This window comes from Bos javanicus, chromosome 9 (genome assembly GCF_032452875.1).
Source record: "Bos javanicus breed banteng chromosome 9, ARS-OSU_banteng_1.0, whole genome shotgun sequence".
NCBI lineage: Eukaryota > Metazoa > Chordata > Mammalia > Artiodactyla > Bovidae > Bos > Bos javanicus.
In genome coordinates this window covers 71,844,661-72,133,018 of record NC_083876.1, presented here as the reverse complement: position 1 = coordinate 72,133,018, position 288,358 = coordinate 71,844,661, and the positions used below count along the sequence as shown (strand labels likewise).

General features: G+C 38.9%; 1 protein-coding gene and 2 long non-coding RNA genes across 3 annotated transcripts; 1 reads left to right on the top strand and 2 right to left on the bottom strand.

The window, feature by feature from the left end:
- Positions 1–39,125: 39,125 nt before the first annotated feature.
- TCF21 (transcription factor 21) lies at positions 39,126–42,137 on the bottom strand. The gene is made up of 2 exons (XM_061428033.1): positions 41,402–42,137; positions 39,126–39,675 (listed from the first exon to the last, which is right to left on the bottom strand). Exons 1-2 carry the CDS (start codon positions 41,849–41,851, stop codon positions 39,586–39,588), a joined length of 540 nt encoding a protein of 179 aa, XP_061284017.1. The 5' UTR covers positions 41,852–42,137; the 3' UTR covers positions 39,126–39,585.
- A 93,314-nt stretch (positions 42,138–135,451) lies between these two features.
- On the top strand, positions 135,452–160,879 carry LOC133254041 (uncharacterized). The gene is made up of 3 exons (XR_009738539.1): positions 135,452–135,553; positions 159,631–159,744; positions 160,259–160,879. It is a non-coding gene; the product is annotated as an uncharacterized LOC133254041 (long non-coding RNA).
- Positions 160,880–164,655: 3,776 nt separating this feature from the next.
- LOC133254454 (uncharacterized) lies at positions 164,656–285,308 on the bottom strand. The gene is made up of 3 exons (XR_009738674.1): positions 285,126–285,308; positions 279,830–279,944; positions 164,656–164,855 (listed from the first exon to the last, which is right to left on the bottom strand). It is a non-coding gene; the product is annotated as an uncharacterized LOC133254454 (long non-coding RNA).
- Positions 285,309–288,358: the final 3,050 nt, after the last annotated feature.

Below are 288,358 nucleotides of genomic sequence, written 5' to 3'. Positions count from 1 at the left end.
ACCTGGACTGTCGATCTATTTCACATACGATGATACACATGTTTCAATGCTATTCTCTCAAATCATCCTATCCTCACCTTCTCTCATGGAGTCCAAATTCTGTTCTTTATATCTGTGTCACTTTCATTGTTTCTCATATAGGGTCATTGTTACCATCTTTCTAAGTTCCATATATATGTGTTAATATACTGTATTGGTGTTTTTCTTTCTGACTTCGCTCTGTATAATAGGCTCCAGTTTCATCCACCTCATTAGAACTGACTCAAATGCATTCTTTTTAATAGCTGAGTAATATTCCATTGTGTATATGTACCGCAGCTTTCTTATCCAGTCTTCTGCCAAGGGACATCTAGGTTGCTTCCATGTCCTGGCTATTGTAAACAGTGCTGCAGTGAACACTGGCATACATGTGTCTCTTTCAATTCTGGTTTCCTCGGTGTGTATGCCCAGCAGTGGGATTGGTGGGTCATATGGCAGTTCTATTTCCAGTTTTTTAAGGAATCTCCACACTGTTCTCCATAGTGGCTGTACTATTTTGCATTCCCACCAACAGTGTAAGAGGGTTCCTTTTTCTCCGCACCCTCTCCAGCATTTATTGTTTGTAGACGTTTTGATAGCAGCCATTCTGACCGGCGTAAGATGGTACCTCATTGTGCCAAACCAAGACTCTTGATTAATACAGAAATTGATATTTAGGCTGGTAAAACAGTAAGCTTTATAAGTTGGATAAATGCTGTTTAAAATGTGATATAAAGGCAAAAGCCCATCTGTAAACTGTACTGATCAGCAATGAAATAGGTATAGAAATCAAGAGGAACATTTTGAGACTTTCAGTAATCTGACATTACTGTTACATCTAAACATGCAACTTTGTATTTATAGAAATATTTGTGTTGGGTTGGTAACAAATCTGATCCTTTACCATAGTTATGCCCGTTAAGCCTCCAGTTTTATGAACTTAGCTAAAAAAAAAATCAGGCTATTGGAATATGTTGACTTATCTCCTTTAGTGCTTTGATATAGAAAAACTGTTCAGCATAGCCTTTCTGAAGAGGTAAGTGGTAGTGGAATGGTACTTAAACAGCATTGTTAAGAGGAGTCCTTTCTGCCAGTGGTTTAGTTATCCTACACTAGTAGAGATCAGATAATATCTACTCTGCCAATTGAAACAACAAAATTTTCTACCCCACGTGAAGTTAACACATTAACTATGAATGCAGTGATCAAGCAGAGCAGTGGTGTCAGGGATCCTCATTTCTTAGAATTCTTCTTGAATATCTCCTGTTATACAGTCTGTACCCCAGTTGAAAGAGTAATTCCTCTCAGTTTGCCAGTTAAGTAGTGTGCAACTTATGGGGCAGAGTCTGATACTGTAACCTGATTTTATGATGCCAGCTGTTCCCTCCCTCTGTGCTCAGATAGTGTCTATGGCAAAGACAGTGCACAGGGATCTAGGGAGATTGATGGAGTTGCCAGGTTAGTTTCCAAGAGGTAGAAACAGGAAGGGCAGAGTCCATATTCAAAGCTTATGTCTCAATGAGATTTCTGATAACAAGCTAATAGATTTCCCCCAAATGACATTGACTGGCAGCCAAGTAAGTTTGAAGGTGTTGCCAGAAAGTCCTCACTCTGGCAAAAAGCATCTACCAACCAGTGTACTGCCTCAAAGACAATGTCCCATTCTCCGTCTCTGTAGGAAGATGAATTCAATTGCTGAGGCAGTCCCAAGAGATTCCTTCTTAGCACTCCTCTAAGGCAGGGTCTTTGAGGATAATAGATAGAAGAAATCTGGACACTTTGATTGGCTCACCAGAGATCTCAGTTCTCTGCTTGTTACTCTTGTCCAACAGGATATGATGTGATCTCACAACTATCACGTGTTGTGTCTCCTTTTTGCCCTTTCTCATTAGTTTTTCTTATCCCACCCCACCTCCTTTATTGTATATTTGTGTATTGGGAAAAAATTATTATTCATCAGTTAGCTACATCTGGACCTGTTAGACTGACTGCACCCAAAAACTCTGAATTTGTGCTGGATATGACTTTGAGTTTTCTCCTCCCACTGGGTAGGAATTGAGTACATTTTCAATTTCTTATGAGATCATCACTTTATGTCAGGAGAAACTATAAATATGGAGAAAACTGTGTGTGTGTGTGTGTGTGTGTGTGTGTGTGTGTGTGTGTGTGTATTGTGGAGCCAAGGATGATGTGAAGGGAACATTTATTGTTTTGTCAACCCAGAACAAAGGTCCAACTTGCCAACAAAGGCCCATCTAGTCAAGGCTATGGTTTTTCCAGTGGTCATGTATGGATGTGAGAGTTGGACTGTGAAGAAAGCTGAGCGCCGAAGAATTGATGCTTTTGAACTGTGGTGTTGGAGAAGACTCTTGAGAGTCCCTTGGACTGCAAGGAGATCCAACCAGTCCATTCTGAAGGAGATCAGCCCTGGGATTTCTTTGGAAGAAATGATGCTAAAGCTGAAACTCCAGTACTTTGGCCACCTCATGCGAAGAGTTGACTCATTGGAAAAGACTCTGATGCTGGGAGGGATTGGGAGCAGGAGGAGAAGGGGACGACAGAGGATGAGATGGCTGGATGGCATCACTGACTTGATGGACGTGAGTCTGAGTGAACTCCAGGAGTTGGTCATGGACAGGGAGGCCTGGTGTGCTGCGATTCATGGAGTTGCAAAGAGTCGCATACGACTGAACGACTGAACTGAACTGAACAACCCAGAACTGCTCTCTTCTTTTGGGAAGAGTACTCTTTCCTTCTATTTGGGGCAACAACTTCTACTCTTTACCTATCTCCAATCTAATGCGAGTCCAAATGGGAGGTACAGTTGCCACAGTGGTTGACAGAGCAGTGGGTTTCTGAGCTGAGGTAGGACGATTATATAATAACTGTACTGTGATTGAGTTATGACTCTTAGTTCCACATTCACTCTGTGTGCCTGTTCTATGAAGGTGCGTTTTGACACAGTAAACATTCTTCTTTTGTTAACTATCACAGTGTTAAGCTTTGTCAGTAGAAAAAGTGCTGGAGTGACATTGAAGGAGGAAAAAATTTTGTTCCCCTAACAGGCACCTGAAGCATGGGAGACTTTCCTAGAATCTACCTCTGGCAGCACAGTGACTTCCTCAGCTCCTCTCAGGGGTCTGAAGGACAGTCAAGGGTAAAGGAAAATCTTCTAAGTGGGCATAATTTGAATAGTATATTTATCTGCCATGTCTGGTGTGAGAAATGACCAGAATGGGCAGTTGCTAATGGTTTTTCTAGATGGAATGGGACTGGAAGATTGGAGATGAGGAAGTATGGGAAAGAAGTATTGAATATGGATGGATTTCTCTGAATGGGCGCAGACTGTGAAGATATCTGTGTCTTATTTGAATGTACAGTAAGGGTACCCGCTGTGGAGGAGACTGTCAATAATTAGGTGGACTAAATGGCGCACTCTGGGTTTGCCCAGCCACCTCAGAGCTTGCTCTGTGGCTTGTGGACCGAGTGGCCGTGGCGGTAGGGATGCAGGCTGTGCATGTGCTCAGCAACCTGGATTTTCCCATGGTACGGGTCATCTTGCTGACACTGTTGCCAAATGCCTAATTTGTCAAGAGCAGAAAAACAACATTGAGTCTCTGATATGGCCCTGGTCCCCAGGGTGATGAACCAGCCATCTGGCAGGTTGATTACATTGGACCTCTTCCATCATTGAGAGAGCAAAGATTCGTCCTCATTAGAATAATTACATGTTCTAGAAATGGTTTGGCCTTGACTACTCATAATGTTTCTGCCAACACCACTGTGAAGTCACAAAGTGGTTTATCTACCACTGGTGTATTACACACAACACTGCATCTAATCGGGGTACTTGGTTCAGAGCAAAGGAAGTGTAGCTGTGGGTCCATGTCTACGGAATTAACTGACCTTACCACATATGCCATCACTTGGAAGCAACTGGCTTAACTGAACTTTAAAATGACTTACTAATGACAGTTATGGTCAGTTGGTAAGCAGTACTCTGGAAAAATGGGATTCTGTTTGACCGGATTATGTTTTGAATCAGAGACCATTATATGGCTTTCTCCCTATCATAGGCAGAATCCATTTGAAGCAAGGTGTGGCAGTGAGTGTCTCTTTTCACAATTTCACCTAACAGTCTGCTCTCAGGATTTTTCTTCCCTTACCTAAAAACTTTGCTGCTGCTGGTATAGAGATCTTAGTCCCCATGGGGAGAATGTACCTTCAGGATATGCTATGGTTCCACTACATTGAATGACGAGGCTACCAACTGGTCATTTGGGGTTCCTTATACCACCAAAACAAAAATGGGATAATCTGCAGGCTGGAGTGATTGGTCCTGGTTACCAAGGGGAAATTGGCTTGCTTATTCTATACAGTGGGGGCAAGGACCAGAGTCTGGAACCCAGAAGATTTTCCAGGTAACCTCTTAGTACTTTCATGTCTAATATCAAGGCTAATGAAAAATTAAATCAACAAAAAATAAAAAGTAATTTTCTTGAGGACTCAGAATCTTTGGAAATGAAGATTTGGATCATTTCACCAAGCAAACTGACTGAAGGCAGGGGAAATACAGAATGGGTAGCGGAAAATGAAGGCCATAGATATAAATTATGGTCTCCTGAACAATTACAGAACCAGGGACTGCAGTATCTTTGTATGTTATCTATTAGCTGATTATATCCATATGGTTATTTGTATTTGGTAATCATTCTCCTTTATCTCCTCCCCACTTTTATATTGAAGCTGTCAAGGTTGCATTCATTTTCTGCTGCTGCTGCTGCTAAGTCACTTTAGTCGTGTCCAACTCTGTGCGACCCCAGAGATGGCAGCCCACCAGGTTCCCCATCCCTGGGATTCTCCAGGCAAGAACAATGGAGTGGGTTGCCATTTCCTTCTCCAATGCATGAAAGTGAAAAGTGAAAGTGAAGTCGCTCAGTTGTGTCCAACTGTTATCGACCCCATGGACTGCAGCCCACCAGGCTCCTCCGTCCATGGGATTTTCCAGGCAAGAGTACTGGAGTGGGGTGCCATTGCCTTCTCCAATTCATTTTCTAGGCCTGCTATAACAAAGTACCACAAACTTGGTGGTTTAAAACAACAGAAACTTATTCTCTATTTTGAAACCAAAGTATTGGCCTGGGTTTCAAGGATTCTCAGCTCTGTTAGGTTTTATCATTGAATCTCTATCCATATAGTTTGTTTTAAAATGACTATGTAATCTTTCATTCTACCAGGTGATACATGAATACACTTCTCAGTAGACATTCAGACAACCCACACGAAGTGAAGTCTCCTTTAGTCTGCCACCTCCTGCCATCCTATTCCTAACCAGACTTAACACTGTAGCGTGACATCTCCTTTGTGTGGTTCAGAAATTCCCCACTGCTCTAGACTTCTGGCATCATAGACTTCTTTTCAGTGCTCTGAATTAATTTTTATATTTTTTCCTGTTAATTTAATTGGATTTTCAAAGACTAAGGAGGTAAATATGTCTTTAGATCACCTCCTTGAAATAAACTTTATTTGGTCATTGGATAAATAATTCAATTCATGACTTAGATAAATAATATTATTTTGAAATATATAAAATAATCTTGAAAATGTATGTTGCCCTCTAGTGGTGGAAAAATTGTGTACTTTATTACTACTCTAGAAATTTTATGCCATTTAGCCATTAGTTAAGTTGGGGGCTTCCCCAGTCACTCACTGGTGAAGAATCCACCTGCAATGCAGAAGCTGCAGGAGTAGAAGTTTCAGTCCCTGGCCGGGAAGATTCCCTGGAGTTGGGCATGGCAATCCACTCCAGTATTCTTGTGGGCTACAATCCATAGGATTGCAAAGAGTCAGACACGACTGAAGCGTGTTAGCATGCATGCATAAATTGGGGGAGCACAGTGGAAGTTGATGCAAAAAGAGCATCCTAGGAGTTGTATTGTTTAAAAGAGGAGTTAAGGTATGTGTAACATTAGGTATCGGAGAAGGCAATGGCAACCCACTCCAGTACTCTTGCCTGGAAAATCCCATGGGTGGAGGAGCCTGGTAGGCTGCAGTCCATGGGATCACGAAGAGTCAGGCACGACTGAGCAACTTCACTTTCACTTTTCACTTTCATGCATTGGAGAAGGAAATGGCAACCCACTCCAGTGTTCTTGCCTGGAGAATCCCAGGGACGGGGGAGCCTGGTGGGCTGCCGTCTGTGGGGTCGCACAGAGTCGGACACGACTAAAGTGACTTAGCAGCAGCAGAAACATTAGGTATTGTTGAGTTGTTAAGTAAGATTACTAGAAGACTACTGCTATTATAAACAGTAGAAAATAGACTATAAATTCCCATCTGCTGCTGCTGCCGTGTCCGACTCTGTGCGACCCCATAGACGGCAGCCCACCAGGCACCCCCGTCCCTGGGATTCTCCAGGCAAGAACACTGGAGTGGGTTGCCATTTCCTTCTCCAAAGCATGAAAGTGAAAAGTGAAAGTGAAGTCGCTCAGTCGTGTCCGACTCTTAGTGACCCCATGGACTGCAGCCTACCGGGCTCCTCCATCCATGGGATTTTCCAGGCAAGAGTACTGGAGTGAGGTGCCATTGCCTTCTCCGAAATTCCCATCTAGTAGAAGGCAAAAATTAAAGAACAAAACAAATAAATAATTAAATGGATATAAAGAAAGTCAAGAGAGAAAAAACATATAGTAAAACAAAAGAGAACATACAGAGAAGAAACATGTTCTAAATTTCCAGTAAGCATAATACACGTAAATGGCTTAACCTCATATGCAAAAAAAAATCAGAAAATATAGTAATAGATTAAAAATAGTTCAACTATAATCTGTGTATAAATATATTTAGCTCACCAGTTTTAAAATGAGACTTTTCTGATGGATTAAAAAAAAAGAGAGAAACTATATTGTTGCCAAAATATTTTTTATAAAGAACAGAAAGAATGCAAACTAAAAAAATGCAAATGGTTCCAGAAAAATATTAACCATTAAAAACTAGTAGCCATATTGGGAAGATAAGCACAAACTTAATGATATATGATGAGAAATTGACAAATTTATATCAGAGCTGATATGCTAATAAATCTCTGAATTATTGATAGATAAAGCAATAAAAATTAATCGAGCTACAGAAGTTTTAGCTAACACAATTAACAAGCTTTTTACTTGGTCTAGGGAATAAAGCCTGAAAAGTCATTAGGGAAGTACCAAGTTAGAAAAGAAAGACAGAAGAAACCCCAAGAAAGCTGAAAAAAAGACATTAACCTCAAATGGATCCAAATGTATATGTAATGCGCCAAGACATTCTCTCCTAAACAATGCTACAGAAGACATTATAACTTCTCTGTTTCCCCTATTTTAGACACCATGCAGACTACTATCTTTCTATTATTTTTTTCTTCAGAAGAGCTATAACATTGATTAGGTATTGGTTTTCCCCCTGAAACCATGCCATGATTGAATTAGAATGTTTTTGTATTTGTCCTAGGAGCAGCTGTTAGAGTTACTTTCATTGGGAATTAATTCTTTCTGGTTTTCCTCTGAGGTGGTAGTTTTATACGTAATGATTGGTTTTAAGTACATTTTCTAGGATCTGAGAATTAAACACAACCAGTGTTTTCCAGCTCATGTATAACCTCCATCACAGTCTTCTTAATTTGGTTTGCCCAGGAGACCCTCAAACATTCAAAGAGGTTTGCTGAACTTGTTTTCTTATGTTCTATCTGGAAGATGCTGGGAGCACCTCACTTCATGCCCTTGCTCATCTTACTCTTTGCCTGTGCTTGTCAGCTTGCTCCTGAAGGCTTTGTCTCATCATCCTCCTCTCTCAGTAGATTCAAGTTCAGTGTCAAGTCAGCTTTGGAATCATAAATCAGAGCTTTGAAGAGACTTTGGAGATTAATTCAGTTTCGTAAATAAGGCAATGAAGGCCCACACTTATTTTTTTCCCACTAGTTTCCTTCAGAAACTTGGTCCTAAATCAGTTGATTTTTTCCCAACCCCACTACTCATTCAGTAATACTGAGGATTTCGGCCTTGAAAATACAGAAGAGAAAACAAGAAACAAGGCTGCCATCGTGTGGTATGATACTTGAACAGAAAGGAGGAGTTTATTCAGAGAAATCTGGGAATTGGGAAAATTATGCAAGGTGAAATTTCCATTAATTAGAACAGTAATTACCAACTCTTGGTAATTACAACTTTTAGACCTAGCAACCTGGAGAAGGGCATGGCAACCACTCCAGTATTCTTGCTTGGAGAATCCCTTGGACAGAGGAGCCTGGAGGGCTACAGTCCATGGGGCTGCAAAGAGTTGGAACAATTGATGCAACCTAGCACAGGCAGTCCTAGCCATGGAGCTGCCCGAAGTCCCAGGAAGATATTATAATTGACCCATGTCCACAGATTGAAAGGGCTGTAGAAGGCCCTTTGTCATTGTTTATTGTTCAGTCCCTCAGTCCTGTCTGACTCTTTGCAATCCCATGGACTGCAGCACACCAGCCTTCCCTGTCCTTCACTCTTCTGGAGTTTGCTCAAACTCATGTCCATTGAGTCGGTGATGCCACCCAACCATCTCATCCTTTGTTGCCCCCTTCTCCTCCTGCCCTCAATCTTTCCCAGCATCAGGGTTTTTCCCAATGTTCTGGGTCTTCACATCAGGTGGCCAAAGTATTGGAGCTTCAGCTTCAGCATCAATACCACTAGGCTCCTCTGTCCATGAGATTTCCCAGGCAAAAGTATTGGAGTGAGTGGGTTGCCATTTCTTCCTCCAGAGAATCTTCCTGACCCAAGGATCGAACCCATGTCTTCTGCATTGGAAGGTGGATTCTTTACCACTGAGTCACTAGGGAAGACCAAACCTATGGGTCTGTCCTACCTCACTTGAAATTAATGAAGATGGGTAAGAGGTACTATATACGAAACTCTTTTCCTGCTACTCAAATGGTTAGAAATGGGCTGTCCATGTATAATCACTTAACATTCTTAAAGAAGCCTAAAAATCTCAAAGGCCCAATTTCTTTTATTAATACATTAAGCCCATTTTATGTTTTTCAAACTTAAAAATCTAAAATATTTGAAATAAATTGTACAACACAGGTTTGACTAGATGAACCCTGGCCTCATGATTACGAACTTGAGCTCTGGAGGCAGACTTATTTTGGATTCAAATTCCAGTGCCACCACTTATATGATGACTTGGTAAAATTATTCAACTTTTCCAGTCTCAGTTTTCATCTGAAAATGGGGCTAGTAATCCCTACTCACTGGGCTGTGGCAAGGATTACACAGGAAGGGGCATGCACAGAATTGAGCAGAATGCCTAACTTAGTTAATGCCTAACATTTGCTTAGTGCTCCATAGATGTTAAGCTGATAAAATCTCATGGAGGCAGAGATGTGAGTACAACTAAACTTTTAATGTAATCAGAATGAAGCTATCAAATTTCTTAAAAAAAAAACCACATAACTTCTATTGAATTTTTAAATGCTTTCTCAGATAAGATGTCATCCTAAAAAATCTTGCCAGCAGGATTTCACAAAGGCAGGACCGTAGTTGAGGCACCACATTTTTTGCCTAGTACATGGGATTTCTTAGCACATTACACAAAAATTAGTCTCTTGGCGATAAAGTCAGGCTGAGTTAGTGAAGAGCAGCAATTTTCTAGTTAGTTGGTCTTACGTTCAGGTTTTTAGATCCGTTACTTAATAGCTGTGTGTTCTAGAACTTCATCGTATGCTTGTTAAAAAGAATAGTAGCATGTAGTTAGTTACCCGATGGCTCAATGGTAAAGAACCCACCTGCCAATGCAGGAGATGCGGTTTGATCCCTAGGTCAGGAAGATCCCCTGGAGAAGGAAATGGCAACCCATTCCAATATTCTTTCCAGGAAAATCCCATGGATAGAAGAGCCTGGGGGGCTACAGTTCATGGGATCACAAAAGTATTGGACACCACTTAGCAACTAACAACAAAGCAAGTACTTACATAATGCTTATATATAACAATGAAGATTGTGTCGTCCTGCATCAGAGAGATAATGTGTGCGAGCATCTGTCCTAGAGCAAGTCTCAGGAAATGTTTTTCGTTGCCTTGAAATTCTCTGAACATGGTGGTAGTGATGGTGATGTCTAAAGAAACCTTAGGGTTTAGATACCTGGGGAGTTGATTTGCAAATCCATTTTGTATGATGAACATACAAATACAAACACATAAAGAGAATGGTTTTGACAGTGTTCCAATTATCAAGATATTGCTGTCAGCTCCAAATCCATCCTTTTGCTTGCTTAGCTCTAAATCCAGTGTTCTGGAGCTGGGTTTTGTAAGCATCTCTCCTTTGCAGCTGATGGGTTATTAAGCTTTGTCAGTAGAGGGCGCTGGAGGGACATGGCAGGAGGAGGAGTGTCCTTTGTGTTCACCCATTTGTGCTCCTTCTAGCACCTCTTTCCCTGGGCCAGCTCGGCAGGCCAGGCTCCTGCAGCATGTGTGTGTGGAGCCTCCAGAGTCCGCTGGCCAACAGAACACAGCACCTGCCTGCAGGGGTCTCTACCCAGCATTTCCTTTGGTGGCTTTACACCAACTTCTGAGATGCAGTACCTCTTGTGGATGACTAGCCCCTCTTGTGGATGGCTTCCCTTGCAGAATTCCCAGAAGCGGAATTCCTGGTGAGTCTTAGCCAAGGTTTCCAGTTTGCCAGCCTGGGGTGTTTGCGTGCACCCCAGAAGAGTGTTCCTGGCTTGCTGGTTCCAACCGAAATTCCTTGCTTGCCAGCCTCTGCTCCAATCACCTGTGGATCAGAACAGCATCCAAATCTTCTCTGTCCAGTGGATTTCTCAGCCAGTAGTAGAAGCTGAATCCTGGCCTTGGGAAGGGGGCCTCTCTTGCAAGTTTGTTTCCTTTGTGGGTATATTCCATCAGCCCCAGGGTTCTCCCTTTCTAGTTTATCCTCTGCTGTAGTTAATATTCACTCTTCTTTTTTATATTCTAAAAAATGTGATCTAAAGTTAACTGTCATTAATGTATCTTAAATGATATAGGAATAAGAGGGAAGAAAACAAAAATAAGTGCTTAAAATGCATGCAAACGTATTTACAACAAAACCAGGAGGAAATACTCCTAACTCTGTATCTTAGTCTAAGGAAAATGTTGACAGTTTTCTTATATTTGATATATTAGTTTCTAATTGCTGCTGTAACAAATTGCCAAACAAACTTAGTGGCTTAAGACAACCAAAATTTATTATCTTAATGGTTTGGGAGGTCAGAAGCTGGAAGTTGTATTCACTGGGCTAAACTCAAGATGTCAGCAGGGCCTCATTCCTTCTCGCAGCTTAGGGGAAAAGCAGTTTCCTCATCGATGCCAGCTTCTAAAGGCTGCCACCATGTTGGCTCATGGCTCCTTTCTGCATTCACAGCCAGCGTTGGCAGTCCAGTCTCTCTCACACTGCATCACTCATATTGACCCTTCCGCCTCCCTCTTCGACATTTAACTACACTTATGGCTGTATTTTGTTCACTTGGATGATCTAAGCTAAAGCCCCCTATCTTAAAGTCAACTGCAGCCGATTGGCAATCTTAATTCTATCTGCAGCCTTAATTCTCTTTTGGCATGTGTATCAGAGAAGCAGAACCAGTAGGAGACGTATATTAAGAGATTTATTGCAAGGAGTTGGCTTATGCGATTGTGGGGGCCGCCTAGGCAAGTCTAAAATACACAGGGCAGGCTGTCAGGAAGGGCGGCTGGAAATCAGGCGTATGCCGAAGTTGCTGTTCACAGGTGGAACTTCTCTTTAAGTTCTACTATAAGATCCTTCAATTGATTGAATGGTGTCATCCAAATTATCCAGAACAATTGCTCTTACTTAAAATCAACTTTAATTGATTATGGATTTTTTTGGTTTAGTAACTGGAAACTGTAGCGTTGCCAAGTTGACAGGTCAAAAAGACCATTGAAGTCCACTGTTTGTCAATTTGGCACACGCACACCCACCTCCATAAACCATACTTAACCTCTGAATAAAGACAGCCACAAAGTCATGCTTCCATCTGACATCAAACATCCTTCATACAACCAAAACACATGAACACTTCTCCAAAAGAGGATGCAGGGTCCTAGGGTAATGGTCAGTCTTCTTTTTAATATACTTAAAGCTATGATATAAAGTTAACTGTCATTGTATCTTAGACGATAAAGAAATAAGACAAACATAATGAGACCAAAAAAATTGCTTAAAATAAATACACAATGTAAGAAATCTAGGAAGAAATACTTGTAACTATTATAGCCCTAACTTCTGCAGCTGGTTACATGGTTGTAGCTGGTGTTTATGGCTATCTTCCTCAACTACCCACTTCATATTCCCTTTGTCCTCAGCAAGGCACCTCAGCTAGTTGTGGTTCTTTACCTAGGCCTGAATAGAACAAAAAAGGAGATAAAGAGAGAATTCACTTTCTCTGCCTGACTGTTGAACTGAGACATAGGTCTTCTCCTGCCCTTGATTTGGGACTAGCACCATTTAGCTCCTCTATGGGCACAGGATCATAAGGTAACCTTTTCTACAGTGACATCCTCCAAGGAAGCTTAAACATTTGTGGGCTGACATCTCTATTAGGGCTAAAAACAACCAGGAAATTAGTTCTGTTGCCTCCAGTCATTACCCTAGTATACCCCCTCCCCTTCCTCCAGCCTCAACCACCATCTCAAGTATTCCTTTACAGTCCTATAAATAGAAGACCAGGAATAGTGGCAGATTTGGAAAAAGTCTTTGAAGTCAGACACTGTTGGTTTATGTGGGATGTCTGTTTATTCCTCACAGACTTCCATGGAAAGAGGAAGGGTGATTCTTACCATCCCCACCCAAAATCCACACAAGTCAAGTAAGGAAGAGACGGTCAGGACAATTGCTTACAGAGGTTGTTGTTTTGTCTCTAAGTCATGTTCGACTCTTTCACTACCCTGTGGACTGTAGCCCACCAGGTTCCCTTGTCTATGGGATTGCCCAGGCAAGAATACTGGAGTAGGCTGCCATTTCTTTCTCCAGGGAATCTTGCCAACCAGGGATTGAACTCACATCTCCTGCTTGGTAGGCAGATTCTTTACACTGAGCCACCTGGGGGTGCATAATAAATGAGACTAGATCTTGTTCCCTGAAGAGAATCTTGGGACTTCAGCAAAAGCAGTCAGTTCATCAACCAGCCCGTGTATGCACATGAACAAGGGAAAACAGAAGTGGAGACAGATGGCAGATGGCTGAGAGCTGACTACAGGGTGAACGGACAGAGGCAAGGGAGGTGCCGACGGGGTTGGGAAGGCTAGACATGGTGATGTAGAGACAGACTCCGATCTGTGGAACTGTACAGATGTATGGCTTCATAGCATCCTCTTCCCTCCCAATATTGCCCTTCCAGAAGAAAGCCTGCAGAAGCCCTTACTCTTGAGCCCAAGTGAGAAGATATATTTGAGCCCTTGTTACATAGAAGGCAGCCAGAGCAAGTGAGAGGCAGCAACCAACAGAGGACCACAAGTGTAGACAATCAATAAAGAAACATTCTCTTTTATTCTCCCTCACAACCCCCACCACCAGAGAAATAAATTCAGAAATAGATAGAGGAAGTGAAAAGTGAGACCCACTTCCCTTGACTGCAACCCAAGTAATGACCAAACTCACTGCAGGTCTCTGGAGCCATGGACCATGGCTAATGAAAATATGTATGAAATGAAATTTGACTTTAAACCAGACAATGTGTTTTTTAACTACAAAGTATTGGAAATGCTGTGGTGTCTGCCCAAGATATCATTAGGGATCTGCTCCTCACTCAGAAGAGGAAATTCCGCATAGCATAGTAACAGGAGGAAAATGAAACCGGTTTCCTTTTTATCACTGTGAAGTTAAAACTATTAATAACGTGTTACATGTTTATGTATGTATGCATGGATGTAAATGTGTGTATATATTAGTCTATGTGTACATATTTTTTCTAAGCAAAAAGAACTATTTGGAGGAATCTGTGGTTCATTTTTTTCATTTAAAATTTTATTTTATTTTATTCAAATATAGTTGATTTACAACATTGTGTTGATTTCTGCTGTAGAGTAAAGTGATTCAATTATACATAGATCAGATCAGATCAGATCAGTCACTCAGTCATGTCCGACTCTTTGCAACCCCATGAATAGCAGCACACCAGGCCTCCCTGTCCATCACCAACTCTCGGAGTTCACTCAGACTCATGTCCATCGAGTCAGTGATGCCATCCAGCCATCTCATCCTCTGTTGTCCCCTTCTCCTCTTGCCCCCAATCCCTCCCAGCATCAGAGTCTTTTCCAATGAGTCAACTCTTCGCATGAGGTGGCCAGAGTACTGGAGTTTCAGCTTTAGCATCATTCCTTCCAAAGAAATCCCAGGGCTGATCTCCTTCAGAATGGACTGGTTGGATCTCCTTGCAGTCCAAGGGACTCTCAAGAGTCTTCTCCAACACCACAGTTCAAAAGCATCAATTCTTTGGCGCTCAGCCTTCTTCACAGTCCAACTCTCACATCCATACATGATCACAGGAAAAACCATAGCCTTGACTAGATGGACCTTTGTTGGCAAAGTAATGTCCCTGCTTTTGAATATGCTATCTAGGTTGGTCATAACTTTCCTTCCAAGGAGTAAGTGTCTTTTAATTTCATGGCTGCAGTCACCATCTGTAGTGATTTTGGAGCCCAGAAAAATAAAGTCTGACACTGTTTCCACTGTTTCCCCATCTATTTCCCATGAAGTGGTGGGACCGGATGCCATAATCTTCATTTTCTGAATGTTGAGCTTTAAGCCAACTTTTTCACTCTCCACTTTCACTTTCATCAAGAGGCTTTTGAGTTCCTCTTCACTTTCTGCCATAAGAGTGGTGTCATCTGCATATCTGAGGTTATTGATATTTCTCCCGGCAATCTTGATTCCAGCTTGTGCTTCTTCCAGCCCAGCGTTTCTCATGATGTACTCTGCATAGAAGTTAAATAAACAGGGTGACAATATACAGCCTTGACGAACTCCTTTTCCTATTTGGAACCAGTCTGTTGTTCCATGTCCAGTTCTAACTGTTGCTTCCTGACCTGCATACAAATTTCTCTAGAGGCAGATCAGGTGGTCTGGTATTCTCATCTCCTTCAGAATTTTCCACAGTTTATTGTGATCCACACAGTCAAAGGCTTTGGCATAGTCAATAAAACAGAAATACATGTTTTTCTGGAACTCTCTTGCTTTTTCTATGATCCAGCGGATATTGGCAATTTGATCTCTGGTTCCTGTGCCTTTTCTAAAACCAGCTTGAACATCTGGAAGTTCACAGTTCACATATTGCTGAAGCCTGGCTTGGAGAATTTTGAGCATTACTTTACTAGCGGGTGAGATGAGTGCAATTGTGCAGTAGTTTGAGCATTCTTTGGCATTGCCTTTCTTTGGGATTGGAATGAAAACTGACCTTTTCCAGTCCTGTGGCCACTGCTGAGTTTTCCAAATTTGCTGGCATATTGAGTGCAGCACTTTCACAGCATCATCTTTCAGGATTTGTATATATATATATTATACATACATATATACATGCATTCTTTTTCATTTTCTTTTTCATGTGGTAAATCACAGGATATTTTTTCAACATGATTAATATTTATATAATTTTTACACAATAGCAAGTTACAATTTCTATTCAAATTCCCATAGACTATTAACCAGGAGACACTGGAACATATCCAGGGACATAAAACCAGGTGCAAAGATTTCATGGTCTAAAAGTATTGAAACCATAGATAGTCTGTAGTCTTATCACTGTGGAATTATATTAGAAATCAATACCAAAAGATATTTGAAAACAAGCCACATATTTTCAAGTGCAATGTGACATTTACGAAGAGAGATCTTTGATTTAGCCATTGAAAGCCTCAATAAAGTTAAAAGACTTTTCGAAAAAACACAGAAGGTGATTGCAGAGAAGAAAATAAGAAATTAATATCAAAGATAGTTTAAAAACATGTACTTGGAAGTTAAATGTCCACTTTTAAATGATGAGCATATCTAAGAAGCCATAGCAAGGAAAATTAGAAAATATTTGTAACAATAAAATGAAAAGATAATTTATCAGAATTTGTTGCATGCAGCTAAAGATAATCAGTGCAATTAAATACAATGTGGAATCTTTAATAAGGTATGAAAATAAATAATGGACACTAGCATAAAATTTTGTAAAATTTCAACAGAATCTGTAGTCAATAATACTATATCACATGTTAATTTCCTGTTTTTTTTTTTTTAACATAGTATTTCTTTTTATCCTCAGAAATAGATTAGAAGTTTCAAGCCTCATTCAAAATTAAAAAAAAAATCACTAAAATAATAAGCTTTCTAGACTTTCAGCAGTAATACTAGATGCCAGAATAAGTGGAACTATGTCAAAGTTTTGAGTGAATATAAATTAGAAGTCTAGCATTCTATTCATACTTAGTCAAGTAAGTGGAACCAAAATGTCATAAACTTTTTAGCTAAGCAAAAATTCATATTTTCTAAAATACATATATTATACATACTATATAAATGTACTTAAAAGTCTTTTTACTATACTTGATAAAGGCATGAGAAAGAACAACAAAAAAAGAGATGGAGAAATTCAAAACATAAACTAAATGATATGGGAGCACTGAATATGAAACAGAAAAAGTGAAATAAATTAGATAAAAGATCATCATATAGTCCAGTTGTTTTTAAACATGGCTGCTCATTAGAATCACATCTGGCTGGTGTGGGCCATTATTAATAATGACTACAAACTGGCAAACATAAAGATGGAATTTATAACAACAAACAGTTTCTTTTTTTTTCTGTGCTGTGCCTCACAGCTTACAGAATCTTAGTTCCCTGACCAGGAACTGATCACAAGCCACGGCAGTGAAATCTTGGAATCCTTATCACTAGGTCCCTAGGGAACTCGCCATAACCAAAATTTTGTGTGTTTTGGCCACCCACAGCATGTGGGATTTTAGTTCAAACCCCTGCCCCCCTGCATTGGAAGCATGGAGTCTTAACCACTGGACCACCAGGGAAGTTCCCCTAATAGGTCTTTCATTTGAGAAGTAAAAAGGTTTTCTTAATCAATAGTGGATGTACATACTATGTTCCAGCCAGATAAGATGTCCATAAATTTCACAGAGTTGAAAAGGCTTCATCAGTTGATGAGAATACATCTTTCAGATTTGTACCCCACGTATCTTAATGAGCAAAGTCCTCACTCTCTTGACTAGCAAGCTGTAATCTTTTTCATAATGAATTTCTAAGAGTTTGACCTTGTAGAGGGTCATTTTCAATGTTGGAATCTCTGGAGGACTGGTTGGGTGGGATCAGGAGGTAGGTTGAAGCATCAGGGCTGTCCTTTCAGAGTAATCAGAAACACTGGTTTCTGGCTCCCTTGAAGCAGTACTCATTCCTCTAACTTCCTAGTCCATTGAGGTTGACAGCTGTCACTCTTCTCCTTGAACCACCTTCTTTAGGACAACAGATTCCTTCTCTTCCCATGGGTTTTTGCCCCCTCCTCTGCTGATCTCAGGACTGTTTCCTGGTATTATTTGTAAACTTTAGAAGTCTCCTATTTCTGATGACTCCCTCTTGAAAAAGGGGGGTTTCACATATCACAATAATTTGCTTACCTGGATTACTGTTCTTTCAGCCCTTGGTGGCTAGCTCAGAGGTTGGCCAAGTCTAGGTTTTTATTCTTCCAGGAGAAAATGCTCTCTTTGATATCCATCTACACAGTTTGGCCCACTCCGCTCCACTCCTTCTCACTCAGCTTTCTCTGCCTTTCCTCTACTCCAAATTACTTTGGGGACCCACAGGTTATTAGGTCTATACATCTCTTAACTCCAACTGTAAAGAGTTTCATTTTATTTCTCAAAGGACTTCTGAGTTCCATGCAAATCAAGAGATATGGCTGGGTATCTGTTCTACACGTTTCTCAATATTTTATAACAATAAATCTAATCATGAAGCAATTGTGACCAGACACTTAGGGAAACTCTAGGGGATGATGACAACTAACTCTAATTGACCACAAAACTCAGCAGCTACCCAAACCAGATGCTGCCAAGGGAAATAACTTGCCTTTCATAGAAATCTGAGCAATTTTAGAGGCAGATACTTGCAGTCTCTCTCAGTAAAAGCTGTATAAATAAGTGAAGTTACCCTGATATGGTTTGAAAGCCACTTGGAAAAAATGATGAGATATCTTTGACAAAGACTTAAAAGAATAATATCAAGCATTCATGAAGGTTCATTGTAATAGGTATTCTTTTAGACAGTGCTAGTGATAGTTTTGGAGAAGGCAATGGCACTCCACTCCAGTACTCTTGCCTGGAAAATCCTATAGACTGAAAAGCCTGGTGGGCTGCAGTCCATGAGGTCGCTAAGTCGGACACGACTAAGCGACTTCACTTTCCCTTTTCACTTTCATGCATTGGAGAAGGAAATGGCAACCCACTCCAGTGTTCTTGCCTGGAGAATCCCAGGGATGGGGGAGCCTGGTGGGCTGCCATCTATGGGGTCACACAGAGTCGGACATGACTGAAGCGACTTAGCAGCAGCAGCAGTGATAGTTTGAATAGGTATGAACTTTCTGTAAAGCAATTTCACAATATTTATAAAGGCTCATTCTTGGAACCTATCCAAAGTAATAATCTAAGATGTAATCAAAGATATAAGGATGTATAAAGATGTTCAGTACAGAATTATTTATCATAAAGTTAGAAAAAAACTTATATGTTCAAAAATGAATTACAGTTTCTCCATTAAATGGAAAATTGCCCAGTCTTTAAAAATCATGTTCTTAAAAAAAAAAAAAAGAAAATTGTATGATGTGGCAAAAACCCTGTTTCATAATATTAGGTGACAAATAGTAGAGTTGTTGTTCAGTCGCTAAATCGTGTCTGACTCTTTGCAACCCCCATGGACTGCAGCACACCAGGCTTCCCTGTCCTTCACTATCTTCCAGAGTTTACTCAAACTCATGTCCATTGTGTCAGTGATACCATCCAACCATCTCATCCTCTGTCATCCCCTACTCCTCCTGCCCTCAATCTTTCCCAGCATCAGGGTCTCTTCCAATGAGTCAGTTCTTCATATCAGGTGGCCAAAGTATTGGAGTTTCAGCTTCAGCATCAGTCCTTCCAATGAATATTCAGGGTTGATTTCCTTTAGTATTGATGGTTTGAACTCCTTGCTGTCCAAGGGACTCTCAAGAGTATGAACTGTATATTCAATATTAACCTAATTTTGTTATGTTTATCAATCTGTCTTTCTGGAAGTAAACCTTTTCTTTCCAAATGGTTTAAAATGATAATAGATTATTTTTATTATCAGAAAAAATTTACTAAAGATAATTTGTTTTAATTTGGCAAAACCTGTTTTGAGGCTTTCTTGAACTGTGGTGTTAGAGAAGACTCTTGAGAGTCCCTTGGACTGCAAGGAGACCCAACCAGGCCATTCTGAAGGAGATCAGCCCTGGGATTTCTTTGGAAGGAATGATGCTAAAGCTGAAACTCCTGTACTTTGGCCACCTCATACAAAGAGTTGACTCATTGGAAAAGACTCTGATGCTGGGAGGGATTGGGGGCAGGAGGAGAAGGGGACGACAGAGGATGAGATGGCTGGATGGCATCACTGACTCGATGGACGTGAGTCTGAGTGAACTCCGGGAGTTGGTGATGGACAGGGAGGCCTGGCGTGCTGTGCAACATGCAATTACCTAGATCACTACTTGGACTGAATTTGAAATTTAACTGTTTTTTCTCTTGCCCATGTAAGGAAGTCTAATCACTGAGCAGGGAAAGAGAATGAGGGCTTAAGATGAACAAGTTTCTCTCATCTCTGCTAATTTATACCACCACCCCCTTTAGGATCAACTTACAACTTTAAAAACTAATTTTTATTTTTGGGTAAAGATTGAAAGAGAACATAAAAAAATAAAATTATTATAACTGTGCAGCTGTTGGGGGAGGGAGCAACCTTGTTTCCAAGTTTTTGTCTTTCCATTCCATCCCTGAGAACCTTTAAAAACAAAATTTTACCTCATGTGCCTCATACAAAAGACTTTTACCCCCAAACAGATCAGATCAGATCAGTCGCTCAGTTGTGTCTGACTCTTTGCGACCCCGTGGACTATAGCCTACCAGGCTCCTCTGTCTATAGAATTCTCCAGGCAAAAATCCTAGAGTAGGTAACCATTCCCTTCTCTAGGGGATCTTCCTGACCCGGGATCAAACCTGGATCTCTCGTATTGCAGGCAGATTCTTTACCTTCCAAGCCACCAGGGAAGCCCATTAAAAAATTTTAATGCTGAAGGGAACTTTAAAAAACCTTGCTGGTGAAGAAATCAAGGCACAGCAAAATTAAATGATTAGCTTGGGGTCAGAGTAACTTAGTGGCAGAGGCCCCAAAGCTCAGGCCTGTTTATGAGTTTTTGAAAGTACCTCTTTTAAAAAATCTTCTTCTAACATGTTAGAGTATATCTGATCATGTAATTGAGAAAGATAGTGGAATTCAGTATCATATAATGTATGAGTTGATTTATAAGATTCAGAAGAGAAATAAAGCAAAGACAGGTTCTGGAAGCAAAAAAGCTTTGTGAAGTTCATAATTGTTTATAGGGAAGGCCCCTGAGATGATGTAGAAGGCTGGGCAGGTTAAGTCATGAAATGTTAAGTTCAGCTGTCACAAGGCAGGGCAGATTTTGATGATCTAGCATTCATAGTTTTGGTGTTGACTTTCCAGTAGTGAAGATAAATTTCAGCTAATGTACCTGTCATGTCCTGAAAATATTTTGCTTTGGACCAAGAGTACATATTTGCAAAATGACTTCCTATATCAGTGTGGCAGAAAGATGGCTTGCTATATATAGTCCTCCAAGAGGTCTGAGATCCAGATTTAGTTTTGGGAAAATAAAAGCCTCCAGGACAACCACCTTGGATGCAGAAAGGAACATTTTGAAATCACTTCCCCAGATATTTGTCCACTTCTGGCAGATTTGTTGGTCTGGGCTGGAGGGAGTGTGCCATGTTGGACTAGCTTCCTGACTGACAGGCTGTGCTGTCTGCAGCACTTAGAGTGTGGCAGAAGCAACCTGTATGTCTGGGTAGCCCGTCTTTCTGGAAACTGGCACAGTAGGTGCTTTTTAGAACACAAGACTTCCCTGCTCTTTCAGGTTCTTACAGAGAAGAGGTTTTGCAACAAATGAAGAGGAAGACCTATGCTGGAGATAAGCAGAGTGTCACCTATTTTTCAGTGTGTAACACAGAGTCCTACGGACAGTGGTCACTCAGTGAAGATACATGGGATGAAATGAGCTACTATATATCTTAATTTTAAGATGCATTATTTTTCACATTTCTAAAATTGAAATGCATCTTAACATTTGTCTATTTTCTGAATTTTCTATATTGTTAGTATTATCCATGCTGAGTTGAACTGCCATTGAAAACGCCTTTAAAAAGATTTTACTGCATCAGAAAAATGTTGTTTTGATATATAAATAATAAATATAATTTTGTTATACATATAAAGTAGAGAAGGAAATGGCAACCCACTCCAGTATTCTTGCCTGGAGAATCCCATGGACAGAAGAGGCTGGTGGGCTACAGTCCATGGGGTCACAAAGAGTCGGACACAACTGAGCAACTAACTTAACATACATATAAAGACTCTATGGTCTGTAGCCCACCAGGTTCCTCTGTCCTAGGCAAGAATATTAGAGTGGGTTGACATTTCCTTCTCCAGGAGATCTTCCCAACCCAGGGATTGAACCTGCATTTCTTTTTTGTTTTGTTTTTAATTTTCTTTATTTTTTGTTCACAAATAATTTTTGTATACATCTATAGGCCATTCATTTTGGGTTTTTTTTTTGTGTGTGTGCTTTACTTATTCTTTTTTTTTTTTTTAATTTAATTTTATTTTTAAACTTTACATAATTGTATTAGTTTTGCCAAATATTGAAATGAATCTGCCACAGGTATACATGTGTTCCCCATCCTGAACCCTCCTCCCTCTTCCCTCCCCATACCATCCCTCTGGGTCGTCCCAGTGCACTAGCCCCAAGCATCCAGTATCGTGCATCGAACCTGGACTGGCAACTCGTTTCTTACATGATATTTTACATGTTTCAATGTCATTCTCCCAAATCTTCCCACCCTCTCCCTCTCCCACAGAGTCCATAAGACTGTTCTATACATCAGTGTCTCTTTTGCTGTCTCGTACACCGGGTTATTGTTACCATCTTTCTAAATTCCATATATATGCGTTAGTATACTGTATTTATGTTTTTCCTTCTGGCTTACTTCACTCTGTATAATAGGCTCCAGTTTCATCCACCTCATTAGAACTGATTCAAATGTGTTCTTTTTAATGGCTGAGTAATACTCCATTGTGTATATGTACCACTGCTTTCTTTATCCATTCATCTGCTGATGGACATCTAGGTTGCTTCCATGTCCTAGCTATTATAAACAGTGCTGCGATGAACATTGGGGTACACGTGTCTCTTTCCCTTCTGGTTTCCTCAGTGTGTATGCCCAGCAGTGGGATTGCTGGATCATAAGGCAGTTCTATTTCCAGTTTTTTAAAGAATCTCCACACTGTTCTCCATAGTTGCTGAACTAGTTTGCATTCCCACCAACAGTGTAAGAGGGTTCCCTTTTCTCCACACCCTCTCCAGCATTTATTATTTGTAGACTTTTGGATCACAGCCATTCTGACTGGTGTGAAATGGTACCTCATAGTGGTTTGGATTTGCATTTCTCTGATAATGAGTGATGTTGAGCATCTTTTCATGTGTTTGTTAGCCATCTGTATGTCTTCTTTGGAGAAATGTCTATTTAGTTCTTTGGCCCATTTTTTGATTGGGTCATTTATTTTTCTGGAGCTGAGCTGTAGGAGTTGCTTGTATATTTTTGAGATTAGTTGTTTGTCAGTTGCTTCATTTGCTATTATTTTCTCCCATTCTGAAGGCTGTCTTTTCACCTTGCTAATAGTTTCCTTTGATGTGCAGAAGCTTTTAAGGTTAATTAGGTCCAATTTGTTTATTTTTGCTTTTATTTCCAATATTCTGGGAGGTGGGTCATAGAGGATCCTGCTGTGATGTATGTCAGAGAGTGTTTTGCCTATGTTCTCCTCTAGGAGTTTTATAGTTTCTGGTCTTACGTTTAGATCTTTAATCCATTTTGAGTTTATTTTTGTGTATGGTGTTAGAAAGTGGTCTAGTTTCATTCTTTTACAAGTGGTTGACCAGATTTCCCAGCACCACTTGTTAAAGAGATTGTCTTTAATCCATTGTATATTCTTGCCTCCTTTGTCAAAGATAAGGTGTCCATATGTGCGTGGATTTATCTCTGGGCTTTCTATTTTATTCCATTGATCTATATTTCTGTCTTTGTGCCAGTACCATACTGTCTTGATAACTGTGGCTTTGTAGTAGAGCCTGAAGTCAGGTAGGTTGATTCCTCCAGTTCCATTCTTCTTTCTCAAGATCGCTTTGGCTATTCGAGGTTTTTTGTATTTCCATACAAATTGTGAAATTATTTGTTCTAGCTCTGTGAAGAATACTGTTGGTAGCTTGATAGGGATTGTGTTGAATCTATGAATTGCTTTGGGTAGTATACTCATTTTCACTATATTGATTCTTCCAATCCATGAACATGGTATATTTCTCCATCTATTAGTGTCCTCTTTGATTTCTTTCACCAGTGTTTTATAGTTTTCTATATATCGGTCTTTAGTTTCTTTAGGTAGATATATTCCTAAGTATTTTATTCTTTCCGTTGCAATGGTGAATGGAATTGTTTCCTTAATTTCTCTTTCTGTTTTCTCATTATTAGTGTATAGGAATGCAAGGGATTTCTGTGTGTTGATTTTATATCCTGCAACTTTACTATAGTCATTGATTATTTCTAGTAATTTTCTGGTGGAATCTTTAGGGTTTTCTATGTAGAGGATCATGTCATCTGCAAATAGTGAGAGTTTTACTTCTTCTTTTCCAATTTGGATTCCTTTTATTTCTTTTTCTGCTCTAATTGCTGTGGCCAAAACTTCCAAAACTATGTTGAATAGCAATGGTGAAAGTGGGCACCATTGTCTTGTTCCTGACTTTAGAGGAAATGCTTTCAATTTTTCACCATTGAGGATAATGTTTGCTGTGGGTTTGTCATATATAGCTTTTATTATGTTGAGGTATGTTCCTTCTATTCCTGCTTTCTGGAGAGTTTTTATCATAAATGGATGTTGAATTTTGTCAAAGGCTTTCTCTGCATCTATTGAGATAATCATATGGTTTTTATTTTTCAATTTGTTAATGTGGTGTATTACATTGATTGATTTGCGGATATTGAAGAATCCTTGCATCCCTGGGATAAAGCCCACTTGATCATGGTGTATGATCTTTTTAATGTGTTGTTGGATTCTGATTGCTAGAATTTTGTTAAGGATTTTTGCATCTATGTTCATCAGTGATATTGGCCTGTAGTTTTCTTTTTTTGTGGGATCTTTGTCAGGTTTTGGTATTAGGGTGATGGTGGCCTCATAGAATGAGTTTGGAAGTTTACCTTCCTCTGCAATTTTCTGGAAGAGTTTGAGCAGGATAGGTGTTAGCTCTTCTCTAAATTTTTGGTAGAATTCAGCTGTGAAGCCGTCTGGACCTGGGCTTTTGTTTGCTGGAAGATTTTTGATTACAGTTTCAATTTCCGTGCTTGTGATGGGTCTGTTAAGATTTTCTATTTCTTCCTGGTCCAGTTTTGGAAAGTTGTACTTTTCTAAGAATTTGTCCATTTCTTCCACGTTGTCCATTTTATTGGCATATAATTGTTGATAGTAGTCTCTTATGATCCTTTGTATTTCTGTGTTGTCTGTTGTGATCTCTCCATTTTCGTTTCTAATTTTGTTGATTTGATTTTTCTCCCTTTGTTTCTTGATGAGTCTGGCTAATGGTTTGTCAATTTTATTTATCCTTTCAAAGAACCAGCTTTTGGCTTTGTTGATTTTTGCTATGGTCTCTTTTGTTTCTTTTGCATTTATTTCTGCTCTAATTTTTAAGATTTCTTTCCTTCTACTAACCCTGGGGTTCTTCATTTCTTCCTTTTCTAGTTGCTTTAGGTGTAGAGTTAGGTTATTTATTTGACTTTTTTCTTGTTTCTTGAGATGTGCCTGTATTGCTAAGAACTTTCCCCTTAGGACTGCTTTTACCGTGTCCCACAGGTTTTGGGTTGTTGTGTTTTCATTTTCATTTGTTTCTATGCAAATTTTGATTTCTTTTTTGATTTCTTCTGTGATTTGTTGGTTATTCAGCAGCGTGTTGTTCAGCCTCCATATGTTGGAATTTTTAATAGTTTTTCTCCTGTAATTGAGATCTAATCTTACTGCATTGTGGTCAGAAAAAATGCTTGGAATGATTTCTATTTTTTTTGAATTTACCAAGGCTAGCTTTATGGCCCAGGATGTGATCTATCCTGGAGAAGGTTCCATGTGCGCTTGAGAAAAGGGTGAAATTCATTGTTTTGGGATGAAATGTCCTATAGATATCAATTAGGTCTAACTGGTCTATTGTATCATTTAAAGTTTGTGTTTCCTTGTTAATTTTCTGTTTAGTTGATCTATCCATAGGTGTAAGTGGGGTATTAAAGTCTCCCACTATTATTGTGTTATTGTTAATTTCTCCTTTCATACTTGTTAGCATTTGTCTTACGTACTGTGGTGCTCCCGTGTTGGGTGCATATATATTTATAATTGTTATATCTTCTTCTTGGATTGATCCTTTGATCATTATGTAGTGACCTTCTTTGTCTCTTTTCACAGCCTTTGTTTTAAAGTCTATTTTATCTGATATGAGTATTGCACCTCCTGCTTTCTTTTGGTCCCTATTTGCATGGAAAATCTTTTTCCAGCCCTTCACTTTCAGTCTGTATGTGTCCCCTGTTTTGAGGTGGGTCTCTTGTAGACAACATATGTAGGGGTCTTGTTTTTGTATCCATTCAGCCAGTCTTTGTCTTTTGGTTGGGGCATTCAACCCATTTACGTTTAAGGTAATTACTGATAAGTATGATCCCGTTGCCATTTACTTTATTGTTTTGGGTTCGAGTTTATACACTGTTTTTGTGTTTCCTGTCTAGAGAATATCCTTTAGTATTTGTTGGAGAGCTGATTTGGTGGTGCAGAATTCTCTCAGCTTTTGCTTGTCTGAAAAGCTTTTGATTTCTCCTTCATACTTGAATGAGATCCTTGCTGGGTACAATAATCTGGGCTGTAGGTTATTTTCTTTCATCATTTTAAGTATGTCTTGCCATTCCCTCCTGGCTTGAAGAGTTTCTATTGAAAGATCAGCTGTTATCCTTATGGGAATTCCCTTGTGTGTTATTTGTTGTTTTTCCCTTGCTGCTTTTAATATTTGTTCTTTGTGTTTGATCTTTGTTAATTTGATTAATATGTGTCTTGGGGTGTTTCTCCTTGGGTTTATCCTGTTTGGGACCCTCTGGGTTTCTTGGACTTGGGTGATTATTTCCTTCCCCATTTTAGGGAAATTTTCCACTATTATCTCCTCAAGTATTTTCTCATGGTCTTTCTTTTTGTCTTCTTCTTCTGGAACCCCTATGATTCGAATGTTGTAGCGTTTAATATTGTCCTGGAGGTTTCTGCGATTGTCCTCATTTCTTTTAATTCGTTTTTCTTTTATACTCTCTGATTCATTTATTTCTAACATTCTATCTTCTAATTCACTAATCCTATCTTCTGCCTCTGTTATTCTACTATTTGTTGCCTCCAGAGTGTTTTTAATTTCATTTATTGCATTATTCATTATATATTGACTCTTTTTTATTTCTTCTAGGTCCTTGTTAAACCTTTCTTGCATCTTCTCAATCCTTGTCTCCAGGCTATTTATCTGTGATTCCATTTTAGTTTCAAGATTTTGGATCAATTTCACTATCATTATTCGGAATTCTTTATCAGGTAGATTCCCTATCTCTTCCTCTTTTGTTTGTGAACCTGCATTTCTTATATCTCCTGCATTGGCAGGAAGGTTCTTTACCAGTAGCGCCACCTGGGAAGCCCCTACAAAAGCATGGAAATAGAGAAATAATGTGTAGGAACAAAAGCATTTTTCATTGGCAGAATATCTGTAATTCTGTACCTTTTTGCAAAACTACATCCAAATGCTTTATAAAACTTAGGAAAGGAAGTAAATCACAAGTAGATGACCTGTTACATTTTGTTACTGAGATCCAGTTGTCTATCACATGCTCAATTAGTTTACTGTGGCTGCTGCAACAGATTACCACAAACTTGGTGTCTTAGCACAACAGAAATTACCCTGTCTTGGTTGACAGCCAGAAGTTCAACATCAGATTTACCAGGTCAAAATCAAGGTATAGGTATGGTCCCACTTCCTCTGAAGGTTCTAAGGGCAAATCTCTCACTAACCTCTTCCAACCTCAGGTAGTTTCATCACTCTCATCTCTGCCTCTGTCTTTGCATCACCTTTTCCTCCTCTGTGTGTCGAACCTCTCTCTCATTTTCTTTTATAAGGATACTTGTAATGGGACTGCAGGGAGATCCAACCAGTCCATCCTAAAGTAGATCAGTCCTGGGTGTTCATTGGAAGGACTGATGCTGAAGCTGAAACGCCAATCCTTTGGCCACCTCATGCGAAGAGTTGACTCATTGGAAAAGACCCTGATGCTGGGAGGGATTGGGGGCAGGAGGAGAAGGGGATGACAGAGGATGAGATGGCTGGATGGCATCACTGACTCGATGGACGTGAGTTTGACTGGACTCCGGGAGTTGGCGATGGACAGGGAGGCCTGATGTGCTGCGATTCACGGGGTCGAAAAGAGTCAGACACGACTGAGTGACTGAACCGAACTGAATGGCATTTAGGGCCCAGACAAATAATCAAGGATAACCTTTCCATTTCAACAATCTTAATTTAATTGCATCTGCAAAGACTTTTCCAATTATAATAACACTTACAGTTTTCAGATGTCTTTAAGTCCACCATTCATTCCCTTACACATGTCAACGAAACTAGTATTAAAAAAACCTCCAAATTTCTAGGAACAGGTAAAAGAAAGATTGATTAACTTTTATTGGTATTTTGTTGGTATGATTAGCTTTTGTTTGTATTTTCTTTATTCTCCCTTCTGACAAAATCAAGAAAGGATAAGCACTGAAATTTTCAGAATGGGTATCAGTGGCTTGGAAGAAAATCACAGTAACGATAGAGGAAAGCTCTTCTAAGAAATATTCTTAGACCCAGAGGGCACAATTGGGTGGTACATCATTAAATGCTGGCAATTCACAGTGGGAAATAATTCGGAGGGCTGGACTCTGAATATAGTTTTTCAGAAGGAATAGACTCTGAATAAAGTTTTTAGGAAAACTTTAATATGGTAGATTAACTATAAAAATGGTTAATCTCACCCTTCTCTGTACCCTTGATCTATGCAATGTGTCTGTAACTTTTCCCATCAAGAGGTAGCCTTTATTCCCCCATCCCTTGAACCTAAGGTGCTCTGTGCTTGCCATTAGCCAATAGAACACGGACAGCAAGGAGATCCAACTAGCCCATCCTAATGGAAATCAGCCCTGAATATTCTTTGGAAGGACAGATGCTGAAGCTGAAACTCCAATACTTTGTCCACCTAATGCAAAGAACTGACTCGTTTGAAAAGACCCTGATGCTGGGAAAGATTGAAGGCGGGAAAAGAAGGGAATGACAGAGGTTGAGATGGTAGGATGGCATCACTGACTCAATGGACATGAGTTTGAGTAAGCTCTGGGAGTTGGTGATGGACAGGGAAGCTTGGTGTGCAGCACAGTCCACGGGGTCACAAAGAGTCGGACATGACTGAGCGATTGAAATGAACTGAATGTGACACTAGCAAGTTATAACCCAAGTCCAAGAAGTGTGTGAGCTTCTGTTCCCTCCCCAGTCACCATGAAAGCAAGTACAAGCTGGCTACTGGATGATAAGAGACACACGGCTCTGTCACCTTCACCACCTTGGCCAGTAGCCAGCCTGCCATCAGACATATTAGTGGGGCCATCCTTGACCAGTCAGCCCTCAGACAAACTGCCACCCAACCACAGACACATGAGTAAGTTGAGGGAGAACAGCAGACCTCTGTCCAGATCCTCAGAACTGCCCAGCTGACACGCAGACTCATGAGCCATAACAAATACAGTATTAAGCCATTGGGTTTTGGGGTGGTTTATTATATGACAAAACCCGATACATAATGGGTGGAAATTCATTAGATTTTAATGACTGAACAAATAATTCAGAATGAATTGGATTGTGAATACAAAAAAGATTTTTAGACTATTTTAACTAATTTATTTTGCTTATAGTTTCCTTTTTTGAATCTTCAATGGTGATAGAGAATAAAAATATACTAATAAGTCTAAAAGAGATCTTTAAATGAGTATAAAACAAAAATTCTGATCGAAAAAAACATGTCTTCTTGTGCTTACCATAAGGATTTCTTTTTTTTCTTAGGGTTATAGCCATCCTTAGTTTCTTTTATCCTAGGGACTCTCCTTTGTTCAAGGTTGAAGCCCATTTCCGCTTAATTAAATAGAAACATTCTATACTCAGCTTTCTGCCACTTACCTGCCATATAACTTCTGGTGATTTACTTCCCTTCTCTGAGTTTCAGTTGCCTTATATCAAAAGTGAGGATGATAATAACTCCTGGTTAGGGTTGCTTTGAAGGTGAAATATGATAGTCCATATGCATGGTCTCTGTGAAATGCAGGTGGATGAATAAAATTAATAAGCTGAATCTATGTGATTAGCATTTTCCTCAATATGCCCAATAACATTGGCATACCAGTGGCGCTGATTTTCTCAATACAATTCTTCATTCCATAAACTAGATCATTTGGTTATATGACTACATGTTTTCTTGATGTTGGTATCTATACCCTTCTACCCAGTACAAATACAGTATATCTTGTCGGCATGACTTTTTCCCAAACACACATTGCTGACCACTGGTGTTTCTAAATAAAACAAGGTGGTCCATATGCAGACACCCCAACCCTGATTTCATTAGATTACATTTGTAGCAAACAGATTTGGGATTCCTGTCTCACTCAGAGCCTACATCTCAAAGAATCTGCCCCAGCCATCAGCCAGCCTGTTCACCCATCCCCAGTCTACCACAGCTGATGGGGACAAGAGGCATACAACTGACTTGGGGAATTTAATCAGAACCTCTTAGAACGTGTCTATAGTAGTTTACATGCATATTCCTTATCTTAAGAATTCAAATTAAGAGGTGCTGAGACTAAAGTTTTAGATCTTGGATCCAGCAACTGAATGGTCTTATAGAATTGGAGCCATAGTCAGCAATCTAACAAACCAATCCCATCTGAAATAAAAAATTCAGGAAAAGTAGAAAGTAAGTGAGCCAGAAAAATCAGAGGAGAAAATGCAGAAGACTGGCAGAGAAAGCAGAGATAAGAGCCCAGAGAGCTCCAGAGAGAGACAGAAAGGGAGTTTTACTCTTGACTTTCAGTTTCCCAATAGATATTTCCCTACTGTTTATTTTTTGCCTGGAGATGTCAGCCAGAGTCCTTGGACTATCTTTACAATGCCTCATTCCCCTTTTTATTTGGGCCAGTTTGAAGGGATTTTTGTTCCTTGTAACCAAATGACCCCTGTTGGCTTAAAAAATTCCCCTGGGTTTAGGGATGTCTTGGGTTGCTTTTTAGTCCTTGGTGGAGAGAGAAAGAATGCTTGTTAAGGAAAAAAAAAAAAAAAAAGATAATTGAAGGAGCTATTGAGTGGGTGACAGATGCCTGAAAGTAAGAGATTAGAGGGCAACAGAAGATGGTGGTATTCACATAAAGTGCAAAAGAAGAAGAAAAACACTCTGCTAAGATTCATTACTGAATAATCTCAAAACCCAAGCAGAAAAGTTTAGAGGTGACTGATCCCCAGAGATAGTAGGAATACTGAAGGGAAACATGCATTATTTTGAAAGATACAGTATTTACTATCGACCCTTTCTTGGGATTTAGTGCTAAAAGGAGAATCCACATGTTGTGAGGACCAATGTTTCAGGTTAATTGCCCTTCACAAGAATTGACGGTGATTTTTTTCTTCATTAGAGATTTATTTTTATTTTGGAACAAATATTCATTACCAAATTCTAAAATTGAAATTAGATGATATATTTAAACTAGCCCTTGGTTATAGCAAGGCAATATGAACTTATCTACAAGACAGAGGTATTTCTAAGAAGCCTACTATTAAACTTTATACATTCAACCCCCTTCAAGCACGTGACATGTGCTTGTCACTGTGCAAAGGGCTGGGACACCAAAGTGAACCAGTCAGACACAGCCCCTGCCCTCATGGAGCTAGTGAAGACAAACAGAAACTAAGTAAGCGAAGGGAGAAATGAAAGGAAATAGTGACGACCTGTTATTGATAATGTTCAGATCAGATCAGATCAGATCAGTCGCTCAGTCGTGTCCGACTCTTTGCCACCCCATGAATCGCAGCACGCCAGGCCTCCCTGTCCATCACCAACTCCCAGAGTTCACTGAGACTCACGTCCATCGAGTCAGTGATGCCATCCAGCCATCTCATCCTCTGTCGTCCCCTTCTCCTCCTGCCCCTAATCCCTCCCAGCATCAGAGTCTTTTCCAATGAGTCAACTCTTCGCATGAGGTGGCCAAAGTACTGGAGTTTCAGCTTTAGCATCATTCCTTCCAAAGAAATCCCAGGGCTGATCTCCTTCAGAATGGACTGGTTGGATCTCCTTGCAGTCCAAGGGACTCTCAAGAGTCTTCTCCAACACCACAGTTCAAAAGCATCAATTCTTTGGCACTCAGCCTTCTTCACAGTCCAACTCTCACATCCATACATGATCACAGGAAAAACCATAGCCTTGACTAGATGGACCTTTGTTGGCAAAGTAATGTCCCTGCTTTTGAATATGCTATCTAGGTTGGTCATAACTTTCCTTCCAAGGAGTAAGCGTCTTTTAATTTCATGGCTGCAGTCACCATCTGTAGTGATTTTGGAGCCCAGAAAAATAAAGTCTGACAGTGTTTCCACTGTTTCCCCATCTATTTCCCATGAAGTGGTGGGACCGGATGCCATGATCTTCATTTTCTGAATGTTGAGCTTTAAGCCAACTTTTTCACTCTCCACTTTCACTTTCATCAAGAGGCTTTTGAGTTCCTCTTCACTTTCTGCCATAAGGGTGGTGTCAGCTGCATATCTGAGGAGTGCTGAAAAACAGAGTTAGGGGCAGAGGACTTCTCTGGTGGTTCAGTGGTTGAGACTCTGCGTTCCCAATGCAGGGGACACAGGTTTATCCCTTGGCAGAAGAACTAAGATACTGCGTGCCCCACAGGCCGCATGGTGTGACCAAAAAGAAAAAGCAAAGAATTAGGTGCAGGATCCACCATGGATAAGGTGGTGAGGTCTGTTTTAATATTCAGAATGAACTGAAGCAACTTATTATCATAAGAATTTAATAATTCCTCATAATTACTATTGGCTAGATAACTGTTTAGGGAAGCTGCATGTCATTCTTTTGGGCACTTTTTATAACTTAATGACCAGAAGAAAAAAAACAATATTAATTAGTGCCCGTCACGTAGCAGACATCGTCCCCATACTCTATCTTACCAAAGCAGTCATTATCTTTTTTTTAAATGAAGTTTTTAAATTGAAGTAGAGCTGATGTAAAACATTATGTGAGTTTCAGGTGTACAATATAGTGATTCACAATTTTAAAGGTTATACTCCTTTATACACTTAAAATTGGCTTCCTTGATGGCTAAGTGGTAAAGAATCCACCTGCAAATGCAGGAGACACAGGAGACGCAAGTTCAGTCCCTGGGTCCAGAAGATCCCTTGGAAGGAGAAACGGCAACCCACTCCAGTATTCTTACCTGGAGAATCCCATGGACAGAGGAGCCTGGCAGGCTACAGTCCAAAGGGTTGCAAAGAGTCGGACATGACTGAGCAACTAAGCATACACATTACTCCATTTATAGTTGTTATAAAATGTTGGCTCTATTCCCCGTGTTGTACAATATATCCTTGTAACTTACTCCCTACCTAATAGTTTGCACCTCTTAACCCCTTACTCCTATACTGCTTCTTCCCTCCTCCCTCTGCCCGCTGGTAATCACTAGTTGGTTCTCTATATCTCTGAGTCTGTTTCCTTTTTGTTATGTTCACTAGTTTGTTGTATTTTTTAGTTTCCACATATAAATGATAAGTCATACCATATTTGTCTTTTCCATCTGATTTATTTCACTTAGCATAATGCCTTCCAAGTCATCCATCTTGCTGCAAATTTTATTCTTTTTATAGCTAAGTAGTATTCTGTTGTATATATACATACCACATCTTCTTTATCCAATCATCTGTTGATGGACACTTAAGTTGCTTTATAAATCTTTGCCTTTTGGGCAGCATTTGCAAAGCAGTCATTATTATACCAGTTTTTCAGATGGAAGGGTCAGGGTCCCAAAATGTCATATTTCTTGCCCAAGGATTCAGTTAAAAGCTTTTCCCACTATACCTCCATTAGATGTTGGTCTAGCCTACATAAAAGGCAACAAGTTACTTATTATCACCTAGATTAATTTTAAAATATGGATCTTTTTAGTCATATAGCTTACATTTTAGTCTTATAAAGTCTCTCAAATTATTGCCACTCATCAAGCCACCTTTTAAACTAATGATTCTCACCTATAAATTCAAAACTAGTAATGCCATGTTCTACAGGGAGAGGAAAGAGCAGACTTCATCTGAGTGTCAGGGGTGAGGGCAGTTCAAATATCCCAGCCCCAGTTGATGCCGTCTCGTCCAAACATGTCTGCTTGCTTTATTCCTTTCTCAAATGTACATCCAGACTTCAACGAAGAGGTCGACTTTCAATTTAACTATGGCAACAACCCCACTGTCAATTTCTTTGTTCCAACTGCTCTCCAGCGTATCTTCCTTCACCATAGCCTCAGATACTTAATGATTCACTCACAGTTCAACATTTATTGAGCTGCCATGCCCTTTGCTGGGTGTTGGGCACGAATTATGACATGGCATTGCCTTGAGAAGTCTGGTCTCCTAACTCGAGGACATTCTAAACTGTTCTCCCGGCCTTTTCCACCCTGGTCTCCTCCCTCTGTCCTGGGAAGGGATCTTTAGCCTAGTCTTCAGGGTGGTGAATCTTGCCAAGAACGGGCTGGAGGTGGACCAGCTGAGTCTGCCAGATCGAAAGATCAAAGGCGCCTGGAACCTAGATGCGTGAAGGAAGCCAGCCGGGCTCTCATGATGCCGCTGGCACCTCGCGAGTTTCCTAAGGCGACGCCAGAACTGGGAGAACAGGATGCAAAGCTAAGAAAGGAGGTTTGACTGACGGCTGGCTGGAGCCCACGCCTTTCCTCGTTGGCTGAGCAGAGGTCATTACCCTAGAACCTTCCCCCAGCGGTGTCTCTGCGCCGGGCAGGTCCGCACTGACACGCGCACCAGGCTGCCTCCGAGACGGCGCACGGAGAGGCGTGCAGACCCAGGAGGCTGTGTAGGCTGGGGCTCGTAACTCGGAGCCTCCATTCTTCTCTTCCCGGTAGAAAAGCGTCGGAGGATCCATTCTCTACTCCACCTCTTGGCTCCGGTCCCTTTCCTGTCCGCGAGCTCCACCAGGCACTTGCCCTGCGCTCCCCACCACGTTGAATCCCCTGCACCCCAGCCCCAGGCCGACTTCCCACCTGCGGGAGGCAACGGACGTCGGCGCAGAGCAAATCTATCTACTTCCGCTGGAGTGAAGGGAGAATCTTTGCTGACCTGGCTTTGACCAAGGGACCCTCTGCGCTACCGAGAAGTTGTAGGGGGCCTGAGTCCTGGCAGCCCAGATTTCTCTCCCCTTTAGGGGTCGCAATGGAGCCAACAGCAGTCGGGCCCTAATCTATCCAGACCTTTAATCCATGCCTGATGCCTGAAATTTCTTTGAGAGCCAAAACGAGCGCTCACACACGTCCGTACACCAGGGTCGCACAAATCTGTTATTTTCTGAGGACGAGTGGTTTGCTGTCCCAACCGGCGTTTAAGCTTTAAGAATACACTGCATGCCACCGTGGAGCGAATAGAAAAGCAAGTGAAACTGGAGCCCAGAACATGCAGACTCTTTAAGAAAAAAAAATCCTAGATATTTTATTTCCCTCTGCATTAACGTCCTTTGTCTCTCTAATGAGATAGATCACAGAACAGTGCTTCGCAGAGTGTGGTTTCCGGACCAGCAGCATCAGCCTCTTTTGGGAACTTGTTAGGAGTAGGAATTCTGGGTCCCACTTCGGACCTCTTGAATCTGGAACTAGGGGGAATGGAATCCAGCTATCTGCTTACAGGAGCTGTTCAGGTGATTCCCATACATGTCCAGGAACCGCTGGCTTAATAGCCTCTCTGGGCAGTGTTTCCCACTGATCACTGCTCATAACCGTCAGCTACTGACCTTGTTTTGTTTACCACTTATCTGTTTAGAGAGAAGTCTCTGATGTGACAGTGGGCAAAGCTGCTTGAAGCACAAGGCGTTACCTGTAAGAATCCACAGAAGCAATCAGAACCAGAGAGAGAGAGACAAAGAAGCAGAAGGGACTTCCCCCATCTTCAGTTCACTTTCAGTATCTGTCTCTTGCTGAGAACTAGCAGACACGCTTATTTGAAGCATTTCATTTTCCTTACAGGCTTCTACAACCTGCTGTGGTTGTTCTCCTGGTTCTTTCTGAAAGCACCTTCTAAGACAGTTATTATAACTAAGAGGTCACAGACAGGACACTCCCCACCCTCCCACCTCTAACTATCTGACTTGTGGTAATTTTTTCAGATGCTGTTTGCCTCCTTCATTTTTTAAAATTAATTTTTATTGGAGTATAGTTGCTTTACAATGTTGTATTTGTTTCTACTATACAGCAAAGTGAACCAGCTGTATATATACATATATCCCCTCTTATTTGAGTAGAGTTCCCTGTGCTAATAAATCACAAAGACCAGAGCAGAAATAAATGAAATAGAAATGAAGAAAACAATAGTAAAGATCAATGAAAAGATAAACAAAATTGATAAATCTTTAGGTAGACTCATCAAGAAGAAAAGGGAAAGGACTCAAATCAAAAAAATTAAAAATGAAAGAAAAGTTACAGCTGATACTGCAGAAATACAAAGGATGGTAAGAGATTACTTATAGAGTAATGAATTACTAGAGTAACTATATGCCAATAAAATTCACAACCTGGAAGAAATGGACACTTTCTTAGAAAAGTACTTTCAAAACTGAACCAGGAGGAAATACAAAATATGAACAGACCAATCACAAGTGCTGAAATTGAAACTGTGGTTAAAAATCTTCCAACAAACAAAAGTCCAGAACCAGATGGCTTCACAGGCAAATTCTATCAAACAGAAAAGAGTTAACACCTAGCCTTCTCAAACTCTTCAGCTTGCCTCCTTTAAAACCGAGGCCAGCAGCGACAGGCTTCAGAACAGCACCAGACCCTGGGAAGTAGGGCGTGGTGGGTGGGAGTGCTGATGACCCAGGCAGAAGAGAAGGGCCCCTGGGAAGGAGAGATGTTTAGACTGTGGATGTGTGTGTGGGAGGGGGTGGGGCGGTCACACTGCCCCATGCCAGGGCTAGTGGTAGCCACAACCTGGTCATTCCAGTGTATTTCTTGCTCATTTCAAGAAACAACCCCTGGGTCCCCAAGTGTGCCCAGGCTCGAAGGCTGAGACCCCTGTGCTCAGGGTTTCCCAGTAGCCAGGCACTAGTGTAGTCCTTCTATTTGTTTGTCCCAGTCCCTATCTTTGCTCTCTGAATTTTTCTGGATGAAATTGGAGAACATTGAGGAGTATGGGTAAAGATGTGTGCGTGTGTGTGTGTGTGTGTGAGAGAGAGAGAGAGAGAGAGAGAGAGAATGTAACCTTCAACATTGCACTGAAGAGGTGTTTTGGTTCCTGCAACAAAAAGACCTTGCTTGTGCCTTATAAACACACCCTCTTGAGCTTCCTGCTCCAGTGCTTTCAGGACGGCTGTAGTATAGGTAGCTCACCCCCAGCCACTTAGTACAACTGACCAGTGTTTGCCCGGAGTTTTTCCTTTACAAAGCAATCACAAAAAATAAAAAATATAATTTCATTTGAACGCCACTGAGGCTCTATGAGGCAAAAGAGAAAAGTATGAGTACCGACCGTTATCATTGTCATTATAATCACGTTTATTCCCACTTTCCTAGAGGAGAAAACTGAAGATCCACACCCTTTCAGAGAAAAACTGGATGTAAAACTAGGGTTTAACTCGTGTGTCACAGTGCACAACTTCAGGCCTCCGGTTGAAAGCACAGGCTGGTGGGAGGCAGGAGGACTTTGTCACAAATTCATTTGCGGTTTGGGGTTGTTATAGAATGAGCAAGCCGACATTTCTCCAGGGGCCGCCTGCGTTGAGAATTTTTTTTTTTTTTTAGTGTTCTGTATTTTTAAAAAATTTTTAAACTTTGTGTTGCGGTATAGCTTAGTAACAGTGTTCAGAGTTGTGATAGTTTCAGGTGAACAGCTAAGGGGACTCAGCCGTACATGTACATGTATCCGTTCTCCCCCAAAGCCCCTTCCCCTCAAGGCTGCCACATAGCACTGGAGTGCTCAGAATTTTGAATATTCGCTTTGTAAAATCGTCAGTGGGAGCTCGGAAAATTTGCTGAAGTGGAACACAAACAACTGAGTCACTTTGGGACTCATCTCTGACTTGAACTCTGGATCCGCAGGTCAAGAGTCGACTGTGCCTCTGGTAGAAGCAAATGTGGGAAAGGTGGAGATGGCCAGAGCCTAAAATGATCTCTTGAAGGTCACGTAGAGGGAGAGGGGAAACCAGGAGGAGGGAAGCCTGATACCCTGAGAGTGCAAGTGACAGGCACGCGGATGAGGAACCACCCGCGTTCCCAGTCCTCGAGAACGGAGATGCTAACATGGTAACTCTCTTTGGGAGAGAACGTCCCTCCTGTACAGCGGTTCCCCAGGTCAAGAGCATCCCCGGTTCCTTCCCCTCTGGCTGGGTTGAGGACAACACCACTAAGCGGCCTTGGGGGTTGGATGGAGGTAAGGGCAGGAGCAAGGGAGCTCTTACTCCAGGTACCAAATCGAGCTGAGAAAAGGGCGAAAAAAATCGAAAAGAAAGAGCAAATGAAGCGGAAGTTTCAAGGCCCTCTGCGAGGAATAACAGTATAAATAACCGAAGACGTCTTGTAAACACTGCGGTCATAACCCCGAACATTAAACAGCCCCGGTGGCATCTGGCTCATCGGCCGCCGCGGGCTGCGCTGGGGCAGCGAGGGAACCCGGTCCCAGGCTCCTCGGACTCGCCTCTCTGTTTATCTCAACTTAATCTTCCCCAACGAGCTGTTCCGTTGCCTGGAAGATGTTTAAATTAAAACCCAGTCCGCCGGAAGTCGTGGAGAGGCGCTGAATGCACTGGCTAACGTAACAGAAAGGCAGGCATGCGCGTTGTTAGAAGTAATTCATTAATTATTAAGAAAACTATATGATACACGTTGCAGCCCCTCGAAAATCGTAGAACACATTCCAGAGGTATGGCATTTACATTTTTCATCGCTCCCTTTATTGCTTCACTCGTTTGCAGTTCTGGGTTGCGTGGGTTCATGTCTGCACCTGGAAGGTTATAGAATGTGGGTTTTACCTTCCTGCTTGTGTTGGCAATTACACTGTGGGGTACCTGAAAATCAGATTTTCCTTTTCTCTTGAATTGTATGACTGTTCTTAACTTTAATCCTTCCCTTTTTTTGTTTAGTTACAATATTTCTATTTGTCTTAAAAGTAATCTGCAAACTTGAGACTCGTTTCTTTTTGAGGTTTCAGTGCAAAATATGATTTGCACCTTCATGGTGGAAATCGTACTTAATCATTTTCTATCTCTCAAATAAGTTTGGATTGAAGTTCAAAAGGACCACTTTTATTATTGACCTACCCCTATGGTTCCCCACCTTTCTATTCCAAATATATTTTCCAAAAATCACACCAAACGGCAGGGCTTTTAGCAATATAAAGAAAGATTTATTTTTGAAAGTAGCAAAACTTGTTTGAAAAAAATATATCTTTAAGTGAATTACTTTATAAATGTGACTGTCAAAGTCAGCTATTCTATGATCTACATTTTACAACATATTGTACAAAAGATACACATTGATAGGCTCTTATTATCTATTTATATATTTATAATTACATATTGCACTTGGACCAGCAAGGCTCGCAGAGTCATTCACGGTAGAAGTTAATAAAGTTAAATAGATGGGAATCGTTGTAAGTACAGTTGATGTTTCTCTGGTTTGGAAACGAATCTCCTCGTCGCTGTAAAGTGTTCTCGCGGGGTGGGACAGGGAGAGGAGAACTGCGAGGGGGAAGCAGAGACAGAGAGCGGGGAGGGCAAGGGTCGCCTTCCCCGGGGCCCGCTCCCCTCGGGAGCGCGCCTTTCCCAGACTCGCACCTCCAAGGTCAGGACGCCGTGGTTCCACATAAGCGGCTGGCGGTCACCACTTCTTTCAGGTCACTGTCGGGTTTCCCGGCCACCATAAAGGGCCACGTCTGCAGGAGAGAAGAGGGTGGAGGAGGTAAGTGGCCGTGGAGGAGGGGTGGGACGAGGCCGGAGCCGGAGACCAGAGTAAAGGCGGCAGGCGGTAAGTTGGAGAGACCCGTTATCTCTGCAATTCACTCTGTGACCTAATGCGCCCTGTGACTGGATAAAGTAGAAAGCGGCCTTGGCGCCAAGTCACAGCTCGAGGTGATAGAGCAAAGAGGGGCTCACACTAGGTTCGAAGTGAAAACCCAAGAGAAAAAGCACAGCCCGGCGGCAGATGCCGCGGTGAGACTGAGCAGGGAAACCGAGAAGGATCTCGAACCGCTGGGCATCGGGTTCAAGGTGAAGCGCCCTTCTGGCCCTGGTCAGGCTCTTCTGAGGCCCTGGTCAGGCTCCCAGCCCTCCCGCTTTCACCCCCCAGGGATTTCCCTACTTCTAACTTTCATTCCATCACAAAGGCGGGCTTTTCATCACCGTTTCGAAATTAATCGCCAGCTCTTAAAAACAAATAATGTTAATAAAAGAATATCCAGGCGAATTTTCAGACTGTCTTCCTATAAGGCTGAGCAAACACAGCTTTCTCTTCCCTTCTTCCTGACATTTATAATAAAGCTCGCTTAAGGTTTCTTAATCAAGGGTGAAGGCAGCAACAGCTGTAAATGAAGGCACTGCTTTCATTTTAGGTCCAGATTTTTAAAAGCTATTTACTCAAGAAAACTTGACTCTTAGTGAAAGGAAAAACACTTTCTATAGCAAAATATGGTTTTGCAACCCCCTCCCATCCACCCCCCCCCACCACTCCTGAAACCAGTTCAGAGAGACCACTCAAACCTTCAAACCTGTCTCCCTAGTGCTGACTGATAAGAAGACTTTTAAGAGGAAAACGTCTCCTTCTTATCATATATAAACAAAGGTGCTAGTTAGTTTTTGTTTTTCTTTAGAGCCCGGAACCCTTAAAATTAAATCAAATGCAAAGAGGGAATGAAAATACATTTCTTAAACAGTAAAATGCCTTTGAGAAAAATATTAGGTTCAATGAGCATTAAGATAAAAAGTAACATGTTCTTAAATCTTGAAGGAGAGTGACCTATTTAATATTATTTATTACATTAACAGTCGTGAGAATGTACTGATTATGCTGATATTTGCTAAAACTTCTGAGATTCGAAAGTGTTAATTCATCGACAGAAAAGTGCAGAATATTTAAACAGTTGAGGACTTAGGTGACAGTTATGGGGGGCACGATGTGTTCATATGTAAAGTTCTACGTATGGAAAACTTTGGGAAAGAAACAGAGTGGGATGTTTTTATTTACAAGAAGTAGAGGAGGAGGGAGATCAAGTTCTACTCTAGCTAAAGGAAGAATAAGAGGATTACTAAAATGCCTCCTTAGCGCGTAGCATCTCCTCCGTGTCCTCTGTCCGGCACCAGCCCTGAAGGCACTGGTGCGAGTGTGGGGGATCCCTCCTCTTTGCCAGCTCAACGTGCTTGCAAACTCTTAATTGGGCTGCCACGTCAAACACTCGCATAAATCACCGCGTTCCGCAACTTGGAAGGCAGAGACCGAGGATCGTGTGGGGATCGCCCGCACGGTCCCCTAGAGGCACTGGCTGGCGGTGACCAAGATGCGCGGGTCGCAGTCCGGCGCGCACCCTCACACCGGGGACCCACTGCGGGCGCGCTGTGTCCGGGGTGCGGGGGGGCGACACGCCGCCACCACACCCGAAAACTTACCAGGTTGACCGGGTGAATATAACCGTTCTCGTACTTGTCGTTGGCCAGGATCTGCCTCAAGTGGGCGATGTAGCTGGACGCCAGCCTGAGCGTGTCCAGCTTGGAGAGTTTGGTGTCCGGGGGCACCCAGGGCAGGGTGGTCTTGAGCCTGGAGAAGGCCTTGCTCAGCACCCGCATCCGGGCTCGCTCGCGCGCGTTGGCCGCGTTGCGTTGAACCTGTTTCCCCTCCTGGCTGACACCGCTCAAGGGGCTCTTCTTGGTGGGTGCCTTCCTCCTCTTGCCCAGGCCGCCGCGGCCCTTCTGGGGCGACCCGGCCTCGCAGTTGGAGCTCTCCTCGGTGCTCTCGTTGGAAGTCACAAACTCCTTGTTCGAGTCCATTTTCAGCCCGTCGCAGTCCAGCATCTCCACCTCTTGAAGATCCTCCACATCGCTCAGGGAGCCGGTGGACATGTTTGGGGGAGAGGATGAAAGAGAGAGGGAAGGGAGAGAGGAGAGAGGGAAGAGGAGACAGAGACCTCGAAACCAATGAGCCCCCGAATGTGGAGTATGAGGCGGCCACCTCGGGTTGGGGAGCCGGGAGGTGGGGGTCTGGTTGGGTCTCACACCCCTTTCCCCTTCGCAGTGTCGGGAGGAGAAGCCGCGAGGGCTTCTGCGGGCAGGAAACCGACGCGCTGTTTCCCCACCCCCGGAGTCGTGGCCGGAGAGGATTGTGAGAGAGCGCGGAGGAATTCGGTGGACACTAGGAATTTATCTGGGGAATAGAGAGGCGGATCCTTGCCGCCCAGGGGAGGGGCCTGCCAGGCCCCGGCAGAGCTGTTAGACCCCTTTCACAACCCGAGGGAAACTCTCACGCACGGCCCCTGATTTCCAACTTGTAATGGAAACCAACTCCATCGCAGGACGCGAATACCAGTCACCTTCTCCCACTTTGGGATGAACCAGGGAGCACCGGGGCCCACCCAAGCTCCTTTCCCGGGGCCCATCTCTTAAGGCCGGCTTTCCTTCTTAAGAGGTCATAGCTGACTCTGTCTGAGAACTTTAGGAAAACGACCACATCTCTGCTTTTTCTGGGCCTTAAACCCACGGATCTCATCCCCCGGCTCCCCACTTCTTCACAGAAAACACCAATGAAAATCTAGACACGAATCCACCACCTCCTGCCAACACTATAAGACTGTGGCTTTTCCGAGATATCTTCTCACCTTAACTACGGCGAATTAAGACAGTAGGTGCTTTATAGGATCTTTAGGGTGATGACAGAGAAAGTACCAAAAAATCCACTTGCGCCTGGTCACTTTAAAGATATCAAGGAATTGCCCATGTGTACATACCAGACATAACCATTGCACACCCACACACAACACACACATTTAAGGGGGCGTGGGGGGAAATGAGATAGAGTAACATGGATTTATGGAAAGTATTTTGTTAGTTGATAATCTTTTCTTAATGAAATTAAAACTTTCCCCTTAATTTCTATAGATCCATTTAATACTGTCTTAAAATGTTAGTTGCCTCAGACATCAATTGGTCCCGTGATGTCTTGTGCTTTCTTCCCTCCCAATGCTGCCTTCTTTTGGCTATAGCGGGGTTCTGCTTGTAAGGCTGACATTACAAAACATTGAGCAATATTATCCAGTTCAGAAAGGTTCTTTTTTCTACCCCTAACTCCAGCCCCGACCATCTTTCCTGGAGAAGAAGAAAATTCAAGGAGTAAGTAGAAAAGCAAGGGGACCAGAAATCGAGTGATTGAACGACATCGATGAAATGAAACCAGAGACACAGAAGGCATGGATCTCTCTTGCTAGTTCTTCTCCAGGTTTTCTTTCCTTGGAATTAGGCACTGAAGTTGAGGGGCTGGAGCAGAATGTAAGAGCGGATTCTGAGCTTTTGCCTGGGAATCTGTACCCCTCTGCTAAACTGAGATACCGTATCTCTAATCCTGGGCTCAGTTGGGAATTCACTAACCTCTAACGTTTTGTTTTGTTAGCAAGGTCTTGTTTGCTTTCCCCCTATGCTGTAAACTAAACAGATTGTCAGCAAATCAGCCTTTATTAATGAATTAGGGAGACCCCCCCCATAATATCTTTGCCCAGGATCCAAAATTTGTTAATCACCAGTGTAGAGATTTATGAGCTCTCTTATTTTCTGTTGTTTGTGCAGGTGGAGATTTAAATGACCATATCCACTACCAAGATTTATTACGAGAGTGATTGATGTTATAAACCAGGAAAAGGACTCTTCCCACAGCAGGGATGATAGAAATATCAAGTTGAAGTTGCCTTTGTCTTCATGCACAAATGACCCAGCCCTACAACACAGAAAGTATAATAATTTAATCTGAGATCCAAGACAGCATTAAGAGAACAGTCAACAGGCCTGTTAAATGTTTCCCCTCTGATTCCCAAACTAGATTTCTTTGATTTACCCTCCCTTTTCTCAGTCTTGGTAAGACATGAAAGTTAAAAGTTATTTTTAGACTAAAAGAGCTATGTGAAAATGGGCATTGACCAATACTTTGTGAAACATGTGTATATGTGTGTGTGTGTGTGTGTGTGTGTGTGTGTGTAGATACTGAGATATATGCAAAATAACCACAGATTATTTATTTGGGCTCTGGAATGGGATGATAATTAAGAATTTGAACTATGGATTTACCACATACAAGGCTAGTAAGCTCAGAAGATTTTACTTGGAGTCCTTTTCTTACTGGAGGGAGAGGGTCTGGTTTTCTGCTTCACTTCAGCTGGTAAACTACTGAGACTGTTTGTGGGATAATAACAATCATAGTGATATATACAACTGAATAGATTTCTGCTGTCTGATTTTCTAAGTCTGAAAGTGTGCAATAAATATCAATTTCTTAAAAATAGCAATTTCTAGAAAGGATCAAAATAGCTTCATGTCACAAGCTGAGTTTATGTGTGTGTGTGTATGCAAGCGCCTAGTAATTAGATTTTTTTTTTTAAAGATAAGTAAGAATTAAGTCCAATTATCCCGCAGTGACACGTTTAGACTGGGAAGGATGAGTGGATTGATAATGAACTTGGGGTATTTGTAAAAACTCTCTAAGTGATAGCTACCAGTTTGGGAGCAAGCTATGAAGAAGGCTTGTTATTTAGGTACCTTGATGTGCAGTCTTGAAGACAATAGATTAACATGAATAATACCTTTTCCTCTTGACATTTTGTGTCTACCCTGCTAATAAACACTTAGGGACAGGTGGGTGGGTGGGGGGAATGACTTATTGTTGGATTCTACCAAGAAAATCAGTTAAGCTGTAACTTAAACTGTGCCAGATTCTCCCAAAATATAAACTATAATTCTGTGAGAAGAGACGCATTTTTGAGAAACTGTATTAACTCTTTCGATAACAAGAGAAATCCTTTCAACATTAGAGTTTCAAAGAGCTAAAGAGAAAACCAGTGGTTTGAGAGCATGAGGTAGTTAACTGAAAGTTCTTACCTTACTTTTAAGAGAGAATTTATGCCCCCAAAGACATCTGGCCAATTTGTTGCACACTTCTAACAATTTGTTCTGCAAGAAAGGCTATCCTTGAAAGATTTCAATGCTAAGGAAAATTTATCTCTAAAAGTAGTAAAATGAAGATTAGACGTGGAATGTATCCTTGAACGTAAATCCTGGTTTATCAACTGATAAATTTTCAGGAAGTTCAAATTTGATTCAGTCGCACTTGGATGGGATAATTTGCTTCCTTTTTTTATGAGAGGAAAAACATCAAGGCTTCTTTTGAACTGCCTTCATCTTCCATCACATTCTCTTTCCCAGGGGAGTAGAAAAATATGTCTTTAAATTTGAATTTTAATCCTTTTCTCATACTCCCTACTATTTGTCCAAGAGGCATACATGCTGGGAAATTGGCAAAGATGCCAATTTTCTCCTTGTTTCTTCACTGATAATTAACACCTCCAGATGTGTTATTTTCTTTGTTTGATGGTAACCACCACCAGTTCAACTATATGCTGACCTTGCATGCAAATTGACACCTCTTTCTCCATTGACCATCATTACCACTGTATCGTGTGCCATTGATGGATTACTTTCCGTCTTCAGCTTATAAGACTATTGGAATTTGACTCTATTTTATTAAATTTTAACTTATTTTGTTAAGTGAGTATTATCTCCCCTTCAGATCAGATCAGTTGCTCAGTCGTGTCCGACTCTTTGCGACCCCATGAATCGCAGCACGCCAGGCCTCCCTGTCCATCACCAACTCCCGGAGTTCACTCAGACTCACGTCCATCGAGTCAGTGATGCCATCCAGCCATCTCATCCTCTGTCGTCCCCTTCTCCTCCTGCCCCCAATCCCTCCCAGCATCAGAGTCTTTTCCAATGAGTCAACTCTTTGCATGAGGTGGCCAAAGTACTGGAGTTTCAGCTTTAGCATCATTCCTTCCAAAGAAAGCCCAGGGCTGATCTCCTTCAGAATGGACTGGTTGGATCTCCTTGCAGTCCAAGCGACTCTCAAGAGTCTTCTCCAACATCACAGTTCATAAGCATCAATTCTTCGGTGCTCAGCTTTCTTCACAGTCCAACTCTCACATCCATACCTGACCACAGGAAAAACCATAGCCTTGACTAGACAGACCTTTGTTGGCAAAGTAATGTCTCTGCTTTTGAATATGCTATCTAGGTTGGTCATAACTTTCTTTCCAAGGAGTAAGCGTCTTTTAATTTCATGGCTGCAGTCACCATCTGTAGTGATTTTGGAGCCCAGAAAAATAAAGTCTGACAGTGTTTCCACTGTTTCCCCATCTATTTCCCATGAAGTGGTGGGACCGGATGCCATGATCTTCGTTTTCTGAATGTTGAGCTTTAAGCCGACTTTTTCACTCTCCACTTTGACTTTCATCAAGAGCCTTTTGAGTTCCTCTTCACTTTCTGCCATAAGGGTGGTGTCATCTGCATATCTGAGGTTATTGATATTTCTCCCAGCAATCTTGATTCCAGCTTGTGCTTCTTCCAGCCCAGCGTTTCTCATGATGTACTCTGCATAGAAGTTAAATAAACAGGGTGACAATATACAGCCTTGACGTACTCCTTTTCCTATTTGGAACCAGTCTGTTGTTCCATGTCCAGTTCTAACTGTTGCTTCCTGACCTGCATACAAATTTCTCAAGAGGCAGATCAGGTGTTCTGGTGCTCCCATCTCTTTCAGAATTTTCCACAGTTTATTGTGATCCACACAGTCAAAGGCTTTGGCATAGTCAATAAAGCAGAAATAGATGCTTTTCTGCAACTTGCTTGCTTTTTCGATGATCCAGTGGATGTTGGAAATTTGATCTCTGGTTCCTGTGCCTTTTCTAAAACCAGCTTGAACATCAGGAAGTTCACGGTTCATATATTGCTGAAGCCTGGCTTGGAGAATTTTGAGCATTACTTTACTAGCGTGTGAGATGAGTGCAATTGTGCGGTAGTTTGAGCATTCTTTGGGATTGCTTTTCTTTGGGATTGGAATGAAAACTGACCTTTTCCAGTCCTGTGGCCACTGCTGAGTTTTCCAAATTTGCTGGCATATTGAGTGCAGCACTTTCACAGCATCATCTTTCAGGATTTGGATTAGCTCAACTGGAATTCCATCACCTCACTAGCTTTGTTCATAGTGATGCTTTCTAAGGCCCACTTGACTTCACATTCCAGGATGTCTGGCTCTAGGTCAGTGATCACACCATCATGATTATCTGGGTTGTGAAGATCTTTTTTGTACAGTTCTTCTGTGTATTCTTGCCACCTCTTCTTAATATCTTCTGCTTCTGTTAAGTCCATACCATATCTGTCCTTTATCGAGCTCATCTTTGCATGAAATGTTCCTTTGGTACCTCTGATTTTCTTGAAGAGATCTCTAGTCTTTCCCATTCTGTTGTTTTCCTCTATTTCTTTGCATTGATCGCTGAAGAAGGCTTTCTTATCTCTTCTTGCTATTCTTTGGAACTCTGCATTCATATGTTTATATCTTTCCTTTTCTCCTTTGCTTTTCGCTTCTCTTCTTTTCAGCTTCTCTTCTTTTCACAGCTATTTGTAAGCCCTCCCCAGACAGCCATTTTACTTTTTTGCATTTCTTTTCTATGGAAATGGTCTTGATCCCTGTCTCCTGTACAATGTTACGAACCTCATTCCATAGTTCATCAGGCACTCTATCAGATCTAGGCCCTTAAATCTATTTCTCACTTCCACTGTATAATCATAAGGGATTTGATTTAGGTCATACTTGAATGGTCTAGTTGTTTTCCCTACTTTCTTCGATTTAAGTTTGAATTTGGCAATAAGGAGTTCATGGTCTGAGCCACAGTCAGCTCCTGGTCTTGTTTTTGCTGACTGTATAGAGCTTCTCCATCTTTGGCTGCAAAGAATATAATCAATTTGATTTCAGTGTTGACCATCTGGTGATGTCCATGTATAGAGTCTTCTCTTGTGTTGTTGGAAGAGGGTGTTTGTTATGACCAGTGCATTTTCTTGGCAAAACTCTATTAGTCTTTGCCCTGCTTCATTCTGTATTCCAAGGCCAAATTTGCCTGTTGCTCCAGGTGTTTCTTGACTTTCTACTTTTGCATTCCAGTCCCCTATAATGAAAAGGACACCTTTTTTGGGTGTTAGTTCTAAAAGGTCTTGTAAGTCTTCATAGAACTGTTCAACTTCAGCTTCTTCAGTGTTACTGGTTGGAGCATAGACTTGGATTACTGTAATATTAAATGGTTTGCCTTGGAAACGAACAGAAATCATTCTGTCGTTTTTGAGATTGCATCCAAGTACTGCATTCTCCCCTTACTCATTCTGAATTTATAATTTATAATTTGATGCTGGCCTGTTATATTTGGCAGCCAAAGTGCACGCAGCACTAGTGAGTGAGACTGGTGGCTAACGGAGGACATCAGTGATGGTGATGCTATTATCTTTACCTGGCATCATTTTTTTAAAAAAATTTAGTTTATTGAAGGATAGTTAATTTATAATGTTATGTTAATTTCTACTGTACAGCAAAGTGGTTCAGTTATAAATATACTGTATATACATTCTTTTTCATACTTTTTCCTACTTAGCAATGTTTATGATCAGTATTCATAAGTTCTCTTGGTGTTCACCTTACCCTCCCCCTCCTTTTCACATTTAATTCGATGAATTGTATATCCAGTGCTATAACACTAAAGTTTAAAGCTGGAAAACAACAGTAAAGTCCAAAGAAAGACCCATCATGGCTTTTAGACCCAAGAGTTAATCTTAAATTCCATGTGCTCCATAATGTAACTCTGACAGCAACCAAGCCTGAGCATGTGAAGGACAGAGTCTACCATAAGGAGCAAGTGAGCTGAAGGAAACTTAGATAGTGAGAGGTAAAACTCTCACAAATCAAGTTGATTGTCCTCCTAAGTCTTCTAAGGCTGACTTATTTGATTAGACCTGCTCAGTATTAGGAAAGAAGAGAGGAAAACCTGAGCAACTCTCCTCTCAGGTGCCATATGAGGTTCTTAACCTCCATTCTCCCATTGCATCAACAGAATCTCTCCTTTCTGTTGTCATCATGAAAGGAAGAACTGCTATGTGAAATGAAAATCTTTTTTTAAGTTACATTTGAAGTGTAGTTGATTTGCAATATTTCAGGTATACAATAAAGTGACTCAGTTATATATTCTTTTCCAGATTATTTCATTAAATGTTATTGTGTGTGTGTGTGTGTGTGTGTGTGTTAGTCGCTCAGTCATGTCTGACTCTGTGTGACCCCATGGACTGTAGCCCACCAGGATCCTCTGTCCATGGGATTCTCCAGGCAAGAATATTACAGTGGGTAGCCATTCCCTTCTCCAGGGGATCTTTCCGACCTAGGGATCAAACCGAGATCTCCTACATTGCAGGCACATTCTTTACTGTCTGAGCCACCAGAGAAGTCCATTAAAGGTTATTATCAGATATTAAATATAGTTCCCTGTGCTATAAAGTGGGTTCTTGTTGTTTATCTACTTTATATGTGGTAGTGTGTATCTGTTAATCCCCAATTCTCAATTTATCTCTCCCCCGCTTTCCCCTTTGGTAACCATAAGTTTGTCTTGTATATCTGTGAATCTATGAAATGGAAATCCTAATAGTAATGTGTGCCAGAGACTTTCCACAAATAACAGTGAAGTTTTAGAAAAACCTGCTTGAGTGATGACTTTTCCATATCTTCATATAAGCCTGAGCAAAACCTCCCAAGTTTTCCTAAAAAGAATAAATCTTAAGTAGTATATGAATGATACCTATAAAGCATTACACTTTTTTTTGGGGGGGGGGTAGTTGCTTCACCACATCGTGATAGTTTCTGCTGTACAACAAAGTGAATATACATATGTGTATACACATATGCCCTCTCTTTTGGATTAATACGGTTTATCGATGGTGATAAAACAAAGAGGCCAACTCACTGTCAGCCCCCTGCCTGTCAGATTAGGAGAAGATGGGCATTACAATCAGACCTTCCTTCTGGTGGTTATCTGTGTGTAATTACATCCTGTGGCAGGTACTTTGAACCTTGAGGAGCCAAGAGTCATGAGTCACGTAGTTTAGCTCCTTGGACCATCAAAAAAGTACTCAGACTGTGACTCTTGACCTCATGAGCATAAAATATTTCCAGGTAGTGTAGAATTTTAAAACAGAGCCCCAAAGGAATAGCCTCTTAGAACTGGAAGGGACTAAGAACCTAGGAGGCTCTACATAAATTCTGTGCAGGCTCACATAAGTGGCCAGCCACAGCATTGCCACTTGAACTTGCAAACTGATTTATCTTGTAATGCTCTTCTACTCAGAAATATTGCTTTGAATTACTTTTCTTATTTGAATAATAGGAAATGAGTGAAACACTTATATTTTGTTATCCAGTATTTAGTAATAAAGAATCTATCGCAATTGAAGCCTGTCCTATACAAAATGAGGTAGATTTGAGCCATCCTTGGGTATAATGGTTTGAATTCTGTCTAATGGGTTAAAGTAATGTAAGTTCCAAAGTGACCTTGTTAAAATAAATCTCAGTTTATTATGGGAAACTGATGGGCAGCCCAAGGGCCACTCATTCAAGGAACTCATCCTTAAATCTGCCCTCTTCTCCCTATCTCCCCTGCTAAACACTTGTTCAAATCACCAAAGTCTGTTACTAAGATGACTGCAGAAGTCTTCTAGGGGATCCTTTTGCCTCCATCCTCACCTTTCTAAAATCCTCTTCCAACAGATTGATTCAAGTCATTCCTCTTCCCAAATCCCTCAAAACTTCCCATTGTGTTTAATATAAAATTCAAATTCCTCATCATGGCTTACATGACTCTACTTTGCTCACCACCCTCCAACCACATTGGTCATTCCTCTGTCTCTCAAAAACAGTGGGTTGTTGCCACTCTAGGTGCCTCATCCTCGCACCTGTCTGTCTGGAGGCTCCTCCCTGGTTCTCTGGATGGTGGAGTGCTTATTTTCAGGTCTAGGCTTAAAGTCATCTTCCTGAGTATCCACTCTGAACATTTCTGTCCCATCATCAATATTTTATTTATTGATGATAACGAATAGTAGCCAACATTGACTAAATGTTTATTACAAACCAGGCATTGTTTTAAGTACTTTCCAGATGAACTCAGTTCTAATAGCAACCTTATGATTTAGGAACCTTAGAGGTGAGAAAACAGAAGCACAGGGAGATTAATAAATGTGTTTAATTCATGAAGTTGGTGATCCAGTTGGCTTCTGCTATGTAATAACCCTTATTGGTGACTTAAGTTTGTGTCATTTCTCTTGGTTCCATTAGTTGACTGGGCTCAGCTGGTTGGTCCTCACTTGGGGTCTCTCAGTCAGAAGGTTTCTGGAGTCCTCTGTAGGCTTGATTAGGCTGAACATTTAAGATGACTTCTCTTACACCCTGGGATTGCTACGTCAGCCAGGGTTTGGCCAGGCGTCTCTCTCCAGGCAGCCTCTCCATGTGGCTTCCTCAGCCTGGCAGTCTCAGGTAGTTGAACTTTTTACACTGTAGTTAACTCCTTTCTGGGTGAGCAGAAAGTGAGTCTCCTTTCTGTAAGACTCAGGTGGAAGCTAAAGGCCTTCTTATGACCTCAACTTAAAAGTTACGCAGCATCATTTCAGCCTCTTTCTGTGGGTCGAAAGTAAGTCATGGAGGCTGCCCAGATTCAAGGGAAGGGCCAATAAATGAGGAGATGTGGTTCAGTGTGTGTGTGTGTGTGTGTGTGTGTGTGTGTGTGTGTAGGGGAGTGGGAATCATTCTTGGAGGCTGGCCGTTACAGGGGATAAATGGCAAAGTCTGGATATAAAAGGGGCAAATCTGAGTCTAGAACCCTCAGTTTAAATTATTGTTACTGTCTTGAAATTATTGTGTTTGTTATCTTCTCTCATCAGTGTAATGAAAGTGTCTTCCTCCATTACTGTAATGAAAGTTTCATGAGTTCAGGGACTTTGTGTTCATGGCTTAGTTGTGTGCTCAGAGCCTAGTGCAAGGCTAACACAAAATCTGTACTTAAAAAATAGTTGTTGAATAATGGGTGGCTGTTCTAGGCCATAGCATGTGGAAACACACCGTGAACTGTAAGATATGCACATTATTTAGAGGACTAAACACAAGTTCAGTATACAGTGTCTCAGACACATCACAGTTTACTTCTCTCTTTCTTATAGTGCAGACCTTGGCAGGTGGTCCAGGGTGGGTGGTTGACTCTGCTTCATGAAGATACCCAGGCACCCAGGTTTCTTCTGTCTTGTTACTCTGTCATCCTTTGGGAGGATGATTTCAGATACATAGGTGAAGGCAGCTTACCCTCACCAGCCCTTGGGAAGGAAGGAAAAGAGGGTGGGGGGCAAGCAGGTTCCTTATAATAATCGGAGCTGGAAGTTATGCATATCATTTCTGCTCCCATTCTATTAGCCTCTTTAGCTGCAAGGAAAGTTTGGAAATATAGTGTCTGAATATGTTCTGCAAAACTCAAAGTTGAGGGGATCTGTTGGTAGAAAGAAGGGGATCCAGTTTGCTTTCTGCCAGTATATTTGTAGCATAAAGGGTCAAATTAACTGTAGCTAGGATAAAAATTTTTGTTTGATTCTGATAGAAAAGGCAGATCATAAGTTCTTTATGAAGTACCAGTGGTCTTCACTTATTTGGAGCTCAGAATTAGTTGAAAAATATTTAACAACCTACTTCTAATTATGCATCTGAGAACACTCATTCAGCCTTTCCAGTGTGAGCCATTCCAGCTAATGCTGTGATTAACTTACTCTTGGTAAAATGGCTTGTTAAAGTTAACATATTTGAGAAATGATCAATAAAAATGTGCAGGTTGTTAAGGCTGTTATGACTACTGGCCCTAATTGAAACCTTCTCTGCTGCCTGTTTAATTTCTATCAATCTGATCATGCTGCAGGTAAATGTATATGGGTTTAGAGCAAATAGAAAACTTTTAAAAATTTATTCATTTTTCTGATATATTTTAAGGCTTCAGTTCAGTTCAGTTCAGTTCAGTTGCTCAGTCATGTCTGACTCTTTGCAACCCCATGAATCGCAGCACGCCAGGCCTCCCTGTCCATCACCAATTCCCGGAGTTCACTCAAACTCATGTCCATCAAGTCAGTGATGCCATTTAGCCACCTCATCTTCTGTCGTCTCCTTTTCCTCCTGCCCCCAATCCCTCCCAGCATCAGAATCTTTTCCAATGAGTCAACTCTTCGCATGAGGTGGCCAAAGTACTGGAGTTTCAGCTTTAGCATCATTCCTTCCAAAGAAATCCCAGGGCTGATCTCCTTCAGAATGGACTGGTTGGATCTCCTTGCAGTCCAAGGGACTCTCAAGAGTCTTCTCCAACACCACAGTTCAAAAGCATCAATTTTTCGGCGCTCAGCTTTCTTCACAGTCCAACTCTCACATCCATACATGACCACTGGAAAAACCATAGCCTTGACTAGACGAACCTTTGTTGGCAAAGTAATGTCTCTGCTTTTCAATATGCTATCTAGGTTGGTCATAACTTTTCTTCCAAGGAGTAAGCGTCTTTTAATTTCATGGCTGCAGTCACCATCTGCAGTGATTTTGGAGCCCCAAAAAACAAAGTCTGACACTGTTTCCACTGTTTCCCCATCTATTTCACATGAAGTGATAGGACCAGAAGCCATGATCTTCGTTTTCTGAATGTTGAGCTTTAAGCCAACTTTTTACTCTCTTCTTTCACTCTCATCAAGAGCCTTTTTAGTTCCTCTTCACTTTCTGCCATAAGGATGGTGTCATCTGCATATCTGAGGTTATAGATATTTCTCCCGGCAATCTTGATTCCAGCTTGTGCTTCTTCCAGCCCAGCGTTTCTCATGATGTACTCTGCATAGAAGTTAAATAAACAGGGTGACAATATACAGCCTTGACGAACTCCTTTTCCTATTTGGAACCAGTCTGTTGTTCCATGTCCAGTTCTAACTGTTGCTTCCTGACCTGCATATAAGTTTCTCAAGAGACAGGTCAGGTGATCTGGTATTCTTATCTCTGTCAGAATTGTCCACAGTTTATTGTGATCCACACAGTCAAAGGCTTTGGCATAGTCAATAAAGCAGAAATAGGTGTTTTTCTGGAACTCTCTTGCTTTTTCCATGATCCAGCAGATGTTGGCAATTTGGTCTCTGGTTCCTCTGCCTTTTCTAAAACCAGCTTGAACATCTGGAAGTTCACAGTTCACATATTGCTGAAGCCTGGCTTGGAGAATTTTGAGCATTACTTTACTAGCATGTGAGATGAGTGCAATTGTGCAGTAGTTTGAGCATTCTTTGGCATTGCCTTTCTTTGGGATTGGAATGAAAACTGACCTTTTCCAGTCCTGTGGCCACTGCTGAGTTTTCCAAATTTGCTGGCATATTGAGTGCAGCACTTTCACAGCATCATCTTTCAGGATTTGAAAGAGCTCAACTGGAATTCCATCACCTCCACTAGCTTTGTTCATTGTGATGCTTTCTAAGGCCCTCTTAGATAGTTAATTAGCTTAGTCAGGAAAATATCATAGACTGGTGACTTCAACAACAAGCATTTATTTCTTACTGTTCTGGATGCTAGAAATCAGAGATCAGGGTACCAGCATGATTGGTTTTTAGTGAGAACTTTCTTCATGGCTTGCCGATGGTCACCTTCTTGCTGTGTCCTCACATGATTTCCCTTCCGAATACTTTTGAGCAAAGAGAAAAATGGAAAGGTCTCTTCCTCATTTTCATAAGAGCAGCGATGCTCTCAGACACTACCTTTATGACCTCACAACCTTAACTGCCTCCTAAAAGCCCTATCTCCAAATACAGTTACATTGGGGGTTAGGGTTTTGACATGAATTTGGAGGCAGAAAGGACACAAATCAGTCCCTGGCGTTTGTCTTTGGAAATTATAACTGGAAAAAAAGGTTTTCCTTATTTATTATTATTTTCAACTTTCAATATAGTCAGGATATGCCTAGAACTGTCATCTGAGGGTTTACTGTATTCCAATGTTGTTATTTCAACCACAGTGACAACAATGACAACAGACCTCGGACTTTGTCTTGCTTTCCTTTTCTGAGGAATCATTAGGATGAAGAGCTTTAAATCCAGATTCATGGTCTATGACGAGGAGGGTCATCTGATACTCATTCTTAAAATTTGAAGAGGGCAATCTGCCTAGAGAAAGGAGGACCATTTTTTAGTTAGAAGCATTAAATCAATTCTAAAGAGCCCATCAAGTAGAAAAACTTAGGAATTCTCCATCCAGTGCATTTGAGTTTTCCACATAGTTCCCACACAGAAATAGACATAGGTTAGATCAATGCAGTAATAAAATTTGATAAATGTCTTTTTGGGGATTACTCTATAGACAAAACAAACAGTTGATTGACTGTACTGGGGTCTTTTTAACTGGTCACTCTGACATATTTTAGATAAAACCAGTATTATTTTCAGCTAAAATTTTAGGAAAATAATAAACTGCCCCTCACATGAACTATTAAGTTCTTTCCCTTTTACCTCAATTGCAGAACTGACCACAGTGAGATAATCTACCCAGGAAGAGTAGAGTATAACACTTCTCAAATGAATTTAGGCAGAAAAGTGAACTAAATGTTGGATGGATAATGTAATGCTCACATCCTATTAAATTATAAAATGTGGATGTTCTTAATAGAATTATGATTTTTGTTCTTATGTTTTTCTCTTAAATTATTGTGGCAAGTAGGACACTAAGGGACTGGGTCTAAGTTCTGCTTATACAACCAGTTTGTTGTGTGAACTTGGACAAGTCTTTTCATTTAACTTCGCTGGGTCTCAGAGCCCTCCTATTTAATCTGATAACAGCAGACATAGGCCCTAAAGTGTTTAGGGTGTGTTCATTGAGATGATCCATGTAAAATGACTTAGTTTAGTGCTTAACATGGCTTCCTTGGTAGCTCAGCTGGTAAAGAATTTGCCTGCAATGCAGGAGACCCCGCTTTGATTCTTGGGTTGGGAAGATCCTCTAGAGAAGGGATAGGCTACCCACTCCAGTATTCTTGGGCTTCCCTGGTGGCTCAACTGATAAAGAATCCACCTGCAACGTGGGAGACCTGGGTTTGATCCCTGGGTTGGGAAGATCCTCTGGAGTAGGAAATGGCAACCCACTCCAGTATCCTTGCCTGGAGAATTCCCTTGGATGAGGAGCCTGGTGGGCTACAGTCCATGGGGTTGCAAACAGTTGGACACAACTGAGTGATTAAGCACAGCACAGCACAGCACAGCACAGTGCTTAGGATGTGGCAAACACTTAAGATAATGGTTGTTGTGATGATGAAGGTTGTTGCTATGACAGTTAATTTTATGGCCCTTTTCAATAGTTGCATTTCACTTCCTCCCACCCATTTTCACTTTAGGCTAGGGGTAAGATTATAAAGGATATGGCTTTCAACAGCAATGTCAACAAAGAAATCACTTTCAAGACTTCCCTGGTGGTCCAGTGGCTAAGACTCTGAGCTCCCAATGCAGGAGGTCCAGGTTCAATCCCTGGTCAGGGAGCTAGATCCCACGTGCTGCATTAATAAATTTAAAAATATGAAAAACAATTGACCTTGGCAGAAATTGCTTTCTAACAACTGAGCCTTAAAAATGTGGAAGAAGACAGGAGTAATTTCAATATCTAGAATTCTGTCCTAAAAAAGCAGCTTATGATGGCAGTCACAAAATTAAAAATCTATTCAGTATTAAGCTATAACTACTATAAGTTTTCCCCTTCATTTTCTGGTTATTTAAATGTGTTGTTTTTTTTTAATTAGAAATCATTATTCTTTTCCCCCCAAATTATATTTTTTAAGTCTAGACCGTGATAGAATAAAGATATAGCATGTTTTATAAAGGCCTCATAGTAAGTTACTGATATCACTAAGTTTGACTCTAGAGGTAAAAATCATAAATTTCTTTATCATTCAAGTAGCTGTATTTTTAATTAAAAAAGCTGTTGCCAAAGATTAATAGACACATTAATAGCTGAAACTCCAATCATCTGGCCACCTGATGTGAAGAACTGACTCATTGGAAAAGACCCTGATGCTGGGAAAGATTGAAGGTGGGAGGGGGAGGGGATGATAAAGGATGAGATGGTTGGATGACATCACCGACTTGATAGACATGAGTTTGAGTAAGCTCCAGGAGTTAGTGATGGACAGGGAATCCTGATGTGCTGTAGTCCATGGGGTCAAAAAAAGTCAGACATGACTGAGCGACTGAACTGAACTGAACAGACAGATTTATATTTATATAATAGTTGTATTTATTTGGGAAATTTATTTTAAATTTGATGCTGGGTTATCATCTCTTTTGACTTTTTGTGATTTTAAAAAGTGATGGAATTCCATTAATAAATGACTTTTTTTGGCCTCTATATAGACCCGATTTTAAATAATTGCTTGCATTTCTTGAAAAGAAAATAGACTATTCATAATGAAGACAATCTGCTGCCTATACATTGGCAATGCTGTTACCAACTTTGAAAACTAGATTTCAGTAAAAAAAAAAAAAAAAAATTGTTCTAACTGAAAGCCAGAAGGTCACATCTTATAATCCTGGCCTCCAACTTCATTCTTTTCTTTTAAGGATTTTTTTTTTTTTTTTTTTTGATGTGGACCACTTTTTACGTCTTTATTGAATCTGGTCCAGTATTCATGTTCGGTAGCTTAGTTGTGTCTGACTCTACAACCCGATGGACTGTACCCTGCTGGGCTCCTCTGTGAATGAGATTTTCCAGGCAAGAATAGTGGAGTGGGTTTCCATTTCCTCCTCCAGGGGATCTTCCTGACCCAGGGATCAAACCTGCGACTCCTGCGGCTTCTGCATTGCAGGTGAATTTTTTTACCACTAGCGCCACCTGGGAAGCCCCTCTGTTCTATGTTTTGATTTTTTGGTTGCGAAGCATGTGAGATCCTAACTCCCCAACCATGGATCGAACCTATACCCGCTTCTCTGGAAAGCGAAGTCTCAACCACTGGCCCACCAAGGAAGTCCCTCTTATTTCATTCTTATTAAGAAAGGCCAATAACTCTTGTCTATGGACTTAATGACTAAAGAATGAACTTAGGGATTTTAAAGGACAAGACTTGCATTGATTTCCTATGGCTGCTGTAAGAAATTACCACACAATTGGGTGGCTTAAGGCAACAGAAATGTACGCTCTCACAGTTATCAAGACTAGAAGTTCAAAATCAAGGTGTACACAGGGTCGTGCTTTCTCTAAAGCTTCTAGAGAAGAGTCCTTTATTGCCTCTTTCTGCTTCTGGTGGCCATATTATTATGGGTTCATCGGTGAAATATGAGAATTGATTAGATCTTAAACAGCAATTTATACTAACATAGAAATCCACTGGATCAGTGGGAGTAATGCTAAAGAGTGACCTCCCTGAGAGATTTTCTAGGTGAGCTATTATTTTAGTAGCTAAATTTAGTGCACTAAATTATTTAGTGATAGTTCAGAGGTATATGTGTTAAAATAAAACATGTTGGCATATAGAAATAATAAAACACATTGGCATATAAAGACAATAAACCACATTGGCATATAAGAAAACTCACATTGTATTAGACTTCCATTTTTTATACTAGCAGTGGTATTGACACGTACCAAGTGAAACTAGTTAAAAGAATAATGTTGTCTTAAAGCCCCTGTAGATATTCTTATATCTTTCACTATAGAAAAGAATCAGGAATAAAATATCCTTTCTCACATCCTAAAATGCTCATGAATTTTTAAATCAAGTGACTGATATCTATTTAAAAAGTGTTCAGTGCCAGAGAAACTCAATCCTGTTGAGATACCAAATATCTGGAATAATGTTCTTTTTAGATAACATAAAAAAAGAATATAGTACAAACTAAGCGGATGGCTATCTGTCAGGTGGCCGCATGCTCTGTCCATCTAATAATTTTCTCTACAGGGAAAATGTTAAGGGTGATAGTACCTTTTTTAACTGCTTGTTTCTAGGATGTTAAACTCTACACTAACACACTTCACTTACATTGTTTGTACATATGCAAAACCATTAGAAGAATTTTCAGCTTTAGCACAATCTACACCAATTTGTTTTTTCTCCTGAAATATCAAGATAACTGAGACAAAACTGGTATCTTGGGAAAGAGCCTAAATTATCTAAGTAATTCCTTTCCTTATCTGCTCCACAAACATAATTGTAATTTAAAACATTATTGAATAATTTAGCTTTCTTTTCATATATTTTAGCTTTAAGTCTGTCCATTTTGTGACAAAAAATGCTCTGTTTCATTTAAATTATATCCAGAATGGGATTGATTTGGCCAAATCGGTCTTATTCCTGGCTTTCTTATAGTTGGTTTCCTTTGAAGACATGTTTGGTGTGATGTCCTATTTCAGTTAACATAACTACCAGGTCACAAACCAAACTCAACTGAGAGTTGCAAACTTGTGGAAACACAAAACTTACAAGCCTCTGACAAAAGGAAAGAGGGTTTTAAAAGGAGTAGGCAAGGCATAAGTTATAGTGAAGGCTGTGGGTAACTCTATAGGGTAAGTAGCCATTGACCTGTCCACCGAGTTACTGAAACCTCTCCCGGAGCTCCAGGAAGGAAAATAAAGTGTTAGTAGAAGTTTCCTGTAATCCTTCCTCATCATGACATAGGATCCCTTGGGAAATCGGCTGCTGTTTTGAGATTTCTCTACTAGTATGTGGAGTGGTAGTGATCGTCCCAGTGTCACACTGTAGGACCCTTAGCAAATAATCCAGCTCATTCTTACTCAGCTGCCATCTTCAATAGCAAGCCTTTTCAAGCTGCCAGACCTCTCCTATTTTTGCTTTACTTTAAAATGCTCTAGTTCAGCAGTCTATGTAAATGCTAAAATTTAACGTACTGAAGCTGGTTGTTCAAAAGCCCAAATAATTTATTAATTGCCTTAAGTGAAATCAAACAACGATCAGATTTAGTATTTCAGAGCTATTATGACAACGTTTTAATTTTCAGCAGATTTTTGAAGTATAATATATATATACCACAAACTTCACCCTTAAATTAAAAAAAGTGTTGGTCAATTTGTAGAGGTATGCAGTCATCTCTATGATCACAATCCAACTTTAGACCATTTCTCTCACTCTGAGAAGTTCCCTCACTCCTGCCCTCAGCCCTAGGCAAACGTTGATCTGTTTTCTATGACTATAAATTTGCCTTTACTAAACATATTCGGCTTCCCAGGTGGTTCAGTGGTAAAGAGTCTGCCTGCCAATGCAGGAGTCTTGGGTTTGATCCCTGGGTTGGGAAGATTCCCCTGGAGAAGGAAATGGCAAACCATTCCAGTATTCTTGCCTGAGAAATCTCAAGGACAGAGGAATGTGGCGGGCTACAGTCCCTGAGAAGGCAAAGGAGTTGGATACGACTTAGTGACTAAATAACAACAAAAGTACACACAGAGATATTTATTGCATCCATCTATATAGGACTTGACATTAGATCTAAAGACATTTACTTCCTTTGGAATTGATTATCCCATTCTCTTTCTCATTCACCTTTTGGGACTTTTCACTACTCATTAAGCAGCTCTATTAGAGAGGAGGGAAAGGAGAGGAGGGGAGGTGAAATTCAAACCACTCAATGTTATTTCAGTGTTGATAGCAAACTGTGCTGGTAAGCGGTATAGGAAAGACATTGAAGTTAATGGCCATACTAATTTTGTTGTTGTTGTTATTTGTGAAATTCACTTTAGAATGCTCTTTCTTGCATTGTTTAAACTCCCAAATAAAAATGAGCCTTTGTATTGGTTCTGTGTCAAGTGACAGAAGACCCATCATGGTTTAAGCAAAGGGAATTTATTGGTTGTTACACATGCAAAGTCCAAGGATACAGTGGGCTTTGCTAGTCTGTATCCAAAGGGACGGGGCTTCCTAGGTGGCTCAGTGGCAAAGAATCTGCCTACCAATGCAGGAGACATAGGGGATACAGGTTTGATCCCTGGGTCAGGAAGATCTCCTGGGAGGGCATGGCAACCCACTCCAGTATTCTTGCCTGCAGTATTCCATGGACAGAGGAGCCTAGTGGGCTACAGTCCATGGGGGTCACAAAAGATTGGACACAACTCAGCATGCATACACATATCTAGACAGATAGGTGGTTCCTAGGTCTGCTTCTCTTTGACTGTATGATTAACCTCTTTTAGCTTCATAGGGTTATTATGAGGGTGATGTGAGAACACACACACACTCACACAGATGAGTACATCCTAAGCTTTCTATGATCATGATCTTTTGCTATTATTTATGAAATGGCAACCCTCTCCAGTATTCTTGCCTGGAGAATCCTGTGGATGGAAGACCCTGGTGGGCTGCCGTCTATGGGGTTGCACAGAATCAGACACGACTGAAGCGACTTAGCATAGTATGCATGCATTTTATCTTATGTTTATTGTATGCTCCAAGTTATGGTTCTTTTTCTTCCCCTTTCTCTAAGTAAAATATTTTACTTCTCTGACAATTTAGATGTATATCTTAACCTAAGGTTTCTAGAGAAATTAATCATTATAGTCTGCAATGTGAACTTTTACCAATTCTAAGCTAGAAATCCCAATCCTATGTGGTTGAGCAGATCCGCTTAGCAGGAAAATTTCTGTAAACAAAAGGATTGTAAATGCATTAAATGTAAATGCATTTAATTTATGCATTTTAATAAGCATGGACTAACACACCAATTTCAGGACAATTAAAATACTTAAGTTCTTAAATTTTTAACATAATTACAACTGTATTATTGTTATAATTTTGATGAAACTATTAGCCATGATATATAATTATAAATCACTTTTCTTCCATATGACATTTAAATAAGTGCAAAGTAAAGAATTACATTAAAAAAATCTATATTTTATGCCTTTTAAAAGACTAAATTTCACTGGGACCATATCATGTTTTATATTCCATTTCATTTGGTAGTTTTATAGAAATGTAGGTTTATTTCCTCTTTGTAACAATTCCTTCTACGTTCATTATTAAGACTTTATAAGATTACAAACTTATTTCATCAACATTAGCCTCCAAAAAGTAATATTTGTATTTAAAAGGCAGTAAATAATTTGCACTAAGGTGTGAAGGACAAGTTGATTTACTCTCAGGAATTACCCACTTATTAAAAGCAAATGTAGTAAAAATTTGGAAGACTTTGATTTGAAGGGAAAGAATTACTTCATATCAGGAGGTCTGAGTGCTTGACATATGTTATCATGTTTAATTCTCATAATAAGGTTTCTAGGTATGTGTTATCATCTCCCTTTACAGACATAAAACTAATACTTAGAGTGATTATCTGCCCAAGTTCACTCATTCAGAAGCAGGGAGAATTTGATGGAATTCAGGTTTTTCTGACTGATATTTCTCTATTGCTTAATTACCCCTTTCTGACAGAAATCTTTTTCAGTGGAGTAACCTCCAGATGCCTTGTCAGATGAAATGGTGTTCTCTGAGAAGGGGATTTTTGGGCAATCCTTCTTTTTATAATTATTTGAACTATTTCAGGGACATGGTTTGGTAGTTTTAATATCTGAAGATGCCTATATTAACTGCATAGATAGGCACATTGACTTACTAATTATGCTCATATTTTTACGAGTCTTGAAATTGAGATACTCCTGTTCCCATGGGTACCTCTGTTCCCAAGCGATGGACACAGAGCATGTGAACCTCATTCCTCCGGAACAGCATTAACTACACAAGCATTCATTGAAAAAATAAATATTATGATATAACTAAATAGAAACTTCTGTAATGTGACAAAAACATGATGAAGAATTAGACATATTCTCATTGAAGTCAAGGACAAAAAATTATATTATCTCTACTATTATTCTTTATCATTCCAGAAGTCTTAGCCAAGGCAATTATACAAGAGAAAGAAATGGGTTAGTAAAATTGCATAAGAGAAGGACAATATACAGTTGTTTTCAGGAGGAACTGAAAACAATTTCAGTTCACAATTGCTTTCAGATGATAAAATTACATACTTGGGTAATTGAAGAGAATCTATTGAAAAGCTACAGAAATAATGGGAGAATTAATAAATACGGCAGTTTGTAAATTGATTCATAAAATCAATAGTTTTCTTCATACAAGTAACAGTCTGCTAGAAAATAAAAAAGGGGAAAAAGTTCCATTTGTAATAATAACAACAACAAAGAAAGAAAATATGTTTTGAGCACTTACAGTTGCCATACACAGTTCTATGTGCTTTGAAGAGGTTTTCATTGAATTCTCACTACAACTCTCTGAAGCAGGTGCTATTATTATTTCTGCTTTATTAATACTCAGGAAAAAAGGAGGAACAAAGTGTTCATGTAACTTGCTCAAGATCTTATAAACTTGAGAACATTTAGGAAACAGCTACCCACTCTAGTATTCTTGCCTGGAGAATTCCATGGACAGAGAAGCCCAGCAGGCTACAGTCCCTGGGGTTGCAAAGAGTCGGACATGACGGAGAGACTTTCACACACACACATTTTTTATGAAACAAATTCATTTAATTCACTTTATCTTACATGCTATATGTTTGGATGTCACCAAATGTTCTATGACACACGTAAATGGCAAAATCATTTTTCCTGTTCTTCATATTAGTTTCCAATGTTTTGTTATTGTGAGTATTCCTTAAATTATAATTTTTATTCACATACCATGATTAATATCCCTTGATATTAATTATTTATGTCAAATAAATGTCCTGAAATAGAATTTCTAGGTTCAATGGCATATGTATTTTAATCTTTTAAATAATACTTTTGAACATTTTTAGATTATTCTAATTTATGCATTCTCAGACAGTATTTGGGAGTAGTTGTTTCACTGATTTCTTGTCAAAATTGTGGATTACCATTGTAAGAAATCCTGATATATATCTATAAATGATTACTAATGAGATTAAATTTTAGTCTATATGACTTGTTTGTGTGTGTGTGATTTCAGGCATCTGCTTAGAGGAAATAAATTCTGTGTATATTTGGCTAAAATAGCTACCTGGACATAAAAACAAATCAGATCTGATCATGATCTGATTATGATCATCTGATCATCTGATCATAATCACTAAAGTAGGTATTCTTGCAATCTGTTTAAGGATAATGTCACAAATAGTATTTTAACTCTTAAGTAGTTGCTGTTAGTTAGGGAACCTACATTTGCAGATTCACCAAGCAGTCATACAAGAAGAAAAACCTGATAAGTCATCGCAAAATTTGGGTGGTTCCAAAAAGTTTTGGCTGATGGTAGAGGTTTTCAACCGTTTCCTGTATGTTTTTCTTATGATTTCTTTCCATAATAAACCTGATAATTTAAAACTCTCCCTTCACAGAGTTGGTTTCATTTCCAACAGTCAAGCTAAGACACAAACAGGTCGGAGTTACATAGTCAATTAAACCAAGGTGGGAGAGGGGGAGGGTGGGCACAGTGATAAATGAGCAGTCATTTCAATGTTTTCTTTCCAGAAGAAATCAGAGCCAGATTACACATTATCTCGCCCTGACTTTTAGCAAGATAGATAGCCACGCAAAATTTTCGAGTTCAAATAGTCTCCATCAAAAGGGTGAAAACCCTCATCTTCTGGCCGCAATGAACTTTCATCCTTTTAACTGAAGGGATCCGATTTCTTTTATTGAATAAGAAAGAATTTATTCAAATGACTCTCACGGGCTTAGGTCTTTAACAAAGGCAAACGGTGAAAGGAATTAACATCATGGCTTGATGCAGAGATTTTTAGAGATTGTCCAAAAAATGCTGTTTCAGATTCTGAAAGCAAAGCGATATTGTTCACTTGTCCTCAGTAGTTCCAGTTCCTGGTCAAAAATTCCGTTATTTTAGGTCTAGTCTTACATCTTCGCGTTACTATAATACATCGTTTGCCTTAAGGCTGAGGTAACAAGAAATTACATGAAAAGCATATACTGTTGGAAAAACAAACCCTTTTGATTGTATTTCAAGTTGGAAAATTACCCATTTATCTTTGTCGGTCGATACTTAGTACAAACTTCTTTGTTTTGAAAAGATTTTAATGTAGCACTTCGTATATTACCGATAGAAATAAATTCGAAGAAATAAATTGACCAGAAAAGATGAGAAATATAGAATGAACGGATTTGTTCTTTTCTCATTAGGTGTATGAACTGTAAATGCACAAGTTGTAGGCTTTTGGAGTGGACCGACTGCAGAATCGGTGATACCAGGGGCTAAGTTATCTTCACTTAAGAGCCAGTGAGAACATTATTGTCGCCAAAATTTCGGGTTCACACTGTGATAGTTCTCTAAAACCCCCAAAAGACCGCTCTGATAAATGACCCGGATGCTGCCAGACCAAATGATTTTTACCAAGGTGGATCCCCGCAATGTGGGCTCAGGACTGGATCACCTGCAGGGCAGATCGCGATTCGGTGACCTTCCCGGAACCCAGGGAGACGGTTCCGCCGGAAAGAGAGTGGAAGTCTCCCCTGAAAGGGCCCGGCTGCCTAGCCGGAGCCCCTCCAACCGGGAGAGGGCCCCCGGCAGGCCGCCGCGCGTCCGCAGGTGGAGATGCGCGTCTCCGAGGCTGTGCGCGCCGCTGTGGGTCGGAGCAGGTGGGAGGATCCTGTTTTCCGCCCCAGCACCGCCCGGGGTCAGAGGGATTGTCCTCGGCAGCCCTGCCCAGTCAATTTGTCAAGGACCTGCATCGGATAAATAGCTGTCTCCCCAGACCTGTATAGTGACTAATCCAAATAAATCGCAGTCACTTTTCCTGAGCGCTTCAGCGGGCAGCCAGGCTTTAATGGCTCTGCCTTCCAGACCTCCAGAGAAGACTGGCCGCGGCCTCTGAGCGCACTTCAGCGCCCCTGGCCCTCCCGGGAGCCTCAGCTTCCCCTCTCGCGACATGGGACCCATGAGAGCGGTGGCAGTCGAGCCCCAGCGTGCTGGCACGGTCTGCCGTTTGGAGCTGCCCTCTGGGGATCCCGGGGTAAAAAGCGACGGTAGCGCCTCTCCTCGTCCTGGTGGACTTGTCTGGAATTTTACTCCCTTGGCCCGGTTTGAAGATCCCCTGGGATCTTCTTTACTCTCCACCTTTCTACCCCTTCCTCTGCTGCTCTAAGCCGCAGAAATTTGAAATACCTTCTACATCTCACTTGAAGCTTTTGGGCCAATCAATCCATATCTTACCGCTTTCTTCTGAGATCTTTAAAACTTTGATCCCCAAACGTCCAGCTCCATCTCCCCCACTCCCTTCCGTCCCCTCTGGGATCCCTCTGGATGCCTGCTCAAAATACCTGCTGGCGCCAGAGGAAATTCACTTGTAACAGATACTCAGCGGGTGTAAAACCAACACTCTGCTTCCGGGGTCATTTTCCTCCCCACCTTCTGCCCCATCAACTTGTCTCTTAGCCAGGGCCAACCCCGGGAATTATTGTGAATCCTGAGTGCAGGGCTGGACAATTTGGAACCACTTTAATAGACTCGATGATTGCTATTTAACACGTTTCTTTCAGGACTCTGTTCCGTGCAGCCCTAGACTCTTGGCCTCTGTGAAATGAACATGAGGCCTAGGATTGGTCCACAGGTAGCTTTTATAAAGGGATCTAGCAAGTCTTCAAGCTTCAAAATATCTAAAATAAAAGGGACTATTCTGTTTGCTTCCAAGTCCGTTCCTGGAAAAAAAAATTGCTGAGAAAAGTAGAAAATTTCACTCCTTTTATTTTGGTGATAAACTACTAGAAAGATTTAGGTAACATAATTTTGCAATGGGTTTACTCACAGATATTATTTACATTTCATGTGTAAGGTGAATGATTTCCCTGTTTTGTGAATGTTTACCATCAGGAGATTGAAAGAAATTATACATATGAGGGGAGACAGACTTCCTTTTCCCAAACATGTGTAAGAGCATCAAGTGCATTTTATTTGAACAAATAAAGTCATTATTGTATATTCCTTTTCAAAAAAGCAAAACATAACTGTCCAATAATAAAATGGTTTTGACTGTTATGAAATTTTGTTTTTCAATTCTAATATCACCTTTCCCCAAAATTTTACCCTTTATGAATCATTTGGCATGCTTATGATTATTATGTACAGCTCTTGAGCTTGATAAAACACTGAAGAAGAAAACCATGTTCTGTGTTTATACTGCTAAACATTTCAGTCTGTTTGAGAGATAGCAGATACTTTTAGGTAATATTTTTCAAAATTCATTTGAAAATTGTTGGCTTTCAAAGGTCTTGGTCTAGAGTTGTTTTCTGCTTAGCCCTGCCTTTGTGCCACTGAACAGAGCTCCTGGTCTTGAATATATGTTCACAGAACTCGTTTTGGTTGGTAGCTAAAGAAGAAAGCCAATGCAAAGGCCCTCACTTTAATTTTCCTGTCACCTAAAACAGCTTGAGATTAGCTCAGCTGTCATGGGGTGCAATTTTCAGTCAAGATCTGTGACTCTTCATAGTTTACTTTCTACTGTGGCATCACTCCCATGGTCATGAACTTCTGGAACACTGTTGAGCAGAGATTTTTCCTGTTCCATAAATCATTTTTGGAGATCTTGCCTGATTTGTTAGTCAGAGATGGAGTTTAAACAGTGGTCAAAGATAAGGTACAGATCTACACTGGGAGTTCATTAAGATCTTCCTGTGGGAAAAAATCTGCCATTTTTCAGAGATTTGTAGTTCTTCATGGAGCCAAATGTGACACATGATTTTTGTTACTTGAGGTATTTCTCATTTATAAGGTTTTCTAGTTTCTCTGCCAAAAAGAAATGGAAGACTACATCAGCGTATGAAAATTATAATTTAAGACAGCATCTTCTAGGTTCTAGGAAAGTTAGGATAATTTCATGAATATCAAGGCAGATGTATGAAACACTCCACATATTAGAGCTAGATGTCAATGTTATAACTGCTGTTTCTTGAACCATCTAGAGAGCATGAGGGAGGGACAAAGAGGAGGAGGGGAGTTTCTCAGGATTACCAAATTAGATTTCTGAGATGTCTATTATGGAATTTATCTGACAGTTAAACTGTGCAAGGTCAGTTAACCAACTGCATTTTCTTTTCTCACTCTTATTTTCTTATGTTGGTGGCTGACAGAGCATAACAGTGTTATTTCAGATATTATTAACTTATCCTGAAAATAAGTCATTTTTTGACACCACTCAGGGTAAATGATTAGCTTCAAGTTAATGCTGACACATAAAAACAAAGCCTCATTTGGGTGAAGTGGAAGAAAATTATTGTCCTATTAGAACAACAACAAAAAAGATAACAACAAAGGAATAAATAAAGGAATAGGACAAAAATAATGATAACACTTGTGATTGTATCACTTTACAATTTCCTTAAAAGTTTGTCATACTTTATAACTTTCTTAGATTTTTTAAAAAAGAAGATTAAAAAAAAACTCCTGAAAAATGGTTTTGAAGTACAAGAATTACATTATCAAGAAAATAGAGCTGACAGTAATTTTCTAGTGAATTTGATAGAATTTGTTTAGAAAAGCAAGTAGACAATTGTGCCTCCAAATAACAAATCTAAGCCTAGATAATTACTCAAATCTTCCCTCTGCTTTTTTAAAAAAATAAACTTTATTTAGATATAGTTGACATACAATACAAAGCATACAATTCAAGGATTTTTAGTATAGTCATAGGATTGTGCAAACATTACTACAATCTAAAGTATTACCCCTCACACTACAGAGAAACCCCCACCAATTAGTACTCACTTTCATTCCCTCCTTTTCACCCCAGCTCTAGGCAGTCACTAATTTACTTTATAGATTTGCCTGTTCTGGATATTTCATACAAGTGGAATCATATATATGGTCTTGGGACTTCCTTGGTGGTTCAGTGTTTAAGACTCCAAACTTCCAATGAAAGGCGTTTAGGTTTGATCCCTGGTCAGAGAACTAAGATCCCACATGCATCATGGTCAAAAAAAAAGAAAGAATTTTTTTTAAAGGCAAAGGATAGCTTAAAAAAATGTTTTTTTTTTTTTTGGTGACTAGATTCTTTCACTTAGCATAATGTTTTTGAAATTTGTGTTGTAGCATGTATTAGTACTTCATCCCCTTTTATGGTTGAATAATACGCCATTGAATGGATATACCACATTTTATTTATCCATTCATCAGCTAATGAGCATTATAATTGTTTTCATTTTTTGACTATTGTGAATAATACTGCTATGGACACATGTATAAGTTTTTGTGTCCCACTCTTCTTTGATTATATATAGTGTCAAACAATGCATGATCTATATGTCCACATGCTAGCATGGAAATGTGCTCTCCACCTTGAAAGAAATAGAAATCTAATCCCAGTCTTTCTGCCCATTTACCAGATTGTGAGTTGTTTTCCATGACATACTCATGCAATCTATCTCTAAGAAGCACTGTAGAAGTAAAGAGTTATTTAATTTGTCTATTCATTTGAACCAGATAGAAGAAAGGGAACTGGAAAACAGAAAAAAATGTTTTTGTTTGCAAATATTTAAATTCATGAAGTTATAAAAATGAAGCCATATGGAAGATTAGGAACTAGCTGTATCTGCTGTGGGCTTTCCATCTGGTGCAGATAATTTGGTTGCTGTTGATTGTGCAACCTTTAATTCCTATATGCTTGCTTACTTGCTATGGTAATTTCCATATTCTCACAGAGTATTCATTTTACATTTTAGATAGTTTTCTCTTCCACTGAGTAAAGAGAGCCTCTTTAGCCTTTTTTGGTTTGGTTTTATCAGTGAGCATTTGAGTTCGATGACTGCAGGCTTGTTTGCATATTAAGGGGCTGAGTAGAATCCTTATGATGTTCTGCCTTGCAATTGTGATAAATCTGGCTCCAACGTGTGTTTTAAAACATTGTTTGCAAGATAGAACTCCAAGGACTCTTATCAGATGTTATGATATTAGATTGAATGGAGAGCGGTTAGCACTTACACATGTTCTTTGCGAAAACGGCTCATCCAACAGATATTTATTGATTGCCTGTCAACACAGTGCTGATATTATTGATATGGATAAATTTCTTCTGTTTGCTATATTTTGGTCACCTGATACTAAGAGCTGACTCATTTGAAAAGACCCTGATGTTGGGAAAGATTGAAGGCAGGAGGAGAAGGGGAAGACAGAGGGTGAGGTGGTTGGATGGCATCACCGACTCAATGGACATAAGTTTGGGTAACTCCAGGAGTTGGTGATGGACAGGGAGGCCTGGTGTGCTGCGGTTCATGGGGTTACAAAGAGTCAGACATGACTGAGCGACTGAACTGAACTGAACTGAAGGATTTATATTCTCCCCATTAAAATAAAGTACTGCTCAAGACTGGGCCACTTTTTGACTGTGGCATCAGTTGGAAGAGACTATGTTTAATTATAACTTCCAAACATGATATTAAAATCTTTTTGTTTTAGGATATTATTTATTACATGGATTTATTACATATATTAATCCAGCACCTGCTGGAATATCTGAGACCTTTTTGGAACTCAGACATTTCATGGGACCTAATTCTGCCTTATTGACTATGCCAAAGCCTTTGACTGTGTGGATCACAATAAGCTGTGGAAAATTCTGAAAGAGGTGGGAATCCCAGACCACTTGACCTGCCTCTTGAGAAACCTATATGTAGGTCAGGAAGCAACAGTTAAAATTGGACATGAAACAACAGACTGGTTCCAAATAGGAAAAGGAGTATGTTGGCTGTATATTGTCACCCTACTTATTTAACTTTTATGCAGAGTACATCATGAGAAACGCTGGGCTGGAAGAAGCGCAAGCTGGAATCAAGATTGCTGGGAGAAATATCAATAACCTCAGATACACAGATGATACCACCTTTATGGCAGAAAGTGAAGAAGAACTAAAAAGCCTGTTGATGAAAGTGAAAGAGGAGAGTGAAAAAGTTGGCTTAAAGCTCAACATTCAGAAAATGAAGATCATGGCGTCCAGTCCCATCACTTCATGGGAAATAGATGGGGAAACAGTGGAAACAGTGACAGACTTTATTTTTTTGGGCTCCAAAATCACTGTAGATGGTGATTTCAACCATGAAATTAAAAGACACTTACTCCTTGGAAGGAAAGTTATGACCAACCTAGATAGCATATTAAAAAGTAGAGACATTACTTTGCCAACAAAGGTCCATCTCATCAAGGCTATGGTTTTTCCTGTGGTCATGTATGGATGTGAGAGTTGGACTGTGAAGAAAGCTGAGCACTTAAGAATTGATGCGTTTGAACTGAGATGTTGGAGAAGACTCTTGAGACTCCCTTGGACTGCAAGGAGATCCAACCAGTGCATTCTAAAGGAGATCAATCCTGGGTGTTCATTGGAAGGACTGATGCTAAAGCTGAAACTCCAATACTTTGGCCACCTCATGCAAAGAGTTGACTCACTGGAAAAAACCCTGATGCTGGGAGGGATTGGGGGCAGGAGGAGAAGGGGACGACAGAGGATGAGATGGCTGGATGGCATCACCGACTCAATGGACATGAGTTTGAGTGAACTCTGGGAGTTGGTGATGAACAGGGGGGCCTGGCGTGCTGCGATTCATAGGGTTGCAAAGAGTTGGACACGAGTGAGCGACTGAACTGAACTGAACTGAATTTGTAGCACACAACAGTTTATTAGCTTTGAAATACAGTTGATTCTGTTAAGAAACCATGTAAGTAACCTAATTCCAACTGAATTAAGGTTTACATCATGTAGAGTCAGTTATAGAGCTGGTGGTTGTAACTATATAGTTAATATTAGTTAATCATTGTAGAGAATTCAGAAAAAGAAAATCTCTTTCAGTAACACGTACAACACTTTTGTCACTTTTGTAAAAATCTCAACATACATGTGGTTTCAAGGGAGATAAAGTAGATCTCATTCAATTTGCAAGAGGGATTTTAAAGAGATAGGTTCTAGTTATTGAGGCTCAGTGGTGGCAGTAGGGTTAAAATCATAATTCTCCCCAAAGATGTCATTGACTCTTTTATAACCTCCACAGTCCTGATCTGGGATTATATTTTATTGGAAAGAAAACATGGACTTCCTTGAGCTACATAAGGTTTAGTGTTAATTCAGTGAGATTCAACAGGACTTCAGGGCTTTCTAATCTCCTTTCTCTCCTGTGTCATTTTGATTAAACACATTTATGTTTTAAATCACAGACACAAGCTGTATCCTTTAGCTTAAAGTATCTTTTTAAAAATATGTATAGGCAAGAAGTGGCTTTGGAACTGGATGAGATGAGTGGCCTGAGAATGGGGTTTGAGACATGGCAGCACGAACTCCTGGGGTATGGTACTCAGACACTCTGTTGAGTTGATTGCTAATTGGCCAAAACTTTTCACTCCCTTTTCCTGCTCTAGCACTACAAAGAGATCCTGCACAGCCAACATCCCCCTGAGCTTTTGGAAAGTTTGTTTCCAAGTGTACTCCTGCCCTGGACAAAATGTCTTTGAGTGCTAAATAGTGTAGGAAGGTGCTTAGGTGCAGTGAAAAATGTTACTATTTGATGTGCCTGGGCATCCCAGGCATAGGATTGATTCTTCATTGCAGAATGATTCTCTGATAATTTTCTTTGCAAGAAAAGAAATGAGACCTGACTTCCTTTCATGGATATGCACAAGCTTAGTCTTTCTTGTAGTTTTACATGTTTATCTGTTAAATATACAGAGATTTATAACTCCATGTTATTTACTTATTGCAGGACAGGTGGTCTCCTGACAAGTCTTCAGAACAGGATACAGTAATTAATCTTATTATAGAATATTGACATTCAGTTCAGTTCAGTTCAGTCACTCTGTAGTGTCTGACTGTTAGCGACTCCATGAATCGTAGCACGCCATGCATCCCTGTCCATCACCAACTCCTGGAGTTTACTCAAACTCATGTCTATCAAGTTGGTGATGCCATCTAGCCATCTCATCCTCTGTTGTCCCCTTCTCCTCCTACCACCAATCCTTCCCAGCATCAGGGTCTTTTCCAATGAGGCAACTCTTCACATGAGGTGGCTAAAGTATTGGAGTTTCAGCTTTAGCATCAGTCCTTCCAATGAACACCCAGGACTGATCTCCTTTAGAATGCACTGGTTGGATCTCCTTGCAGTCCAAGGGAGTCTCAAGAGTCTTCTCTAACACCACAGTTCAAAAGCATCAATTCTTCAGCGCTCAGCTTTCTTCACAGTCCAACTCTCACATCCATACATGACTAGTGGAAAAACCATAGCCTTGACGAGACGGACCTTTGTTGGCAAAGTAATGTCTCTACTTTTTAATATGCTATCTAGGTTGGTCATAGCTTTCCTTCCAAGGAGTAAGCGCCTTTTAATATTGATGTTAGTACCATACAAATCACTGTCTAAAACCACTGAATAGACTGTCTGGTGTTGGTGGTAGTTTAGTTGCTGAGTCATGTCTGACTTTTACAACCCCATGGACTGTAGCCCACCATTCTCCTCTGTCCATTGATTTCCTGGGCAAGAATACTGGAGTGGGTTGTTATTCCCTTCTCTGGGGATCTTTCCAATCCACGGATCAAACCCAGGGCTCCCACATTGCAGGCAGACTCGTTACTGACTGAGTGAACAGGGAAGCCCCATAGACTGTTCCCTGGCTTCCAATTAAACTTAAAAGACCCAAAAGTGAATAAATAAGAGAATGAATGGTGTAATGAACACAAGATAAACTATAGGTATCTGTTGTCTATACAAGAGGGAGGGAGAAATTTGGATGTTCCTTGGCAATATAATTAAGTAATTTGCATTTTGTTCTAAGGATACTTATCATCTCTCTCTCTCTTTATACTATGTTAATTACTATTATCATCTGGACAGTTGAAAAGCTTGGCTACTTTACTGTATAGGTCATCAAGAATAAGAAATTGGAAAATAAGCATGTACTCATGGGGAATTTCATTGCGAATACTCATTGAGAATTTCAAACTGTTTATGTAAGTCTTTTAAAGATTTTCTATTGATAGATGGGGGGTGGATCTTGAATAAAATATAGAAAAAATGACAAGGTAACTGGATTTAACACTGATTTTTTTTTCTACCGTAGGAATCTGGGTTCTGAGTGTTTATTAACTATAAAAAGCATCATTTTTGTGACTTCAAGAGTTGAAGTTTCTAAGATAGCTTGTGATTGCCTAACTGACATCATTACTATCAAATATTGCTTAAATAATTACTGTGTGTCAAATATTGCTTAAATAATTACTGTATGCCCAGACACAAACTCTGTGCTTGGGGTGTGTGTGTGTGTGTGTGTGTATGTGTGTGTGTGTGTGTGTGTGTTCACATTTGTGATGGTTGGGGGAAAAGAAGAAGGAGAAGGAGGAGGAGGTGGGAGGAAGATGAAGAGGAGGAGTAAAGAAGGAGAAGGAGAAAAAGAATAAATAAAAGATTCCAAACTTGCTATTCTCTAGTAACTAACAATACTAGACACACAAGTACTCAAAAGAAAGTTTCTTCTTTACAGTTCTAAAATTAAACAAAGAAATGCATTAAGGTATTAATTTTGTAATGGGAGAGAGAATAAACTGTTTTCACTATAAATACAGTGTTCTTTTAGCAGCAATCATTACACCTGAATACCACTTAATTTTTTTTTCCTTGAGAGGAGGGAGATCTCATACTTTTGTTTTTATTAATGTCTCCATATGTTCAAGAGCTAGTCCAGGAAATTGATGGTGTTTAATCTGCCACAAGTCCTTGGGAAATCAGGATTCAGATTTTCTTCTTTTTTTTTAGCAGGCTCATTTCACTCACTTTGGAAAAATTTAAAAATGCAGAAAACACAAAGCAAATAGTAGTTACAGCCATGATTTGATTGTGAATTAATCTTAAAATACAATTATCTTTTTTATAGATGACCTTTCAGCATCTGGTTGAGGACTTATCACTTCCTGTGTATTCCCCACATATGATAGAAAGAGGACACATCACACTGTGCAAAATAGACATGTAAATAATTCCTCCTAAAGCATCTGTTATTTTGCATGGATAGAACTGGCATTACAACAAATAGAACAAGTAGACAAACAACTGAGTATTTTATTCTCTAATTTTGAAACTAAGGGGATATGTCCAGCCAGCGGTAAGAGATACATGTTGTTTTATTTTAGAGGAAATGGACCTTTAAAGAACTGTGTTCCTCTTAGTTGTAAAAATTTCAAAATATGTACTAAAACAAGACATAATAAATTATTGTTGCTTATGGTTCTTTCTTACCAATGCAAAGAACAGTGGAAAGCTGAGGAATTATTTAATTGGCCCAACTGAATCTTTGCTATGAAATAGAAAACTGCTTTCTCAATTTGAGATTTTTTTTTTTTTTTAATTCAAATAACCCAAACCTGCCAGGGTAAATGTGATCTACAATGGTTACCTAAAGCTTAGAGGGGAAAACATACTCTACGATTTTTAGTTTAAAATTAATACTCACCATTGTGTATGCTTTTATAACTTATTTAAGTCAGAATTTCAAAAATTGAACCATGTATCTATTAACTGAGCAGTTCAGATTAGCATGACTCCTTGGTTAATATTTGCACAAACTTCTAATAATTATCAAGATGGCCTTTATTTGTTTTTTCTTGCCACTGACCCATAGGATATACGAAAAGAAAACAGACCAGCCTCTTTCCTGATAAGAAGAGTAACGAAGAAGGCCATTCTGTAAGAACTAAGTGGTAATTTCTCTTTTTTTTTTAAAACATGAATTAAAATATGTTACTATACATTATGTTGGGTAGATGAGATGTATGGTTTCTTTGAATAAGTTCAAAGACGTTTATGTAAAAAATGAGCAGAAGCACTTGTTTCTTTATCTTTTGAAAAGAAAAGAACTAGTGAAAACAGAAATTCCAGGAATGTCTGTTTCTTAGAATGAGACCAGTTTAAATTTTTCCAGTGTGTAACAAAACATTTAAAAAAACTTTAAGCATTAAACTTAACATATGATGTTTTAGAAAATACATAAGAGCAACCTGGATTTAGGGGGTTTAAACCAAGTCTTTGAAGTATCTTAAATCTCCTTGAGACCTAAAAGACTGTTTATAACTAACAGTTGCTTTGCAAAAACAATGTTGACGAGATGTTTTAAAATTTTCCTATTAAATTTTTATGAGAATATGTGGGTTGGGAAAAGGGAGCATCTGTATTGCAAGATGATTTCATAAAATTGATTTATTTAATCTCAGAAATGGAGAACAGGATGCTTAGCAGGGAAGAGATTTATCACTGGATTGTATGTATGAAGCAAATGAATAAATGGAAAGCTACATCAGCTCTGGATGGGCCTAATACTTTCTGAATATTAGTTTAAGATGGGTGATACAGCATTTTTAACAGATTTTGGAGGTCTCTTTTTTGGACCAATGGAACCCAATTTTGGGGTGCATGTGACTTTTGAGAGGCAACTGTGAGATGAGTGGATATATAAATTCCACTAATATATGTTTTTATGCAAAGTTTTGCTCTTAGAGTGATCAGATTTTAAAACAGATCTAAGAAAGAAATTTGTTTGGAAATCAAGACTGTATTAGTATTTGGAGCTGCTAACGGAGAAAATTCTATTCTAAAAAAAAAGCACTTCACTGGTTGTATTACATAAGAGTGTTTTTCTTATTTGCTTTTAACTCATTTGTTCTTGGCTATTCTTGACTATTGTAACATAGTGGGTTTTTATCAAGAGAAGGCCAAATAATGGAGAGATATTCAGCACAGAAATAACCTTCCAAAATGTTAATTTTTTAATTTCCCAGTTATCAATTAATCTGCTGGTCATTTATTTCACTAATTAGCCTTCTCAGGGAAAAGGTGAACAGAAATCTGTGCCACTGCTGAATTAAAAAAAAAATGTATATTAGCTTTAACTAGCAAGAGATTTTAGTAGAGGTCAAAATATATATTTTGACTTATTATATTTACTTATTATACATTTTGTATTTTTGCATTTTACTTATTAAATTTTTAAGATACACTTGATTATATTAATATATAAATACATTTATTGTATATTACTATATATGAATAATATTTATTTTTTCTTATCCTAGTTACATATACATTATAGAATTTTCAGAGTTCATTGTAGTGACCTTATTTTTTCTTCCCAATCTCTCTAGATTCATTATTTAATCTATTAACAACTTATATTTGCTGATACTTTGTTCTTATATCTAAATAATATCCCTTGTGATATAATGAGTGTATTTTGATCTATTTTCACTTTAGATTTATTAGGCTTTCTCATTACAGAATAATAATCCTAGATTTCTTAACATTTTGAAAAATTTTGTTGTTAAATTAGTGGGTGATTTGAGGGAAACTGTTTTCTGGGGTCAGGGGAGAGTTGCTTTGCTTTTTTTTTTTCCTGTTTTGGGCTTTATTTTTTATCCTCAACACCATACTCTTGATAAATGGACATATTTGTGCTTATGTTAAATGAAATGAATAAAATTTAATCTTATAAAAATTACACTTATACCCCTTTAAAAATCAGTATTTCTTGACTATATATATGCACTACAAAATATATTTGATTTGATGTCATTTTTCTAAAAGAGATAAACACTTAGAAAGAGACTAAAAGGGTCTAGGGGGTACTTAGTGGGAATGTGAATGTTTTAAAGAGATTTCCCTTTATCTGTATTTGTTATTTTTCTGGGTGAATTTTACTTGATTTTGTAATTAGAATTGCAAATTTCTTTTACATTAAATTTTAAAAAATTGGAATAGTGGAATTGATTCCAAAAGCTAGTCTCTTTGAGTCTTGACAGACTGTGGTACACATGATTCTTTGCTCAACAGTTAGGTCAGAAGCCCTTGTATGAGAGCTAGTACTAGACATGGGGAGGATGATTATAACTCAGAATCAATGAAGTCTCACCTTGAGATGGACCTCAGTGGCTGCTTCTAGGGCAGCCTTCTCATCATCCTACAGATGCGCTCATTTTCCAAGTGCACGCAGACACATGGCCAATACTGGTTTCGAGAAGACTTCTTCCAGAGCTCACAGACACATGAAACATTGGTTGCCATGCCATGTCTTCAGGTCCTCACTCTTTCTTGACAGTAGTTAAGAAGTTTGGAATTAGTAACTGTATTTAGTAATCTGGAGTATTCAAATAAAACTTCAGATATCTGGGCTGTCTTGGAGTTTAGACAGCTTTAGAGTTCTCTTCCTTGGTGACAGGTGACTTGGACTAGCAACTGCCCATTTTCCGAGGGTCACACACTTTTGCTCTCTGTTGACTTCCAGTGGACCACCTGGCCCTACAGGCCTGTGAGTTTGTAACTTTGATATGTAAGTTAAAACTAATATAAAACTGAGAGAAAGCTATTCCTTATTGATAATTAGGTTTTCCAAACACCAGTTCTCAGGATGCCTTAGTCATCTTCCTTGTATTTCTATGTCATTTTGGAATCACCAAATGGGAAATGAAAAAAGCAAATGGACCTAACGCACATCTTGAAGTACTTAAGAGTCAGACCAAGTTTAGGAAACATGACTTGAGAATGTGGGTTTGTTAATTTTATGACACGTGGATGGTTGGGGAAGACAACACAACAGAGGCCATGACACTGTCCATTGGACTCTCCTGAGACCAGTTTTACACAGAGGAGAAGGTGACGCTGCCTTCCAAGTGTCTTTTGCCCTAGACTCATAAATTTTCCACTCATGTTCATTTATACAGTTCTTAATTTTAAGTGTACCTCTGATGGAACCCTGAAGCAAAGCACATGATGGGAAAAACACATTGCTAAATCTTGCCTTTTAGATTCAAAAAGGATGTTTTACTTGTGATATAATTTTCAGACTATTTCCAATGCAAGTGAATTATTAAGATTTGTTAGTGGGAATTTCGTGGCAGTCCAGTGGCTAGGACTCAGAGCTCTCACTGTGGAGGGCCTGGGTTCAATCCCTTGTCAAGGAATTAAAATCCCACAAGCTGTGTGGCATGGCCAAAAAAAAAAAAAAATGTTAGAGTGCTTACTTTTGTACATATTACTAAACCTTTCCAAGACAGAAGTGGATTCTGAGATTGATATGTTAGCAGCATAATAAAGGGTGAGTAGCAAAAAACTTTTCATTCAGATGTAGAGGAGAGTCATATATATTTGAATGGGATGTCAAATAAGGTATGTGTTTCTTTCAAGGTCTATAATACTAACACATATCTTGAGGATGTTGAAAATTTGGATTTGTTTTGAGGTTTCATTGTCACATAGATAAATTTACAAATTTACACATCACATAGATTTAATCACATAGATTAAATCTTTTATATGTGCTGTATTTAGAGATTCCAAAGTGGTTTTGCTCATTTTAGTATTTTATTTTAGAATAACTCTCATCTCTTGGCTTTGAATGACCAAATAAATACCTTGCTTACTGTAGATTTGTCTTTGTGTATATGTGTACTCAGTTGCTCAGTCGTATCCAACTTTTTGCAACCCCATGGAATGTAGCCCGTCAGGCTCCTCTGTCTATGGGATTTCCCAGGCAAGAATATGGAGTGCATTATTTCCTCCTCCAGCGGATCTTTCTGACCCAGGGATTCAACTTGCATCTCCTGAGTCTCCTGCATTGCCAGGTGGATTCTTTACCACTGCACCACCTGGGAAGCTCTAGATTCATCTTTATAGCTACATTATTTGACCTGAAATAGATGATAACCAGTTTTATTTGCAGGAAAACATTAATCTAAGCAGAAGCATTCAGAACATGTGTGTAGAATCATTTCTCCTAGCACATATCTATTTCATTAATTTTACTTCCCAACATCTCACCAAGTCACATCTAGCACAACTCTTTCTCCTAGCCTAAATAGGAGAGTCCTCTTCTGTTCTACATGACTGCTTATGTAGGCTACTGATCAATTTTGTTTGGATTTGTAAGAGTAGTCATGGATATTAAACTGAAAGACAATACTTAAAGTACATCCCTTTATATATTTCTGGCTTTATTCCTAATTTAATAATTAGGAAATGGAGAACTGATTCCTAAATAGTTTTTGGCTTAAAAACAGTAGTATCCTTTTTAATACAATGCTTAGCTGTGGCTTTTGGCCAACGTTTATGCCTCACATGTCACTTGTGAATGCTTTTAAATAAAAAATGTGCAGAATTGCATTTATTTTTTGGCCTCATAGACCGCATAAGAGCTGTTTCCATGCATATTCTAAGCCAGTTCTGTAAAGAGATGTAATGCTACTTAAATTTTAAACAAGTCAAGAATCTCAAACAAGGCTGTGTTATGTTATCACATCTGGTCATTCTTTGCATTAAAAGGATTATTCTCAGTGTTTTGCATTGTTCACTACTCGGACATCCAAAATGTCAACACAGACCAAGACCCTGTATGTCACTGGAGGGAAGAGGATATGGAGAGTAAAGAATAGCTTTGAAATACACTTTAATCTCTAAAAACTGCTTAAAAAAATTTGGGTTCATAGATTTTGCTAAATATCTAATGAAAACTCTAGACCCCTCTCTAAGGAAATATACATATATTTGCAAAATATGAATTTTCAGTGAGACAAATCATGAACTTGCACTTGTAGACCACAGTTTAGAGACCTATGCAACAAATTGATACGTGATTTTTTACACATCACATTTAAAAAATGTGATTTTACACATCACATTGAAAAAATGTGATTTTTATGTAAAAAATGGTAATGAAAGTAAAGTCCAATGTTGTAAAGAGTAATATTGCACTGGAAACTGTTAGGTCCATGAATCAAGGTAAATTGGAAGTGGTCAAAGAGGAGATGGCAAGAGTGAACATCGACATTTTAGGAATCAGTGAACTAAAATGGACCGGAATGGGTGAATTTAATTCAGATGATGATTATATCTGCTACTGTGGGTAAGAATCCCTTAGAAGAGATGGAGTAGCCCTCATAGTTAACAAAAGAGTCTGAAATGGAGTACTTGGGTGCAATCTCAAAAATGACAGAATGATCTCTGTTCATTTACAAAGTAAACCATTCAATATCACAGTAATTCAAGTTTATGCCCCAACTACTAATGCTGAAGAAGCTGAAGTTGAATGGTTCTGTGATGACCTACAAGATCTTCTAGAACTAACACTCCTAAAGATGTCCTTTTCATCATAGGGGACTGGAATGCAAAAGTAGGAAGTCAAGAGGAACCTGGAGTAACAGGCAAGTTTGGCCTTGGAGTACAGAATGAAGCAAGGCAAAGACTAACAGAGTTTTGCCAAGCGAACACACTGGTCATGGCAAATACCCTCTTCCAACAACACGAGAGATGACTCTACACATGGGCATCACCAGATAGTCAATACTGAAATTAGACTGATTATATTCTTTGCAGCTGAAGATGGAGAAGCTCTATGCAGTCAGCAAAAACAAGACCAGGAGCTGACTTTCGCTCAGATCATGAACTCCTTACTGAAAAACTCAGATTTAAATAGAAGGAAGTAGGGAAAACCATTAGACTACTCATGTCTGACCTAAATCAAATCCCTTACAATTATACAGTGGAAGTGACAAGTAGATTCAAGGGATTAGATCTGATAGACAGAGTGCCTGAAGAACTATGGATGGAGGTTTGTAACACTGTACAGGAGGCAGTGATCAAAACCATCCCAAAGAAAAAGAAATACAAAAAGGCAAAATGGTTGTCTAAGGAGCCCTTACAAATACCTGAGAAAAACAGAAAAGTGAAAGGCAAAGGAGAAAATGAAAGGTATATCCATTTGAATGCAGAGTTCCAAAGAATAGTAAGGAGACATAAGAAAGCCTTCCTAAGTGATCAATGCAAAGAAATAGAGGAAAACAATAGAATGGGAAAGACTAGAGATCTCTTCAGGAAAATTAAGGATACCACAGGAACATTTCATGCAAAGATGGGCACAATAAAAGAAAGAAATATCAAAAAATGGGCCAAAGAACTAAATAGACATTTCTCCAAAGAAGACATACAGATGGCTAACAAACAGATGAAAAGATGCTCAACATCACTCATTATCAGAGAAATGCAAATCCAAACCACTATGAGGTACCATTTCACGCCAGTCAGAATGGCTGCGATCCAAAAGTCTACAAGCAATAAATGCTGGAGAGGGTGTGGAGAAAAGGGAACCCTCTTACACTATTGGTGGGAATGTAAACTAGTACAGCCACTATGGAGAACAGTGTGGAGATTCCTTAAAAAACTGGAAATAGAACTGCCTTATGATCCAGCAATCCCACTGCTGGGCATACACACCGAGGAAACCAGAATTGAAAGAGACACGTGTACCCCAGTGTTCATTGCAGCACTGTTTATAATAGCCAGGACATGGAAGCAACCTAGATGTCCATCAGCAGATGAATGGATAAGAAAGCAGTGGTACATATACACAATGGAGTATTACTCAGCCATTAAAAAGAATACATTTGAATCAGTTCTAATGAGGTGGATGAAACTGGAGCCTATTATACAGAGTGAAGTAAGCCAGAAAGAAAAACACCAATAAAGTATACTAATGCATATATATGGAATTTAGAAAGATATGGTAACAATAACCCTGTATACGAGACAGCAAAAGAGACACTGATGTATAGAATAGTCTTTTGGACTCTGTGGGAGAGGGAGAGGGTGGGATGATTTGGGAGAATGGCATTGAAATATGTATAATATCATGTAAGAAACGAGTCGCCAGTCCAGGTTCGATGCATGATACTGGATGCTTGGGGCTGGTGCCCTGGGATGACCCAGAGGGATGGTATGGGGAGGGAGGAGGGAGAAGGGTTCAGGATGGGGAACACATGTATACCTGTGGCGGATTCATTTCGATATATGGCAAAACCAATATAATATAGTAAAGTTAAAAAAAAAAAAAAAGAATCCACCTGACAATGCAGGGGACAAAGTTTCAACCCCTGGGTCAGGAATATCTCACATGCCGCTGAGCAACTAAACCCATGTACTGCAACTACTGAGCCCACTTGCCTAGAGCCAGTGCTCTGCAACAGAAGAAGCCACCACAATGAAGAGTAGCCCCCACTTTGAGCAACTAGAAAAAGCCTGAGCAGCAACAAGGACCCAGCACAGCCAAAAATAAAATTTTTGAATAAAAAAAAGAAGTCAATATATCTGTGGAATTCATGCAAAGAGAATGTTTCAAGAAATGTAGATAGTTGGCAATGTGAAATGCTGCAGAAACCAATTAATATGAAGAATGACATTATGACAATTAGGGTGTTCTTATTGATCATAACCATCTTTAAAAACATGGAATTTGAGAATGGGACAGGAAGAAGTCTGACTGTAGTGGGATACTGGTGGGTAAAAGCTAAAAATTTAGGAATTGTAAAGTAGAATGTCAAGAGTGGAGAAATGAAAATAAAAGCAACCTCCAAAAAAAAAAAAAAAAAGAAAGAAATAGTATGGGCCTAACAGAAGCAGAAGATATTAAGAAGAGGTGGCAAGAATACACAGAGGATCTATACAAAAAAGATCTTCATGACCCAGATAACCATGATGGTGTGGTCACTCACCTAGAGTCAGACATCATGGAATGCGAAGTCAAGTGGGCCTTAGGAAGCATCACTATGAATAAAGCTAGTGGAAGTGATGGAATTTCAGCTGAGCTATTTCAAATCCTAAAAGATGATGCTGTGAAAGTGCTGCACTCAGTTTGACAGCAAATTTGGAAAACTCAGCAGTCGTCACAGGACTAGAAAAGGTCAGTTTTTATTCCAATTCCCAGGCAATGCCAAAGAATGCTCAAAACACTGCACAATTGCATTCATCTCATATGCTAGCAAAGTAAAGCTCAAGATTCTCCTAGCTAGGCTTCAAAAGTACTTGAGAACTTCCAGATGTTGAAGCTGTATTTAGAAAAAGCAGAGGAAGCAGAGCTCAAATTGCCAACACCCATTGGATCATACAAAAAGCAAGAGAATTCTAGAAAAACATCTACTTCTGCTTCATTGACTACATTAAAGCCTTTGACTGTGGATCACAACAAACTGTGGAAAATTCTGAAAGAGATGGGAATAACAAATACCCGACTACCTGACCTGCCTCCTGAGAAACCTGTATGCAGGTCAAGAAGCAATAGTTAGAACTGGACATGAAACAATGGACTAGTTCCAAATTGGGAAAGGAGTACATCAAGGCTATATATTGTCACCCTGCTTATTTAGCTTATATGCAGAGTCCATCATGTGAAATGCCAGGCTGGATGAAGCACAAGCTGGAATCAAGATTGCCAGGAGAAATATCAATAACCTCAGATATGCAGATGACACCACCCTTATGACAGAAAGTGAAGAAGAACTAAAGAGCCTCTGATAAAAATCAAAGAGGAGAGTGAAAAAGCTGGCTCAGCATTCAAAAAACTAAGATCATGGTATCCAGTCCCATCATATCATGGCGAGTAGATGAGTAAACAATGGAAACGGTGACAGAAGTCATTGCAGATGGTGACTGCAGCCATGAAATTAAAAGATGCTTGCTCCTTAGAAAAAAAGCTGTGACAAACCTAGACAGCATATTACAAAGCAGAGACATTACTTTGCTGAGAAAGGTCCATCTAGTCAAAGCTATGGTTTTTCCAGTAGTCATATATGGATGTGAGAATTGGACCATTAAGAAAGCTGAGTGCCAAAGATTGATACTTTTGAACTGTGGTGTTGGAGAAGACTCTTGAGAGTCCCTTGGACTACAGTGGAGATCAAACCAGTTAATCCTAAAGGAAATCAGTCCTGCATATTCATTGGAAGGACTGATGCTGAAGCTGAAGCTCCAATACTTTGGCCACCTGATGCAAAGAACTGACTCATAGAAAGGACCCTGATGCTGGGAAAGATTGAAGGCAGGAGGAGCAGGTGACAACAGAGGATGAAATGGTTGGCTGGCATCACCAACTCAGTGGACGTGAAAGCTCTGGGAGTTGGTGATGGACAGTGAGGCCTGGCATGCTGTAGTCCATGGGGTCACAAAGAGTCGGACATGACTGAGCAACTGAACTGAACTAATGTTCCTCTCTTTATCCTCTTTATCTTTACTCAGTTGAATTTCAATTCTGAACTGATTTACTATGTATGTATATGCATATATGCTAGGATATACACATGTCTAATTAAAAAAAAAAAAACTTCCTTTAAGTAGTTATGAAGTTAACTCTCCAGGTAGCTAAAAATTTGGAAATCTTAGTTATTTCTGTCTAAGGGGATGTTTAGTCCCATAGGATTCAGGTAGAGATGCTAACTTATAAGAATATTTTAATGAAATAAAAGAGAATGCTGAAAGAGTATGCTAAAACAAGTAGTATAAAGGTCATTTACTTAAGTGCAACTGGTAAAGACCTTCTTACCCTCATCCCTTTAACTTTTTGATTGCAAGATGGTCTTTTTCTACATAAGTCTGTAAAAATAAGATGTTAGTTTCCTTGTGTCTTCAGTAACATTCAGTTCAAAATATTTCTTACATTCTTTGTAATTCTTTCTTCGGACACAGAAAAAATTTAGAAGTGTGTTGTGTAATTCCAAAATTACTTAGAAATGTGTTATTTAGAGTATGTTCATTATTTTCGGGCATTTGAGGATTTTATATGTATTTTGTTATTGATTTTGATTTTAATTCCATTTTCATCAGAAAACACTGTATATAATTAAAATCCTTTAGAATTGACTGTAACTTTGTTTTTATATGACTCATTTTGGTGAATGTTTTAGGTGCACTTGAAAAGACTGGGTGTTCTGCCGTTGTTGGCTATGGTGTTCTATATTGTCAATTAGGGCAAGTTGGTTGATACGTATGTTTTTGTTTACCTATTCTCACAATTACTGAGACTGGAATGTTAAAATCCCCAAACATAATTGGTGTACTAGGTTGAATGATGGTGGTTGTTGTTCAGGTCCTAAGTCAGGTCTGACTCTTTGGGACCCTTTGGATTGCAGCACGCCAGGCTTCCCTTTCATTTGCTATCTCCCATGATTTGCTTGAATTCATGTCCATTCTGGGACTTCCCTGGTGGCTCAGACGGCAAAGAATCTGCCTGCAATGCAGGATCCCTAGGTCAGGAACAGCCCCTGGAGAAGGGAATAACTACCTGCTCCAGTATTCTTGCTTGGGGAATTCCATGGGCAGAGAAGCCTGGCAGGCTACAGTCTGTGGGGTTCTCTAGTAAACACTATTTATTTATCCTGTGTTTTGGGCTTCCCTGGTGGCTCAGTGGTAAAGAATCCATTTGCAATGAAGGAGACCCATGTTTGATCTCTGGGTCAGGAAGAGCCCCCGGAGGAGGGCATGGCAATCCACTCCAGTATTCTTGCTTGGAGAATCCCACGGATGAGGGAGGCCTGGTGGGTTACAGTCCATGGGGTTGCAAGGAGTCGGACACAACTGAAGCGACTGAGCATACATGCTGTCCATTGAGTTGGTGATGCCATCAAACCATCCCATCCTCTGTCATCCCCTTCTCTTCCTACCCTCAATCTTTATCAGCATCAGGGTCTTTTCCATGAGTTGGCTTCACATCAAGTGGCCAAAGTGTTGGAGCTTCAGCTTCAGCACCAGTCCTTTCAGTGAATATTCAGGGTTGATTTTCTTTAGGATTGACTGATTTGATCTCCTTGCTTTCCAAGGGGCCTCTCAAGAGTCTTCTCTGGCACCACAGTTAGAAAACATCAATTCTTTGGCACTCAGCCTTCTTTATGGTCCAACTCTCACATCCATACTTGGCTATTCAAATCCATGTCTATGCAGAATTTGTGAATGTGACCTCATTTAAAGGTCTTTGCAGGTGTAATCAAGTTAAGATTGGGCATACTGGACTAGAATGGGCTCTTATCCATTGACTGATGTCCCTATAAGGCTAAGGAAATTTGAACACAGATACAAAGGGAAGATGAGGAAGTGAAGATGGAAGCAGAGGTTGGAGTTATGAGACCAGAAGGTGAGGAGTGTCGAGGACTGCTGACAATCTCCAGAAGCTTTTAATGGCAAGAAAGAATCCTTCCCTATGGTCTCCCTTCTGAGAGACCGTGACCCTGACAATATGTTGATTTCAGACTTCTAGCTTTCAGAACTGTAAGATAATGAATTTCTGCTGTATTAAGTACCCCACCCCCAACACAAGGATTTTAGGATGCTGTAATAATCACTTTGACAGATTTCTCTGGAATGGTTTAAAGTTTTTAGAAAGCAAAAATCCTGCACCATGTTACTGATAATGAACACGAAATAGAAGCTTTAGCTGGCATAGTCTTAATTAATATTTTGCGGGTATATTAATAGGGCTATGAAATAGAACTATTCAATGAAATAGTAAATGTTTGTCTTCTGCATTTTGAATTTTAGGGTTGAATTCAAACAAAAGTCAGAACACAAAGATGAAAACTTTCACCTGAAATCTCAGCCTAGATCATTATCAATCATTCCACTCTGTGCCAAATACTGGGTTGTGTGCTGTACCTTTTGGGGATTCAAAGATATAATAGAAGCAGCTCTGTTCTCAAGATGCTCCCAGCTCAGTGCCGGAGGAAGACCTATAAGCAGAGACCTCATGATAAAGGCCATCACTACTGTATCATGCCAACAGGAGTGACATTTTGGACCTATTTCCCAATTAGTGTTTCCTTATTGGCTAGCCAGTTTTCCCCTCCCGGCTCCTTGCCCTTCTTACTGGATCCAGAAAAGAGGTTGCCTGAAGCTAGGGGAGGGAGGGAAAGTTGGTCCCTTTTGCCCTCGGAGGGTAATAGGAGGAGGAGAGGGTAAAGGATGCAAGGGAATGGGACACCTACGTCCCAGCTTCTCTCCTGGAGTACAAGTTCCAGGTCCAGGCCTCTTAGATTCCTTGGGAGAGAGCAGAGGGCGGCGCTGGTCACGGGTTAAGCCCGGCAGAGGCACCCTTGAGGAGCACCCCGCATCTCAACACACCAGGAGCGAGAGAACCACGTGCTGCCATCATCCAGCCCTGACTCAGCAGAGGATGTGTGCCTGGTTCCCAGGGAACAGGGAACAGGGGACCAGAGACTGCGCAAAGGCACTGACACGGATACAAAACAGCTCCTTCCCCACCCATAACAAACCCCAAACCCCAAATCCAGGAATTTACTGTGAGGTCCCCGTCGAAATGGCGCCCTCTGGAGGAGAAGAGGGGAGGGGTAGAACTAGAAGAGACCCAGTTTACCTGGAAGAGACAGCAAAAAACACACATGAATATTTATGCAAAAGAGATGACTTAAATTTGAAGGCATGGAGAAGCTGTGAACTGTTAAGGTAAAGTTGATACCGGCTCTCTCCACCCCACACCTCACTTCTAGAGTGGAAGTATATAAGGGAAATTGGAGTGGATGTACGTCATCAGGGATCTAGGGAGGCCACATTTTCTTCTAAAGTGAGGATCAAGGCAACTGAGGCTCTTGTCTTACATGTTTTCATTCCTGCCCCCCACCCCAATCGCTTGTCCCTGCAAACCAGGTCAAGCCTTTGCATAAACAGAATAGAATATATCTAGGAGTGAGCTGGATAAGGAAATGGCAACAACCCACTCCAGTGTTCTTGCCTAGAGAATCCCAGGGCCAGGGAGCCTGGTGGGCTGCCACCTATGGGGTCGCACAGAGTCGGACACGACTGAAGCAACTTAGCAACAGCAGGAGTGAGCTATTTCTGAAATTAACATAATTTATTTACGTTGACATAAATTGTGCCCTTTCTAAGTTAACATTTAAAAAACAGCACCCAATTTCTCCATGTTTAGCAATTTATTATTCTAATCATGCATCTCTGTCTTTTGTAAATCTAAATGTCACTTCTCCCTGCGTTTAGCTGCTTTGGTGGTTTGATGGTTCCCATTAAAATAAAGCGATGGAGTATAACTAGTTTTTAGTACAGTTGATCACCACTAGGGGTAGAGTCAGCAAGGGAGCATTCTAGAATTCCACCTTTGGTTCTCCAGAATCAGGGCTGGGTTCCTTAACAGATAAAGACTCTCTTCATAAGGATGGTATTAGAAAATTTTTAAATATACAAAGTCATTTCAAAACAGCCAATAGATTAGTAACTGATGATGCTAGGATGACAGATAAGTGCTCATTATGCTGGACAGCATATGGAGTACTCCATGCACGCCTCATCACCTGATCCTCACCAGCCTGAGCATATAGCAAGTTCTGGCCCTTTCTGTATGCTGGACTCTGTGCTCAGCGCCTTGATGACCCAAACTATCACATTTATTTTTCATAACAACCTCAGAAAATGTGAACTACAATCAATTCTACCTTAAACTGAGAAAGGTGAAGCTTAGAAAGGTCAAATGGTTAGTTTATAAGTCACATTGCTAGTAAGTGGTGGCACTGAGATTTGAGCAGGCAATCTGCTTTTAACCACACATTATTTTTTCCCAGTTTAGGAGTTAGTTGAGATTTTCTTAGAGGTAAGTCAAATTATGTTTTTCTTCTTCTAAACATACCCTTCAGTGACTTCCCATTCAGCCAGAATCCCTGTTGTCGTACCCACAGCCCCCTGTGTTCCAGTCCCCTGTTATTCTGACATCACCTCCTACTGCTTGCCAGCTCCCCACTAGCAATAGCTGTCTCTCAACTGGTCCTTCAACACTCAAGGCAAGCCGTCCTGTCTCAGGGCCTTTGAACTTGCTGTTTCCTCTGCTGGAAATGCAGTTCTCCCAGATATCCACTTGGTTCACTCTTTCACTTCTTTAGATGTAGTCAAATGCCATGTCCGGTAATTCTTGACTATGCCATTGCAACTTAACACCTTTTCTCCTTCCCCCAACTGGCACTCTCTATTCATCTTCCCTTATTCTTTATTTTTTTCCTTGACTGTCTATTTATATTATAAACATCTTATTAATGGTCATCTTCCCCTCTAAAATATAAGCTTTAGATATTTTTAGTTTTGGTATTTTTTAAAAAAGTGCAACACCAACGTTTAAAACAGAACCCAGTGTAGTAATGAGTGCCCAATAAGTATTTGAGTGACTGACAAGAGCTTAAGGCACTCACACAAGGTCACACGTTTAGTATTAGGCAAAATGAGGCTTCATTACAAATCCAGTATTGAAGTTTATCCACATATCAAATGCATAAAGTGTCTTCCTGAGCTCTTCTAAGTCTCATGGTCTTTAATTATAGTAGGTCGGGTGAACATGAATAAACAAACCAAACAGGAAAAAGGCAGCATTTGTTACTGTCTCTTAAAGTGGGATACTTTAAAGTGAGATCAAATCAGAGGCCAGGTCAGGGAAAGGGGACACTGGTCTTTAACAGAAAGGGAGTTGACAAGTGATGAAGTAAGGAATGTGCTGATGTTTCTGGGCTGCACGAAGGGGCCGAGTGTGGGAAGGTCCTGGATGAAGCTGGTGTTGGGTTAATTAATTAGGGTGGGATGCCTGCACATTAAGGGGAGGAAGGAACCGAGGGGATTGCTTTGAGTGGATTGAGGTCTCAAGTAGCAGTTACAAAGGATCCTGGAGGCACAGGAAGGATGGGAGAAGTGCTGGGTACAGCTCAATTTGGCGAGTGGCCAAAGAAACATGTCAGATATTAGTGAAAACAGGCCACAGCTGCTGCAATTTACAAGCTACATGTCAGGCCTTTCCTTAGCCACCCCCCTACCCTACCCCATCTCCTGTCCTGGAATAGTCTTTTTCTTCCTAAGACGACCAGTCATAACTCAGTTCTCACTTGAGGGCATAAGAGAAGGCAGAGGATGTTCAGACTTCATTGCTAATGGAAAAGGTCTCACAGCATTCATGAAAATGCAATTTCCCCTGAGACCGAGAATTAAAATGTTAGTGTATTGAAGTCCCACCTCTTTTGTTCCTAGCACTGTGGTTATTTTTCTTTAATTTCATGACATCTAAACTTATAATATCTAAGACTTCTAGAATGTTTAAAAGTGTTTTTTACTCCCTTCCTCTTCAAAATGTATTTATACGATCTGTATATTTCTCCATCCTAGAAGAAGATTCTAGATAATTCAGAGTATAACATATATTTGTTTGTTTAGTTACTAAGTCATGTCATACTCTTTGGTGACCCCAGGGACTGTAGCCCCCCAGGCTCCTCTGTCCATGGGATTTTCCAAGCAAGAATCCTGGAGTGGGTTGCCATTTCCTTTTCCAAAATATATATAAAACATATATACACACACACAAATATACACCAGATAGATTAAAAGTGAAAGTACAAAAATATTTAAAGGTATTCATGTGGTTACTGAATAATGTAATTTGGCAGAATTATTTGGTAGCATTTCCCCCCTCTCCCTGTTCCCCTCCCTGCAAAGCACAGGTGGCCATTAAGTACGTGGACTCTGGAACCACACAGGCTGTGTTTGATTCTGGGGTCTGACACTTCCTAGTACCTTCAAATTATTGACACTGAAGTTTCCTTTTCCTCATCTGTAAAGTGAAGCTAAACATAATTCTTAACAAAACGGGCTTTAGTAATGTTTGAGTAAATATATATAACATTTATAATAATATTAAATGTTAAATATTTATATTATCAATAGTATAAATAGACTGTAAATAGACTTTTTGTGTGTTTTCTTAACCTGTCATGTACAGTATGTAGAAAATAACCTGTAGAGAGGTACTCAAATATTTTTTTATCATGTTGAGGAAAAGAAAATATCATTATAGTTCTAGCCAACAGGTATTTCTTGTTCTGATGAAATATGCAAATGGAATATGGAAAGCTTTTATATCTATGGAAATAAAAGTCAATGTAAAATAAGAACAGGTTCAGCATTCAAGAATTCTATTAATGTCTTCTATGATCAGCTTTTCTTTGTGATGTTGCTGAAATGCTGAGTACAGTTGTTTTTTGGAATAGCTCTCATTTGTCTGCTGCAAGAATATAAGGCACAAGGTAACAAGATGCCCAAGAACTGCATGGAGGAACTGACGTTTTATCAAGCACATCTACTGAGAGTGACGATTTCATTCTAAGTCACTTTCTTTTTAAAAAAAAAAAAAGATTTATTTATTTATTTATTTGAATTTTTGGCTGCTTTGGGTCTTCACTGCTACACGTGGGCTTTTCTCAAGTTGCAGCAAGTGGAGGAGTGGGTCTACTCTTGGTTGTGGTGCGCAGGTTGCTGGTTACAGTGCCTTCTCTTGTTGTGGAACATGGGCTCTAGGTGCTCAGGCTTCAGCAGTTGTGGCTTTTGGGCTCCAGAGCGCTGGCTCTGTAGTTGAGGCACACAGGCTTAGTTGCTCCATGGCATATGGGATCTTCCTGGATCAGGGATCAAACCTGTGTACCCTGCACTGACAGGTGGATTCTTAACTCTGGACCACCAGGGAAGCCCTAAATCACTTTCTTCTTTGAGTTTTTTCTAACATAAATTGCTGCTAAGTCGCTTCAGTCACGTCCGACTCTGTGTGACCCCATAGACGGCAGCCCACCAGGCTCCCCCATCCCTGGGATTCTCCAGGCAAGAACACTGGAGTAGGCTGCCATTTCCTTCTCCAATGCATGAAAATGAAAAGTGAAAGTGAAGTCGCTCAGTCGTGTCCGACCCTCAGTGACCCCATGGACTGCAGCCTACCAGGCTCCTCCGTCCATGGGATTTTCTAGGCAAGAGTACTGGAGTGGGGTGCTATTGCCAACACATATGCTATTTCTACCCATTTCCCTTGTTCCTTACAGAACCAGTCTAATTGTAGAACAGTATTATACTTAAGAGACCCTCCAACTGGCCATCATTCACCGTCCTCCAATGGATACCGTGGCCATGCAGTATCACATAGGAAGACCAGGTGTGTCTTCTTTAAGCCCTGGGGATCAAATCTATCCCAGTTTTTCAGGATACAGTTCAAAGGAGTGAGGCTGGAATTGTTAGATCCCATCTTGTCCTGAAGGATCCTGGACGAGCCCCCAAGATGAAAGGTTGTTGTTGAATCACGCGAAGACACCGGGATTCTTGGCCCCCAGAGGAGAAAAATTCAATCCGGGGCCAGAGACGAGGCTTGATCGCTCAGAGCTTTAGTGTAATAAAGTTTTATTAAAGTATAAAGAAGATAGAGAAAGCTTCTGACATAGGCATCAGAAGGGGGCAGAACATGAATTGGTCCCTAGCTAATACAGACATTGTAAAGCCTGGATAAAGATTGTGAAAAACACTGAAACCAAACTAAATGCTACATAAGTTATCAATGAATTTTTTTTTTTAAGTCCCTTAGTCATGTCCGACTCTTTGTGACCCCATAGACTATCCAGTTCATGGAATTCTCTAGGTCAGAATACTGAAGTGGGTAGCCTTTCCCTTCTCCAGGGGATCTTCCCAACTCAGGGATTGAACCGAGGCCTCCCACACTGCAGGCAATGAATACATGTATCTTAAGTTGCTAATTTTTAATACTTTGTTGTTTAACCAGTTGTTCTATGGTCATGTGGTTATTTAAACTAAAATAAATTATGGGCCACTAATCAGATGCTGAACACTCTTACAGCAACTGGATACAGAAAGTTGAATAAATCCTCAAGAAGAAAGCGTTGTCTAGTAAGAGAGATACGAATTAGATTCATCTAAGTAAAATGCAGGAGGCAATACTATGGTAGCAAGACTAGTACACTACTTAGGGAAGATGCTAATTCTTCTGGAAGCATGGGGTGCAGGTGGTCTTGAAGAACGAATAGAAGTAACGAAGTTTCAACTCAAGGAGCAGCCTAACAGTATGTAGTGTTTCTAGGCCATGGGAAGTCTGTTGAAGCAAGAATGTGAGTTGAAGGGCGGAGACTGCCATGGTACATATGGCTGGAAAAGGGATAAAACCTTAAGTAAGGCAGCAACAATGAAAATGGAGAGGAGAGGATTCATTGGACATTTTGAGGCATAATTAACAAGACTTGATGACTGATGCTCATATGTTTAGGGGGGTTAAAATTGGAGATGATGTGATTTGGGTTTGTGACATGACCGAGATGGCGATACAGCACAAATTTTTGTTTTGGTCTGCTTGTTTTGCTTTTGTTTGGCAAGAATATATATATATATATATATATATATATATATATATATATATATATATATATGGATTGCTAATTCAGATTGAGATATTTTTAGTTTGAATATTTCGGTCACTGTGTAATCATAACCACATTTACCCTTTTATCTCTGTGTTCAGCTCACCACAGTGTCTTCACGTACAGTTATACTTGCATTGTGCAGCTCATGGTTTCTCTGGCTCTTTTTTCCCTGCGGTACAGCATGCCTTCAGACCTTTTGGTTTTTAACTTTAGTGAGAAGCATTAAAATTGACCAGTGCTAACCCAAACAAAACAAAAACAGCTCTTTCTATGATTCGAACAGGACACACATCTAGAAAATGTAACCCTCTCCCCTGGGGACAGTATTCCAGGTGACTGTTTTCGGCCTTGCAACTGTCCAGATCCCTAACTAAGCATGAGAATTAGCAAAGGAAAGTAAACAGGCCATTTTAGCACACCAGGAAACTTCTCTCAAGTCACAAACATTCTTGTTTCTGAGAATTATATACAAGTCAATAAAGATTAACTAAACAGTTGGAAATATAGCTAAATAAAAGCTGAGACTTTAAAACTCACTCACGACTATGCATATTGCAAGCGGTTTGGCAAGAAGCTCTTGAATGTTTCTTCTTGCTGTATTTCTTAACGCAGTTTCTTTACTCATCAGCTTTGGCAGAGGAACGGAGATCCTCTATTAACGGGTACTTGAAGCACTTGGGCTGTATTCACAGCCCAAGTTTGCTTCTTAAACTCAAAGCCTCAATTCAGATTTCCGATGAGCTTCTTCTTCTTTTTTTTTTTTTTGATTAAACATTATTTTTTAAAACCATAGTATAAAATGTAAAGATGTAAAACTGACATATTAAGTAAAAAGCATATTTCAAGAGTTTTTGAGACAAATGAAGGCACATCTTCTTTGTTTGTCAGTATCTATTTAAATGTCAGCCTGAGCGTATCTTAAAGTATGTATAATTGTGGCTGGGACATAGTTTTCGTGAACTGTTATCCAACTTGTGGACCCGTGAGATCAACGAATATTTTTAAATTTCCATTAACTTCTGCCTTTGGATCCTGTTGTAATTTATTTGTGTACTTTTTGTTTCAGGATCAAGATAGAAAATGAAACTCGAATCAATTTTGCTCCTTGAATGTAGCTTCCCTAGAAAAGTAGATGAAGTTAAAATTTAAATTATTCTGCAAACTGGAGTAGAATTTCTAATGAAATGTGCATTTAGATTGATTTCTACCAATTTCCATAATTACTATTTATAATTTAAAAATAGATTTAAATCATAGAAAGCACATGTACTTCAATGCTGAAACACTTTTTTGGAGAGAAATATAAAACATAATAATTTGATAATTGTTTATAAGTAGTTAAAATTCTGTGTATTGAAAATCACCAAATGCTGTAAAATATCTGCCTAACTCTTGTTTGTGGTTCCAAAAGAAGTCAGCCAGCATTGTTGGTTGTTCTGCTTCCTTGGTAAGACTTTCTCTCTGGCATAATCAGTTATCTTACTACTTAAAAAAAAAATTAAATCTGAGAATTTAACAATTGCTAGAAAAAAGAAAACAAACAAAATTTCATCATAAAAGGCTTAAGAAGGAATTTTTAAAGAAAGTTATAAGACCCGAGGAGTTCACTTAAAAATAGATTTAAAAAGTATTTCTCAATACTTGACTGATGCTTTTATGTCTGAGTTCCAGTTACTTTTTAATAATTTCATTTTCAGCTATTTTAGACTTGAACTATTAGCACAGACCATAAAATTAGTAAAATTGGTTAATGTTGTTTAAAATTGTCATATTACTTTAAATTGATTATTTCAGTTTTACTCTTTCCTCAGTTGATGCTACAACACAGAACCATTCTAAGTAGTCAACAAATAGAAGTTTCCCTCAGAGATTCATCCTCCATTTCTCATTATTACAAAAAACCTGTGCAGTTCCTTAAATAAATAGAATTCCCTACTTCAGAGGCTTCTCACGTTCTGCACTTGTCTTTTTTTCTCCCTGTGAAAGCTTTTTGTCTTTCTCTTGGTCCTGAACTCTGCTCCCAGACTATCATTAAAGCATTATAACCCAAACGGCTTAATGATAACATCTACTTTCCAGGTAACATCTTTCTAAAATGCTAAAGCAATGTTATGGAAAAAAAAAAATCAGTGATGCTTTTTATTTTTCAAGGGAGACATTTTCAGTATCCCCTTAAGTCATACGTGTGTGATGAGCTTTCTTGTTTTGGTCATATTTTTCCATAATAATCCCACAGTGCTTTTCATGGGTTACAGCTTGAAGCTATACAGGAATGTTAACTTTATAGGCATTGTCACCGCTCTGTGGCAATGATTCCCAACTGGGAATGATATGCACTCCCCTCTTCTCCTAGAGATGTTTGGCAATGTCTCGAGACATTTTTTGTTATCTCAACTGGGGAGATGCTACTGGCATCTGGTGGCTTGAAGCCAACCACTCAACACCCTATAATGCAAAGTTCAGCCTCATACACCAAAGAATTACTCATCCCCAAATATGAATAGTGCCAAGGTTGAGAAACTCTACTACAGGGCAATGTTAGACTGGAAAGCAGGTAATTAATCCAGCTGAAAGGCTTTCCTTTTAATTTGGAGTCACAGGTAAAGTGAATTTTGGTTTCTACCAAGAGTGGTACAGCTATTTATGAAATGGTATACTACCTTTTTGTTTTGGTAGAGATAAAGGATTAAAATATATACACTTTCAAATTTGAATTTAATTAATCCAAAATTATTTGTAATTGATCCAAATTATTGTGGTAAATCAAGTAGGCAACTTTACTGTTTCACCTTGATTGGTAATAAAATAGTTCTAGAAGTAACACTTTTAGTGTTTATTTTATCTCCCCATTCATGTTATTTTTATCTTCTCTAACTCAAGACAGTTAACTCTGCAAACCACTTGAGTGTGTGTAACTGAACAATATTTATTAATGTCTACCATATTTTTATTTACATCTTTAAATTACATCAGTCCCCCAGTTGGAATTCTTCAAAGCTTTTCTTGGTTTGTGTCACTGATTAATTTATTCATTAAATAAATAAGTGTTTTGGGGTATTAACTGATCCGGACATTGTCCTATATGCTACCATCTTACAGTAATGAATAAATAGACAAGCATTCAAACAGCCAAGGAGTGAATATTCTGATGGAGTGAAAGAGAAAATAAACAAAAATGTATGAAAAATTACACTGATATAAGTGGTAGGGACACAAATAAAGCAAGAAAGGAAAGGAGGGAGTGCCATGATAAGGGACTGAGAGGGAGAGACCAGCAATGCCAGGAGGTGTGGTATCCTGGAAGCAAAGTGAAAAAAGTCCTTCAAGGATGATCATCTGTGTCCTACAGTGCTTGTAAGTCAAGCAGGGTGAAGACTGAGAATTGACCTTGAGAAGCAGCATCGTAGAGGTCACTGATGATCCTGTAAGGCACAGCTCGGCTGGGGAGGAAAACTCAAATGAGATGGGTTCAAGAGAGAATGCTGGGAGAAAATTAAGAGAGCAATTGTAGGAAATTCCTTTAAGGAGCTTTCCTATAAGGAGAAATAATAGTTGAAAAAGGAAATGGGGTCAAAAACCAGTTTTTGTTTTTGGTGTGTGTGTTTTCTTTTTTTTGTAAGATGAGTGAAATAACAGATTATTGATATGCTGATGGGAATAATCCAAAGAGAAGGGAAACAATTGAGGCAGAAGAGGAAGGGGGAAGAATTGCTGGAGAGACAACATTTAATAGGTGAGAAGGGGTGGGATAAGGTACACAAAAGGAGATGTTGATCTTTGATAGGACCATATACAGTTCCTTTATAGAAACAGGATGAAAAAACAGTATGTGGACAAAGATGGAAATACATAGCTGGAGTGAGAGCTTGAGCAACTGAACTTCAAATCACTTTGTTTTTCTCTTTAAAATAGTAGCCAAGGTCATCCACTGAGAGTGAGAATAGGTAAAGAGCTGTTGAAAGTTTGATATAATTGTGTATTTTTCTTCATCTATGTTCAGCTGGCGGTGGGATATACATAACTGTAATTGGAAATTGTCATAATAAATCTCACAAAGCAAAGGAGGATGAAAAGTTTAAGAATATATTCAGGAGAATAATTGAAATGACTAGCCATGGAAATTTTAGCTGCCTTTTCATTTCATTTTAGGTTGTATTTTCATTTTGTTGATAGTTTCTTTTCCTGTGCAAAAGTTTTTAGTTTAATTAAGTCCCATTTGTTTATTTTTGCCTTTGTTTTCCTCGCCTGAGGAGATGTATCTGAGAAACTATTGCTAAGGCTGGTGTCAAAGAACTTATCTGCTGTTATCTTCTAGGAGTTTTATGGTTTCAGGTCTTGCATTTAATTCTTCAACCCATTTTAAGTTAATTTTTATATACAAGTAAGAAAAGGTTCCAGTTGCATTCTTTTGCATGTAGCTGTCCAGTTTTCTCAATACCATTTATTGAAGAAATGGTTTTTACTTCATTGTATATTCTTGCTCTTTGGCTTACTTCAGATTTTTACAAAATAAAAATTTACAAAGCCAAATTGAAGGAAGGGGTTTACTGGATATTATTTAATAATTGAGATGGGTTCCTATCAAAGATGACCTAATAATTTGTTGAAACTTCCATATACATTAGATAGTTAGAGGTTGGTTATTTATTCAGTATTTGGCTTAACGCCTCCTTCTATAATTTATCATCTTAGAATATCATTCCTCTCAGTGTCATCCACTGAATTAATGATATTTTGGAGAAGGCAATGGCACCCCACTCCAGTACTTTTGCCTGGAAAATCCCATGGATGGAGGAGCCTGGTAGATTGCAGTCAATGGGGTCGCTGGAGTCGGATGCGACTGAGCGACTTCACTTTCACTTTTCACTTTCATGCATTGGAGAAAGAAATGGCAACCCACTCCAGTGTTCTTGCCTGGAGAATCCCAGGGACGGGGGAGCCTGGTAGGCTGCTGTCTATGGGGTCACACAGAGTCGGACACGACTGAAGTGACTTAGCAGCAGCAGTTTAAGACACTGGCTGATATCATTGCAATTACTAATTTTTATGTTGTGAGTATCAGAAATAGAGACAAGTGGTACTTGATTGCCAGAAAAGGTGAATCTGCTGTTCATCATAAACTCTGGAGAGAGTCCTGCTTTGTAAAAATTATAGAAATAAAAGTTAACTTTAAAACACCAGAGCAACAAGTAGATTTTGAAGGCTTTGAACAAGTTGGTAGGAATCAATGAACTTATGTGAAAAAATAATCATAAAAAATTTAAAGTCACTTCTGAAATTTAAAAATGGGTTTTATTCTTAAAGAAAGTGAAAGTGAAAGTTGGTCAGTTGTGTCTGACTCTTTGCGATCCCATGGACTATACAGTCCATGGAATTGTCCAGGCCAGAAAACTGGAGTGGGTAGCCTTTCCCATCTCCAGGGGATCTTCCCAACCCAGGGATGGATCCCAGGTCTCCTGCATTGCAGGTGGATTCTTTACCAACTGAGCCACAAGGGAAGCCCACTAGATATAGTTATTGTCCTACTGTCTTAACAACTTTCAAATGCACAACAGAGCATTGTTAACTACAGTTACCAGGTTGTATACTACATCCCTAGGTCTTACTTATCTCATAAGTGAAAGTTTGTACTTTTTGACCACCTTCACCCATTTCCCTCACCTTTTACCATTCATCTCTAGTAACCACCAATCTGTTCTCTGTTTCTATGAGTTCAGATTCTTAAGATTCCACATATAAGTGAGATTATTCAGTGTTTGTCTTTCTTGGTCTGGTTTATTTCACTTAGCATATTGCTCTCAAGTTCCATCCATGTTGTCCTAAATAGCAGGATTTACTTCTTTTTTGTTTAATGGCTGAATTGCATATACATGTAGGAAAGTGGGAAATAGTAGGAAAATATCTGAACATTTATATATATATTGGAGAAGAAAATGGCAACCCACTCCAGTATTCTTGACTAGGAAATCCCATGGACAGAGGAACCTGGCGGGCCACAGTCTGTGGGGTTGCAGAGTCAGACATGACTGAAGCGACTAAACATGCATGCATGCATATATATGTAGAGAAACGAGAAGTAGTGGGAAAATGTCTACACATTATATACATGTATTTACACACATATATGTCCATTTTCTTTATCCACTCATGTGTCAGTGAACACTTAAGTTAGTTTTCATGCCTTGACTATTGTAAATAATGCTGCAGTGAACATACGATGAAGATATCTCCTTAAGATAGTGATTTGGTTTCTTTTGGATATACAGAAGGTCCCTGACTTACAATGGTTTGACTTAAGACTTTTCAACTTTACAATGGTGTGAAAGTGATCCCCATTTAAATTCTATTTTCTAAAAAGATATGCAGCTTGGCATATGTAGTAAGAGGAACTCTATTTTAGTGATGCTGGGCCACGGCTGTGTCCACAGATCACAGTCAGTCATGAGATTATGAGGGTAATCATACAACCATTCTTTGCTCATATGACCATTCTGTTTTCCACTTTCAGTAAAGTTCAGTTCAGTTCAGCTGTTCAGTCTTTCTGATCCCATGTACTGCAGCATGCCAGACTTCCCTGTCCATCACCAACTCCCAGAGCTTACTCAAACTTGTGTCCACAGAGTCAGTGAAATCACTGCAGATGATGACTGCAGCCGTGATGCTTGCTCCTTGGAAGGAAAGTTATGACCAACCTAGATAACATATTCAAAAGCAGAGACATTACTTTGCCAACAAAGGTCCGTCTTGTCAAGGCTATGGTTTTTCCTGTGGTCATGTATGGATGTGAGAGTTGGACTGTGAAGAAAGCTGAGCGCTGAAGAATTGATGCTTTTGAACTGTGGTGTTGGAGAAGACTCTTGAGAGTCCCTTGGACTGCAAGGAGATCCAACCAGTCCATTCTGAAGGAAATCAGCCCTGGGATTTCTTTGGAAGGAATGATGCTAAAGCTGAAACTCCAGTACTTTGGCCACCTCATGTGAAGAGTTGACTCATTGGAAAAGACCCTGATGCTGGGAAAGACTGACAGCAGGAGGAGAAGGGGATGACAGAGGATGAGATGGCTGGATGGTATCACTGACTCGATGGACGTGCATCTCAGTGAACTGCGGGAGTTGGTGATGGACAGGGAGGCCTGGCGTGCTGCAATTCATGGGGTTGCGAAGAGTCGGACACGACTGAGTGACTGAACAGAACTGAACTGAACTGATGCCATCCAACCATATCATCCTCTGTCGTCCCCTTCTCCTCCCGCCTTCAATCTTTCCTAGCATCAGGGTCTTTTCCAATGAGTTGGTTTTTCACATCAGGTGGCCAAAGTGTTGGAGTTTCAGCTTCAGCATCAGTCCTTCCAATGAATATTCAGGACTGATTTCCTTTAGGATTGACTGCTTGGATCTCCTTGCATTCCAAGGGACTCTCAAGAGTCTTCTGCAACACCACAGTTCAGAAGCATCAATTCTGCCCTCAGCTTTCTTTATAGTCCAACTCTCACATCCACACATGACTACTGGAAAAACCATAGCTTTGACTAGACAGACATTGGTTGGTAAAGTAATGTCTCTGCTTTTTAATATGCTCTATGGGTTGGTCATAGCTTTTCTTCCAAGGAGCAAGCATCTTTTAATTTCATGGCTGTAGTCACCATCTACAGTGATTTTGGAGCCCAAGAAAATAGTTTCTTACCGTTTCCATTGTTTACCCATCCATTTGCCATGAAGTGATGGGACCTGATGCCATGATCTTAGTTTTCTGAATGTTGGCTTTTAAGCCACTTTTTCACTCTCCTCTTTCACTTTCATCAAGAGGCTCTTTAGTTCTTCATTTTCTGCCATAAGGGTGGTGTCATCTGCATATCTGAGGTTATTGACATTTCTCCCGGCCATCTTGATTCCAGCTTGTGCTTCATCCAGCCTGGCCTTTTGTACTTATGTACTCTGCATATAAGTTAAATAAGCCTGATGACAATATACAGCCTTGATGTACTCCTTTCCCAATTTGGAACCAGTCTGTTGTTCCATGTCCCATTCTAACTGTTGCTTCTTGACCTGCATACAGATTTCTCAGGAGGCAGGTCAGTTGGTCTGGTATTTCCATCTCTTTGAGAATTTTCCACAGTTTGTTGTGATCCACACAGTCAAAGCTTTCAGTACAGTATTCACATGAGATATTTAACACTTCATTAAAAATGTCTCTGGTGAAAGCAGAAACATTACTTTACCAACAAATGTCTGTCTAGTCAAAACTATGGTTTCTCCAGTAGTCACGTGTGGATATGACTACTATGGCTGTGTGTTAGGTAATTTTTGCCCAAATGTAGGCCAACCTAAGTATTCTGAGCATGTTTAAAGTATGATGTTTGGTAGGTAGAAAAAAAAAATACATTTTCTACTTACGATATTTTCAATTTATGATTTTTTTTTTCAGATCACAACTCTCTTGTGAGTCAAGGTAGACCTGTATACCCAGGAGTTCAGTTGCTGGATTATATGGTAGTTCTATTTTTAATATTTTGAGGAACCTCTATTTTTAGTATTTTTTATAGTGGCTGCACCAATTGCATTCCAAGGGCCACTGTTTTTATTCACAAGTTTTCCAGCCATTTCTTTCGATCTTAAGCATCCATGACAGCAGTTCAATCTTAAGTTATTAAGTAACAACTCAAACAGTAGTTCTGAGTAAGGATGAGGGTGGGGGAGTTGTGGAGTCAGTTTGGGGAAGCTTTCCAAGCCACACATTCCTAGCTCCATTATCTTGCTGAGATGCTGATAGTCTCCCACCAACTCCCCTTTGAGAATCATTTATCTATAGCACATCCGCAAGTTTTTATTTGCTTCCAGTTGGCAAAATTTAAACCAATACTTAAAAACTAAGCAGGGATTTTACAAAGTGAAAAACTAGACTGTTAGATTGGAGTAGAAAAGAGATCTTATGTTTTAATATTTTGAAACTTAGAGTTTCACAATTTAAAATTATTTCAAACCTTAGTTCAAAAATCCCAGTTACTTATCCATAAGCAACTATATATATATATATATATATATTTTTTTTTTTTTCCTGTACAATGTTCCTAGAATTAATTCTGCAGGAAATTGGGGAGGGAGTGTGGAGGAAGATACTGTGCCATACATCTAACTGCTATTTTTCTTTTTACTATCATGCTTTCAGAAATATTTGTTAAATATTATGGCCTATGGGTTACTGTGCTGGGCACTATTTGCACTTGCCAATGACAGAACGCAATAATCTCCTGTTTCCATCGCAAGCTCTTCCAGTTCTCTGCAGGAGAAATCAGTGTCTTCCTTTTCACCCTCGTGGTGGGTGGCCTGCTGATTTGGGCGGACGCTGTTCAGTATGTACTCATTTGGCTAAGCTGTAATTATACCAAGACTGTGGCACTTCTTGCTTTGTCTACAGTGAGACCTGATGATAGAGGAGTCAAAGGATGAATTACATATACCTTAAATATTTGATGGATAACTCTTTAAGAATAAAATCCATCCAACAAAAAGTAAAAACCAATAAAAAAGAGAGTTTATATATAAGGAAGTGACTTTAGCTTAGTTGTGTAATAGCAGCACTGCAGACTTTAAAACTGAGAAAGAAGTCATATACTTCTATTATTAGTTCTTCAACTAGAGAGGAAACTCCTTATGTTCAGGATACAAATATTATATTTGTTTATATTCAGAGCATGGATGAAGATGGGGCCCTGAGCGAAGTCTGTATTCAGGACATGGGTTTTAACTTACTGACTGATACATTTGAAAAAATAAGTAAAAGTTTGCTGCTTGGTTAATATTGAAAGTTAATTTCAGTTTGATTTTGAGTATGCCTTTGATTTTTTAAAAATCTTATTTCTTCAGCTTATATTTAATTGTGCACAGCCTTGTGTTCTTTGTTAGTTAATATAGACTCCGAGAAGTTAGAGAGGACTCTTGCCTGGAGAATCCCATGGACGGAGGAGCCTGGTGGGCTGCAGTCCATGGGGTTGCTAAGAGTCGGACACGACTGAGCGACTTCACTTTCACTTTTCACTTTCATGCATTGGAGAAGGAAATGGTAACCCACTCCAGTATTCTTGCCTGGAGAATTCCGGAGACGGAGGAGCCTGGTGGGCTGCTGTCTATGGGGTCACACAGAGTCAGACACGACTGAAGCGACTTAGCAGCAACAGCAGCAGTAGGCTCTCAGTGAATCATGGACAAATGGAAGAAACCTGAGGAATAAAATGCAGCTGTACATTTTATTCCTTTCCCTGAATTACTTAAGACTAAAGCCTTAAGTGATGGATTTGAGAGGATGACTATGGCAAAGATTGTCAGCTGTCTACCAATGATCAGTCCTGTCTCTTCTTTAGTGGAAGGACAATAGCCAGGCAAGCACCCAGAATTCAGTGTTCTTTTTCCCTTGGTTTGGAGTGGAAGTAACTTGTACACAGCTGGGCTGGGACTTTTCAGAAATGTGTGTTTAGGTCTTTTTGGCTCTCCTCTCACGTCTGGCAGCTAGCTAGAGGTGCTGTTGCATCCATAGAGGATAGAAGAGCCACACAACAGGTTGAAGAGAGAGGCCTACCAGCATGGATACTGGTCCTGAACTGTTGCATAAGTGGGAAGTACACTTCAACTGCCTTTGGTTCACTAAAAATTTTGTATTTTTAATAGCAGTTTAGTTTCATCCTAACCAGTACAGTCTTTACTTATAGATTTAGTAGTAAAAAACTAATGATTCAGGGGCTCCCCTGATGGCTGAGTGGTGAAGAATCCACTTGGCAATGGAGGAGACCAGGGTTCGATCCCTGCTCTAGGAGGATTCCATATGCCAAGGAGCAAATAAGTCCATGGTCCACAACTATTTTTTTTAAACAATTAATTTATTTATTTTAATTGGAGGCTAATTACTTTACAATATTGTGGTGATTTTTGCCATATATTGACATGAATCAGCCATGGCTGTACATATGTCCCCCCATCTCGAACCCCCTCCCACCTTCCTCCCCATCCCATCCCTCTGGGTTGTCCCAGTGTGCTGGCTTTGAGTGAGCTGTTTCATGCATTGGGCTTGGACTGGTGATCTATTTCACATATGGTAATATACATGTTTCAATGCTGTTCTCTCAAACCATCCCACCCTCACCTTCTCCCACAGAGTCCAAAAGTCTGTTCTTTATATCTGTGTCTCTTTTTGCTGTCTTGCATATAGGGTCATTGTTACCATCTTTCTAAATTCCACATATATGCATTAATATGCTGTATTGGTGTTTTTCTTTCTGACTTACTTCAGTCTGTATAATAGGCTCCACTTTCATCCACCTCATTAGAACTGATTCAAGTTCATTCTTTTTAATAACTAAGTAATATTTCATTGTGTGTATGTATCACAGCTTTCTTATACATTTGTCTGCCAATGGACATCTAGGTTGCTTTCATCCATGATCCACAACTATTGAGCCTGTGCTCTAGAACCCAGGAACTGCAACAACTGAGCCCACGTGCTGCAGCTATTGAAGCCCATGAGCCCTAGAGCCTGTGCTCTGTAACAAGAGAAACCACTGCAAGGAGAAGCCCTTTACAGCAACTAGAGAGTAGCCTCTGCTCACTACAACTAGGGAAAAGCCTGAACATGAAATAAGACCCAGCACAGCCAAAAATATATAAATAAAATAGAAAATTAATGATTCAACCAATAAAATGCTAATAAATATTTAAAAGTAGAAACAGATATGTAGAAAGTACTACACAAATATGAAAAATTAGATGCTATTATGGCCACTGTCAAAGAAGAAAACATAATAGAACAATGGGATTTGAGTGGCAAACATATAGAACAAAGATTGTATCCTAAATGAAGATCTGGTTTTCTCATACCTTAAAAATGGCCCGAGTCCTGATTTTGCCATTCATGTAGCTGTGTGTAGCTGTCTCAGGAGCCTATGGTTGGGTTTTTTCATCACTGAAGATGTTAGACTATTTCTACTCCCAAAGAAGCTAAATTTAGGAAAGAGACCCTGCTTCTGAAGTAGGAGTTGCTATAGTTTCTTGGCTAATTTGAGAATGTAATTGGTTTTTAATTAGCTTTGTCCTATAATAGCTGACCTCTCTTGCTGTATTCAGTATCCCTTCTTTGTGAATTTTAAGTAGAACCTCATTAGATTTCCTAAGAAAACAAAAGTTACTTACTCAGCTTTCTTTCAGCCTCTAACTTTAGCATATTATTTTTCAATTTACAAAATTAGTAGTGGATGGCATAAATATATTTCTATATTTAATAGCATAATGAATAAATGTATTTTCCCTATGTCTGGTTCTAGGTTCTAATATATTTTACCTATAACATGAATGAGGTGGATTATATGCTATCTAAGGTACTTTTTAAAAAATTGAGATGTGTTCTTATAGGAGAAAGTTTGCCCAAGTGGAGACACCTTGAGCAAAGAGCTGGATGGGCTTTGCAGCTCCAAGACTGGCTGTGAGTCTTTGTTTTCACAAGAGAATTCCTTTTTGCCCAGTTGAAGCATTTTTAGAAACATGTTTTTGGTTTTTGTCTTCACTGTCAGTTCTCTTTGAAGCTGCCCTGTTCCACTGCACCATACTGGCCCCATCTTTCTAGGAAATACCCTGATTCTAGTGCCTGGTTCCTGGCAAGTGTGGGGCTTCCCTGATGACTCAGTTGGTGTAAAGAATCCACCTGCAATGCAGGAGACCCCAGTTTGATTCCTGGGTCAGGAAGCTCCTCTGGAGAAAGGATAGGCTACCCACTCCAGTATTCTCTGGCTTCTCTTGTGGCTCAGCTCATAAAGAATCTTCCTGCAATGCAGGAGACCTGGGTTTGATCCCTGAGTTGGGAAGATTCCCTGGAGAAGGGAACGGCTACCCACTCTAGTATTCTGGGCTGAAGAATTCCATGGACTCTGTAGTCCATGGGGTCACAAAGAGATACGACCCAGCGACTTTCACTTCATCTTCGCTTACCGGACAAGTGTACTTCACAAAGGTGAGCATTGGAGTGTGCAGTGCCTCATTTCGCCAGTAGGGGCGCTGGCCCCGCTTTGTTGAGTTTAACCTGAAATTCCCTTTGGATCTCTGGTTGGGCTGGTAAAGTGTTATTTCTGCATGCCATCATTCCCTAAAAACACTTTAATTTTATTTTAAATATTTATTTTACTTATATAATACACTTATTTTATGTATAACACCCTTACAATAGTTAGCAGTTTTCATATAAACAACATAGTCCTTGGGCCTCTGAAGTTCTTAATGATAGAGCAAAACATTTGATTTAAGACATAGACCATTCAGAATAAGGTTCCTAGTTCTTAAGAGCTGTATTCATTCTTGTGTAAGAATTTTCTGTTGCCTTGAGTAACTGTTTGGCCTGACTCTGCCAACACTCATCTATCTTTGCCCATTTTTAGAAAGGGCATTTATATTTAATGTGTTATGAATGAAACATTTTCCTTCCTCCTTCAGCTGGCAGCCGAGAGGGAAGCTCTGATATTACAATGTTGTTACCATTATACACATAGCATCTGGCCGCCCTCTCTTCCTCTCCCAGTGCCAACTCACTTTGTATGTATACAGTGGGATGGCCAGGTAGACAAGGGTCATTAAATACACAGTATGAAGTTGGGAAGGAGAAAAAGAAGTCAAAATCGATGTGAGTCCCTCACAGAGAAGCTAAAAGGCAAAAGGTCAAAGTTTCCCTGTGTGTTTAAAAATTTTCGTAAGTGAAAGAAGACACTGTTTTTATGTTCTGTGTGTCCGAGTGTTAACAGGATGAGAAACACTTTTTGTTCACATTTTCTTCTAACCTTGAACTGAGAATGTTGAAGTTCTTGCCTTGCTTTTTTCATTGCATCCCACAGAAAGGTTATTCCAGATTCACTTGGCAATATTCAGACAAGCTATTTCCTAATCCTCAAAATAGCTTTTGTTTAGAGTATTTCCCAAAAGTCTTAAAATATGTTCATGAACTGTATATATACTTCATTTACTAAACCTTTGGATTGAAAATTCTTAAAGGAAAAATAAAACTTGATGAACAAAGACTTTTAAATAATGTAAATCTAGATGAGCAGAAGAGCGCATTAAAGGATCACCTTTTTGCTAATAAATATTATATAAATAGTACAATTTTATACTCAGAACAGAATGTAACCAATACTATGAGGTTTAATTTTTCTTGTTCCTGCTGTGATTCATACTAATTTTTTGACTTATCAACCACAGAATATTTTTATTTAAAATAAAATTACTGCCTGAATGCCAAACAAGAGATAGTATTACAAAATGATTCAAATCTGAAAGTTCTTTTCCAAGGGTTCTGCGTGGTGTAAATTGTTCTCCCAGAGAACACATTCTGTTTTTTAAAATGGCAAAATCATTCATTTCCTCATTCAACAAATATCTGTTAAGTGCCAAGTGGCATTGTGCTAGTATTGGTGATACAGTAGTAGAAGAAATAGACATTAACCCAATAATCGCGCACACATGCACACACACGTATACTCATAGATTGTGATTTGTGTTATAAAACAAAAACACAGGACACCTTCAGAGACCTGATTTGGCTAAGTAGTAAGGGCAAAACTTGTGAGGAGGTAATTACTGAACTGTGATGGGAAGAATGAATAGGAGACAGGTAGGTAGGAGCAAGGAGGGCCAGCATATGTGATGGTCCTAGGATGAGAAGAAAGCCCAGCGTGTGTGAGAACCCCGAAAAAGGCCAGGAGGCACAAGTTGAGAAAGCAAGTGTCCCATGAGGTTGGTGGGTCTGGCTCCTGTAAGGTTGAAAATCTCTTTTGATCTTTAGACTAAGGTCAGAGCAAGTTCTTACAGTATTTTAAGCAAAGAGATAACAAGACTATATGAACATAAAAAAAGAAAATTCCTCTTGCTGTACTGTGGAGGGTAAGTTAGCTATGTGAAAGTCATTCAATCGTGTTCGACTCTTTGCAACCCCATGGACTCTGCAGTCCATGGAATTCTCCAGGCCAGAATACTGGAGCGGGTAGCTGTTCTCTCCTTCAGAGGATTTTCCCAACCCAGGGATCAAACCCAGGTCTCCCACATTTCAGGTGGATTCTATACCATCTGAGCCACAAGGGAAGCCTGGATAAGTTAGAGGGAGAGATAAGAATGGATGAGGGAAGACTGGAAAGAAACCTGTTAAATAATTCAGGGAAGAACTGATAGCTGTAGTGGTGAAGAGGAGGAAAGTGGAGAGGTTCAAGGAACTTCTCGGAGATAAAATAACAGGAAAGTTCCTAGAGTTCTCAGTGAAACTGAGAAGCCTGGGCTAAACCTTAGCTGACGAGGCACTTGTTTTCCTCATTGTTGAGGAGCAGGTGGCATTTATGTGACATCAGCAGAGGTGGCTGCTGAAGAAGGCAGACAATTAATAGGTCACCACGTGGTAAATGTCTCAGAAACAGGAAAGCCAAAGTTACTGCAACATAGCGGCCGGGCTAAGGTCGGCACAACAGCTGGGAGTTCTCTGGGGAAGGCTTGCTGAATGAAGCAACAAAGCACGACATCCAATACTGGTTATATATGGAGTGGCTCATGATCTCCCAGGCAGCTCTGCAAGCGTCCCAACGTAACCTAAGAACGCAAAGTCTGCCAAGTCACCTGACTTACCCTTGCGACAGCTCCATGTGTCTCTCCTTCTAGGGTACAATGCAATAGTCAAGGTTGCTTAGCCTTTCACCCACTAAATGGAACTTGGTGTTCTAGAAGGATTTTGAGATGAACAATCAGAAGACCCAGGGTCTAGATGCTGGCTCTGAACTTTTCTGGTGGTGGACATCTTCGAGGTACATGTTCTCTCGTATTTAAAATGTGGTGAATAAAATCTACAACCTTGTAAGGTTGTTGTGAAGGTTAGGTATATAACAGGTCCTCCACAAATGGTACCAACAATAATACAAAATAATTTTTGCTATGCAAGTATCCTCTTGGGCATCCCTACTGGTCCAGTGGTTAAGAATCTGCCTGCCAATGCAGGGTACACAGGTTTGATCCCTGCTCTGGGAAGATCCCATATGCCATATGGCAGCTAAGCCCACACGCCACCATTACTGAGCCAGCGTTCTAGAGCCTGCAAGTCGCAACTACTGAGCCCCTGGGCCACAACTACTGAAGCCCATGTGCCTTACAGCCTGTGCTCTGCAACAAGAGAATCCACCACAATAAGAAGCCCACATACTACAACAGAGAAGGCTTTGCTTGCCACACCTACAGAAAGCCTGTTTGCAGCCATGAAGACCCGCCACAGCCAAAAATAAATAAATCTTAAAAAAAATCCTCTTATCCCTCTTCTTTCTTTTACACAGTTTCTCTTTTTGAAATTGTTTTCCACACCCATAGCTTCAGCTGTAACTTTGTCAAGTGTTGCACACTTGTTAGGTTTTCAGACAATGTACAAGATGATGGAGATAGAGTGGAGAAGACCAACCTAGTCTCTGCCTTCACAGAATTTCTACTTAAAGAGACGAGCTAGGTCTCCCCTGGGGCAGAGACTGTGGGCTGTCACAGTATCAGAGTCCTCTTTTCCTGAACACACGGTAGATTACACTTCTCAGCCTCCCTTGCAGTTAGATGTGGTCATGCAAGTCTCAACAGAATGCGAGTGAAAGTAATATGTGTATCACTTCCAGGCCAAGATTCTTACGAGGAGGTGGGTATGCCTCCTCTACTCTCTCCTTTACTCTTTACTGGATGGATGCAGATAATACTAAAGGTTCCCAGGACAAAAACAAAGCCAAAGATGGAAGGCACCTAGGTCCCCAACTTACCATGTGAAAGAAAGCCATTTCCAGCCCAGGGATGTTGGCCTTGGACTGCTTTATGTTCAACAATAATCAAAATAACTTCTACTGTGTGTGAGTCACTAAAATTTGTTTGCTCATTTGTTACAGCAGTTGGTCACTCTATCGTGGTCCTCTTCAGTCCCAATCTTCTTGCTCTGTTATAATCAGTGGCCTTAAGACATTTCTTCGTTGTTGTCCAGAAGGCACCGTCATCTCAAAATGTCTGAAGCTAAATTAATAATCTCAGCTTCCAAACATTTTCTGACCTACTTCTTGGTAATAATGGCATCACCATTGTAAAGTTCTCCAGGCTTCATGAAGCAGAATCAGCTCTCTTTCTCTTTTACCCTTGACTGCAATCAGTTACCCATTTCTATTCTACATCTTTTGCGACCTTCTGGAATTTGACCCTGCCTTTCCATCCCCTCCTGTACCATCAGCCCCACTGAAAAAGGTGACTCTCTCAAGGGGTAAAGGGGCTAAAATTCAGGTCATACACCCCGGCACAGGTCTGTGTCCACCTAGAGGAAAGTGAAAGTGAAAGTCACTCAGTTGTGTCCGACTCTTTGTAACCCCATGGACTATACAGTCCATGGAGTTCTCCAGGCCAGAATACTGGAGTGGGTAACCTTTCCCTTCTCCAGGGGATCTTCCCAACTCAGGGGTCAAACCCAGGTCTCTCGCATTGCAGGCGGATTCTTTACCAGCTGAGCCACAAGGGAAGCCCAACCTAGGGGAAGGGGAACTTTTTTGTAATTTGCATAAAGGTGTCAAAAAAAGGGCTTTCTTTCTAATCTGCTATAATCTTCTTGGGGATTTGAGACGCCCCAAGCCTCTAGTGCTTCATGAAGCATTGGTAGGCATCTGCCTGTTTAAAACATTCTCGCCAGTCTCCTCCACTTCCAGTTTATCCTATGAGTCCTTCCTATGTTAATCTTCCAAAAGCATTGATGTCGTTACTTCCTGCTTAAAGAGTTCATTGGTTCATACTTGTCTATCATACTGAACTCTGTAGCCTTGTATGTAAAGCTTACTGTGATCCAGAACCATCTCACTTCAACCTTTTCTTCTGTTACTCTTTCCCATATTTCTCATTGCAAACAACATTGGCCTTTGGGGAAGGGACATTTTTTGTTGCATCACAGTGTTCCAAGAATTACGGAACATTTAGCCTCATTGAGCCCATCCACTACATGCCAGGAGAATCTTTCATACACTGTGACAACATACATGTCCATAAATTTCAGAGATGGGGACAGAACTTCTAAGTCTGAACCACCAGCAAAAAACAATAAATGTTCTATAGAGAGAAAGACAACTAGTTCAAAATATACATTGTGTACTTTATCCAAACTGGGCTACTTGGGATGATCTAATATGCTTTGTTCTACCCTGATTTTCATCATTGGGTTTTTTTTTTTTTTTTTTTTTTGCTGACTGGAATACCCCTATTTTCTTTCTAGAAAACCCATTTCTTTGAGCACGAGTATAGATACTGTCCCTTTAAGGAACTCTTCTCTGGCCACGCTAATCAAGGATCATTTCTGAATCTCTGCGAAGCATTCTGCTTTTGGTTGGCTTACTTCATTGTCTGCTTTGAGCCATCCTGTGTGCATGCTCCTTCTCTCCCATGTTGGATCATATGCTCCCTATTGACAGGAACTTAATTTGCTTACTGTGGCTCTTAATTTCTAGCAGCTACTTGCATGTGTTTGAATGTGCTAAACATCCATGAAGAGGAAGAGGCCAAATGATATGGTGTAGTGGAAATAACATGAACTTTGGAGTTGTTTTCACAGGGAGACTGTATCACTTGCCATTGTTGGTCTGGCACATGTAATAGAATCTCTACAAGCTTCAGTTTATTCATCTGTAAAATAGTGCTAATAATATTGAACCTAGTGAGTAGAAATGAGGAGTAAATAAGAATCTATAAAATATTAAGCATATCATAGGGCAATTAGTAGAAACTAGAAGTAATAATGAAAACAGTTAAATATCAGGTTTAAAAACTCAGCACAAATTTTTTTATTGCTGATCTAGGCATTTGCTTGGAAGTTCAGGACTGCATTATCTCTTTGTGATCATGCCTGGGGCTGGTATTCATTGAATGGTTTTGGTTTGAACCTTTCCTTTTCTCATGCTTTTCCGGCTGGTTCTGAGCCTAGGAAAGCTTAGAGATATAGGGACGGATTTCCCTAATACTCCCTACCAAGCTTCTGTATAAACTTTGCTAAATAGGCACAAGGAGGGTTGAGGGGAAATAGGAATGTGCTCATTATGATGCTCACTGACAGGAATTTCACTAGACCATTGCACATCTCACTGTAACTGAAAAATTGTAATATTTACCCAACCAACCTTCAATCTTTATATCCATATACATATATACCTCTTCATGTTCCTTTCTATCCTTTTTTCTACCTATTCATCCATACATCCATGCATCTGCCATTTGACATTTTTAAGTGCTGCCTGTGTCTCTGTATTATGGTAGGATCTGGAAATATAATGAGGAAGAAGACAGTTTCTCATCTCAACAACATCACTGTCAAAGAGGCCAAAGAGAAATGTAATAAAGAAAGTGAACAGTTACCATATCAACGGAAAAAACAAATATAAGAGTCAAACTCTTTGTGGATTTTGATTCCGCTGATTGAGTTGAAAACAACTTATAAAGAGCTTCCTTCTCTATTAAAAATACAAGCAAAACAGGACCATCATTGTGAAAACTAAGTCATCTGTAGACTTAGAGGAAATAGTACACACAAGGCTGCCATCAGTTATGACAGTATTATGTTATGTCAGACCATGCATTACAGTGGGAAAGACAGAGAATGTGGATGCAGAGGACTCACATCTTAGCCTCTTACTGATGTTGAAGTTAATTATCTTCTTGGAGTCTGTTAATTTATTTATCAAATAGGGAAATTCTCAACTCATGAGGTTGTAATGAATAACAAATGAGATCATGTATGTGAAAATGCTTCCTAAAATGCTGAACTTCACATAAATAATTATCCTTTGGAAGTAATCCAAAGATTTTTTTCTAATTTATGTATCTGAATTTTATAATTGAGAAAATATATACATTTAATACATCTATTTAAAAATATATACATTTAATGAATTTATTTTGAAAATATATACATTAAATGAATCCATTTTGAGCTCCAGGATTGTATATAAATTTAAATGTACAGATTAACACCAAAAAATGTATTATCTTAGAGAATTACAAGGCTTATCCAATAAGAGGCTTCCCTGGTGGCTCAGAGGTTAAAGTGTCTGCCTGGAATGCAGGAGACCAGGGTTCAGTCCCTAGGTTGGGAAGATTCCCTGGAGAAGGAAATGGCAACCCACTCCAGTACTCTTGCCTGGAGAATCCCATGGAGGGAGGAGCCTGGTAAGCTACAGTCCATGGGTTCGCAAAGAGTCGGACACGACTGAGCGACTTCACAACGACGACGATCCAATAAGATCTTCATCAAAGGATATGACTGATGTTTTAAAAATGAAGAAGATTAATTAGGAATAATTCAACATATTTCAACAATTTCTTTAAAAGCTCAGCACTATTTCGTTCAATTCAAAAGGCCTGAGTAATGTAGGAAGAATTGTGCTTTTCCTTCAGAGGAAAGAGGGAAATCTGTTTAATACCATCATTCAGAGGTTGGGTTTCTTCTTTATCACTCTTTTCTGATGTATTACAAAATTTAGACAGGATTTATTTACTAAACAGTTATTGATTCTTTAATGAAAGAATTAATTTCCCCTGTGTTTCTAAAGTAACAAATGCAACTGACATATCTCACCTTGAAGCATATAGCATTTAAATTAAATGACTGTGAGCACCAAGGCTACCCCTCTTTCCTTGGGTTCCTCTTCCAGTGATAACTCCAGAATATTCCCTGGGAGTTTTGTACAGTTCTATGGGCCTATCTGGACGATACCCTGGAGGAAGAAATGGCAACCCACTCCAGTATTCTTGCCTGAGAAATACCATGGACAGAGGAGCTGGTAGGTTACAGTCCACAGGGTCACAGATGAGTTGAATATGACTTAGCAACTAAATAATGGACTTGTCTACATATTGTTGTCCCAGTGAGAGAACAGGAGAGCTTAGAAGTCCCGTTTGTATGACTGTCACTGAAACAGCGGTTTTGGTCTTTCTAGTGATATCCTCATTGCTTACTGAAGAAAAATTCTACAATGACTGATAATCACCACTACCATAGCCAGTCCACTTATGGTTTCTCCCAATGTAAGTGGAGTAAAGAGAGTCTGGCTTCCCTGGACTCCTCTTGTCTGTGCTAGCTGCTGTTCACAAGGTCGTTATCTCTCAAGAGACCAAGAGAACTGGATCTGAAGGGCTTTCCAGCCAGTCTTGTCTCAAACCTTCACATCCCAGCACCTGAATGTGTGACACTCCGTGCAGAGGAAAGACTCTATCTTTTCACAGAGATGGAGAAGACACACTTCATGTCTTAAAGTCAACGTGGAAGACACATTTAGTATTACGCAGTATGATTTAAAGCTGAAATAACTGCCCCATCTCATTTACAATTAACAAAACCTTGTGTTATACAAACTATTGGGTTGGTTTTTTTTGGAAAAAATATCTATTTTCCTCAAGTTTTTTATTTAAAGATGTTTAAGAAACATGAACCATTTTAAAGTCACAGTATTTCTTCTGTTTTTTTTTGTTTTTTGTTTTTTTTTTTTGGCTGTGAGGCATGTGGGATCTTAGCTCTCTGACCAGGAATTGAACCCATACCCTCTGCACTGGAAGGCAAAGTCTTGACCACTGGACTGCCAGGGAAGCCCCTTACTTAAGATATTTAAAGATAAGAGATAAAATGAATATACTATATTGTTCTTTGATATTTTACTCCCAAAGAAAAACCAAAGGAAATAAATAGCAAATTCAGAGAGAATTAATATAGAAAAAGCCTTTCCTTTCTTGCTGCCTTCTCCATCCTCACACAAAAGGGTGAAGCGAATGGAGCCACTCTGATTCTCATTAACAGTTCAGTCATAGCAAACACCTCCCAGCTCAGCTGAACATTCTAGTTCCTCTGGCCGCCATTTTTTCCGAACTATTTTTCTTTGTTATTACTCATATCCTTAATTTCTCTTTGTAACTGTGGCCACACAGTCCCTGGGACAGCTTGGTTACATAAAGAAGATAACAGATTCAATGAAGAAACTCAGAAACGGAAAACTGACAAATTGAATAAACAAGTTTATCACATTTCCAAAGGGAGAACATGGAGAGTTTGCCAAGGGGACTGTAGAATTTACTAACTTCAGGCTATGTGACTGTGTAAAATAGCTTCTAGGAATTTCGGCCATTTCCTCATACAATACTGCTAAGTTACAGAGGGATCAGACAAATAAACAAAACATTTACAAATAACTCAGAACACATTTATGAGCCTTTTGTTTTACCCACTACCTTCATAATTGTTCCTTACCTCAATTTGCTTTTTATTTCCTAACAAAACAATATCATGTCTATAATTTAAATCAAGCAGAGTTCTTCTAAAGACTACTTTTTCATATATCTTCACTGATATAGTGGATACTGGTTTATTTCAACCCTTCAAAACTAAATACAAGTAAAAGAATGTAAAAGGTATTAATCACATTGCCCACAGCATTTTTCTGGGAGGGAGGGGAAAGGCTGCGCTGGTCTTCATTGCTGTGAACAGGTTTTTTCTAGCTGCGGTGAGAGTGGCCTCCTCTCTAGCTGCGGTGCATGGGCATTTCATTGCGGTGGCTTCTTGTGTTGCAGGAGCACAGGCTTTAGGGCTTGCGAGCTTCAGCAGTTGTGGCTTATGGGCTCTAAAGAATGGGCTCAGTAGTCGTGGTGCATGGGCTTAGTGCCATATGGAATCTTCCTGGTCCGGGGATCCAACATGTGTCCCCTGCTTTGGCAGGTGGATTCTTAACCATTGGACCACCAGGGAAGTCCTGCCCACTGTATTTTGTTCAATGGTTCTATGTGTTACAATGTATTTCTGATTTGAACTAAATTCGATAATGTTACTGCTGCATTAGGACTCTTTGAGAGCCCCCAGACGCTGACAAAACATAGTGCATGAGTTTAATCTGGTCTTTCTTGAGTTCTTTATGTTGTTTCAGGTTACATTTTCTTTTTAACAATAATGTCACCATCTGGGAATCAAGTTGTGGCATGACTCATTAGAGAAACTTCTCTAAGTGTGAAGCTAGAAATATGAAACATAAAAATTTAATACATTGGTGTTAATGTCAAAGAGATTGCTTTATTTTGTCCACTTTATATCTCTAGTCAATTCTACTCAAAAGAGCAAGGATATTCTTTTTGCAGATGAGTATTTGGTTTGTCCCATCTCTTTAACACATAGGATAAAATTTTCCTTTCAAAGGAGTTTACATTTGTTATTCTTATTAGCAGTCTACCCTTTCATAAGGTAGGAAGAAGCAAGTTCTCAATACACATGGTACAAGTGAATAAACAGGTCACAAAAAGCACATCTCAATTTTAAAAAATATTTCAGTATATTTTCTTTAATAGTCATGTTTTTAAAAGAAGTGGGATATCTGTGTTCAGGATTGGCCATGAGCAGTGAAAGGAAGTAGTGAAAATGATTTTAATGAGGCCTCCTGGATTTCCCTGAGGTATTTGCTTTCCTCCTCTCCAAGAAGGCAAATTTATATCATCTCCTCTGTCATCAAACTGTCAACTCCACCTTCCCCTTCTTCACTATCAGCTGGTGACTTCACTTACTATTTCACTGAGAAAATAGAAGCACTCAGAGGAGAATTACCTCATCTTCCCACCATCAAACTGACCAACCTTTACGCATGCTTGGACGTCAACTGCCCTCCCGTTACGCTGATGAGCTCTGTGCTCCTGTAAGGCCTCTGGTCCCATCCCTTCTTCAGAAACTGTTATCTCTTCTCTCCTACATCATTATTTTATCTTTTTAAGCTAGATTATTCCATGGGCTTCAAGTTTGACTTAAACAAACTAAACCCTCCCTTGATCCCACACCCAATTCTAGCCCATTTTTTTGGTCTTTAATAAAAGCCCTCAAATGCCTCATGTGTACTCAATATATCCTTAATGTTTTGAACCCACTTCAATGCTAGGGATTTTCACCCCATTCTCTGGAATAGAGAATGGGTTTCTATTTCCAGAGAAACTGTTCTTGTTAATGGAACCCACTGGCTTCCAACTTGCCAGCCCAATGGCCAGTTCTCTGCACTGTCTCCCACCCCCTCACTCCTTGCGCTTTCGCCATATTTGGCACTGTTAATGATTCTGTTCTTGGACACTTTTTTCTTTCAGTACCTGAGACACCACTTTCTTGGTATTTGTAACCTCACTGCTCCTTCCCCACTACTAGCTGCTTTCCCTCCCATCTGACCTCTAGATGTTGACCTGCTTTCTGTGCCAAGCCTCAGCCCTCTTTTTTTTTTTCTTCTATTTACACTATCTTCCTAGCTAACCTTCTGGGTCATAGTTTACAATACCTTCAGTAGGCTTGAGTTTATAGTCTTCAGCTACAACATGTACATGTAACTGGTAATTTTAAGGTTCCACTTAGATATCTAATAGGCATCTTAAATGCCTATTAGATGTAACATGTCCAAGTTTTTTAGAATTCTTTTTTTAGAATTTTTTTGGTGTTTCCACCCTGAACAGGGCTTTCCTGGTGGCTCAGAGGGTAAAGTGTCTGCCTTTAATGTGGGAGACCTGGGTTCGATCCCTGGGTTGGGAAGATCCTCTGGAGAAGGAAAAGGCAACCCCCTCTGGTACTCTTGCCTGGAAAATCCCATGGACTGAGAAGCCTGGTAGGCTATAGTCCATGCAGTTGCAGAGTCGGATACGACTGAGCGACTTCACTTTCACCCTGAACAAGAATCTTCTCCAAATGAATCAGTAGCATAACATTTTACTTAGGTCTTCAAGCTAAGAATCATGGTAGATTCTCTCTTTCCCCCACCCTTTACACCCAATCCATTAGCAAATGTTTTTGGGTTTGCCTTCCTAATATATCTTGAATTTGACCTGCTTCAACCCTTTCTGGAATGAATGACAGTCATGCCATGTCTGGACTCCCATCCTAGTCTCTTAATCAGGCTTCCTGCTTCCCCTGTACCATCCCAATGGCCAATTTCTCTTGGTTCTCATTTGGAATAAAATTCATTATTGTTTACTATCTGGCCCCTGAAAAACTCTCCCATCTTTTTCTCCTGGATTCTTTCCACTTGAACCATGCTTATCTTCTTGACATTCCTGTTACCAGTTGAGCCTTTATTCAGCTATTACCTACCTCAGTGTGGAATAGTCTTCTCTCACTCCTTCACATAATGGAGGTCTCTGTTCAGACACCACCCCTTCAAAGAGAGCCTCCCTGATGGCATGATTAAAAATATCACCATCCTTCTCTCCCATCATTCTTTTTCCCCACACTGGTTTCATTCTCTTCATAGCCCTTATCACCATTTGACCTTACGTTATTTACTTAATTTTAGTTGTTATTTTGGTATCTTTCAATAAAATGTCCATGCATTGTTGTGTTTGCAGTAATCTTTCCTTCTTAAAATACATCTTCTTTTGGCATCTGGGATACCATGTTCTTGGTATTTCTTACATTTTTCACAGCCTGACTTCAGACCTTCCATTCCATAACTCCAACAGAATGACACTGGACAAAAGGATGAGGAGACTGGAAAAGTCTGAAGAATATTTCTGCAGCTCAGAGGAAGACAGAAAGGCTGTCAGGAAAGTTGAAGGTATAAACAATCAACTGGTGCCAGTCAAAGGTCAGAGCTGCAGGTAGGAGTTCTCCCAGGAGAAGCAACAAAACTGTATGTTCAGTGCTGGTTTTAAAATGGAATGGCCGGGGCTCTGTCAGCTGCATCCACAGCAATTCTTTTTGATCCAAAAGTCATGCTTGAGGTGGTGGCTAAGGTTCTCAGATGAAGCAACTACTTTCATTTTCCTGTCTCTTTTGTCATCTTCTCCCCTTCTGTGATCTGTTCTTTCATTTTGTAAGATTCAATTTTGGCAAGTAGTAACAGTAACACATCTTAGGGTAGAATAAATGTGACATGTTTTATAAGCAAGAACTTGAGAATAAAGTGATGAGCAAAAATAGACTTTTCTGGAACTCATGGTCTAGTGGGAGAGAGAATTTAATCACATAAGTGCATGCACACACAAACACACACGCACATACCATTTATAAACTGAGATAAGAATTATGGAAAGAAAAGATGACTATGCAGTGAAATCATCCAACAGCCAGAGGAAGTTAGGAGTCCCTAGTGCTTGTCACGCTCGAAGACTGAGTAAGAGTTAGTAACTAATTTGGTAATTTAGGCTATATTGCTCCCCTTTTATGAGCTAATGCTCCTCCTGTGTGTACAGAGCTGGAAGTCAGGGTGTTTCTCCCTTCAAGTTATTTCTTATCGTTTACCAACAGAGCTGGCCACTGTTGGTCCAAAGTCAAGTCGGACAAAGCGGTAAAGGAAGAGGTGGGAGGGTTGAAATCTCTAGAGTTTAGAGGTTATCAAATCAATAAAAATGGTTAAGAGTTGAAGTCTGCATTTCCATGGGGACAAAATAACCATTTGGAAATTATATTTTGTGAGAGGCATATATAGGCTAGCTATTCCCCCTCCCAAATAATCTAGGATAGGAGTCTCAGATGCTCAATACCTTTCTTGAGACCATGGCTCAATACCTTCCATGGGACATCATTAATTATTAAAAGTCCTGTTTCCTCCTGACCCAGCCTGGCTCAGAATCCTCTTCAAGAATATCTCCCAGGCAGCCTCCTCCAAATGACTGCAGTTAGCATGACAGTAAAATTTATTTACTAATGCAAATGGAAATGGTATATATATGGATAGTAGTATTTAGTAATTAATTCAGTGTCTGGGTGCATCACATGCTGGTGAAGTTGTCTTGTCCCAACCACCAGATCCTGGGAATCAGTAATAAAAAAGGAGATGTGATATCCTCAAGTAGTAACTTTCAAACTTCAAAAGAAGTTTTTCTCATAAAAAATTTTAAAGTAGAATTGAATCATAACTGCAACATATAAAGCACATAACACAGGAATTAGCAAATTTGCAGCTGGATATGGAGCTCCATCTTTTGATCACCTCCTACCAAAAATTCTGAGGCATCCCATGGAATCCTAGCTACTGTGATACACATTCTGAAAACCACTGTCTCAGATGATTGTCTCCTTGTGGTTTTTGATAACAAGTTAAAGTCTTGGGGCTCATGAATTAGAAGATCTAACTTCAATTGGCAGCCTTTGGCCAGGATCTCCTAAGACTGCAAGGATGGCCTTGGTCTAAAATGTCTTCATGTCTCACATCTTGGTCGATAAAGCCACAAATCAACTAAGATGAAGATTTAACATGTTGAACCATGAACACCCTTTAAAAATCTAGTGAAATCCATCGAAACTCCTTTTAAAAATGCACATACAAACAAAGACATATACAAGTCCAAGGAATTTATAAAACTCCAGAAGCCTCAGTTCATAAACCCCTGATTTAAAGATCAAGTCTGGAAGATGGAGCTCACTGGGCATCTACAAGTAAAGAAAATAAAGAGCTTAGTGTGGATGGGATCAGAGGTATTGGGCAGGGCTTCAAGAGTTCTCCATAAAGCAATGCTAAGAATTGGCATTCTTCTTTTTTTTTTTTTTTTAATTTTATTTATTTTTTTTCTAATTTTATTTTATTTTTAAACTTTACATAATTGTATTAGTTTTGCCAAATATCAAAATGAATCCGCCACAGGTATACATGTGTTCCCCATCCTGAGCCCTCCTCCCTCCTCCCTCCCCATACCATCCCTCTGGGTCGTCCCAGTGCACTAGCCCCAAGCATCCAGTATCGTGCATTGAACCTGGACTGGCAACTCGTTTCTTACGTGATATTTTACATGTTTCAATGCCATTCTCCCAAATCTTCCCTCTCCCACAGAGTCCATAAGACTGTTCTATACATCAGTGTCTCTTTTGCTGTCTCGTATACAGGGTTATTGTTACCATCTTTCTAAATTCCATATATATGCGTTAGTATACTGTATTTATGTTTTTCCTTCTGGCTTACTTCACTCTGTATAATAGGCTCCAGTTTCATCCACCTCATTAGAACTGATTCAAATGTATTCTTTTTAATGGCTGAGTAATACTCCATTGTGTATATGTACCACAGCTTTCTTATCCATTCACCTGCTGATGGACATCTAGGTTGCTTCCATGTCCTGGCTATTATAAACAGTGCTGCAATGTACACTGGGGTACACATGTCTCTTTCCCTTCTGGTTTCCTCAGTGTGTATGCCCAGCAGTGGGATTGCTGGATCATAAGGCAGTTCTATTTCCAGTTTTTTAAGGAATCTCCACACTGTTCTCCATAGTGGCTGTACTAGCTTGCATTCCCACCAACAGTGTAAGAGGGTCCCTTTTCTCCACACCCTCTCCAGCATTTATTGCTTGTAGACTTTTGGATCGCAGCCATTCTGACCTTGGCATTCTTCTTTTAAAGGACTAGTGCTTCTCAGCGAAGGGCCTGGTGAATGTTCTTCGTATCTAAACTATAAATAGGAATTTTCCCTGTAGTTGCTTCTTCTCTTCTCTGTAGCTACTCTCACTTGCAACAATTAAAAGTTGTCCTGAGAAGAACATGGAAAATATATATTGAGGTGGCTATGGTAAACTGGGATTCTGGTTCAGGATTTTGCTTGGGCTAGATCCAAAGGCAAGGATGGATCAGCAAGGACATGGCTTACCCACTTGGTTCACAAAAACTGTCTTGGGCTGGTCCCTCAGGTGGGCTGTATCCCAGTATGATGAGATGTCATTCTCCCTGACTGAGCCATGACCGGTGAGAGTCACCAAATGCATTTCAAAGCATCCTTCCAGATCAGGATTTTGAACACTTCTCTATGCTTTTGTCTGACTAGAGGAGCACTATTTCTAAAATCTAATAAAAGGTCATACATTTTGAAATCAAACAGTTGAAAGATTGTGCTTCTAAGCTCTGATTCTCTTTGATGACGGGAAGTCACACCCATCTTGTGGGGCCCAAGGGGTAGTCATGAATTTCAGTAATGCTAGTGTTGGGCAAGTGGCCTGCATTGGACAGTAATTGACTGATGAGTGCTACTGATGGACACACAGGCATATATATGGAGGGCAGGAGATTGAATTAGGCATTCTAGCTGGGGTTTGGTGAACAAGAGAATTCCTAATAGGACAGGGGTGGAGGAAAGAGAAAGGGAGTTCATTCCTAATACAGAACCAGTAATAGCAATAAAGTTGGTCCTTCCCCAGATAAATAGGTCCTTGGCTATGAAAGGCATGACAGGTTGACAGCGAATAGACTCCCAAAATGTGGAACCTTGGTAGAATATTGGTCAAGTCACACAAGCCATGAAGTAAGGCTGGGGCACAGTCTAGAAAAATTACTGGTGTTTCTAGTTGGTAGGCATGGTGCCTCAGCACTGAAACAGATTCCTTTGTTTAACTTAGTGGCTCAACATTTCCAGACAGCTTCTTGGCTATCGCTTCACCTGGTTTTAAACAGACTGTTTCTTGGAGGACTCAAATTTCTCCAACGACATTTCAGCACTTGAGATTTCTGTGAAGTGACTTGGAAGGAAAATTGGAGCCCCCTAGAGGAAGACAAGTCCTTGGGCACATACTTAAGGAGACAAACAACAACAGAGATGTCAGAGCAACCTGGGAGCCACTGGAACTCTGTCTAACACAAGTCTTGGTAATAAAGGCTTTAGGTTTTGAAAGAAGGTTTTCCGTTTCAGTTCAGTCACTCAGTTGTGTTTGACTCTTGTGACCCCATGGCCTGCAGCATTCCAGGCTTCCCTGTCCATCACCCACTCCCAGAGTTTACCCAAACTCATGTCCATAGAGTCAGTGATGCCATCCAACAGTCTCATCCTCTGTCGTCCCCTTCTCCTCCTGCTTTCAATCTTTCCCAGCATCAGGGTCTTTTCCAGTGAGTCAGTTCTTTGCATAAGGTGGCCAAAGTATTGGAGTTTCAGCTTCAGCATCAGTCCTTCCAATGAATATTCAGGACTGATTTCCTTTAGGATTGACTAGTTGGATCTCCTTGCTGTCCAAGGGACTCTCAAGAGTCTTCTCTAGCACCACAGTTCAAAAGCATCAATTCTTTGGCTCTCAGCTTTCTTTGTGGTGCAACTCTCACACCCATACATGACTATTAGCAAAACCAAAGCTTTGACTAGACGGACCTTTGTCAGCAAAGTAACGTCTGCTTTTTAATAGAATGTCTAGGTTGGTCATAGCTTTTCTTGCAAGGAGAAAGTGTCTTTTAATTTCATGGCTGCAGTCACCATCTGCAGTGATTTGGAGCCCAAAAATGTAAGTCTGTCACTGTTTCCATTGTTTCCCTATCTATTTGCCATGAAGTTCTGGGACCAGATGCCATGATCTTAGTTTTCTGAATGTTGGCTTTTAAGCCAACTTTTTCACTCTCTTCTTTCACTTTTACCAAAAGGCTCTTTAGTTCTTCTTCGCTTTCTGCCATAAGGGTGGTGTCATCTGTGTATCTGAGGTTATTGATATTTCTTCTGGTAATCTTGATTCCAGCTTATGCTTCATCCAGCCCAGTATTTTGCATGATGTACTCTGCATATAAGTTAAATAAGCAAGGTGACAATATACAGCCTTGACGTACTCCTTTCCCAATTTGGAACCAGTCTGTTGTTCCATGTCCAGTTCTACCTGTTGCTTCTTGACCTGCATAAGGATTTCTCAGGAGGCAGGTCAGGTTGTCTGGTATTCCCATCTCTTGAAGAATTTTCCAGTTTGTGGTGATCCACATAGTCAAAGGCTTTGGCATAGTCAATAAAGCAGAAGTAGATGTTTTTCTGGAACTCTCTTGCTTTTTTTGATGATCCAATGGATGTTGGCAATTTGATCTCTGGTTCCTCTACCTTTTCTAAATCCAGCTTGAACATTTGGAATTTCACAGTTCATGTACTGTTGAAGAGGGAAAAATGTGAGTTTGAAGTAAAAAGACTAAAGAATAAAAGTGGAAAATATTAAGGGTTCATATGTAAGGTGTTTTTGCATAATTCTTCAAATAAAATGTATTTTTCAATAAAAAGTAGTTAAGACTTTTTAAGCTTAGTTTTTTTAGTGCTGTCATGTTTCCCTCAAGAAAACATAATTTAGGGAAAAAGAGGTCATTGTGTCAATTATGGAAAATTCTTTTTGTTCAGAGCAAAAGACAGCAAAGCACCTACTGATAGAAGCATCTACTGGGTGGGAATGTGCCTTAGTTTCCTAGCAACTTGCCTTTAAGAAAATAAACCTGGGGGATAGTGTCTCTCAGCTTTCAAGTACACATGCTTGAATATCCCATTCTCTCAGGGTTGGCTATATAATTTGTGGGGCCCTGTGCAAATGAAAAATGCCAGGTTCCTTGTTCAAAAAGCAGGTAAAACATATTCTCCTTTTTTCCATGGTCTTTCTCAACCTGTCATGGTTTCTTTGGCATTTAATTCAAACTTCCTGGGCAAAAGTGCAAAACTGAATCCATATAGGCACCCAGAACCTACCCCTTCCTAATTCATGTTCCATGTTTCTCCATGTGGGGCAAGGGTCGTCACAGTTGCTGGGCAGGGGCAGAGTGAGGGTGGGAGGCACAGGTAGCTGATAACCCCTACTCAGGTGGCGGTGGAGAAAGGGAGGAGGAAGCAGGACTGCCGGGCTCCAAACTTCTGGCTCACCCTCCATTGTCCCACTGGACTTTACTTATGAAGCACAAATTCAAAGAGAAAATGATTAAGAGCTTTAAGACAGCAGCTGCAGAGCCTTGGGTCTCAAGGGTGGGCAGGGAGAGAGGGAGGCCCTTCTGAGTTGGCCCTGTGTGACTGCACGAGTCAAATGCCCATAGAGATGGCCCTGCCCCAACTCCATCAACCATTCATCTCCTTTGTCATAAATCAGGGTAGTGTGTCAAGGAATATACATTGAAACTGTTTCTGGAACTCTTTACAAATAAAGATTCCTATAACACTGTAGAGAGTTCTTTTGGTTTATTTCTTCATATTTTCATTCCTTCACAGATTTATTGAACACTTACTAGTTTCTAGGCCTTGGAGTAACTGTTATGAGCAGGATGGAGGAGAGAGCTGCCAAAATCTCTGTCTCCATGGGCCTTATTGTCCACTAGAGGAAACTGAATTTAAAGACATCCCTGGTGGCCTAGTGGTTAAGACTCTGTGCTTCCAGTGCAGGGGGCACCTGTTCCCACCCCTGGTTGGGTAACTAGGATCCCGCACACTGCATGGTGCAGCCACAGAGTAAAAATGTAAAGAAAAAAAAAAGAACAAATAAAATCTAAGGACAGATTGTGGAAAGGGTAGGGAAGGAAACAAAGTATGGTGAATGAACAACTTGGGAGGTTTCTACCTAGAGTGGAGGAAAGAAGATATTTAAAGCATAAACTAAGAGTCATCCCAGAACATTAGCCCCTAAGAAACTTCTCAGGTAGTTCTGATTACTAATCAGGTTTGGATTTAAGTAAAAATATAACAGCTGACTACTTTGCTATGCTAGAAGAACTTGGCAAATTCACCTTCCACAGTTTATATTATGAAATCACAGAATAATATTATAACAATGAATCTGCTTCTCCATATTATAAATCCCCTGTTAGAGAGTTTTCCATCTTCTCTCTTAGTTGTGAATCTACAAATCTATTAATTTTCCAAATACAGTGATGGCACATTGCACTGGTGCCAAGAAAGTACATTATGGGCTTGAGCCAGGTTGTAGCGTGTGACAGAAACATGACCAAAAAAAACCACATCTCTTAACTCCCAGTCTGTGACAGACCACAGATGTCATCACATGTCCCTAACACTTAATATTGAACAAGAAGTATCCTTGTTTCCTTCATAGAATCACTTAAATCTGTCAAAGAATAATTAATAGTGGCTGTGGCAAATCAGTCAGTTTGAGTGTAGTCATTTTTTTCTTTTAATATAAAAAAGCTGTGGAAGACAGTGTAGTTCATCAAAATGCCTAACAAAACCTCAATGTATGTTTCAGTTGATCCCTTCTTCTGTTCTATGACTTTCCTAATTATAGCTCCATGACTGTATCAGGATATCAGTAATCAGGCCCAAAACCTTCACTCCAGAAAGCTAGGGATGATGGACTTCCTAGGAAGAAACTAGAAAACCTCAGGACCTACAACAATGCTTTCCTTCTTCAGAGTGGATTTACATTTGCTTCTGCAGGTTGGCTAGGCCAGGCACTTGTAATTTAAAATTAGCTCAGTCTGAATTATGGATTTAGATACTTTGAAGCTGTAAGAACAATTCTACTTGTGGTTCATCTTTCCTCCTAGACTATAGCCTTGAGTAGTTCCAATGCCAAACCTCAAGGGTTTATCAGTGCTCTCTCCTCTCCCTCTTTGGTAGCCCTGAACTTCAATTTTTATCCCACACTCTGCAAATGTATTAAGACCTCTCTTCTGCTTCTCAGACTTCTGGTGCTCTCACTTCAGAGCTGCCTGATGTGCCTAGAGGAACAGTTACTTAAATGCTAGACTCCTACTCTGAGTGTTTTTCTTCCTTTGGATATTGGAGAGAGAAATAGAAGGACCTGAAGAAATTATCCAGAATACAATCAAGAGAAAAATACTCCTAGGAAATACTAAGGTTTGTAAAGATTCTCAGAGTGTAGGAGAGGAAGTTCTAAAAGATATCTCATTAGAGTTCCAGAAATAGAATAATGGAAAGGCAATATTCAAACAAAACATGGCAAGTTAACTTTCTAAGGATGAAATAGATCATCTTTAATGAAAGATGTGCATCATCAGAACATTCTCAATGGGATATACTAAAAAAATTCAACATTTAAATACATCATGCTGATGCATTGCAGTAAAGAGATAAAAATTTATCAGACCAAAAAAATCCAGAAGAAGAAAAAAGAGAACTATTGCACAAGCAGAAGACATAGCACAAAATGAAGAAACAAACCCAGATTTTTCCTCATATTAACTACTCTGAATTCAATAGATTTAACAGTTAAAATTCATGTATTGTCAAGTGGGATGAAAAGCAACATCTAAAATAAGAGTAAAAAGTAATCAAAAGTAAACAAAGAATAGGAAAAGATATATTTACCAAGAAAATGATAGCTAGATAGGTAGATAGGTAAATAAATACATACATGCTATGTTAGTCAAATAGTCTTTGAGGCAAAAAAGTTATCAGGCATAAAGGGGATTGCTGTGAAGTGAAAGTCATTAACAAGCTTGACATGAATGATAAATAACCCCAGATGAGAGATTACATTTTAGTCTCAATCACATATGAAGAGTTGTCAAACTGATCCCATCCTAAGATATAATTTCATAGAATTTTTATCATCTAGACCATTTTCCAATAAGTTAGAAATCAATAATAAATAGCAATGTACAAAAATTCATACCTTTGACAATTAACTTAAAAAGGCTTTCTAAATAACTCATAGTTAAAGTTGAATAACAATAAATATAAGTTCAAATTGTGAGATATAACTGCAGCATACTTTATAGTGGATTTATAGCTCCAAATGCTTATGGAGAAAAGAATAAAGCTGAAAATAAATGAGCTAAGTGACTTGAGAAGTTAGAAGAACAACAAAATAAACACAAAGAAAGTAGAAGGAAGGAAACTATAAAGATAAGAGTGGAAATTAATCAAATGGAAAACAAATATACGGTAGAGAGAATCAACTAAGGCAAAAGTTCACTTTTTGAAAAAACTAATAAAATAGACATTTTTAGGCTCCAAGAAAAGATGAAAAAGTACAAATAAACAATATTAGAAATAAAAAGAAGACAGCTATAGATACTACTGAGACTAGAAAGATAAAACTATGAAATAAATGTTTCCAAAACACATGAGAACTTAGATAAACTGCAATTTTTTTTAGAAAAACTATACTTTATGGTAACAATAGCTTCAAGAAGAAATAGTATGTCTGAATTTTCCTCCATCCATTAAATACATTTAATCCATATTAGAAATTTACTCACAAAAAACCTGTTCTAGATTGTTTCAGGTGTAATTTAAGTCAAAGAGTCAAGAAACATAACTTCATTTTTACTCCAATTTTTCTGGAAAATCTGAGAAAACCCCCTAAGAAATTACATATTTAAAAAAATGTAACTATTATAACCTTGTTACTTAGATCAGATAAGAGAGTATTAGAAATGAAAACTATGGGCCAATCTCACTTATGATCACTGATGTAAAATAATGAACAGAATATTACCAAACTAAATAAAAAATTAGATCAAATTTAACTGGATTTTTATAGAAATAAAAGGATTATTAGACATTAAAGCATCTCTTGGTTTAATTCTTCATATGAAGAGGTGAAAGGAGAAGACCTTTTTAAAATATGTAGAAGTATTAAAATATTAAACACCTGATCATAAAAACAATGTAAAAAAAGCTTTGAATACATTAGTGTCATAGTTTGGGTTTTCCAACAGCAGATATTAAGGTAGAAATTCCAGTGAAGTGTATTTGGGAGGTGATTTCAGGAAACATAGATGAATCCCACAGAGAAGGTTGAGCAGAAAAGCATCTATCTATCTATCTGCTTGGTTATACATGCATATATATTCACACTTACATAACTACAGGGTCTTTCCAGGTGGCTCAGTAGTAAAGAGTACACCTGCCAATGCAGGAAATGCAAGAGACCCGGGTTTGATCCCTGGGTCAGGAAGATCCCCTGGAAAAGGAAATGGCAACCCACTTCAGTATTCTTGCCTGGAAAATCCCATGGACAGAGGAGCCTGGTGGGTTACAATCCAAGAGGTCTCAAAGATTTGGACACCACACAGTGACTGAGCACATATAAATATAAGCATATACTTAGATATTTATACAAACTTTACAGGTAGGCAAGATGGTGCTATACATTGCTTAGGGATACTTGTGTATATAGTAATGGTACAAAGCAATGCAAGGGAAGGAAGCACATGAAATTCAGAATAGTGTTGAGCTCTGATATTGGGTACAGAGGAGATGTCCTTGAGGAGGAAGAGTAAATAGGGTTCTGAACTCTGTAAGTGAAGTTCACTTTCTTAAGCTAAGTAGTGTTAAAAAATGTGGGTATATTGTTGTTCTTTGTGTGTGTGTGTGCGCTCAGTCCTTCAATCTTGTCTGACTCTTTGCGACCTCGTGGGCTATAGCCCGCTAGGCTGCTCTGTCCATGGAATTCTCCAGGCAAGAATACTGCAGTGAGTTGCCATTTCCTCCTCCAGGGGATCTTCCCAACCCAGGGATCACACCCATGTCTCTTGCATTCCCTGCATTGGCAGGCAGATTTTTTACCACTGAGCCATCTGGGAACCCTATTATTCTTTTTGCTTTCTTAAATAATTCCTTCAAAAAGTAAACAAAGAAGAAAAATACACTAAAGACACATGTCAATGTTAAGAAAATAGAGAACAAGCTATCAATAAACAGCAGAATAATAGGTCTAATATTACCAAAAGATCACTAAAAGAAATCAAACCTTGACAAAAGGGTTTGGGGGGAAAAAAAAAGAGAAAGAGAATATGCCATTAAACAGAGGACAAATAACTATAGATAAACATGAAAATATAATACGAACCTATAAAGATCATATGCTAACGAATTTGAAAAACTGTTGCCATATAAAATGTCAAAATCGACATTGGAAGAAAATTTTAAAAATTTGAATAAATTAATAGCCTTTAAAAAAATCTAAGTAGTAGAAAAATACCCAGCTTACCCCCAATTATAATCCCTAGGCCCAGAAAATTTCTAGGTGAGTTTTATTAAATTTCTCATGTTGTTTCAGAAAATAGAAACACAGTTGTTTGGCTTTTGAAGTGAGTTAGCTGTATTAGTCTTTGTACCTTTGGTCTTTTAAATGTGAGTTTTCAAAATAAAAAAAGAATAAAATGAAGCTTAGATTTCACCCTTAGATGATATTTTTGGTGAAAAACTATTCTAATTTCTAGATGAGTCTGCTGTTAGGTATCACTGTTAATTAGGAAAGCATTTTACTGTGATTGTATGTAATTTTTTAATTATATCATAAGAACACTGAATTACTCATGATATTCAGTTATTATAAAAGAAAGCTAGACAAGAAAATATCTAGTTTGACATGGAACATTTCACTTTTTTCCAAATACCAAAAATGAGTTCATAGTCTCAGAGATGGAAAGAATAAATCCAGAATCCTTAAAAGGAATCTTTAACTTGACTTGAAATAAATGTGCATATATCAGTTCTCTCATAAAAATTAAACCCCCAGAACTGACAACTTTTCCCACGGTCAGGGATAACCTTGGTTATATTCAAGGCCTGGGAGATTTCCTTGTGGCCTGTATCAGAGTGGGAAGCAATTCCACATGGATAATTAATATCTTGACGTAACAGTGACAACATAATTTTTTTTCAAAGAAGGGCAGCCGCTGTCATATATAGTTTTGCCTATTATTGAAAAAATATCCACAATGTGATGTGACTTGACAGTGACTATTATTAAGACTGGTTTTATTTTTCCTAACAGACATAAAATGCCCATCTGACTGATTTCCAAAATGGCTTGGCACTGTTCGTGCCAGTGATTGTTGAAAAAAAAATTGCTTTTATTTGGAGAGTCGCTTCCTAGTGCTAGCACTCTCCTAGGAGGAGAATTAGTAGAAATTCTCAACACCTGAAGGCCAGGTGAATCAGATGAAATAAAATATTTAAGATCTGATTGTGCAGCAGCTTGTTTAACACTGAGAGGTTGAGTTTGGACCTAGAAGACAATATATGTCGAGATTCTGGCAGAGCCATTCATCTCTTTTGAGCGTCTTTTACCTTCATTTGTAGAGCATGAATAATGATAAGCTCCCTTATGCTTGGGGCTCATGTGAAGATTAATGATGTAATGAATGTAAAGTGCTAATTGTTATCATGGGGTGTTACTTGGCTCAATAGCTCAAAGGTTTTCTGTTCATGTCGTGCGTTTCTTTCATTTGAAACGTATAGCATTTTCCCTTGTATGATTTCTTATCTCTATTATACCTATTTGTTCTGGTATTAACTTTCTCTTTCTTAAATCCTTTGGGGAAATGAAATATACATAAAAGTTAAATTTTTATTTATTAATAGCCAAATCTTCCTGTCTCGAATCCCCTGTGAACGAGAAGTGAGTATGGCCAATCTAAGTAGTTCAATTTATCATGAATGTATATGCTCCTTTCCCAAACAGATCGTAGAGTTTTTTTTCAGGAAAGAATTATATCTTTCTTGTCTTACGATTTCCCACAGTGTGCATAAGAGTGGTTTGATACATTATAAATTTTGACATTCAGCAAGCCACAAATTCCATCTAATTTCTTTAGTGAAAAAACATATTGTTCTTAAATTTATTACTTGCCTATATAATATCTCATTAAAAAGTGTGATTTCTTTGTAAATATTTCTACTAGGCATTACTTTCCTATTTTTTTCTTCTAGGGTTTTTTTTTTTTCCATGAGAAAAAAAATTTAGATATGAAAAATATTTTGTATCTACTTTATTCACTATGCATTATATTCATTATGCATATATTCACTATGCATTATATTCTTTATTCATTATGCATTATATAATTTGCATATAATAAAGTTCACCCAGATAAAGTATGAAATTCAATAGTGTTTAGTACTGTTGTTGTTTCGTTGCTAAGTCATGTCCCACTGTTTTGTGACCCTGTGGACTATAGCCCTCCATCTCCTATGTTCGTGGTATTTCCTAGGCAAGAATACTGGAGTGGGTGGCTGTTTCCTTCTCCAGGTGATCTTCCCGAGCCAGGGATTGAACTCACATCTCCTGCATTGGCAGGCCCCAGTTTTTGGTATAGTCACAGAATTATGCACTCAGCACTACAGTCAAATTTAGAATATTTTCTTTACAACAATAAATTCCATAGCTATTAAGTCACCTTCCATCACCTTCCTTCTCCTCTCCACTTATCTACTTTTTTTCTTTCTTTTTTTCCTTTTATTTGTTTTTTTTTTTTAATGGAAACATAGTTAATTTACAATGTTGTGTTAATTTCAAGTGTACAGCAAAGTGATTCAATTATACATACATATATACACATTTTACAAGTTATTGAATGTAGCTCTCTGTCCTACACAGTAGATCCTTGTTGTTTATCTATTTTATATATAGTAGTGTATATTTATTGGAGAAGGAAATGGCAACCCACTACAGTATTCTTGCCTGGAGAATCCCAGGAACCAGGGAGCCCGTTGGGCTGCCGTCTATGGGGTCGCACAGAGTCGGACACAACTGAAGCGACTTAGCAGCAGCAGCAGCAGCAGCAGCAGCAGTCTATATTTAGGAGAAGGCAATGGCACCTCAACTCCAGTACTCTTGCCTGGAAAATCCCATGGACAGAGGAGCCTGGTAGGCTGCAGTCCATGGGGTCGCTAAGAGTCGGACACGACTGAGTGACTTCACTTTCACTTTTCACTTTCATGCATTGGAGAAGGAAATGGCAACCCACTCCAGTGTTCTTGCCTGGAGAATCCCAGGGATGGGGGAGCCTGGTGGGCTGCCGTCTGTGGGGTCGCACAGAGTCGGACACGACTGAAGCGACTTAGCAGCAGCAGCAGCAGCAGCAGCAGTGTCTATTTATTTGTTCTAGGTTTAAACTTGTATCTTTAGCTCCCAACAAAGTTTTTTATTATTCTGGTCATGGGCTTTAGGACACTATACTACAGGTAAAAAGTACAATAAAAATAAATGTTATAGTTATGTTATACTCTATTCCCTGTGTTTGAGATTGAGAAACAGTGTCAAAAATCCAAACAATGTTTTTTTTTTATGACTCAGTATAAGTGGTATTGTTTAAACACTTAAATACATACCTGGTTGATACAACTGCAAACACCAGTCAGAGTTAACATAGATATTATTTTCAGACACTCCTCACTTGAATACTATTCTTTATCTGGCTACATTTCACCCCATATTAGTAGAAAGTGAATTATGAAGAAACTTTGGGTCAAATATACAAATCTATTTTAGTTTTCAAAAGGTGAAAATGTAACTTGTATATGATCCAATTTAATAGCTGAAAACAGTAGTTTTATATCGGATATGAGTCTAGAAATCTTCAATGTACTTATATTTTTAAATCAAATGTAAACCGTTAGGATTTGCTAAGATCAAAAATTTAAGACTTGTAAGGCCCTGGACATTTTGGATATTTTTCTCACCCTATCTTGAGTCATGCTAGTTCACATGTCCAACTTTGAAATGACTTTGAATTACTGATTTTTTCCCACTCTCTTTTAGACTTTAGTTTTGTCTAAATTGGCTTGGGATCTAACTTGGTGCAGTTGAAAAAGAGGCTTAAAAATAAACTCTCCAGTGATGAAAAAATATTTTTCATCTTCAATAATTTTTTAAACATTTGGAATTTCAAGTGTGAGGTTTGACTTTTTTTTTTTTTTTCATTTGAATTTTGAGTTTGGGCACCCAAATTTTGACATGAACTTATGTATAGTTTTTTTTTTTTTTTTTTACATTGAAAAGCCATAACTAAAAAGAAAACCCATAATCAATGTTAAAAAGAAATTTTCAATAGAAAAAAATTGCCCTAAATATTCCATTGAAAATGTTTCCTAAGTGAGTTTGAGGGTCAAGGGAATATTACACTTAAATAGTAAGAAAAAAGACATGATAGGTGATTACAACACATGGCTAAAGTGTATATGAAAAGCTGTCATTTTGATGAATGGCCTGCCTTTATGGCAAGACTTCTTATTCCAAAGTTGAAAATCAAATTGTGGCAATGGATGTGTCATTGAATACTGTCTGGATAGCAAAGGCTATTAATCTCTTATTAATACAATTTCACCGAAAAGAACTTTTAAATTTTCATTTTTTTAAGAGAAAGCAGCGTATTGCAGTTAAACCATTGGTAATGTTATTCCTGCTATGGTTAACTTTTTAAAGTTACTTTAAAAGTTTTATATTATACTAAAATAGCAGAAATTTATCTTAAAAACCAGACAATTCAGAATGGAATAAAAAACAAAAATTTGAGCTCCTTCCTTTCTCATTCATTTTTTAGGAGAGTCTTTCTTAATTTATTGGCATGAGATTTCATGATTGTTGCAGGCAGTTAACATATAATGTAAAATTATGTGAAAATATATTTTTCTCTGGTGGAATAGAAGAGGACAATGCAGTCAAAATAATTAGATCTTTGTCTAGGCTAGTTGTACTTCTGTTTGAATGAAATTTGCTGAAGTTATTTGAATATGGTTTCCTTAATCAATTTGGCCCTATACTTTATTCCACCAAGTATTATTGTTTTCTCTAGTATAGAGAAGCAATTCTAAAATAATTTTTTTGGATGATACATATTATAAACACATTTGGGAAGAGAAATTTTTGATTGATGCAAACTTTACTATATTTACAATTTTTACCTGAAGGATTAAGTCAGTTCACATGTGAACCAATAAGTACTTATTGAGATATTCATGATTCCAAAATGTATAATATAATGAGTATAAATGTATGTGAAATAAAGCTCGCTCAGTCATGTCCAACTCTTTGTGACCTCATGGACTGTAGCTCTCCAGGCCCCTCAGGCCCCTCTGTCCATGGAATTCTCCAGGCAAGAATACTGGAGTGGGTATCCATTCCCCTCTCCAGAGGGATCTTCCCAACCCAGGGATCAAACTTGGGTTTCCTGATTCTTTATTGTCTGAGCTATCAGGTAAGCCCATAATGTATAGTGAAATTTATCTCTAGAGAAAGAAATTCAAGCTGCTTAGAAAGTAGTGAGAACAGCTTAAATCAGCAAAAGTGGGCAAAAGTCAATATGAAATTTCCAAAGAAAAATAGTTAACAACCTCTCTTACTGTCAATTTTGTGAGCAGATGGTCAGAACCTAGCTTGTGCCTCTGGAAAGGCATTCAAAGCTCTTCTAAAAGGCTTAAAATTTTTGGAAAATTCTGATTTTATTCATAGTAAGTCACTTCATTCTAATAGTCTTTGAGTTTCTAGTTCCTAGGCTGGCCACTAATTCAGTTCAGTTCAGTTCAGTTCAGTCACTCAGTCATGTCCAACTCTTTGTGACCCCAAGGACTGCAGCATGCCAGGCTTCCCTGTCCATCACCAACTCCCAGAGCTTGGTCAAACTCATGTCCATTGAGCCAGTAATGCCATCCAACCATCTCATCTTCTGTTGTTTCCTTCTCCTCCTGCCTTCAATCTTTCCCAGCATCAGGGTCTTTGCTAATGAGTCTGTTCTTCACAACAGGTAGCCTAAGTATTGGAGCTTCAGCTTCAGCGTCAGTCTTTCTGCCACTAATTAAGCACAATTATATTTACCGTAAAACCTGCTGGCCCAAAGTAATCCACAAATAATGTGATCTGGAAGCCTCTTGGGAAGATAAGGTCTTTTTGTGGCTCACAGCCCATGATATTTCCTTCCCAGACATCTCGCTTGCACTATGAATCTTGTTCCTGCTTTGTCTTTTCTATTGTTTTAGGTGTTCTTATTCCTTATTCTCTATTTTGCTTTTGCCCAATATTCCTATTGTTCTCTAGTGTCTGTAGTCTTCTGATTCCCATTGCTTTTGTGTATTCACTTTGACCTACTGTGTTGATGCATTCCTCAGTTCACCACCACTCCATTGGTATTTGTTCCTTGGACTGTGGTTTCTCTTGAGATTGGCCAATCTCATACCTGTACCTTCTTTGGTGACTCTGTACCTTCTCTGTTTTACTAAGGCTCGCCTTGCCCTATATGTTCCTCTCTCTTAATCTTGCTGGTAGCCATTCATAATACTGTCATCCTTGGTCTATTGTCCTTGTGTCCCAATATAAAAAATGTTTGTATACATACACACACATGAATAATCAAACTTACGTAAACACATATGTATTTCTTTTTATAAATTCATAAATGTTCCTGATGCAGGCTTTCCTTTCTTTTTCTTTTTTTCCCTTGGTTTCTTTTCTTCCCAAACTTCTTCCCCCACATTGCATGCTAAGTCACTTCAGTCATGTCCAACTGTTTGCGACCCAATAGACTGTAGCCAGCCAGGCTTCTCTGTCCATGGGATTTTCCAGACAGGAATACTGGAGTGGGTTGCCATGACTTCCTTCAGGGAATCTTCCCCAGGGATTGAACCTACACCTCTTTCATTTTCTGCATTGGCAGGTAGGTTCTTTACCACTAGTGCCACCTGGGAAGATCCCACATTAACCTTACCTATTAAACTCCTGCCAACCATGTGCAGAGTAGCCATATTAGCTATCTAGTCTTATCTGTCCTTAATAATTACATACATATATCCATATAATATACAGACACATACATACAGGACACCAGGCAGAAGTTGCATGGGATTTTCTGATCCAGGCTTGGAAGTTGCATAGCATCACTTCTGTTGTACTATATTGATGGAAACAGTCGTAAGTCCACCTATGTAGATATCACCTTCTGATGGAAGGAATGTCAATCTTTGGAGCCATGTTTTAAACAACCACTATGGGTATTCTGGTCCCAAATTATTTTCATTTCTTCTACATGCAAAATAATTTATTCTCTCTCAGGATCAACCCTCCTTTCCCCTGCTCATGTTTCATTCCATTATAACATCTAGTTCAGGCTTGTTGATATCCAGAATCTTGTTACCTAAAGCAACTCTAGAGGGAAGAGTTTCTTGAGATAGAGTTTCTTGGGTTCAGCCCTGAAAATACCATTCCTCTCAATCTGAAGATCTGTAACCTAAAAAATAGGCTGTTTGCTCCCACACACTTAATTTAAAATTGTGGGATAGACTTTGGATAACTGCCAGACACTCCCATGCAAAAAGGGGGACAACAGAAGGTATAGCACTCACCGGTGCTATCTGAAATACAGCTGAAATACAGCTGGGTAGTATGGCTGGTTTTCAAATTAGGGATCAATACTGTTCCCGGGGACCATTGTTTCTACTGGGACTACCATTTCTCTGTGGATTTGCTGTTGTCCTGAGAATCTTGGTTCTAACTTGTGATTAATCCTTCCTTTCCATTAGAGATGGCCCAAGGTGCAGCTGAATAGTTTTCCCAAAGGCTTCCCTTCATTTGGCATTGTTAATGTGCAAGTTGATACACTTCATTTAAAACTCTAGAAGCTTCTTGTGTACAAATTTAAAATCTATCCTATTGGATAAAAGTGACACTCACAAATCTCTTCCAGGTAACACTTTCACTACCGTGGGCTCCTGACAAGTCTGCTATACGTTAACACTCATCATGCATTCTCTGAAACCTTAAGATACTTAGAAGATCTTTTGTTGTCCGAAAATGTCTCTGAGGCACCATCTGAATTAATTCTGAAATTATAGCTGCACATTAGCTTTGTATTTACCAGGAGACCACATTTCTGCTTATTTGGCATGTATCCTAAGACACTGTTCACTTTAAGAATCTTCTACAGGAAGAGATTGGAAACAGTTTTATTTTGAAGTCCATCATGACTTGGCTGTTTTATATTTTCTCTACATAACCTGGAAATGGACAATTTTCTTCTTTGGTTTATCTTGCTTTATCCATACCATATGGTATGTGGCTGAAATAAACCAGTGGGCAATTTTTTTTGTTTGTTTTGCATTCTACCTGAAGATCTCCTTAGCCAGATCTATTGTTTGATGAGGTACATTTCTAGTTCCATGTTATCTCAAGCAATAATTTTGCCAAACTTTTCCACTATAGAATAAGGATCTCCTTTCCTCCAGTTTTCAACATTTTCCTCAATTATCCTTAAGCTCTCACTGACAAAGACCATTGGACTTAAAAAAAAACACACAATATTTATTTATTTTTGAGTGTTCTGAGTCTTCAGTGCAGTGTGAAGACTTTCTTTCCCAATGCGGTGGCTTCTTTTGTTGTGAAGCACAGGCTCCAGGCACACAGGCTTGAGTAGTTGTGGCTCATAGACTTGGTGGCTCTGCAGCATGTGGGGTCTTTCCAGACCAGAGATTGAACCTGTTCCCCCTGCATTGGCGGGCAGATTCTGTTTTAACCACTAGACCACCAGGGAAGTCCTGACCATTGCATTTTTGATAGTGTTTTCCTCAAGGCTCTTTCAGCTTTTAAGCACCATCTGGTCCCCAGTCCTAAAGTTAATGCAGATGTTTTAGGATCTTGCTAGTGGCTCAGATGGTAAAGCGTCTACCTATAATGTGAGAGACCTGGGTTTGATCCCTGGGTTGGGAAGATCTCCTGGAGAAGGAAATGGCAACCCACTCCAGTACTCTTGCCTGGAAAATTCCATGGATGGAGGAGCCTGGTAGGCTATAGTTCGTGGGGTCGCAAAGAGTCAGACACAACTGAGTGACTTCAATGTCATGTCATTTTCAGCAGTATCTCACTTCCAGGTAACAATTCTGTTTTAGTTACCACTGCTATATAACAAACTACCTCCTACATTCAGAAGCTTAAAAAATATTCTTTTTGTCTTGCTCACAGTTTTTGGCTCAGCAATTCAGAAAGGGCCTCTAAGGGTCAGTTCTTGCTTGGGGTCTCTCATGTAGGTGTTGCCAGATATCAGCGGGGGATACAGTTTTCTGGAAGCCTAGTTGGGCTGGATGCCCAAGATGCATTACTTGTATGGCTAGCAATTGATGTCCCTCATTCACTTGTAGCTCAGCTGGGGCTTTTGACATGGCCTTTCCAGCATAGTAGAAATTGACAATTTTCATGGTTGTTGGCTTCTTCCAGAGAGTATCTCAAGAAGGCTGGACAGAAGCTCTATGCCCTTTTTTGACTTAGCCTTGAAGTTCACATCACTTACACCTTATTCTATTGGCTGAAGCAATCATAAGTCTTTCTGGTTTCAAGGGGATGAGACATAGACCCCACCTTTTGGTAAGAGAAATGTGAAGTAATTTGGGGATCACATGTTACATCTACCATATTAGGGTAAACATATCAACAAATTACCTTGACAGTCTGTTTATTTACTAATTTGACAGCAGAGTAAACTGCTCATTTGAACAATGTCTTACATGCAAGAATGATTAAATTATTTCTGCATCTAATCCAAATGTGGTCAGTATAGCAGTCCATCTTCTCTTCTAACCACAAGACTGCTGAAAAAAGCTGGCTGTAAAATATTAGACTCGACATCTTGGCAAAAGAAAACAGGGCTCTCAGCAAGGCATACCCAGTGACAGAAACAATTTTCAGGACTTTATCTTTGGATTTAGACCTGTGGTTCACCCAATCCCTTTTCCTTAGTTTATTGAATAACTACAAATGGCACACCTAGACTCTTGCCAGGTTTTCTTCTGTGGTGACGATGGGGTTTCAGGCAGCTCCTTTAGGAGAATGTCTTGGCTTGGCTAGAAACAGTTCTATATGTGTTTTACAGAGATAAGCAGCTAAATCAGAAGAACGTAGATTTGAGTTTTCCTTGCTGGGAAACGACTAGGGTCCACCATAAACAGCTATCTATGAAGCATATCAGGACTGTCATTAAATACAGAGGTGACACGAGATGCTTACAGGGGAACTAGTGGCTTTTAACTTGAATGGGAAAGGTTCTTGCAGTTTTGCAACAGGGATACTGTACTTTCCCATTATGGTGGTTGGCATCACTGTTGCTTAAATTGGCATAGTGCCTTCACATACAGGGAGGACTTGCAGAACATCCAGGGTATTAAGTTATTACGTTAATGTGATATCAGAAAGGAATTTGAAGTGCTGACAATTATTTCACTTAAGATAAAGATAAAAAGAAATCAGAGTCCCCTCATCATTAATCCTCTCATATTCTTATCTCCATTCAGGTTGGTCTTGTTCTTTCCTGGTGGTCTGGGGACTTCCCCCTCCTCTGCCTGCTGGCTCATCTCCCAATCCCTTCACTGAAATACTGAATCTTCTAATTCGTCCCCACATTGTTAAACTTTATAGAAAGTTGTAGAGAGTACTCCTTTCACCTTCTCAACTTCAGACTGAAACATGAATTTGCTCTGATTATACTCCCTTCCTAAAACCCATCAGAAGGGAGACTGTACATTATTCTTCTCCCCCCAATCCTAAGGTTAGACGATCGAGCCAGATTTCTCCGAGCTCTCTTACTTGACCTCTCTATGATATTGGCATGAATATTTAATTACTCCTTCTTGAAACTCTCTGTTATCTTGGCTCCCAATGCATTATTCTTTTTTATTATACCCTTTCTTCCAGATTTTTTGTATTGGCCCCTGCCCTTTGCCCTGCCTTCTTGTAGAATTGATTTTCTCCAGGATTTTCCCTTGTCTAAAACCATGTCCATAATCTCTAATTTTCTACATCTCTTCACTTCTGGCATCTCCAATACACTCACTCTTTTTTTCTGCAGTCTTTATTTTAGTTAATGATGTATCTATCCACTTGGCTATGAAATGGAAAATCTCAGGGTCAACTTTTACCTCAAGAATCAGTTAGTGACCACATATAGTGGATGCCCCCTTTAAAATATTTCTTGATTCAACTTCCATCTTTCAATAATTGCCACTTAGTTCAGATATTATCTTTTCCAATTTGATTTTAGGATTCTCTTGCTTGATTTTACTCCCTGCAGGCTCTGGCACCACCAATCTATTCTCCATACTGAGACCATAATAGTTTTTCTGCTATACAAGTAGAACTACTATTTTCTTTTCAAAAATTCCCCGCCAGTTCCTTGTTTTATGCAGGATTAAATCCACTAAACCAGCCTGGCTTTTTGGTTTTGTATCCTGCTTTTTCTTTTTAGCTTAATAAACAGCTTTTCAATTTTTTTTTTTTAATTTTGACGAAGTATTTTTTTTTAATGAAGTATAGTTGATGTACAATATTATATGAATTACAGGTGTACAAATGGTGATTCTCAATTTTTAAAGGTTATACTCCCTTTATAGTTATTATAAAGTATTGGCTATATTCCCTGTGTTGTATAATACATGCTTATAGAGTATTTTATATCTAATAGTTTATCTCCTACTGCTATATTACCCTTCTCCCCTTCCTTCTCCTCACTGGTAACCAACCCCCATCTCTCTATCTGTGAGTCTGCTTCTTTTTTGTTATATTCACTTGTTTGGTTTGTTGTATTTTTTAAAATTCCACATATAAGTGATATCATATAGTATTTGTCCTTCTCTGACATTTAGCATAATACCCTCCAAGTCTATCCATTTTGCTCCAAATAGCAAAACTTTATGTTTCTTTATGGGGAATGGTATTCCATTGTGTATGTATGTATGTATGTATGTGTATATGTGTGTATATATATATATGTGTGTGTATATATATATATGTGTGTGTATATATATATATGTGTGTGTATATATATATATGTGTGTATATATGTGTGTAGGTATATATGGGCTTCCCTGGTGGCTCAGATGGTAGCGAATCTGCCTGCAATGTGGGATATCTGAGTTTGATCCCTGGGTTAGGAAGATCCCCTGGAGAAAAGAATAGCTATCCATTCCAGTATTCTTGCCTGAAGAATTCCATGGACAGAGGAGCCTGGCAGACTATAGTCCACGGGATCACGAAGAGTTGGACATGACATAACACTTCAATTTTTTTTTTTTCATATATATGTATATACCACATCTTCTTTATCCATTCATCTATTGATGGACACTTAGGTTCATCCCATATCTGGGCAATTGTAAATAATGCTGCTATGAACATTAGGGTGCATTTTGAATTAGTATTTTGGTTTTTGGATATGTACCCTGGAATGGAATTGCTGTGTCATATGGTAGTTCTATTTTTAGTTTTTTGGGAAACTGCAGTATTGTTTTCCACAGTGGTTGCATCAATTCACATTCCTACCAAGAGTTTAAAGGTGTTCCCTTTTCTCCACATCCTTGCCAACATTTGTTATTTGTATTCTTTTTTTATGATAGCCATTCTGACAAGCATGAGGTGATGTCTCTTTGTGGTTTTGATTTGCATTTCCCTGATAATTAACAATGTTGAGCATTCTTTTGTGTGTTTGTTGGCCTTCTGCATGTCCTCTTGGGAAAGTGTCTATTCCATCCTTCCACCCATTTTTTAATTGTTTTTTTTGCTGTTGAGTTACATGATGTGCTTATATATTTTGCATATTAACTACTTATCAGTCATTTCATTTGCAAATATTTTCTTTAAATAGTGTTTTTAAATAGAAAATGACATGTTCTTTTAAACTTCTTATATACAGACTATATGCTCCCAATGTCCAAAGTATTTTCCATCTTCCTTCCTCTGAGAAACAATCCTTTTCAAGACAAGGGTCAAACATTATCTTTATTATTGAGCTATTGAGTTTTTTTTCTACTATAGTACTTGGGGAATAGAATGGAATAAACTATATTTATTGAATGTTAGGTATTCACCAAAGCATTTTGCCAAGTATTTAAAAATTGTTATTTCACTGAATCCTCTCAATGCATAATTACTGTTACCCCTTTGTAGATGAAGAAACTAGGCCTTAGAGGGAATGGATAACTTCTTGAATATGTGAGTTTACTGAGGGCAGAGCTTGTGTCCATTTGGTTCACTTGCCAATAATAGCACTGAGTAAATATTCACTGAAGAAAGAATGATGGGAGGCTATTCCACAGAGCATGAGCTACAAAGAGAGAAAATATCTATAACAGAAGTTCTCAGAATAATGGGGTTTGTTGTGACACGGCATAGGAAACAGGAGTAGAGGCAGAGGAGAGGAAATGTATTTTTCCAAAAGGAAATTTAATATTTGAGCTTAAGGCAGTAGCATTTTAATGTTGATATTCTTGGGAATATATGGGTACAGGATTAGAAAAGGATTGCTCTATGTCTGCAGTAATTTGTGGAATGTGCCATCTGATAATGTACCACATGACAACTAGATAACAATAAAGACATTAAGACACTCAACCAATTTTATTTTTCCAAACCAACCTTATTTGTTAGTATGTTAAAAATAAAAAGTAGAGGATTTTGGTTCCTGTTTCTTCAGTTTATCTTATCACATTATTCACAACTCAATCAATCTTCAAAGTTTAGTAAGCAGTAATATTTATTCTTTTGTATTTCTGGAAATAGTTTCAAAAATCTTTAAAGCTTTTTTTTTTAAATTAGGTGTTTATTAATGTTGGGTTAACTAATGTTTGAAATTTATGTAATTTTGCCTGGTATTAAATTGTAGCATTTACAAAGTTCCAAGTGGATCAACCTTTTAAAAACTTAGAACATGCAAATATTAAATCATAGGTGAATATTGAAAAGAACAAAAGAGAAGTGCAAAGTAAACATGAAACATGAAGGCAAGCCAGTAGTGTTTGTCATGCAGGACACATATCGTGTTTTTTATAGGACACCTCAAAATAGGTCAAGAAACCTGGAATTTTAGATTGGGATTTTGAGAACATTTTAGTGAAACTCCTGGTTGTAAAGTGAACAAAAGAAGTACAGGAAGGAAAGTGACTTATTACAGTCAAGAACAAAGCAGAATTAGAGCTGGTGACTATCACTCAACATGTTTCTAAGACCTTGATTTTTCTTAATTTTCACTATTGTCTATCAAAGGGATGAATTATCAATGGAGGAGTGAAACCATCTAGCTGATGACATCAGAGTGCTGGCAGCTAGTGTAGTTTGTTATGGAAGAAGGGATTCACTTAAACTGTGTCACCATCACCTTCTCTAATATGGGCCCCTTGAGGTCTAACACAGCAGAGTTAGAGGCATAAAACATGATAAATACCCTGAAAATATAATTTGAGCCTCTAACATGAGGACTTGTAAGAAACATAACTTAGAAAGAGGCAATTAAGAAGGATGTGCTTATCTTAGGTTTGCCCAGATTATATATAACCTTGCATTTTAATATAAAACTGCCAAAGTCAGTAACAGTTTGGTTTATTTTGTGGGGGAAGGGAGAGCGGACATGCAGACACATCAATTAGGGGAGAAATTCTTGCTTAAGAGTTATCTTTATGGCTTGTAATTGTAAACTATTCTATACTCTCTATTTGTTAAATAAAAATGATTATTCATGGACTATTCACTCCTTTTTCTGCTCCAGTCTTTAGTTTTACTCCAAAGGGTAGAAAGATCTGCTTTAACTCAGAAGGGTTTTGAAGATTTCCAGAACCAGGGACCTTGCATTTCTCCCACTAGTACTTATCCAAAGCTGAGGTATCCGGCTCAGGGCTTTGTGAGAGAAAGCTCTTTGAGTGTCCTGCATTTGGCCAGCTGCCAGCTTTGCCACATGATGATTAAGTGTGCTTTTACCCGAAAAAGTTCAGAAAAGCTTAAATTATTCTTCAAAAACAGAAAGTCTTATCAGACTTTATACACAATTTAAAGCCCAGATAATGACCAGCTTTTCCTACCTCTAGACAGACACCGCTACAGAGACCAATCACCAAATGCAAGGAAGAGATACAGATCTCAAACCCAGAAGCACAACTCAGAGCACCTATGCCTTTACCAGGCACCACTGGTAAAGCACTCCGTTATCTAGAGCTACTTCCTGTCCTCGCCCCTGACCTTTCCAAATAGCCAGGTATTTACCTGAATTTCTATTAAGCCAGATCTGGGAACCTACACTTTCCTTATGAAGGACATGTAGCTATGGATCATTTGATTTTACTCTCCTCTTTGTTCAAACCCATACGAGGACTCTGATAAACACCAGGAAAGATTAGCACGGTGAAAGAATTAAAGTCCAGGTGTGAAGTAGAGGATTAGGGAACAGACTATTTAGGAGATGACGAATCTGGGTTCCTACATCTTTAAATACAAAGGACATGTTATTTTATGGAGTAAATTTTAAGTGGCTATCTATTGCACTGCTTATAATAAAAAGTCCCATATTTTAGTTATTTTTTACAGTAGAGAACTAAAAACCAGTTTCTGATAGTTCTCCAGTCTGCCAAATCAGATCACTTCCCTGTAGCTTTCTTGACTTTCTTACCCCCAACTTGGTTCAACCTTCTTATTCACACATTTTGGACTCCAGCTGAGAAGACAACATTTCCAGTTCTGAATGAACACTGTCTCTTGGCTTCCACTAAACTATTCAGTCAAATGCAAGCAGGCAAAACAGCCCCAGGCCTGATTTTGCTTGAAACCTGCTTAATCCATAGTGGCTGAACCTGAGCTGCCCTTGTTTACTTTTTAAGTTGGTAGCTGAACCTCAACTGACTCATCCACTGCTATATGCTAATCCTTGATCCTCCCTCAGTATTGTCCCAGAGTCAGTAACATTTGCTCAGTTATTCATTTACTGGTCTAATATGCACCACTACTAAGGGATATAAAATGAACGCGATGGATGTGGTCCTGCTCTTTGGAACTTAAAGTCTTCTCAGGAATGAGTGTGTGTGCTAAGTCACTTCATTCATGTCCAACTCTTTGCGACCCTATGGACTGTAGCCTGCCAGGCTCCTTTGTCCATGGGATTCTCCTGACAAGAATATTGGAGTACGTTGCCATGCTCTCCTCCAGGGGATCTTCCTTATCCAGGGAACAAACCCACATCTTCTGTGGCTTCTGCATTTATACACACACACACATATATAAATATATATATATATATATATTTTTTTTTTTTTACAACTGAGCCACTGGAGAAGCCCGTGTTTTGGAATACAGATAACTAAACATGCTGGGGGAAAGGAAGAATAATGTGTTATGTAGTTACCAAGGGAGGATGCTTAATCTGATTGTGAAGATCTGGAAGGCTTTCCAGAAAAGGTGGAAGGTGAAAGCTATAGAATGAGTTGGAGTTACTCAAGAGAAACCTGAAGATAATGCTTCAGACAGAGAAAACAGCCTGAGTCAAAGTCTGGAGAAAAGAGGGCATGACTATCTCAGGAAAAGAAAGTAACTCCACATGAGTGGGTCATAGAATGTGTGCTTTGTAGGAGGTGGAGGAGCTGGGAGGCAGGGTGGGAAACAGTAAGTAGAGGCTGGAGGGGACTCTGTGAAGTCCAGTAATCTTCCCTCAAGGGGGTTGAGAAGCCCCTGGAAGGGACATAATTGGATATGTGTTGTTAAAAAGATCATGCTGGCTGGAAAGCAAGCACTCTGGTGGGGCAGTTATGAGGCTGCTGCACTAGTCCAGGCAAGAGGACATAGAAACCTGCTGAGGTTCAGTAGCGTTGAGGGTGCAGAGCAGTGAGTGGACAGGAGGGAGATTTAGAAGGCAGAATTGATACCCTTGGAAACCAATGAGATGTAGGGAATGAGGGAGTGGAAGGAGGCACCCACATTACCTTGGTTTCTGGACTGAGCAACTGGGGTGAATTATGATGTCTTTTTCTGAGCTAGAAAAGGAGAAGCATTTAGTTCTCTTAGTTCCCAATGATCAGCCATATTTTCTTACCCATTCTGCCTTTTCTCACCCTCTTCTCACCCTCACTGACTTGCCTTTTCCTCATTCCCTACTTTAATGCTGGTTGTGGCTGACCTCACCTCCAATAGTTCCTGGCTCTGTTCCACTTCAGAGGTGCTTTGTTTCCTCATATGGAAAACCTGGCCTCACAAATTCATGCATTTGTACCTACTTTTTTTTTTCTGTCAGAAATGTGTAACCTGCCCATTTTTTTCAGGCAAACTTTGCCAGTCTACCGAAGCCCTGTTTAGCTATGACTTCCTCAGTGAAGTCATTCCCAGCTCCAAAATGTGGACTACGTGGTCCACCCCGTTCTTCTACATCCCTTGGTTCACATCTCCATTGCAGGACATTCTACCTATTGCATTGTCTGTCTCTTTTGTCTTCACCTTCTCACCAGTCCATCACTCACACAGGATTATCATTAGCTTCTTGCAGACAGCTAACTATACCTATCGTTCATATTTCTACTATCACCAGCAAAAGGAGGGGCTTGCATATATTAGAGACTCAAGTAGAGTTTAATTATGAAATACAAATGAAATGTCTATATGCTTTTCTTTACAGATTGCTTCCAAGCTTCATTTTCTTCAAATATTTTTTCTCATTCTTACTCATGGATTAACCACTCATGTTGTACAGACTAATGTTGTATATATGCAATGGAGAACACACTAATTTTCTAACATATCACCAAGTGCTTCAGCAGTATGGGACTAGTTGTGATATCTCAGACAAATTACTAGAAACTAAATCTTGGTTTCCTCAAATATTAAATGGTAATAATATCTATCTCATTCGTTTGTTGCAAGAATTGTCCAAATGCATTTAGAGCACTTAGCAGAGCACCTGGAGCAATCAAATTGCTCAATAAATGCCATCTCTTCTTAATCTCTGCTCTCTTTATAATTGCTTAAACTTTGTATATTTTCATAACTTCTGATTTAAAAAAATTTTTATTCTAGCGATTGTATATGTATATATCTAGACAGCATATTCGGAGAAGGCAATGGCAACCCACTCCAGTGTTCTTGCCTGGAGAATCCCAGGGATGGGGGAGCCTGGTAGGCTGCTGTCTATGGGGTCACACAGAGTCGGACACAACTGAAGCGACTTAGCAGCAGCAGCAGCAGCAGCAGCAGCAGCAGCAGACAGCATATTAAAAGCAGAGACATTACTTTGCCAACAAAAGTCCATCTAGTCAGGGCTATGGTTTTTCCAGTAGTCATGTATGGATGTGAGAGTTGGTCTACAAAGTAAGCTGAGCACAGAAGAATTGATGCTTTTGAACTGTGGTGTTGGAGAAGACTTTTGAGAATCCCTTGGACTGCAAGGAAATCCAACCAGTCCATCCTAAAGGAGATCAGCCCTGGGTGTTCATTGGAAGGACTGATGCTGAAGCTGAAACTCCAATACTTTAGCCACCTGATGCAAAGAACTGACTCATTGGAAAAGACCTTGATGCTGGGAAAGATTGAAGGCAGGAGAAGGAGATGACAGAGGATGAGATGGTTGGGTGGCATTACCGAATCAATGGACATGAGTTTGGGTGGACTCTGGAAGTTGGTGATGGACAGGGAGGCCTGGCATGCTATAGTCCATGGGGTCGCAAAGAGTCAGACATGACTGAGCGACTGAACTGAACTGAACTGATGTGTATATATATGTGTGTGTGTGTGTGTGTGTATGTATGTGTGTGTGTATGCACACTGCATGCATTTGACAGACATCGATAAATCCACTTTTAAAAGCAGTGCACATTTAATACATTGGTCAAGAGAGCTCTCATGTTGTGTACGTTTGCCTTTAGCAACAACCTTGTGAAATCTCTTGTTTTGCAGCTAATTTGTCTTCTACTTTTTGCTTATGTACATTTTTTTCTTGTTCCAGTGGGAACCATATCTTTTATTTTTTTAAACTTGTAGAATGCCAAGCACTATGTTTAATGCTTATTAGGCATTTAGTAAATATCTGAACAACTCTAGCCTTGCCCCTATGACCTGGAAATATGGGAGAAGCTGTTCAGTCTCTCTAGTTGTGTCTGCGAAGAGCCATGAGCCTCTGGAGGGAGAGACAAGAGGTCAAGAATGATTATTTCCCATCAATGCAGAAAGCTCTGAAAATCCTCTTGGCTGTTTTTCTGAAGCTGGAGGGAGTTCTTTTTCCTCTCTCGTACTCTGTGTCGCAAACCAAAGTGAACTCTTGAGGAACAATGAGGAAGATAGAAGCTGATCCAAAGTTCCTACCCTAACCTCTATGGCTGCAGGATTCAGATATCGAGGGTTTGGGTTCAGTAATCAGGATGCTTTTCCAAGCCTTCTGGTTAAAGGCACTGGTTTGTGCACATTTGTCTTGCCACCCACAGCCTCCTATGAGTATTAATTGTAAAAAAAATTAAATTATGTACACTTCCTTCCTTCCCTTCTTTTCTTCTTTAGAAATTTTTTATAGATATAAATGATACATGCTTATTACAAAAAAATTCAAGCAGGTATATTTTATTTCTTCTAGGCTGTTTTTTTTTTTAATTTTTATTAGGATCACCCTTTTTAGCACAAAAATAAGAGGTCTTATTTTTGTGGATCACGCGTGCACTCTATGTGGTAGCATGTCTAACAGGTAAGGTGATTCAGGACAGTTTCAGAGACTTCTCCACACCACACTTACCTGTATGGGATCTTCACGGTAAGGTTTGTTATTTCAAGATCTCTTCCTTTCATTACCAAAAGAAACTTACCTAGATGTGAAATGTTAATGTCAGTAAAATGATCAGAGGGCTAATTTAGGGACATTAAGCTATTAACCCCAGAGTTATCCATTTTATTAATATGGTCCCATTGTCATTAGAAAATCAAGGATATGAAACTCAGAAAGTCCATCACAGAGCTTTGACTATAGTATATGCTCACTAAACATTTGATGAATGAATAAGTAAAGGGTTAAGTGATTTAACATCACCCTATATGTATCTCCTAGGATGTCTGTTAATTTTCTCCAAGGTTGCCTACATATTTTCCTCGGTGATTCCTCTAGAATTCTTTACCTTTGAAAGGTGGATTAGAATGTGTGTACTTCTGGGAAAAGTTATGGTAACCATCACATTTAACCAATATAATTAGTACATTTCAGAGCATCTAATGAGCCATGGCATTAATCCATGATGCTCAAAGTTAGGCAAGCAGATTTCAAAAATTATTAACTGTAAACACTAATGTTTTAAGAGCTTTTTCTTTTGTTTTCTGCTAAAAATGGCATATGTGAAAGAAATACTTTTAAATGATTCACCCATTTCACAGATTTAAAAAATGAGTTTTGGAATTTTCCCTGGGTTTTGCATAGAAAATTAGTAGTAGGTGAAAGCTAGAAACTCAGGAATTTATTTCTTCATCCTGTGTGTAACCGTTTGGAGACAGGCCGTCTCCAGACCATATTTTCTTTTTAATGGCTATAAAGTGAATGAACTCAAAGAACAGTCTAGCATCCTGCTGAGATTGATATGAAAAAGGACAGGGGGAGAAAAGATTCCTCATTAATGGATTTATATTCTAGTGATAGGACTTAGGGGTGGAAAGGTCATTTTGGAAAGTAAAGTGAAATATAGAGCATGCAGAAAAATTATCTTGTTATCTGACTTAGAAACATGGGGCTGCACGTTATCCTCTGTTCGTTTATTTTTTCTCCTAGTTTTCCTTTTATTTTTAGATAAATGTGAGTCAGACAGATGAGACAAGAGTAATTTTTAGAAACTCTCTTCCCTTGCAAGCTTTTGGGAGCAGAGTTTCACATGTTTTATATGGTCCGATTGGAAGTGCTATTTGACTGTTACAGAAGGACAAGGCATTCAGTCAGAATCTGGGGATAAGTGGGCAAAACAATGAGAACATCTTATAAAAAGTTGAGTATATGAGGCTGTAATCAGACAAAATATAAAACTTAATCTCAAGACTGAAATTGAAGTTCTTTCTAGATTATGAAGGAAGGAAAAACAATGTACCTCTGAAAGGACTTTTTTAGTTCAATAAGAAGAGTGAGATTAGAAGGTAACTATTTAGATGACTCTTTAGATGACCCTATGGCTTCCCTGCTGGCTCAGATGGTAAACATTCTGTCTGCAACGCAGGAGACCTGGACTTGAATCCTCGGTTGGGAAGATACCCTGGAGGAGGAAATGGCAACCCATTCCAGCATTCTTGCCTGGAGAATCCCATGGACAGAGGAGCCTGGTGGGTTACAATCCATGAGGTTGCAAAGAGTCAGACATGACTGAGACACTAACACACACATGCTTGGTGAAAGGTCACTTACATATAAACACCTTCATTTAATTTTCAGTAATTTCTTGGCTGGGGATGTTTCATTTTTTAAAAACTATAGATGAGAAATTTTAGTAAACATGTCATCCAGAGTCTCATTTACAGAGGCCAGATTCAAACCCAGTTTTCTCTGGCTCCTACTCTCTACTCTTACCCCATCCAGAAGCTCTCTTTCTTTTGTCTTCCAGCACTAGGGATGCAGATGCATAAAGCATACTGTGCCCCAGAGACCTCATCAGCACACACACACAGATGTATCTGTGTACATATATATAGGTCTATGGTGAGATACAGCTTGTGACTCAGTCATGCTTGAGGCACAGTCTTAGCAGAGAGTAGGGAATACTCAGCTCTGCTGAGGCTGGAGTGGAGGAGGTCAACCAGGATTTTATGGAAAAGGAGGAAAAGCCAGTTGAGCTGGGTCTCCCATGTTGACAGGGCATAGTAAATCATCTGAGATGGAAGGGACTATCTGCACAAAATGACTTGGAAACAATAACACAGAAGATGTGTTTGTAGCATGGCCAGATGAAATACAGGGCCATCCAGTTAAATTTGAGTTTCAGGTGAACAACCAAGACTGTGTTAGTATAAGTATATCCTATACAATATTTGTAATATACTTATGCTAATACTGTAAATTCTCAGTTGTTTATCTGAAACTCGTTCGGGCATTCTGTCAATTTATCTGCTAAGTCTGGTCATGCTATGCATTAGGGTTTCATGGAAGAATAGTGTGCAAGGCTAGGAGCCCCAGGAAAAGTGTGGAGAAGGTGAGGTAAAGGGCCTAAAGACAGAAGATCAGGATTTTGCTGTACATAGGATAAACAGGATTAAAAATAGGATTGCCCTGCAAATGAGTCTCTGCTTATCCTGTGACTGGATTAATTTATGCCACTTAGTTAAAAACAAGAAGCAATTGAACAAAGAATTGTCTCTAATGAAAAGGACTTTTCTTCTCAAAAGGTCATATAATAAAATGACTTCCAACATGGAATTGTATTATCACATGCAAATCCTATCTAAACTAAATGAAAGATACTGACTCAGTAGCATGGAATTCTGCCCAGAGTCACAGAAGAAGGCATATCCCCTGAAGACATTCAGGAATCACTCTGTGGATGATGGCAGGAGGCATTTTTACATTTATTTAAAAATTTAAGGGCAATAGGTCATTAAAAAAAGCTATCACATTACAGTATTTTTGCTTAACGATGTCCTCTGTATCTATGACATTGGAGATACAGCATGTCCCCTACACTGATGGTGTTGGCTGAAAGGAGGCATCTACACATTTCAATATGACATTCAGAAAATAACATGGTCTGTGAGAGCAATGACTGCATGCCAATTTCGGCTTTTCTCTCCCTCCTCATTAAATATGTAACTGTGTCTTTTATTTACTTGTCTCCTCACTCCAGAAAGGATTTAAGGCAGCTCATAAATATGTGCAAGGCTCACCACTCCTACACATGTGGCTGCTCAAGCATTTTGATGATTGTACACTTTTAAGTTAAATGCAAAGACTTCTCTGTGATTAGTGTGTGTCTGCTTCTGGGGAAAGTTATTGTAATCATTACATTTTACTAATAACATTACTTTTGTTATTTCATAGTGTCTAATGAACAACAGTGTAAATCCCACAGGAATCATAGTCAAGCAAGCATATTTTGAAAGCTGTTAGACAGAAAAATTCTACTTGACTTGGAGATTTTGCCTTGATTTCATTTCTATTTCTTAGGGGCTTTCACTGTCCTTTGCTTAATTGTCTTCACTTTACATGAAGTTAAAGAAAGCCAAAAATCCAACTGTGGTAAAAACACAATCTGAGTTTCATCATCAACATTTTTACCTAAAGACCAAAACAAACAAACAAACAAAAAAACCATCAAAAGAGATACTGGTCATGTTAAAGGACTTTATCCATCGTGCTTCCCTAAGTGATTTTTACTTTGATAGGCATGCTATTCTTGCTTAAAAGTGTTATCAAGGATGTGAGTTGATAAAGAATAAGTCCACTTTTTAATCATGGCCTATTTGAGATCTTACCTTACCTGGGAAAGGATTTAAACTTCAGCAAGAGTGGTTTAGGAGTTAGAATTGAACATATTGGGATGCCTTGCCTTCTGGATGTTGTTTTCAGGGGTTTGGCAGGTAAGATACCCGCATCTAATTATGACAACATCAGGCTCCAAATGAGCTTGGCAAGCTAGATAAATTGGCCCAGTCTCACAGAATGAATTTTGATAAGAATAAACAATAAATACACATCCCTATACCTGGGTTCAGAAAACCAGCTGGAAAAAAATTGTTTGTATTGAAAATGCTGCTGGAAAAGATGGCCTAGGGTTTTAGGTAACAGTGAGTTCAATGTAAGTCAGCAGAGTGGTGGGGCTGCCCTAAGTCTACTAGGGTTTAGGTCAAATTTGTAGCAAACCTTCTAGGATAAGGAAGATATGATAACCCCACTCAACATTCCACAGTGCTCAAAAGTTGTTTCTAAATCCCGGGTTCGTGTCTAGGCACCCTGCTTTAGGAAAGGATGATTTCAAAAGCAAAAGATGTTATTTGGTGAGAGGATATAAAATCATGTCAGAGTAAGAAAAACTACAGGAACACAAGGTGTTTTATCTAGAGGAAAGAAGAGTTTCATTGTTGAGGAGGACAAGTTTTATTCTCTCTTCTGTCATATGTATACAAAGACCAATCTATAGAAACTTCCATATAAGGGTGGACTTGGCTGCTTTCGAAGGCCAGCACCTCTCACCTGTTGGAGAGACTGGAGAGTGGTGATTTTTCACATTGGATTTAGAGCTAGATCTTTACAGTCTTGTCTGAATCTGGTGCTCTGCAATTCTAAGGATGTTTAGAATATATATATATATATATATATATATATATATATATATATATATATTTTTGGTATGAATAAATTCTAAAGCTTTTCAGGAAATTTAGTGACATTGCTAGACAAAAAACAATGACACCAAATCAGCCTTTGTTATCACATAAACAAAACTACTGATTGATTGACTATAAAAATCAAGAGACATAGCTTCTTTTTCTGGTTATTGGGCCCATCTTGCCTACAGACATACCATTGCAACATAATGCTCAATATAAAAAGGCAAAATGAATTACAACAAATATATAGAAAAGCCTGATTGAGGTTGTTTGAAATTACATTAGCTTTAAATTCTGTTATAGTCGGACATTTTGTGTTGGTTAATTTCAGGTATCATTGTCTCTTTTCAGTATTTTAATGTACAATGAAAAATCTCCAGATAACAAAATCTTGTCAAGCCCCAGCCAATAGTTTACTTGTTTCCAAGAATATTTGATAATTTTAAGATACTCATATGACAAAATAAGTTAGTTCCTTGGAATTTGTTTTAGTAAGATTCATAAAATCAATGCTATGATTCCTTTTTTTTTTTGTCTTCCTATCAACACCCCTGGTATTTTATTTTTGCTAGCCACCAGCTGGCTTTTTTTCCCACCACGAAATGACTCTAAACTGCAAGATAATTATACAAAAAGAGATTTGCTCCAAAAGTTACATGGAGCCAACTATGTCAGCAATGGAAAGAACTAGTACATTTTGTTTTGGACATAAATAAAAGCCTAGATCTGGAAATTTGCTTCCTTAACCCCCAAATATTCTTCACTCAAGAATTCTAACTGAAGAAGCTCACCTTTTTCTTTTTTAATTTATTTCTGAAATTATGAGGTAAGAGACTTCCCCGGCAGTGCAGTGGTTAAGATTCTGTGCTTCCTCTGCAGGGGGCGCTGTTTGATCCCTGATAAGGGAACGAAGATCCTGTGATCAGTAAAAATAAAATTAAAAGACGAAACTATATGTAAAAATTTGCATTATCTTCATGACATCCCTTGTGATGTCAAATCACATTAAAATGTAAAATGCAGAACGTTGAATTATAGTACAATAGTGTATGTATTTGGAGAAGGCGATGGCACCCCACTCCAGTACTCTTGCCTGGAAAATCCCATGGACGGAGGAGCCTGGTAGGCTGCAGTCCATGGGGTCGCTAAGAGTCGGACACGACTGAGCGACTTCACTTTCACTTTCACGCATTGGAGAAGGAAATGGCAACCCACTCCAGTGTTCTTGCCTGGAGAATCCCAGGGACGGGGTCGCCTGGTAGGCTGCCGTCTGTGGGGTCGCACAGAGTCGGACACGACTTAAGCGACTTAGCAGCAGTAGTAACAGCAGTGTATGTATTAGCTAAATTAGAAGGCTAGATGGTGTTGAACTTCTCGTAACTAGGAATCCAAATCATGATAAAAGTTTTGATATACTTCTTAGTTAAAAACTCTTTGTGTTATGTAATTATCCCAGAGTTAAGGGGTCAGGTTTGGATGACAATGGGAGGGGCACAATACTTGAAAGTGAACCAAGAAGTGAGTAATCCACGTAGCTATGGATGGTCATCTTGTAGCCAATAAGGAAGCGACCAAAATTAACGGGGTTTAGGAGAGGAGCACTAAGTGCTTGAGTGCAGAGAGTCACAAAGAAATAGAGCAAAAGCTCAGATCACACCTTTCATGAAATTTGTTCTCACTTGAAATATTGATGATGTGAGTCAATAATAAATTATCTTTAAGATTAAAAAAAATACCTTGGGTGTTCAATTCCATTAGTGTCTCACTTTCTTCCCTTTCCTGATATTTCAATGTTATTATAAAGTATTCTTAGTTCCAGGATTTAAAAATCATTTACAAAAACTCAAAGCAAATTTGTCCAGCCATGGTTATCTCAAATTTTCCTGAAATAAACATTTAGGCAGAAAAGCAGGTGGCATGCTGCCTTCACAGGCTTATTTTTCAATAAATACAAGCTAGTTCAATCCACTGCTTTCCAGGTAAAATACCTCATAAGAGATGAATGTCTGAGGGTACTCTGCACTAACATTTTGCCCCAGTGTATAAACTCTCAGAGGTATGGAAAATCCATGAGGGTTGAAAAATCCATGAGGTTTATAAAATCATGTTGAAATAACTTTAGATCTTTAGCTCTCCAGAAGACTAAAAGAGAGGCTACCTTGTTTTCCTATGTTCTAACAAACCCCTACCATATTAAGAGCTCACTAGGAAGCATTCCAGTGTATATCGTGTTATGTTAGTGAAGGGCAAACTTCTACATTCAACTGGTGCATTTTTGAAAATCAAAGCACTGCTCAAATATGAAGCCTCTTAGTTACATATCATTTTAATAGAGCTACATACTAAACACCACAACTTGTAAATCATGAAAGAGCTTAGAGCCTGCAATGGTGAACAGGATTAAATTCTATCCTAATGACTTTCTCGGAAAAGCCAGCGGAAAATTAGCTGCATCCCACTAGGCAATAAATACATCACACTAAACAAAATTTAAACTAGAGGACAATCAACCTCTTTTCTTTGTTCTTTCAAAAGAAAAGCAGATTAGACCTTTGAAAAAAAAAGATCAAGAGCATTTTATGGGAAATTCAGAAAAAAAAAAAAAAACTATTTGGACTGAAATCAAATGTTATGAATAGTACTTTCTAAGTAATGACACATATCAGCAGCATTTGTAACCATAAGAACAATGTGATAAATTTTAATCACTTGGGACTCCAGCTCTGTGGGAAGTGCTCACTACACAGACATCATTTATAGGTTTCCAGTTATGACCTACGTCTAAAAGACATTTTAATGATAACTGGAGAAAGTAGATAGATTGTCTTCCTAGAGTGTTGAAGTTCCTGCTTGTTGTCATCCTCAGCTCTATTAAAGAGCAGAGGCTTTCAAAGGTACTCTTCAGTCTAGCAATCAGAATGCAAGACCAAAGGGATGGAACTATCTAAGATAAAATATGCCAGAAACGTACACTCCTTGGGATTTCCTGTGGGAGTCTGACCAAAATAGAGCAATATTAATAAATATAAATTCTGGAACACTATTATCAACAGAAACAGGGTCTTGAAACGTATCCTTAAAATTCTTCTAGTTTTCTTAGGCAGGTCAACTATTTCAATGTAATTGTGCAAAATGTTAGACCTCCCTATGGGGACAATTGCTTTAAATTATATTAAAGACTCAAAGATTCTAATAGACATGCTAAAGGAAGGAGTTTAATCTGTTGGATGCTCTAAATCTTTAAGTTTACTCAGGATCTCTCACTCAGGGTCCTTTGTCCCCATGGCCTTGAAAACATATGGGAATCAAAAAAAAAAAAAAAAAAGAATGTAGTTTCAAAGCATCTCAACAATTGGTGAATTCACTGTTTATCCTTTTCCCTGTTTTTACTGCATATTTAGATAGACATTCAGGTGATGCAGATTGAATAAGAGAAAGAGAAAAGAAATAACCAAGGAGAAGGCTTGTATTCTTAAACAATAAAGAATAATCACCTTAGTCAGATTTCTTTTTTTTTTTTTTTTCAGATTTCTTCTTAATAATTTGAAAAACATCCCTTTGAATGTAGCTCAAAGCCAAGTAAGATTTCCTGGTCCAAATTTTCTCATGAGGCAAGACCTTGTGGGGCTTGAGTCTTCAGCCTCTCTGGATTTTCCTACCATTCTGAGCAAGTGAATTAAATCTCACAGTCAGGGAGACACTGCATTTAACTGTTCTACCTTCAGAGCATTTGGCCACTAGCAATGTGGGGAAATGAAATGACTGCTGGCATTTCTCCTTGCATTCTAGTTTTAAAGTTTTTTTTTTTACCCTCCAGAATATAATCTTCCATAGTAGACTTAAAGAAGCCAATATATATATAACATCCCACTCAAATCTAGCAAGTTTATAACCAACTGGAGTAAAATCTTGTTTTACAAGATTGTTTGCCCAGAAGAGCTTATCATAAATGTGCTTGACTTCTCCAACTTTCAGCAAAATGAATAGCTGCTAAAATCAAAGAGTGCTAAGATGGGGCAGTAATAAGCATCTTGCCTTAAAAAGTAAATAAAACACATAAACTCAGACTTCTATTTCTAGTTGATCAGTTGTTTAAAAAAAATCATGTCTTTAAAGGTAGGAATGAACAAAGTGATAATACAAAGTACAATGATAATTACCAAATGGAATCACCAAACATGTCACTGGAGCCATATTTTATTTTACTTTTTAAAAATTTTTTATTTTAGTGTTTGGATTTTACTTTAAACTTTTTATTTATTTGGTCACAACGTGTGACTTGCAGAATCCTGGTTCCCAGACCAGGGATTGAACCCGTGCTCCCTGCAGTGGAAGCCTAGAGTCTTAACCACTGGCCTGCCAGGGCAGTCCCACTGGAAACATATTTTAGATTTTCATGAACTGTCAATATTACAGGCTATTTTTTATTGTTTCCATATTAAAATGTAGACTTTGTGTTAAGCTGACAAAATGAAGTTCTATGAATCAAGGTTTGTTAGTGGACACACAGAAGCAGCAGTATTTGTGTTGCTACTTGTTGCTTCTAATGATGAGGCTGGAGGGTAGCTGTTATGACCAATCTAGTTCATGGTTTAGTTCACCAAACAACTTCTTTCAAGTAAACAGACCTTTCTCAACTCAGCTGAGCCATAAGCACCAATGATGTGTGTGCATTTTCAGTCCTGCCCAACTCTTTGTGACACTGTAGACCATAGCCTACCAGGCTCCTCTGTCCATGGAATTTTCCAGGCAAGAATATTGGGGTGGGTTGCCATTTTGTTCTCCAGGGGATCTACCCCACCCAGGGATTGAACCTGCTTCTCCTACATTGTTAGGTGCATTCTTTACCATTGAGCCACCTGGGAAGCCCCACCTGAATGAAAGCCCATATGAAAGGGCTCAAGTTAATCTAAGATGTTTAGGTCATAGAGCTTTCCAGTTTTGAATAACCTTAACAATCTAGACATTTCCCTCCTCCTCCCATCCCATCAATGAATTACTTAATGACCCACCTAGTCTTCCAATCTAAGTCTCTAGACTTGGTTTAGTCTGGTTATTTTTTTTTGCTGCTTAAAGCCCACAGCCATGGGTTTGTTTGTTCTTATTGTTTTTCCTTTCTTTTTCTGTTTTGTTTTAAATTTTTTAAGGGAGATTCTTTATCTTCATGAGAGTCATGTCAGTGGAAATGTTTTCGCTAAATGCTTCATATTTTCTCTCAATCTACTCTTTCAGGAATGCTTTTCTTACGAGAAAACACCATGTCATGAACAGAGTGTCTGCAGAGCTGTTGAAAATGCTTCATGATTACAATACAGCAGAAGAATGATATCCAACACCAACTTCTTGGTTAGGTTAACTGCTTACGCTTTCTGTGATTAATAAGCTACCCTATAGATGAGCAATTAGAACTAGTTATTTAACCATAGTTATGGCTTACCATAGATGTGATAGGCTATTTACTCAAGGAGCCTTTTGAACTGTAGAATATTTTTAGTATTTTGGTTTCATTTGAAACACTATAGTTCCAACCCTTTCTCTGTTCTCTACTTTATGGCTGTGGATAAAGTTTAGACAAAGGAGCACTTCAATTATGTGTTTAATTCCAAGACTCTGTGAACCAGGCAAACTCCAGTGCATGACAAATTGTGCTATTTCACTTCACAAGACCTTTATTGCGGATCCTGGAGTTAAGGTTGACAGAAATATAATGATAATAATCAGCAATCACACAGGATAAGAGGAAATGAATAAAAAGAAGTCATAGTTGATGGATAAATGATATCTCATAAATGACAGAGGTTTGTATCCGATTCTTCAGACTAGCATTTTTAACCATTGTTTTTGACTTTTTCTTTCACAGGGGTGTTTATTGTTGAACAGTCAATCCAAACCACACTGTACTTTTGAACTTCCCATTCTAATGGGAAGGTCTTGTCAGGAAGAAATCTAAATTTGCACAGATTTGAGAAGTGATATAAGATACGACATACTCTGTTTTACAGCCTTTGAAGCTCAGACCCTCCACGCATATAACACACACATCATTCCAACACTCACAAAGCTCAGCTGTGACGAACAGCTCCTCTGAGACTGGAATTATTCAACCCATGTCCCAGCCCTGCTCATTGAAAACCTCCTCCACCAACAGGCCACTTTGAAGACCTCTGTGTTCAGGGAAGAGATGTGGCCACATCAAAGGTCAGGAACCAATCCAGTCTGGATATCTGTATGGTGTCTATACATTATGGTCTGCGAACTGGACTTGAAGTCCTTTTAAGCCCATCAGGGCACAACAATCAAGTTCTATAACATACATTCCTAATCAGGGGGCATCTTTGCTTTCATTTTCTTCATATTGCAGCCATATGAAAACATTATCTGACTTGGTTAGGATTCTGTGTATCAGAGATCCTCATGTGAAGTGAAATTTCTGTTATTAAAAAACAGAAGGCAGCCAATAAAATTTCTATCTCCAAATTCCTCTTCTTTCAATTGGTTCAGTCTGTCCAAAATAAAGCATGGCTTAAGTGAGAGTCAACAGACTTCTGCTTTGGAAATAATATCTTTGCTTTTCTAACATAAAGATATCTTACTTTTTGAGCTGCTGTTCTGTTTGCATGACAGTTACTAAATGAGCTCCGATGTCAGTTTTTAGACAACAGAATGTGAAAGATCTCTCTCATTGTTAAGTGAAAATATTGCTATATTCAAAGCATACATCTTCATTTTCAAGTGAGTTTCAGCCCTCCATTACTAATGACTGGAATTTTAAAAAACAGCAACAAACCACTCAGATATTTTTTCAAGACTCACAATCTGAATCCTTCCTTTTTGCCAAACCTCCCACTAGACAAGTAGGAAAGATAAACAAAGCAACAGACCCCTGGGTTGTACACACTGACAAGATTGCAGGCCCCGGGATTAGAATGTTTTATCCCCATATCCAGTGTCTCCCAGAAGGACATCTAGTAGGAGGAAAGAGGAAGCGTGAGGTTAGGAACTTAGAAAGATTGGGCAGATAGTCAAAGCATTGGAGAGATGAGGCAGCCTGTAACTCATTAGCTGAGCATCTCCCAGGGGCCCCTGCAAACATCCTACAGCCGGTAAAGGAAACAGAAATCTTCTGACAGCCGAGGCTGGTGTTATGCCTGCACCCTCTCCAGGTCAGGGTGTCGCTTGCACAAGGTGTGTTGGGGAGAGTCCAGGATGTGCTGCAAGTTTAAAAGCCTTACATCCATGTTTGCTAAACTGAAGACATGGTGAAAAATCTCATGGCCATGACTGCTTGCATGCAAGAGGAAGAGTGACAATGGTAAGAGAAAAAGAAAAAGCATTGTGACATTTCAAACGTCATTGGAAATGGATCAGACGAGTAAGCAACTGCTTAGCAGACAGGGTACAAGAGGTCCGCTGCTGTTTCAGGACAGTGCAGAGAAAAGCCCGTTGTTTTTGGTGATGAATTGACTGAAAAATCCTAAGGATTTTGTGCTTATATTTACTTCCAGGGTAAATATCCTAAGGATAAATATCATTCTGTTAGTGAAAGATGGATTGTTTTGATATTGCTCCTTCCATCCATTGAGAAATCATTTGCTCATCTATAGCTGTATTTGTTAGGAAATAGCACACTGTGCTTCTGAGAATTCACTGGACACATCTGATACCCAGACTCTCTTACATCAGTGGAATAACGGAGGGTTTGTTCTGGAAGGGCCTTCCAAGTCATCTCACCCACTGGTCCTCAATCCCAGCAGACACAATGCATCTTTAGCTTATAAATATTTTCTCCCAGTCTACCCAGGTGATGCCAGTGGTAAAGAACCCACCTGTCAATGCAGGAGATATAAGATATACAGCTTTGATCCCTGGATCAGGAAGATCTGGAGAAGGGAATGGCAACCCACTCCAGTGTTCTTGCCTGGAGAATCCCATGGACAGAGGAGCCTGACCGGTTACAGTCCATAGCATCACATACACCATCCTCTTTACTAGCTGAAATAAAATTCACAGTTAGGGCATTAATAAATGCCCTAACTATAATAATGAGGAAGCAAAGAAAAAGTAATTTGTAATAAGAGAAGGAACCTTTCAAAATATGAAAACTTAGGTGTAATTACACCAGAAGGTACGGTGAAGTAATCTGAGTTTGCCCCTACTGAGAATGAATGGGTTTGGGTTTAAATGAAGATAGTATTCAAATACATACTGTCAACACCTTATTTTATATTGGCATTTTGAAACATTGGCTCAATAATTACATTCTTATAAATACTTAGGCTCATCATGAAGATGACGATTTTATTGGTAATTCAACCACTTCCAGAGTGTAACATCTAGGGAAAGCAATTATATTAATATTTAATTTACATACTTTAGATTTTCAAACAGAACAGAATTGGCTTCTAGGCTCAGATAATAACAAATAGGTTATTCCCCTGTGTCTGGGGGTTATTTGAAAACTGTGTGGACATTTTCTGGTGGGACTGTTCCATGTATCACAGAATATCAGGCTTTTTTGGTGGAGTCCATTAGATACCAATATCACTCTCCTTCCCAAATCTTTCATTGTTTCTTCATAATTTTCCGAACATTCCTGCAGCCAGGTGTTGAGAACTATTTTTTCTATTCTAGTCTTCTTTCTTTCTGCAGATTTAAAAATTGAGGTCCTTAGAGGTCAAATCTTTCATTCAGTATTACACAACTAGTTTGTGCCAGAAGGGTAACAACTCATCCTACTCATGGACGGATGGCTCCTTAATCTAATTATTTTCAAAGTTTCTATGAAATCTCTGTAATGGCTCTAATATGCCCTGGCTCCATCCTACTTTTATCTTATATCTTGTAGTCTTCCTCTTGAACCCAACTTGTAGATTTCCTATTTTCAAAATACTTTGTCCATTTGCCATTTTGGTCTTTTACTATTTTCAAAATACTTGGTCCATATGCCATTTTCGTATAGTCTTTCACATTCCCTGGGCTTCCCTTGTGGCTCAGATGCTAAAGAATTTGCCTGCAATGCAAGAGACCTGGGTTCAATCTGTGGGTCTGGAAGAAGAAAATGGAGAAGGAAATGGTAACCCACTCCAGTATTCTTGCCTGGGAAATCCCATGAATAGAGGACCCTGGCAGACTAAAGTCCATGGAGCTGCAAAAGAGTTGGACACGACTGAGCAACTAACACATGCGTTCACATTTCCCATGCTCAGAGAGTCCCCTCTGATCATCTCTTTATCAAATGTACTCTGCTCCATAAAGAATTTCATCACATCCAAAGCTCAAATTGTCTCTCCATCTAGTTACATTTTATGGAAGTCTTTGTCCAGCACTTGTCCTAATCACTCATTGGTTTGCAGTATTTTAAGAGTGTTTCTGTCTAGTAAACAACTTGATGACATAGCCTAAGGCTCATACTCCTTTGCGTTCTGCCTACTTTCGATCACAGCTCTGTAATGCAGAGTAGGTTCTAAGAGTTGGTTCTCAGTTTTTTTCCTTTTGAAATTTTAATTGGAGGATAATAGCTTATAATGTGTTCATTTCTGCTGTACAACAACAGGAATCAGCCATATGTACACGTATATCCCCTCCCTCTTGAGCCTCCCACCCACACTCCCACCCCATTCCTCCAGGTCAGTGAAGATGGCCGGCTGGGCTCCCTGTGTTATATAGCAGCTTCCCACTAGCTACTTTACACAGGGTAGTGTGGATATATGTCATTGCTACCCTCTCAAGTCATTCTACACTGGTGGATGAACCTAAAGCCTGTTATACAGAGTGAAATAAGTCAGAAAGAGAAAGACAAATATCATATATGAATGCAAATATACAGAATCTAGAAAAAATGCTATTGATGAACCTATTTTCAAGGCAGGGATAGAGATGCAGACGTAGAGAATAAACTCGTGGACGCAGCATGGGAAGGGGAGGGTGGGTTTCAGTTCTTACTGAAAAGAGATACAACCTTCGACCAAAGAGATACTTACCATCCAAGTTAACTTATCTTGTTCATTCCCGAATGATGCAAAACACAACTATGAGTAACATGGTCGTGCTGGGGAACATCTGGGAACGAACAGCAGAGACATCAGTCTGGCTTGCACTGGTCAGGAAATGAAGTGGTTCATTCCTAGCAACGGCCCATTTTGTATTTTGGAGGCAGAGATATAAACAACGGCAGGCTCTCTTGAAAGCAGCTGCAGTCACAAATCTCCCAACAAGCTTCATATGTGAAAACTACAGGAAGGATTCCTGGTACCATATTGGGCTTCTCAGTCACACACTGGGCTCGCACAATCACTGTCAGTCGTGTCATCTTTGAATACGGTGCCGAACAACGCATTCGTATCCCACTTGCCATGTGAGTGAAGGTGGAAGAGAAATGAGGTAGGGTCGCTGACACCAGCTGGTCATTTGCGAGACTGTTTATTAACCCTCTACAGAAGCCGAGCAGAGATTTCATCCTTGAACAGGAAAAAAAAAAATTTTTTTTTAAGTGTAAATAGAAAATAGTCCTTGAATTAAAATCTTCACCAATTTTATAGATTATATCTAACTTCAGGTTTCATTTTTTTCCAAGTGTCTGCTGATTCGTTGACAGGTTGTTTGGGCTATTGCTTTCTCATCTGAATGCTTTATTGTGAAAGTGCAAGATGTGAGATCTAACATGATGTATTAAGCATATAAGTAATCAGGGAAAAATGTAGTTAAGCCCATGTATTCTTTGGAAATATGCATAAATATTTATAAATTATAGAGTTAAATCCAACTTTTTTTTTGGTAAATGAAATATATCCCCAATTTTTGTAAACGAGAAACATCAAACTCTGGAAAGCAGGAGGAGAGCAAAGCAAAAACACTGGGGAAATTGATTTACAACCCCAACCAAGACAGAGCACGTAATGGTCACAATTTCTCTTCCTCTTTCACCTTTGTAGATTTATGTGTCTGAAATGAATTTTTTTACACTTATATACAGTTTTGGTAAAGATTTTGATGATTAGCTGTGTATCTAGACAGAGACAATCTAAAGCCAATGCTTTCTTAAATGCTAAAGATGCTATCCATCATATTTCTGACTTGGTTTGTGACTCATGATTCATCAGATCAAATTTCCAAAGAATGAATTTTTGACCTACTTTCTTTTTCTTTCTAAATTTTGACTCAATATACAGAAATGAAAGCAGAGATTGTCTGTACAGACCTGGCTAAAAGGACTCTGTCTGGACTAGCCCAGCGATCAGAATGCTTTCATTTTTCACTGCTTTGTGTGGTTTGGTTAAATAGCAAAGAGATATTTTTAATTTAGATGATTCTATATTTAAAATGGCTTCCCTGGTAGCCCAGTGGTAAAGAATCTGCTTGGCAATGCAGGAGCTGTGGGTTTGATCCCTGAGTTGGGAAGATCTCCTGAAGAAGGAAATGACAACCCACTCCAGTATTCTTGCTTGGAAAATTCTGTGGAAATAGGAGCGGGCTGCAGTTCATGGGGTCGCAAAAGAGTTTGACACAACAGTGACTAAATAACAGCAACAATATTTTAAATATTTATCTGTGACTATTGCACAAGCTCTGGTTGCTATGTTAAGTCACTTCAGTTGTGTCTGACTCTTTGCGACCCTATGGACAGTAGGCTCCTCTGTCCTTGGAATTCTCCAGGGAAGAGTACTGGAGTGGGTTGCCATTTCCTCCTCCAGGGCCTCTTCCCCACCCAGGGATTGAACCTGAGTCTGTTAGATATCCTGAATTGGAAGGCAGGTTCTATTTCACTAGTGCCACTTGGAAAGCCTTGGTTAGTGTTGGGAAGCTTTGGTTAGTATTCTGCATTAACTGACTAATCCTCTAAAACACTTGAGAAAATGACACAGAGGATAGGTAAGCTCAGATGGAAGAGTTAAGAAGAAAAAATGCTATGACAGGAGTATGGGCCATAATCTATATCAATAATAAAATAAGATTATTTTGTGTTATTTCTAATTAGAAGCTAAATGTTAAACATGATTGTAAATGGTATTATTTTCCATTTTAATCAGTGAATGCACAATAATTATTTTGAGGGGGGAATGCATTTTCATCAGTCTCAGTTAGCGGGAAAGATACACATTTAATATTCAGTGCAATCCCCTGCGGTAAAAAGAAACAACCATGCCTGTCTTGTCACTTAGAGGTGCCTGTAAAGGGCAAGGAGGCATGCAGTGGTTTCCTCAGCAAATGATCCAGTTCAGTTCAGTTCAGTTCAGTCACTCAGTCGTGTCCAACTCTTTGTGACCCCATGGATTGAAGCACACCAGGTTTCCCTGTCCATCACCAACTCCTGGAGCTTGCTTAAACTCATCCATCAAGTCAGTGATGCCATTCAACCAATTCATCCTCTGTCATCCCCTTCTCCTCCTGCCTTCAATCTTTCCCAGCATCAAGTTCTTTTCCAATGAGTCAGTTCCTTGCCACAGGTGGCCAAAGTATTGGAGTTTCAGCTTCAGCATCAGTCCTTCCAATTCAGGGTTGATTTCCCTTAGGATTGCCTGGTTTGATCTCTTTGCAGTTCAAGGGACTCCCAAGAGTCTTCTCCAACACCACAGTACAAAAGCATTAATTCTTCGGTGCTCAGCTTTATTTATGATCCGACTCTCACATTCATACATAACTACTGGAAAAACCATAGATTTGACTATACAGACCTTTGTTGGCAAAGTAATGTCTCTGCTTTTTAATATGCTGCCTAGGTTTGTCATAGCTTTTCTTCCACAGAGGAAGTGTCTTTTAATTTCATGGCTGTAGTCACCATCTACAGCTATTTTGGAGCCCAAGAAAATAAAATCTGTCACTGTTTTCGTTGTTTCCCCATCTATTTGCCGTGAAGTGATGGGACCGGTTGCCATGAACTTAGGCTTTTGAATGCTGAGTTTTAAGCCAGCTTTTTCACTCTTCTCTTTGCTTTGACTTTCAAGAGGCTCTTTAGTTCTTCTTTGCTTTCTGCCATAAGGTTGGTGTCATCTGCATATCTGAGGTTATTGATATTTCTCCTGGCAATCTTGATTCCAGCTTGTACTTCATCCAGTCCAGCATTTTGCATGATGTACTCTACATATAAGCAGGGTGACAATATACAGCCTTCAAGTATTCCTTTCCCAATTTGGAACCAGTCCATTGTTCCATGTCTGGTTCTAACTGTTGCTTCTTGACCTGCATACAGATTTCTCAGGAGGTAGGTCAGGTGGTCTGGTATTCTCATCTCTTTAAGAATTTTCCACAGTTTGTTGTGATCCACACATCACTCAAACTAAGATAGTGGACATGATGGAATTCCAGCTGAGCTATTTCAAATGCTAAAAGATGATGCTGTGAAAATGCTGCACTCAATATGCCAGCAAATTTGGAAAACTCAGCAATGGCCACAGGACTGGAAAAGGTCAGTTTTAATTCCAATCCCAAAGAAAGGCAATGCCAAAGAACGTTCAGACTACCACACAATTGCACTCATCTCACATGCTAGCAAAGTAATGCTCAAAATTCTCCAAGCATGGCTTCAATTGTACACGAACCAAGAATTTCCAGATGTTCAAACTTAGTTTGAAAAAGTCAGAGGAACCAGAGATCAAATTGCCAATATCCATTGGCTCATAGAAAAAGCAAGAGAATTCCAGAAAAACATCTACTTCTGCTTCAATGACTATGTTAACAAATGATTAAAAATCCTTTCAAAGGTAGGTATAAACTTCTCTATGATTTGATTGAGTTAGCTGGGGCCAAGGAATGGGCAGACACTACCTGTAATTTTTTTTTAAAAAGCAACATGAATTCTTTTTTGACTTGAAATATGTTGTCATTTTAGTCAAGTCTAGGAAACCACATGTATATTTAGATAGACTCACAGAGCTGGGAGGGTGGATTCTGAAAGAACACACACAGAGATTAGTGGAGGTAGATGCTTGTGGATCTGGGGTTGCATGCTATGTCTTGTGGCAATTAGCCCAATGCTCCGGGGCTTACTTTCAAGAATGATATATTCATATTCCAGACAAAAACTATCCTGTAAGCATATTATGTGGGATGAAAGAGAAAAAAAGAGTATCAATTTTCACTTATTTGCCAATAATGTTAGCCAAATCGAAAAGAATTTATTTCATATTTATTTGACCTAGACAATCAATATAGATCTTCAAAAATGATTTGTATGGGCAGAACTATATTGAGAAGGCTTAATGATACTACTTTTGTATTCATAAACAAATCACCCGGGTCAATGTCTATGACCATCTAATGCCTGAATTCCAGGCTCAGAGCCCTCACAGTGCTCCAGACCTGTGACTCATAAGTGAAGGTTCAGATCAGATCAGATCAGATCAGTCACTCAGTTGTGTCCAACTCTTTGCAACCCCATGAATCGCAGCACGCCAGGCCTCCCTGTCCATCACCAACTTCCAGAGTTCACCCAGACTCACGTCCATCGAGTCAGTGATGCCATCCAGTCATCTCATCCTCTGTTGTCCCCTTCTCCTCTTGCCCCCAATCCCTCCCAGCATCAGAGTCTTTTCCAATGAGTCAACTCTTTGCATGAGGTGGCCAAAGTACTGGAGTTTCAGCTTTAGCATCATTCCTTCCAAAGAAAGCCCAGGGCTGATCTTCAGAATGGACTGGTTGGATCTCCTTGCAGTCCAAGGGACTCTCAAGAGTCTTCTCCAACACCACAGTTCAAAAGCATCATTTCTTTGGCGCTCAGCTTTCTTCACAGTCCAACTCTCACATCCATACATGACCACAGGAAAAACCAGAGCCTTGACTAGACAGACCTTTGTTGGCAAAGTAATGTCTCTGCTTTTGAATATGCTATCTAGGTTGGTCATAACTTTCCTTCCAAGGAGTAAGCGTCTTTTAATTTCATGGCTGCAGTCACCATCTGCAGTGATTTTGGAGCCCCCCAAAATAAAGTCTGACAGTGTTTCCACTGTTTCCCCATCTATTTCCCATGAAGTGGTGGGACCGGATGCCATGATCTTCGTTTTCTGAATGTTGAGCTTTAAGCCAACATTTTCACTCTCCACTTTCACTTTCATCAAGAGGCTTTTGAGTTCCTCTTCACTTTCTGCCATAAGGGTGGTGTCATCTGCATATCTGAGGTTTTTGATATTTCTCCCGGCAATCTTGATTCCAGCTTGTGTTTCTTCCAGTCCAGCGTTTCTCATGATGTACTCTGCATATAAGTTAAATAAACAGGGTGACAATATACAGCCTTGACGAGCTACGTTTCCTATTTGGAACCAGTCTGTTGTTCCATGTCCAGTTCTAACTGTTGCTTCCTGACCTGCATACAGATTTCTCAAGAGGCAGATCAGGTGGTCTGGTATTCCCATCTCTTGAAGAATTTTCCACAGTTTATTGTGATCCACACAGTCAAAGGCTTTGGCATAGTCAATAAAGCAGAAATAGATGTTTTTCTGGAACTCTCTTGCTTTTTCCATGATCCAGCAGATGTTGGCAATTTGATCTCTGGTTCCTCTGCCTTTTCTAAAACCAGCTTGAACATCAGGAAGTTCATGGTTCACATATTGCTGAAGCCTGGCTTGGAGAATTTTGAGCATTACTTTACTAGCGTGTGAGATGAGTGCAATTGTGCAGTAGTTTGAGCATTCTTTGGCATTGCCTTTCTTAGGGATTGGAATGAAAACTGACCATTTCCAGTCTTGTGGCCACTGCTGAGTTTTCCAAATTTGCTGGCATATTGAGTGCAGCACTTTCACAGCATCATCTTTCAGGATTTGGAATAGCTCAACTGGAATTCTATCACTTCCACTAGCTTTGTTCGTAGTGATGCTTTCTAAGGCCCACTTGACTTCACATTCCAGGATGTCTGGCTCTAGGTCAGTGATGACCTAGAGAAAAGGAAAAATATAAACCATCGTGTATCTGGGTCATGAAGATCTTTTTTGTACAGTTCTGTGTATTCTTGCCATCTCTTCTTAATATCTTCTGCTTCTGTTAGGTCCATACCATTTCTGTCCTTTATCGAGCCCATCTTTGCATGAAATGTTCCTTTGGTATCTCTGATTTTCTTGAAGAGATCCCTAGTCTCTCCCATTCTGTTGTTTTCCTCTATTTCTTTGCATTGATCGCTGAAGAAGGCTTTCTTATCTCTTCTTGCTATTCTTTGGAACTCTGCATTCAGATACTTATATCTTTCCTTTTCTCCTTTGCTTTTCGCTTCTCTTCTTTTCACAGGTATTTGTAAGGCCTCCCCAGACAGCCATTTTGCTTTTTTGCATTTCTTTTCCACGGGGATGGTCTTGATCCCTGTGTCCTGTACAATGTCATGAACCTCAGTCCATAGTTCATCAGGCACTCTATCTATCAGATCTAGGCCCTTAAATCTATTTCTCACTTCCACTGTATAATCATAAGGGATTTGATTTAGGTCATACCTGAATGGTCTAGTGGTTTTCCCTACTTTCTTCAATTTAAGTCTGAATTTGGCAATAAGGAGGTCATGGTCTGAGCCACAGTCAGCTCCTGGTCTTGTTTTTGCTGACTGTATAGAGCTTCTCCATCTTTGGCTGCAAAGAATATAATCAATCTGATTTGGGTGTTGACCATCTGGTGATGTCCATGTATAGATTCTTCTCTTGTGTTGTTGGAAGAGGGTGTTTGTTATGACCAGTGCATTTTCTTGGCAAAACTCTCAGACTCTGCTTCCCTTGAAATACCAGTGTATGAAATATGCTAATTGCTAGATTCATACTCCTCATGAGGATGGAGGAGCCTACTTATTGTTCTTTATCCCAAGCTACCTTTCAGCTTCATGTCTAACGCACAGCTCTACATTTGCTGCTCCTCAAACTGAAATGAATCTCTTCAATGCCCTCCATCTACTGCCACCTTTTCAACTTAAAATTCTGCCCACTCTTGGAGATTTACCTCAAATGTCACCTCTCTCAGGAAGAATTCCTCATCCTTCTAGTTAAATTCATTCTTGCTCTTCAATGTCTTTATGCATCATGCACTCAATAAGTGTATAACATTTAAGGGAAGGAAAAGAGGGACAATAATAGTTTTTATCAAGTATTCAAGATTTTAAATAGTACTTCAAGTGACTTTTATAACTTCTTGTACTACATTAATAATAGATATTCATCGAAAATGGAAAGAACAGTAATTCTACTAATAATTTAGTATATATTTTACTAATAATTTAGTATATATTTTCATCTGTGTGAATGAATGAATATATATGTGTAGATATATAACATTTTTTTACTCAAATGGGACATGATTAAATTTTTCAGAATGTTTTTTCAAATATAGTTCCATATTTTTAATTGAAAGCTTTCAATGGCTATGCAGTAGTTCATTATATAAAGATATCAAAGTCTGTTTAACTAATGCTTTATTATGAGACATTTCAGTTTTTTCCTTTTTTTGCTATTGCAAATATCCTTACAGTAAAAGCATTTTTTCACATCCCTTTAAAAATATTTATTATTTGGTGCTTGTTTTATCTTGGACATATTGTGATATGTTTTCTCTGGATAGATTAATAAAAATTTAAAGATCTAGATCAAGTTGTATGAATACATCACAGTATTGATTCCCTAATGTCAATGGCACCCCACTCCAGTACTCTTGCCTGGAAAATCCCATGGATGGAGGAGCCTGGTAGGCTCCAGTCCATGGGGTCGCTAAGAGTCGGACATGACTGAGCGACTTCACTTTCACTTTTCACTTTCATGCATTGGAGAAGGAAATGGCAACCCATTCCAGTGTTCTTGCCTGGAGAATCCCAGGGACGGGGGAGCCTGGTGGGTTGCCATCTATGGGGTCGCACAGAGTCGGACATGACTGAAGCGACTTAGCAGCAGCAGCAGCAGCAGTAGCCAACAGGTTGGAGAATATCCTTTTGCATTTATTTGATTTCCAGTGAAATTTTATGTTTAAAAATGTGTTTTGGCTATTTTATTTTTTCTTCTTTTGTGAATTGAATTATCTATTGAAATTTAAAATATCATGGGTTCATCTCTTTTTTATTAATTTGAAAAGCTTCTTTATATATTAAACAGATTCACCATTTTTCTATCACTGTATTGCAAATACTTCCCTAATTTTTTCTTTCTTTCTTTTTTTAAAATTAGTTACATTCAGGTTTTGTTGGTTTTTAAATTTTTATTGATCTATTTATTTTTGGCTGTTCTGGGTCTTTGTTGCTGTGGGGGAGAGCGGTTGGGGGGTGTTTAGGTGGGGGTGCTACTCTTTGTTGCAGTGCATGGGCTTCTCATTTCTGCGGCTGCTTGCTGTGGAGCACAGGCTTCGGGCGCAGGGACTTCAGTACCTGTGGTGGGAGGGCTCAGTAGTTGCTCCAGAGCACAGGCTTAGTAGTCGTGGTGTGCGGGCTTAGTTGCTCTACGGCATGCGGGACCTTCTGGGATCAGGGATAGAACCCATGTTTCTTGCATAGGCAGACAGACTCCTTACCACTGAGCCACCAGGGAAGCCCTTTTTGGTGGTTTTTCAAACAAAAAAATTTAAAACTTTTATTGTCTTATCTTTCAGTCTTTCCATTAAGGTCTTTGCCTTTGGCGTCATGTTTAGAAAATTATTCTATACCCTCAAAACTCTATAAATCACTACTGAGAAATTTGTATCTGTATTGTGGTGAGTTTGTATTGTGTCAACTTAGGTAACTTGCAAATACATTAAACATAATTCCATTTCCCACATAGTTCCAAGTTTGCTTTCCCCAGAAGAGACATTTTATATGAGATTTGGAAGGTGGAAGTAAAGCAGGGAACTAGGTCTTATATTCTCAGGAGGTTGGTACAGGATCACCAGGCAATGTTGCAGCTCAGGTATGTGGTCACATGTCTGCTCAGTTATCTGGCAGTTCATCCCACCAGATCCTCCTTTACCTTCTCCAACTCATGGGCCAGGTGCACGTTTACCTCCAGAGGAGCCCCAGCTTCTCCTATAAGACGTGTGTGCTATTGAGACTGGGGGTTCAGTTTGTAATAAGCTTGGAAAGCAATTACAGGTGAGTATATATTTTTAAAATAATGTCTATAATCAATAACATGGGATATCGTTTCATTTACTCAAGTCTTGATATAGTATTGTTTTCTTAATATAATGCCTTCATATTAAAATATTAATACAAGTAATTTATATTTTTTTCTTGTTACTCTTGAGTGGAATTGCTCTCTCTCTCTCTCCAGATATTTAATGGTTAGCTCTAATGATTTTTCCAGCTATTCTTTTGATCTTTCTGATAAATACATACATAAAAATAATAATATTTTGTATTTTACTTTAAAATATTTGCAAGCATTTTTGGTATTTCCCATACCTTAATGATAGTTTAAAATATACAAACCATGCTAATATGTTTACCTTTTTAGCAATGAATTTTTACTTAATTAGCTAGTGTGGGTAAAAACTAAGTATTGGGTCTGCTTTCAGATAAAGTTGTATAATCAGTGCTAACTAGCACTTTTCTAGGACACTGGACCAATTAGTAGCTGTAATTATAGACAAAATTAATTAGTTAGGTAATATGTAGATTTTTCTAATCATTTGCATGTAAATTGCATGATGAAATCTGTATCATGAAACAGGCATCAAAAAACAGTAATGGAAGAGAAATATGCATAAACGAATTCTCTAGCTGGCTTTCTTTCAGATGACTGAAGAACCTTGTACTCTGGTCCGTAAGGGTCTTGGAAGCTAGGTTTTCAGGCTGGAGAAGGTGAGGTTGGTCTAGTCCTCCAATGATGGTGAGAGAGGGGAAATTGATTTAGTGTTTCTGGATCCAATCTCAGATGTGTGTGAGTGTGTGGTGTGTGCAGTGAGAGTGCTGACAGTGGACCGGGGCTAGTCTTGAGTTAATTGCAAAATAATAGATCATATTACATGTCTCTTCTTCCCCTTTCTTTTGTTCTTTCCATGTCACACTGTGGTCTGGGTCGGAGCAGCTTGAGTGGTAATGAGGCTGTCTCTGCCCACACTATGAATTGCTGCAGGGGGACCCAGCTATCATATAACCCTTGTTTAGATCTTCCCAAGGTGGGATTTGATGCTAAGCCTTCTAATGGGCAAGTAATAAACTCTCTTGGGAAAAGACCCTTCTTCTGCCACCACTCCAGCTTGAAAAGCGATTTTCACCCCACCCTCCAAAAATGACATCCTTTACTTCCAAAGCCACAACTCACTGATCTAGGCCTTTTTCATAAAAAAGATGGAAACTTATCATTGAAGCACTTTTTTTAAAATCTCCAGACACTGACCTTATAGTCTCACTCTTTTCACACTCGTCTTCTGATTATCTGGAGAGGGACAGGATCTGATTTCTTTGCATTTACTGGCCCAAATGACTTATTGATAAATGTGTCAGAGATCATTTGCTAGGTAATTAAATCCTCTTAAGTACTTTGCCTATACTCATTGGTTTAGAAAAAAATATGGGTAAAATTTTGTTTAAATGATAGGTTTAAAAATTGTTTGGAAAATTAAACAAAATAGTCCAATAAAAGTACTACAGACAATGTTTGGAGTAAAACTGAATTTTGGGCACAGTCATTTTTACAATCAAAAATTATTTTCCTCTTAATAGTCACAGGAAGACAGTCATTATATTTAACCTTTAACTGATGAATACTTTAACTAAAAATGGAAGAATTCTTTTATTGTTTCCATTATAGTTTATTACAGGATATTGAATATAGTTCCCTATGCTATACTGTAGGAACTTACTTTTTATCCATTCTGTATACAAGAGCTTGCATCTGCTAATCCCAAACTCTCAGTTCATCCCTTTCCCACCTCCCCTTTCCCCTGGCAACCACAAATCTATTCTCTATGTGAGTTTTTTTTGGTTTCATAAATAACTTCATTTGTGTCATATTTTAGATTCCACATATAAGAAAATTGTATGGTATTTGTCTTTGTCTGGCTTTTCACTTAGTCTGATAATCTCTAGGTCCATCTGTGTTGCTGCAAATGGCATTATTTCTTTCTTTTTAATGGCTGGGTAGTATTCCATTGTATTCTTATATATAACATATCTTCTTTATCCAGTCATCTGTTGATGGATATTCAGGTTGTTTCCATGTCTTGGCTATTGTAAATAGTGCTGCTATATGAATATAGGGATGCTTATATTTTTTTGAATTATAATGTTGTCTGGATATATGCCAGGAGTGGTGTTGCTGGGTCATATGGCAACTCTATTTTTAGTTGTTTGAGAAATCTCCCTATGGTTTTCTGTAGTGGTTAGAAAATGGAATAATTCTTAATCTTCATATGAAGCCATTTTTAACTCAAGCTAGAATACCTGCAGTCATGTTGAAGAAGCAGAATTTAATTTTTCAGTAACATTTGGGCAGAGGTGTAAATATCTATATGTGGTTATCATATCAGAGAAACTCTAGAATATTTTTGGTTTATTTACAGTGAATTATAAGGAATTCAGTTCCCTTGGAAATAAAGAATGCAAGTACTAATAATTATCTAAAATCTTCATGAAGAACAGAATCAAAAGCAAGGTTTCTGGAAAAGGAGGAAAAGGGAGGAATCTGAGTAGTGAGATAGTGCAAAGAAAGATAAAGGTGACCAGATGCAGGATGCATTCGTGTTCTAAGTTTCATAGGAGGCAATAAAAAAGGGAAAATGAGTGGGTAAAAGAGGAGGAGAAGGAAGCTGTATATCCACAAGAAGTATATCCACTAAAAACACCCAGTTTGATCAAATGAGTGACATTTGCAAAAATAATTTAAAGGCTAAGTCACCTCCAAGTGGATGAAAATAATTCAAGTAGCTGAAGACCAAGAGACTATGTACCTAGTGGTGTGTGTGTGTGCTAAGTCGCTTCAGGTACCCAGTAGACACAGAGCCTAAACTGTTATGTTAAAAAAGGAACACTGATATACTTGTTCCCATTATTTTGCTTGTTTAGGGTTGAGGATTAGAAAAAAGAAGCAATATAAAAGTTGGTTAAAACTATGTACTATTGAGGGCTTCCCAGGTGGTGCTCCTTCGTCCATGTGGTCACAGAGTGACAGACGACGAATGACTAAGCGCGCACACACACACACTCACACACACACACACTCACAGACAGGTGGTGCTAGTGGTAAAGAACCTGCCTGCCAATGCAGGAGATGTAAGAGACCTGGGTTCATTCCCAGGCTTGGAAAGATCCCCTGGAGGAGAGCATTGCAACACACTCCAGTATTCTTGCCTGGAGAATCCCATGGACAGAGGAGTTACAGTCCATAGGGTTACCAAGGGTCAGACACAACTGAAGTGACTTAGTATTCATGCATGCACATACTATTTATTAACCAAAAGAAATTCTATTCTTATTACACTTGACATCCTTAGAATTTAAGAAAGTAATCTAATATATTAAAGATCTGGGTTAACAAGCATTAGTATACATTCAAATTATTTATGGTCCTACTAACTGTTGTTCATCCTAACATATAGTAGATGGTTTGTTACCAGATCCATCAGAGTCTATTAAATAGCCACAATAAGCTTAATTTTTTTGATTACCTGAGGGAAATAAAATAGTAGCAAGCTGTAAAGCTGTAAGATAAACAGTCATAGTTTACCTGTACAAAGAACATAGTCTCCTATAATAAAAATAATTCAAAGATTCTATTAATCAAATGTATGTATTTAGATATGGAGTGATATTCTTTCTCAATATCATTGCTTCTCAGTGCCATATGATTAAAAATTAATACAGACAAAAATTAATTAATAGTTACTTAGCATAAGTTAAAACATCTGATCAGTTCAGTCCAGTCACTCAGTCATGTCCTATTCTTTGAGACTGCATGGACTGCAGCATGCTAAGTTTTCCTGTCCATCACCAACTCCCAGAGCCTACTGAAATTCATATCCATCATGTTGGTGATGCCATCCAACCATCTCATTCTCTGGCATCCCCTTCTCCTCCTGCTTTCAATCTTTCCCAGCATCAGGGTCTTTTCAAATGAGTCAGTTCTTCACATCACGTGGCCAAAATACTGGAGTTTTAGCTTCAGCATCAGTCCTTCCAATGAATATTCAGGATTGATTTCCTTTAAGATTGACTGGTTGGATCTCCTTGCAGTCCAAGGGACTCTAAAGAGTGTTCTCCAACACCACAGTTCAAAAGCATTAATTCTTTGGCACTCAGCTTTCATTATATTCCAACTCTCACATCCATGCATGACTACTGGTAAAACCATAGCTTTGACTAAATGGACTTTTGTTGGTAAAGTAACGTGTCTGCTTTTTAATATGCTGTCTAGGTTGGTCATAACTTTTCTCCCAAGGAGCAAGCATCTTTTAATTTCATGGCTGAAGTCACCAGCTGCAGTGATTTTGGAGCCCCAAAAAGTAAAAGTCTGTCACTGTTTCCATTGTTTCCCCGTCTATTTGCCGTGAAGTTCTGGGACCGGATGCCATGATCTTAGTTTTCTGAATGTTGAGTTTTAAGCCAACTTTTCACTCTCCTCTTTCACTTTCACATGTGATAGGCTACAGAAATAGATTATGAAAGCATATAACAGAGAGAAAAGGTTACAGAGATAAAGTGATTACCACTATATTACTGATTATCTAGCTTGTCTAGAGAGAAAATGAAAACATTCCATTGAATTATGAAGGTGAAGAAACAAATAGCACTAACCAAGAGCATTTAAATTAATAAAAGTTATGTCTTAATGTAACAGAAACTTCAAAGTATAAAAATTAGAGGTGAGGGATTGTTCTACAAAAGGGTTTTTCTCTTAATGGAAAGTTTGATTATAGAACTTCTAAAAATAGCCAAGTTTCTTCTGGAGTATTTAAAGTGACATTCAATTTAGTTCACTTACTAATTATCAATAAAATATAGCTGAAATTAAGGAAAAAAGGTTGAGGTCAAAACACTAAGGAAACAGATCATATGTTGAGTGCTGGGTTTTCAGGAACTGTCACATATATTATTTTATTTAATCTTCTTAATAGATCTGTGACCTAGGTATTACTGGCACTTTTTACAAATGAGAAATTGCAAATCAGCTTAACTAGTGTAACCTAAGTCCATCAAAGTTAGTAAGTGGCAGAGTTGTGATCCAAAGACAAGTCTTGCTGACTCTTATTAGATTGTATTCATTAGATTATAATCTGTTGTCTACAATTACAATGGACAAGTTCACAAGAGTCATTAAAATCACCTATGCTATAATGAATATACATCTAATATTCTCTCTTTAATATATATTTCTTAAAAATTCCAAAATTTAGAGAAGATTCAAAAATAATTAAGTGACATAAAATTAACTGGCTTAAGTAATAATGAACAAAGCAAGAGATAGACCAGTATCTTAAAACAAAGACTGTATCTATTCTTGAAAAGAGCTTAAAGTACGAGAGCTATAATTTTGGTGGTTAGTAACCTAAAGAAAAAAGTCCTTTAATTAAAAAACATATGTCATCATGATATATGGCCATATGACTAATTCAATTACTTTAGCTGTCTTTATATATGGTGCTTATTGGCTCAGTGTAAGTGATAAATTATAATGACTGTTCAAATGAATGGATTTGCCATGGTGAAATCCAAATTTCATTAAACAGGTTGGAAACAAAAGTATTCAAGAAATAAGAAAAATTGAAATAGATGAACTAGATAAATTTCCCTCTCTCATGAAGAGACTATTTCTCTCAGTAATGTGAGTTTAATTATGTATGTAATGATTGAGAGCCTGCCATATACCGTGCACTGCTCTAAGTGCTGCTGAAATCATACAATCCAAAGTCCCTGTCCTAATGCACTTACACTCTAGGGAGGAGACAGACACTGAAAAGTTAATACAGAGATACTATATTTAATGTCAGGGAGTGCTATAAACTGCTTTGAAGACAAAATAGAGAAAGAGGATGGTGATTCACTGCTATATTTAAAATGAATAACTAATAAGAACCTACTGTATAGTACAGGGAACTCTGCTCAATGTTATGTAACAGCCTAAATGGGAAAAGAATTTGAAAAAGAAAAGATAAACATGTTCATATGTAACTGAATCACTTCTCGTACACCTGAAACTAGTAAGACATTGTTAATCAACTATACTCCAATATGGAATAAAATGTTCAAAAAAAAAAAAAAAAGAAAGAAAGGTTCTTATAAGAGATTATTTTAGGGGTGTGTCCAGAGAAGACCTCTTTAAGGTAAAAACAGAGAAGAGATTTAATAAAGGGCAAACTTCATTAGAATATTCCTTATAAAGCTTTGTATTATTTTGCAAGCCACCTCTTCTTAATATCTTCTGCTTCTGTTAGGTCCATACCATTTCTGTCCTTTATTGAGCCCATCTTTGCATGAAATGTTCCCTTGGTATCTCTAATTTTCTTGAAGAGATCTCTAGTCTTTCCCATTCTATTGTTTTCCTCTATTTCTTTGCATCGATTGCTGAGGAAGGCTTTCTTATCTCTTCTTGCTAGTCTTTGGAACTCTGCATTCAGATGCTTATATCTTTCCTTTGCTCCTTTGCTTTTTGCTTTTCTTCTTTTCACAGCTATTTGTAAGGCCTCCCCAGACAGCCATTTTGCTTTTTTGCATTTCTTTTCCATGGGGACGGTCTTGACCCCTGACTCCTGTACAATGTCACAACCTTAGCCCATAGTTCATCAGGCACTCTATCAGATCTAGTCCCTTAAATCTATTTCTCACTTCCACTGTATAATCATAAGGGATTTGATTTAGGTCATACCTGAATGATCTAGTGGTTTTCCCTCCTTTCTTCAATTTAAATCTGAATTTGGCAATAAGGAGGTCATGATCTGAGCCACAGTCATTTCCTGGTCTTGTTTTTGCTGACTGTATAGAGCTTCTCCATCTATGGCTGCAAAGAATATAGTCAGTCTGATTTCGGTGTTGACCATCTGGTGATGTCCATGTGTAGAGTCTTCTCTTGTGTTGTTGGAAGAGAGTGTTTGCTATGACCAGTGCATTCTCTGGGCAAAACTCTATTAGCCTTTCCCCTGCTTCATTCCATACTCAAGGCCAAATTTGCCTGTTACTCCAGGTGTTTCTTGACTTCCTACTTTTGCATTCCAGTTCCCTATAATGGAAAGGACATCTTTTTTGGGTGTTAGTTCTAAAACGTCTTGTAGGTCTTCATAGAACCATTCAACTTCAGCTTCTTCAGCGTTACTGGTTGGGGCATAGACTTGGATTACTGTGATATTGAATGGTTTGCTTTGGAAATGAACAGAGATCATTCTGTTGTTTTTGAGATTGCATCCAAGTACTGCCTTTCAGACTCTTTTGTTGACCATGATGGCTACTCCATTTCTTCTAAGGGATTTCTGCCCACAGTAGTAGATATAATGGTCATCTGAATTAAATTCACCCATTTCAGTCCATTTTAGTTTGCTGATTCCTAGAATGTCGATGTTCACTCTTGCCGTCTCTTGTTTGACCACTTCCAATTTGTCTTGATTCATGGACGTAACATTCCAGCTTCCTATGCAATATTGCTCTTTACAGCGTCAGACCTTGCTTCTATCACCAGTCACATACAACTGGGTATTCTTTTTGCTTTGGCTCCATCCCTTCATTCTTTCTGGAGTTATTTCTCCACTGATCTCCAGTAGCATATTGGGCACCTACTGACCTGGGGAGTTCCTCTTTCAGTATCCTATCATTTTGCCTTTTCATACTGTTCATGGGGAAAATTCTGAAGGAGATGGGAATACCAGACCACCTGACCTACCTCTTAAGAAACCTATATGCAGGTCAGCAACAGTTAGAACTGGACATGGAACAACAGACTGGTTCCACATAGGAAAAGGAGTACATCAAGGCTGTATATTGTCACCCTGCTTATTTAACTTCTATGCAGAGTACATCATGAGAAACGCTGGGCTGGAAGAAGCACAAGCTGGAATTAAGATTGCCGGGGGAAATATCAATAACCTCAGATATGCAGATGACACCCCCCTTATGGCAGAAAGTGAAGAGGAACTAAAAAGCCTCTTGATGAGAGTGAAAGAGGAGAGTGAAAAAGTTGGCTTAAAGCTCAACATTCAGAAAACGAAGATCATGGCATCTGGTCCCATCACATCATGGGAAATAGATGGGGAAACAGTGTCAGACTTTATCTTTTTGGGCTCCCAAATCACTGCAGATGGTGACTGCAGCCATGAAATTAAAAGACGCTTACTCCTTGGAAGAAAAGTTATGACCAACCTAGATAGCATATTGAAAAGCAGAGACATTACTTTACCAATGAAGGTCCGTTTAGTCAAGGCTATGGTTTTTCCTGTGGTCATGTATGGATGTGAGAGTTGGACTGTGAAGAAAGCTGAGCGCTGAAGAATTGATGCTTTTGGAGAAGACTCCTGGACTGCAAGGAGATCCAACCATTCCATTCTGAATGAGATCAGCCCTGGGTATTCTTTGGAAGGAATGATGCTAAAGCTGAAAGTCCAATACTTTGGCCACCTCATGCGAAGAGTTGACTCATTGGAAAAGACTCTGATGCTGGGAGGGATTGGGGGCAGGAGAGAAAGGGGATGACAGAGGATGAGATGGCTGGATGGCATCACCAACTAGATGGACATGAGTTTGAGTGAACTCCAGGAGATGGTGATGGACAGGGAGGCCTGGAGTGCTGCAATTCATGGGGTTGCAAAGAGTCGAATATGACTGAGTGACTGAACTGACTTAACTGAACTGAGTATATGAGTATCAGATTAAAGACATGGCAGATACCTGTAATGTTGATGTTTTTAGCTTCAGGCAAGAGTAATTTCTTTAATTTTTGTAAAAAATTATGTAACATAAAATTTACCATTTTAGCATTTTTGGGGTATAGTTCAGTTGTCTTAAGTCTGGTCACTTTGTTGTGCAACAGAACTCTGGAACATTTTCATCTTGCAAAACTGAAACTGATCAAATACTAGTTCCCGCTCACCCATTTTTTTAGCCTTTGGCAACCACCTTTGTACTCTATTTCTGATTTCAACTACTTTAGACATTTCAAATGAATTGGGATCATACAGTATTTCTTTTTATGTAACTGGCTTATTTCATTTAGTTCAATGTCCATGAGATTCATCCACGTTGTAGCATGTGGCAGCATTTCCCTCCTTTTTTAAGGCCGCATAGTATTCCAATGTGTGTCCATACCATATTTTCTTTATACATTTGTCAATTGACATTTGGGTTGCTTCTATCTCTTGGCTATTGTGAACAATGCTGCAATAAACATAGGTGTGCAAATATCTCATTGATATCCTGTTTTGAATTCTTTTGGATATATACTCAGAATTGGGATTGCTGAATCACATGGCAATTTTTAATATTTTGAAGAACCTCCATACTGTTTTTTCTTAGTGATGGCACCATTTTAAACTCCCAACATGCTGCCCAAAAGTTCCAGTTTTCTACATCCTTGCCAATATATTTATTTTCAAGATTTTTTGTTATTATTTCTATCATTTTAATAGTAGCCATCCTAATGGATGTGAAGTTATATCTCATTGTAGCTTTTTTATTATTATTATTTTTTAATGATTTGTATTTTTCTACTGATTAGATGTTGAGCATTTTTTTATATATCTGTAGACAATTTCTAGACTATCTTTGGAGAAACGTCAATTCAAGTCCTTTGCACATTTTTTTTTAGTCAGGTTATTTGATTTTTTTGTTGTTGAGTTGTAGAAGTTCTTTATATTATCTTGATATAATCCCTTATCAGAAATATGATTTATAAATAGTTTCTTTTGTTTTATAGGTTGCCTTTTCACTCTGTTGTTTGTTGCCCTTTGATGACAAAGTTTATAAATTACATGCTGTCCATCTGTTTATTTTGCTTCTGTTGCCTGTGATTATAGTGTCACATCTGAGAAATCATTCCCAAATCCAATGTCATGAAGCTTTTCCCTGAGAACTTTAGTTTTGAACAGGGGATTTCCTGGCAGTCCAGTGGTTAGGACTCTGTACTTCTACTGCTGGGGGATGGATTTGATCCCTGGTCTTCCTGGTGGAGGAACTAAGATTCCACAAGGCACACAGTCAAGAAACAATCAACTGTAATACAAAGAAGAATATTCGCTAAAACAGAAATAGTGAGCAATGGTGTAGAAGAGGACTGTCCGTGTGTGTGTGTTTCTGTGTAAATGTAAGGAGGTAAGGATTATTCTCTTTGGGGGGCACTATAATTGATGGACTGTTAAAAAATGGTTGACTGCTTCTAATTGGTAGCAATCCTGTGGGAGGTGATTCTGCTGCCAGGTTACCAAGAGCCCATAGGAACATGATTTTAAAATAGTACAGAAGATGAGCTGCTGTAGAAGATAAGCAGAATGCCCAAACATGGGCATTTTTGCTTGATGCCGTTTAATTCTTCTACTTATGAGGACTTTCTTTTTCAAAGCTGTACATTTAAGACTCCTTAGTACTGAATGCTCATTGGAAACAGAGGATCAAAGGAGGAGGAAGAGAAGGAGGGATTTATTTATTTGCTCATAGTGGTTATCAGTGGGATCATTGCAAACACTGGATGCTGAGAGGGTGCATAAGAGCCCCAGTGTTTGTGAATATGATGGAGATGCCAGCACATTGGGAACTGGAGTCTCTGGGCAGACTGACCGATTTACAAAGAAGCATTGCTGCCTGCCAAGTCGCTTCAGTCGTGTCCGACTCTGTGCGACCCCACTGACGGCAGCCCACCAGGCTCCCCTGACCCTGGGATTCTCCAGGCAAGAACACTGAAGTGGGTTGCCATTTCCTTCTCCAATGCATGAAAGTGAAAGTGAAAGTGAAGACGCTCAGTCGTGTCTGACTCTTCGCAAGCCCATGGACTGCAGCCCACCAGGCTCCTCCATCCATGGGATTTTCCAGTCAAGAGTACTGGAGTGGGGTGCCAGTGCCTTCTCTGAAAGAAGCATTAAACACAGCTTATCTCTTTTCTATCAAGTAGGAATCTGCTAAGCTGCAATAGGGTAGCAGAGTATTATGGTCTCCATTTTATTTGTCCTCTCAGTAACTCAATGCTGTTGAACATTATTTTCTCTTGAGCACTTTCTCTTTTTCTATACACTCCTCCTTTGACTTCCATGATTACACACTTTCCTGGTTTCCTTTCTCTCTGGACATTTCTTCTGTGTCCTTTATCAGAGCATCTTCCTCTCTCTATCTCTGAAATGTTATTTCACATCAGGTAACTATTTTTGGCTCTTTTTTTCTCATGCCATATGTTCTTCCTCATAGTTCTCATCTATCTCCATAGCTTCAACACACTCTTTCTAATTCATCCATCCATCCATCCAGGTCCTAATCCACAAACTGAATTACATATTTGACATCCTATGTTGGGTATCCACAGATGTCTCAAATGAACATGCACAAAGTGACTTCATTATTTCTACTCCCCAATTTCAAATCTGTCTCTCTTTTGTTTCCTCATTCAACAAATCATACATTGTTCATCAATCACAAACAGCATTTAATCAGTCAAGAGGGCCTTAGGAAGGATCACTATGAACAAAGCTAGTGGAGGTGATGCAATTCCAGCTTAGTTATATCAAATCCTAAAATGATGCTGTGAAAGTGCTGCACTCAATATGCCAGCAAATTTGGAAAACTCAGCAGCAGCCACAGGACTGGAAAAGGTCAGTTTTAATTCCAATCCCAAAGAAAGGCAATGACAAAGAATGTTCAAGCTACTGCACAATTGCACTTATCTCTCAAGCCAGTAAAATAATGCTCAAAATTCTCCAAGTTAGCCTTCAACAGTACGTGAATTGGGAACTTCCAGATATACAAGCTGGATTTAGAAAAGGCAGAGAAGCCAGAGATCAAATTGCCAACATCCGCTGGATCATTGAAAAAGCAAGAGAATTTCAGAAAAACATCTACTTGTGCTTCATTGACTACACTGAAGACTTTGATTGTGTAGATCACAACAAACTATGGGAAATTCTTAAAGAGATGGGAGTACCAGACCACCTGACCTGCATCCTGAGAAATCTGTATACAGGTCAATAAGCAACAGTTAAAACCAGACATGGAACAATGGGCTAGTTCCAAATCAGGAAAGGAATATGTCAAGTCTGTGTATTGTCACCCTGCTTATTTAACTTATATGCAGAGTACATCATGAGAAACGCTGGGCTGGATGAAGCACAAGCTGGAATCAAGATTGCCAGGAGAAATATCAATAACCCCAGATATGCAGATGACACCACCCTTATGGCAGAAGGCAAAGAAGAACTAAAGAGCCTCTTGATGAAAATCAAAGAAGAGAGTGAAAAAGCTGGCTTAAAACTCAACATTCAAAAAATGAAGATCATGGGATCCAGCCCCATCACTTCCTGGCAAATAGTTGGGGAAACAATGGAAACAGTGACAGACTTTATTTTCTTGGGCTTCAAAATCACTGCAGATGGTGACTGCAGCCTTAAAATTAAAACATGTTTGTTCTGTGGAAGAAAATCTTCGACCAATCTAGACAGCATATTAAAAAGCAGAGACATTACTTTGCCAATGAAGGTCCATCTAGTCAAAGCTATTGTTTTTCCAGCATCATGTATGGATGTGAGAGTTGGACTGAAAAGAAAGCTGAGTGCCAAGGAATTGATGTTTTTTAACTGTGTTATTGGAGAAGATTCTTGAGAGTCCCTTGGACAGCAAGGAGATCAAACCAGTCAATTCTAAAGGAAATCAGTCCTGAATATTTATTGGGAGGATTGATGAAGCTGACGCTCCAGTATTTTGGCCACCTGATAGGAAAAGCTGACTCATTGGAAAAGACCCTGATGCTGGGAGAGATTGAAGGCAGGAAGTGAAGAGGAAAATAGAGGGTGAAATGTTTGGATGGCATCACCAACTCAATGGACATGAGTCTGAGCAAGCTCCATGAGTGATGGTGAAGGACAGGGAAGCCTGGCGTGCTGCAGTCCACGGGGTCACAAAGAGCTGGACATGACCGAGCGACTGAACTGAACTGATTCTTCACACATCCCCCTTTCAAGCTCCCAACATTTGACTAAGCATCAAATCTTGGTGCATCTACGTCCTTCGTTGTTGTTGTTATTGTTCAGTTGCTAAGTCATGCCCAACTCTTTGTGACCCCATGGACTGTAGCCCACCAGGCTCCTCTGTCCATGGGATTTCCCAGGCAAGAATATTGGAGTAAGTTGTCATTTCCTCCTCCAGGGGATCTTCCCTACCAAGGGATCGAACCCATGTCTCTTGTGTCTCCTGCATTGGCAGGCAAATTCTTTACCTCTGAGCCACCAGGGAGGCCCTTCTATGTCCTTGGTACCTCTCAAATCTCCTCACTTGCCTGAATCCCCACTGCTTCTATCCTAAATAAAGCCATGAGCTTCTCGCCCATGATTTATTGCAAGATCCTTCTAAGCTCTTTGCCTTTAGTTTTGCCCCAACCAACCATCTATTTTCCAGACAGTGATCTTTCTAAAATGCAAATCAAATCATGCCTCTTCAGCTCTCCACTATTCTCAAGACAAAACCAAGCTCTAGAACATGGTGTACAGGACGCTTCACTAACTGAGTTCGATTGACCTCTTCACCCTTGTTTCTCACCCTATTATCTTCATATCAATTCTTCATGTCTCAGCCTTTACACACTTGCCTGTATTTCTAAAGCACAGTTCCTTTAAGCATCAGTTTGGTGAAGTGTTCCCTGAATACCGTTCCCCCTAGTTTAGATTAATCCCTTCTCCTACATGCTTCCTGCTACAGAGCAGTTCTGTCTCCCTGGCATCATATTATGTTGAGATTGTGTGTTTGCTTGCCTGTATCTCCCACTGAAATCTAAGCTTTAAGATTGCATAAATCTTTTTTTTTTTTTTTATCAACTATTTCCCCCAAGTGCCTGTCTTATAGTAAGTGGTCAATATAGATTTATTCATTCAGTTAATAAATTGCAGTGTATTCTAGAAACATTAAAGAAAACATTCTTCCCCAAAAGGCATGACTATCAGGCACACACAATTTCTTGCCTAATTCTTCCTTAAATCTCCTGCAAGTGTTTCTTCCTGTCCTGGTCCTCTGCTTTCAGAACTGATCCCAGACTAGACTAGAGCATGTACTGTTTTCTAAGGAGTGGAACTCTAGATCTCTTAATACTTTCAAGTGCTGATGGAATTCCCAAAACTTTCTAAAGCTCCATCTCTTTCTCCACGACTTTACTGTGATTTTACTTCCCATTTATTCTTTCCCTAACTTACTCGTGAAAAATGAGAAGATGGAGCAGGGACTTCTGCTTCTCATACACTGTTTTCAGAATAATTTCACTTGCTTTCCCTCTTTCCAAAATGTGTTTATAAAAGTAACAGATCACACAGATCACTGTATATCAGTAATTTTATAATTCAGAATTATTAGTATTTGACTACTAAGTCAAGAGTCTGAGATTTTTTTTTTTTTTGCTTTCTTAAATTTATGAGGCTAGTAGAGCTTTTAGCCACTTGCTCTGTCTATTACAACTCTGTGCCACTTTATAATAATAAACTGCCTCAGCCTGTGTGAGGGTCCTAGACTCTTGTTTAGATTTGTAAGGTAATAAGTTCAAGGAAAACTTAGCTGAGGTCTTAATACTCAAACCACTTTGCTTCAGTGTTTATTCTTTATACTAAACATGTCTATAATATTATACATTTTATACTTTTACATTTTTACAAGGTTCTGATGACAAGAAATGCCACATCTGTACATCTGAAAATGGCAGTTACTTCCTTGCATGTAGGATAAGTAGACTCTTTATGGCGTTGTCATGTAGTTAATTAGTTTTGGCACATCAAAATTCATCCTCCTTAATTGAACATGTAAATATTTGGAGACTGTGGGTTGAATAGTGATTCTAATTCTAATATTTCTGTGATAAAAACATTTCCAACAGAAATAAAGGAATGTCAAGTTCAGTTTAAAAGCCAGGTAAATATTAACTGCCAGAGGTCTGTAATGTTTCAGAGAATTATAGTTGTGTTAGAAAGAACAATATTGCATACTGCATATTTATTTCAAATTTATAGTTCTCTAACTCAGCATTGGCTTTCTTTCCCTTTACTTCATTCTTATGTAACAAGTAAAGATTACTTCAAGATTTTCTGTTTTTATAAACAAAATACCTTAGCTCATCTACAAGAATATGGTTCCTTTCTTTTTCATGTACAATCTAGATTAAAATGGGACAAACCCCATCTGGATTTATGGTTATAAACAAGTCCCCATTATGGTAGTCTCCGTCTAATATAGAGTTTGTCAGAGCACTGCCTCTCAGCTTTGATGCTTCAAGTTCTTCTGTGCTACATTCTTGTCATCTGCCATGGCATTCGTTTCTGGAAAATTCCTTCATTGCTATATTGAACTGTCCTGCAGAGGTAACTGTAGCTGCTACCAAGACTCAAATACAGGGTGATAATAGAGAAATGACCCTTATGTATAGTATTTTATAGTTCATTTTCTCAGATTTCCACTTTTAGTATGACTAAGTGAGCTCCTACCAGACCCAGGAACTTCACAGATAACAATTGTAAATTCAGAGTAAACCACATTCAACAACAGGAATAACAACCTGAAATCACTGATGAGTGAACAAAAGCAAGAAGATTCTGGAAGGAAGTTGACACTAGCAAGGAAGGAAGAGCAGAGTGTGAGTTGCCCACTTAATATAACTTTTACCTTAAAAGCAGACCAAAGTTAACATTGTACTGTGTGCCTAAAATTTCAATACATACATCTAACTAAAAAGATTCTGCATAGTGAAAAAAATCAACAGAATGAAAAGGAAACCTATAGACTGGGAGAAAATATATGCAAACTATATATCTGATAAGGTATTAATTTCCAAAATGTAGAAGGGGTTTCTATAACTCAGTAGTAAAAAATACAGACTTCATTAAAAACGGACAGGGGAGTTAATTTCTCTAAAGAAGCTAAATGGACAAAATTGTATGAAAAGATATTCAACATCACTAGTATCAGGGAAAATACAAATCAAAATTACATTGAGATACTGCCTCACACCTGTTAGGATGACTGTTATAAAAAACAAAAGACAAGTGTTAGGGTATGAATATATTGCAACCACTGTACACTGTTAGTGAGAATGCAAAATGGTGTGATGACTATGGGAAACAGTATAGTAGTTCTTAAAAAAATTAAAAATAGAATTGCCATATATCCCAGCAATCCCATTTCTAGGTATTTATCCAAAAGGATTGAAATTGGGATCTTGAAGAAAAGTTAGTATTTCTATGCTTCCTGCAGCATTGTTCACAATAAACAAGATGTGGAAACAACCGAAGTCCATAGAGGAATGAATGAATAAAGAAAATTGGTATACGTATACAATGGAATATTATTCAATCTTAAAAAAGAAAGAAATCCTGCAGTATGAATGAGTCTTGACTACATTATGCTAAATGAATGTCAGTCACATAAGGACAAATACTGCATGATTCCACTTATATGAGATGTCTAAAATAGTCAAATTCATAGAAGCTGATGGTAGAATGTTACCAGGGACTGGGTCAGGGGAGACAGGAAGTTACTAATCAATGGGTGTGAAGTTTCAGTTATACCAGATGAATAAGTTCTATAGATTTACTGTTCAACATTGTGCTTATAACAGTACTGTAACGTACATTTAAAACTTTGTCAGGAAGTAGATCTCATGTTGTGTTCTACACACACACACACACACACACAAACATCCAATAGAAAATTCAGTCTTTTCTGCCTTAAGAATCAGAGGTTGACATTCAGGATGACCACAGCTACTGGAAAGTGAATGAGTGAGAAGGGAGTCCTGAAAAGCAGAGAGCCAGAGAGATCATGTAATTCTGTATGTAAATGATTCCCAAATCTCTGAACGACTCCCACACCATGTATGCTTAAGACAGGCTGAAAGGTGCTCAACAAATGATAAAACAATTGAACAGGGTTTTCATCTGTCATTTGCACTTTGTGCTTAACCAAGTTAAATGCTTGCTAAAACAAACAAAACCGAAAATACTTTTAGAAGTTTATAACAGAATCTAGAGTCTCCACAATATAATGTTAACAACACGCAGTATAAAATCCAAAATTATTCAACATCCACAAAACTAGGAAAATGCAACCCATTTTCAAGAGAAAAAATAATCACTAAAAATAACCCTGAGACGATCCAGATGTTGCAATTTGTTAGCAAGGATTTTTAAAGCAGTTATTTTAATTAGATCCAGGGACATAAGGAAAAAGTATTTTCACCAATAGAACTCTTCAGTGGATAATTAGAAGATATTAAAAAGAATAATATGGAAATTGTAGGACTTAATATACAATACAGGAAAGAAAAAGTCAGGAAATACACTTAACAGTAGAGAATAGGACTTCCCTTCTGGTTCAGCTGGTAAATAATCTGCCTGCAATGCGGGAGACATGGGTTTGATCCCTGGGTTGGGAAGATTTGCTGGAGAAGGAAAAGCTACCCACTCCAGTATTCTGGCCTGGAGAATTCCATGGACTGTATAGTCTGTGGAGTCACAAGGAGTTGGACATTACTAAGTGATTTTCAGACTTTCACTTTCAGATATAACAGAAGAAAGATACTGTAAATTCAGTTAGGTCAGTTCAGTTCAGTTGCTCAGTCATGTCTGACTCTTTGCAACCTCATGAACTGCAGCACAGGCCTCCCTGTCCATCACCAACTCCCGGAGTTCACTCAAACTCATATCCATCAAGTCGGTGATGCCATCCAGCCATCTAATCCTCTGTCATCCCCTTCTCCTCCTGCCCCCAATCCCTCCCAGCATCAGGGTCTTTTCCAATGAGTCAACTCTTCACATGAGGTGGCCAAAGTATTGGAGTTTCAGCTTGAGTATCAGTCCTCCCAATGAGTAACCAGGACTGATCTCCTTTAGAATGGACTGGTTGGATCTCCTTGCAGTCCAAGGCACTCTCAAGAGTCTTCTTCAACACCACAGTTCAAAAGCATCAATTCTTCCGTGCTCAGCTTTCTTCATAGTCCAACTTTCACATCCATACATCAGATCAGATGAGATCAGATCAGATGCTCAGTCGTGTCCAACTCTTTGCGACCCCATGAATTGCAGTACTCCAGGCCTCCCTGTCCATCACCAACTCCTGGAGTTCACTCAGACTCACGTCCATCCAGTCAGTGATACCATCCAGCCATCTCATCTTCTGTCGTCCCCTTCTCCTCCTGCTCCCAATCCCTCCCAGCATCAGAGTCTTTTCCAATGAGTCAACTCTTCGCATGAGGTGGCCAAAGTACTGGAGTTTCAGCTTTAGCATCAGTCCTTCCAAAGAAATCCCAGGGCTGATCTCCTTCAGAATGGACTGGTTGGATGTCCTTGCAGTCCAAGGGACTCTCAAGAGTCTTCTCCAACACCACAGTTCAAAAGCATCAATTCTTCGGCGCTCAGCCTTCTTCACAGTCCAACTCTCACATCCATACATGACCACAGGAAAAACCATAGCCTTGACTAGACGGACCTTTGTTGGCAAAGTAATGTCTCTGCTTTTGAATATGCTATCTAGGTTGGTCATAACTTTTCTTCCAAGGAGTAAGCGTCTTTTAATTTCATGGCTGCAGTCACCATCTGTAGTGATTTTGAAGCCCAGGAAAATAAAGTCTGACACTGTTTCCACTGTTTCCCCATCTATTTCCCATGAAGTGGTGGGACCGGATGCCATGATCTTCGTTTTCTGAATGTTGAGCTTTAAGCTAACTTTTTCACTCTCCACTTTCACTTTCATCAAGAGGCTTTTGAGTTCCTCTTCACTTTCTGCCATAAGGGTGGTGTTATCTGCAAAACTGAGGTTATTGATATTTCTCCTGGCAATCTTGATTCCAACTTGTGTTTCTTCCAGTCCAGCATTTCTCATGATGTACTCTGCATATAGGTTAAATAAACAGGGTGACAATATACAGCCTTGATGTACTCCTTTTCCTATTTTGGAACCAGTCTGTTGTTCCATGTCCAGTTCTAACTGTTGCTTCCTGACCTGCATACAAATTTCTCAAGAGGCAGATCAGGTGGTCTGGTATTCCCATCTCTTGAAGAATTTTCCACAGTTTATTGTGATCCACACAGTCAAAGGCTTTGGCATAGTCAATAAAGCAGAAATAGATGTTTTTCTGGAACTCTCTTGCTTTTTCCATGATCCAGCAGATGTTGGCAATTTGATCTCTGGTTCCTCTGCCCTAAAACTAGCTTAAACATCTGGAAGTTTACGGTTCACATATTGCTGAAGCCTGGCTTGGAGAATTTTGAGCATTACTTTACTAGCATGTGAGATGAGTGCAATTGTGTGGTAGTTTGAACATTCTTTGGCATTGCTTTTCTTAGGGATTGGAATGAAAACTGATCTTTTCCAGTCCTGTGGCCACTGCTGAGTTTTCCAAATTTGCTGGCATATTGAGTGCAGCACTTTCACAGCATCATCTTTCAGGATTTGGATTAGCTCAACTAGAATTCTATCACCTCCACTAGCTTTGTTCATAGTGATGCTTTCTAAGGCCCACTTGACTTCACATTCCAGGATGTCTGGCTCTAGGTCAGCAATCACACCATTGTGATTATCTGGGTTGTGAAGATCTTTTTTTTACAGTTCTTCTGTGTATTCTTGCCATCTCTTCTTAATATCTTCTGCTTCTGTTAGGTCCATACCATTTCTGTCCTTTATCGAGCCCATCTTTGCATGAAATGTTCCCTTGGTATCTCTAATTTTCTTGAAGAGATCTCTAGTCTTTCCCATTCTGTTGTTTTTCTCTGTTTCTTTGCATTGATCGCTGAAGAAGGCTTTCTTATCTCTTCTTGCTATTCTTTGGAACTCTACATTCAGATGTTTATATCTTTCCTTTTCTCCTTTGCTTTTCACTTCTCTTCTTTTCACAGCTATTTGTAAGGCCTCCCCAGACAGCCATTTTGCTTTTTTGCATTTCTTTTCCATGGGGATGGTCTTGATCCCTGTCTCCTGTACAATGTCACAAACCTCAGTCCATAGTTCATCAGGCACTCTATCTATCAGATCTAGGCCCTTAAATCTATTTCTCACTTCCACTGTATAATCATAAGGGATTTGATTTAGGTCATACCTGAATGGTCTAGTGGTTTTCCCTACTTTCTTCAATTTCTGTCTGAATTTGGCAATAAGGAGGTTATGATCTGAGCCATAGTCAGCTCCTGGTCTTATTTTTGCTGACTGTATAGAACTTCTCCATCTTTGGCTGCAAAAAATATAATTAATCTGATTTCGGTGTTGACCATCTGGTGATGTCCATGTGTAAAGTCTTCTCTTATGTTGTTGGAAGAGGGTGTTTGCTATGACCAGTGCGTTCTCTTGGCAAAACTCTGTTAGTCTTTGCCCTGCTTCATTCCGTATTTCAAGGCCAAATTTGTCTGTCACTCCAGGTGTTTCTTGACTTCCTACTTTTGCATTCCAGTCCCCTATAATGAAAAGGACATCTTTTTGGGGTGTTAGTTCTAAAAGGTCTTGTAGGTCTTCATAGAACCGTTCAACTTCAGCTTCTTCAGCATTACTGGTTGTGGCATAGACTTGGATTACTGTGATATTGAATGGTTTTCCTTGGAAATGAACAGAGATCATTCTGTTGTTTTTGAGATTGCATCCAAGTACTGCATTTCAGACTCTTTTGTTGACTGTGATGGCCACTCCATTTCTTCTGAGGGATTCCTGCCCACAGTAGTAGATATAATGGTCATCTGAGTAAAATTCACCCATTCCAGTCCATTTTAGTTCGCTGATTCCTAGAATGTTGACATTCACTCTTGCCATCTCTTGTTTGACCACTTCCAATTTGCCTCGATTCATGGACCTGACATTCCAGGTTCCTATGCAGTATTGCTCTTTACAACATCGGACCTTGCTTCTATCACCAGTCACATCCACAGCTGGGTATTGTTTTTGCTTTGGCTCCATCCCTTCATTCTTTCTGGAGTTATTCCTCCACTGATTTCCAGTAGCATATTGGGCACCTACTGACCTGGGGAGTTTCTCTTTTAGTATCCTATCATTTTGCCTTTTCATACTGTTCATGGGGTTCTCAAGGCAAGAATACTGAAGTGGTTTGCCATTCCCTTCTCCAGTGGACCACATTCTGTCAGATCTCTCCACCATGACCCGCCCGTCTTGGGTTGCCTCATGGGCATGGCTTAGTTTCATTGAGTTAGACAAGGCTGTGGTCCTAGTGTGATTAGTTTGACTAGGTTTCTGTGAGTATGTTTTCAGTGTGTTTGCCCTCTGATGCCCTCTTGCAACACCTACCGTCTTATTTGGGTTTCTCTTACCTTGGGCATGGGGTATCTCTTCACGGCTGTTCCAGCAAAGTGCAGCCACTGCTCCTTACCTTGGGCAAGAAGTATCTCCTCACCACCGCCCCTCCTGACCTTCAATGTGGGAGAGTTCCTCATAACCACTGGAAAAACCATAGCCTTGGCTGGACGGACCTTTGTTCGCAAAGTAATGTCTCTGCTTTTTAATATGCTATCTAGGTTGGTCATTCGGTAAATTAGATGACAGAAACTATAGAATATGTAGAACAGAGGGAAAAAATTGAATGACTAGAATCTCAGGAACTGGTGAAACAGTATCAAAAGGTCTTGGGGAATTAAAGGTCTTGGATATGTATATTGGGAGTTACATAAGACTATACAGAAAGAATGGGTGCCAAAAATAATGACAAAAAATTTCCCAAATTTACACATTAAGAAGCTTAGCACAATGCACAAAGGATAAATAAGAAGAAAACCATCCCTGGTTCTCAGACACTGCTGAAAACTAAAGATAAGCAGAAAACTTTGAAATACAGGAGAAAATGACATACTTCATACAGGAGAACAGTGTTTCAAATGACTACTAATATCTTATCAGAGGCTAAGAAGGACAGTTCAGAAGAGTGTGCAGAAACATCTTTAAACTGCTGAAAGAAAAATGAATAAAAATATCTAGTAAAATATTCCCCATGGGTGAAAGCAAAGCAGAGACATTTTCAGATGGAAAAATAAACTATAATTAAAACATTTCTGTTGCTCAGTTCAGTTCAGTCGCTCAGTTGTGTCTGACTCTTTGTGATCCCATGAATTGCAGCACGCCAGGCCTCCCTGTCCATCACCAACTCCTGGAGTTCACTCAGACTCACATCCATCGAATCAGTGATGCCATCCAGCCATCTCATCCTTTGTTGTCCCCTTCTCCTCTTGCCCCCAATCCCTCCCAGCATCAGAGTCTTTTCCAATGAGTCAACGCTTCGCATGAGGTGGCCAAAGTACTGGAGTTTCAGATTTAGCATCATTCCTTCCAAAGAAATCCCAGGGCTGATCTCCTTTAGAATGGACTGATTGGATCTCCTTGCAGTCCAAGGGACTCTCAGGCGTCTTCTCCAACACCACAGTCCAAAAGCATCAATTCTTCAGTGCTCAGCTTTCTTCATAGTCCAACTCTCACATCCATACATGACCACAGGAAAAACCAGAGCCTTGACTAGACGGACATTTGTTGGCAAAGTAATGTCTCTGCTTTTGAATATGCTATCTAGGTTGGTCATAACTTTTCTTCCAAGGAGTAAGCGTCTTTTAATTTCATGGCTGCAGTCACCATCCGTAGTGATTTTGGAGCCCAGAAAAATAAAGTCTGACACTGTTTCCACTGTTTCCCCGTCTATTTCCCATGAAATGATGGGAACAGATGCCATGATCTTCGTTTTCTGAATGTTGAGCTTTAAGCCAACTTTTTCACTCTCCACTTTCACTTTCATCAATAGGCTTTTTAGTTCCTCTTCACTTTCTGCCATAAGGGTGGTGTCATCTGCATATCTGATGCTTAGGGGACTTGGATTATAATAAATACTTGTACATAAACAATTAAGATGATACTCCAACTTCCATTGGTACTTTCCCCAAAGCTAATGATCATGGAAGTAAATTTTAAAAGAAAGTAGTTTACCCTATTTTAAAGTTCCAGACTTGTTCAAAGGTGAGGGTCGACTAAATATAGCCTGTGGGCCCAATCTTGTCTGCTGCTTGTTTTTGTAAATTTTATTACTACATCTCCATGTCCATTTGTTTATGTATTATGTCTAGTTGCTTTATCATTTCAATAGCAGAATTGATTAGTTATGATAAGGAGACCATCTCACTAGCAAAATTTAAATATTTAATATTTATATTTTCCCCCAAAATATGTTCTGACCTCTGTTCTAGTGTCCTTGACTAAGGTAGCCTCTCAGTCTGTCTTCACACCAGTGTGGACCACAATTGCCATAATTCTGAGTCTAGGACAAATGATACGGTGGCCTGGAGAGAAGAGCAAGTTTCATTCTTACTCCACACTTTGGTCTGCCTGTCACATAATTTTATCACGCTCTTCTTTTGACCTATTCTTAGGATGGTGAAAATGAGAATTTCCTTTCCTCTAAGCAGAAACTCATTCTTTACCCGTGGAACATGCATGGTCCTATGGACCTGAACAAATAATCACATGATGATTTTAGCATAAAGTACTTCGTAAAGTCTGGTGTCTTTGAACTTGAATGTACTGATTTATCAGCTTTTAGCCAAGATGAAGCTGCTCAACTTTAGCCTAGTCCCATTTCAGTGTGTCCTCGTCAAAGATTCAAAAATTCTTGGAGTTGAGGCGCTCAGGCTTAACTTGTTACACAAACAAAAAATGTACACTTATACTCATAAAGGCATATCTGTTTATTTTTACATAATACAATCATGCTTATTTAAATAAACTTTTTTACATATGAAATTACATGACTTATAGTATTCCTTCAAGGGGAGCCATGGCGTGGTTCCCAAGTAGCTTCTGACACAAAGCTGATCCCTTGGCAAGGCTCTTCAGCTTCTCAGGCAAACAAGGCATTCTCCCATGCCTACCTTAGGCTGCAATCTGTGTTGCTCTGATTATATTTGTCATTACACAATATGGAATGTTTCTCTGAGGAGAGTCTGCTGGCCATTTCCACTGCCCAACCACTTGTGCTGCCACAAACATGGATTGTGGATCTTTATCCTGTATATTTCTTCTTTGTTATACACCTTTCATGCATACATGGGTCTCGTTACAGCTGCATGGTGTATCTCAGCCCCTGAATACTTGTAAATATCTTTAAGGAGAAGGAAATATTATTTCACACATTCCTTGAATTCCTTTACAGTGAAGGAGACTCCTCATCTTAAGTCTACTCCAGCTTAGCAGAACCACATTTATGCATTTTCTCTGTCCTTAGAAATCAGCAAAAGTACCTTCATTAGGAACACTTAATTAATTATTTTAGAGGCAGATAATTGGATTAACCATTGTTCACAGTTCATGGCACACTCTCATCCTTAGTCCATGTGGTTTTTATGTTGTTTTTAAAAATTTGCCCACAGGTCATCATTTGTGTATGTATCATATGTATCATATACATATATATATGAATGTATATTTAAGTCAAGTGGGCCTTAGGAAGCATCACTATGAACAAACCTAGTGGAGGTGAAGGAATTCCAGTTGAGCTATTTCAAATCCTAAAAGATGATGCTGTGGAAGTGCTGCACTCAATATGTCAGCAAATTTGGAAAACTCAGCAGTGGCTACAGGACTGCAAAATGTCAGTTTTTATTCCAATCCAAAAGAAAGGCAATGCCAAAGAATGCTCAAATTACTGCATAATTGCACTCGTCTCACACACTAGTAAAATAATGCTCAAAATTCTCCAAGCCAGGCTTCAGCAATACATGAACCGTGAACTTCCAGATGTTCAAGCTGGTTTTAGAAGAGGCAGAGGAAACAGATCAAATTGCAAACATCCACTGGATCATCAAAAAAGAAGAGTTCCAGAAAAACATCTATTTCTGCTTTATTAACTATGCCAAAGCCTTTGACTGTGTGAATCACAATAAACTGTGGAAAATTCTGAAAGAGATGGGAATACCACACCACCTGACCTGCCTCCTGAGAAATCTATATGCAGGTCAGGAAGCAACAGTTAGAACTGGACATGGAACAACAGACTGGTTCCAAATAGGAAAAGGAATACTTCAAGGCTGTATATTGTCACCCTGCTTATTTAACTTACATGCAGAGTACATCATGAGAAATGCTGGGCTGGATGAAGCACAAGCTGGAATCAAGATTGCCAGGAGAAATATCAATAACCTCGGATATGCAGATGACACCACCCTTATGGCAGAAAGTGAAGAGGAACTAAAAAGCCTCTTGATGAAAGTGAAAGAGGAGAGTGAAAAAGTTGGCTTAAAGCTCAACATTCAGAAAATGAAGATCATGGAATCTGGTCCCATCACTTCATGGGAAATAGATGGGGAAACAGTGGAAACTGTGGCTGACTTTATTTTTGGGGTTCCAAAATCACTGCAGATGGTGACTGCAGCCATGAAATTCAAAGACACTTACTCCTTGGAAGGAAAGTTATGACCAACCTAGACAGCGTATTAAAAAGCAGAGACACTACTTTGTCAACAAAGGTCTGTCTCGTCAAGGCTATGGTTTTTCCAGTAGTCATGTAAGGATGTGAGAGTTGGACTGTGAAGAAAGCTGAGCACTGAAGAATTCATGCTTTTGAACTGTGGTGTTGGGGAAGATTCTTGAGAGTCCCTTGTACTGCAAGGAGATCAAACCAGTCCATCTTAAAGGAGATCAGTCCTGAGTGTTCATTGGAAGGACTGATGTTGAAGCTGAAGCTCCAATACTTTGGCCACCTGATGTGAAGAGCTGACTCATTGGAAAAGAACTTGATGCTGAGAAAGATTGAAGGCAGGAGGAGAAGGGGAGGACAGAGGATGAGATGGTTGGATGGCATTATCTTCTCAAAGGACCTGAGTTTGGGTAAACTCGGGAGTTGGTGATGGACAGGGAGGCCTGGTGTGCTGCAGTTCATGGGGTCGCAAAGAGTCGGACATGACTGAGCGACTGAGCTGAACTGATTCTTAGAAAATATACACACTGTTTTTGTAGGTTTGTGTTTAATTTTATAATGAAATTGTGCTATAAAACTTGACTTTTTTCAAGGCAGTCAGCACAATGTTTTTAAAGATGTATCCATATGGCATGCATACATTTAATAGCATTATTTCTCATTGCTGCATGACAGTGCATGTTGTGAACGCATCTGCCATATTTACTTACAGTTTTCCTGGTCATGGACACCTAGAATGGCCCTGAGTAGCAACATGAAAAATATTCTTGTTTAAGTTTGTTTAGGTGTGTACTCGAGAGTGGGATTCTTAGGTTATCAAATCAACAGAAATAGCTCTCCCTGTAGGCTTTCACCAGCAGTGCATACAATTTCCCATTTTCAAGTTTCTAAATTGTAACCATCTGTTGGCATAGAGTGCTAGCTCATTATTATTTTGATTTGTTTTTCTCCAATATCAAGTGAGGCTAAGAGTGTCTATATATGGGATGTTTATGTTTTCCCTTCTGTGAATTGCCAATTTATATTATTTATCTGTTTTTCTTTTGCACTTACCTTTTCTTTTTCCTTTGCAGGAGTTCCTTGTATAGTCTGGATACTAAACTCTTGTTAGTTTTACATATTGCAAATATTTTTTATTAATCTATAATTTATTAATCATTCACATATTAAAACTTTGAAGTGTGTTTTGTTAAACTGAAAAACATAATTACAGTGAATTTGATAAGCATCTTTTTTTTTCAACTTAAGTTTATGTTTTTGGAGTTTTATTTAAGAAGTTCTTTCACATGCTAAGCTTACAAAAATATGAATTTTTTAAGCTTTATAGATTTATCTTCCACTCTTAGTTATTTAATCTAACTTGAATTCATATTTTTAATATGGTATAATGTCAAAGTCCAGCTTTTCTTTAGCTCCAAAAATCAAGGTAATTTTCTAATCCTTCAACTGTGCAATCCATTTCCCTCACTGATTTTAAGTATAATTTTTAATATATAATATCCATAAATACATGAGCCCATTGGTGAGCATTCTTTTCTGTTCTACTTGTCTGTTTATTCCTGTACAGATATATTATTGTTTTCATTCTTATTGCTTTCTAATGTAATTTAATATCTCACAGGCTGATTTCTCCCTATTTGTTATTCTTGCTCAAGTTGACTCTGCTCAACTACTCTTCTTGGGTAGCTATTCTTACATAAATGTTAGTATATATGTCAGATTCTTCAAAATATTCATCTCAAATTTTGATTGAAATTGTAAAGACTCTGTATGTAGATTAATTTGGGGGCAAAATCATTACCTTTATTGGTTTAAGTCATGCCATCCATGAACATAGTTATCTTTTCTTCATATATTGAGGCTGTTCTCTATGTCCTAAAATTGAACTGTAAATATTCTCTACAAAATTCTTGTGCATTCTTTTTAGATTCATTGTTAAATCCTTTTTGTTTGTCTTTGTTACCATTTTTGTGTCGGCATGATCCAGTTGGAACTATGATTCATTTAACAGTGGAGAAATCAGGTAGTTTGTATCTTTCAAGAAATTTGTCCATTTTATTTAAATTGCCAGATCAATGGGCATAGATTTGCTTGTAATAATCTTGTGATGGGGGAGATTATCCTGGATTATACCTGTGGATCTAACACACTTAAAAGGGTCTTTATAAAAGAAACAGGCAGGAGAGTCAGAGAATTGATGTGACTACAGAAGCAGAGATTGGAGGAATGCAATTGCTGGCTTTGAAGATAGAAGAGAACCGTAAGTAGAGGAATGCAGGCAGCCTCCAGAGACTGAAAAAGACAAAGAACTGATTCTTCCCTAGAGCCTACAGAAGGAATAAAGGCCTGCCAACACCTTAATTTTTGTTGTTAAAACTCCGACCTCAAGAACAATGTTGTTAATCAACTACACTCCATTAAAAATAAAAATTTTTAAAGAAAAGAGGACAGTCGATCTCTTTAGGTCATTAATAATTAACCACAAATAGGCCTTTGGAGAAATAAAATATACTAAACTTCAGAGTGCCTAAAATCTTTTCATAAATCTTTGGTTCTTCCATTTGAAAAGATGAAAAGTTATTTGAAATCAATAACTTATGGTTTTAATTATGAACACCTGAGGAAGTAAGGATAGCATAAAGATTTCTTTTATAAATTGAGACAAAATAATGTAATACAATTACCTTGAAGCAGATACCTGATAAAATGCTATTCAAATAATAACTGGAACACTTTGGTGATTGTCACAAACAAAATGATTAATGAAGTGTTAAATTAGCTTTATCAACTAGCAAGATAAATCTTAATGAGATAAGACTAATTTAAAAATTAGTCACTACTTATTCAAACAAACTCTAAACAATTCTGACAATAAAACAATGCTAGGTAGTTTACCCTGATCAATTTTCATTTATTTTACACTTGTATTCTCCAATATGATGCAGGAGATAATTTGTTGCTTTACGAACGATGTTTTCCATATACCCAGGGAGAATTTTCCTATGGAAGACATTGAGTGAATTCTTGGTCATACGTGTTGTGGTATTTTTCTCATTTCAGGAGTTTTAGGGTTACTGGTCTCTAACTTTTCAGTTTCTAACAGATTTCAAAACAAATCAACAGACACATTGGAACATTGGTTATTTTGGTTTAGTGTTGGGTAAATGAACATTCTAGGAGATTCTGACATTGTGCCAAATGTCATTAAGGCTAAGTTATAAAGTCATGTTTCTTTATGAAACTTTGATATTTGCCAAGAGGTCCTTTTTTTTTTTTTTTCATATTGTTACCTATTACTCCATTCAAAGGACTTAGGTTGATAGAGGGCAGTCAAGTCGTTTGCACTGCATAAATTATATCATTAAGTGTCTGAATATGGATTGATTTGTTCTCAAGACCTCAAAACTAAACACAGCTGAAAGTTAAATCCCATGACAAATGAAAGCTCTGTACAAAGATCACAGACAGCATATAGTAAATGGAATTGCTAAAAACCACATTATCCTCTAATATACACCTGATAAATGATCATCTAAAACTGCAGTTTGAGAGAAAAAAGAATTTAATGTTGCTGCTTCAGGATAGCAAGAATCAAAGAAAAAAATGTAGCATATACATTAGAAGCAGAAGAGGTTAATGCATTCAATTTAGTGTTCAATGTAAAAAATGTGGGGGAGGGTAATAAATGATAAAATTAGATTAAAGTTAATGCATTAGGCTGTTCCTCCTGAGCTTCCTGTTGAAAAAAAGTTGGTATTATATGAAGTAGCATATTTAATGCTACTTTTAAGTTTAAACCAAACAGTTATGTATTAAATATGGAAAAATCCAACTGTGGTACTCTTTTAGTTTTGCGAATGTAAAGTAATATATTATTATTTTGAATAATAATATATATATTTATTGAATAATAATAATTTGTGTTATATAAATAGTATAGCATGTAAGATTTATATTTTTGAATAGTAATTTAAATTAGCCAAGCTAGTAAAATTTTAAAGAATTATCTTTATGACTGATTTCTAAACAACTGATACCAAATCAATTAGCTAGCTGAAGTGGTATTCTTACTAAGCAGTTCATTAATCCTGGAGAAGGAAATGGCAACCCACTCCAGTACTCTTGCCTGGAGAATTCCATGGACAGAGGAGTCTGGTGGACTGCTGTCCATGGGGGTCGCACAGAGTCAGACACGACTGAAGCGACTTAGCATGCATGCATGCATTGGAGAAGGAAATGGCAACCCACTCCAGTATTCTTGCCTGGAGAATCCCAGAGACAGAGGAGCCTGGTGGGCTGCCATTTATGGGGTCATACACAGTTGGACACGATTGAAGTGACTTAGCAGCAGCAGCAGTCCATTAATCCATAGGTCATTGATTCTATTTCTTTCTCAGATTTTTTATTGTTTAGTCATGGATACTATTTCTGATGGAAAAAGCTTAATTTGGAATCATAATATGAAGTGATTGATTGAGATTACAGGTCAAATGGGCACCCGGAATTTGAATTATATTTTATACCATCAAATGAGAGTCAATCTACATACGTACAACTTAATGCTTTTTCTTTTTGCCTTCTCATTTTAAATTTGCATTGATTGATTTGTTCAATAGGTATTTATTAATCATTACTGTGTGTCATACTTTGTACAACCCACTACTGATACAATAAAAGAAAAGAGTATAAAAAGGCTTCTCTCTTCCTCTTTTCATCTATTTTTGATACTGTCTTCTCTTCTGGGGTAAAATTCCATAAGAAGCTCTATGAATCTTTTTTTTTAGAATCTTAGCATAGTACTTAGTACAGAATATTCAGCAGTACATGCTCAATAAATGTAAGACTAAAAAATACTATTAAAAGTAGTTTTGAAATCATATAGACTAATTGCTTTTTTCTACAGGTGACAAAGCAGTTAGCCAACATACTACTCAAGATCCACAGTTACTAACATGGGCAAGATTAGAATCCAGGTTTCAGATTCAGGGCTTTTTACATTCTCTTGCTCTTCCACCTCTAAGAAGATGATTATCACAGGGTTGTTGTTTAGTCGCTCAATCATGTCCAACTCTTTTGCAACCCCATGGACTGTAGCCCACTCTGTCCATGGAATTTCCCATGCAAGAACACTGGAGTGAGTTGTCGTTTCCTTTTCTAGAGGATCTTTTCCACCCAGGGATCAAACTCATGTCTCCAGCATTGGCAGGAAGATTCTTTACCACTGAGCCACTAGAAAAGCCCTATCAGACCATATTCAGGCTAGAAGGCAACTAGTGTGTTATATCACAAATAATATTATACATGGATTAGAATATATACATTTCATATAATTAATTAGAAAAGAATATAGTGGGTAGACTATAGTGGGGTGAGTTAGGAGAAGTAGGATATGTTGAAGGTAATAAGTCTGATTTATATGTAAAATAAGTTCAAAAATAAAGCTAATTTTATTATAAATACTATAGAGGAGCAATAAAAAAATCTAACAGAAATTTGAGAAAATCATAGAGAAATAAGAGATGGATAATGTATGGATTATATGACTCAGAAATGGAGTCATTGAGAGGGGAAAAGGGTTTGGAAATAGACTTTCTCAATTTTATATTTACATTATAAAATTTGGGGTAGAAGCTTGAGGGTATTATAAATTTTTGTTATAAACAAAAATCTTCAGTATATTTAAGTCTATAGAATTTTGATCACTATATGATAAATATAATTGAGTTTTATTAGAGTAGTATTACTTAACGAGGTGCATATTAATTTTATTAGGGAATAGATTGAATTAGGCTAAGATATAACTATAATATTTTAAATGATGGGAAAAAAGAGATATTCTAAACTTACAAATTTGGGAGGTAAAATGACAACCATATGAACTCCTAGTATCTATTAGTATTTTCATCAGTTTCATAGTTTTAATCTTCATATCAGCTTAATGAATGCTAAGGAATGAACTGTGTATCCAGCCGCCCATCCTTGCCGCCACCCTTAACTGATATGTTGAGTTCTTAACCCACATGTTATTGTATATTGAGATAAGACTTTAGGAGGAAGTTAAGACTGAATAAGGTCATCAGGGTGGGGTCATAACTCGTTAGGATTAGTGGTTTTATAAGAAGAAGATGAGCGATCTCTGTTCATGGGGTTCTCAAGGCAAGAATACTGAAGTGGTTTGCCATTCCCTTCTCCAGTGGATCACATTCTGTCAGATCTCTCCACCATGACCCACCCATCTTGGGTTGCCCCACGGGCATGGCTTAGTTTCATTGAGTTAGACAAGGCTGTGGTCCTAGTGTGATTAGATTGACCAGTTTTTCTGTGAGTATGGTTTCAGTGTGTCTGCCCTCTGATGCCCTCTTGCAACACCTACCATCTTACTTGGGTTTCTCTTACCTTGGGCATGGAGTATCTCTTCACAGCTGCTCCAGCAAAGCGCAGCTGCTGCTCCTTACCTTGAACAAGGGGTATCTCCTCACCGCTGCCCTTTCTGACCTTCAACTTGGGATGGCTCTTCTAGGCCCTCCTGCACCTGCACAGCCACCACTCCTTGGACATGGGGTTCCCAATATGCTACTGGAGATCAGTGGAGAAATAACTCCAGAAAGAATGAAGGGATGGAGCCAAAGCAAAAACAATACCCAGCTGTGGATGTGACTGGTGATAGAAGCAAGGTCCGATGCTGTAAAGAGCAATATTGCATAGGAACCTGGAATGTCAGGTCCATGAATCAAGGCAAATTGGAAGTGGTCAAACAAGAGATGGCAAGAGTGAATGTCAACATTCTAGGAATCAGCGAACTAAAATGAACTGGAATGGGTGAATTTTACTCAGATGACCATTATATCTACTACTGTGGACAGGAATCCCTTAGAAGAAATGGAGTGGCCATCACAGTCAACAAAAGAGTCCAAAATGCAGTACTTGGAGGCAATCTCAAAAAAGACAGAATGACCTCTGTTCGTTTCCAAGGCAAACCATTCAATATCACAGTAATCCAAGTCTATGCTCCAACCAGTAACACTGAAGAAGCTGAACTTGAATGGTTCTATGAAGACCTACAAGACCTTTTAGAACTAACACCCAAAAAAGATGTCCTTTTCATTATAGGGGACTGGAATGCAAAAGTAGGAAGTCAAGAAACACCTGGAGTGACAGGCAAATTTGACCTTGGAATAAGGAATGAAGCAGGGCAAAGACTAATAGACTTTTTCCAAGAAAATGCACTGGTCATAGCAAACACCCTCTTCCAACAACACAAGAGAAGACTCTATACATAGACATCACCAGATGGTCAACACCAAAATCAGATTGATTATATTTTTTGCAGCCAAAGATGGAGAAGCTCTATACAGTCAGCAAAAACAAGACCAGGAGCTGACTGTGGCTCAGATCATGAACTCCTTATTACCAAATTCAGACTTAAATTGAAGAAAGTAGGGAAAACCACTAGACCATTCAGGTATGACCTAAATCAAATCCCTTATGATTATACAGGGGAAGTGAGAAATAGATTTAAGGGCCTAGATCTGATAGATAGAGTGCCTGATGAACTATGGAATGAGGTTCATGACATTGTACAGGAGACAGGGATCAAGACCATCCCCATGGAAAAGAAATGCAAAAAAGCAAAATGGCTGTCTGGGGAGGCCTTACAAATAGGCCTCCCCAGAGGCCAGAAAAGAAGAGAAGCGAAAAGCAAAGGAGAAAAGGAAAGATATAAGCATCTGAATGCAGAGTTCCAAAGAATAGCAAGAAGAGATAAGAAAGCCTTCTTCAATGATCAATGCAAAGAAATAGAGGAAAACAATAGAATGGGAAAGACTAGTAATCTCTTCAAGAAAATTAGAGATACCAAGGGAACATTTCATGCAAAGATGGGCTCGATAAAGGACAGAAACGCTGTGGACCTAATAGAAGCAGAAGATATTAAGAAGAGGTGGCAAGAATACATAGAAGAACTGTACACAAAAGATCTTCACGACCCAGATAATCACTCATCTAGAGCCAGACATCCTGGAATGTGAAGTCAAGTGGGCCTTAGAAAACATGACTACGAACAAAGCTAGTGGAGGTGATGGAATTCCAGTTGAGCTATTTCAAATCCTGAAAGATGATGCTGTGAAAGTGCTGCACTCAATGTGCCAGCAAATTTGGAAAACTCAGCAGTGGCCACAGGACTGGAAAAGGTCAGTTTTCATTCTGATCCCAAAGAAAGGCAATGCCAAAGGATGCTCAAACTACTGCACAATTGCACTCATCTCACATGCTAGTAAAGTAATGCTCAAAATTCTCCAAGCTAGGCTTCAGCAATATGTGAACCGTGAACTTCCTGATGTTCAAGCTAGTTTTAGAAAAGGCAGAGGAACCAGAGGTCAAATTGCAAACATCTACTGGATCATGGAAAAAGCAAGAGAGTTCCAGAAAAACATCTATTTCTGCTTTATTGACTATGCCAAAGCCTTTGACTGTGTGGATCACAATAATATGTGGAAAGTTCTGAGAGAGAGGGGAATACCAGACCACCTGACCTTCCTCTTGAGAAATCTGTTCAGATCAGGAAGCAACAGTTATTAGTGGACATGGCACAACAGACTGGTTCCAAATAGGAAAAGGAGTACGTCAAGGCTGTATATTGTTACCCTGCTTAGTTAACTTATATGCAGAGTATCTCATGAGAAACACTGGACTGGAAAGAAGCACAAGCTGGAATCAAGATTGTGGGGAGAAATATCAATAACCTCAGATATGCAGATGACACCACCCTTATGGCAGAAAGTGAAGAGGAACTAAAAAACCTCTTGATGAAAGTGAAAGAGGAGAGTGAAAAAGTTGGCTTAAAGCTCAACATTCAGAAAACTAAGATCATGGCATCTGGTCCCATCACTTCATGGGAAATAGATGGGGAAACAGTGGAAACAGTGTCAGACTTTATTTTTCTGGGCTCCAAAATCACTGCAGATGGTGACTGCAGCCATGAAATTCAAAGACGCTTACTCCTTGGAAGGAAAGTTATGACCAACCTAGATAGCATATTCAAAAGCAGAGACATTACTTTGCCAACAAAGGTCCATCTAGTAAAGGCTATGGTTTTTCCTGTGGTCATGTATGGATATGAGAGTTGGACTGTGAAGAAGGCTGAGCGCCAAGAATTGATACTTTTGAACTGTGGTGTTGGAGAAGACTCCTGAGAGTCCCTTGGACTGCAAGGCGATCCAACCAGTCCATTCTGAAGATCAGCCCTGGGATTTCTTTGGAGGGAATGATGCTGAAGCTGCAACTCCAGTACTTTGGCCACCTTATGCAAAGAGTTGACTCATTGGAAAAGACTCTGATGCTGGGCGGGATTGGGGGCAGATGGAGAAGGGGACGGCAGAGGATGAGATGGCTGGATGGCATCACTGACTTGATGAATGTGAGTCTGAGTGAACTCCGGGAGTTGGTGATGGACAGGGAGGCCTGGCGTGTTGCGATTCATGAGGTCGAAAAGAGTTGGACTCGACTGAGCGACTGAACTGAACTGAGAGATCTCTGTCTCTCTCTCCCCAGTGTACACACAAAGAAGGGGTCCTATGAACACAAGCAGGATAGCAGCAGACCAGAAGCCAAGAGGAGAGGCCTCAGAAGAAAACCTACCTTGATGGCCTCTTGGACTTCCCAGTCTCCAGAACAATGAGAAGTAAATTTCTATTGTTTAAGCCACTTACTCTACAGTACTTTGTTATGGCAGCCACAGCAGTCTAAGAATTTTGGTAATAGCTACACTTAACAGATAATATTAGAGAAGGCAATGGCACCCCACTCCAGTATACCTGACCTGAGAGGGACATTTTTGACTTAAGCTTATATGGTTGCAGTTTTGGGACATAAAACCAGGTTGCTTTAAGTCCATGGTTCATTTTCTTGGTTTATTCCTAATTAAAGAGTCGTTTTGAAGTAACCCTACTTAGATACTTTGTTAAGTATTTTAAGTCATCGATTGATTAATAATACAGACATCACTTTAAAGTCTGCCAGCTGTAATCAACATAATACAGAGAATTATCTGCTGAGGAATACCATAGTAGCTGTCAGAAATAACAGGGAAATACAGCTAAGATTTCATTTGCTCAAAACATCAGGAAGTGGTCTGAAGATTACCTAAAACTGCACAGAATGTCACATTTGTCATCTGCTGAAGCAGCTTGTCAAAGGGGCAGTAATGGCTTAACCTGCCTTCAGCCTGGCACACTCCATGTGAATACCTTTTGCAGTCAGGTCTGCACTGCAATCCTGGTGGCCAGAGAGTCTGGAAGATAATACTTCTTGGTTCCAGCTCTAGGAATACACAAGATAGAGGGCAGTGGGGAAAGCATGCTTATTGCTCCTGAAGAAAACAAATCCAGCTCAGTTAAGAAGCATGATATTTGTCTTCTCTATGCCTATTTGTCATTGTCATGGACTGAGGAAAATTCAAAGACAACTAAATCAGAGTCCATGCCAGAGTCCTCAGGTCCTCACAATCCAGATGAAACACAAGAATAACATCTGCTTATAAATGCAATAATGCTATACTGTAATTCTTTACCAGTCATATCATTTGCATTATGTAATGTTACCTCCTTAGGAGAAGATTCATTCCAACACAGGTATTCTCAAGAAGAAAAGTGACTATAATTTATTAATCTCTTTCAAATTCTATTCTGAATAGATTTTCTTGTTCAGTTATTACATTAACCATCTTCAGGAATATCTTTCCTGAAAGTGTCTTCAGTACTAGTCGTAAGCATTACAAATATATTTAAACATAGTCATATAATTTTATTATCTAAACTAGCTATTAGTATAACTCTTAATAAAAATTAGTCTAAATCAAAGACAAATTAGAGCTCTAATTTTAGAGCTCAAATACCATCACAGAATTCATATATGACAGTTTCATTTAAATTTGATGAAAACTGTAGTTTTCAAAATTATATTTTGACAATATCACAGGATTTATAAACATGTATAACTACTTTTTATCTTGCATAAATCTTTAAAATGATATATCTACAAGAGTTCTATTTCAATGTAATTATCATATCATTAAATAAATCAAATAAAGAATACCTTTTATAACTTCCCACTAAATTTTCACTGGACACTGATTTTCTCATCTTTCTTTCATTAGAAAAAAAGCATGAAAAGAAGCATATCATTAAATTATATATTATTTATGCAACTGAATATTATCACTAGTTTGATAGTAGGCTTTAATGGACTATGTTAATATTGCTCAATATTACATTGTTTTGCTTCAGTGTGAAAGGAGATAAATAGTCCATTCAACAAACATTTCCTGAATGTATACTATATGCCAGGAGTTACAGTCAAGACTAGGAACATTCAATGGTATCCTCATTTATACTTCCTATCCATATGCTTATGACAGGAGAATTTAAGTAATCACTTTAATAATGTAAAACTTATACCATATGAAATTATATGTAAAAGACAGGATGAAACGGTTTTAACAGTTTGTTGCACAAGATGAAATCTAAAATGTTTGAATTGCAACTATTGCTAAAAATTAACTTTAAGATCATACATGCCTGCTTGCTTCATACAGGAATTCCCACTGGCTATCTATTTTACATACAGTAATGTATATGTTTCAATGCTGCTGGCTCAATTTGTCCTGTGACAGCCTAGAGTGGTGAGATGGGGTTGGTGATGGGAAGAGTTTCAAGAGGGAGGAGACATATGCATACCTATGTCTGACTCATGTTGATGTATAGCAGAAACTGACAGAACATTGTAAAGCAATTATCCTTCAATTAAAAAAAGAAAAAAAAAATCACAGATGACTTTACTTAGAATAGGATCCTATCCAATATTAACTGTTCTCTTCAATATGTGTATACTTTGGAGATTTTTAAAAGATTCTATCTCAAGAAAAATAAATTGAGGACTAGATTTCACAATGCAGAGCTAGCTCAGTAGATTCCCTCTTTCTCCAACGTAGATCAAGGTCTTTGATCATAATTATAAATTGAGAGTCTTGCAAATGTTATGTCTCTCTCTTTTCCATTAATACACTGTCCTTCAACATACAGCTTATAGATGTCTTAAGAATAGGCTCTCTGTATTCAACAGTATTGTATTAATTAAATTAGTTCTAGGTCTCAGATAGGCCAAGAAGTTTCCTAAGAATAGTGTGCTCTCTACATGTTTATTGCTGCTGCTAATGAAAACATAACTGTGGTTTTCTGCAACTTATTTCAGTGTCATGTTGCTTTGATACACTCCAGAAAATGATCAAGCCTGCTCTCAGTTCAGTTTAGTTCTGTCGCTCAGTCGTGTCTGACTCTTTGCGACCCCATAAATCGCAGCATGCCAGGCTTCCCTGTCCATCACCAATTCCTGGAGTTCACTCAGACTAACGTCCATCAAGTCAGTGATGCCATGCAACCATCTCATCCTCTGTCGTCCCCTTCTCCTCCTGCCCCCATTCCCTCCCAGCATCAGAGTCTTTTCCAATGAGTCAGCTCTTCTCATGAGGTGGCCAAAGTACTGGAGTTTCAGCTTTAGCATCATTCTTTCCAAAGAAATCCCGGGGCTGATCTCCTTCAGAATGGACTGGTTGGATCGCCTTGCAGTCCAAGGGACTCTCAAGAGTCTTCTCCACCACAGTTCAAAAGCATCAATTCTTCGGCGCTCAGCCTTCTTCGCAGTCCAATTCTCACATCCATACATGACCACAGGAAAAACCATAGCCTTGACTAGACGAACCTTTATTGGCAAAGTAATGTCTCTGCTTTTGAATATGCTGTCTAGGTTGGTCATAACTTTCCTTCCAAGGAGTAAGCGTCTTTTAATTTCATGGCTGCAGTCACCATCTGCAGTGATTCTGGAGCCCAAAAAAATAAAGTCTGACACTGTTTCCACTGTTTCCCCATCTATTTCCCATGAAGTGATGGGACCAGATGCCATGAATTCGTTTTCTGAATGTTGAGCTTTAAGCCAACTTTTTCACTCTCCACTTTCACTTTCATCAAGAGGCTTTTGAATTCCTCTTCACTTTCTGCCATAAGGGTGGTGTCATCTGCGTATCTGAGGTTATTGATATTTCTCCCGGCAATCTTGATTCCAGCTTGTGCTTCTTCCAGTCCAGCGTTTCTCATGATGTACTCTGCATATAAGTTAAATAAGCAGGGTGACAGTATACAGCCTTGACGTACTTCTTTTCCTATTTGGAACCAGTCTGTTGTTCCATGTCCAGTTCTAACTGTTGCTTCCTGAACTGCATACAAATTTCTCAAGAGGCAGATCAGGTGGTCTGGTATTCCCATCTCTTTCAGAATTTTCCACAGTTTATTGTGATCCACACAGTCAAAGGCTTTGGCATAGTCAATAAAGCAGAAATAGATGTTTTTCTGGAACTCTCTTGCTTTTTCCATGATCCAGCAGATGTTGGCAATTTGATCTCTGGTTCTTCTGCCCTAAAACTAGCTTGAACATCTGGAAGTTCATGGTTCACATATTGCTGAAGCCTGGCTTGGAGAATTTTGAGCATTACTTTACTAGCGTGTGAGATGAGTGCAATTGTGTGGTAGTTTGAGCATTCTTTGGCATTGCCTTTCTTAGGGATTGGAATGAAAACTGACCTTTTCCAGTCCTGTGGCCACTGCTGAGTTTTCCAAATTTGCTGGCATATTGAGTGCAGCACTTTCACAGCATCATCTTTCAGGATTTGAAATAGTTCCACTGGAATTCCATCACCTCCACTAGCTTTGTTCGTAGTGACTTGACTTCACATTCCAGGATGTCTGGCTCTAGGTCAGTGATCACACCATCGTGATTATCTGGGTCATGAAGATCTTTTTTGTACAGTTCTTCTGTGTATTCTTGACATCTCTTCTTAATATCTTCTGCTTCTGTTAGGTCCATACCATTTCTGTCCTTTATCGAGCCCATCTTTGCATGAAATGTTCCCTTGGTATCTCTAATTTTCTTGAAGAGATCTCTAGTCTTTCCCATTCTGTTGTTTTCCTCTATTTCTTTGCATTGATCGCTGAAGAAGGCTTTCTTATCTCTTCTTGCTATTCTTTGGAACTCTGCATTCAGATGCTTTTATCTTTCCTTTTCTCCTTTGCTTTTCGCTTCTCTTCTTTTCACAGCTATTTGTAAGGCCTCCCCAGACAGCCATTTTGCTTTTTTGCATTTCTTTTCCATGGGGATGGTCTTGATCCCTGTCTCCTATACATGTCATGAACCTCATTCCATAGTTCATCAGGCACTCTATTTATCAGATCTAGGCCCTTAAATCTATTTCTCACTTCCACTGTATAATCATAAGGGATTTGATTTAGGTCGCACCTGAATGGTCTAGTGGTTTTCCCTAATTTCTTCAATTTAAGTCTGAGTTCATGATCTGAGCCACAGTCAGCTCCTGGTCTTGTTTTTGCTGACTGTATAGAGCTTCTCCATCTTTTGGCTGCAAAGAATATAATCAATCTGATTTTGGTGTTGACCATATGGTGATGTCTATGTATAGAGTCTTCTCTTGTGTTGTTGGAAGAGGTTTTTTGTTATGACCAGTGCATTTTCTTGGAAAAAGTCTATTAGTCTTTGCCCTGCTTCATTCTGTATTCCAAGGCCAAATTTGCCTGTTACTCCAGGTGTTTCTTGACTTCCTACTTTTGCATTCCAGTCCCCTATAATGAAAAGGACATCTTTTTTGGGTGTTAGTTCTAAAAGGTCTTGTAGGTCTTCATAGAACTGTTCAACTTCAGCTTCTTCAGCGTTACTGGTTGGAGCTCTATACTTTAAAAAATGCCTTTGATTACATCATCAATAACAATGCATAAAAGTAATGTATAAACATTTACCAAGTACATAACATAATTCTAGTACTGTGCTAAGGTCCTTTACATATATTATTTCATATCAACCGCAATTTTGCTTGGGGGGTATTGTAAACTCCACTTTACAAATTAAAACTACTGTTCTTTGAAAAAGTAGAAAAAGAAAATGTTATAGGATGTAAAATTGCATTTCATAGAAATGTAATTCTCACATTTTAAGGAGACCCATAATTTCAATTACAAAACTAATATCTGCTGAAGTGTTATTTTCCAGCAAAACAATAAAATCCAGAAAGGATCTTCTCTGTCTTCTTTCAGTTCTTTTTTTCAGAGAGAGTGGCAAGGAGAAATGGCCAGAGCACAATCACCTCCGGAGACTGAGCCCCCATTTTTCCAGGTTATTTCTCCCATTGATCTCTTTTCAGTTTTCTTCTTTTCCAAAATGCGTTCTTTTGTAGCCAGCCCAAGTGAATAGGCACCCACTTCCACCACTGTCACTCCAGTTTTTCCTGAATGCTCCTTCCAAACAGATTCCTCAGTTAAATTGCATCAATGACGTCATTTTATTCTGAAAAAATATCAGCAGGTGTGGCTGAATTCTGATACTTAAAATTATGAATTATGAAATAAACTCAGGGTGGAGCTAGAAAAGTAATAGTGGTTTGGCCACAGTGATATAATGATGACAAAAGGGCTCAACTTGAGCACTTAGGAAGGATCATTTTTCTCAAGATTTGAGAAACAAAATACCTTCCTCTAATTTTTAAGCTGGAAAATAATTTCCCAGCTAATCCATCAGAGCCACTCATCATCTAACTAAATACCAAGTTAATTCTGTTTTTCTTAGAGAAACAATTATTTCAGAAAGATGTTAAATGTAATTCTTAGTATTAAAATTAAAAAAGAAAAACAAATTATAATCTTTCCCTAAAATTTTCCTATGGCTCTAGTGAATGGTACCATGGTCCCTCCAAGTTGTGCAAACAAGAGATGTTGTTTATGACATGTTCCTCTCTTTCACCACCTCTGCCCTGTATCCATTTGTCAGCAAATCCTATGGATTTTATCTGACACTTTTATCAAATCCATGTAGTTTTTCCCATTTCCCCTCAGCCTTAGTCTAGAGCTACCACTATTTCTCATCAGGACTACTTCTAGAAACTTCTCAGGGACTTATCTATATTTACTGTTTTGTCATACTTAAATCATCCCTCCAGAAGTGGTCTTTAACAATGTAGATGCAGTCACAAGTACTCCTTTCCTACCAATAGATTTCCCATGGTTCTAAAATATTCATTCTCAATAGGGTCCTTTATAGAATATTTTGGAAATATTAATGGAAATATTTTATTTTGAGTCCATGGCAGACTGCATTTTCAAACAATGATACTATCCTTAATTCCTATTATACTCTTCCAGCAACATGATTTTGGTGCTTATCCCATTAAGAAGTGCAAACAGTTCCCTCTCTTTGAATCTAAGTGACTTGGTAACTGCAGAGTAAGTGATACTAAGAGGCTTCAACGGTTAGCTCATAGGAGGTGATCTGCACCCACTAAGCTCTCTTGGAATGATCCTGGGACCTTGCTACCATGTTGCGAGAGAACTGCAGCCACACAGAGAGGCCACATGGTCTGCTCAGTAGTTCCAGCTGAAGTCTCACCTTTTGTCTAAATCAAGCACTAGATGTGCGTAAGCAAACTTTAAGATGATCCAAGTCTCCAGCTATGGAGTCACTCTTATCTCAAGTGTTTCTAATTGAGACCTCAGATATTCTGTCACCACTTTGCTCTTTCTGAATTCTTAACACTTAGAATTTGTGAGTATAATAAAGTGATTATTTTATGCTATCAAATTTGGGATTGTTTGCTATCCAGCAATAGTAATTGGGACTCTGCTTGAATTCATATGTTGAATTCAACATAGTTTTATCATAAAAGTTTTAATTTACTTTTGTTTTATATTACTATAAGGGAATTATTAATTTTTAAAAAAGTATATGTTCAGGTAGCTGTATTTGTCAAGGTTATCCAGAGAAACAGAACCAATAGAACAGCACAGGATGTATTTATATCTATATCTGTATGTATCAATCTAGATTTATTTTAAGGAATTGACTCATGTGACTGTAGTAGTTGAAAGACCAAAAATCTGTAGGGCAGACCCAGGGAAGAGTTGATATCGTAATCTTGAACCCAAATGCAGTTTAGAGGCAGAAATCCTCCTCCTGGGGACCTCACTTTTTTGTCATAAGGCTTTCAACTGACTGGATGAGACCACTTACATTGTGGAGGGTAATCTACTTTACTAAAAATCTACTGATTTAAATGTTAACCACATCTAGAAAGGAATAAAAGCCATGTAAGTGGAGAGTGTTAGGAGAACGTCCACTTTTCTCTCTTTTTCTCTCTTGGCCCTGCCCCTGAGGCCAGCCCCAGGTGTGGAACAGTACAGTCATGGCAGCAGCCATGTGAATCCCCAATGGAAAAATCCTTCTCTGGATAAAATAAACTGGTTTAAAAAAACCTCCCTATTCTGATTCTAAAATTTACATGGAATGAAGAAGAGCTAGAATTGCCAAAACAATTTTGAAAAAGAAGAAAAAATGAGAGAACACAGAATTCCTGATTTTAAAATTTGCTGTTAATTGATAGTAAGGAGGGAAGTATGGTATTTGTGAATGGATACATATTTTCACTGTATGTAAACTAAAAATAAAGAATAAAAAATGACAAAATGGTTATACAACAGCAACTTTATATGGCACAATCTGATATACCAAATATTCATTTAGGCAAATATTGTGACATCACAAAATTGGAAGACTAGAAGGAGGAGACATGTCTGTGTCATAAGTGACAAAGTTAAAGAGTTAAATCTTTATCTTTAATTTAAGCAGTCAATGGATAATTTACAATATTAAAACATTCAGTTCAGTTCAGTTCAGTCACTCAGTCATGTCCGACTCTTTGCAACCCCATGAACCGCAGCATGCCAAGCCTTCCTGTCCATCACCAACTCCCGGAGTTCACCCAAACTCATGTCCATTGAGTCAGTGATGCCATCCAACAATCTCGTCCTCTGTTGTCCAATTATTCTCTTGCCCTCAATCTTTCCCAGCATCAGGGTCTTTTCAAATGAGTCAGCTCTGCCCATTACATGGCCTAAGTATTAGAGTTTCAACTTCAACATGAGTCCTTCCAATGAACACCCAGGACTGATTTCTTTTGGATGGACTGGTTTGATCTCCTTGCAGTCCAAGGGACTCTCAAGAGTCTTCTCCAGCACCACAGTTCAAAAGCATCAATTCTTCAGTGCTCAGCTTTCTTTATAGTCCAACCCTCACATCCATACATGACTACTGGAAAAACCATAGCCTTGACGAGACAGACCTTTGTTGGCAAAGTAATGTCTCTGCTTTTGAATATGCTGTCTAGATTGGTCATAACTTTCCTTCCAAGGAGTAAGCGTCTTTTAATTTCATGGCTGCAGTCACCATCTGCAGTGATTTTGGAACCCAAAAAATAAAGTCAGCCACTGTTTCCACTGTTTCCCCATCTATTTCCCATGAAGTGATGGGACCGAATGCCATGATCTTCGTTTTCTGAATGTTGAGTTTTAAGCCAACTTTTTCACTCTCCTCTTTCACTTTCATCAAGAGGCTCTTTAGTTCTTCTTCACTTTCTGCCATAAGGGTAGTGTCATCTGCATATCTGAGGTTATAGATATTTCTCCCGGCAACGTCGACTCCAGCTTGTGCTTCTTCCAGCCCAGTGTTTCTCATGATGTACTCTGCATATAAGTTAAATAAGCAGGGTGACAGTATACAGCCTTGACGTACTCCTTTTCCTATTTGGAACCAGTCTGTTGTTCCACATCCAGTTCTAACTGTTGCTTCCTGACCTGAATACAGGTTTCTCAAGAGACAGGTCAGGCAGTGTGATATTCCCATCTCTTTCAGAATTTTCCACAGTTTATTGTGATCCACACAGTCAAAGGCTTTGGCATAGTCAATAAAGCAGAAATAGATGTTTTTCTGGAACTCTCTTGCTTTTTCCATGATCCAGTAGATGTTGGCAATTTGACCCCTGGTTCCTCTGCCTTTTCTAAAATCAGCTTGAACATCTGGAAGTTCACGGTTCATGTATTGCTAAAGCCTGGCTTGGAGAATTTTGAGCATCATTTTACTAGCGTGTGAGATGAGTGCAACTGTGCAGTAGTTTGAGCATTCTTTGGCATTGCCTTTCTTAGGGATTGGAATGAAAACTGACCTTTTCTAGTCCTGTGGCCACTGCTGAGTTTTCCAAATTTGCTGGCATATTGAGTGCAGCACTTTCACAGCATCATCTTTCAGGATTTGAAATAGCTCCACTGGAATTCCATTACCTCCACTAGCTTTGTTCGTAGTGATGCTTTCTAAGGCCCACTTGACTTCACATTCCAGGATATCTGGCTCTAGGTCAGTGATCACAACATTGTGATTATCTGGGTCATGAAGATCTTTTTTGTACAGTTCTTCTATGTGTTCTTGCCACGTCTTCTTAATATCTTCTGCTTCTGTTAGGTCCATACCATTTCTGTCCTTTATCGAGCCCATCTTTGCATGAAATGTTCCCTTGGTATCTCTGATTTTCTTGAAGAGATTGCTAGTCTTTCCCATTCTATTGTTTTCCTCTATTTCTTTGCATTGATCATTGAAGAAGGCTTTCTTATCTCTTCTTGCTATTCTTTGGAACTCTGCATTCAGATGCTTATATCTTTCATTTTCTCCTTTGCTTTTCACTTCTCTTCTTTTCACAGCTATTTGTAAGGTCTCCTCAGACAGCCATTTTGCCTTTTTTGCATTTCTTTTCCATGGGGATGGTCTTGATCCCTGTCTCCTGTACAATGTCACAAACAGTAGGAAACATCATTTCAAAGTGTGCTATTTTGAAATTTGGGGGTACACAACAGAAGAAATGGTGGAGAATTGAAAGTGGTTGTTTTTATGCAGTGAGATTCTGGGGTGGGGAGACAGGCAAGAATTGTTTGATAATATATTGCACATAAGATTTAGGGCATCATTATATGTAATTGTTCTCTGCCATGTAATATAAAATAATTAGGATTTAAAAGGGTAGGAATTATTCTGGGTTTGGGAAAGAGTGAGTACGAAGACCAGCTCTATGAGGTAACAGTGGGTATGTTGGGTTCTGGGGACAAGGAAAGGCATGAGCTATCTCAACAGGGGGCTGTGTTAGGACAAGTAGTTGGGTCCATCATCAATGCCAGGCTGGGAATTTTGGACTTTGAAGTCTGGAGGTTTTAAGCCCAAGATGAGAAGTAGTTGCCTCTACCTATATGACGTGGGACAAATTGTTTATTTTCCTGGATCTGAGTTTCACCACTGCAAAAATAAGTAAATTACCTTTATGGGTCACTTCAGATTCTATGATGAAACTAAAATTTCAGTATGATTAATCTGCAACACTGAGAATGGGGGGGACCCAAGCAGACATTTCAGTTTGGAGGCTTTAAAGCATTTGTTTTGAGGCCCAGGAGAAAACACTAGGTATTTATTTTGTGAAAGAAATGAAAGATAGCAGTAATGTATAAGACAAAGTTTCTCCAACTCTTTGGTCTTGGGACTGTTAATTTTTTATTTTATTTTTTTTAATTATTGAGGATCCCAAAGAGCTTTTGTTTATTTGGGTTACACTGATAAATATTTACTGTACTAGAATAAAAGCACACATATAGAATCCCACACAATTTTGCATTTCATTTCAGAGGACTCCGAGGCTCCCCTTGTGGCCCACCCATAGATTACAGTGTGAAGACCTCTAGGGTATGCGTTTGAGGTTAGAATAAATGTGCAAAGTAAATCTGATTTTTCCAGAAATTTTTGAATAGTTCTAGAAAACAAACCACCCAACACTGGCTTTATGTTACTGAGCCAAAATGTTCTTTGGTCTAACTTATGTTGCTGGACTAGATGGCCTTTAAGAATCCCTTCAGACTTAAGATTGTATTATTCTATGATTCATCCTTATTGGCTAGTTAGACTGTTCTGATTTCATTCCTTTGTTGCACCACCCTTACTTCACTAGGGTTATGTCCAATTGGCCTCATGTTTATTCCCCAGAAACTGCAGTCATAAATTTATCTTCCAATTTCCTTTGCTTAATTTGGAAAATGTCGAGTGAATTAAAAAGTCTATTTCCAGGGAATAAAAAGCAATGGCAAGTAGCTTATTTATTATACACACACATACTTCTTATGACAAGGAACAAGAGAGGAAGTGTTTTTTGGCCAAAGCATTGCATTTTTACAATTCAGAATTTTTTTTAGCTAGTAAATTCCATTATTCTTTTCTACACCACTTCTCCAATAGTAGAGTCCCTTTAAAAAAGGAGAATAAAACATCTTTATCCAAGTATACATAACAAATGAACAAAGTCTCTGCTTGAGAAAGGCTACAGTACCCTAAATCAGCATGTGCAGATATTTTCAGAAATTCCAAGAGCAAACTGTGACCTTAAACATACCATGTATTTTCTAGGACTTCAGAAAAAATTTGGAGACAGAGAGCTCACCAAACTTCAAATTTGTAGTTATGTAACTTGAAACAGCCAGCTGATCATTAGGAAATGCAGCACTAAATAAGGATTGTCCAAATATAGAAATGTCTGAACAGAAAAAGTGCAGACTTTATTTTAAAATTTTAAGTTTATTATAGAGACAGAATCCAAAGCTCTGAAAAGGCTGACAGGGAGAATTTGTAGGTTTCCTGAGAAGAAAATTAAATTCATATAAGTGGATAACAAACCTGATTCTCTGCCTAAAGTTTTTCAAAGTGAGATTTGGCTTAGCTTCAAAATTAAGTCAACTAATTGGTGTGTTTTCTATTGCCTTTTTGCCTTGTCTTCTTTCCTATTTTTGTACCATTTGTTTAGTCACTAAGTCTTGTCTGACTCTTTTGGGACACCATGGACTGTGGCCCCCTATACCCCCCTGTCCATGGGATTTTCCAGGCAAGAATACCGGAGTGGGTTGCCACTGCCTTCTCTGCTGACCCAGGGATTGAATCTGTGTTTTCTGCATTGGCAGGCAGCTTCAGTACCACTTGGGAAGGCCTCCTTCCTACCAAGCTTGAAATTCCTGGAACGGAATATTCCTGGGGAAATACCCCTTTGCTACCTAGATTGGAATGCTAACCCTCTCCCATCAGCACAGAGCAAATCAGGGCCTTCATGAGTTGACGCCTTGTTTCTGAGGGTAACACACATACTTTGATGTTACTAAGAAGAGAGAGTCACTGGCCTATATCCCTGAATCTCCCCTTCCACACACACCCCACCCCCTTCCCACAGAACACAAATCTAAGTGTTTCCAAGGGCAGGCATAGGTCTAGGAGCACCCAATACTGAGCCATCATTAATACTTGAGCAGTGGAGTGCCCAGATCAAATATCACCTGCCTTATATTTTTTCTATCATTGCTGCAAAGGTATAAGGTTGAGGAAGACCAAGAATTAGTCTTATTGACACCTGACAGGGAGCCCTAGGATGATTCATGAGAGAAGGAGAGGTTTTCCCTCTGACCTGATTATCCATGCTTTCTTCTCTGAAAGATGTTGCTGGACCCCACTCCTAAGCAACACCTGAATTGACAGGTATGAATAAAGCATATCAAAAGCAAAAGAAATGATGTACTGAAAAGTGCAAGCCTGGTAGCTAAGAGTACATTTCCTAGCCTGAATAACATTACCTATCTTATCCACTCAAATTGGGAACATTTTCTTCTGCCTAGCAAAATAAATCTGTGAAATCAAATATACCAAGTGTTGAGAGAAGGTGCATCCAGGGGAAGACACAAATTGCTGGTAAAGTAGAACCAACCCTTTGGCTCTATTATGTGAAATAAACATGTGAACAACCTGCCATGGACAAACACGTTCTGAGCAGTTCTGTTCAGACTTCTAAAAAGCCAGAAACAACCCAAATGTCAACAGGGATACAAATACACACGCTCTGGTCTAGTCATACAAAAGGCTAGTGTATAGCTGCTGCTGCTGCTGAGTCGCTTCAGTCATGTCCGACTCTGTGCGACCCCAGAGATGGCAGCCCACCAGGCTCCCCCTTCCCTGGGATTCTCCAGGCAAGAACACTGGAGTGGGTTGCCATTTCCTTCTCCAATCTAGTATATAGCAGGAAACATCAATGACCTTTATTCCACAGAACTACATGGAGGAATCTTAGAAACATAATGGTAACTGGAAAAAAAAAAAAAAAAAAGGCAAGTTCCAGAACACTGTGCAGTGGGCTTCGTGAATCTGCGGTTTTGCATCCGCAGAGTCAACCAGCCATGGATGGATAATTTGGTTGAACCTGCAGATGCCAAACCTGCAGATAGGAAGGGCTGACTGTATATAGTATGATGTCACCTCTACAAGGTTTCCCAGGTGGTGCTACTGGTAAAGAACTCACCTACCAGTGCAGGAAGGATAAGAGACGCGGGTTCGATACCTGGGTTGGGAAGATCCTCTGGAGGAGGGCATGGCAACCCATGCCTGTATTCTTACCTGGAGAATCCTGTGGGCAGAGGAGCCTGGCAGGCTACATAGGGTCCTGAAGAGTGGGATACAACTGGAGCAACTTAGCATGTACACATTTGTTATAAAACTCCGTAACTAAACACTATGTTGGTTAAGCATACAGACATACATGCTAGGATTATTTTAAAAAGCAAGGGAATGAAAAACATAAAATGTTGGATACAGATGACTTGGGGAGGGGCAGGAGAGGCAGAGATTTAAGGCCAGCAAGGAGCATGGGAATAGAGGTCAATTATCAGGAAGGTTGCAATTCTTGGATTACAGATGCTTTATAAATTAGAAAAAAGATAAAGGAGAAAAAAATCGAAGGGTTGTGGTCTTTCATTATTTCCTGCTCCTAATCAAGGGGAAAAAAAATGAATAAATAGCTGAGAGCCCCAGAGAGGGCCTGATGGTTGGAAAAGTTGTGGTCGTGGCTCTCGTGTACCTCTTGCTGTCTTCAACACAACGTTCTCTTCACAGGAAGTGTCCACAGTAAAGCTCACTTCAATTCCAAACACGAAGTCCTCGTCCAACGGCGCATGGGAGGCTTTTTGGCTGCCACAAGCTGCCCCCAGAGAATCCACTCATTCTGTGCGCTTGTCGACTGTGTCATAGCTCAGCTCAAGTCTCCGCAAGATAAGCTCTTCAAGGCGGAACATTTCCAGCTGTTGTGGTCAGACAGCAGCAGGTTCTTATCTGAGGATAGCAGGGCCATGCGGCACACCGCAGCCGGGGCAGTGTCGGGGAAGCATGTGGTCTCTGTACACAGTAGCAAGGCCCAGTAGACAGCAATTAGCACCAGGAGAATGAAGATGAACGGGGCATATACATAACCTTCATAAAAATGTCACAGCGAAAAAGACTCACAAACCATATGGATCCATGCCTAGGCTCTCCCTGGGATGGCCTTTTACATTACACTAGTCCAAGGGATGGCTTTTAAAAAGAGTTTGTTTTTTTTTTCACTGCTGTGTCTTTCTGACGAGCCCCACCAAAAGAAGTAAAGAAGTAGGCTGCCTCTGTGATGCTGAATGAATCAATCTTGACATTTTGTGGCTTTCTCCACTCCAAGTTTCTGGACCAGCATTCTCATCTGCATCTGTTGATAGGTAATTAAGTAGACAGCTGCCTCTGATACTATTTTCTCTTTTACATTTAGTGAGGTTGTTCTGAACCAATGGGTATTTCAGGTATGTCCTTATTCATTTTCAAAAGACCAGTACTTAAATATTTTTTCTTAGCAAAGAAATAAGCCCTTACTGGCTGATTTAAGCAGAAAAAAAATTTATTTAAAAGGATTTTATGTCACTTGCAAGATAACCAAGATGGCTACAGAATCAGTCCCAAGAAATAGCCATGATATATAATTCTATATATACTTTATACTAAAGTTATATATCATATATACTTTGATGCAGCAATTTCACTTCTAGGTATATATCTATTAGAAATGAAACCTGTTTTCTCCAAAAGATATATCATAGCCCCAAACTGAAATATATTCAAATGTTCATCAACTGTAGAAAGTATAAATAAAATATGAAAAAAAAATATTGTACAATGGAATATTATTCAGCCATGATAACGAATGATAAGTGGAACAACATGAATGAATCTCACATAGAATTGAGTAAGAGAAGCAAGCCAGACTCAAAAAAATGTGTACTGCAATATTACTCCTATGAAAATCAAAGGCAGGCAAAACTAATTTATGATTTTAAAACTCACAACAGTGATTATATTTGGAGAGGAGAGTGGGCGTAGTAATTTTAATGTGCAGGATAAGGATTTCTGGGAATCTGATAAGGTTCTATTTCTTTTTTTAATTTATTTTCAATTGGAGGATAATTGCTTTCCAATGTTGTATTGGTTTCTGCCATACATCAATATGAATCAGCCATTAGTATATATACATCCCCTCCCTCTTGAACCTCTCTCCCACCTCCCATCCCATCCCACCCCTCTAGGCTGTCACAGAACATTGGGTTGAACTCCCTGTGTCATACAGCAAATTCCCACTGGCTATCTATTTTACACAAGATAATGTATATGTTTCAATGCTACTCTCTCAATTCGTCCCACTGCCTCCTTTGCCAGGTTCTCTATTTATTGATCTGTGTGGTCTCATAAGTATGCTCGATTGGTAATTAATTATCAAACTGCACTCTTAGGATTTTTGCACTTTGATGTATGTATGGTAGACTTTATTAAAAACATTTTAAAACTGTTTTTTTCCTTTAATAAAATGTGTGTTATTTAGCAATAGAGATAATGTTATTTACGATAGCCTCTCTTCTTTTCTGTGTGGGATGGAATGATAAGCATTCTTTCCAATATGTACACACTTCTCTCTCTAATTTTTTATTTATGAGAAATCCCCTGTCTTTTATTATTTCCTTTTGTATGTCTTAAGTTGATACTGATGTGGGGCATAGTGCCTTTTCCTTGACTTCTCTCCAAAACACTCACAGAAAGCCAATGTAGGTCATAGATTTTACTTATTTTAGGGGGTAAATGCGGCAAGGCAAGAGGCTTATGCAGATCAGATGGTTTAAAATATAAAGTTCTTACCCTTTAAAGTGTTGCCATTATCCTGATCCTTTCCTCCCACTATGCAATCTCCTGATGGAAATTTTTCACTGCTTATCTCCTCTTCTTGGACTCCCATCCCCATCACATTTCTTCTCTTTGCCAATCTAATGGTTGTTATTGTTGTTTTTTTCTCCTTTCTAGCTAGCTTATGTGAAATCTCCAATATAATTTTTAAAAGGTCACTTTATCTTATACATAGGTTTTACAGACCATATGCTGAAAGCTAATTTCTCATATCAAAAATGTCTCATCAGATTGGCCAAGCGAAAATAGTGTTCTCCACTTTTCTAGGCAGAGTCCTGCTGCTGGCCCTTAAACCGATGATCCTTCTTCACTGTCCTTGATCCCTACACTGTGTTTATTTACACTTATTTTCATAACCATGTAGATTCTAGTGCACTGCCCACATTTAATACATTATCTTTTTTTTAACTGCTGGGAGAGATTGGGGGCAAGAGGAGAAGGGGACGACAGAGGATTAGATGGCTGGATGGCATCACTGACTCGATGGACTGAGTCTGAGTGAACTCCAGGACCTGGTAATGGACAGGGAGGCCTGGCGTGCTGCGATTCATGGGGTTGCAAAGAGTCGGACACGACTGAGCAACTGATCTGATCTGATCTGATAATTGACTTATAATATTATATTAGTTTCAAGTGTTGTCGTACAACATTTTATCTTCTAATTTAAAAATAATGACATCACAAAGCCATGCAGCAGCTCAAAACAACAGAATTCGTTTACTGCTCTTTTGTGTTATTTTCATTTGAGGACTTATTTATTTCTGGAAGACCTTGCCACCCTCTTACAATTTATTGCCAAACCAACATCTTCATGCATATTCATTAATTTTTTAAATTGGCTAAAATATCTTTATATTTGTAGTTTCCTGATGGATATTTTTACATGGAAGTCTGGTTATTGCAACAATTTTATTGTATCTAAAACCCAATTGATATATTCTGCCTATCCATGACACTTGTCCACCATATTGATTATGTCATACTAACTGTAGAGGATGAACAGATAGTGGAAAATGAATTGAATGGTCACTAAGATTGACAAATGGCACAGGAGAGAGAATAAACTCTCAAAAGTTTTAGAGGACCTATTATATTGAAGTTTTTATAGCTCTAATGATCTTGGCTATACAGAAACAATCTTTCTAAGGTGAGGGCAGATCAGATCAGATCAAATCAGTCACTCAGTCGTGTCCGAGTCTTTTTGACCCCATGAATCGCAGCACGCCAGGCCTCCCTGTCCATCACCAACTCCCGGAGTTCACTCAGACTCACATCAATTGAGTCAGTGATGCCATCCAGCCATCTCATCCTCTGTCATCCCCTTCTCTTGCCCCCAATCCCTCCCAGCATCAGAGTTTTTTCCAATGAGTCAACTCTTCACATGAGGTGGACAAAGTATTGGCGTTTCAGCTTTAGCATCATTCCTTCAAAAGAAATCCCAGGGCTGATCTCCTTTAGAATGGACTGGTTTGATCTCCTTGCAGTCCAAGGGACTCTCAAGAGTCTTCTCCACCACAGTTCAAAAGCATCAATTCTTCGGCGCTCAGCCTTCTTCACAGTCCAACTCTCACATCCATACATGACCACAGGAAAAACCATAGCCTTGACTAGATGAACTTTTGTTAGCAAAGTAATGTCTCTGCTTTTGAATATGCTATCTAGGTTGGTCATAACTTTCCTTCCAAGGAGTAAGCGTCTTTTATTTTCATGGCTGCAGTCACCATCTGCAGTGATTTTGGAGCCCCCCAAAATAAAGTCTGACACTGTTTCCACTGTTTCCCCATCTATTTCCCATGAAGTGGTGGGACCGGATGCCATGATCTTTGTTTTCTGAATGTTGAGCTTTAAGCCAACTTTTTCACTCTCCACATTCACCTTCATCAAGAGGCTTTTTAGTTCCTCTTCACTTTCTGCCGTAAGGGTGGTGTCATCTGCATATCTGAGGTTATTGATATTTCTCCTGGCAATCTTGATTCCAACTTGTGTTTCTTCCAGTCCAGCATTTCTCATGATGTACTCTGCATATAGGTTAAATAAACAGGGTGACAATATACAGCCTTGATGTACTCCATTTCCTATTTTGGAACCAGTCTGTTGTTCCACATCCAGTTCTAACTGTTGCTTCCTGACCTGCATACAAATTTCTCAAGAGGCAGATCAGGTGGTCTGATATTCCCATCTCTTGAAGGATTTTCCACAGTTTATTGTGATCCAAACAGTCAAAGGCTTTGGCATAGTCAATAAAGCAGAAATAGATGTTTTTCTGGAACTCTCTTGCTTTTTCCATGATCCAGCAGATGTTAGCAATTTGATCTCTGATTCCTCTGCCTTTTCTAAAACCAGCTTGAACATCAGCAAGTTCACGGTTCACATATTGCTGAAGCCTGGCTTGGAGAATTTTGAGCATTACTTTACTAGCATGTGAGATGAGTGCAATTGTGCAGTAGTTTGAGCATTCTTTGGCATTGCCTTTCTTTGGGATTGGAATGAAAACTGACCTTTTCCAGTCCTGTGGCCACTGCTGAGTTTTCCAAATTTGCTGGCATATTGAGTGCAGCACTTTCACAGCATCATCTTTCAGGATTTGAAATAGCTCCACTGGAATTCCATCACCTCCACTAGCTTTGTTCGTAGTGATGCTTTCTAAGGCCCGCTTGACTTCACATTCCAGGATATCTGGCTCTAGGTCAGTGATCACACCATCGTGATTATCTGGGTTGTGAAGATCTTTTTTTATAGTTCTTCTGTGTATTCTTGCCACCTCTTCGTAATGTCTTCTGCTTCTGTTAGGTCCATACCATTTCTGTCCTTTATCAAGCCCATCTTTGCATGAAATGTTCCCTTGGTATCTCTAATTTTCTTGAAGAGATCTCTAGTCTTTCCCATTCTGTTGTTTTCCTCTATTTCTTTGCATTGATTGCTGAAGAAGGCTTTCTTATCTCTTCTTGCTATTCTTTGGAACTCTGCATTCAGATGTTTATATCTTTCCTTTTCTCCTTTGCTTTTCGCTTCTCTTCTTTTCACAGGTATTTGTAAGGCCTCCCCAGACAGCCATTTTGCTTTTTTTGCATTTCTTTTCCATGGGGATGGTCTTCATCCCTGTCTCCTGTACAGTGTCACGAACCTCAGTCCATAGTTCATCAGGCACTCTATCTATCAGATCTAGGCCCTTAAATCTATTTCTCACTTCCACTGTATAATCATAAGGGATTTGATTTAGGTCATACCTGAATGGTCTGGTGGTTTTCCCTAATTTCTTCAATTTAAGTCTGAATTTGGCAATAAGGAGTTCATGATCTGAGCCACAGTCTGCTCCCAGTCTTCTTTTTGCTGACTGTATAGAGCTTCTCCATCTCTGGCTGCAAAGAATATAATCAATCTGATTTTGCTGTTGACCATATGGTGATTTCCATGTGTAGTCTTCTCTTGTGTTGTTGGAAGAGGGTGTTTGGTATGACCAGTGCATTTTCTTGGCAAACTCTGTTAGTCTTTGCCCTGCTTCATTCCGTATTCCAAGGCCAAATTTGCCTGTTACTCCAGGTGTTTCTTGACTTCCTACTTTTGCATTCCAATCCCCTATAATGAAAAGGACATCTTTTTTGGGGTGTTAGTTCTAAAAGGTCTTGTAGGTCTTCATAGAACCATTCAAGTTCAGCTTCTTCAATGTTACTGGTTGGGGCATAGACTTGGATTACTGTGATATTAAATGGTTTGCCTTGGAAATGAACAGAGATCATTCTGTCATTTTTGAGATTGCATCCAAGTACTGGCTTTCGGACTCTTTTGTTGACCATGATGGCTACTCCATTTCTTCTGAGGGAGCCGTGGCTGTGCGGGCTCAGGAGGGCCTAGAGGAGGTATCCCACGTTGAAGGTCAGGAAGGGCGGCAGTGAGGAGATACCCCTCATCCAAGGTAAGGAGCAGCGGCTGCGCTTTGCTGGAGCAGCCGTGAAGAGATATCCCATGCCCAAGGTAAGAGAAACCCAAGTAAGATGGTAGGTGTTGCAAGAGGGCATCAGAGGGCAAACACACTGAAATCATACTCACAGAAAACTGGTCAATCTAATCACAGTAGGACCACAGCCTTGTCTAACTCAATGAAACTAAGCCATGCCCATGGGGCAACCCAAGACAGGTGGGTCATGGTGGAGAGATTTGACAGAATGTGGTCCACTGGAGAAGGGAATGGCAAACCATTTCAGTATTCTTGCCTTGAGAACTCCATGAACAGTATGAAAAGGCAAAATGATAGGATACTGAAAGAGAAACTCCCCAGGTCAGTCGGTGCCCAATATGCTACTGGAGATCAGTGAAGAAATAACTCCAGAAAGAATGAAGGGATGGAGCCAAAGCAAAAACAATAACCAGCTGTGGATGTGACTGGTGATAGAAGCAAGGTCTGATGCTGTAAAGAGCAATATTGTATAGGAACCTGGAATGTCAGGTCAATGAATCAAAGCAAATTGGAAGTGGTCAAACAAGAGATGGCAAGAGTGAATGTCGACATTCTAGGAATCAGTGAACTAAAATGTACTGGAATGGGTGAATTTAACTCAGATGACCATTATATCTACTGTAAATCAACTATACCCCAATATAGTAAACAATGAAAGAAGCTCAATGCTTTGTGGGCCTTTGGAATCTAAGGCAACATATGCTACTCGTGGGAACAATGCTCTGACTCACAAAAGGCTCTCAGCTTTGAGTGCTACCCAGAATAAGGCAAAATTGTGTACAAATCCAGACTCAGTGAGAGCTGTTCGGCACTTGGGCCATTTGCCTTAAGATCTGAGAGTCTCAGGTTATCCATGGTGGTTAAATATGCAAGGTAGAATATCTATTGAGTTCTACCAAAAAGGTCACAGTTCAGACATCTAGAATTCTAGAACAAAGTCATGGGTGCTTTAGCAGAGAGCTAAGTATTTGCTGTTTTAAAATAGTTCCTGGTGTGCTGTTTTTCCTTGGTAGAAATTGACTTTAGAATTTGAGTGACTCAGATGATAAAGAAACTGCCTGCAATGCGGGAGACCTGGGTTTGATCCCTGGGTTGGGAAGATCCCCTGGAGGAGAGCATGGCAACCTACTCAGTATTCTGGCCTGGAGAATCCCCATGGACAGAGGAGCCTGAGAAGCTGCAGTCCATGCATGTCTGCAAAGAGTCAGACACGACTGAGTGACTAAGCACAGCACAGCACATGATACAGGGAAGGACTGGTTGAAACCCTAGATGTAGCACAGTCCCTTGAGATGCCAGGAAGTTTTCTGACAGTATGTCCATTAAATCAGATCCCTTTCACCACTGAGGAAGTAGTGAGGTCCCAGTCAGTACTGACACTTAATAGAGATATGGGTTTACTTTATGTATAAACCTTGTCTCAGCAAGCAACACCATCTTAGAAATTACAAAATGCCAATCCATTTTTATCATATCCCATATAACAGTGACTCGGATGAAGGTACTCATTTTGTGGCAAGAGACAAGTAGCTCCAGACTATATATATATATATTGCTTAGAAGCATCTCAGCTAATGCACCAAGGTGGGTAGCCATAGTCTGGGATGTAGCATATTTGCTATCCAATATCTGATATTTGGTGCTGAGTTGTCAGAAAAATTGGACCCAGGAACCAAAGAGAGGTAATACAGAACCTTCTCACCATCAGTGACTGTCTTTTGGAATTCGAGTTTTCTATTTCTGCCCTGCCAGATCAAAAGTCTCAGTTCCCAGGAAGTGAACATGTATGCTAGAGGATACTGGAAGATTCCTCTGAACTAAAATTCTACCTCCCACATGGTCATTTTTGGTTTTTCGTGTCACCAAATAAAGGATTAACTTAAAGTGATTGACTCTAATTTTCTTGAAGATCTAGGGTTGCTGCTCTCTGATGGAAAAGAGGGAAGTTTGCCTGGACTGAAGGGTATTTGGGGATGTCTTTGGGGGTTCTGTGCTCAGTAATAATGATAAATGGATGCCCAGCAACCACAGCTTTAGAAGAGAAATGCATTAAGACCTGAGACCCTTTAAGGAGGACAGTCTAGGTCATCACACTGGACAAGCAACCTAGACAAGTTGAGGCACTGGCAAAGGGTAAAGGAGTTCTAGAATGAGTAGTAGAAGAGTGAGATGGTAAGTATCAATTTCAGCATCAGTTGTAGCAGCAGAGAATGCAACTTTTTGCATTAAGATTCTTTAGTATCAAGTATGAATCTTCATAAATATTGCAAGTGGTCATGACGTAGAAAGGAACTCTGAAGAACTTGACTTAATGGAATTAATTGATGGGGGACATAAGAAGATCTTAAGGTGCAAAGGATACACAACATCATATATTTCTTGTATCCTGCTTCATATATTCTCTGCAGATTTGTACCAGCTTTGCTCAGGTGTTTCTTAATGCTTGTGCCACATAACTCTCACTTTCTGCTTCAAGACACTTCTGATACTGCAAAATGAGATGTGTGCATGACTCTGGACCTTCATGAGCACACAAACGTGAACTGCAAGGGAGTGAGCCCACTCTTAACTAATGAGGGGAATGGAGCCAATTAATAAATACTTCTCTTGTTTTTTCCCCCAGTTGGACAATCTGAGATATATTCCATGAAGTGCCTGGGAATTTTTGATAGGATGGTGCAGTATTACCCATAGTAATGGCCAATTCAACATGCACCCTTTAATTAGCTTTCCCTTTCTCCCTATCTCACTCCCTATGTCCTCCTTCCTTTCTCCCTGAGATTACTCCCTGAATAAACTATCAGTATGAAAGACATTGTCTTAGAGTGTCTTTTTTTTTTTTTTGAGAAATCTAGGCCAAATATATTAGAGGAGAGATCAAAGCTGAAGAAATAAAGTTGATCAAATTTTTATTTCACTTCACCCCAAAGGAATTGTAAGAAATTTTGTAGGCACGGGTATCATGCATTTCTTATGTGAATCTTTAGATGTGAAGCTGGAAAAGTTTAGCTGCCTAAAAGATATGGGGTCATTATTAGCCTCCATTTTCCAAGAATACAGTGAAGTTTTAGTGGTCTACATCTACCCAATTTGCTCCTCAGAGAACCCTCAAGAAATTGTTTTTGTAGTCACATTACATAAGAAACTATATCTATAGCCAAGACTAAATTCTATGCTCACTTTATCAACATCATTAAAAAGTTTCTCCTGTGTTTGACAAGTATAATATCAATAAATCAATTTTAGTGGTTTAACATTAAAACCTGGTCTCTTTTTTGGTTGGGTCTGAAACTAATAGCACATCATTTATAATACACTCTGAACCAAGAATGCCCTCTTATAAAATTTCTCAGTTTGTTTTTCTTCTGTAGAACAATATCCCTGTAAACTGTAGAGAATCCATTGTTAAAACATTAAATCTCTCTTTGATGATTTTAGCTATACTAAGGAATAAAGTAATTTTGGTTCAAATGTAAGAGAAACCTCTCTATCTTTCTTTTAATTCTGTCTGTCTCACTACAGAAGGGTCTAAGTATTAATTTAGGTATTCATCAACTTTAAATAATGAAGGAGTATTTAGGTGCCAATAATTTCCAAATCCATCTTGAATATATCAGTATTTGATAAGAGAAAAGAATGATGACGTTATTCAGTTCAGTTCAGTTCAGTCGCTCAGTTGTGTCCGACTCTTCATGACCCCATGAATCGTAGCACGCCAGGCCTCCCTGTCTATCACCATCTCCCGGAGTTCACTCAAACTCACGTCCATCGAATCAGTGATGCCATCAAGCCATCTCATCCCCTTTTCCTCCTGCCCCCAATCCCTCCCAGCATCAGAGTCTTTTCCAATGAGTCAACTCTTCACATCAAGTGGCCAAAGTACTAGAGTTTCAGCTTCAGCATCATTCCTTCCAAAGAAATCCCAGGGCTGATCTCCTTTAGAATGGACTGGTTGGATCTCCTTGCAGTCCAAGGGACTCTCAAGAGTCTTCTCCAACACCACATTTCAAAAACATCAATTCTTCGGCACTCAGCTTTCTTCACAATCCAACTCTCACATCCATACATGACCATTGGAAAAACCATAGCCTTGACTAGACGGACCTTTGTTGGCAGAGTAATGTCTCTGCTTTTCAATATGCTATCTAGGTTGGTCATAACTTTTCTTCCAAGGAGTATTAATGTCTGCTTTATTCTTACCCTTAATTGTTTTAAACCAAGGCAGCATGTCTGGGCTTAATAATACTTCCCTGATGGATCAGTGGTAAAGAATCTGCCGGATGCGGATTCTATCCCTGGGTTGGGAAGATCCCCTGGAGGAGGAAATAGCACCTCACTCCAGTATTCTTACTTGTGAAACCTCATGGACAGAGGAGCCTGGTGAGCTACAGTCCATGGATGGGGTTGCAAAAGAGTCAGACATGACCTGATGACTAAACAACAAGAAGAAAAGAAAAGCAGTGCCTCAAGAATAATTAGAAAATCAATTTGAAAATCTTGACTCTATAATCTCTCTACATCACACCTGAGTCTGCCCTTCAAAGCAAAAACATCTAAAGGTCTCTCTGATTCCCTTTCCCTCCCTCCACCTCACCTAGAAAAATATGTGAAGAAATTGCTTCACTTAAAAACTCAGTCTAGGAATTTCCTTAGTGGTTCAGTGGCTAAGACTCTGTACTCCCAGTGCAGGGGTCCTGAGTTCCATCCCTGGTCAGGGAACTAGATCCCACATGTTGTAACTAACATCTGGCAAATAAATATATAATATCTGGCAAATAAATATATAAGATTTTTTAAAATTCAATCTTTCCAAATGTGATGAAGTCTGTTGTTATTTTTGTTTAGTCACAAAAACATAAATCCAATTTTCACCTGACCAGGCAACTGATAATTTAAAATTGTACACCAATTTGAATTCATCTGAAATATTTTTAGATGAAAATGAAAGAAGTTTTGAAAGTATAAGTGGATGAGAAACACAGAAAATTTTATCATTTATATAAAAGAAAAATGACTTCACTTCTACATAATTATTGCAAAAATTTAATGCAAAATTTGAGTCCTGAGTCAACTGAGTAACCCACCACACCTAGACCAATTATATTTTCCAGATTAAAAAAAAATGACTTTTGTATGAATTCTATGTGTGAGAGGTATCCAAAAGGTATTGATATTCTTAGAACATATTGATATTTTATAGAGGTTAAAAAGCATAATTTATATCCAACTACCCACTAAATCTACACCATAAGATCATTACACCTAGAAAATAAAATTTAGCCACCACTGGTAACTTTTTAAAATACAATAAAGCAAAAACCAATATAATGAGCATATAAGACTAAGTATTTGTTCGCTTTTTTGCCATTTTTAATATATTTGTGAGCATTGTTTCTACACATATGCTGTACTTTTATACATATTTATTTAGTCATAAAGAATTCGTATCACTTTTTAAATGTTGTACAAGTGACAGCATATTGGATGTATTCTTTCTACAACTTCTTTCAGCATTATGTTTTTGAGATTTTTTCATATTGAAATCTTGTTTTAGTGGTTGAGAAGTTTCCACTGTATGTCATTTTTAGTTTACTCTGGTTTATTTGATTTTTATTTAACAATCAGCAATTCATTGTCTCTTTATGCACAGGTGCTAAAATAGCTGGGCTACAGGGTGTGCAACTTGAATTTTATTAGATGTAGAACGCAGCGTGGTATACAGTATGTATGTTGTTTGTGTGAGTTCAGATCATTTACCCTTACCCTCTTCGACTGTTTCTTGATCTCTAAAATGATAATAGCAGTAGTAACTGCGAATGACAGACTGCCTGTTATACTCCAGTATCCATTATCCTCTTTATCCTTAGAAGAGTTTCAGGTATATACAAAGCCATCCAGATAATGGCTACACTTTTAACATTCTTCCTAGGTGTGGACATATGACTACATTCTGGGTCCTTCTCCTCTTCCTGCTATCTAAGAATGGTTGGAGACACAAAGAGAGAGAGAGAGAGAAAACTTATCCCTAGAGATGGAAGCTCTGTCTTGAAATCTTGAACCTGGCAGAGCTGTCCCATTAGCCATCTACTGCTGGACTTTCATAAGGAGGATAAATAGACTCTTATTTAACCACTGGATTTTTATTAGTCTCATTTTTATAGCAGTTCAGTTTACACCCTAAGAATTCATAATTTGTGGCATTGTTGTACTAAATTACAAACTCTAGAACAGTGCTCAATAAGTATCAATTATTTTGTTATCATTACAGTGCCAAATGGCTCTCTAAGGTGTTTCACTAATTTATAAACTTAACAGCAGGAGACCCAGGTTTAATTCTTGGGGTGGAAAGATCCTTTAGAGAAGGAAATGACAACCCACTCCAGTATTTTTGCCTGGAGAATCCCATGAATAGAGGGGCCTTGGAGCCTGGTAGGCTACAGTCCATGGAGTTGCAAGAGTCAGACCTGACATAGCGACTAAACCTCCACAGCAGTGCATGACTCTTCACACTTCACTGAGTTTTTTATATTTATGTAAATTGATGGATGTAAATTGCTTTTTATTAATTCATATTTTCTTAGTATGCTTTTTAAAAATGAAGAATGACAAGCATTTATAAAAGTGTACAAATCCTTAGCATATGGCTTAATGAGCATTTAAGCACACATGTATTATCAGAACCAAGAATACCTGGTTTCCTTGTGCCTCCTCCCAAATACTACCCCTGCCGTCCCCAAAGGTAACATTATCCTGAATTTTAAACACATAAATGTTAGGGACAAAACTGTACTCCCCCTCACTCACATGCTGAAGTTCTAACCCCTAGGACCTCAAATATGACTGTGTTTGGAGATAGAATCTTTAAGGAGTAATTAAGTTAAAAAGAGGTCATCAGGGTGGACCCTAATCCAACATGACTGATGTTCTTATAAGAAGAGGAGATTAGGACACAGATAGGTTCAAAGGGAAGACAGTGTGAAAACACAAGGATAAGATGGTCTAGAAACCAAAAGAGAGAGGTCTTAGAAGAAATCAATCTGCCAACTTGAATTTCTAGTCTCCGTAACTATGAGAAAATGAATGTCTGTTGTTTTAGATATTCAGTTTGTGGTCCTTTGTTATGGCAGCCCTAAAAAAAAAAAAACTAATAATGGTAGATTAGTTTTGTTCAAAATGATCTAGTATAAAAATCGATATCAGATTCGGAATCTTTTGTTTAGATCTTTTCAATAAACATTGTATTTTATTGAGATTTACTGCAGCGTTGAACATGGTGGTAGTTGGTCTATCTTGTTACTCTATGGTATTTCATTATATGTGTATAAAAAATTATTTATCCAATTAATGCTGACAAGCATTTGAGTCATTTCCAAAGTTTGGCTATTGTAGATTATTGCTCTTAAGATTCTTGCTATCTTTTGGTGAACATGTGTTCATCTCTCTGGGGTACTGGTGTAGGAATAGAACATCTGAATCCTGGTATGTATCTATGTTCAATCTTGTAGATTCAGCCAAAAACTTTTCTAAAGTAGTTTCACCAATCTACACTTTCAGAGGCAGTGCTTTCCAGTTGTTCCACATTCTTTTCAGCATGAGGCATTGTCTGTACTTTTTTTTATTTTGGATATTCTGATGTGTAATAAATTCATTGTGAATTTAATATATATTTCCCTAACTACTAATGAGACTAAGCACTTGCTTTCTCTAGTAGTATGTGGCCAATTTTATACTTGAAAAGAATGTGTATTCTATGTGCAGAGTCCTCTAATATTTCAAGTCCATTATATTGCTTACTTATGCTGCTGAAGTGTCCATATCCCTATGAATTTTTGTAATAAAATGTCCCAATGATTATGGATTTGTCAGTTTCTTCTCTATATTCTGTGAGTTATTGATTTATGTATTTTGAGCCTTTATGAATTGTTATATATGCCTAGGAGATTGGACTTTTTTTCATTTTGAAATGTTCCACTTTATTTATAGCAGTGATTCTTATAGTAAAGTCTCCTTTTTCTAGCAATAGTACAGTTATAGATTGGTACATTTTATTTTGGCTAATGCATATGTATCTTTTTTCATTCTTTTTTAAAAAATTGCTTTCAACATTTCTACAGTCTTACATTGAAGATACATCTTTTGTGTGTTATAAATGGCTGACTTTAAAAAAATTCAATTTAACAAATTTTGTCTTTTAATCATGGTATTCACACTACTTGCATTTAACAAATAGCTATTATGTTTAGTTTTAAACTACCATTTTAATTTATTTTCTATATATTTTTCTTTTGCCTTTTCTTGTCTTCTTTTAGATTAATCAAGTATTTGGTAAATTATTCCATACTTTTCTTCTATTACTTTGTTATTCATTATTATACTATTCTTTAGCTGATTAGCCTAAGGATTAAAACATGAATGCTTGATTTGTTACATTTTAATACAAACTGTTACTTTTAGCCTTTCCCCAATAATGCTTTTATCCTTTTTCCAGCTTTTGTTGTTATGTCTTTTGCATCTTCAAATATTTAAACCACACAATATATAAATGATATTTTAGACATTCATTCAGATGTATTCAAATATTTATTCTTTTGATGGTCTTTGTTTTTCCCTGCATTTATATGCAGACTTTCTACCTAAAGAATTTAATAAATTTTAGTGTGTGTAGTTCTGCATGTGACTGTCAGTTTTTTATATTTGAAAATATACTTATTTTACTTTAAATTTTTATGGATATTTTTTCTGTATGTATAATTCTAGATAAGTAGGCATTTCTTCTGGTATTTAAAAAAATATTATTTTCTTCTAGTTCCTAACATCTGTGTTGCATATTTAGCCATTAGTCTGTTTCTTGCTTTTCTGAGGGTAACAGATTTTCTTTCTGGGTGCATCTGACAGTTTCTCTGTATTTGTGATTATATGTCTGAATCTTTGATGTGCCAGTAGTTTCACTGTGATGTATATCTTTGTGGACTTGCTTTCTTGTGGTTCATAAAATTTCTTGAGTATGTGGCTTGATATTTTCTACATTTATATGTAAATTCTTAGTCATATTCTTCAAATGTTTTGTTCCACTTTATCTCTTATCTCCTTCTACACATCGGTTCAGTTCAGTTGCTCATGTCCGACTCTTTGTGACCCCATGAACTGCAGCACCCCAGGCCTCCCTGTCCATCACCAACTCCTGGAGTCCACCCAAACCCATGTCCACTGAGTTGGTGATGCCATCCAACTATCTCATCCTCTGTCATCCCCTTCTCCTCCTGCCTTCAGTCTTTCCCAGCATCAGGGTCTTTTCCACGTCAGACATTGATTACATGTTAGACATTTCACCAGGTCCAGTATGTTTCTTATTATATATTCTATACTTATCCTGACTTTACTTCATTTGAGCTATTACCTGTCAATCTATCTTCTAGTATACCAGTTTAACAGCACCCAGCCTACTGTTAAACCAATCTATTGAGTCCTTAATTTTGGTTATTATCTTTTTTCCAAGCTAGAATTTCTATTTGATTCTTTTCTCTGGATTCTAGTTCTCTATTAGGAGTCTCTCTTGTCCTGTACTTTTAAAAAATATTAACCACAATTATTTTTAACTCTGTATCTGATAACCTTAATATTTGAATCTCTTATTGACCTGTTTTTATTTTATCTTTTCTTTTTTTACCTTTTGTTCTATGTAATTTGGTTCTCTTTCTGGTATGATTGGTTGTTTTAAATGGATGTCCATCATTGTATATGGAAAGTTTTAAAGATAAATTGACACCCATGATAATAATATTATTTTCCTACAGAGAGGACTAACTATTGTTTCTGGTAGACAATTAAAATAGAAGTAGGTCATCTAAATCTATTTTGGATTGAGCTAATTTCAGATATTTTTCAGTAATATTCTAGTTTCCTTAGTCCCAAGGATAGTTCTTCTGGAGCTCAGCTTTTCTGAACACCCAGCTGAGTGTCTAGGGCAGTTTACCAGGATCTGGTAAACTGGTGAGCCCTGAACTTCAGATTTTGTCTCCCCAGTCCTTGTGATTGTTGGAAATTCTGAAGTTTCTTAACCTCTTAGGGACCAGTTTTTGTTTGGCTTTTGACCTCTTGGCTGAAAGTTACAAATAGGCAAATACTGGCAAGTATTTCAACAGAGCAGATAACAGTGAATATTGAACTTACCTCTTTGTGATTTCTTTCTTTTTGGAATCTTGGCTCCTCAGGTCCTAACTGTTGTGATTGCTCTCTGAAGTCTTAAAACAGATTTTAAAAATTTTCCAGACTTTTTGTTGTTTTATATTAAAAGATTTAGTCTTATGCAAGTTGAACAGCTGTAGCCAGATGCACACACCCTCTGCCTGTTATTTTAATTTGCATGCCCATGTATTGTAGTGAGGTTGGGGATGTTTGTTTTTTGTATATTTACTGATCATTGTGTTTTCTTCTCTGTATATCCTTTGCCCACTTTTTACTGGATTGTTTCTTGGCTGATAACATTTGAAGAACTCCAGATACTACTTAGGGGAAAGGAAGCTATGTCTGCAGATATCTTCCTCTAGTCTGTGACTTGTCTCAATTTTTTTATGTTGCCTTTTGTCACACAGAAATTTTCAGTGTTAATAGATAAATTTAAAACATCTTTTTCTTTATGGTTTGTGGGTTTTGTGTCTGGTTTAATAAATTTTTCTGTATCCTGATGTTATAAAGATATCCTCTCCAGTTTTCTCCCTAAAGTTTTGCAGTTTTATTTTTATATTGAGGCCTTTAATTTACCAGGCACTTACTTTTTCTGTGTTTTATCATGTAAGAATAACCAAGTGTTCTAACACCATTATCAAATGCCAACTACTTCCCAACTGTTTGATACTATCACTGTCAGTGTTTCTTTGTAAGATAAATTTTAGTGTTTTTAATGTATTGATGTCATTAGTTTCTTTTTATGTTCACATAACTACCTATGGACAGTGATCACATTTCATGGTTCTTTGACTCTCGCAAACTCTTTAATTTTTATAAAAATTAAGTACAATGAAATATTTGTTAATAGATATATTGACCTAGATTGAGTGATGCTACATATTGATAGGAAACATAGCATTTTCTACCCATGACAATATTTTAGTTCAGTTCAGTTCAGTTCAGTCACTCAGTTGTGTGACCTCATGGACTGCAGTACACCAGGCCTCCCCGTCCATCACCAACTCCTGAGCTTACTCAAACTCATGTCCATCGAGTTGGTGATGCCATCCAACCATATCATCCTCTGTCGTCTGCTTCTCCTGCCTTCAATCTTTCCCAGCATCAGGGTATTTTCAAATGAGTTAGCTCTTCTCTTCAGATGGCCAAGTATTGGAGCTTCAGTTTCAGCATCAGTCCTTCCAATGAATATTCAGGACTGATTTCCTTTAGGATGGACTGGTTGGATCTCCTTGCAGTCCAAGGGACTCTCAAGAGTCTTCTCCAAGAGTTCAAAAGCATTAATTCTTCTGCACTCAGATTTGTTTATCATCCAACTCTCACATCCATACATGACTACTGGAAAAACCATAGCTTTGACTAGACGAAATTTTGTTGGCAAAGTAACAAAGTCTCTGCTTTTTAATATGCTGTCTAGGCTGGTCATAGCTTTTCTTCCAAGGAGCAAGTGTCTTTTAATTTCATGGCTGCAGTCACCATCTACAGCGATTTTCAGTTCAGTTCAGTCGCTCAGTTGTGTCCGACTCTTTGCGACCTCATGAATCACAACACACCAGGCCTCCCTGTCCATCACCAACTCCTGGAGTTCAATCAAACTCATGTCCATTGAGTCGGTGATGCCATCCAGCCATCTCATCCTCTGTTGTCCCCTTCTCCTCCTGCCCCCAATACCTCCCAGCATCAGGGTCTTTTCCAATGAGTCAACTCTTTGCATGAGGTGGCCAAAGTATTGGAGTTTCAGCTTCAGCATCAGCCCTTCCAGTGAACACCCAGGACTGATCTCCTTTAGGACAGACTGGTTGGATCTCCTTGCAGTCCAAGGGACTCTCAAGAGTCTTCTCCAACACCACAGTTCAAAACCATCAATTTTTCAGCACTCAGCTTTCTTCACAGTCCAACTCTCACATCCATACATGACCACTAGAAAAACCATAGCCTTGACTAGACGGACCTTTGTTGGCAAAGTAATATCTCTGCTTTTCAATATACTATCTAGGTTGGTCATATCTTTCCTTCCTAGGAGTAAGTGTCTTTTAATTTCATGGCTGCAATCACCATCTGCAGTGATTTTTAAGCTCCCCAAAATAAAGTCTGACACTGTTTCCACTGGTTCTCCATCTATTTCCCATGAAGTGATGGGACCAGATGCCATGATCTTAGTTTTCTGAATGTTGAGCTTTAAGCCAATTTTTTCACTCTCCTCTTTCACTTTCATCAAGAGGCTTTTGAGTTCCTCTTCACTTTCTGCCATAAGGGTGGTGTCATTCTGCCTATATGAAGTTATTGATATTTCTCCCAGCAATCTTGATTCCAGCTTCTAGTTCATCCAGCCTGGCATTTCACATGATGTACTCTGCATATAAGTTAAAAAAGCAGGGTGACAACATATACAGCTTTGACATACTCCTTTCCCGATTTGGAACCAGTCTGTTGTTCCATGTCCAGTTCTAACTGTTGCTACTTGACCTGCATACAGATTTCTCAGAAGGCAGGGCAGGTTGTCTAGTATTCCCATCTCTTTAAGAATTTTCCCGTTTGTTGTAATTCACACAAAGGCTTTGATGTAGTCAATAAAGCAGAAGTAGATGTTTTTCTGGAACTCTCTTGCCTTTTCTGTGATCCAACGGATGTTGGCAATTTGATCTCTGGTTCCTCTGCCTTTTCTAAATCCAGCTTGAACATCTGGAAGTTCATATATAAATATGACAATATTTATACTCTTGATTTCTATCAAATATTGCAACATGTACAAAAAATATCTACTTGTGGTGACTCTAAAATGAATCTCTAGAGAAATATTATTAGTATTAGTTAAGATTTATTGGTTAATGGTTATGTGCTTGGCATTGTTCTGAAAACTTTGCTAACTCTATGTACGTTAACTTTATATATGTTAACTCACTTATCAGAAACCTATGACTCAGGAACTACTATTAATCAACATTTTTAAGATAAGAAAAATAGAATCACACAGTAGTGAATTTTTACTCAGGTTTATAAAGACAGGCAATGCAGAACCATTTTATTTAAATCCACTTTATTTTAACATGAAAAATAGATGAGGTATTGCTATTATAAAACTTTACAGTAAACAATAAATTATAAAATATTTCTAAATAGATTTATATTTTTTCTGCAAAATATGTTCACACTTATATTTCAGTTTTTGAATAGTTATCATATTCATTGATAATAATTAATCAGAAATATAGTGACCTGTGGCTTTGTACAAGGTGTTAAAATGAACTCTAATTTGCTTGAATCTACATACAATGTTGGTCTGTTTGCATTCACTGCTCTTTACTTGATAACAGCTGCATTCAAGGGATAATTCACTTCATGTGTGCACTGATGGTTAAAAACACATTTCACATAAATGGAATAAAGAACATTTAATAGACTAAGTTCTATGCATGTGAAAGCCAACAGCAATATTAGAAATGGTGTTTATTTTATAGCCCAGAAACTGCATTTTAAATGCTAGTATATGTTTATATGACAGTTCTATTAAATATAAAAGAGTCCCATTACAAGGGAAGTCCTTTACATAGATTTTTATGTGGTCTAAATAGCATACCCAGCCCTGCAACTCCTCATGTGAGACATTTTTAGAACCTTATTTATGTTAAAGCCATAACAAACTAGCAACTAGAAAACTATAATGGGCACAAACGGCTAATAAAAAGAGATTGTTGAAAATACTTCTTAATAGCAACTTAGGAAGAATCTTGATGAAACAAAGTCAAGTCCAGTGTCTCTGGAAGCCTGCCACCCCAGTAATCACAGGCCACAGGTACTCCCCCTTTTCCATCTTTGTTGCTTTCTTGGCTGGAAACTAAAGAGTGAATAAACTCTAAGATTGGTATTTGCCCTACTTTTCATCCTTACTGCCTACCGAACCAGAGGTGCTCTGGAAAAATTCTTAGGATTGTTTTTCCTCCCTGTGATGATTATTTACTAGATGGTTTCTCTGGAGAAGTAGGGCAGATACTCCAAAACTGGTCAAAGGGGGAAGGGTGCCAGCTTGCATGCACACATGAATCTGTATACGTGTGCAAGTGTGTGCATGTGTATTATATATGTAAAGCCCGGACACTTGAAATCTGGATCACTTCTCAGCTGAACTGCTGTGTTTAGACAAGCTGGCTAAAATGAACAGGTCAAACCCTTTATTTATAGAGTACAAACTATTTGATCTGGAGTAGATATCAGCTCTACAGTCAAACATGTGGGCCGAAGTCATTTTTATTGCTACATCTTGCAGAATTCTGAAATGGTTCATGCAGTCACCCATGTGAGCTAAGGAAAAATTCCCACAGAAGAGTGGGCCAATCAAGTGTGAAATGCTGCTTGGATCACTAAAAAAAGCCAGTGTGTATTTATATAAGTGAAAGTGTAAAGCAGTGAAAGAAGAATGATTTTAATTTCTTATTTATGGCCACACTGGGTCTTCATTGCTGCTCGTGGGCTTTCTCTAGCTGTGGTGCTGAGGCTTCTCATTACAGTGGCTTCTCTTGTTGCAGAGCACAAGCTCTAGGGCACACATAGGTTCAGTAGTTGTGGCGCACAGGCTTAGTTGCTCCACGGCACATGGGGTCTCCTTGGATGAGGGATTGAACTCACATCTTCTGCATTGGCAGGCAGATTCTTAACTACTGGGCCACCAAGGAAGTCCAAGAATGACTTTAATTTCTGAACCGCAGGAATCTCCTAATGAATTTTTCTCACCCAGAGGTCCACTGCTAGGACAGTAGCTGAATCTGGCACAAAAGCAATGCTCTCTCTGTGAAATATAGAGATACTGGAAACCTATGGAATACAGTTTGAAAACTACTCACCTATTGGAGTTATCTGTGCCATAAGAAGCATGGTTCAAAAACCATTCATTTTTGGGAGTTGGATCAAGATCAGTGATATTTGTCTCTAGCCCAGTGTGGAAATTCATTCCCCTACACTCCTGATGAAGGGCCTCCAGTCTATTTTTGAACTCACAGTATTGGGAAGCTCATGACCTTAAATTTTTCTAGCTTTACTTGTATGAAAAATTTTTATAAGACAGTTCCCAACCCATGCATGCTTAATTTTTATAATCATGTCACTTAAATGAAAATGACCACCCAAGAACAGCTGGCTCATCTTAGAAGTTTCCCACTGCCATTCTTGGAATTTCCTTGTGACAGGGAAAATTACACACACACACACACACACATATATATATATATAAACGTATTTTCAGTCCATGTCATCCTGCCCAGCTTCTGAGCCTTTGTTGTGCTGAGTGGAGGAAAGTGCCTTAAAGATAACATCTTAAAGTTATTCGAGAGCCCTAAATAATATATATATGGATTTGGAATATGAGTCAACTTAAAGAAATTAGAATGTTCTCTTATTTTCCTATTCTTCACTCAAATTTTCTTTCTCTCTTAATCAAGTTGGCTCTTCCAATTTGCAGACTGTTATCATTAATAGGGTTCTTCTAATAATGTAGGTCCTGGATATTGTATAACAAGATATTGATATGTGAATAACATCAATTTGTATGCATCTAGTTTTTTTCTAAACTTTATTTCTGATTAAGGATACTAATCAGGATACTAATATAATTAAGGATACTAATTTGCAGTCTATGGGGTCACAAGGAGTCAGACACGACTGAGCAACTGAACTGAACTGAAGGATACTAGTACCAAAAATTTGAAGGGAAATATTAGGACTTTTGAAGGTTTTAGGATCTCTGATTCTACTAGAATATTTAAAACAACTTTGAAAACAAAAAATAAAGTTGAGGACTAACATTACATGATAATAAGTTTCGTTATATCATGATAGAAATTAAAACAGGATGATACTGTTTATAAAATAGAGAAATAAAAGACTAGGACAAAATCGTGTGCAAAATGACCTGTACATAGTAGACAACTGATTTGAACACTAGTGCCAAGGTAATTCAGTGGTGCAAAAAATAACCTTTCAACAAAAGATGCTTAGACAATTGGATATCCATGTAGAAAAATGTGAGTAAATAAACAAACATTTGATTCATGCAGCACATTATATGCACAAGTTAATTCAAAATAGGTTATAAGCTGAATGTAACACATTAAACTATACATCTAGAGGAAAATAGGAGAAAACCTTTATGATCTTGGGTTAGGTAAAGATTTCTTAGATGCAATGCCAAAAGTAAAATTCATAAAAGAAAAATTAACAAGTTATAATTAAATTGCTTAATAAAGCTAAAAGTTCTTGTTCTTTGAAAACCACTATATAAGAATGAAAAGGCAAACTAAGACTGGAAGAAAATATTTGCCAAGTATCCATTTGATAAAAGACTAGTATCTAGAACATATGAAAAAAACTTGTAACTCAATAATATGAAAACAAAGAATCCATTAAAAAAAATGGGCAGCAGTTTTGAACAGACAGTTTATCTAGGGATGTAAGAATGGTAAATAAGCATGAGAAAAGATGTTCAATATTATTAGGGAAATGCAAATTAAAGCCACAATGCAATAGAGCAGAGGTTCTTTGCAGAAAAGTCACTGTGGTTTCCTGTTTCAGTAGTCTTTCCATGGAATCCAGATGGCCTGCCACTGAGGGCCTCTGACACCTCCTCACAGATCCCTCAGGAAGCCTTCAGGCACCCACTGCCTGCTGTGATGGCCAATTCCTCCTTGCAGGTGCACTAGAATGACCACCAGGATTCAGAGGTCACCATCAACCACCAAATCAAACAAGAGCCCTATGTCTCTTATATCTACCTGTCCACACACTTCTTACTACCTTGACCATGATGATGTGGCTTTAAAGAACTTTGCCACATGCTTTCTTCACCAATCTCATAAGGAGAGGGAACCTGCTAGAAACTGACAAAGCTGCAAGAACAAAGAAGGTGGTCAAATCTTTCATTAGCATAACAAGAAACCAGTCTAAGGCCACCAGGAGAGTGAGTTGAATGCAATGGAGTGTACATTACTCTTGAAAAAAGTTTTAATCAGTCAGTACTGGAACTGCACAGACTGGCCATTGACAAAAACAGACACTACTTGTGTGATTTCATTGAGATATATGTCCTGAATGAGTAGATGAAATCCATTAAAGAACTGGGTGACCACTCTAATCAACTTACCTAAGATGGGAGCCCTGAAAGCTGTCACTGCAGAGCCTGTCTTTGACAACCATATCCTGAAAGACAGTTACACTGAGAGCTAAGTCTTAGGTTGGCTTACCCATAGCCATGGGGGTGACTTCTTTGGCCACTAAGAGAGGGCATGCATTTGAGTTTATCTTTACCTTTTCTATAAGTTACATCAAAGTACCAACTTAAGTTCTTCCATTTGTAGCATTCTTTCAAATAAGATATTTGGTACAGCCTCTCATCCAAAATAGGGAGGGAGAGGGTTCAGGGTTCAGGATGGGGAACACATGTATACCTGTGGCAGATTCATTTTGATATTTGGCAAAACTAATACAATATTGTAAAGTTTAAAAATAAAATAAAATTAAATTAAAAAAAAAACACTGTATTTCATACCTATCAAATGGCTAAAATTTTAATAGCTGATCATAATAAGTGTTGATGAGGAAATGGAACTCAGTGGTAGAGATATAAAATGGTAAAACCATGTAAAATGCTTTGGGAAAAAGGCAGTTTCTTAAAATGTTAAATATACATATGTAATCTAGCACTTCCACCAGGTCTTACCTAAAAGAAATTGAAAGCATAGGCCCATATAGATTTTTGTACACAAATGCTAAAGGGAGCTTAATTATAAAGCCAAAAAGTGAAAACAATTTGAATTTCCATTAATAGGTGAATGTATAAACTAAGTGATGTGGTACACCCATCCGATGGAATGCTACTTAATAAAAATAGCTAAAATATTAACCTATGCTACAGCTTGAATGAGTCTCAGAATAATTATGCTGAGTGAAAGAAGTCAGAAAAAAAAATCCCACATGATTCCATTTTTATAAACATCTAAAAAATTCAAACTAATGTATTCTGACAGAAAGCAGATCAGAGGTTGCTTTGAGAAAGAAGGTCAGGAATCTTGAAGGGAAGGATTATGAAGAGGTGCAAAGAAATTTCTGAGAATATAAATATATTCATTACCCTGCAGGGGAGGGTTCAAATTCTATACTTTAAATATATTCAGTTTATGTATGTCAACTGTGCCTCAGTAAAGTTGTTAACAAAAGTCTCTGAATGGCATACACTTAGCACAGGTTTATCTTTATGTTCATCTTTTAAATGAGGCTCTAAAATGTGAGCCTGGCATGGGGTTTAAGTACACTGATATAGCAGTGACTGCTTCCTCTTTGGCCTGGATTCTAGCCATCCTTCCTTTGGGCAACTTGCTGCTTTCAGGCTCCTAGGTTCAAGGTCAGGGAAGGTTGTGCTGATTGACTTGCTCTTTCACTGCTCATCTGTTTTTTCTTTAAGATACTTTTCTCAGACTTAGATTTTTCAATGAGATCCTTTAAGAAAAGATATGTGTAAAACTAGTAAGCACCTGTCTTCTATCTCCTCCTTAAAAACTACATCAGCTCTTAAAGTAAATAACATTGTTTTTTGTCTTTTGATTACGTTTGGGTTTGAAGGGGGTGGAAAAAAAGCAAAACATTACCTTTCTGTTTGACATTTTGCAAGTGAGAGAATTAGCAAAGTTAGCCTTACTTTCTAATGAAAATTGGTGCAAGCAGATAGATTTTATTAATTTGGCCAAGAAAATTTGAGAGGAAAAGTGGGAGGCTGACTTATGAAACCCATCTGGTTCTTAACTAAGTTTCAGTCCACAGTCAAACAGCCCCAAGTGGCAAGGCTATTTGCTACACTAGCTTCATTGACTTTAAGGACCCAGAATTTAAAAAAAAATCAAGATTCAAAGATCAAATTCCTAAGGTGAAGGTACTTCTCTGTGGAAATCTGCCCTGCTTCCCCCTTTCTGTGTTAAAGACTGTATGTCTCTTTCATCACAGGGCCCCTTTCTTTATCTCTTTCTGTGTAACTGTGTGTGGTCTCCTTTTGTGTCTATTTCTCCTTCTTCTTTGACTCTATGAAATATATCATGAAGTTAAACTTTGTTTTTATTATTTATTGAATGGAATGTTTGAATTTCCTTCCTTAAAAGCAGATGGATGGCCTATTTTTACTCCTCTTAAAAACTTCACTTATAATGAAACAAATAAAATCTAGTTGTTTTATGCATTTTACTTACATGTCCTTCAGTTTGCTTTTTCTGGGCTAGTGGCACTGCTCTTCCCTGCCTTTCCCTGTTGGCAATAACACTGTTGGAGAGTAATAACTTAGTGAATTATTGTAGTTCATAGACTTATTTGAAGGTGGCGTCAGGTGCATTACCATACAGCTGACAGTATCTGTATTTGCTGTTTTTCCCTTAAAATTTTTTTTTGCCTATTTGTTTGCTAATAAATATTTGATCATTAAAATAAAACTAATTAAATATATGCATTCTTAAAAACTTGCTTATTTCACAAAATTGTATAATCGTCAAACCATGACTTGACAAAATTCAATTATGAAATCAGTAACAATCAATGAAAAACATCCATTTTCATATATTGCTTTGGCCACTTTTCTCATCTTTTGGATGAGAGTGCAATTGTGACTACACCATTTACACTGAGAGAACATCAAAGATGAGCTTTAGATATTCAGTTTCATACAATATAAGATGTCTGAACACCTAAGAAAGTTTACTTCAAAAACTAATGCTAGTCATCTATGAGTCTGGTGTTCTACCAAATGAAATATGAGGCCATGAATAATGTGCCTTATCAACAATTAAAGCACAGTATGAAATAATCATTGAGTAAGGCAAATGAAAGAACTATTAGAAAAGAATTTTGGAAACATTAAGCAAAATTATTCCAAATTGATTTAGTCAATTCTGCAAGGAGGTTAGAAAAAAAAAAATAGCTGCTTGAAATCATAGGCCTCTGATTCTATATTACATTCTATTATTTTAATCACAGAAAGTAAACAGTAAAAGACAGGGGAATTTCCTTTGAAATAGAAGTTGGAGAACGTCTTTTGCAGTTCTTTTATTGTATCATCATCTCTTTCCAATTCTGCTCTTACTCTGTGACTTTCTGATAAAGAGCAGTTATAAAATTTCCAGAATTACGCCCACCTGCAGCAGCAAGATTTAAAGATGGGAGTACTTCCAGCAGGAGAGTTCAGCCACATTCCCACTGACCTCCAGGGATATAAAAATAGCCTCGAGTGATCAAGAGAGGCAAGTTGTCTTCACCAATAGACACCCATTCAGAGCAAGCTCTTACCGCCTCCCTCTCTAACCCTCGGGCTTCCCTGTCCCTGTGAAAAGAGCAAGGCCTTTGGAGCAATGAATACTCCTCTATTAACAGACCAAGTGGTTGATAGAATTTACATCAGATCTGGAACAAGAAACGGACACCAGTGAGACAAGGAGGAATCACAAGATCAGTTCAAGCGAGAACAGACGTTGGCCTAGATTGATTCTATACTGCAGTGAATGCACACAGCAGGTATGGCACATGCAGTCACTGCAGGATCTCTCCGGGAGATGCTAATTCCTCAGACTTGCCTGGGAAGAGGAACTAGAGCCTGGAGCCCTCCCTGCGATTCTTAATAGACAACCTGTAGCAGCAGAGGCCAGTGCGCATATTCTTTTTTGCTGCCAAAAGTCAGCTCTAAGCTGAGGAGGCCAGGGCAGAGGCATCTGGCTTTGAACTTGTGTGTAGAGATGCAGCCAGAATTCTTTACTGTGTAGTCTTGCTTGCCTTTGTAAAGTCAAGCAAGCAGCCTTGACTCCTGCTACTGCCATCTAAGCTGCCCAATGGAAATACTCACAAAATAAATAAAACCAGGGTGGAATTTTTTTTTAGATAGGATCATGGATCAATCAGGTTCTGGTAAAAGAGCAAGAAGTCAGTGTAGGCAGTTCAAACATAGTGGGGTTTAATACAGGGAATTAGCAGTTTGTAAATTCAGTGGAAAGGGTAAGAGGGACAGAAGTCTGGGTTGCAACTGGACGTTTGCATTCAACATCACATTGCTGCATCTGCAATCTATAGGTTAGGAGACAGCCATCACCCGACCCTATGCACACCTGGTCTATCAGAGCTCATGATCGGCCAGCATAGCCACAGAAAGACGGCCTGTCCCATCCATACACCTTCCAAATCTCATGGAGGCACTTCTCATTGGTAGAAACTAAAGCATGTCCAGGATGCAAAATCAGCAAATCAGTTGCACGAGTTTCAGAACGGTAGTGCTTAGTCTTCCAAATCTGAAGGAAGTAAGGATGGATGTGGAGGGTCTAGACACTATGGAGTTGGCCCAAAATTTCGTTTGGGTTTTTCTGTAACATCTTTTGGCATAGTATCCATCTGTTGCTGCTGTACTAAAACCAAACAAAGTGAAAAAGTGTTAGTCGGTCAGTCATGTTCAACTCTGTAGCTCACCAGGCTGCTCTGTCCATGGGATTCTCCAGGCAAAAATACTGGAGTGGGTTGCCATTCCCTTTTCCAGGGTATTTTCCTACCCAGGAGTCGAACTCAGGTTTCCTGTATTTCTTTTTCTTCTTTACCATCTTCTTCTTCTTTACCATTTTTCTTCTTCTTTACCATCTCTTCTTCTTCTTTACCATTTCTTCTTCTTCGTTACCATCTCTTCTTCTTCTTTACCATTTCTTCTTCTTCTTTACCATCTCAACCACCAGGGAAGCCAAATGAAAAAACCAAACAGAATGTGACTGTAAATGTTATTCTCCATGAGCATAATACTCCTGGCAAAGTTAGTACATTACCAACAGATAAAAGACTTCAACATCTCAAAACTAGTCAACACTTACCAAACTAACAGTGTTAGATAAAAATAATTTTTTTTCTGCTCTTCATGAGAAACTGTATGATTATGTCATTAAAAAATTCCACCTCCTTACTGCTTATGAATTATTTATGTATGTCTTTGCATACACATAACTTGAAAGTTTTAAGAAAAACAACCCACTAATTGAACTAAATAATTTCAATTTCCATAAATAGCCTTAGACTTAGTTCTATAACTCAGTCAAATATGTGTCATATTGATTAATTATGCTTGTAGTGAGTTTTACTTTTTATGGCTAAAATGAACAACACCAATAAAGTTGATAAATTCAGTAAATTAAATTTTCCTGTGGTTCAACTTTTTCTTCTTCTGTGACTAGACTTGGTATCCAATATATTTATCAGAATACTATTTTTTAACATGAAGCACAAAAAAGACTAGAGTGTTGAATCAGTTACTCACTCAGTTGTATCTGACTCCTTGTGACCCCATGGACTGTAGCCTTCCAGGCTCTGCTCTCCATGGAATTCTCCAAGCAAGAATACTGGAAGGGGTTGCCATTTCCTACTCCAGGGGATCTTCCCAACCTAGGGATCAAACCTGTGTCTCCTGCATTGGCAAGTGGACTCTACCACTGAGCTACTGTTATTCAAATAGTGTTAAAGCATTTTTGTTGCTTCCATCTTTCCCAGGAAACAGACTCTGAGGTAGAAATTTGTGTGAGAGCAATTAATTGATGAGCACTCTTGGAAGAAACATGAGACTCAAGATTGGGAACAGAGGGGAGTTGAGCCATGATTCAGTTGTAACACAGTCCTCAGCGGATTCTCTGGAGATGAGATGACTATTCAGAGTTGTCCTGAATCACACTGGACTCCTATCTTGACTTCCTGGGATGTGGGCTATTCCCAGGGAACAAGTGTCCACCCTGGATGAAGCAACTTTATTGTACAAAGGGTAATGTCCACTAGAGATTATCATTTTAAGTGAAGCAAGTCAGACAGATAAAGACAAATACCACATGGTATCACTTATATGTGGAATCTAAAAAGGCGATACAGGTGAACTTGTTTACAAAACAGGAATTACAAACTTCAGAGTTACAAATTTCAAAAACAAACTTATGGTTACTGAAGGGGAAAGGTTGGGGGCAGAGATAAATTGGAAGATTAGGATTAACATATATACACACTACTATATATAAAACAGATAATCAACAAGGATCTACAGCATAGCACAGGGAACTCTACTCAATACTCTATAATAACCTATATGGGAAAAAAATCTGAAAGAAGAATGAATATATGTGTATTTATAACTGAGCTACTTTGCTAAGTACATTTGAAACTAACACCACATTGTAAGTCAACTGTTCTCCAATATGAAATAAAAAGTTTAAAAAAAAAAACCAAGGACATACTGTATAGCACATGGAACTATATTCAATATCTTGTAATAATCTATAAAAGATTCTTTTCAGTTTTGCTATATACCTGAAACTAACACATTATTCTAAACATTTAATACTTTAATTTACACAAATTGTCAAAAAGATGAATTAATAAAAATTTATCATAAAAAGGGCAATGTCCAAAGAGGAATTCACTACAAACCATTGGTAGTCAACACCCCAGCATCTAGAAGAATGAGTGCCTCAGCCCTTGTAGGGGATCTGGCTACCGAACCGCAGTGTTCACGTACCTCCCGCAGGCACCATGTTGAAGACATCCGAAGACAGATCTAGATCCCAACCTCATTCCATTAAGAAAAATATTTGTTTTGACACACTGATACATTCTGTATCAAACTACAGTTTGGTATCTTGTTGAGTCTTAGATATAGGAAAACATTTTAGATATATCATACTTATAGAGAAAAACTAAGTCCTGGGGGTGTACATGTGACACAGCGTTTTTCTAGGTCAGAAGGCAGTTTGAGTTTGTTTTTCTACCTTACAACTATCTTTTGGAAATTTAATTTTTATTCTGTGTCTTATGGATTACAATTATCAAGAGCATTCTATTATTATTCTAGAATAACATTAGATACGGGCAGCCTATTTCCCAGGCAACTTCAGGTATATTGTGTGAAAAGATTTCATTTTCAGTCTGACATGGCACATTGTTACAAAAAAAATGTGGGTTTCCCTGGTGGCTTAGTGGTAAAGAATCTACCTGCCAATATAAGAGACATGGGTTCTATACCTGATCCACGAAGATTCCACATGCCACAGAGCAACTAAGCCTGTGCACCACAACTATGAAGCCTGTGCTCTAAAGCCCAGGAGCCACAGTTACTGAGCCCATGGGCCACAACTACTGAAGCCCACATGCTCTAAAGCCCACGCTCCACAACAAGAGGAACCACCACAATGAGAAACTTGTGTATCGCAGCTAGAGAGTGGTCCCTGCTATCTGCAACGAGGGAAAAGCCCACACAGCAACCAAGACCCAGCACAGCCATAAATAAAGAAATAATATTATAAAACATGAGTCTTGATCATTGAAGAATAGTACATTTTATTCATTTTATTAAGTGAATCAACACTTCAGAAGCTTCGGTGAACATGTTTCAACTTTTGTGAAATTAAATACAACATACTCTGAGGAGTTAAAATTAAAGGAAAGAATATATAACTTTGAATAATATTTATTTAAGATAACTTATATTAGAAGCCCAGTAGTATGTATATATAAAGGAGTACAAATAAGAAAGTTAGCATAAAACAGAGGCATATTGTTAATTTTGTGGAACATCAAACAGAAATTGTGAAGCACGATCATTAAAGGAAGTCACACCAGAATGATAATGTATGTGACATATAAAAATATAGAAGCACATTCATGTAAAACTTATTACATTGGTGCAGGATCCAGATGGTAAACATAAATCAATCTGTGTCGCAGAAAAGGAAAATTTTTAGTATTAATCAATAGCAATCAGTGAAGAAATAAAGCCAAAGGGAGTTTTGAATATGTAGTGACAAATAAGGAGAAACTTTCAGGTGAAGAGATTAGCACCAGAGTCTGGGAAATAGAATCCATCTAGAAAAATCAGTCATGACTGCAGATAAATTATGATTTACATATTTACCACCATAGGAATGGCAACTATTTTCTCAGTTCTATTCGGTTCAATTGCTCAGTAATACTCGACTATTTGTGACCCCATGGACTGCAGCAGGCCAGGCTTCCCTGTCCATCACCAATTCCTGGAGCTTGCCCAAACTCAAGTTCCTCAAGTCTGTAATGCCATCCAACCATCTCATCCTCTGTCATCCCCTTCTCCTCCTGCCTTCAATCTTTCCCAGCATCAGAATCTTTTCAAATGAGTCAGTTCTTCACATCAGGTGGCCAAAGTATCGGAGCTTCAGCTTCAGCATCAATCCTCCCAGTGAATATTCAGGATTGATTTCCTTTAAGATTGACCAGTTGGATTCCCTTGCTGTCTAAGGGACTCTCAAGAGTCTTCTTCAACACCACAGTTCAAAAGCATCAATTCTTCAGCAGTCAGCTTTGTTTATGGTCCAACTTTCACATCCATACATGACTACTGGAAAATCCATAGCTTTGACTAGATGGAACTTTGTTGGCAAAGTAATGTCTCTGCTTTTTTAATATGCTGTCTAGGTTGGTCAGAACTTTTCTTCCAAGGAGCAAGCATCTTTGAATTTCATGGCTGCAGTCACCATCTGCAGTGATTTTGGAGGCCCCCCCCCCAAAATAAAGTCTCTGTTTCCATTGTTTCCCCATTTATTTGCCAAGGTGACCATCTGGCACACAGAAGTTTGAGGAGCACCGTTGAGCCACACCTGCCTGAGAAGATGCCACAAAACTAGTGACATATAGAATAACCATATGAGAAATGGAATATTTCCTGCCATATCAGTAAACAAGTCTGTCGCAGTCATCAGCAGTTGCAGCCCAGCAATGTAAGCCAAGACCGGGTTTCCTCCACAGTCAGTCTCTTCCATCAGGAAGATTCCATAAGCCTCTTATCCTTATCCCTCAAAGGGCAGATAGAATGAAAACCACAGTCACAGAAAACTAATCAAACAGATCACATGGACCTCAGCCTTGTCTAACTCTATAGAACTATAAGCAGTGATTTTGGAGCCCAAGAAAATAAAGTCTGTCACTCTTTCCATTGTTTTCCCATCTATTTGCCTTGAAGTGATGGGACTGGATGCCGTGATCTTCATTTTTTGAATGCTGAGTTTTCAGTTAGCTTTTTCACTCTCCTCTTTCATGTTCATCAAGAGGCTCTTTAGTTTCTCTTTGCTTTCTGCCATAAAGGTAGTGTCATCTGCATATCTGATGTTATTGATAATTCTCCTGGAAATCTTGATTCTAGCTTGTGCTTCATCCAGCCCAGCATGTCTTACGCAGGGTGACAATATACAACTTTGACGTACTGCTTTCCCAATTTTGAACCAGTCCATTGTTCCGTGTCAGGTTCTAACTGTTGCTTCTTGATCTGCATACAGATTTCTCAGGAGACAGGTTAGGTGGCCTTGTATTCCCATCTCTTTCAGAATTTCCTACAGTTTGCTGTGATCCACACAAAGGATTTGGTGTAGTCAGTAAAGCAGAAGTAGATATTTTTCTGGAACTCTATGATCCAACAGATGTTGGCAATTTGATCTCTGGTTCCTCTGCCTTTTCTAAATCCAGCTTCAACATCTGGAAGTTCTCAGTTCACATACTGTTGAAGCCTTGCTGAGAGAATTTTGAGCATTACTTTGCTAGCATGTGAGATGAGCGCAATTGTGTGGTTGTTTGAACATTCTTTGGCATTGCCTTTCTTTGGAATTGGAATGAAGACTGACCTTTGCCAGTCCTGTGGCCACTACTGAGTTTTCCAAATTTGCTGGCATATTGAACACAGCACTTTAACAACATTATCTTTTAGGATTTGAAATAGCTCAGCTGGAATTCCATCACCTCCACTAGCTTTGTTCATAGTGATGCTTTCTAAGGCTCACTTGACCTCACATTCCTGTCTGTCTCTAGTTGAGTGATCACACCATCATGGTTATCTGGGATATGAAGATCTTTTTTGTAGAGTTCTTCTGTGTATTCTTGCCACCTCTTTTAATATCTTCTGCTTCTGTTAGGTCCATACCATTTCTGTCTTTTATTAGGTCCATCTTTGCATGAAATATTCCCTTGGTATCTCTAATTTTCTTGAAGAGATCTCTAGTCTTTCCCATTCTATTGTTTTCCTCTATTTCTTTGCATTGATCACTGAGGAAGGCTTTCTTATCTCTCCTTGTTATTCTTTGGAACTCTGCATTCAGATGGATTTATCTATCCTTTTCTCCTTCGCCTTTTGCTTCTCTTCTTTTCTCAGCTATTTGTAAGGCCACCTCAGACAACCATTTGACTTTTTGCATTTTTTCCCCCTTGGGGATGGTTTTGATCACAGTCTCTCCTGTACAATGTTACAAACCTCTGTCCGTAGTTTTCCAGGCACTCTGTCTTTCAGATCTAATCTCTTGAATCTGTTTGTCACTTCCACTGTATAATCGTAAAGGATTTGATTTAGTTCATACCAGAATGGGCTAGTGGTTTTCCCTACTTTCTTCAATTTAACTCTGAATTTTGCAATAAGGAGTTCATGATCTGAGCCACAGTCAGCTCCCAGTCTTCTTTTTGTTGACCGTATAGAGCTTCTCCATCTTCTGCTGCAAAGAATATAATCAATCTCATTTCAGTATTGCCCATCTGGTGATGTCCATGTGTAGAGTCTTCTCTTGTGTTGTTGGAAGAGGGTGTTTGCTATGACCAGTGCATTCTCTTGCCAAAACTCTGTTAGCCTTTTCCCTGCTTCATTTTGTACTCCAAGGCCAAACTTGCCTGTTATTCCAGGTATCTCTTGACTTACTACCTCTGCATTCTATTCCCTATGATGAAAAGGACATTTTTTTTGGAATTAGTTCTAGAAGGTCTTACAGGTCATTGTAGAACCATTCAGCTTCTTCGACATCAGTGATTGGGGCATAGAGTTGAAATACTGTGATATTGAATGGTTTGCCTTGGAAATGAACAGAGATCATTCTGTCATTTTTGGTATTACACCCAAGTACTGCATTTTGGACTCTTGTTGACTCTGAGGGCTACTCCATTTCTTCTTAGAGATTCTTTCCCAAAGCAGCAGATGTAATTGTCATCTGAATTAACTCCACCCATTCTGGTTTATTTTAGTTCACTGATTCCTAAAATGTTGATGTTCACTTCTGCCATCTCCTGTTTGACCACTTCCAATTTACCTTGATTCATGGACCTAACATTCCAGGTTCTTATGCAATATTGTTCTTTGCAGCATTGGACTTTACTTCCATCACCAGTCACATCCACAACTGGGTGCTGTTTTTGCTTTGACTCAGCCTCTTCATTCTTTCCTGAGGTATTTCTTTGCTTTTCTCCAGTAGCATATTAGGCACCTACCGACCTGGGGAGTTCATCTTTCAGTGTCATATCTTTTTGCCTTTTCATACTGTTCATGGGGTTCTTAAGTCAAGAAATCTGAAGTGGTTCACCATTCCCTTCTCCTGTGGATCACATTTTGTTGGAACTCTCCACCATGACCCCTCTGTCTTGGGTGGCCCTACATAACAAGTCTCATAGTTTCATTGAGTTATACAAGGCTGTGACCCATGTGATTTTCTAGAGAATATTAATATATTAGTGTTTTCTGGTGTTCACTAAACCTTGCTCCTTTTGTCAGCTTTATTTTCTAAAATATATCCCTTTTTCCTCCAGAGAGATTGCTATTCCCATGAAAAAAACTCATGGGAAGTGGCTTTCTCCTTTCTTAGGGTTGCATTTAAATCATCCTGAGATTTTTCTAATTGGACATGCATTTGGCTCCTGAACAAAGAACAGGATCGCCCATCACCTGAGGCTATAACAATGATTCATTTACATTAAGATGATTAAGGAATGCTTATATTTGAGCTGAAAGTCAAGAATTCATTGTTGAATACCAATGATTTTGTCTTGAATCTGGAAGATACTTGACCCACAATTTTCTCCATCAACAACAAGTAAGGATTTGGAATATTAGAATTGCCTTGTAAAATTAGCCTTGGGGGTTGGGAGAATATCCATTATGGAAATCAACTGTATGCATCATAGGCTTTTTGTTGACTGTCAGTGTTCTTTCAGTGACCCAATAAAACTCAGTGCATACAATCAAGCTATACCAGATGAGGTGACCATGAAGAAACAGCATCATCACTAAAGAAACCCTTGTTTCCAAAAGCCCTTACCCACAATTTTTCCAGGCTGAATGTTCAGCCCAGTGAACTGACGTACCCAGGGCTTCCCAGCACATCTGGTTTCCCTCATCAGCATCCCCATGACTGACCTGAATGGTTCCAGGCAACCTCAGGCTCCCCTCAATTAACTCTGTCCTATCTCCATGGTACCTGCTCTCTGCTTATGGCCTTTCTGCACTCTAGTGCAACCCATGCAAAGAGGAGAGAGGGGTAATTTTAATGCCCAGAGGCAATCCTCAGGAGGGATAGGAACTGGTAGATAGATGCCCCATATTCCTCCAATTCTTCAAAGAAGGCACTTTTCACATTCCCCAATCAGTCCCGAAGTAAGGAAACCCATTGCCAAAGCAGCAAGCTTTAGTCAGACTCTTTTCTTGCCTCATTTCCCTCTTTCTTGCTTGTCCTAGAGACCAGACAACAAATAAACTGCAGCCAAGGTCTTATCTCCTTTTTTTGGGAAGGGAACACTGATTAACACCCTTTTCTTCTCATCATCATCATTATGCTATTCATCTCATCTCAAAAGTGAGTCATCTCAGAATCCTCCCTGCTTACATTTGACAAATATTGTTTTATGTGTACTTTGGTCTAGTTTGTTGCACTGATAAATTTATATATTGTTTGAAATTGTTTGTATTATGATACTTTAATATATGTTTAAAGCATATTTTCTTTCCATGTTTCTTCTTTTTAAAGATATTTGTGGCTCTTCTTAGAAATTTATCTTTCATAACAATTCTGAATTCATTTTATCCAGTTTTAAAATAAGTCACATAGTGCCTGTAGTAAATTATTCTGAATTTGCATTAAATTTACACATTACTTTGGAAAGCATTGCATTTTAAATATTATATTGTTTCATTAAAGAGACATATATTTTCTCAAGAGTCTGTCTGTTTGGGCTGCTATAAAAAATACTATGGACTGGGTGGCTTATAAACAACAGAACTTTATTTCTCATGGTTCTAGAGCTGGTGAAGTCCAAGATCAAGGCACCAGCAGATTGCAGATTCAGAGCCTGCTGAGGGCCCTCTTCCTGGTTCATGGACTATCTTCTTCTGTTTGTAACATCACATTGTTACTGGTGGGTCAAGGGGCTAGGATGTTCCCTAAGGTCTCTTTTAGAAGGGCACTAAGGGATTCACAGGCAGTTCAGCAGTAAAGAATTCACCTGAAATGCAGGAGACCCAGGAGATGAGGGTTCTATCCCTGGGTCAGGAAGATCCCCTGGAGGACGAAGTGGCAACCCACTCCAGTAGTATTGCTTGGAAAATTCCATGGATAGAGGAGGCTGATGAACTACAGCCCATGGGGTCACAGAGCCGGACAAGACTGAACAACCGAGCATGCAAGCACCATCCCTATTTATGAGGGCTTCACCCTTATGACCTAATCACCTCCCAGAGGTCTCCCCTGTTAATACCAACACATTGCTAGTTAGGTTTCAATTCAATTCAATACGTGATTTCTGGGGGACCCAAGCATTCAGTCTATAGCACCAAGTATTCAGACAGCACTATTATATACTTTTAAAATTTAAATTCCTTATCTTTTTTTACATAATATATTCCTAGGTATTTTTTCCACTTGGGTTGCTGTTATTAACTGATATTTGTTTTTCAATTTAGATCTTTAAAACTGGTTGCTAATATAAAGTCTGTTTCAGTAATTTTTTTCTTTTACCTGGCTACTTTCCTAAATTTTTTATACAGTCTTCTATGTACTCAGAGCATATAACCCTATCATAGGTATGTATAGATAACTTTGCCTTCTCTTCTTTAATATTGAATATTTCTACTTATTTTCTCATTGCATGTCAGAACCTTTCCAGTGATATCGAATTATAGTAGGAAAAGCAGGTGTCTTTTATATAGCCCTGATTTTTACTGGAAATTATCTCAGTATTTAATTATTTTCTACACTAGAGTTTTGGTAAAAACACGCTTTTTTATTATATTTAAGTAGTTATCTTCTATTTCCATTTTATGTAGAGTTTTTATTATGAAGTTTAGCAAAATTCCAGGAATTGAGGGAATGGAGTGGGGAGAATTCCTCATGCTTGTGCACAGAGGGAAAGGAAACAGTAAAATGGGGGACTGATGGAAATCAAGGTTGCAGATGGGAAGAGTTACATATGAAGTTTACAGGTGGAAAGAGACTAGCCTGAAGAAGAAGTAGAATCCCTCTCTGACCAAACCGAAAAGAGGGAATGTAAGGTGCTTGAAGACACAGAGAAACTGACTTGGAGAAAGGGGATGTTTTCTTTTTCTAAATTGGCATATAATTGGTTTACAATGTTGTACAACAAACATAAATTAACCATATACATACATACATCCCCTCCCCACCTCCTCTTCTTTTGAGAAAAAGTTTGGGTACAAACTAGTACAGACAAAGAGGGTTCGAGACTGGTGGGTGTGAATGGTGCTGTATGACTCAGAACAGTGATCGCAGACTGGCACTCAGGGAAGCTCAAAGAAATAAAGCAAAAGTGCAGATTAGTGAGAGCACATGCAAAGAAGGCTGATGGGAGTAAAGATGCTATGTCAGAGGGGGTGATGTGAAGATGCTACCTGGAATTAGATGTCAATGATTTAGTAGAGAGTGATGGTGAGTGGAATTAAAATTAAATTCCATAAATCACAGCAGGATCCTGTATGACCCATCTCACAGAGTATTGGAAATAAAAGCAAAAATAAACAAATGGGACCTAATTAAACTTAAAAGCTTTTGCACAACAAAGGAAACTATAAACAAGGTGAAAAGACAGCCTTCAGAATGGGAGAAAATAATAATAAACGAAGCAACTGACAAAGAATTAATCTAAAAAATATATAAGCAACTCCTGCAGCTCAATTCCAGAAAAAAAACGACCCAATCAAAAAATGGGCCAAAGAACTAAACAAACATTTCTCCAAAGAAGACACACAGATGACTAACAAACACATGAAAGAATGCTCAACATCACTCATTATCAGAGAAATGCAAATCAAAACCACAATGAGGTAAATGGCCAGTGAGAATGGCTGCTATCCAAAAGTCTACAAGCAATAAATGCTGGAGAGGGTGTGGAGAAAAGGGAACCCTCTTACACTCTTGGTGGGAATGCAAACTAGTACAGCCATTATGGAGAACAGTGCCAGTTCAGTTCAGTTCAGTCGCTCAGTTGTGTCCAACTCTTTGCGACCCCATGAATCGCAGCACGCCAGGTCTCCCTGTCCACCACCATCTCCCGGAATTCACTCAAACTCATATCCACTGAGTCGGTGATGCCATCCAGCCATCTCATCTTCTGTTGTCCCCTTTTCCTCCTGTCCCCAATCTCTCCCAGCATCAGAGTAATTTCCAATGAGTCTACTCTTTGCATGAGGTGGCCAAAGTACTGGAGTTTCAGGTTTAGCATCATTCCTTCCAAAGAAATCCCAGGACTGATCTTTAAAATGGACTGATTGGATCTCCTTGCAGTCCAAGGGACTCTCAAGAGTCTTCTCCAACACCACAGTTCAAAAGCATCAATTCTTTGGTGCTCAGCTTTCTTCACAGTCCAACTCTCACATCCATACATGACCACTGGAAAAACCATAGCCTTGATTAGATAGACCTTAGTTGGCAAAGTAATGTCTCTGCTTTTGAATATGCTATCTAGGTTGGTCATAACCTTCCTTCCAAGGAGTAAGTGTCCTTTAATTTCATGGCTGCAATCACCATCTGCAGTGATTTTGGAGCCCAAAAGAATAAAGTCTGACACTGCTTCCACTGTTTCCCCAAATATTTCCCATGAAGTGATGGGACCAGATGCCATCTTTGTTTTCTTTCTTTTTTTTTTTTTTGCCTATGTTCTCCTCTAGGAGTTTTATAGTTTCTGGTCTTACGTTGAGATCTTTAATCCACTTTGAGTTTATTTTTGTATATGGTGTTAGAAAGTGGTCTAGTTTCATTCTTTTACAAGTGGTTGGCCAGATTTCCCAGCACCATTTGTTAAAGAGATTGTCTTTAATCCATTGTATATTCTTGCCTCCTTTGTCAAAGATAAGGTGTCCATATGTGCGTGGATTTATCTCTGGGCTTTCTATTTTGTTCCATTGATCTATATTTCTGTCTTTGTGCCAGTACCATACTGTCTTGATAACTGTGGCTTTGTAGTAGAGCCTGATCAGATAGGTTGATTCCTCCAGTTCCATTTTTCTTTCTCAAGATTGCTTTGGCTATTCGAGGTTTTTTGTATTTCCATACAAATTGTGAAATTATTTGTTCTAGCTCTGTGAAGAATACTGTTGGTAGCTTGATAGGGATTGCATTGAATCTATAAATTGCTTTGGGTAGTATACTCATTTTCACTATATTGATTCTTCCAGTCCATGAACATGGTATATTTCTCCATCTATTAGTGTCCTCTTTGATTTCTTTCACCAGTGTTTTATAGTTTTCTATATATAGGTCTTTAGTTTCTTTAGGTAGATATATTCCTAAGTATTTTATTCTTTTCGTTGCAACGGTGAATGGAATTGTTTCCTTAATTTCTCTTTCTGTTCATCTTTGTTTTCTGAATGTTGAGTTTTAAGCCAACTTTTTCACTCTCCTCTTTCATCAAGAGGCTTTTTAGTTCCTCTTCACTTTCTGCCATAAGGGTGGTGTCATATGCATATCTGAGGTTATTGATATTTCTCCCGGCAATCTTGATTCCAGCTTGTGCTTCTTCCAGCCCAGCGTTTCTCATGATGTACTCTGCATAGAAGTTAAATAAGCAGGGTGACAGTATACAGCTTTGATGTACTCCTTTTCCTATTTGGAACCAGTCTGTTGTTCCATGTCCAGTTCTAACTGTTTATTCGTGACCTGCATATAGGTTTCTCAAGAGGCAGGTCAGGGGGTCTGGTATTCCCATCTCTTTCAGAATTTTCCACAGTTTATTCTGATCCACACAAAGGCTTTGGCATAGTCAGTAAAGAGGAAATATATGTTTTTCTGGAATTCTCTTGCTTTTTTGATGATCCAGCAGATGTTGGCAATTTGATCTCTGGCTCCTCTGCCTTTTCTAAAACCAGCTTGAACATCTGGAAGTTCACAGTTCACATATTGCTGAAGCCTGGCTTGGAGAATTTTGATCATTACTTTACTAGCATGTGAGATGAGTGCAATTGTGTGGTAGTTTGAGTATTCTTTGGCATTGTCTTTCTTTGGGATTAGAATGAAAACGGACCTTTTCCAGTCCTGTGGCCACTGCTGAGTTTTCCAAATTTGCTGGCATATTGAGTGCAGCACTTTCACAGCATCATCTTTCAGGATATGAAATAGCTCAACTGGAATTCCATCACCTCCACTAGCTTTGTTCATACTGATGCTTCCTAAGGCCCACTTGACTTCACATTCCAGGATGTCGGCTCTAGGTCAGTGATCACACCATCGTGATTATCTGGGTCATGAAAATCTTTTTTTGTACAGTTCTTTTGTGTATTCTTGCCATCTCTTCTTAATATCTTCTGCTTCTGTTAGGTCCATACCATTTCTGTCCTTTATCAAGCCTATCTTTGCATGAAATGTTCCCGTGGTATCTCTAATTTCTTGAAGAGATCCCTAGTCTTTCCCATTCTGTTGTTTTCCTCTATTTCTTTGCATTGATCACTGAGGAAGGCTTTCTTATCTCTTCTTGCTATTCTTTGGAACTCTGCATTCAGATGCTTATATCTTTCCTTTTCTCCTTTGCTTTTCGCTTCTCTTCTTTTCACAGCTATTTATAAGGCCTCCCCAGACAGCCATTTTGCTTTTTTGCATTTCTTTTCCATGGGGATGGTCTTGATCCCTGTCTCCTGTACAGTGTCACGAACTTCCATCCATAGTTCATCAGGCACTCTATCTATCAGATCAAGGCCCTTAAATCTATTTCTCACTTCTACTGTATAATCATAAGGGATTTGATTTAGGTCATACCGGAATGGTCTAGTGGTTTTCCCTACTTTTCAATTTAAGTCTGAATTTGGCAATAAGGAGTTCATGATCTGAGCCACAGTCAGTTCCCAGTCTTGTTTTTGCTGACTGTATAGCGCTTCTCCATTTTTGGCTGCAAAGAATATAATTAATCTGATTTTGGTGTTGACCATCTGGTGATGTCCATGTGTAGAGTCTTCTCTTGTGTTGTTGGAAGAAGGTGTTTGCTGTGACCAGTGCGTTCTCTTGGCAAAACTCTATTAGCCTTTGCCCTGCTTCATTCCGTATTCCAAGGCCAAATTTGCCTGTTACTCCAGGTGTGTCTTGACTTCCTACTTTTGCATTCCAGTCCCCTATAATGAAAAGGACATCTTTTTTGGGGTGTTAGTTCTAGAAGGTCTTGTAGGTCTTCATAGAACTGTTCAACTTCAGCTTCTTCAGTGTTACTGGTTGGGGCATAGACTTGGATTACTATGATACTGAATGGTTTGCCTTGGAAATGAACAGAGATCATTCTGTCATTTTTGAGACTGCATCCAAGTACTGCCTTTCGGACTCTTTTGTTGACCATGATGGCTACTCCATTTCTTCTAAGGGATTCCTGTCCACAGTAGTAGATATAATGGTCGTCTGAGTTAAATTCACCCATTCCAGTCCATTTCAGTTCGCTGATTCCTAGAATGTTGACATTCACTCTTGCCATCTCTTGTTTGACCACTATCCATTTGCCTTGATTCACGGACCTGACATTCCAGGTTCCTATGCAATATTGCTCTTTACAGCATCGGACCTTGCTTCTATCACCAGTCACATCCACAGCTGGGTATTGTTTTTGCTTTGGCTCCATCCCTTCATTCTTTCTGGAGTTATTTCTCCACTGATCTCCAGTAGCATATTGGGCACCTACCGACCTGGGAGTTCCTCCTTCAGTACCCTATCATTTTGCCTTTTCATACTGTTCATGGGGTTCTCAAGGCAAGAATACTGAAGTGGTTTGCCATTCCCTTCTCCAGTGGACCATATTCTGTCAGACCTCTCCCCCATGACCTGCCCATCTTGGGTGGCCCCACAGGACATGGCTTAGTTTCATTGAGTTAGACAAGGCTGTGGTCCATGTGATTAGATTGACTAGTTTTCTGTGATTATGGTTTCAGTGTGCCTGCCCTCTGATGCTCTCTTGCAACACCTACCATCTTACTTGGGTTTCTCTTACCTTGAACATGGGATATCTCTTCATGGCTGCTACAGCAAAGCGCAGCCACTGCTCCTTACCTTGTACGAGGGGTACCCCACACCCAAGGTCAGGGGCAACGGCCGAGAGGAGCAACCCCACGTCCAAGGAGCAGTGGCTGCGTGGGCGCAGGAGGGCTGAGAGGAGCTACTCCACATTCAAGGTCAGGAGGGGCGATGGTGAGGAGATACCCCTCATCCAAGGTAAGGAGAACAGTGTGGAGATTCCTTAAAAAATGAAATAGAACTGCCATATGACCCAGCAATCCCACTGCTGGGCATACATACTGAGGAAACCAGAGTTGAAAGAGACACGTGTACCCCAATGTTCATCCCAGCACTGTTTACAGTAGCTAGGACATGGAAGCAACCTAGATGTCCATCAGCAGATGAATGGATAAGAAAGCTGTGGTACATATACACAATGGAATATTACTCATCCATTAAAAAGAATACATTTGAATCAGTTCTAATGAGATAGATGAATCTGGAGCCTATTATACAGAGTAAAGTAAACCAGAAAGAAAAACAGCAATACAGTGTACTAACTCATATATATGGAATTTAGAATGGTGGTAACGATAACCCCACATGCGAGACAGCAAGAGAGACACAGATGTATAGAACAGTCTTTTGGACTCTGTGGGAGAGGGCAAGGGTGGGATGATTTGGGGAAATGGCATTGAAGCATGTGTATTATCATATGTGAAAAGAATCACCAGTCCAGGTTCGATGCATGAGACAGGGTGCTCAGCGCTGGTGCACTGGGATGACCCTGAGGGATGGGACGGGGAGGGAGGTGGGAGGGGATTTAGAATGGGGAACACATGTACACCTGTGACAGATCCATGTCAATGTATAGCAAAACCACTATAATACTGTAAAGTAATTAGCCTCCAATTAAAACAAATAAATTTATATTAAAAAAATTAAATTTCAAGGCAAGAGTCTTTAAAGAGTCATTAATATCAAGTTTGAAGTAAATCTAAGTTGAGTAGAGGTTTCAAAAGGAAAACAAAAATAATCCACGAGCTGAGTCACTGAGATAACTCAGATGATAGAGACAAGTGGGGCACAGGTATTAATATTGGATGATAAGCTTAAGTAAATATCAATAGTGGCCTTGGATAAGGCAGTGGAGAGATACTGTAGGGTTAGAATGAGAATCCAACAGGCTAATAAATGCACAGGTAAATAGTAGGAAACTGCACAGCAACAGTGAAAAGAATGTTCAGGAGAATTCTGCAGGTGGGCAAGGCAAATGGGGATAAGGAAAAGGAAGGAGAAAATCTCAAGCTAGACTGGAGTCATGTTAATTGTATTGGAGAGTTTAGTGATTATGTTGTATCTTACCAGTGGAGGGCTGAGTAGTCCATCTAGTCCCAAAGATTTAGTTAAATCTTTGTGGTAGGTGGCTTCTAAAACTTTGTTTTACAGTAGGCATTGTGGGTTAAAAGATTTTTTTACTGATGTTGTGTCTGTGTGTGTCTGGGTGTCTTGGAGTTGCCAGATTTAGAAAATAAAGTACAGACCACCAGGATAAATTTAAATTTCAGAAAACAAATAATTTTTTTTAATATATGTATGTCCCATGCAATTCAGCATATTTCACAGGGCATATTTGTATTAATTTTTTGTTATTTATCTCAAATTCAAATTTAACTGATGTGTGCCTGTGTGCATATGCACAAGAATCAGGAATATGAGCTGAGATATCTTTTCAAACTTAATATTTTGAAAGAACAGCTCAGAGTAAGTCCTAAAAAATCCTATCACCTGTGTTTCCCTAATCATTATAGATTTAACATTCAGTGGAGCTTCAGTTCAGTCACTCAGTCATGTCCGACTCTTTGCGACCCCATGGACCACAGCAGGCCAAGCCTCCTTGTCCATCACCAACTCCTGGAGTTTACCATGAGTCCCAGAGTGGACTCATGTCCACTGAGTCAGTGATGACATCCAACCATCTTATCCTTTGTCGTCCCCTTCTCCCACCTTCAATCTTCCCCAGCATCATGTTCTTTTCAAATGAGTCATTTTTTCATATCAGATGGCCAAAAGTATTGGAGTTTCAGCTTCAACATCAGTCCTTCCAATGAACACCCAGGACTGATCTCTTTTAGGATGGACTGGTTGGATCTCCTTGCAGTCCACGGGACTCTCAAAAGTCTTCTCCAACACCACAGTTCAAAAGCACCAATTCTTCGGCATTCAGCTTTCTTTATAGTCCAACTCTTGCATCCATACATGACCACTGGAAAAACTATAGCCTTAATTAGATGGACCTTTGTTGGCAAAGTAATGTCTCTGCTTTTTAATATGCTGTCTAGGTTGGTCATAACTTTCCTTCCAAGAAGTAAGCGTCTTTTAATTTCATGGCTGCAGTCACCATCTGCTGTGATTTTGGAGCCTCAAAAAATAAATTCAGCCACTGTTTCTACTTTTCCCCGTATATCAATGGAGCTTATGAACAAATAATTAGTTTCAGAATTAAAAAAAAATTTCCAATGTTGAATCATTAGTAGATGAATTTTTCTTTAATAATAGCTTCTATAGTTAAAATTTTCACTTACTTCCTCACACCAATCCCTTTTCCAAGACCAACCAAAAAATTTTTTTTTAAGGGAAAATGTTATTTTAAGTTTTTGAGAAAATTATGACATTTTAATGTTTAGAAACTCACATTGGAATTCTTGCATTTTTCGATGAATATATTGCTGTTATCAACCTGTAAAATTTAAATGTAATTGAAGAACTGCACACACTATTTCCTCATGTGAATGGGAAGGTTATACCTGTAACTCAACCCACTCATTAAAATGATAGTCAAATTTTTGAGAAATTAAAAAATTGTAAATATAATGGAATAATTTACTTAGATCCTACTTTTTTAAAAATTGAAGGAGCTGAAAATTATGTGATTTGGGACAAAATAGAAGCTTGGAGTTTGTTTTCTAGGCATGGTTTCTGGTCCCTTTATGTGAAACTCACCAATTCTACTCAGAGAAAAATGAGGTATCATCTGGTGCTAATTTTTAGCACTCCAAACATGTGAGTGGCTGAAGTTAAATCCAAAAGTCCTTTAAACTGTGTTTTGTGTGTTTACAAAGCAGTTTGTGATGGCATCCATCTTCCTTACAATGGACAGTCCAGCCCACTGAAATAGCATCTCTGTCACTAGACTTAATATTCTTAACTGGAGATTGTCTCTGTTTTAAGGTCCTGCCTGGTCTCTGAAGCCCATTCACCTCACAGATGGGCCACTGGTATCTATTGGACACCACCTCCACTCTTTCACTCTAGCCCACCTTCCCTACAGACTGAGAGCTGCACCCTGACTCCAGATGGCAGACAGGGGAACTGCAGGCACTCAAGCTTGGCACTCTGTCAGTTGGCAACAAGGTGCCTTGCAGCTAGTGTATCTTCAACATCTACCATGTTGAGTCCATGGTTCTTTACAATTTCACATCCATTGTGAAGTGACACAGAACCTCCCATGCTAAATTATATTATTCACAGATTACAGATAAGGGGACTGATATCCAAATGGAAAAGACAAAAAAACTAACATTTATTGAGCATCTGCTTTGTAACTGGCACTGTGTCAAGCACTTTACAAGCATCATCTCATTTAATTCTCACCACAAACCTAAGAATTATATGTTATAAGAGGCAGGAGTTACAACATCTGTTTTACAGATGCACAGTGGTTCTAGCTTTAAGGGAAGACTGTGAGAGTTGGACTGTGAAGAAAGCTGAGCACCGAAGAATTGATGCTTTTGAACTGTGGTGTTGGAGAAGACACTTGCGAGTCCCTTGGACTGCAAGGAGATCCAACCAGTCCGTCCTAAAGGAGATCAGTCCTGGGTGTTCATTGGAAGGACTGATGCTGAAGCTGAAACTCCAATACTTTGGCCACCTCATGTGAAGAGTTGACTCATTGGAAAAGACCCTGATGCTGGGAGGGATTGGGGGCAGGAGGAGAAGGGGACGACAGAGGATGAGATGGTTGGATGGCATCATTGACTCAATGGACATGAGTTTGGGTAAACTCCAGGAGTTGGTGATGGACAGGGAGGCCTGGCGTGCTGCAATTCATGGGGTCTCAAAGAATTGGACACGACTGAGCGACTGCACTGAACTGAACTCAGTGACTGAACTGACTGATTTTGGGGTTTTAATCTTGGCCTGATCATCTCTGTTGTATGGCATTTGGAAAATTGCTTCATATTTCCATGCTCCAGTTTTCCTTTTTAAACTATTTTTACATTTTTATTTATTTAAAAAAAAACTTTTTATTTTATATTGGAATATAGCTGATTAACAATGTCGTGATAGTTTCAGGTGGACAGCAATGGGACTCAGTCATACATATACATTTATTCATTCTCTCTCAAACTCCCCTCTCATCCAGACTGCCACATAACACTATGCACCAGTTCTATCTGTAAAATTGGGGAGATGATGATGTTTACCTCACTAGCATCTCAAGTGCATTAAATGTGCTGAAAAATGTAGAAAAATTCATGTAATGTGCCAGCACAGTACTTGGCATGTAGTAAATGGACAGCATATAATATATAACAGATAGGATTAAATGCTTCTGGGTAACAGATATAATATTTTAATTAGGAGTAATGTACTCATGGATGGCTATGACTATACAGTTTTTCCTATATTTGCACACAAGTGTGCATTTTCTCACTTTTGTATATTAAGAATGGCTTCACAGGGATTCCCGACACTACGGCTGACTACTGAGGCAGATGTACTGCGTAAATACCCTTTCAGCACACCTCAGATCACACCCCATAAGCTCCCTCTGAATCAGGCTGACTCTCTGAGTGTACATTTGACAGTACTGGGGAGAAGGTTGCCCACATCTGTCAACACTCTTGATTTTTTTCAACTGTCATACATTTCCTTACTAATGAAATTTTAGGACAATTTATTTTTTATTATGGTCAAAAACCCATAGAGAATGCAAAGAAAGAAACTAAACAGAAAAACAAATCAAAGGGAATTAATCTTCTATCAACGTCCTGCCTTGCTCCCTGTATTAAGTTTGGAAATTTAGAAAAGGCTTGGTTTTATGTGTATGAATATTTTTCCACATGACACAGGCATTTTTACTAAGTCCATGTGGTATCTGAACATTACCACCCAGTGAAGGCCAGGTGCCTGTGTGTTTAAACACAAGAATTTGAACGGTTTGGTTGAATAGCTACTGGGACTTTTCACTATGAAACCTGGCCTAGTCAAGGATTGGTTTCAAAACAAACCATGCACGTTATTGTTTAGGACTTTTTTTTTTTAATTAAAAAGTTACAGTAAATATTTTGGAAAGCAAAATAGGAAGTAAGCATACGAGACATTTCTGTATGGACCAGAATAAGATTTAGAACTTAGAGTTTGAAAAGCCAAATATCCAAGTGAAGTTACAGGAGCAGCTGCAATGTGTAGTGGATTTGGCTAATAATGAGAGATATTCGATATTGCTTTTCAAGATCGGTGTATCTTTTTGTTTTCGTTTACTCTTACCGAAGTCAAAGTGTCCTGGCTGATAAAGATTGTTTTGTGAATTGAATGAATGACTAGAATAACCTCTCTGAATCTCCAGTGAGCAACTAACCATGCACATGGTTGTATCTCTTCCACTCTAGGAAAAAATCTTCTCACATTATTTATACATCTATGTAAGATATTTCTCCATTCTATTTTTAGACCTTTTTTTGCATCTGTTAGTTACTTATAATAATCATCTCTTGCATTCAAGGAATATTTAAATAACTTCAGGAAAAAAGCACAAGGTAAGATATCTCTATTTGAAAAGAGACACTGAAATATCAACTTCAAAATGCAGTGGGGAGAAAACAGTATGTTTTCCATTTCTTTTCCAAAACAAAGGAAGTAAAAAAATTCTTTCATGGTTTTTGTTTTGCAAATCACATTGTCCTCAACTTTTAAAATAATAATCTTCCCTGACAGCCATTTAATAATTGTGAGCGATCTATGACTTTATTATAAAGCACTCATCTCATCTAATGATCTATTTCCTTTACCCCAGGGGCAAAGTACAAAGCTAAGGAATTATCTTGGTGATACTTTTAATAACTTCCTGTGGGATTGCTAACCCCAACTGAAGCCGGTTCTGTAAAGGAGTTAATCATGTAATTTCACAGATTAGACACCGCAGGGTTACTAATGAGAAACTTCAGTTTAGTGATAAACTTTTTTTTCCAGGAATATTTTGAGAGGCCTGTAACCTTTGGCTGACACCCAGCAAGGCTATTAGTTTAACCATGGGATGCACTACCAAATGCACAAGAGTCAGCAAACTTCTTTTCTGGAAAGTTGATTATAAGAATAGTTTTGTTAAGAGACTCCAGAAACAGATGGAATGGGCAAAAAAAAAAAAAAAAAAGGAGGAGGGGGGAAGACAAGCATAAAAAACTTATCAACTTCCGTTGGTTGGCATAACTTCAGCTTCTAGTGTCTTTTCGACATATGCTTAGGATGGAAACCGCAGCTCACATTTAAATGTCATGCTGCCCTCTGTTCCATAAACATGTATCATCCATCACTAAATATTTAGATCTGAATTGTTGGAACTGAGTTCTGTGCCAGGGGTAGGGGGATTAATTCCTTTCAAGGTCCTCCCATGATGGATTTTACACTGGAGTAAACATCCGAGAAGAGCTCACACTAAAGCCATAAAATATATAAATAAAGTTTAAAGTTTAATTAAGTCAACATTATTTAAAGTGGTTGTCATATTTTATGGCGAACTTTTCATGTTTATTTTGTATGACTCCTAATAAATAAGCCCCTCCTGATCAGACAAAAAGCACAGCTAGGTTAAAATTAAGAGCTGCAAACTCAGGACTGGAAGAAGAGTGTTCCTGAGTTGGGGCTAATGCAACCTTTTCCCATTATACTTTTATTGCTAAAACTAACCTTAAAGCTAAAACACTGAGTCAGTCTCCTGTATAGACACAACATTTGAAGATTCTTTAAGGCCTTATTAATTGCACTGTGGGGAAACAATACATTCACATAGAACACAGACCAGCAAATAATGGAAAAGAACCTGTGCAGTAAAACAACTTGCATTTGATGTTTGGTTTATAATAATAGAGAGCATAAGAAGAAGAGTAACTGATTCAAAGTAAGCTCATATTAGCTTCTTCTTAAAATAATTTTTCTTAAAAGGTAAATCTTTGAAATAAACATAACTCGTCCTCCATAAATCAGTACTCTAGAGCACCAGATTTTCTTCTTTAGTATTAAATAAGGAAATTGACAATCATACACTCTTTCATGTTTGATGGATATGGAATCTAAGGAGAAAGAGAAATGAAGGACAGAGGCCAGCTAAAGCAAATTCCTTACTGCAAAGAGTTGAAGTACAGTTGCCACTCTGTACAGACTTTATCTTCTTAAAGTAAAAGCTCCCTCAATATGACAGTGAGAGCCCTATTTCCTCCCACAGGAAAAAAAAAAAATCTCCATCCAAAGAAGTGTTTAAGCTTTAAAGAAAATTTTAGACCAAAGAAGGTTTAGAACATGTGTTTGCCAATGTCCAGCTAACTGCTTTCCTATTCAGAATACTGATTTAATGATGTATATATCTACAGAGGAAATGGGAGGAAGTTATAACTGATGACCTCTCAGAAGCTGGAGACTGTAATACTACCTTTGATGGTTCTTGGGTTGCATATTTTTAGAAACTAGGCAATTTGATACAACATACTAATCATTTATTCCCTCACATGTAAAATGTAGCTACTGTGAAAATAAGAGATACTATTTGTCAGTTGCATCCTGCATATACACAGTAAACACCCATCAATGGTATCAGTTATCACTGGCTTCACGTTCATATTTTTAAGCTACATATTAAGGCCAAAGTGTTTCTCCAAACTACCAAGTTCCTGAGGTGGCTGATGATTTTTCCCTAAATTGGGGTTCATACTTATTTTTTTGACAAGTGCCAATCTTTTATATATATAAAATACCACATATGTATGTATATACATATATATAAGTATATATACATATACATAAGAACTTAGATATTTTTCTGGAATAAAAATACATATATATAAAATGTAAAAAGTACATGCTATCAAAATAGTTTGGGCCAGAACTTGAGATTTCAATGAACTGAAAAAAATTTTTAAACTTACTGAAATTTGACAAGCAAAACACAAAATTCATCTCATTCTTTTCTGCTGAGAAAATGTCTCTTTACGTTGACATGCTTAGCATATTTTCTGAAGTCTGTGCATCCTTCTTTTGTGAATCTTTGGTTCCAGATCATTTTCTCTCCACATTTCTACATTTCTCTTTGTCATAACAATGAAATGACTGTATTTTCTACATGAATACATCATTGTCTGCTAAATACTCCCCCTGGAGAGAGCATGTTTTATGAAATAAACGTGATTAAAAGGAAATGAAATGAAGATTACAATTATACTTTAGCACTGAAAGAGAACTTCTGAATAACATCGTGATGACAGAACACAAAAATGTTATGCCAATACAGCTGATTTTGTTGATTTTGTGAAAACGTGCATGCAAATAGTAACTGTAATTTAATTGTTCACTGTTTTGACATCTAAAAAATCTACTAAAAAATCTATCTTAAAGTCATTAAAGCAAAAATGGTGAAGCTTAACTTTGACTCATCTGACAGATGCTATGGTGTTTATCTCACATAAAAATTATTTTACTTTATAATTCTAATGTTTTAAAGTTCTTTATTAATTTGCATATTTTAAAATCATGTTTTCATTTTTCTACCTACTTTAATACACATGTACAAATTATATGTCCATATACCTAAAGAAATTATTACTTTGTATTACTTCCTTAAAGAAATAGACTCAGGTAAAGTAAATTTGTATATGCTTAGTATTTTTAATACATGGATGACTAAATTGTCCACAGAGATATTTTAACAAATATGAAAAAATAAATGTCATCTGAAAAATTCTGCTTTGTTTTCCATTGTGTTGCTTGCCAAGGAAAACTTTCCTTGGTTCACATGTAACCTTATCCAATTAGACTTTCAGGAGTGTGGTTTCTGATGTTCAGAGACTGGTGACCCAGCAGGCACACTGGAGTATAAGTCAGTTTCACCAATGCACTCTCAAGACAAGCACACGGACAGCTAGTATTTCCAAACTATTTGTTTTCTCTAAATGTTTTCCCTCCCTGGGTGACTTATACATTATATGGTAGAACCAGAGTAGGTACAAAATGTAGGACCAGATGAGAACCTTACTACATGTAGCTCACTGGTAGTAAACCTGGGCTTTTATCAAGGAAATTCTTCAGCAAGTAGAATGTCCTTGCAGAAGGGAAAGCTTGTACAACAGAGCAAGTTAGGTAATGAAGACATACAGTCTTTTATGCTTTCATTTTCCCAAAACACTTATTATTAATACATACATTTGTTCCACAAATATGTTTAGTAACTTTCCTACGTTTTTGACTACTACCTCAAGTGTAGCTAATGACATCTAGTGAAAAGTAGGCTTTCTGTACCTTCAACCTGGGATGAAAAATTCCTTTAGGATTCCTTATGGTTCTTGTGGCTAAAATCACATATACATGTGCACACACACACACATTATATGTGTAAATATATATGCACATGTTTGGTCTTAATATAAGACTTATATTAATTAGGGTTTTATAAGTTACATATATTTATATTTGTAATATATTCTATACAAACATATATCATTTCATGTCTTTTAACACTATTGTATCTGATGACAAAAGAGAAGGGCAAATGAAATTAAATTCATAGAACTTAATCCAAAAATGCCATCTACTTCCCATATTTACAAATTCTAACTAGAGATAGAGTATTTCATTGTAGATAGGGCTGAATGAAGGTTAGTAAGAAACTATCTTTTTCTCCTTTAACTGGAATGCCCCAAGAAGTAAGTCCAAGGAAGAGTCTGAAAGTTAATATAAATAAGGATATTATTTGATCTACATCACAAAGCTAGTGACTTAATAGCCCACTCTCAAGTGGTATAGACTCTATTCATTTCATATACGTTCCAACCAAACCATAAATCGTGAAATTTCTGTCACATTAAAATGTAACAAATACCTGTAGAAAGCTACTATACTTTCCTGATAAAAACACATTTAAGCTTGGTGATATTTTGATACCATTTTCACATTTAGTATATGACATCTATTTAACTTTCTGGTCAATATAAACACATCCCAGGTAATAGCAAAGTCCAAGGCCCTCATCTATGTGGCATGTTGAAAGCTTAGTGATCTCCTAAGGCTGCATATTGCTTAAATATAAAACAAATTTGGTGAGTAAGTTAGAGAAAAGACAAATACTGTCTTCTATCACTTATATGTGGAATCGAAAAATAAAACAATGAACAAATAACAAAACAGAAACATACTCACAGATATAGAGCACAGACTGGTGGTTGCCAGAGGTGAAATGGGTGGAGGGAGAGGCAAAAGGGGTAAGGGAGATCAAGAGGTACAAGCTACTAGGTATAAAATAGATATGTTACAAAGATGTAGTATACGGCATAGGGAATATAGCAAATATTTCCTAATAACTTTATATGAAGTATAATCTATAAAAAGTAAAATTATTATGTTGTGTGCCTGAAGCTAATATAATATTGTAAGTCAATTATACTTCAATAATAAATAAATAAATAGATGAAGCAAATATGTCTTGATAAAATACAAATGGATGATATGAAGGTGGAAACTTTGTAATTTAAGGATTTTGAAAAACAAGGAAAGGCTTAATTCAGATTATGAATCCAAAGACAGAAAAATTAGGAAAATAATTTGAGCTAATAAGTCATTAATATTATGAAAATGGAAAAGATTAAATCAAAATCAAGAAGTTTAATTGAAAAATGTACATGCATTTAACTTGAAAGAGACAGGCATTAATGAATTTACATTTTCATCAGTCACTCCAAAAGTGAAATTTAAAAACTCAGACCATGGTCAGAGATGTGACTAGGAGAATTTGTGACCTTGTGGACTGCAGCACACCAGGCTTCCCTGTCCTCCACTATCTCCCAGAGTTTTCTCAAATTCATATCCACTGAGTAGGTGATGCAATCTAACCATCTCATCCTCTGCTGCTCTCCTCGCCTCTTGCCTTCAATCTTTCCCAGCATCAGGGCCTTTCCCAATGAATTGGCCCTTTGCATCAGGTGGACAAAGTATTGGAGCTTCAGCCTCAGCATCAGTCCTTCCAATCATCATTATCCCAACACTAAGAATTATTAGGTACCTGCCAAAGCTTGGTGGACTAGGCACTTATCTCTTGTTCTCCAACAACCCTGAGTGGCAGGTTTATTGTCTTTATTTCACAGAGGAGGAAAGCGATGCTCAGAGTGAGTAAGCAACTTTCTCATGGTCACACAGTAAGTAGCAAATCTATGATTTGAACTCAGACTTGTCTGATACAAGGCTCATTCCATCACATTATGCTGTAAACCCTAAAAATATAAAATGTGGTTTAAAAATTACTAGACTTATTTCAATTGCATCTCCATTTCCCCTTCTTTCAGGAACCAGGTTAAGTTTTAACTGAAACTCTACAACCAATCATCTGAATCTAAACATTCAAAAAGTAGGTAAAATAGCACAAGTATTTCTACGAGGATTTTGAAGGAAGAGGTGTGGTAGAGTGCAAAGATGGCAACAATATCTTCCTATCCCGGTACCACACTCCTTGCAAAGTGACACTGGAGCTATTTCCATCAAGAAGTAAAGTCTATTTCTCTGCCTCTTGAATCTAGTCATGAATGTGTGACTTGCTTTGGCCAATGGAAATAGGAGATGTAACACAAACTGAATTTGCTTCCACCATGGCACGAGAAAGTCCAGTCTAGCTGGCAGAGAGGCCACATGCGGGAGGACCCAGGTGTCCTGACGAGAAGGCTGCTGACTTGTGGCCTGTGAGTGAAGCCCACTGGCCCAGCCGAGATGCCCACTGACTGCAATGAACCTGGATGAGACCAGCAGGAGAACCATTCAGCTGCCAGCCCTCTTCCTGACCACAAAAATTTGAGCAAATAAATGTAAGTCTTTTTCAAACCACAAAGGTCCATGGTCATTTGTTAATAGCAAATGCTACAATAAATTATATTTTAAAAAATACATGGAATTCCTCCTTGTCATTTCCCCAAGAGGTGACAACAAGCTTTTTTTTTTTTTCTTTTTCACGTCCAATCTTACTCTTTTTTTTTTTTCAACTAATACTTTTAGTAGATGGCTTGGTTGCTATGAAATAATGTTTTCTCTGAAGAAAGGTAACTGAATTCTTTAGGCATGAAATCCAAGATCCTGGCTTCATTAGCATTCTGCTTCTGGAACTGACAGGCTTGGCTCAAATATGGTCTTCAAAAGGGTCTCTACAGCTAATGGAGTGGAACACAGATACCAGAGCCACGTTATGGTTTTTGAGAGTCCTGGCTCCTTTGCCTTTGTGGGCTGCTTTCTCCAAAGAAGGATTGATAATTAATTAATTTATGACTGTATTGGTATAAAAATGAATATATTCTTAGTTCAGTTCCATTCAGTTGCTCAGTCGTGTCCGACTCTTTGCGATCCCATGAAGTGCAGCACGCCAGGCCTCCCTGTCCATCACCAACTCCCGGAGTTCACTCAAACCCATGTCCATCGAGTCAGTGATGCCATCCAGCTATCTCATCCTCTGTCGTCCCCTTCTCCTCCTGCCCCCAATCCCTCCCAGCATCAGAGTCTTTTCCAGCGGGTAAAAGATTTCCTCAGTTTAAAGGTTCATCTTTTTCTTCTGATTTTCATAGAGATGAAAACATTTTCAAGGCCATTAAAAATATTGTGGTCCCAGGACATTGCCCTTATCATGCTTAATGAATGACATCCTAGACAGGTATTATAAAGGATAAACTTATTTACATCCTTCCAGTTCTTCAGAACTAGCATTTTATAGCCACAATTGAGAACACATGTGTGCATGTGTTTGTGTGTGTGAGCATGTGTGTGTGTGTGTGTGTGTGTGTGTGTGTGTATGTCTGTGTATGAGAATTTGCTTTCCTTTTATAGCTGAAGTAGGTAAGTCACCTCATCATCTTCTTCTCCAGCCACATCTCAAACTAGGGGCTCCTTGCCCAGAGGCAACTACATAAGGATTGCAGAGGACAGAACCATTCATATCCTACAATGACCAAGAAAAAAAAGAAAAGCAACACTAGGGAATCTTTAATATAAACATTAATAGTTTCCCACATCTTTGTTTAGAGAATAGCCTGAGGATTTCTAAACTTTTAGATCTTGTTCATTCCAGAAGAACTGTTTCACTTATGGCCACATAAATCTTGGGCCTTTAGAAGTTCCAGGATTCAGCCTCTTTGGAAACTAGTCACAGAGAACTCATAGGTGATCTCACAGAGTAAACCTGATTCTGGCTATTCAGGAGACATAATATTTGCTAAGATAATTTGAGTCCAGCTCTGACATCAATTATAGAGAATAGAGATTTGCTAATGAAACATGGAAAGGAGCATTTGGCAGTAATTCTAGTATTCTTGTTTTTTAAACTGGTTGTATTTTTTTTTTCTGATTACAAGGATAAGATACACTCAATGTAGAAAATGAAAAGAATGTTCTTTTCTTTTAAATTAAAAATGAACACTATGAAAAGTGGTCTTCAGGGTTACCATGCAGGATGTGACTGAGAGCATTTAGGGTTTTATGTATGTTTTTCTCTATCTCCAAACATATTTCACTGGTATTTCATTTTTTAAAGATTTGCTTCATCTTGAATCTAGTAAAATATTCCACATATTAATACATTTCAAAGTGAAAAAGCGATTATTTCAAATAAAGTTAAAATGTGAGCTCCAGAAGTCCATGTTTTAAATGTCACCCAACATTTAGATCTCCACAGCCTCTCCTATTCGCACAACATTTCACATCACCTTGTCTTTGCTCAACCCCAGGCTTCCTTGGGGCTATGCAAATGCAGCTTAACCTGCAAAGCTTAGAGGCTAGAAGGACAGCAGACTGCAAGGCCCACTTCTGACCACTTTTTCTTCCTTTGCTCTGGAGCCCTGGGAAGAACTCAAGAAGTGAAAGTGGAAGGGTTAACCACTCAGCCGTGTCCCACTGTTTGCGACCCCATGGAACTCTCCAGTCTCCTCTCTCCATGGAAAGTTCTTTTTAAATACAAAGACAGGACAGACCCAATTTTGTATAATATGTTGTGTTTACTGCCCCTGGAAGTTACAAACATGTCCTAGAAATTAAAATATATTTATAACCCAATTTTATCCCCAAGGCTTTCTGTCCCCCTTAGGAGTAGCTCACAACTCCACTTTTGGGTTTGGGAAGCACACAGGCAGGCAAGTGTTCTCCAGGAACAGAGGCATTCTCCCCACTGCTTTGGCAGTGGTTTCCAGCTGTGGCAGCAGGACGGACCCAAACTCACAATAAGAAGAATCGCATTACCTCCATGCTCACAGCACCTGCTCAGGAATTTCACTTACCCATTACATGGTGTTCACATCTTCAGAATTCTCAGAAATAAGCCATCCCTCTCATCAAGGGCATCCTCATTGTTCCAGGCAGAGGCAGATGGTTTGGTGGTTAGACACGGTGACACTATAAAGAAGGTATGGGTTGTGACTGTGGTCCTCTTGTTTAGCATGACGCTATAAACCCACCTCTGAGCGATGTAGCCTGGTGGTGTTCTTTCCCTGATTAACCCGCCTTCATCTGTTCAGTCTCTAATTTCCTGTGCCCTTAGCACTTTTCATTCCATGAGAACTGAATTTACTGGACCTCCTTGCTAGGGGTTTTATTTGTTGTTTCCAGATAATTTCCCCCCACCATGTAACTTCCATACATACACTGGTCATTCCACACGTGTGTCTAAATGCATGGTGGTCATCAGAACGTGGATTCTCCATGTATGCATGGGTGCTAAATCCTTTCACTCATGTCCTACTCTGTATGACCCCGTGGATGTCACTCACCAGACTGCTCTGCCCACGGGATTCTCCAAGCAATAATACTGGAGTAGGTAGCCATTCCTTTCTCCAGGGGATCTTCCCGCTCCAGGAGTGGAACCTGTATCTCCTGCATTGGCAGGTGGGTTTTTTTTTTTTTTTTTTTTAACCACTAGTGCCACCTGGGAAGCCCCTGGATTCCCCATGGAGACCTCCAATTCAATGTCCAGAGCAGAACTCACCATTTCTTCTACTCCTGAGGTCTTGACTTTCCTTCTTTATTTACAAATCTAGGGAACAGCATTCAATCCAGAATTATGCCAGCCATGTTGACTCCTCCTCACCACATAATTTGCTGAAATTCTCATTCACTTAGTAATTCTGGTCTATTGACCCTTCTTGCTACTCAGACTGCTAGTATAAGGAAATCATCCTTTCTGGTTGAGTTATTGCAACAGCCTCTTAACTACTTTTCATGTCCCTAGTTTTGATTTCCCAAACCATACAACACACTGTTGCTATGTTATTTTTCTAAAACTGAAATCTATTATGCAACACTCTTGCTTAAAATAATTCAGTGATTCCTTGTCTACCTACAGCCAATAATTTACAGACAGGAAGCTCCAGAAGGAGCATGATGCATCTTCTTGAGGATGAATTGATTTGCAGGTAAAAATTTAAAGTATATTAAAATTAATGTATTTTAAAGTAAGTTAGAAAATTTACATTTGTTTTTTAAACATAGAAAGTTGAGGAATTTTAACTTGAGCAACAACAGTTTCAGGTAGACTACATATCTCTGGAGGAGGGCATGGCAACCTACTCCAGTATTCCTGCCTGGAGAATCCCGTAAACAGAGGATGCTGGTGGGCTACAGTCCATGGCTGTAGCAACTTAGCACACACATATCTCTGGGAGCTTCTCTGGTGACTCAATGGCAAAGAACCTGCCTGACAATGCAGGAGACACTGGTCTGATCTCTGGGTCAGAAAGACCCCCTGGAGGAGGAAATGGCAACCCACTCCAGGATTCCTGCCTGAGAAATCCCATAGACAGATAAGCTTGGCCATGTTGACACAAAAGAGTCAGACATGACTTAGCGGCTAAACAACAGCAATATATCTCTGGAGGAAAAAATACTTGCTTGTTTTTGCTGTTAGGTGTAAATTGCCAGAAAGAAAAAAGAAAGGAGAGAGAGTTTAATGGATAAAATTCAAATTCCTTAGTATACCCCAAGATTGTTATAATCTGACCCTCTTCATATCTTCAGCCTTATCCGTGTGCCTTTTTGGCCTTCTCTAAGCACCCTGCCTAACTTCTACTCATTTTTATGTCTCAGGCATGGATCTGTCAGGAAAACTTTCTTTTTCTTCCCCCTCCCAATCTGGGTTTGAACTGCCTTGCTCAATGGTCCCCCAGCATCCTACGTGTCCTTCTATCATAGCTTCTACCATACTGCTTTTTCTTTGCAGCTTTCTCACATGAGTTCTCTATCTGACTGTAAGCATCCCAAGGGTGATGGAATTCTCCAGGCAAGAATATTGGAATGGGTTGCCATTTCCTTCTCCAGAGAATCTTCCCAACCCAAGTATTAAACCTGAGTGTCCCGCATTGCAGGCAGATTCTTTATCATCTGAGCTACCATCCTAAGGGTAGAGGTCATACGACCCTGAATGTCTTAACAGAGACCTGAGCACATAGCAGCTGTTCAGTGAATACTTGGGATTAGTTGAATAATTATTCTCCACAACACAGCACAGGTAATCACCAGTATTTAACAAATGGTAACTAGGAAATAAACATTTCTCCTTATTATTTTCCTTTTCCTTTGAGCATTCATAATTTCTACCTTTGAGTTCACAAAATCCTATCTTATCCTCTAATATCCTTTAATCACAATCTCCTTACATTCCTGTTGGTAGGCGGGGGAGACTGCTGAGGGCGGTCGGAATGCAGATTTATAACTAGAACTTGATCCTTCTCTGTCCCAACTGGGACTTCTTTGTAACTTTAGCAGCCTTTTAAATTGTCCTTTTCCCTCAGTAGAGGTTTTAAATATTGCTCACTGTTGTCAGTCCCATTATCATTTACATATCTGATCTGACTTTCTAGTTCACAGACTAACCTCAAACCTCTGACTTCCATTTAAAACACTGGCAAATTCATTTTTATCCTCTTTTTCCTTCTCTCTTCTCTCCCTCTTAGAGAAAAAGCTACTCTTTCTCTTCAAGAACCCCATCCTCCATTCTCCAGGGCTCTAGGTTCCAATAATCTCCTAACAATCAAATACCATAAATACTTTTTGTTATGTAGTGTATATGGCTGTTCTGTGACATTTGACATCATTTCTCATCTCTTTTAGTTGGAAATTCTTTTCCCTTGGTTTGAATGATTGACTGTCTTTCTTCTATGCTTGATTACTTTTCAGGCTCTTTCTCCTCCATGTACCTCCCACTGTCAGTATTTTCTAGGGTTCGTTTCTCCACTGTTCTCCTATTAAGCACATTCCATCATTGATCTTTCTGTTCTGGATGTAAATGTCACCCAAACACTCATGTTGGTCACATCTGTACAATCTGAAGTATAGCTCCCAGAACATCTCAATCTAGAGTCTCATGGAGATTTCAAACTCAACAAGAAAAAACGTACTATTCTATCTTTATATCATCTCCTCTCCTCTAACCTTGAAAGTTGCTCTTCTTCCTATGTTCTCTGTTCAGGTTCACTGGTGGCGCCATCAAGTCGTCCAAGTTAGAAATTGGAACTCAGCTGGTGATGTCCCTTCTCTTTAATGGTAGCTGGTTGGTGAACAGCTCTTGACAATTCTTGCTCCAAACTTTAGCTCAGTTTATCCTAGCCTCTCTAATCCAACTGTCAGTGCTCTCATTCTGGTCTGTATTAGCTCCCACATGATGTATTACAGTAGGCTGTAACAGTTCCTCTCTTGGGCTTCACCTTCTCTCAACCCACACTTCTCATGGCTGCTGGAGTCGGTGCTCTGAGCCAGCCCAGACTTCACGTCCTGGAGAACCACTGACACCTCCACCTCCTCCCCAGGTGGAGATGGCAGCCTTCTTGCATGTGGACCTAAGGCCCGGCACGGCATCAAGCCCTGCTATGGATTTTGTACTCTATTGTATTCATTCATCTCAAGCTTCCCTTTCTTTTTCTCTCTTCCTCCAAATTGTGAGTTCTTTGATTACAGGAGCTATATCTTCTTTAACAGCTCAGTAAATTCTGTCTTTCCAGTTCAATAAATATTTATGAGATAAAATGTTTATTGAATACATTCTTCTAATTCCCTACCCTTTTCCACTTCACTTTGCTGTTATTGGTTTCTGTTGAGAGGAAGTAAGAATGCAGCGTTCAACAGTGCAAGTTTTGAAGTGAGGTTTCCTGAGTTCAAAGCCCAGCTTTACCATTAAGAAACTATGCTAATTGTGCAAGCTATTTATTTTTCTGCAGTCAATCCTAAAGGAAGTCAGTCCTGAATATTCATTGGAGGGACTGATACTGAAGCTGAAGCTCCAATACTTTGGTCTCGTGATGAGAAGAAACGACTCATTGTAAAAGACCCTGATGCTGGGAAAGATGAAAGCAGGAGGAGAAGGGGACAACAGAGAATGGGATGGTTGGATGGCATTGTCAACTCAATGGACGTGAGTCTGAGTAAACTCCGGGAGTTGGTGATGGGCAGGGAGGCCTAATGTGCTGCAGTCCATGGGGTCACAAATAGTCTGACATGACTGGTCAAGTGAACTGACTGAGATTCCTGATCTAACACTGGAGTTAATAATTTCCAGGATAATATGAGGACTAAGTAGAGATGAAATTGAAATAAGCTGAGTACTTTTTGAAGCACAATTTATATTATAATTTTAGTGTTTACCACAGGGGGTGGGTGGTTTAGTTGCTAAGTTGTGTCTGACCCTTGAGACCCCGTGGACTGCAGTCTGCCAGGCTCTTCTGTCCATGGGATTCTCCAGGCAAGAATACTGGAGTGGGTTGCCATTTCCTTCTCCAGACATAATATGATGGAATGAGCTTGGTTATATAACAGACCAGTCTTCGTTCATATCATAGCTTTGCTACTTACTATGTGACCATGAGAAAGTTGCTTACTCACTCTTGGCATTGTTTTCCTCCTCTGTGAAATAAGGACAATAAACCTCCCACTTAGAGTTGGAGAACAAGAGAGAAGAGCATAGTCTGTCAAGCTTTGGTAGGCACCTAATAATTCTAAGTGTTGGGATCATGATGATTGGAAGGACTGATGCTGAGGCTGAAGCTGAAGCTCCAATACCTAGCCACCTGATGCAAAGAGCCAATTCACTGGGAAAGACCCTGATGCTGCAAAGGATTGAGGGTAGGAGGAGAAGGAGGTCATAAAGCTTGAGATGGTTGGATGACATCATCAACTCAATGGACATGAGTTTGAGCAAACTCTGGGAGATAGTGAAGAACAGGAAGCCTGGTGTGCTGCATTCCATGGTGTAGCAGAGTCAGACATGACTGAGCGACTGAATAACAACAGCAAAGAGAACTAAATGAATTAACACATGAGAAAATAGATTCTAGACTACTGCCCCATACACATTAAGCCCTTAATAGAAGTTAGTCTTATCATTGTTATATTTTTCTTTCTCTTTTCTCTTCCTTTGTTTATTCTCTCCCTCCCTTTCTTGCTCCCTTCCTTCCTTCCCTTTATATTCTTTTTGTTTGTTTGGGATCTAACTTTCTCATTTTCTCCTCTATTTGTTTCATATTTACTAACAATTCATAATGTTCCAGACACAGAGAAGGCCCTACTCTAAGGAGTTGCACAAACAAATACCTCTTCTAGAAGGTCATGTTGATGTAACATTTTGAGACGGAGTAAACAGTTGCATTGTGGCAGTGGGATCAAGGCTCTGGAATTTGCCTACAACACAGCCCTCTATAGTATGGAATGCAGAATAGCGGTCTCTAGAATTCTATCCAGTGATATCCAGGATACCATTTATGTTGTGTCTCTGAACATGGCACTTCAGGATAGTTTCTCCATGGTCAGTACCATCTGGCAGAGGGACTCATTTCAGAACCTTGCTCTGAGCTAGTTTTTTCTGCTGGAGAAAAGAGGACTCCAGACTGCATTTTGGTGGCATATAATTTTAACCCTCAAAGTTAGATATCTCTGGAAATTTGACTCCCACTCCTTTTACAATATTTTAAAGAGGATAAAAGCGGGAACCACTGACTTTTATGCAAATGTTTGACTGCTTATGGCCAGCACTATAATGCAGGCATTCAAAATGGTCTGTCAGTGTGTGTCTGAATTCACTTTTGTTTATGAATTTCTAAGAAAAGGTGCAGGTAGATGGGTATGTGTGTGTGTGTGTTTGATGTCAGGAGAAACCACAAAGGCAATTTGAAAATCTGCTTGGCCTTCCAACTTGAATTTAGAGAAGATAAAAATCAAATGATTATCTGCAAGCAAACACTTGAGTAAATGTGGGCAAAGGATTTTATTTTCTGTTTTTATTGTTGATTTTTTCCACAGGCTAAGAATTGGATTTGGTCATGGAAAGGCCCAGACACATTCAATAACGTAGTGTGATCCCTTGCACACAGTTACGTACTTGGTAACTATTTAAAAGATGACTGGGTAAGTGAGGAAATAAATATGAATGATGTGTGATGTAATATACAAGTACCTAGATACATTTTCTGGAGGAAGATATTTGTGAAGGCATCAGGTAAGAGAGCTGGCATGAGAGAAAGTAAAAAAGATAACAGACTATGATAAAAATACTTTTTTAAAAAAAAGCAAGGTGTGGTTATAAATATAGAAACTTTAGTTCTGTTACTATTGGCCTAGTGACACTTGAAAACCATTTGTAAGACTACTTTCTGATAGTAATGTGTGGAGACAAGGAGTAACCTACACACAGAAATAAGCTAGGAACTTAACATAATTCTAAACCTGAAATACATTCTACTTATCCATATTTGAGGACATATGGAGAGATCTGATTTCAGGGCAGAAGTAGAAGCTTTCAGGCAACTTACACAGAACTAGAGCTGGAAATTTGAAGTCTCAATCATATCCTTTTGTTCTTTCACTTTGGCCAGTTTATTTGAGAGCAGCCAGGCAATCCCAAGTATACCCCTTGGTTGGACGAGAGTGTCCTAAGATATCAAATACATATTCACCCATAACCTTACCTTCTATTGATATTTGAGTAAGATTATTCAATGGCATCGAAAAAGCAAGAGAGTTCCAGAAAAACATCTATTTCTGCTTTACTGACTATGCCAAAGCCTTTGACTGTGTGGATCACAAGAAACTGTGGAAAATTCTGAAAGAGATGGGAATCCCAGACCACCTGACCTGCCTCTTGAGAAATTTGTATGCAGGTCAGGAAGCAACAGTTAGAACTGGACATGGAACAACAGCCTGGTTCCAAATAGGAAAAGGAGTTAGTCAAGGCTGTATATTGTTACCCTGTTTATTTAACATATATGCAGAGTACATCATGAGAAATGCTGCGCTGGAAGAAGCACAAGCTGGAATCAAGATTGCCCGGAGAAATATCAATAACCTCAGATATGCAGATGACACCACCCTTATGGCAGAAAGTGAAGAGGAACTCAAAAGCCTCTTGATGAAAGTGAAAGAGGACAGTGAAAAAGTTGACTTAAAACTCAACATTCAGAAAATGAAGATCATGGCAACTGGTCCCATCACTTCATGGGAAATAGATGGGGAAACAGTGGAAACAGTGTCAGACTTTATTTTTTGGGGCTCCAAAATCACTACAGATGGTGACTGCAGCCTTGAGATTAAAAGACACTTACTCCTTGGAAGAAAAGTTATGACCAACCTAGATAGCATATTCAAAAGCAGACATTACTTTGCCAACAAAGGTCTGTCTAGTCAAGGCTATGGTTCTTCCAGTGGTCATGTATGGATGTGAGAGTTGGACTGTGAAGAAAGCTGAGCACCGAAGAATTGATGGTTTTGAACTGTGGAGTTGGAGAAGACTCTTGAGAGTCCCTTGGACTGCAAGGAGATCCAACCAGTCCATTCTGAAGGAGATCAGCCCTGGGATTTCTTTGGAAGGAATGATGCTAAAGCTGAAACTCCAGTACTTTGGCCACCTCATGCGAAGAGTTGACTCATTGGAAAAGACTCTGATGCTGGGAGGGATTGGGGGCAGGAGGAGAAGTGGACGACAGAGGATGAGATGGCTGGATGGCATCAGTGACTCGATGAACGTGAGTCTGAGTGAACTCCAGGAGTTGGTGATGGACAGGGAGGTGTGGCGTGCTGCGATTCATGGGGTCGCAGAGTCGGACACGACTGAGTGACTGAACTGAACTGAACTGATTCAATGGCAATATTTTATCTATCTCAATTGCCATATCATGCCACAGACTACCAGGGTCTTATTATTTTTACCACTAGAAATAGAATAATTAGTGCTTTTAAATCGAATCACATTATACAACCAATTCCAAAAAACCCAGAACCAACTGAGAAAACTCATCCTTGAGATTCTGGTCCTCTAGAATCATCTCATATCAAAATTTACATCAGTCATATTTCAACCAGAGAAACAACTACATGAACATTATACTATACCATCATCATATCACACTACACCATTACCTCCTGACACTTGACTCCATTATCACACCATACCATCATCACATCAAACTACACCCCAATCACACTAAACCATCATCAAAGCAAACTGTTCACACCACAGTATCGTCTCCCCACATCAGCATCACAGTATATCATCTTTACCACCTCAGCAGCAGCAGCAGCATCATGATCACTTTTGCTACCAAATTAGATTAATGGAAAGCACATTAGATCATGGCTGTGCTTACCTAAAACAGTAAAAATTAAAAAACACCACTCTTTATTCCTATGGGGTCACAAAAAGTCAAACACGACTGAAATGACTTAACACACACGCGCGCGCACACACACACACACACACTACTGAACCATTATAACCTCTCAATTTTTTGTACATGTATTTTCTAATTTAATCCTTGCATCAGTCTTTCAAGGTA

Bases quoted from the DNA above. Each gene is read 5' to 3' on its own strand.
- TCF21 (XM_061428033.1), bottom strand. From the start codon at position 41,851: ATGTCCACCGGCTCCCTGAGCGATGTGGAGGATCTTCAAGAGGTGGAG. The intron at 39,676-41,401 runs GTAAGTTTTCGG...TCTCTCCTGCAG, and splicing joins ATATTCACCCGGTCAACCTG to ACGTGGCCCTTTATGGTGGC.